This window comes from Pinus tabuliformis, chromosome 6, assembly GCF_031772625.1.
Source record: "Pinus tabuliformis cultivar Carrire ecotype Pingquan chromosome 6, CPIR1, whole genome shotgun sequence".
Classification (NCBI taxonomy): Eukaryota; Viridiplantae; Streptophyta; class Pinopsida; order Pinales; family Pinaceae; genus Pinus; species Pinus tabuliformis.
This window is the reverse complement of record NC_142292.1, coordinates 1,827,566,269-1,827,854,626: the sequence shown is the minus strand read 5'-3', so window position 1 is coordinate 1,827,854,626 and position 288,358 is coordinate 1,827,566,269. Positions and strand designations below refer to the sequence as shown.

The 288,358-nt window shown below is 38.7% G+C and overlaps 1 protein-coding gene across 1 annotated transcript; it reads right to left on the bottom strand.

The window, feature by feature from the left end:
* Positions 1–51,021: 51,021 nt before the first annotated feature.
* Positions 51,022–260,934, bottom strand: LOC149266304 (lipid-binding serum glycoprotein family protein). The gene is made up of 6 exons (XM_089430226.1): positions 260,102–260,934; positions 256,509–256,648; positions 190,419–190,770; positions 145,172–145,420; positions 90,716–90,841; positions 51,022–51,452 (listed from the first exon to the last, which is right to left on the bottom strand). Exons 1-6 carry the CDS (start codon positions 260,579–260,581, stop codon positions 51,285–51,287), a joined length of 1,515 nt encoding a protein of 504 aa, XP_089286352.1. The 5' UTR covers positions 260,582–260,934; the 3' UTR covers positions 51,022–51,284.
* Positions 260,935–288,358: the final 27,424 nt, after the last annotated feature.

Genomic DNA, 288,358 nt, shown 5'->3' with positions numbered 1-288,358 from the left:
CTTAAAAACAAACAAACTAAAGTTACTTGTGTTTTCCTTTATGAGAGATAGATGAGAGAGAAGCAGAGAGTACCAACCTCAGTCTTTCGCTAGTCTCCTTGCTTGTTTCCTCTCTCCCTTGATAGAGCTTTCGCCACTCCTTTCTCACTTGTCCCACTTCAAAGAACACCTGTAGAGTAAAAATAGCAAAATACCATCAAAGCATAGAGATCTATAACCATAAACAATGTAGGACCAAATGTACATTAACCATATAAATGCATATACAAATACAAGATTCAGAGATATACAAGTATATGGAGGAAAACTCAAAGAGCTTTATTGATAGAAGTAATAGAAGAGAGGATTACAACCACGTTGTCTGATCCAGCATCATCCTCCCAGCATGAAAGCCCTCTTCACCTCATAAAAAGCAAGATCACCCAACAATACAATGTCTTCAAAGAGAAACCAATAGCACTTCCTTACAAATTACAAAATTCCAGCCCTTGGATCTCTAGGATGAGGGATCCATATATAGATGTTTGCAGGAGAGTGAGTCAGCTTCTGGGATTTTGATTAGTGTCATTTCACTGATATTTCTTGGTTCCACTTGGAGATTTCATGATCTCTTACTCATCCCTGGGTGAATTCAGAGAGGCAAGTGTCATATGAGCAGTTTCTAGAAGATTCTTTGAGTTTCCACCTAGCAAACTGCTTCTGCCATTTGTCTGCTCTTGCTCATCGCACCCTACAGAAGGGCTTTTCAGTATGCATCGCACCCCCGTGTGTAACAGGTGAGATGCATCACACCCTCAGCATGGAGCAGTCTGTATGGTCCAGTTTTGACCAGTTCTAAGCAGTTTTTTAGGGAGAACTTCTGGGAAATGATGTAATCAGTTGACCTTGTTCCTTTAGGGTATGAAACAACACTTTTATGGGTTTAGAAGCCCTTGGTTTATGGACATATGTTATTGGGGTTGCAGTGCCCAAATATGTCTATAACACCGAAGGAAAATCTTACAAGGGTATCATTCCCCTCATGTAGCGGGTCCACAGGTTTGGAACAACCTGAGGAGGTTTGAGATTCATGATTGGAAATCTCATGTACACAAGTGGAAGAAAGCCCTCTATGGCTTGAAGTAAAACACCTCGGGCCTAATATGAGAGGATTGATAGTTGTCTGATGAAGCTGAGACTCACTAAAAGTGAAGCTGATTCAAACCTTTGTTTGAAGGTTGTGGATGACAGACCTCTCATACCAGCACCTTCTGAGGACGACCTATTTCAAACAGGTGTTGACCCTCTCACTTGTAGAAGTAAGAAGGAGTTGGATTCCAGATGTGGAATGATAAACTGCAAGCCTGTGACTACCTCGAGGATCTTAACTTTCAAAAGTTATATGGTAGTGATGTTGGATCCGATTTGGGAAATGCCTCTGAGTTTCATAAACTCATTCACGTTGATGTTCTTGGTGAACTTCCATCCAGACATATGTTTTGCAGTTAGCATGGTGAGCTCATATTTGGTTGAGCCTCACTGGATTGGTGCCAATAATCTTCTGAGATATCTTCGGGGCACAATCTCTCACGGATTAAGATACACTACCGAAAATATGAAACCGCATGATTATTCGAATGCTGACTGGACAGGCAGTGTGGAGGATCACTAGAGCACTTCTTAGTGCTGGTTCTTTTTGGGTTCTGCTTCAATATCATGGATGAGCTGAAAGCAAAATTTGGTTGCTATAAGCACCGCTGAGACCGAATACATATCAATGAGTATGATCTCATATGAAGTTGCCTAGTTGTGGAAGCTCTTCAATGAGTTGTTTGTACACATGATGAATACCACTACGATTCTCTGTGAAGATCAGAGGGGGGATTCGATTATTAAGGAATCCCCTATTCGATGATTGCTCCAGTGGATAGACATCAAATACTACCTTATCTAGGATATGGTAAGTCGATGAGAGAGGAGGCTCCATCACATTGAGACTGATGTACAGGACGTTGACATTTTGTTAAAGCCCCAGGGAAAGGTCAATCTGTGACTTTCCCAAACAACTTGGAGTCGTTGAGAGACCCTCTTATGAGGGTCAAGTATGATGTATTGAGCTCTGGGAGCTACAGGGAGGGGCGGGGTACTTCTTGGAGCAACATGTGACCATAGGGCGACTCACCATCCCTTGGTGGTGCACTATGTACAGTGTAAAAGGTTCAACCTTCCCCTGTGATACACCGTGGCAACTGTGGAACAGGATGATTAGTTCTCTATGGGCCAGGATGATTCGTTCTCTGTGGCGATTGTGGAATAGGATGATTAGTTCTCCTGTAGGCCAGGATGATTAGTTCTCTGTGGCATCCACTAGACAGGATGATTCGTTCTCCTATGGACAGGATGATTAGTTCTCCTGTCGAGGCATCCTACCCATGCAATCTAGGACTCATGGGAAGTACCTCTCAGCTGATCAATGAGCAGGGAAATGAGGATAGGGACCATAGTAGTACTATCGATGGATGCATCATTGTATCTACCATACTCCCTATTCTAGGATGACCTCCATTGATCTGGGATCAATGAAACAGATCTGGGATCAGTATGAGTGGTTTGAGACACTCTCTTGTGATATTGACCTGGGATAAATAAAACTGACTTTGGGTCAATAAGAGTGATGTGACACACTCTCTTCAGATAAAACTGACTTCGGGTCAGTAGAGAATAGTATGAGACATTCTCGATCAATTCTTCTTCTTCATGGTTCAACAAAGTAGATCAGAGAAAAGTAAAGTAGAGCTTAGCAGAGCAGTTCAAGGCACCGATGGCAAAGATAGTACAGTTGGACATATGGATCAGTGGATGGAGTTCTCCCTAGTTGAGAGGGAGTGTTAAAATTGGAAACTAGGGCCAAACTCCACTTGGGTAATCTTATTAATGGAAGCTGATATTTTTCTTGGATCCTTCTCATCGAGAGGTGTAGGATTGATCTAAAGATCATCCAATTCTGATAAGTATTCATGGAGATATGAATTTATTTGTATTATAGGACAATTCGTCAAGGTCGGCCAACAATCAAATAACCCCCTCTTGTGCTCTATGTTTTAGTATAAATAGAAGAGGACTTTAAGTCATTTGACACACACTCACTCTTGTGATCTCTCTTTATCTTATTTTTGGGTTTGATGAAGATGAGATATAGAGGGAGTGCCCTAGGATATACGCTGGCCTAATGATGCCCTAATCAGCAGTAAAAGGAAGAAGCCTCATGATGCCCTAATGCCCTAAGGAAGATCAAATCACATCCATGGAAGGAGATACTCTATAACGTTGTCTAGAAGGTGAAGGATGATTCCATTACGCTTCAAGGAGAGGCCCATATGCTAAGCAACCTAATGTTGTCCTGAAGGGGTCATATCCACAGAGAAAGAAGACTCCTAGGCTGCAGTCAATGATGGTTTCATAGGCACCAAAAGGAGGCATGTATTCACTGTAAAGAGAAAGGCTTTACAAGCTCTAACTTCAGTCCAATCAAGTGTCACAATCTGGTGCTCTAGACGCAGTCAGGGGAGAGATGCACAAACAGTCAAGGAAGAGAGTTATATGATGTCCAAGGAAGGGATTTAATCCACAGTTTTAATGCAGTCAAGAGGCACTAATACATAGCCCAATCTAGGAGCCCTAATCCACAGTTTGATGAGGCTCCTATCTACCCTAACAGCAGTCCAAGAAGGAGGTTCAAGCCACTGCTAACAAGGTTCCTAGCAGTTGTCAAATTGTCCATTAAACCGTTGTCCAAACAAAAGTTTAAGATGTGTTCCAGTATGCCCTCATCCACTGTTAAAGGAGGGCTAGTGTTGCCCTTTGTCATAGTCCTAATGGAGGACATCCTGGCTGCAGCAAATATAGGAGGAAAACCTTAATTGAAGGAGCCCTTATCTATGTATGAAAGGACACTTAGACATAGCAAGGAAAGTGGATATAAAACTGCAACAAGAGTTATTGTATTACAGCAAGATGTTGTAGGTGGCAACATATATGTTTGGACATGATATGTTCCTAGGATTGTTTACTTGGTTGGTGAATCAAAGTGCTGACAGCAAAGTCAAGAATACCAAACAACGTTGTAACAAGATTATGTGTGGGTATGTATAAAGGGTTCATGAGATCTTTTGGAAGAATCTCTTGCTACAGCTAACTGCTTTGCTAGGCTGCAAGCCATAGAAAGCAGTTAAGGTTGTTCCATGACAGAGCTACAGTGTTGTCGTATGCAGCATGTAGGTGATAGCAAGACAGTGGTGCAACTGATGATGAAGTGTAGCATAGCAGTCATTGAGTACAGATCAGTGATGGTACAGCATAAGTGCAGATCAGTGATGAGTACAACATTAGGTGCAGATCCATGATAAGAGCAGCTCAATGATTGGAGCAGCACAATGACAGGAGCAGCAACATGAAGTGCATAGTATGGCCATTAGGTCCAGCACTGTGATGATAAGTGCAACATGGTGCAACACGGTGAGGTGCAACAAGCGGATGAGATGCAGCACTATGATAGGTGAAGAAGTCACCTTGGAGAATCAGTTGAAGCAGCATGTCTTCAACTGATCTCATGTAGATATAGAAAGTCAAAGGGTTGACTTCTGTTGTAAATGTACTATCTCTCTCTCTCTCTCTCTCTGCTGAACTTTTGAAGAACATGGAAGAATAATTGATCAAGGGTTTCCCCACATTGGGGTTTGTCCCTGGCCAGCGCCACATATTGTGTCCTCTTGTCTTGGCTTGTCTTCTGCGATTTATGTTTATGTTCTATCTACAGTTTACCTTAATGCTGACATGATTGCTAATCTGGAAAGGTATTGAGCTAACTATGAAATTTGAAATAAATTTCTCTAAGCATAGAACATACCTAAAATTAACATACTTGGGTTGACATCAATGACAACCACTGATCAACAATAATGTCAGTTTTAAAATTTTCCAATAAATTCCTAATTTCTATATGATTTGCTCCATTAGTTATTGTCTTCAAAGTACTGGTAGAGGGATCTCATGTTATGGTCCAATTTCTAGTAGGTCCTCTGGAACATCTTCAAAAAAATTTAACTACTTCATTGTAGGGTTCCTTAGATATATCTACTTTCCCCAAAAGGTTCCATGTATTGAGGAAGTCTTCCCTCATCCCTTTAATCAAAATAATTTTCATGATCTGCTTATCCAAATCACTATACTGAGACCTTTGCAAATTATAAAGAAGACACTCCATATATTATTCTAAGTTCTCATCTGGAGTCTAGGAAATTCTGAATATTTCATCCTTCAAGTCCCTAGACCAATAATAGTCTCAATATTTTTCTATAAAATATTTATTTGTAGCATCCCAAGTATTGATAGCTCCCACATTGAGTCCCATAAACCATCTTAATGTTTCTCCTTTAAATATAGCAGGAAATAACTTCATTTTTTGATGCTCGGTGGTATAGACATAGATTCTACAAAGGATGACAAATTCAAATAGGAATGTATCAGGATATTATGAAACCATACCTTGGAAATTTTGAAGTCTATACAGAGGTATATTCTTCATTGGAGCCTACCCTTGAAGATCCCCAATAGGGAAATGAAATATAGTAACTAAACTTCCTGCAATGGGATTCATTGGAAGATTATCAACAATTGTTATAGGTGGTTCCCTTAGTGAAGGAAATTAATTTGGCTACTCAGTTAACTTTGATGATTCAAAAGGGTCCCTTATATTCTCTGTAACAACAGGCTATTTCACTGCACTCCCTAGATCCAAAGTAGGATGACCAACAAACTATTCTTCCAAAATCAATTCTTGATTTAAATTTGTATCCTCGTAACCTTCCTCCAAAATCTAATCCTCACCTCCAACTATTACAAAAGGGAAAGAAACCCTAGGGCTCACTTCTGAAGATTCATTGAATTCCTACTCTTTCGCTATAAAAGATGTATCAAGAGTTTCTGGCTTTTGTGGAGTAATCTTAACTAGTCTCTTTTTTTGTTCTATCTTCCTTTGAGTGGAAGATTCTACTTTGTCCCTCGAAATAATTTCCTGTATATAATTATTTCTTCCTAGATATCTATTTATCTTCTTCTTTCCACATCCTCTTCCTCTTGCATGATTAGTAGGATTGAGGACACCGCGTTTGTCTTATTCAGTACTCTTGCAATGCAATCCTATGTGCCCTAACCCAGATAAGGTTGAGCCCACTTCGGTATGATGAAATGATGCATAGGTTCTTACCTCACATCTTACTGCCCAGAAAACTTAGGGTTAAGAACACATCTACCACACCTGTAAATCCTGCACGTCAATGAACTATTCATGCATGCACCTCTAACAACCTTCCCTGACAATGATGCCAAAAAAGTCGATTGAAACTATTGTTCTTTTAAATCAGAGCAACAAATCCACTCTTACATTTAATTATCAATCCAGTTAGGCTTTAATTTTTACAAGGCTATCATGAAACGTCTATGCTAAGGAAAATGATGATTAGTGAAAAATTATATCAACCCAAAGTCTTTGCACACTCACTCTCAGCAATCAACAAATTTTTTACACACTTCACACAAATTCAATGCGACAAAGTATTGCATAATAAGCTACTATGTCATTTAACCGTTCACACAACACTCATGAAAGCCATCACTCATTCAATATGCACACATAAAAGGAAGTACAATCCAAAATGTAACAACAAAACAAATAATTCGCTACCACACTAAACTAAAGGATTGGTCCAAGACTTAAGTTGGTACACCATCCAAAACTTACTACAATTAATTAACTTACACAAAAAATCAATTGTAACAACAACAAAAACAACAATCACATAATTGAGAAATATTTATGCAATTTAGCATTCCACTCTAACTAACTAGTGATTCCTGCTAAGAAGGATGGCCCTTTCTCCTCAGCAGGGACTGGTGCACTAAAAAGTACACAATCTACTCAAAAGAAATTATGGAACCATGATGTTGACATTTTGCATTAATATAAAGATCAAGATTATAGAGCTCTGGTGTTCAACTTTCCAATCCTATTCTCTAATACTTTGATCTATCCCCCACGGGAAAACAACCTTCTCTTTTATAGATATTAATTACAATGAGAAGATCATCATGCAAAACTTGTGATTCTCATGTGATGTTAAAATAAACCGATATCTTAGCACTTACATAACGATTTCCATGGAAGGGGTAAGACTATAACAGTTTCCTTTAATTACAAATAGAGTTACAAAATATATCAACCAAATGATCTGGATGCTCCTCAAATATTTCCAGGTGATGAGGTGCTTCTCTTGACTTTGATGCAATCATAGATCAGGTTTGATTATGAAAGACAACATATCTTAAGCAAACTCTATGTGTAACAGCAACAACTCACAAAATTTTTAATCCAAATTAGTAAAGGAACCGAAATGTAATCCCGTAGTAGCAAGTTTCAATAACCATCCAAACCTAAAACAACCCATATATTAGTTTTATGATAAAAATTAGCCTAAGACAGTAGCTCTAATGTCAAATTATGAGTAGAATTGGACAAAGAAAGAAACAATTGAAAAAGGATATGCTTAGATGAATAAAGGTTGTTATAGTAATAAGATATGGTCTTGTTGGTCAAAAAGAGATAAAAGGAATAGGAAAATAAGTAGGAAAAATATGACAATTCTGTGACCCAACACATTTCTTGAGCACAAGGATATTTTGGTTGCATGTGCACTGCTAGTTTGGGTAAGTTTTGTAACTATCATTTTTTGCTACATTTACTTTTAAGTTTGTATTTTTTTCTTATTTTTTGCATCACAAGTGTCATTTTTTCTATATTTAGTCTTTGCATGTGTCGTTTCCCTCTTGCATGCTTCTTTTCTAGTGCCATTTCATATTCTAAGTCCTTTCACATTCCAGTGATCATTGCAGATCAATCTATTTATGTGTGTTATCTTCTTACGATCCTCATCGCTCATTGTTAATCCATACTTAGCTGAATTTAAAATAGATATGCATCTTCATCACTGCAATTGCACATTTTTCCCTTCCAAGCAACATATTTCAGGATTTTCTCTTTCTCTATCTGACATGCGCACCTCCCAAGCCATCTCTCTCTACAACTACACATTTTGCATCTCTAATCAGTAGTGGTGCCATCCCTACATACTGTGATTGCAAACTGCACAATCTTTGGCTTCAATTGTGCACTATGCAGATCTAGCCAGTAGTCTATCACTCTATGTCTACTATTGATGTGAACTTCATAGTCAAGGTGCTCTCTCTCTGTCTCTCATCAATTTCACGTTACACAATCACAAACCTCAGCCATCAATTTTTCCTCTTTTTAGCCAAGCATGTGTAATCTCTCTTATTAGTCACCATGCAATGCACACTTCTAGTGACTAGTTAGGTCACTCTTTCCTCAAGTTTACCTCTTCTCGTCAGGATTCACACAATCTTTCCTCTCAATAACTGTCTTTTGCATTTGATAGCTTGATAGAGTAGGTGATTATTTGAGGAACTAACTTATGTTTCCATGAGTTCATATCTACTTCTAGGTGCTTCCACTCAAGAGCTTACCAGTCTCACATCCTCTACTGACACAATCCCTCTAGTTACAAGACAAGAACAAGCTAAGGAGAACATTGAAAGTAGTACTGAGGGTGTTGTAGAAAGTTCTAAATCAGGAGCACCGATCTTGGCAGATACCAAGTGTTTTGTTGATGATTCCACTACTATTTCATGGTTTACCATCAAATATGCTTTTAGGAAGAAATAGTTCCCAAAGGATCTAGAAGATAGGGAAATTTACATCAATGTTAAGAGATCCGGGTTCCATAGAATTTTCTCCATATATGTGGAGTTGCCATGTGCAAAAGAAATTAGATGGATATTTCAGGGTCTAGACACCAAGAACATTGTTCTTAGTAGTGTAAGTAGGCAAGAGAAACTAGGTACAATGCTTCTAGAGAAACTAGAACGAGTTATGAGGCAGGCCCTTTTAACACCACTCATATATCATATATTGTTGAAGAATGGAACCAACGGGAAGTTCCCAATCTAGATAGTAATGTTAAGTGAAAGAGGAAGATTATGCATGATCCTGACGAAGAGAGGAGTAGAAAGTTTAAATCAGATCCAAACACCAAAGGTGCAATTAAAGAGGAGAGGAAAAAAAAGGAATTTTAAGAAGATCAGAGGAAGTGATAGGAAGAGGAGAAGAAACTAGAAGCAGAGAAAAAATAGGAAGAGGAACATAAGCAAGAAAGAAGAAATGAAATAGAAAGAGGAGAAATTAAGGAAAAATAAATGAGGCATGCAAAGAAGAAAGGAACAGTTGAGAACAAGAAAAGAAGAGGAGACTAGAAAGAAACAATAAGAAGCCTTATAGAAGTAAAAAGAAGAAGAAGAAAGGCAGAAGTTATTAGAAGAAGAAGAAATCGATTTGCAGGCCCGACAAGAGGATGATCAGGAAGCAAAAGTTATGACAATTGTAGAATAAACAAGTTATCTGCCACCATCTCCTCTTACTAGTGGCCATCTCCCATTCATTGAAATGGGAATAGTTCCTTTGTCAGATGACAGGGTCATGGACATTTCAAACTTTATCTTCAATCATATGAAGAGAAGAACAGTGCAAGAGAGAATAATGTATTTTCTGAATGACCCTCATCACCCTATTTCCATTAACACAAAAAGGGTGATTATGTCTAATACTAGGAAGAATGCAAGAGAAATTGCAACAGTGAATGAAACCTTTGTCGAAGCCACTAAGGCGAACATTGATTTCTTGACGAGAGAAAATGAAACATTGGTAAAGGAATTGGCTTCTACAAGGCAACAAGTTGATCATCTCATGGCTGAAATCAAAGGTTGTATTCCACTAGTTCTAGTAGGATCGAACTTAAGCTAGCTATAGTTGAGGAAATCAAGCCTATGGAAGACACTATGAAGTAGTTATATGATGAGATGTTCACTCTTCATGAGACAATGGTGCTCTTGCATCAAGTGTAGAAAGGATCACAAAATATGGTGAAGGTCCTGAAAACAACTTACAAAGCCATAGATGTGATCTAGGATTAGGGCACCAAATATATGAATACACCTGCAGTGTTGGTCAAAAAGAGCAGACATGATGTTAAAATAGATAGAGCAAAAATCAGGGCGTTTTCATAAATCTATGAGCAGATCCATACTTTTTTTCCCAACACGACAACAATGTATTCATAACTATATAATGGATCATATTCCTTTGTCAGGATCCATAAGATACCTTATGCTGGTACATTTATGAAGATAAAGAGGAGAGGATTATCAAATAAAAGATAGAAGATTTATTGGATAGCATCAAATAGGGTACCACTCAAGATGAGCTTGAGGTTACCAAAGAATCTATTTTGCAATATGTGACCATGCTAGCAAAGATACACAAAGTTAATCATGTTGTTGAGAAACATTCAAACATTTCCAAGACAATATATATGGATTCTTTGGAGGATAAAACCAGATAAAATCTAGATGTACCTGTCAATATTGAGTACATAACGATAGAGTATAAAGCTTAGTACCAATATCTTTGATCTGAAATCACTCGTGAATGATCTTAGTTAATTAATAAAGGTATTATAGACTTATGTGCTAGGGTGTGCCTATGTTATCTTATGCAATAGATCGATAAGATTGTGAAATACACAGACAGTAAAGCAGTAAGAGAAACACAATAAGCAAACACATAAACACAACAACTTTAATAAGGAGTTCACCCAATCCTCTTAGGCTACGTCTCCTGGTCCAACCTTCAGTGGTGGCCTTTCTATTATGTCTAAAAAATGCAGAGTTTTTACAACAGTGAGCTCAATTTGAGTCTCACTCAACAGATGATGATCAGTAGGACGGTACTTGGATTCCCCAAGTCTTTAGAGTACATAGACTCCCCTTACTGAATCTCGACCTCAACTGGACACAGTAGTATGAGTCCAATCTGAGACTCAATACCTGACAGTTTTACTCAGAGGAGTTCGCTTGAACCTCTCAAGCCTTCTCTGGATTTCACAGACTCTCGCACTCTCTCTGTCCTTGTCTGGCTCGGCACTGCCTTTGCTCTGCAGGTCAGCTCAGCTTTCTCTATTATCTGCACGTCTTCTTTTCTCTCTGCCTCTCGTCTTTTTGCTTGCTGCTCTCTCTGTCAGTTCGTGGCTTAAAGCCAGTCCGCTCTCTGGCTGTTCATTTCCGCTTCCCGGCTGTCTGGATCTCCTGCCTTTGTCCATTGGAATTCCCCTACTCTGCGTCATCATTACTGTATAACGCTTCACAGAGAGGTGGCCACTTGTTTCCTCATGAACTAAGTGTTAGTTCTCTTTGAACAGTCGTTATTTCCGTTGCCCCAAGATTGCCCGCAAAACTGATTCCTCTGCCAACTCATCAGTCATGCCGGATCTCAAATCTTATTTGCGTCAGCCTATTTCCCCATCAAATCCCGTCATCCATCGGATTGTTTCTCCGCCGTTGATTTGGGGCCTCCAGATCCTATGGCCTCCGTCCATATCACGCGGCTAAGTAGCATGCCTTTTACCCGTCCGATGTGAACGGTTTTCTCTCTCATCTACCGGATGCGTGTCACCCGTTGTATGGTATCAGGCAAGACTCAATCGAACCCACTTACCGCTCGAAGTCCTTCCGATATCCTGTCGGTTTTAGCGCGGGGCTCGCCTCTGACGAAACCGGCGAATTCCGTATGGTTTTATTCTTTCCTCGGGACAGAGCGTTTAGGGGCTTTCCTTCACTGAGGTGAACTCCCTGCGAATCGCATATCAAAAACTGCCTCTATTTTTGGATTTGACCTCCCGTTTGTTAATTTGCATCAATGCGCAGTCACCATGAGCTAACGGTCGTTGCGCTTTGACTGAGGATACTCGTTGCTCCATGCTGATCACAAATTGCCATTATTTAGAGGTTATTTCTGATAAGCTCGACATTCATAAGGCTTTGGAACTTTGTCATGAGTTTTACAGAGTTCATGAAACTTTTAAGAGTGTTTTAAGGATCTGATTCGGATCACAGCCTTCCCACTGAAAAATATTTTGGACCACCAAAAGTTGGTTTTCAAGCATCGACTAAGTGAGGGTATAACTGTCTCACTTGTCCAATCTCTATCCATTTCGCACTGCTTGGCTTTGAACCCTTGAGTCCAATCCTGAGGTACTCAACATCTCCTCTGCGCGTCATCCTCACCTTCCTATCCAGAACTGTGTCTTCCTGCAATTCATTAAGGTATTCAGGTAACGGATCATCAATAGAAGGCAATTGACTATGCTCTTCGGGATCTTCAATTAATTAAGGTTGAAATAGTCTCAAGTTGTCTACATTAACAACTGAGTAGATGTGCATGTAAGCTGGTAAATCAAGGCGAAAAGCATTCTCACCAATTTTCTCAAGTATCTTGAATGGTCCATACCTTATTGGCTTCAGCTTCTTACCTTCACCTTGCATTCTTTCTTTGCTGATATACAGCTAGACTTGATCACCAACTTGAAAATTGTGCTCCACCCGATGCTTGTCATGCCTAGCCTTGTACTTGGCTTGGCTCCTTTCCAGTTGTTCATGTATTGCCTGGTGGATCTCTTGGATTTGTTCAATGAACTTAGTTCCTTGTCCACATCATTGTGTCCATCAATCGTTATGTCTTTACCAAAGACAAAATCCAAGGGGGACGTTGGTGTGAAACCAAAATAGGTCTCAAAAGGAGATCTTTGTGTAGAAGAATGTTTAGCACGGTTGTAAGCATGCCGCACATAACATACATGTTCATCCAAAAGTTTGGGATGCTTGTTGCAATAGCCTCTGAGCAACTGGACCACTGTCCTATTGACTACTTCTGTTTGGCCATTTATTTGTGGATGAAAGGTTGTGCTCTTCTTCAGTTTGGTGTCCATCAATTCCCACAGACTCGACCAAAACTTCCCAATAAATCGGGAATCTCGATCAGATACAATAGAAGTGGGTAATCCAAAATGAACCAAAACATGTTGGAAGAACAACTTTGCTATTTGTTCAGCTGTAAACTGTTTGTTACATGGTATTAGTATACACATTTTACTGAACCTATCCACCACAACATATAGATAGTCATGACCTTTTCTAGATTTAGGCAGTCCTCCGACAAAGTCCATGGAAACACTTTCCTAGGGATGAGAAGGTATTGGTAGTGGAGTGTACAAGCCTAGTTTTCTATTGTTGGGCTTGCTTTTAGCACACATAGTACACCCTCTTACATATCTAGAAATTGTCTCATTCATTTTAGGCCAATAACAAAATCTTTGCAGCTGTGCAACTATTTTACTTACACCAAAGTGACCTGATATTAGAGAAGTGTGTGCTTCTCGAATTATCTTTACTCTTTCAGTTTGGGGAATGCATAACTTTCCCAAATGATACAAGATTCAGTCCTTAATATGATAATCCAATTCTTCTACTTGCTTATCGTGACTTAAAGTTGCATAGACATCTTTAAAATCTATATCTTGAGCATAATGTTCAATGTAGCTTTCATGCAATACTGAATTATGCTTAAGTATAGTAGATGCATTGATGATTGGTCTGGACAACATATCTGCAACTTTATTGTGTATGCCTTTTTTATATCTGATGACTAAATGAAACTGTTGTAGGAAACCCATCCACCTATAATGTCTTGATTGCTGCAACTTAGTTTGGGAGTGTAAATATTGAAGTGGTTGATGATCAGTATGTATAACTGTCTCTTTTCCCATTAAATAACATTTCCACTTTTTCACACTCTATACTAATGCATACAATTCTTTATCATATGTGGGATAATTAACTAGTGCAGAATTAAATGTCTCAGAATGATAACATATGGGTTTATCGTGTTGTGTCAACACTGCTGCCATGGCATAGTCACTGGCATCTGTTTCAATCTGAAATGGTCTTCGAAGGTAAGGCAATGCTGGCACTGGTGTTGTACTAATCTTTTCTTTCATGGTGTCGAAGGCTTTCTGCTATTTGCCTCCCCACTGAAACACCTTGTTTAATCTTGTCAAAGCATGTAATGGTGCTGCAATTAAGGAAAAGTTAGCAATAAACTTTCTCCAATATTGTGCTACCCCTAGGAAGCTTCTAACTTCAGTAGCAGATTTGGGTTTAGGCCATTTTATAATGACTGCAACCTTATAGGGATCTATCTTCAATTCATCACCCCCTACTGTATGACCCAAATAATTCAATGTTTTACCAAATTCACATTTTGAGAGTTTAACATAAAGTTTTTCTCTTTTTAAAACATCTAGAGTCTGCTTGACATGCTTTAAATGTTCCTCCCATGTTTTACTAAATATAAGAATGTCATCCAAATATACAATTACAAAATCATCAATAAATGATCTGAGCACATCATTCATTACTCTCATGAAAGTAGCAGTAGCATTAGTTAAGCCAAAAGGCATAACCAGCCACTCATACAATCCCTGCTTCGTTTTGAAAGCAGTATTCCATGCATCTTGCTCTGCAACTCTAACCTGATGATAGCCACTATGCAAATCCAACTTGGAAAAATAAATAGCTTCCTTCAACTGATCCAGTAGATCATCTATGCGAGGAAGGGGATAACGATTTTTTATTGTTATCTTATTCAATGCTCGGTAATCAATGCACATTCTCCATGAGCCATCTTTCTTTCTCACCAAGACGATTGGAGACCCACATGGTGATGTGCTAGGTCTTATAAACCCTTTCTCGAGCAACTCCTGTACCTGCTTCTTGATTTCTACATTCTCTAAAGCGAACAACCTGTACATTCTGATGTTAGGCAATGGAGCATCTTGCTGCAAATTAATATCATGTACTATTTCCTTTTGGGGTGGCAGACTTTTAGGTTCTTGAAATAGTATATCATATTCTGAAACAACTTTTTTATAAATCAGCTTGTTTTTTAGCATTACAACCCTCAAATATTTTGGTTTTATCAAGTTTCCTTTCCTTTACAACCATCAGTAGAAATTGCTTGCATGAATTTACAATTCTTTTCATCAACCCTGAGTTTATGAGAGTATAATTATTTTTGAGTTTGTGAGCTCTTACAATATATTCAATTCCATCTTTAACGAGTTGATACTTGTTTTCTGCTCTATAGAAAATTGCTTTCCTATCATACAAGTAAGGACTTCCTAAAACAATTCCACATATATCCAGAAGAACTATATCTAACTCAACCTCATCTACAAATGCTGACCCAATCGAAAACTTAAGTTTGCATTGTCTAGTCACTTGTAGTTGTGCTTTATCGCATAACCAACCTAATGGATATGGCTTCTTGTGAGGTGTAGTTAGTAATCCCAACTTCTTTACAATTGCTTCATAAATTAAATTTACTTGTGAGCCACTATCAAAAAAAGTATCAATTTTTTGATGCTTGGAAATAACTCGAATACGAAAAATCGCATGTCTTTTCCTCTCATTTTCTTCATTATCAGTAGATTGTGCAGAATTACTAGTAGATGCTTCAGAATTTTTACCTTTTATACGGTGGCTGCAATGGTTGTTTCATCTCCTAAGTCTGACCCTAAATCTCTTTGAATAGCTGTAGCAGTCTTCTTCTTCTTGCCCTCGAACTTCTTAGGTTTCAGCTCCGAGTGCAAAATCCAGCAGTGTTCATCCTTTTTACAGCGAGTGCATGAAGACTTTGTCTTTTGTACATCATTAGCCTCCCTATCTTTCCATTTCTATTTTATTTTCTCCTTGTTCTTGCTTGCAGTGGGTTTGGATGATCCCCCAACTTCTAGGACCACATTCTTACCTCTAACCTCTAAATGAGTAGCTTGAACAGAGACCTCATCTATGCTAGTAGAGTTAAACATGAGAATGGTGTATCTTAAATAACTGTGTAGACCACCTATATACTTCAGCATAGTTTCAGGTGAGTCTAAAGAAATTCCTAGAATCAATGCTCTTTTCCTAAATTCTTGGGTGTAACCTTGTACACTTTGTCCTGTTAATTGTTGAAGAGTTTGCCAGCTCATCATGGCTTGTTGCATATAAGCTAGTGGATAGAATTGCTTTTTAATTGCATAAACAAATTCACTCCAGACAGATAGAATTTTACCATGTTTCTTCATGTGTGCTTGTGTTCGACCTTCCCACCATACCAAGGCAGTTCCTCCAAGTCATAGGCTAGCTAGCTGAATCTTACTTCTGTCTGAGTCAATATTCTTCACCCTGCAATACATGTCAATCTGTCTAATCCAATTATCCAGCTTCTCTGCATTCAACTCTCCATCATAGATAGGCAAATCAAATTTAACATCTAATTTGATCAAGGATGTCCTCTTCTTGTTTTCAGGGCTATTAGGAGGTGTGTGAAAGTTTTCTTCTTTCCCTTTTCCTTTAGAGTGGTCATGGAGGAGAGTTTCTTCTTCTCCTTTATCTTTGGAGTGTGATGAATCTGCATCTCTACCTTTCTTAAACTCCCGATACATTTCCTCTACCATGGACCTCATGGCCAGGAAACTATCTATGAACTGGGGGTCTGATCCCAAGGGACTTTCTTCTGACATTTTCTTCTTGGGATAGACTCTTCCAATTTCGGGGTTAGCTTCAACCAACTCTTCTTCTCCTAATTTGAGCTTTGACCTAGTTAGCATTCAACAACAAAATTCCAGCACAAGCTTGTCTAACCTTAACAACCTAGATGCTCTGATACCACTTGATCTGAAATCACTCGTGAATGATCTCAGTTAATTAATGAAGGTATTACAGACTTATGTGCTAGGGTGTGCCTATGTTATCTTATGTAGTGGATTGATAAGTTTTCGAAATACACAGACACTGAAGCAGTAAGAGAAACACATAAGCACAACAATTTTAATAAGGAGTTCACCCAATCCTCCTAGGCTACGTCTCCTAGTCCAGCCTTTAGTGGTGGCCTTTATATTGTGTCTAAAAAAAGAAAAAAATTTACAACAGTGAGCTCAATTTGAGTCTCACTCAACAGATGATGATCAGTAGGACGATACTTGGATTCCCCGAGTCTCTAGAGTACACAGACTCTCATTACTGAATCTCGACCTCAACTGGTCACAGTGGTATGAGTCCAATCTGAGACTCAATACCTGACAGGTTTACTCAAAGGAGTTGCTTGAACCTCTCAAGCCTTCTCTAGAGTTCACAGACTCTTGCACTCTCTCTGTCTCTTTCTGGCTCGATACTGCCTTTGCTCTGCAGGTTAGCTCAGCTTTCTCTGACTCTGCACATCTACTTTTCTCTCTGCCTCTCGGCTTTTTTCTTGCTACTCTCCCTGTCAGTTTGTGGCTTAAAGCCAGTCCGCTCTCTGACTATTCTTTTCTGCTTCTCAGATGTTCGGATCTGCTGCCTCTATCCATTGGAATTCCCCTACTCTGCATCATCATTACTGTATAACACTTCACAGAGAGGTGACCACCTGTTTCCTCATGAACTGAGTGTCAGTTCTCTTTGAACGGTCATTATTTCCGTTGTTCCAAGATTGCCCACAAAACTGATTCCTCTGCCAACTCATCGGTCATGCCGGATCTCAAATCTTATCCGCCTCAGCCTATTTCCCCATCGAATCCTGTCATCCATCGGATTGTTTCTCCATCGTTGATTTGGGGCCTCTAGATCCTATGGTCTCCGTCCATATCGGGCGGGTAAGTATCATGCCTTTTACCCATCCGATGTGAGTGGGTTTCTCTCTCATCCGCCGGACGCATGTCACCCGTTGTATGGTATCGGGCGGGACTCGGTCGAACCTGCTTACCGCTTGAATTCCTTCTGATATCCTGCAGGTTTTAGCGCGGGGCCCACCTCTGACAGAATCGGTGAATTCCATACGGTTTTATGCTTTCTTTGGGACTGAGCGTTTAGGGGCTTTCCTTCACTAAGGGGGATGCCCTGCGAATCGCGTATCAGAAATTGCCTCTGTTTTTGGATTTGACCTCCCGTTTGTCAATTTGCGCCAGCGCGCAGTTACCATAGGCCAACGGTCTGCGCGCTTTGACCAACGATCCTCGTTGCTCCGTGTTGATCACAAATTTCCATTGTTTAGAGGTTATTTCTGATAAGCTCGACATTCATAAGGCTTTGGAAATTCGTCATGCGTTTTACAAAGTTCATGAAACTTTTAAGAGTGTTTTAAGGATCCGATTTGGATCAATCTTACTACAAAGTTACATGTTGCCATCGTCCAGTTACAATTTCCATAACTTTATTGATGATGTATTATTTTGTCTTATGGCTAATAGCCACATTCTGTCTTATTGTAATTTTGTATTTCGAAAATAATAAGAAAATGTAAAATGTGTGATGTCTAAGTCCAAACTCAAACTCAGGAATTCTCAAAATAACTGTCTTGTCACAACTTCATCAAACACGAATAACCTTTGATGGTGCTTCATCCATTCTCTGATTATTTTCCTTATCGATATTTTCCAAGATCGTGTTCTCTCTCTTAACTATGGTGGATTTACACTTTTGTTCATCAAGCTCCCTCTCCACTTAGGGATATCAACAACTTTATTCGTCTATCTACACATGCTCTTTATTTTACATCATCATATCATTGAAGAACTTCGACCTTCCAAAACTTCATTTCATATGGAAACAAGGTCATCATTCAATCATTAATGTAAACTTCAAAGTCATCAGGGTTCTTGCAGCTCCCTCGTTCCACCATGCTCATCATCATTATAAGGTGATCATCAAGTATGAGGTAGGCGTACATCTTTACAACTTCTTGCAAATTATGAGCATACAAATCTCAACAAGTACAACTAGGCATACAAATATATATGAACAAGAGCATGAAATTAACTTTATCAATAGCATGTTATCACAATGAGAGAATCTAGGGTTATCAAAACTTCAAACAAGAAAATAAACCTTAGATTTTCAAAAACTAAACCTTGTTAGGGTTTCAATTGTACGGAAGCATTTACACCTAGGGTTACACTTTTATGCCCTAGACTCTTACAACAACCTTTGCTAGGGTTTTGTCACAAACCTTAGATATTATTATCAAAACTTAGATATCCAACAATTAAATCATGTTAGGGTTTCAACCATAATGAAAGCATCTAGGGTTTCTCTTTCAAGTCCTAGAATCTTATTTCAACTTTTACTAGGGTTTTTATCATAAACCCTAGATAATATCATCAAACCCTAAAAAGCTAGGTTTTTATCGTATGCCCTAACAAACCCTAAAAATCAAAAGGCTAGGGTTTCACCAAAAATGAACAAATAGCAAAAGATAGTTATTACAAGGGTTGATTTAATATAGAGATCAAATACCCTATCAATATAAGAATCTTTATGATTCTATGGCAAAAACTTAGAGATGAGAGAGTCATTACCATAAATAGATTTTAAAGACAAAATGATCGTACATGCTCATATGATGGGGACCTGTTACAAATCTTAGAATTTTAAACATACCTTGAGTTGATTCTTCTATAAACTTATCATGACAACATCTTCATGGTCCATCTCAATACGAGTTTGCTTTTATCAGAGTGCCCAAGGATCTAACTTGATTACCAAGTCTTTATTCATCATACTCTTCATAATATCAACATATCTTACTTATTAAGCGCCTATAACATTTACTGACAAATACCACCAAGCAAAATATACAAGTACGAAAGCATGAAGACAATTTCATTAATCTATGGAATCTTTAGAGGGAAAATTCCTAGGGTTTCCATATCCAAACCCTAAGTATCATGATATTACCTTTCAAAACATCAATTCTAGGGTTTGAATATCAAATCCAATTCTACCCTCACTAGGGATTGTTATTTCTCCCTAAACTACCTACAAACCCTAGAGACCAAAGGTTAAGGTTTCTATGAGGGAGAAAAATAGAATAGGGTTAGGCTTTTTGAATAGGGATCCCAAATTTAATATCCATATAGGGTTTATAATCTTAGATATTCAAAAATCATCAACAAATATAAGACTACAAACCCTTGACTTAAAAACATATAGCAAAACCCTAATGCATATTTATATATAGACCTTTAAATAAAAAATTCACAAATGAACTTGTTATGTTATAAATACCTTCTATTAGCCTTACCCTTTCTTGAAAGTGACTGCTTCCCAAGTTATACTTCTTTTAATGCTTCCTTCAAGATGCTCTTCACAAGGTGACTTGTAGCTACAACTTTTCTTGACTTCAAGGTGTTGAAGAGTTGCCTTCAAACAATGTCAAATAGGAGTGTTCTTCCAAGATATTTGCTTTTTCTCTTGTTAGAGAAAAGTGTAGGAGACATTAGGGGAATTTTGAGGTCTAAAATGGGCCTCCTAAGGAAATTATAAAATAATAGTGGAAATAATAAAATAAGATTAGATTACATCATCAAATTTTAGAGGGAAAAAAGAAAACTATTTTTCAACTTGTATTTTCAGCTTATCTCCATATGGATTTACTCAAATTTTTAGTGGTAATGCTCGTTGCATGCATAATTTGATTCCTCATCCAAAGAGTAAGATGATGATGTCAACCATGGGGGATGATTCACCATTTTTGGAGTAAAAAAAATAAAAGATTAAAAAATAATAGAATAATAAAACTACTTTTTCCACTCGTATTTTCAACTTATCTCCCTAAGGTTTTACTCAAATTTCGAGCAGGAGTATACATTGGATGCAAATTTAATTCCTAATCCAAAGAGTGCCCATATTGCATACTTTTGATGGACCCTGCTACACGAAAAATGAGAAATACATGCAATCACATTTTTCCATCTATTTCTCATTTTTCATGTAGCAGGGTCCATTGAAAGTATGCAACATGGGTACTCCTTGGATGGAGAATTAAATTTTAATCCAATGAGTACTCCTGCTCGAAATTTGAGTAAAACCTTAGGGAGATCAGTTGAAAATACGAGTTGTAAAAAGTAGTTTTATTATTTTATTGTTTTTTAAACTTTTTACCTTTTTACTCCAAAAATGGTGAATCATCCCCCATGGTTGACATCATCATCTTGAATCCTATTGGTCCTTATAAAGTTTATTTTGGTTGTAAATTTTTCTTAGGAGGCCCATCTTAGAACTCAAAATTTCTCTAATGTACTACACGTCCTTCGATGACTTTTAACTGCCCTTAGAAGGAATGATATGTATTTCTGGTCACTTGATTTTTGAGATACTTGTAGCCTTTCACTTTTTATTTTGATCCTTAAGATAGGACTGGTGTAAGCCTTGATAATAACTAATATAGGTATGTGACTATGTCTCTCTAATTAGGCCTTTTGACACCTTACTGAAAGAGTGTTAGGGCCCTATACTACTAGTGTAACCCCTTATTGTTATTATTATAACCCACTTATTATATTGATGTACCCATGTAGTGCCCATATTGTTACTATTGTACCCCATAGATGCCCACTACTGTTATTATTGTGCCCTTACATTATTATTTTTATGTCGGCTCTGATTATGTTATGACCCCTTAGACTCCTATATATAGAAAGGAGGTCTTTTCATTTGTATCATCCGAGAATTGTTCATTTATGTAATGTAAAGGAGGTTGCCCCCTCAAAGAGGCTGAATTATAAGGCGTTGATCTATCTTTTCTATCTTTTCTTGAGCTGGTTTCATAACATTTGGTATCAGAGCTTTGGATTCTAGGGTTTCGCTGCTCCAAACAGGTCATCGTGGCATTTTCGCTATAACTTTTTTTCTGTGACGTTTCAGAAGTCGCAAAAAAAAACCCATTTGAGAAGAAATTGCGCTGAACCTTGGGTCCAAATTTTAGATCTTTTCGCACGATATTTGCGGAGATATGATCTGAGGAAGTTGGTCATTTTCCAGACTCCTGAATTACATTCAAAACAGGTGACCTGGGGAAAATCGTCATAACTTTCTCTCTAGGGATCGGATTGAAATTTCGTAAGAAGGTATAGAAAGAGGACAGACTGTAGTTTCTTGTATGCATTTTTTAGATCCAAAGGTTGAAACAGTGACTCGTGGCATGTCGTACAAGTTCGCTCTACTGAACTAGTCTATAATCAGGTCATCTTGGGAGATTGTGCATAACTCTTTCTTGGAGAATCCAATTTGGATCAGACTGGTGGCATTGGAAAGAGGACACAGAGGGCTACTACAGGTCAGAATTTTAGAACTTAAATATCTGAAAGTACAGAGTTACAGTCGTTTCAAGGTAGAGCTCCTAAAATCAAGAAAAAGCAAGATGAGGAAGTTTGATGGCAAGGATCCGGTAAATTGGATACTTCAGATGGAGCAATATTTTGATATACATGGTGTACAACTGTTACAAAAGGTATGTATTACATCTTCATATTTAGAACCAGATCAATTTTTATGGTACAAAGGGCTTTGTTCTTGTAAAAAACTTGTTACGTGGTCAATTTTCACGGAGGAAATGATAGCACATTATGAGGATACAAAGAGCAACACCTTCTTTAGAGAAACACCACAACAATTGGAAAGAGTAAAAGGGCTTTGTGACATAGTGGAAAGCAAAATTATGGAAACCAGGAAGTGTACCCCTTATAACTATAAAGATGGAAGTGTTGTTTCTCCTAGCCTTCCACAACCTACAAGGGTTACACCACAACAATTGGAAGAAAAAAGAGAAAAAGGGCTTTGTTACAATTGTGATAGCAAATGCACTAAAGGTCATAAGTGTGCTGAGAAGAAATTATTTTACATAGAATATGAAGAGGAGGAAGAAAAGGATCAAGAAACAACAAAAGAAGAAGATATACGCCAGGACCCCACCCCAGAGAAAGAAGAAATGAATCATACCATATCTTGTAAAGCAGTGGCAAGAATTACCACTCATAAAACTCTCAAGATAGAAGGACATATCAAGAAGAAAAAGGTGCAAGAAGTGAAAGATCACATCCAGAAAGAAAAAATAAATCCAACCATATCTTGTAATTCATTGTTCGAAATTACCACTCCTCAAACTATCAAGATAGAAGGACATATAAAGAAGAAAAATGTTCAAGAAGTGAAAGATCACATCGAGAATCAAGAAATGAATCCGACCATATCTTGTAAAGGATTGGAAGAAATTATCAATACTCAAACTCTAGAGATAGAATGACATATCAAGAAGAAAAAGGTTCAAGCAGTGAAATATCACATTGAGCATCAACAAGAAGTTCTCCAACTTTTAAAGGATAACGCCACTTCGGTGCAAAATCAAACGAAACAACAGGTAGATCAACATCGTAGTGAAAAATGTTTTGATGTAGGTGATTGGGTATTTTTACTGCTACATCTCAAGCAAGCTATTTATGAGAAGGAAATGTTGGCAATACTACATGCACTTAAAAAATGGCGACCTTACCGAATGGGAAGACTCTTCAAGGATGAGGATGTGGAAGGATTGTTTTGTGCTATTTATATTATCCAACCAGATTGGATAAACGAAGCAAGGGATGAATGGAAGAAGGACGAAGAAGTATGGCCACTTATTCAAAAGTTGCAAAAGATCCCAATTCAAACAATATTGCCAAAAATTAAAGAGGAAGGAAAAATCATATTGGAACCTGGAGCAGTCATAGAAACAAGAACCCGACAGCTATGAAATCGATCAATTTCAGAGTATCTCATCAAGTGGAAGAACTTACCCACTGAATATTCCACATGGGAGGACAAGAATTTTATACAGAAGCATCAAGAACTACTCAAGCGTTGAGGACAACGCTTTTTGAAGGAGAGGGGCATGTTAGGCCCCTATACTACTAGTGTAACCCCTTATTGTTATTATTATAACCCACTTATTATATTGATGTACCCATGTAGTGCCCATATTGTTACTATTGTGCCCCATAGAAGCCCACTATTGTTATTATTGTGCCCTTACATTATTATTGTTATGTCGGCTCTGATTATGTTATGACCCCTTAGACTCCTATATATAGAAAGGAGGTCTGTTCATTTGTATCATCCGAGAATTGTTCATTTATGTAATGTAAAGGAGGTTTCCCCCTCAAAGAGGCTGAATTCTAAGGCGTTGATCTATCTTTTCTATCTTTTCTTGAGCTGGTTTCATAACAAAGAGACCTTGTAAATAAGCCTAATATGCCTTTCAAATACTGATATTTCAAGGAGATTTCTTTGTTGGATTGAAGTCTACTTTCTAGGCCATAGTTAGGTCTCGGCCTTCCTTATATTAATATGCATAGGATATTTTTTGTATCTTTGATATGATGTCAAGACACTTCAAAACTTCAAATTTCTTCACAGGATCTTCAATATTTAGATTCCTTGAAATGATGAAAAATGATGCCTAAAGGGTGCTTCTCTGCACCTTCACTTTCTCCATCCTTCTAGCCCAAGTCTGCGGTCTAATCACAGTGATTATGACTTATAAAGATGCCCAAAAATATGTTCTTGAGTTCGATACTACTTCTTTTAAGGTTCAGTGTTCTTCAAGTTAGCTAGTAAAAAACCAAGACTTGTATATGATTTTCCAAGACTTCCTTCCTCCTAGTAGATGAAAATCCTTCAATAGATATTTAAAATTCAAATAATAAGACTCCTCTTTTCCTTATTATCTTTCTTGAATCTTCTTCTGAATCCTTATGAGAGCAATTGACCTTCAAGCTGCCTTTTTCCTTTTTCTACTTCACCTTAACTCTGATTCCATGTTAGAAAATCAGAAAGGAAAAAATATTTTCTTATCTTGATAATTCCTTGTGATTTCTTTGAATTCTATTATCTTCTTTTATGTCTTCTTTTATTTTCTTATCATCAAGCAACTACCAAAAAATAATTTCATGAAGATCAAAACAATAAAGACACAAGTGTTGATTTTTGGTAGCATCGGATGTGCTCTAAGTCTCAAAATTTGCAGGGAGGCTTAGACACATGCATTATCCAATGCCCAGAAATCGTTTTGGGAAATTCCACCCGAAAATAGTTTTATTAAAATAATTAATTATTTTTAATGGGACGCTAAGTCTAAACTTAGGAAATTAAAATAATTAAAGGGTATGAGTCTAACTGTGGGTGAAACTTCTACAAGAAGATGAGGATCAAGCCAAAATGATCTAAGCCATTGATTAGAAGTTAATCTACCTCGTTGGTTGTCCAAAAAAAGGATATAAGAAGAGCCTTGAGGGGCACTTGGAGAACACAGTGAGTGAAGATCAAAAGATCGATTTTCTGAAGCAGAGCAGCTGTCGGAGAGAATTTCATATTGATCTTTTATAGTGAGGGGCAAGGATAGTATCCGGTGAGGATTTTTCCTAAGTCAGAAAGTACAAGGCATAGAGGACCGAATGATGTCCAGAGAGAGGTTGACGCAGTTGCAGCATAGAGCCTAGAGGGACATCGAATTCCTACTGAGGAAATCGAGTTTTAGAAGCCAAGAGCCAGGGTGTGGGACTGGAAGGCTGGAAATCAGAGTGTCTAGCCAACAAAGTGTCCGAAAGAGGAGGAGTGCATTATCTAGTATAGGTGACATAGAGATTGCGTGGGGTTGACGTAGTTCTGCATAGACGTTGACATAGAAGGGACATGGAGCCTCTATTCCAACAATATCAGAGTCAAATTCTTCCAGTGACAGGGTGAGAACATCTCACTACTTGTTTTCTCTAGATTCTCTTTGTATAGGATAGCCAGTTGGGCATCCAACAAATTACTACTGCATAATAATCAAACCCTCAGCTACTGCACCGGTTTTCCTGCATTGGGTTTTTCCGGGAATATTTGTCCAAAAATAACGTGTAATTTGTTGTGTATTATTTCTTGCTTAGTTTCTTGTTTCCACTTATAATTTAATTGGTGAATACTACAATGTATTAGTTTCGGTGTTTATTGTAAGAAACAGTAAATAATTTATTCAGTAATTAACAAATAGAAGGAACTTAATCAGTTGTTGCAATAGAAATTTGAGTCTCCAAATTATCACAACAAGATGTAACCTCTTAGCCAGGGAAAAACCCCTATCCTAAGGGAAAACCCAAAATTCTCTCCTCTTCCTTATGAACCAAATCAAATGAGACAACCAAGACCCTTGACCATGATAAAGACCTCCAATCCACCAAGTCAACCTCCCAAGATAGTCCTTCTAATCAACGTCTAATCAATAATAGCCAACATGTTGAAAATACTGAGAGGGGGGTGAATCAATATTTCTTTTCAATTTTTATTATTACTAGTTTAGATTCTTTACAATTTTAATCAAAGAAATGATTTTATTAAATATAGAGAAAGATTGAATACAATATCTGATGAATTTTGCCAAGAAACAACTTGGACTTTGATGAGGCTCCAAAATCTAGGGCTCTGACCCTATCTTGTCAAGGCACCAACCTTGGATTTAGGAGCACCAAATCCAAGGACACGAATCCTTAAATTTTGAGGCATCAACCCCAAGGGTTCCAACCCTATAGTTTTTCTTTGTCAATAAATGTTTTGATTGTATTACAATGCTCCCTGTCCTTGTGATCTTTGTAACAAATCACGGTCTGCACTACATAACTACTTCAGGAGTGACTACTTCTTACTATCTTACTTCCAAGGAATATACTCATACATACTTCAATGCTAATGTAGTCTATTCTTTCCTTCAAACGATGACTGATGAACCCTTATTTCATCTAAAGAAATGTTCTCCAAATTGTGTTTTGTACTTCTTCCATAGATTACAGGTTCGATCCCTTTTGGATATTAACCCAACCAACATATTTGCTTGACCTTCGGCTTCCTTCCTTTTTGTTGGACCTTCGACTTCCTTCTTCACGTTTGACCTTCGGCTTCCGTCTTCGACCTTCGGCTCTCTTTGTTTCTTCAAGTTCACGAGTTGTGAACTATCAATTCTTCTCTATGCCTGATGCATGAGATCGATGCTTGAGGTGAAGGCATTTAGCTTGTATTTATACAGGCCTCACTAATACCCAAAGGACACATTCATTGGGAGGAGGCCGACTTGTATATTAAAATATACCGAAGAGTCTTTCATCCAATTATATCGTAGACTTGATTATTCACGGAAACCACATAAAGGAGATAATATACCCACAGGGAGGTCCCACATGCCACGTCACTGCTTAAATTGCAATCACAACTTCATAAGACTCTCGTAATCACAATTTTGGGGGTCTGCATATAACATTGTCGATCCCCTATTACCGATAGAGCAGATGCGATGTGATATTGAATTGTTTTTGATAAGCCCATAAGGTCCACAACTCTATCGCAATCTGCAGTTTGAATGTGTCAAGCCTTTATTGAAACTTGTGATATGTAACTTCTAATAGGCAGATGCAATATTTCTTTAGGGCATATTATAACAGTGTAGTGGGTCCACAATATTATATCGCAATCGGCAGATTTGAACGTGACATCCTTTAAGACTTGTGATATGAACACTATGATACATCGGACGCGATGTTTCATTAAGTTGTATTGTAATGGAGCTATCGAGTCTGTGTTGTATATCGCAGTCGAGGGTTTAGTGTTACATAACTCAATATAATAGAATCGTCAATAAAGTTCCTATGATGACACTGTTAACTCCTCTCGACTCTTCCTCTTGAGCATATGCATTTTAAAGGGTTTCCATGATTTAATAGTTAGATGTTCCTTAGCTTGTCGCTCCTATGACTTCTAATAGCTACTCTTTGATTCTCGATGGCTTCCAATGACTTCTCTTCATTAATTTTGTTTTTGAACACCCACTTAATTCCAATTATACTTTTATCCTTTGGACAAGGTATCAGCTCCCATGTCTCATTTTTCTCGATTTGAGACATTTCTTCTTCCATGGCTTCCCCCCAATGAGGATACTTGCCTGAGTAAAAGTTTCTAGTTCTATCATAGATAGGAGAGCAACATCATTTTTCTTTGGTGTACTTTTCATCCTTCTTCGAGTTTGTATTCCTTCATCTACATTGCCAATAATATACTCTTCTAGGTAATGTTTTTGGAGGAATTTCACTTTTGAAGGAGTTTGAGATGGTTCTTTTTCTTTCTTGATCTTTTCCTCCTTTTTAGGTTCTTCTTCATTGTCTTCAATAAAGGGGTCAACTCCATGATCTTCAAATTTCTTTTCTGGAAGCCCTTCATCAATATTTACATCAATACTTTCCATTATTTTCCGTAGTCGATTATTGTAGCACATGTAAGCTTTGTTTCTGGTAGAATAACCAAGAAATACTCCTTCGTCGACCCGAGAATCAAACTTCCCTGGTGACTCATCATTGATCTTTATGAAGCATTTGCTTCCAAAAATCCTGAAGTATTTTACTGAAGCAGGTCTTCCTTTCCATAATTCATAAGGAGTCTTCTCATTATTTGGTCTTAGTTGAGTTCGATTCAAGGTATAAACTATTGTCCCGACTGCTTCCTTCCAAAATTTTGGCTACAAGTCAACTGCTAGTAACATAGTTCTTGCCATTTCTTGAACAGTTTGGTTTCTCCTTTCAATTACCGCATTTTGATTAGGTGTTCTAGTAGTAGAGAATTCTCTTTCAATTCCATGTTCGTTACAGAATTCATTGAATTATTTTGATGTGAATTCTCCCCCTCTATCTGTTCTAAGACATTTAATTTTGGAGTCCTTTTCATTTTCTACAAGAGCTTTAACATTCTTAAAACATTCAAATGCTTCAGATTTGTATTTTATGAAATATACCCACATCATTCTAGTATAGTCATCAACAAATAAAGCAAAGTACCTTTCTCCTTGGAGTGTTGGAGTTCTGATTAGCCCGCGTAAATTTGCATGAATGATCTCTAGAGGTTTTGATGAGGAGAATTCCTTAGTCTTGTGGCTGGTTCTAGTTTTCTTTCCATGTTGACATGGGCCACATACAGCTTGATCTGGTTTGAACATCTTTGGAATGTCCCTTACTGCATTGATTTCGCTTATATTGATCAAGTTATCAAAACTTGTATGCCCCAGTCTCTTATGCCACAACCAACTTTCATCTATTTGACTTAGATAACATTTATCTTCTTGAATTTTGTTCAGAACGTAGATGTTATCTGATGTTCTAACTCCTTTCGCCACAAGTTCTCTTGAGGAAGAGTTCCTTATTTCACAATATTTAGTGTTGAAGACAACATTATGTCCTTGATCATAGATTTGGCTAACACTCAAGAGATTGTGTTTGAGCCCATCTACCAGCAAAGCATTTTGAGCCTTACATTTTCCATTAATAAGGGTATGGTTCCTTTTCCAACAATTTTGGCATATCCACTCTCAAAGGATACATTTCCTACCTTTTTCTTTAATGAGACAAAATTCCTTTTGTCACCTATCTTATGTCTGGAGTACCCACTATCCACAAACCAAATATTTTCCTCACTATGAGCAAATAGAGCTAGACCACATTTATCCGTATGGGATTTTCATCTTTTGCTTCTCTTCTTTTGAGGGGGAAATTTTGTTCACTATGTCCATTATCATTACATAATGAGCAAATTGGATCAAATTTGGCCAAAGGATCAAAAGAGTTGAAGGTCTTGATTTGTCCCTACCCTTTGAGACTACATGGTTTGTTTGTCTGATCCTTCAATCTTGGTGATTCATTTTTACGAGCCATGCAATATTTAGCTAGATGAACAAATTATTTACAATAATAACAATTCCCAAGAAAGATAGTTTGGTGCCTGTTATAATAGCCATGATTTGAATAAACCTTCTTTCTTGGAGTTGTTTTTTCTTCATTCTTTAGATTTGAGACAGGCCTTTGATCAGATGATTTTTCTTCTTTTGGATTGCTGCATAGTACGTAGGCATATATTCTTGCATTATCCTTAGTACCTGATGATTCTTCTTTAAAACCAATCCCGAACTTGTCACTTTGAGATTTCTGAGTGTTGATAATGTGATCAAGTGTTTGAGAACTTTGCCAACTTCTTTTGATTTGTTCCAATTCTTTCTTGAGAGATACTATTTCAGCTTCATATCTTTCATATATGACGTCCTCCTTTCTTTTAGCTTCCTCTTTATCTGTTTTAAGTGAGATGACCTCCTTTCGTAACTTTTCATTTTCTTCAATGGAAATTATTAGTAATTCATTTGTATCTTCTTCAGTTTCATGTCTTGATTCATCATCTTCAGTGAATGCCATAAATAGTACTTCCTTGCTTCCAGCATAGTCATTTTCTTCATCTAATTCATCATTACTTCCTTTGGATGATTTCTTTTTGATGACCACATATTCATCCTCATCAAATTCAACTTGTTTATGTTGAAAAAGTGTAACTAGGTTTGGTCTTCATAATGACATGATCTTTGTATTTGAGGTTACAATAAAAGAGAATAAATTATTTTTGTAGTCTTGTTGCATGGGTTTCATGAACACACTAGATAAAAGACTTCTTCTTGATGTCTTTAGGATTTATTTTATATGTCAAAGAGTCATGTCATGGGTATAGAAACTCTTCATGAGTTTGTGTAAATGTATACAAGTCTTCAACAAGTGTAACAACCCTCCAAGACCAAGATCTATGCCTCAAAACAAGCCTTCCGAAGTTCGCAAGCAAAGAAATAAGGGAATAATCATGTCGGTTCCAAACAAATGAATTAAATATATAGATATGTCATGTCGGCTTGAAACAAATAGTCACGTCGGTTCATGAACATATGTCGTCTCAATTATATGTGGCTCATTATTATAAATACCTAGGAGGGATCAACGAAAATGACACAACAATTTTCAGATGCCTCTAGTGAGCCACAGTAAGGAAGCTGCAGTCATGAAGAGAAGGGAGCTGCAGACATGGGTGAGAGGAGCCGCAGAAATCTGTAGTCAATGAGGTAAGGGAGCTGCAGTCAAGGGACAAGTAGCCGCAGTGAGAGGTAGCTGATGTCAAGAGGGAGCCATAGTTAAAATGAGCCACAGTAAAGGGAGTCGTAGTCAAGGCTTGACTGCACCTCAGATGGGGTTTAGGTGCAGTCAAGACCTCGCATAATGACGCGGTTGTGATGTAGTTGTTGGGGCTATACATATCCTCAAGTTCATGTGTAATCACTCGGATAGAAGGAGAAGCAAAGATTTCGGATGAGGTGGCATGAGGTCTGGACTATCTCGGCATGACAAAGAGTAGTCTCATCTCAGTGGCAGACTAATCGTTGAACAATAGCGATAGATATGCTCCCTCGACTCAATGAAAAATATGTCAAAATGTGTCTCTTATATATATATATATATATATATATATATATATATATATATATATATATATATATATACAATCCTGCTATGATAATGAAATAAGGGTTTAGTAAAAAGAGATCCTCGGCATACATTGCTATGGGGTAAAATGCATGGTGTATGGAGAATGAAAATACCCTCAAAGGTCTTCCCAGGACCTTTGACAAACTATATGATTATCTGCAATGGTTACAGAGTTAAATGCATGTTCATACACAATAATCAACTATAAAAGCATTAGAAGCAGATTACCTCAAGTCTCAGTGTAGATTTGTTTGGAGATCACAATGCAGCCAAGTGGAACTCCCTCAAAGCCGGCTCCAAAATCAAGTTCTGCACAAAGAAGAAACAAGTGTAATCACAATATCTAAATCTAATGATCAATACATGAATATATCAAAGAACATCTAATTGCATACAACTAAGCTACTCATATAAACAGGTGTTCAACAAACAACTCAATGAATGATGATACCGACACCATAGAGTAGACAACTTAACTGCAGTTTTGTATTTATAATGAAAGAGTGATTACAACCATCTGTTGCATCAGCCTTCCTCTACCCCTTCAGCTTCTCTCTCTCTCTCCCTTCTTGCTCACTTCTTATGATATGAGTCAATGCTCAACAGTCAAGTAGGCTATCCTTTCAAATGCTCTGACCTCTATCACAATGACCCTCACTTTGCTTATATAGCAATTGAGTTAGGGTTGCCAAGTTCCTCCTTGAGTTCACTAGGGCAAAAGCAATGAACTTGCCATTCTTTTCAGCTCTTTCCCATTTGCCTCCTTTCTGATTGGAAATCCTCTAAATATCTCGATTTTGGATGTTTCCTTGCTTTTCTTGCATAATTTTAGGAACAAATATCTAGATATTTATGAGCCAATTCGTTCCTTTAACCCATTGAACTTCACCAAGTTACACTAACGTTGTGGTCTCACTAGCAACATGAGTTAGTGGGTTCACTAACGCTCCCTTAGGTTTGGTAACAAGCTTTATAAAGCAGGTTGTCAGTGTAAAACCAGCGTTAGTGTGGAATCTAGGCTTGTAATTGTGGTCTTTGTTTCAATCATCATGTCTTTCCCATCTGAGTTGATGAGGAGGTAAATTTGTTGTATAACATATGCCCCCTAAAGTATGAGATCAGAGGATGTGATGATGGCTGAAATACTTTACTTAAACTGTAATTTTTCCTTTCAAAAATAGAGAGAGGATCAAAGCTTCAGGTGGTACGGGAAACCTGATACAACGCATATATATAAACTGCTAAAATCATGTCCTGAGTCGAGCATTCCCATGCTCAGTAGCTATGTTAGAGTGATTTTTCTAAAAAGAGATATGACGGTACTGGTCGCCGATAAGCACAATGCGGATCCAGTGTCATAATAGAATCATCCTGAAAAATTTGTCTCCAAAAAACAATATCCGCAACTTGGGAGAGGAAACAAGGCTGAATGATGCAAGCCTCTACCCAAGGTCTTGATTTCCACTTCACCGAACAGCATAGATCGATACATGTGAATATATGTGTTGACGTCGAACATGCACGAAATCATATGATTACCAGTCAATAATGGAGACCATTAACAGACACGAGGAAGGCCACTAATAATGGTGATGGTCTCCAAGATGCACAGTACAATCTAGTGAGTGTGAAAGATGTCTTTTTCATCGAACACCCGTAGAATCGCTTAACCAGGAGCCAATAATGAGAACCCCTGATCAAACACAAGGTAACCTGCCACTAATGTCTGCAAGTACCAAGGCACTGAATGTGTTTTTGGGTTGTCTTCCTAGATAGAGTGTTGAAGTCGATAGGAAGATACCTGTTGAAAGGTAGGCAATAATGTGTCCTACATCAGTCGACACGAAATGGGACAAGAATGATTTTGTTTTTTGAGGAATCTTTTGAGAATTTGGGTCTAAAAAACGGAAGGCGTGATGAAAGAATATGTTTGATGGGTTTATGGAGGAAACAAAAGGTTAACCCTTGAACAATAGAAGGCACGAAAACGGTTTTAACCATGTAGCACTATACTCATGAACACTACAAAGTGTTAGGATACAGAGATGCAATTACATCAAGGTATATAGGCTAAAACTCATAGGATGGTAGGATTCATATTGAGAGGTCGTCACAAGGAAGGTTTATCTGAGGGAGTGCCATGTTCAAGGGAACGACTGCTGCCAAACCATGCTTTCTAATATGGAACACAGTTGTATTGTCAAATTTCCCCGTCTGATTAGTTTAATGAGTCCAGACGAGTAAACTCATCGATCTTTTCATATTTAAAGAGTCTGAAAAGGACCACAAAAAGAGCGACTCTTTGCCCTATCTGATTAGTTTAATGAGTCCAAATAGGCAAACTCGTCGATTTTTTCATGTTTTAAGAGTCTAAAAAGTATCGTAAAAGGAACGACTCTATATCTTGTCTGTGTAATTTAAAGAGCCCAGACTAGATAACTCGGTGATCTTTTCATATTTAGAGTCTGAAAAGATCGTAAAGTGCAAATCCATGGTGGTCCCTTTGTCGTAGTTGTTAACCGGGTGCAACAAAAGGTTAATAGTATACTCGGATCAATTACTTTTCCGTTAGTTAATCTATTGAATCCGGATATAGAGAAACCTTTGTTCAATAGATGTTGACCTCATTTTGTTACGAGTACAAGGAGATGGACTAAACTCGTTTTTCGTCATGAAACACGACAAACTCAAAGACTTCATTAAATTTTAATGAGTCAAATGAAGGAAACTCAAGGTATCTTTTTTCAGTTTAGTGAGCGAGAAAAAAGAGTTAAAAGAACTGCTCATTCCTCTTTTGTAGATTTAACGAGCTCGAAGGAGGAAAAAATCAGGGATTTTTTGATTTAAGAGCGAGAAATGGTCCCAAAAAAAGAAAGTGCTCTTGTTGTGGCTGTATATTTTAACGAGCCCGGTAACAAAAACTCAGGATTTTTCAGTTTAACGAGCGAGAAAAGTACCTAAAAGAATGCTCGGGTCATCTTTACAATGTTTGAACGAGCCTAAAGACAAAACTCGGGATTTTTTCAGTTTAATGAGCGAGAAAAAGCGCCTAAAAAGAATGCTCAATTGGTCTTTTTCAGTTTAATGAGCTAGAAAAAGATCAAAAAAATAGTTGCTCAGACCATCGTCGTATATGTTTAACGAGCCCAACGGTGAAAGGCTCGGAGATGTTTATATTTTTGAAAGAGCAATCAAATATCACAAAAAGTGCTCTAACCATCACGGCATACGTTTAACGAGCCCAACGATGAAAAACTCAAAGATGTTTCTATTTTTTAAAGAGCAATAAAATATCTCAAAAAGTGCTCTATCATCTTTGTAGTAGTTTAACGAGCCCAAAGAAGGAGACTCGAGGTTTTTCGGATTAACGAGCAAGAAAAATACCATAAAAAGAATGCTTGATCTTCTTCATGGTAGTTTAATGAGCCTGAAGAAGGAGACTCAAGGATTTTTCGGATTAACGAGCAAGAAAAATACCATAAAAATAATGCTCGATCTTCTTCATGGTAGTTTAATGAGCCTGAAGAAGGAGACTCAAGGATTTTTCGGATTAACGAGCAAGAAAAATACCATAAAAAGAATGCTCGATCGTCCTTGATCTCATGCTTGACAATAGAAGGGTTTATGCCATGCATTTCCTCATAAGACCAAGGAAAAACATCGCGGAAATCCCTAAATGGGTAGGTGAAGCTCACAATTTCCTCAGGATTGTGATTGGCTCCAATCTGTATGTTTTCCACGATGCCTGTCATGACAGAAATATCGATGAGCAATGTTTTTGAAATATTGCCCCTATTTCCTTCCGAGTCCAAAGTGTGGATAGTCGTATATGGTGAGGAAATGATTTCTAGTATGTCAGGTGATAGGATTTGAAGAGGCATCATATCCGAATCAGATATCGAAACATGATGGTGCGAGTCCTCCCAAGGTTGCTCTTCTAAACTCGTGATCTCTCTAATAGCTTCGTCCATAGGTAGGAATTGATTGAGTGGATCGAAAGGAGTGGTTATGGAAGGGGCAGTGGTACTGTTGGCCGAAACCAAAGTGACCGGAGATTCGGATGTAATTTGAATGGCTTTGCAGGCCAATTCAGCTGGTGATAGCGGCATTTTTTCTCCGTATGTGTCAATGTCTGAAGGAGCCAGTAGGATCCATGGATCGGTCTGTTCATGAGGAATAGATGAAAGCATATTGACCATCTGTGAAACCTTCAGCGGCTGAAGAGGGAAACAACCCATGAGGGAAGAAGCCTTCAATAGACCGGTACCGAGATTAACGTAATAGTCAAGCACACCACCTACTAGGGGAACAAAGCTACTAGGTAACGGAGAGTAATCTGAGGTGCAAAAGGACAGCTAGTCTACTATGACTATCTTTCCATCTAAGGGAAAGAGGATGATACCGAAGACCAAAGACACAACGGCCTTCATGGCATAAGTCCAAGTGCGGTCCAAAAGCAGATTATAGTCGAGTTTATGATCCACGACTTCAATATATACTGTTATCGTTTTCCCACTCAAGGTGATGGGATAGCTAGCTAGGTAACCTTTTGGGATGAAAGTGTGGCCGTCGAAAGCTTTAAGGGAGTTTGACGATGAGGATAGGGTTGGAGAACCCAGGGCGAGCCAACATGAAGCCGACATGACGTAGGTAGAATCACCTTCGTCGATGACAGTTCTGTGAATACCTTTACCTTTCATAGTTATATGCACCTAGAATGGAAGCTGGTGAGAAAGGGGAGGTTTACACTTGTCCATGTCAAAAAAAGTAAGCATCGAATCCTGTGGGTCGATACCACCAATAGTCGAAAGAAAAGCTTTCCGTTGTGATGGGCATGTTTGTAATACTTCGAGCGCCAACATAGCCGACGACACTTGCACCAAATCTTCTACAATGTTGTAGTGTAGGGCGGCACATGCAGATGTATTATGCGTTGTGCATCTAAGTGCCCCTTTTGGGGGTCGAATTACAAGGTCCGCAACCGACCCGTCGATATGCAAATCGTTGGGCGACAATGGGTTTGGACTTGAGGAAGGTTTTGCTGCATGAGCGACGAGAGCTCCATAAGATTTGTCTCTTGTGGCGAGTTTTACCATTTCAAATGTGTAAACGATAGAAGATCCTTCACCAGCTGAAGGATGTTGTGAACCATCGTTGCCCCCTTGTGGGGGTTGTGGGTGGTTTGCAATAAGATTTTTCTGTTGTTGAGTGGGAAAAGGATTCCTAAGGACAGCAGGGGCCTTACCAGTATCCTTTTTGGCAAGGTATTCGGTGCATTCCTGAAGACGCAGACAACGCCAGGTTGTGTGGTCTTCAGCACAGAGTTTGCATGGATATCTGATGGGTTTATCCTTTTCCTCATCACTAGAAGCAACGACCTTTTGTTTTAGGTTTGGCTGCTTTGTTGACTGCTCCTCAGAAGGAGCAGTCTTTTTCTTATTCTTCTTGTTCTTGCCACCGGATTTTTGCATAGACTACATATAGTTTATCGTAGTGGCAGGAAGAGCAGTCAATTTGGTAGAGGGGTCCACCGACATCTCGACGATGTGACCACTAAGTTGTTTTAGAGCAGCCCCAAAGGTGGCACCGACAATCCCGTTGGCGTGCACTCTGGGGTGCTGAGTAGTGGAAGCATTGGGGTTGCCAAGGGCATTGGCGATTATGTCATAAAGAGTGCTAGACTGTGAATATATCAAATCTAAGTGTTGGGCACAACGTATGGATTGGTCTTCTATGACCGCACCACCTAGAGCGACATCTCTAGCGACTTGCGAGAACTTACAGAACCAATCTATTAAGAGAAAGTCTGGGATGGGAGCTTTGACTAACCTTCGCCTACGTCTCCATTCATGTATATGATCGGAGATGTGGGTGGTGGTATCCTGATGAAATGAAGTGAGGAGCTCTGTCCCAGTCTCATAGCAGATGGGTAGCTAGAAGTGCTTTAGGAATTCCATCGCTAAAGTGTCGAAGGTGTTTATTGATGCGCGTGGTAACTCAATATACCATTTCACTGCGTTGCCAGTGAGGGTGCGGGGAAAAAGATGTAACCGGACACTATCATCCACCATAGAGTTTGAAACACACCAAAGATGGTAGGTGGTGATATGGGTGCCCGGATCCTCCCCTTGCTTGCCATCAAACTTTGGGATGTCCATTGGTATCTTATGCAGGATCGGCGACCATTGTAAGTTGTGATAGATGGGGTCGTTTGTCAGTTTGTATAAGTCGGGTATATCCAACATTGCCAAGAAAGGCAGAGAGTTAGGTGCCCCCGACTCGGACCATGGTGATGACGTATGACTTGAGGAGCTTTGCGCTTCTCCCATCGTTTGGTTCCCAATATTATACATGGGTTTTGTGGTGTAGCAGTTGGATTGAGGTATGGTGATACTGGGGTATAGAATTTCCCCCAGGATAAGCGGTGCCCCCTTGACTCATTTGAATATGTGAGTAGGGTGCCCCCATGGATTGGTTGGGAATCCCTTGAGGATTCCCGCCCAACACAAAACTAACCATTTTTCCTTGATTGACAGAGGGAATGCTCATGTCAATTAGTGACTGGCCATGCATGACTGAGAATGGAGGGGGAACTGTTACGTTCCCTACCGGCATGTGCATATTGGGAACCCCCCCAGGTATATGGATCTGAGGGTTTGAACTGTACAACAGCGGTCAACCATGTTGTTGGTAAACAGGAACCGCGCCCATAGTGCCACATTGAATGTTATAGGGAGCATTGTATGTGGCACTTGTCGAAGGTATGCAGTTTGACATGAAAGGAGTGGAACCCAGCATCGGCTGGGTCCAGCTCGTAGAGGGTGTCATGTGAGTGGTTGTACCTGGGACAAATGGAATAGCAGGATTCGCCATTACCGGTGTTGTGGTGACAGTCGACTAGGGAAGTGGTGGAGGACCAAATGTGTCCACAAAGTTCCACAACCCGTTAGTCGTCGACGCGATAGATGGAAATGTTCCAACTACCGAAGTAGGAAGTATAGGTACCACGGGAGCCAAGACAGGTTCCAACGGATTTGTGAGCGGAGGGTTAAAGGGAGGAAGAAATCCTTTGGTAAAGAAATCCTCCGGAAAACTTGAATCGTCGATTGTCCAAACAAATCTCGTGTGAGATCTACAAGACTAATCCCACAAAGATGGGGAATTCGGTTCAGTGGAACTTGGCGGATCTTTCACAATGAGTGGGGGAAATTCTAGCAATCGTCTAGATTGACGACAAGGGTCGGATGTAGCCACGGTGACCGTTGATTTTTATCAATAAGTTTTATCGTGATATTTGTTAAAGTCTCAAAATGATAACACTCAGGTGCCTAAAAATATAAAAAATACACTAAGTCTATCAATCAGCAAATAGAGGGAAAATACGTTATCTGATAAGCACCGATCATCGGAGATGAAACCTGGTATCTCAATGAATAATAGAGAATGATGGCCAAATGTACAGTTACAGTTACTTTAGAGCTTCGTCCAAACCTCAAATTGAAGGGCCAAGTACTCTCGTGAAGACGAGCACCCTCCCAAAAACTGAAGACAAAGTAGATCCGTCTGTGTTAGGTACCAAGACAATCCATCCCAGTCACCTTGTTTAAGTCCCTAAAAGTTTGGCCACTAAAGATACCTCAGATCATAGACACCACCAGGGAGGACATGGTCGTAGATAGCATGTTGTGTGGGTAGGATACCTGAGTCCCCGACTGAGTTCCGAAATCCCCAAAGGGACCCCTGATACATAGAATACCCAAAGGAGCTGCAAGAGAAGGCGGGCTACCTTCAGTTACAATCTGATTTTGTCTCGTATTTTGCTCTGCTTTTACTGGAGTGGTCCTGGTAGTATGAGTGCAGAAGGAATTTTTCACTCCTTTAATGACACTAGTTTGGTTTTTGACCTTGGGCAGTGTACTCACACTGCTTAGCCCAAGATCCTAGCCTGCACTAATGTTTGTTTGCTCAATAAAGAGTTATTAATTGATTTTAGGTAAATTTTATGGGTACTTGATTATTGTCTTCGGTAGGAGAGTTGACGTATGAAATGTGATGAGACTCTGACTCTATAAATCATGCAAAAGGCAATGCTTTGAAAAAAAAATCAATTCGATGAAAACAAGTTGTATTCTACACATTCATATTTTTCACATATTCATATTCTTTCCATGCATCTTAGTCATTTAACACATGCATAACCAAAAGACTTCTTTCCAATGTTTCTTAACAACTACTTGTAACCAAAATAGAGCAGCTTTTAACCAACTAAACAGAAGGATCAATAAAAAATGTGGGTCTCTCTTTCGTAAAAAATGTTTTTAAGAAAGAAAAACAAACTTTTTTCCTAAAAATAAATTTCTAGGACACCAATTTTCTTAGCAAAATGCAGTAACAAATCTTATTTCAGTCCATGAGAAGGCTTCCCACCCCTATTGGCTTACAGACACTGCTACAAATCAAATTCTTGGGAGATTAACGCTCTGTAACAGTGGCTACAGAGAGTTAGTAGTTCCACTAATGCTCCCTGTGATCAGGCACAGTGCTTTATAAAGCTCTGTGTAGCCTGCTAACATACGTTAGTGAGGGAAATCAGTGAAACAAAGGGCTTTCAAGATCATATTCAAAGGTGAATACTTGTAGGCAAGATGCATCAAGATTTTTGGTGGGTCAGAAAAGGATTGCAGAGGTATAGGGAGCTAAGAGGAGGAGAAACCGAGAAACTGTCCAGGAAAATCGGGAACTAGATGTATAGTCCCCAGCGGAGTCGCAAATTCTGCTATGGGGTAAAATGCATGGTGTATGGAGAATGAAAATACCCTCAAAGGTCTTCCCGGGACCTTCGACAGACTGTAAGATTATCTGCAATGCTTACAGAGTTACATGCATGTTCATATACAATAATCAACTATCAAAGCATTAGAAGCAGATTACCTCAAGTCTCAGTGTAGATTTGTTTGGAGATCACAATGCAGCCAAGTGGAACTCCCTCAAAGCTGGCTCCAAAATCAAGTCCTGCACAAAGAAGAGACAAGTGTAATCACAATATCTAACTCTGATGATCAATACATGAATACATCAAAGAACATCTAATTGCATACAACTAAGCCACTCATATAAACAGGTGTTCAACAAACAACTCAATGAATGATGATACCAACACCGTAGAGTAGACAACACAACTGCAGTTCTATATTTATAATGAAAAAGTGATTACAACCATCTGTTGCATCAGCCTTCCTCTACCCCTTCAGCTTCTCTCTCTCTCTCCCTTCTTGCTCACTTCTTATGATATGAGTCAATGCTCAACAGTGAAGTAGGTTATCCTTTCAAATGCTGACCTCTATCACAATGGCCCTCACTTTGCTTATATATCAATTGAGTTAGGGTTGACAAGTTCCGCCTTGAGTTCACTAGGGAAAAAGCAATGAACTTGCCATGCTTTTCAGCTCTTTCCCATTTGCCTCCTTCTTTCTGCTTGTAAATCCTCTAAATATCTCGAGTTTGGATGTTTCCTTGCTTTTCTTGCATAATTCTAGGAACAAATATCTAGATATTTATGAGCCAATTCGTTCCTTTGACCCATTGAACTTCACCAAGTTTCACTAATGTTTTCCCCTCACTAGCAACATGAGTTAGTGGGGTCACTAACGCTCCCTTAGGCTTGGTAACAAGCTTTATAAAGCAGGTTGTCAGTGTAAAACTAGTGTTAGTGTGGAATTTAGGCCTGTAATTGTGGTCTTTGCTTTAGACATCATGTCTTTCCCCTATGAGCTGATGAGGAGATCATTTTGTTGTATAACATACATAGAAGGAGACTAAGTTATCACAATGTTTAGATATATTATGAGACAGTCTCAATATGTTTCGATGAACAGTGACAAGGATCATAGATCATGATCGTATATATATCAGTTATCTCATTATCTCAAAGGATCTAAGTGTTGCAATGATGAGGAGCAAGGTGTTGTTGTAGTAATGAAGAGCAAGGTGTTGCAGCAACGATGAAGGGCATGGGATTGCAGTAGTGATGAAGATCACAATGGTGATGACCTTTGTGGTGCAATGACAGAAAGGAGGATTGATATCTTGGCCTTGGAGAGGCAAAGTGTGTCAAGGGTCATGGTCTTGGTATTCGTCAATGTAATCTCTATAAGAAGAATTTACCCATGGGTTTTCCTCTCCAAGAGGGAGAAGTTTTGGCCCTGGAAGATAGCCAACCATTTTTGTTCTTGTCTCTTTTGTTTTATAGCAGTTTGATCAAGTTAACTAACACATGCTAATAATGAAGTAATCAATCAAGCTAAGATAAAAATTGCATTAACACTTCACAAATTGTTATCATGTATTGAAGAATCACCCTAAATATGCATGCCCTAGATTCTTCAACATGGTATCAGAAGGTTGGTTCAACAGTCAAAGAAGGGCAGGAAAGATACATGCCAACATCAAGATTCAAGCATAGCAAACTGAAAGAAGATCAAGAACGATACCTTGATCAAACCCTAGATCAAAGAGTAAGTCTACAACAACAGTATGTAAACGCAAAGATGATCAAGGAGACAATCTACCTACACTGTATCAAAGAAGATCAAGCTCCAATAAGCAGTTCACAACTTCAGTCATCTTCGGCAAGAATTTTGAAGTCTGATCTATAGTAGCAGTTTTGGTGTTTCTCACAATCCACATCATGGCATACAAAGATTCATCCTTCCAATAAAGAACAACTTGAATTCCTACTTAAAGAAGCAGATCATCTGCAGCATGAGGTATATGGACAGTTCTCGATGCAAAATGAAGGTGTTCACAGCCATAATAACACCTATTGATGGATCTCTACATCATGGCAATCAACCTCAAGTCGATGATGCAAGGGTTAGATATTTAGAACAAGCATTTTGAAAGTTTGAAGATAAGATTCAACAAGGATCCTATCCGAAGGAAGCATCAATGCATCTACCTCAATCAAGGTGAAGATCTCATCTTCACGTATCAAGTAAGTATTTTTATTCTATAATCAAGTTTTGGTTTATTGATTTCATCAGTGCAAGAAGATCTATGGGTTAGATAAAGCTCCTGCAGTGGGATTGACAGAATCCTTATGAAGAAGTGAAGTCAACACATCAAGGTCTCCTTTAAGTCATAAGAACTCTTAAGGTTCTATGAAGTAAGAAAGGAGACACAAGAAGATTACATAAAATACTAGAGGATATATTCTCTGAAGTAAAGTGTAGAAGGCGCCAAAGAGTGAAGAAATATCTTCATGAAATATCAATGGAGAAATCTAGTAAAATAATCATCATTGATATTGATATTGATAAGTAAGGTAACAGATGTCCATAAACAAGAAGGTTACCTCGATCAACAGTCTGTGGTCTCTATGTCAGATAGAGAAAGGCAAGTTGTATAGGATACAAATAAGTGCAGGGAAGTTGAGGAAAGGATCAAGGGAAAGAGGGAATAATGGATCTCCACTATGGATGAAATGATATCCCTCTCAAAAGGATCCTATCAAGAGTCCCTGCAGATATGAACATAGTAAGATGCATCGTGGCATCAAGAGATCGTATGGAATCTTGAAGAACATAGCTCTAGGGAATCTCGTTATACATTGAAGGAAGAAGTCATTCAGGTCAAAGGAAACATTTGCCAGATGGGGATATACTAGATCCTGAAGGATCTCTGATAGAGATCTCAACGGAGGATCTCCTAGTCCGAGAAGGCAGCAAATGTCTCGTCAGAAATTCCAACTCCTGGAACTCATGAGTTGGTGGTTCAATGACATGAAGAATGGAGCAGACCAAGGGATTGAAGATCTTTTCAATCAAGGAAGCTGCAGGAAAATACTGGAAGGAAAATAAGGTATGTATGATTGTATTTGTATTTGCATTTGATATTGTAATGTCATGACATGTGGTTGCAGATAAAATAGATCAAGCATGATCAAAAGGGAATAGATCTCTTCCTCTGAAAGGATGCATAAAGACGTAAGTCAAATTAGATGAAATCGACATAATATGTCCTCATAATATGGTATGAGGTAGTTGGTGACCATTGAAGAACTATGAGAGTTCATGGGAATGAAAGACAATCATGAAAGAGATCGTGACACATGCAACCATGACGAAGGCAGTTAACATCTAGAGGATCAGGAAGAATTGACTAAGAAACCTCCCAGAATGATGTGAAGACTTTGACGGAAGTCTAAAAAGATGAGGACCCTTGAAAACATATATCATCGGGATATGTGTCAACATGAATGCAGGAAAATTGATGCCTACAAGAAGATGTCACTGGAAGAAGGCCATCACCAAAAGGTAATATGTGATCTGTTTTTGGTGTGTGACCTCTTGGAAAAGTCTGGGTATGTGTGCAGGATCAAGGAAAGGAGAGTTGTGAAGGATGTCACAACTATGTAACTTGTGATCCAGAGCAATCATTATTGAAGAAAAATGAAGACAGATGAGCTTATGAAGGAAGCCCCGAATGTAAAGCCAAGGAGGATACTTTCTGGGAACGACGGAATGACATGACAAAGGAAAGTGATGGATGGTTGAGCCCTACATATGAAGGAATTGATGACATCAAAGTCTTGAATCGTCATTCAATTGTGGACCCTATAAAGCACTGATGATAGAGTCCCTGGGTAAGAGGGAGCTCTAGGAAGTCCCTATGAGCAAAGGAACTCGAGCAAGTTTCTAAGTAAAGAAAAACTTGGCACTCATCCCTGATTAAGAGGGAGAGTCAAACACGAAATTCTTGTCTTTAGTTTGGAAGAAAGAATGGAGAATTGTGTAATCATCTGGCATCTGACACTCTTTGAGGATGTGGTACGGCATCCAAGACAAGAGTGGGCAAGAGGACCAATATTCTTGAGGGATGGGAACCCAAGATGAGAATAGTCCTAGTAGGGCATACTCAGAGAACACCCGAGGGGGTATGACCCTAAGAGAGACAATGATGATGTGTGTCTATTAGTCATTGGTCTTGCCAACATTGTGTGCTTTGATCTAAGTGAGAATTAGAGATGTTAGTCAAGGCCTTGCTAAATGGAAACAATGTTGGTTGAAATGATGCTATAACAGATGGATTGCAAATCTGATTCTTCTTATGAGAAATTCTTCAGATTGAGAATGACCAAGTACCATCATGAATACCTCCCTAGTTGGGAGTGTTGAAAAAGTGCAACTAGGTTCGATATTCATAATGGCATGATCTTTGTATTTGATGTAATAAAAGAGAATAAATTATTTTTGTAATCTCCCTGCACGGGTTTCATGAGCAAGAAGTGTCACTAGATAAAAGACTTATTCTTGATGTCTTTAGGATTTATTTTATATGTCAAAGAGTCATGTCATCTGTATAGAAACTCTTCATGAGTTTGTGTAAATGTATAAAAGTCTTCAACAAGTGTAACAACCCTCCAAGACCAAGATCTATGCCTCAAAGCAAGCCTTCCGAAGCTTGCAAGCAAAGCGATAAGGGAATAATCATGCCGGCTCCAAACAAATGAATTAAATATATAAATATGTCATGTTGGTTCATGAACATATGTTGGCTCAATTATATGTGGCTCATTACTATAAATACCCAGGAGGGGTCAGCGAAAATGACACAACAATTTTCAGATGCCTTTGATGAGCCACAGTCATGAAGAGAAGGGAGCTGCAGTCATGGGTAACAGGACTCATAGTAAGCCACAGTCAATGAGGTAAGGGAGCAACAGTCAAGGGACAAGTAGCTACAATGAGAGGTAGCCACAGTCAAGAGGGTGTCGCAGTCAAGGCTTGACTGCACCTCGGATGGGGTTTAGGTGTAGTCAAGACCTCGCATAATGACACAGTTGTGAGACAGTTGTTGGGGCTATACATATCCTAAAGTGCAAGTGCAGAAACTCGGATAAAAGGAGCAACAAAGATTTCGGATGAGGTGGCATGAGGTATGGACTATCTCGACATGACAAAGAGAAGTCTCATCTCAGTGGCAGACTAATCGTTGAACAACAGTAATAGATATGCTCCCTCGGCTCAATGAAAAATATGTCAAAAGATGTCTCTTCCATATATATATATATATATATATATATATATATATATATATATATATATATTACAGTCTTGCTATGATAATGAAATAAGGGTTTAGTAAAGAGATCCTCAGCATACATAGAAGGAGACTAAGTCATCACAATGTTAAGATATATTATGAGACAGTCTCAATATGTTTCGATGAACGGTGACAAGGATCACAGATCATGATATCTATATATATATATATATCAATGATCTCATTATCTCAAAGGATCTGAGTGTTGCAGTGATGAAGAGCAAGGTGTTGCAGCAGTAATGAAGAGCAAGGTGTTGCAACAGTGATGAAGGGCATGGCATTGCAATAGTGATGAAGATCACAATGGTGATGACCTCTATGGTGCAGCGACAAAAAGGAGGATTGATATCTTGGCCTTAGAGAGGCAGAGTGTGTCAAGGGTCATGGTCTTGCTATTTGTCAATGGAATCTCTATAAGAAGAATTTACGCATGGGTTTTCCTCTCCAAGAAGGAGAGGTTTTGGCCCTGGCAGATAGCCAACCATTTATGTTCTTGTCTCTTTTGTTTGATAGCAGTTTGATGAAGTTAACTCACACATGCTAATAATTAAGTAATCAATCAAGCTAAGATAAAAATGGCATTATCACTTCACAAATTCTTATCATTTATCGAAGAATCACCCTAAATATGCATGCCCTAGATTCTTCAACAGTTTAGAGATGAAATTCTTCTTAGTAAATCCTTTCTTTTTGTATATCCTCCTTTCTGAATCTTCCTCATCATCAGTGTCATGCTTATGAGGACATTTTGCAGCATAATGACCTATTCTTCCACAATTGAAACAAATAAGAGGGTGCTTACCTTTTAGCTTGGATCCTTTCTTTAGTCTTCGTACAAATTGCACCAATTCGGATTCAGCATCAGAGTCATCACTACTGGTATTCCATCCTTTCCCCTTTTTTTATTTTGAAGCCTTGAATGTTGCATCTTTGGAACTTGGGATTCATTTTCTCATCTCATAGGCAATGAGGATTCCATGAAGTTCATCCATCTTGAGAGTATCTAGGTCCTTCATTTCTTCTATAGCACTTACTTTGGAGTCAAATCTGTCTGGGAGAGATCTTAAGATTTTTTGAACAACAATGCTTTCTTCAATCTTTTCTTCCAAACCTTTAAGAGAGTTGACTACTTCAGCTACTCAGAGGAAGTATGATGCAATATCTTCTTCATCGTCCATTTTCAGACTTTCGAACTGCCTCCTATGAGTTTGAAGCTTTGCCTTCTTAACTTTGGAATCCCCATCATATAAGCTGACCAACGTATCCCATACTTCTTTGGCCAAGTCACAATTCAAGACTTTCGTAAACTCAGAATCAGTAATTCCACTAGTAATGGAATTTAGAGCTTTGGCATTTGCAATGTATGCTTTCCTTTCATCTTGATCAGTAGGAAGAGTGGGAGGAGCATTGTACCCATTCAAAACAAAGTTCCAAACTTCAGGTCCAAGAGACATTAAGTAGTAAGACATTCTATTTTTTCAAAAACCAAAATTTGTGCCATCGAATAAAGGAAGCCCCTGTCATTTCTTGATTCTTCATTGTAACTAAGAATCCTTCTTCCAACTGTTACGTTGATTATGAAGAAGCTGGCTCTAATAGCAATCGTTGGAAATACTGAGAGGGGGGTGAATCAATATTTCTTTTCAATTGTTATTATTACCAGTTTAGATTCTTTACAATTTTAATCAAAGAAATGATTTTATTAAATATAGAAAAATATTGAATACAATATCTGATGAATTTTGCCAAGCACCAACTTGGACTTTGATGAGGCTCCAACCTCTAGGGCTCCGACCCTATCTTGTCAAGGCACCAACCTTGGATTTAGGAGCACCAACTCCAAGGACACCAATCCTTCCAATTCTGAGGCACCAACCCCAAGGGCTCCAACCCTATAGTTTTGCTTTGTCAAGAAATGTTTTGATTGTATTACACTGCTCCCTGTCCTTGTGATCTTTGTAACAGATCGTGGTCTGCACTACATAACTGCTTCAGGAGTGACTGCTTCTCACTGTCTTACTTCCAAGGAATATACTCATACATACTTCAATGTTGGTGTAGTCTATTGCTTCCTTCAAACGATGACTGATGAACCCTTATTTCGTTTACAGAACTATTCTCCAGATTGTGTTATGTACTTCTTCCACAAATTATAGGTTCGAGCCCTTTTATAGATTAACCCAACCAACAGACTTGCTCAACCTTCAGCTTCCTTCCTTTTTGTTGGACCTTCGGCTTCCTTCTTCATGCTAGACCTTCGGCTTCCATCTTCGACCTTCGGCTCTCTCTGTTTCTTCAAGTTCACGAGTTGTGAACTGTCAATTCTTCTCTGTGCCCAATGCCTGAGATCGATGCTTGAGGTGAAGGCGTTTAGCTTGTATTTATATGGGTTTCACTAATACCCAAAGGACACGTTCATTGGGAGGAGGCCGACTTGTATATTAAAATATATCGAAGAGTCTTTCATCCAATTATATCGTAGACTTGATTATTCACGGAAACCACATAAAGGAGAGACTATACCCACAAGGAGGTCCCACATGCCACGTCACTGCTTAAATCGCAATCGCAACTTCATAAGACTCCCGCAATCGCAACTTCAGAGGTCTGCATATAACATTGTCGATCCCCTATTACCGACGAAGCGGATGCGATGTGATATTAAATTGTTTTTGATAAGCCCGTAGAGTCCACAACTCTATCACAATTGGCGGTCCGTCAGGTCTATCGCAATCGGCAGTTTGAATGTGTCAAGCCTTTATTGAAACTTGTGATACGTAACTTCCGATAGGCAGATGCGATATTTCTTTAGGGCATATTATAACGGTGCAGTGGGTCCACAATATTATATCGCAATCGGCGGATTTGAACGTGACATCCTTTAAGACTTGTGATATGACAACTCTGATACAATGGACGCGATGATTCATTAAGTCGTATTGTAATGGAGATATCAGGTCTGTGTTTTATATTGCAATCGGGGGTTTAGTGTCACATAACTCAATATAATAGAACCGCCGATAAAGTTACTCTAATGACATTGTTAACTCCTCTCAGCTCTTCCTCTTAGGCATATGCGTTTTAAAGGGTTTCCATGGTTTAATACTTGGATGTTCCTTAGCTTGTCTCTCCTATGACTTCCGATAGCTACTCTTTGATTCTCGATGGCTTCCAACGACTTCTTCCTCTTACTCTTGGGTTCTCGCTCATGTGACTTCTCTTCACTCTTCTGCTCTTCCGATAGCTCTTCTTTGCTATGTGTTCCTCTTTGCTCCTTTCGATGTCACTACTCTTTTGATGTAATGCTCATGTTGCTTCACAGATCTGCTCTACACATAACGTTGTTGGATCTACTCTGCTTGGCTTCACATCATCATTTAGTATCCCAGAATATTGCCATATTGACATCAATGACAATCTAGATCAACACAACCTTCTTCAACACTACATCAACCATAGATTTTAACGCCACTGCATCAAAATTTCAGCCTTACTGCAAACCTGCAATTTTGGCCCCTTCTGCAACTTAGAATCTTTGCACATGTGGGAGAACAAGAGATAAATTCGACTATGTTTACTTGTCAATTGTTTCTTCCTTCTTTTCTTTAGTTTCCTCTTTCTTTCTAGCTTCTTCACACCTTCTATTCCACTTCAAATTGCAGATAGAACTTCTTGCTTGTATGGATGCTCAAATAGGTCAAATTGCATTGTTTTTATAGTCTTTTTGTGTGGTTGAATTCCTTCAATGAGGCTAACTTGTCTTATTTTGAGGCCGACTTAGTGGAGGAGGTGTAAAAGACCAAACTGCATAAAATAAATTTTCTTTCTGACATAATAAGCCTAAGAAGAGATTAGGACAAGATGACATGGATAATGACTCGTGACATAAACCCTAGAAGAACACAATGGATGCTTAGACCTAGAAATAAAACAAATTGAGATGAAACTCGTGCTTATATATAATTTTCTTTTACAATAATTTTTCTTTTCTTTTCTTTTGACAAATACATAAAAATTAGAATCAATTATGAAGACCAATACTAGTTACATTTCTCAACAAGATGTAAGTTTTGCACATTGCCATAGATTTTCATACCAACTCTCAAACTTCCTATTAAAAGCTTCCCTCTCATATCATACAAGACACTCGTAGATTTGTGGAAAAGAATAACTCAACAAAATGCCTCACCAATTTATATTTACACTAGTGATACCTTAGAAAATAGGTTAACCCCATATTGGTAAAGCCTTTAACAAAATGCAGCCAAACTCGTGGACACGGGAAGGGTTTCAGCGATGGTAGGGGGAGCAACGGAAATGGGATTAACAACCGACACAGGTGTATCAGAATAGATCATAGAACCTACCTCAGACATGGTGTTATAAACAGATGAGACACACTCCTAGGCTTTATTCAACAACAGCTAGAGGTCCTGCTCAATAATTTACCTCAAAACAAAGCTTGAAAATAGACCTCATTAAAGTCTGATTTAACCTCTAAATTTATATGAACATTTTGTGTTAATAAATTGCACTAGAATATAAACATCTTCTCTTACTATTCAAATTATAACACCTTGTTTAATCGTGTCTCTTTATTAACACATTTTCGTCTGTAATTATAATCCCTTCCAAGGGAAATATGAACCCTGCATTAACTATGTTTAAATTACATTTTCAACATCTTAGTGCCAAACATGTCAATAAAATCTAATATAGATACCGACAATAACATCCCTAAAATTTTTACCCATTTGATCTCATTTGACCCACCTATTCCAGCATTGTTTTATTAACCTACAAAAGTGACCATTACAGTTTTCCAAACCCACTACTCCTTATGAACAAACTACTTAGATATGTGACCATGATAATATTCTAATATGCCTTATGGCTATATTTATATCTAATCAACAAAACCATTCCATAATACTTCTACTTACATTAGTTTTTCTCAATATATCCTTCTTTATCCTGATACATATACCCCATGAACTGTCCCAAAAATATCCCTTAGGACCACTTTGACCTCTATACATCAAGAAATAATATATTTTTCACATTCCTTTTAACACTTTATTTATTTATTATCATCTTTGGGAAGCTATGAACCCCATATATCACTTTTTGTATGAAGGAAGAGGATTGAAACATTGCAGCTCTTCCCCAGTTTACAATACCTTAACCAATTTTCCTTTGGCTTGTTGTCACTTTATTTACATTCACATTCTCCCATATATCACTTTTCGTCCGGAGAAGGAAGATTCAAACATTGCACCTCTTCCACAATTTACAATACCTTTACCAATTGTCCTTTGACTTGTTGGTACTTTATTTACATTCACATTCCTATAGATGGGATTAAAAAACCAATTGTGATATCCTTATGTTATGTTGGAGAACTGACTTGTTGGCATTTTATTTACATTCACAATGCTACACATGGGATTGAAAAAACAATCGTAATATCCTTATGTTGTGTTCTCCATACATCTATCATGTGAATCTATGATTTTTCAATCCATCATAAAAATGATAGGCTGATTTATTTCAATACTATATACAGTAAAATAAAATCATTTTATTTTGCAAGAGCAAAATACTTGTCCTCACATTCACGTGCCTATACGGTATGTGGAAAACTAAAGTAAAAGACACCATTGACAGAGACATAATCCATGGTGATTCAATATTTCTTTCTCCACTGGTTAAACAGTCATATGATAACACCCAAAGAAAATGCATAAGATAAATTTGAAAGAATGACAAATACAATTATTTCAACTTGTAATGTGTAGAAACACACACTTCCTTGATTATTTTACATCATGTATATTACAAAGAGGGAACAGAATAATGTGAATTTGGTTTACAAATTTCAATTTACATGTGTAACTTAGTGTTACAAGAACTCCAGACTTTTAACATATTACACAATTGTAGAGAATACCAGAGCAGCCCGACTATCTGGGGGCTCAAGTATTAAAGCATATATTGTACATCTGCACATACAAGTAATTGAGATTCGCCATATAGTACATCAGCATCTTGTACTCTGAAGTTTTTAATGATGGGCAGAGGGAAGCCCCTTTTCAAGTGCTGATTTACTAAGGGTAAAATGACATCCTTAACAAGAGTGCGAACTATAGCCTGCGGAAAACTCAAGATGCTTGGATTAGACTAGAGATCAAGTATCGTGCATTGTTCATCATTAAACCTTCCTCATAATATTTGAAGTGATGCCATAAGCCTAATAATTCTGTGAACATTCTCAGACATTTCCGGTACTGTGAAAAATGAGAGGAGAAATGGATATGTCACCGGTAGACCGTTCTAAAATTTCAAAGAATTTTGTATACAAAGCTTTATACTATCTTAGAATCGGATCGATAATTCTACTAGGTTCCATTGTACTGTAATCAAGCTTCCTCTACCAATAAACACACCCATGGAATAAAAAGATTAACAACTGCACCTTTCTCTTGCCATTATCTGGCATTTTCATTCTCTATTCTACTTTGTGAATTTATATCTCTATTTAAATAAAACTCATTTTGAAAATATACAATGGCATAGGAACTACAAAACTATGATCAATGCTAATCATTTTTAAACACTTCTATTTCATTATTAATTTTGAAGTACTACAATATTTTACAAGAAAAAGAAAGGACTATGGAAGGTAAAACTAGTGTTGGAAAAAACAGCAATGTGCGACTGTTTTAATAGACCATGACTTTTGGAGGGTAATTTTAACATTGTTACCAAAATCTGGATAAAATCCCAACCAGATGAGTTTTTCAACCAGACTTTTTTAATTTTGTGTAGTTTTTGCCAATTTTTTCGATTTTCTCCCAACTTTTACTACTTTTTCAATTTTCAGACCCTTGCTAATTTATTCCCGAATCCAACTTTTGCAACATTGGTAATTTATCAGGAGTGAATGAGTTTCAATTCTGAACCAGTTCAGTGCCCCACCTGGATGCTCACTGAAATTGACCCCTCACCTGCACATACATTTTGCTTTTCCCCAATGCCACTACCTAGATACAAGGTTCCAATGAACCTTGACCTCTAGTCAATCCAGTAACTTAAAGTTCCTTTCCATATTGATTGGTTGAGGGGTTGTGATAATCGGTAACCAGAAAACTTTCAGGAATCATTTTAACAATGTTATGGTGGAAAAGCACCGCTTTTACAGAGATTTGTAATTAAGGTAATTATGATAATCTATGGCAATTTGGACTGCGAGCGTAATTGGAGTGTATTTGAAAAAATACACTTAAAGATGCACAACAATTAGCAATTAAATTTTTTTGTCACCTTATAATATCCCTGATATGCACTTGAAGTCTGCATGGCCCTCTAGCATTTCTTATTACCATCTTACAGGTTAGATTAATAGCCCTTAATGATGTGGTCAATGTCTACTACAATCTCTGGCTGTGAGTAAAGCAGCTTGAAAGACCCCTTAATGTGGATGTTATTTCCTTCAGCAACATTGACACCATCTCTGAGTGGAGGGTGGAGAACAAGAGGCCTATTATGGAGGCAGCACCTGACTATTTAGAGGAGAGGCAAAAGCAGCAGGGGTCAAGAGAAGATGACCCAGAACTATTAGGGGGTGATGAGGAGGAAACTAAGAGTGATGAGGTTGATGTACAAACCTCAACACAAAAGGAGACCCCACTAGTAGCCACGCAACTCCAGCCATAAGACCCTTTTCTTTTAGAAGACAATCCATTACTTATTCCTTAAAAGGAGTAAAGGGAATCAATAGCTCACAGTTATATTGATCAGTGTAGATGACTCATGATGCTGCCATTCAATTATCATATTTGATGTATTAATTTGTATTGTGTATTCAGTTTTGAATTTTGACTAGAAAATGACTACAATGGGTAACAATGTTTGATGTATCATTTGGCATCTTATACATCTTATCTGTGAAATAGAAAATTGTTTCAACTATTTAAACCAATTTTATCAGAACCAGACCAGTCATCGAACTAGTAGACCCTGCCGGACCAGGAACCAGTAAAAAAACCAGACCAAAAAACCAATCAACCAAAAACATATAAAATATTCAAAATTTAAAGAAAAACATATATATTCATGTGCATCCCTATGAATCCAAACCATTTATACACAAATAAGCAAAAGTTCTCAATTATATAGCATGTAAGGGTGCACATAACCAAAATAACAAGACTGAACTGAAAATACGTCAAAAAAAAGGCCTTAGATGGCATCTAGCATAAAATTAAAGAAAAAATAAATAAAATAAAAATAAAAATAATCATGCTACAACAAATACCTACATATCATTAAAATCTTTGTCTGTCTTTTCCTATATTGGGATCTTCGTCATCAATATCACCCTCTAAGCATTAAAATAAGATAGAAAATGCTTAGCATGCCAATTCAAGATTTTGTTTGAGTGATGGATAAATTTTTAGTAGGATCATGATAGAGGAGTTCAACAATCAATGCCACTAACATGAAGGTACATAAAGGGATTGGTGCTCGTGATTAAAGGTTAGTTCCATACCCTCATACATGACAAAATCCAATGGGAACATTGCAATCCTCCCAATCCTGAAATCCTAAAAAACTGTTAACTCTGCTAGATTTTGAGTGGGATCTAAAATTCTACTTTTTCCAAACGAAATCCAATGAGTTCGGAACCATGCAAATATCTTGAGTCATTTCATGGTAATGTTAAAAATTTAAGTAAAATTTAATGAAAATTTACATTATAAGAATAAGCCTTTCAAGAAGGTAGAATGATCAATAAAGTTAATGGAGTTAGCCTCTTTCTCAGGATATTCACAACAATACGGGACCTGTGATTTCCTCTCTTCCAACCTCTTATGTAATGAACTCATTTCTCTAGCATGTCTTACTATTAACTTCGCTTGATTGAGTTCAGTTTTCATGAATCTTTCTTGCAGACTAACATTTTTAGCTTGCATAGTCTTTATTTGATTCTAAATAATGGACATTTGATTAGAATGATTAACTTCCATTATTTTTAATCTGTTTTCGATGATATCTATTCCCTCTGTATTTATGACACATGGTACCTGCTTTTCTTCTATGGCCAATAATCTATTCTAAAGAGATATTTGACCAATTTCCATGTCCTTTATACTTTTATCATTCTTTGCTTTCATGCCCATGAAGCATTTTTGCATATAGTTTATCTATTTCTTATGATTTTCTTGCTTGGTAGATAATTGATTATTATAATCGAATCTCATGATGGTCATTTCTTCATCCATAGTTGACAATTTGTTCTGAATCGAACTTATTTCTTCTTGATAACTTGCTTCCATGGTAGTCACTTGATTTGAATGATTGAATTCCATGATCGTCATCTTTTCCTCTAGGGCTAATAACTTGCTTTGCATAGAATTAATTTCCCTGGCATGATCAGCTGTTAATGTTGCTTGATTAAGTTCCATATCTTTAATAAGTTGAGCCTGATTAACTTCTGCATTCTTGCTTACTTGAGCCTGATTTAACTGTATGTCTTTAACCATTTGAATTAACTCCTTGAAATCATTTTCAACTTCTATAGTTTCCTTTACTTCAGCTTTCACTTTGACTTTGTCTTTATCTCCATATCTATCTTCAAAGGAATCAAAGATTGATTGTAGAGAATCAAAAGTGTTATTAAGGAAATTAACAAACCAATCAAAAGCATCTCCAGATAAGGTAAGAATGAAAATCTTCATCTTCAAATCTTCATATTTAGAAAATGGGGGACACTTGCTTATATTGACATTTTGAAGGTGAGTTTCGGCAGTAAAAGCATTGTTACCTTGAAAAGGAGGAAATTCATCAATGGCGTCACCAAAAAAAGAAGGATAACCATGCAGAGCTCCCTGAATATTAGTAAAATCACAAGGAGCAAACAAGTCATAATCCATGATGACTTATTTAATGAGAACAAGATGGGCCAAATGGATTTTAGAGAGAGAGATCCCTACTCAAGAAAATCAAAACATCTACAAGAAGCAAGCTTCTAGCAGAAATTCTTGTAAGAAATGGAAGAAGTAGAGTCGCCACTTGAGCATGAATCTCTCACAAAGTTTCCAAAGGCGAAACCGAAAATTTAGTGGATGGAGGCAGATGGATATTCAGGGAGGGCTCCTTGTCTGGGATTAAATGAATGAATAAGTGGAGTCGCCACCCAAACAGGAAACCAACCAGAATGCTCAGGTGTAGAAAACGAAGATGAAAGGATTAGATGAGCGAGATGACAAGAGTTAAGATGAAGAGACAAAATGATGTCAGAAAAATGAGATGAAATGTCATAAAGCCAAGGTACAATAAATAGCTCCTTGGTGGCAGTGCCAAGAAGTGTTGACTTTGCCAACTCGAATGAGAGATGAGAAATGAGAAGAATGATGAGGAAATGTCATTGAAATGTCGAGAATAAAATATCCCCAGCAACGACGCCAAAAAATGTTGTGCCACTTGACAGGCTAATGAATGGCGTAAAAGATTAGATGATTAGAACAATGTCGTAAAGACTAAGAAAAACTGTCCCCGGCAACAGCACCAAAAAATGTTGTCGCACAAAGTGTCTAGGCATCGCGACAACGCTCAGAGTAATGGTTGTCACTCTAATCCTTACTCCGTTTAGACTCTCTCCTAGACAAGTCAAGGGGGTAGTCCCTAAGATGAATGAATGAGAATAGCCTGTGGAACACAAACTCTAGGAGACTTAAAGATGGACAACTTGACAAATGTAAATGAGTCTTGGTTAACTGAGACGAATAGATCAAACACTACCACGACCGAGACACAACCACAAGATAGAAATGATTATAGACCAGTGACTTTATACTCAATTAACCATAGACTAAATAAAAACAAGTTTTCTATAGCAAGTTATAAATGTGACAAATAGTCATGTTCATGAATGATCAATGCCCAAAACTTTATCATGCAAGAAATTCCAGATTTAAAATAATTTTCATTAAGAATTCAGATCTAGAACAATTTTCCAATAGGCAATATAATTTTTTAAAACATTAATCGCACTTGCCAATAGAGAAATCAATACCACAAAAATTAAAATTTTACATTTAACACCAATGACACCAAGGAACTTTAAATTTGAATTTTAATTATCCCTTAGGCAATTAATTTAATGTGGTAAAATGAAGAAATTAAATTTTTAATATGACAAAAGTAAATCAAAAGGGTTAATAAATTGGAATTTAAATGGGTCAGAGGCCACATTAAAAATTTTAATGTGAAAGCGCAAATCCTCTTTTAATTTTATTCCTTAGCCATTCTAAAGTCACCAAAAATTAATGTTTTTTTAGATTTTTTAAATATTTTAATGTTTTTTAAATGTTTTTCAAATGAGAATAAAAATCAAAATGATAAGTTAAAATAAAAATAAAAAGGGTAAAACAAAAATCAAATCGAAAAAAAAAAAGAAAAAAAAAGGAAATCAAAAAAATATAAAAATCAAAAATCAAATTAAAACAAGTTGAAATGAAAAAAAAAAATCAAGACAAAATCAAATGAAAATGAAAATAAAAAAAAATACATAAACCCTAACCCCTAACGCATATACAAATTAAAAATGAAATGAAAAATTAAACTAACCTAACATAAAAGATAAAAATAAAATGAAACCTAAACCTAACCGCATAAATAAAATACAAATGAAATACTAAAAAGAAAAAGTCAAAATGCTTTGTTTGTTGGTTGTGTATGTAGGTTTGGACAACGACGGAGATGAGCATCGATGGGTAGAATAGAGGGAGGGACAGCAGCGTTGAGCAATGAAGTAGCAAGGGAGCTAAGGGAGGATGCACAGGAGCAGAAGGAGAAGGCTACATGTATGATGAAGGAGCGATGGCAGCAGGAGGAAACTCGACGGCAGAGTTAGGGAGCACGATGACAGGAGCAAAGAGGATAACGAAGCAGCAAGTCAAGGAGGCCGAGCAGGGAGATAGGCAACAAAGGGATGGCAGCAGTGTTTGCTTGCAGAAATGGAGGAAAATGCAGCTGCAAGGAGAAGTCGTGGATGGGAGAAGAAAACTAGCAGAATAACGTGCAGGGAGAAGGAGGAAAGGGAAGTCATGGACAGGAGGGCAGCAAGAGGAGGACGCAGCAGATAGAAAAAGACATGGACACGCAGCGTGAAAGGGTTGTGGGCCTTCCTTAAAAAAAAAATCGAATTTGTTTTGCAGTAAGAAGAATAAAAAGAAGAACCCGGGGAGCATTTCTAGGCAGCCAACAGTAGCCTCAAGAAGCCCAAATAAACCCAGAAAATCCAATTCCACATCAATATATTTTTTATGCTTCAAATTTAGCCTTGAAACCCTCATGAAAGTTTCCAAAACTAAAAATTTTAAACCCTTGAACGATAACAAAATTGAATAATATCCCTGGAAAATTACATTGATAAACCCCCCGAGATCCAGATCTTACCTTCCATGGTCTAGATCTGAACTCTACACAAATTTCTTCCTCAGATCTATAGTTGTTCGACAACAAGAAACATCCAAACGATATATACAATGATAAAAACTAAAACCCATAAAAACCCACGTTAGAAAAATAATTATAGAGTTTACATACTACACAAGAATAGTAGATTTATCAGATCTAAGGAGTATGAGTCCAACTTCATTCCCAAATCTAATAATCTAAGGCTCTCAACAACAAGATTTATCAATTTCCCACACAAAAAATGAAATTTTTAAATTTTAAAGAAGTGCTAACTCGAAACCCTTCATGCATCACCAACAAAAAATCTTATGATAAATCCGGGATTAATTTTATTGGGCTCCTCAGAAAACACGATCGGGAGTTGGTTGATCCAACTGAAAACTTCCCCTAACGTCCGAGGATCTAAAATCAAGATTTTCCTGCAAAACTAGATCTAACCATTAAAAATAGAGTGATAAAATAATAATAAAACTCAGACAAATAGAGATGTCTGCTATTACATTCAAAATTTAAATTATTATTCAAACCCCAGCAACTGAGCAAGATACCTGTATTCAAATCACTCTCTAAAAATTATTATCAATAGCTTTAGAAAAAATTATGCATGAAAACAACACATCTTATAGTATTCCCATGAAAAGCAACACCAACAAAACTTAACCCCAAAGTCTTTTTTTATTATCCAGAAAAATATTACATAGGAGCTTCTTGTTAAGCACACAACTCAAAGGTCGGATAGATCGTACAAATGACTTTCTATTTAACGATAAATCTTCCAACGGCTAGTTCGAGTGATCATCGTCAAAGCAATCTCGAACGTTGATAAAGATTAAAACTCCTTTCAATCTCATCTGTCGAAATATTTAAATATTTGGGGAAATTCGAATTTTTCAATTAACTGCATTTTAATTAACTCAAAAATTTGACTTTGACTTAACCCCAAGGATCAAAGGTTTAAAATTTATCAAAATAATTAATTTACCTTAGTCTCAGGACCTTTTAAAATTTTATTTTCAATCACTGACGAATTTTGCCTTTGGAGAATTTAAATTTACCTAGCACCTAGAATTAATTAAATTTTTGGCTTAGAATTTTAATTAATTTTTTGGCCAGAAAATTTAATTAATTAACCTATGAGGGTATAAATTATTTTTTCAACCCTCAAGAGTGATATCATGATTTTCATATTTTTTACATCATAAGGGGGAAAGCCATTTGTAATAGACCCTCATAGACAACCCATTTCTGCAACACAAATATAATCCAGCAGACCAAGCAATTTATAATAAAATAACCTAACCAAATAGTTAGGACTATTCCCAAATCACTTTCACATAGACTCAATCTAGGACACTGGGACTTGCCTAAGATCCCAGTGACAAAATTCATTTCCGCTTTGGGGTAAGACTGAATGAACACTCTACCGACCATCCGAGAATGGATCGATGAGACAAAAAAACTTTCCAGAATGTAAATCGTCACCAGAAAGGTAGGTTTACCTAGGTTGTTACATACATGACATGGTTTTGTTGAGATTATTTACATCATATACATGCAAAATGGGTTTACATTATAACATGATGACCATGCTGATAATAATAGCTGGACGGCACGGACACATCGATCAAGCGCTATCCATTTTGCGTAAAAATGGGGTATACTGCTATGGGTCGTTGACACGTAGTGGTCAACAGGGCTTCTGTTGGTGACCAAATTGCAGATAAGGAGGCTGAGGTACAGGGGTCAAGGTCTGAAGTGTTTAAGGGTTGATTTATGAGTGCATTGTCCCCAAACAAGGCTGTCGCAGACCTATGGAGGAGATCTGGAGCATGCTGCAGTGACTTGAAGGAAGACCATGGGTTGTTTGAGGGCTAGGACAGCCCAGATTTGCAGAAAACTACCGCAACCTCTTAAGGAGGGACAACCGCAACTTTGAGGAGAAAATTTGGGCAAAAATTAAGGGCTAGAAAGTGAATGTGCTTTTTGCCCTAACCAGGCTCAAGTTGCAGCAAAGGAGCAGACCTTAAACAGTGAGCTAAAGGTATGTATTTTGGTGCATCTTGTAGGTGTTGGATCTGTGTTATTGGATCAGTTTTGGATCGGTTTATGAGCAGCCTATAAGTTCCATGTGTTGAGGTTGACTTGGGCAGTCGGAGACCTCAGCAAGGAGCATAACTTATAGTAAAGTGATGGGTGCCATTGGTCTGGTGGAGGGAAGTGTGTTGGCTACCCAAAGTAGCCTATGACTAGAAGTCCTAAAGGAGGTGTGACAGCTGAAGTGTTGGGCCTCCAAAATGTCATCCACTTACACTTTCATTTCCGTCATTTTGCCCTCATTCTGTAACTCTATAGCCCCATAACCTCACATTAAGTAACCATTCTCATAATCATATGGGTTTATCATTATTATTTTCCAAGTCATTAATTTTAAGTATTTTAAGAGAATTTGTGATTAAATATAAGGAAATTAAAATGTTTCCATATATATCTAAAAGTGTTTTGAGTTTTGTGATATTGTATGCCTACTTGGAGATTATAGAAGGGTCCTACTTGGCCGCCCAACCACAAATTCGAATTTCAAATTCCAACTCATGAAAATTTGTGAAATAATTGTAGAAGATGTGGATCATTAACTATGCACATTCAAATGAGAAGAATCATGGATGAGAGAATTTTGAGAGGATTTGTATTTTACATTTTTAAGAGATTGGTTGTAACCACAAGAGATAAATGTGGATTTAGGAGAGGTCTAAGGATCTATATTTATTGAATAGGTATCCTCAATTTTTGTATAAATAGGAGTGCACCCTTCATACAAAGGGTTATTAGTTGTTAAGTGTTAGTTGCAAAGTTGTTAGTTGTTAGTGTTAGTTGCTAGTTGGAGGTTCAAATGTGGATTTAGGAGAGGTCTAAGGATCTATATTTATTGAATAGGTATCCTCAATTTTTGTATAAATAGGAGTGCACCCTTCATACAAAGGGTTATTAGTTGTTAAGTGTTAGTTGCAAAGTTGTTAGTTGTTAGTGTTAGTTGCTAGTTGGAGGTTCCAAATTACATCCAAGATGCGATTTGTAAAGTGAGGATAGAGGATTCTTGTAATATCTTGTAACTTCATTTTATGAAATACGTACCGCTACTTTGATCTCCAAGATGTGATAGTTGTTTAATGTGCTCGCTGAGGAATGGAGGACACCCCCATCAACTACAGTTTGCAAATCTTTGTACATATTGGTAACATAGTATAGTTTTGTTATTTCATTTATTTTCAGCAAGTGTGTTTTCATTTTATGCAAAAGTGTTTTTCCTTTCAGCAAATGTGTTTTTATTTTAGTAAGTGTGAGTGTGATTTCAATTCAACAAGTGTGGCATGATTTCAATTATGCAAGTGTGGTGTGATTTTCATTTATGCAAGTGTGGTGTGACTTCAATTCTGCAAGTGTGATTTCAATTTCTTTATGTTCGGTTTGTTTAGATTCGATTGATTTAGTTAACTTTGTAATTAGTTTTAATTGCATTAGAACTAATCTATTCTGATAAATAACCACCTAGTACATATAGTACAAGTATACCTCATCAGTCTACAAACCCCTAGTTGACAATTAATGACAGGGATTTAACTCACAATTAAATCACACAACATTTTGGTGTTGTTGTCGAGAAGGTATACATAGGTGTTTATTTTGAAAGTTTAAACAACTCATGATAGTTGCATTCATTTTTAAATGCATGGTTAAAATCATATTAAAATCATTTAGGATGCATATTATATTTCAATAAATTTTCAAAAATTTGTACTAATCTATGTGCACGACAGGAATTATCAACCAGTTGGAGTAATTCACAGACAGTTAAGAGTTTGAAGAATGTCCTTCTAAGAACTTTCTCGAATCCTAGCAACCGCTGAGATATCTACCACTTAGGAAGAGTATATTTTAACTGCATTCATAAACTTGTCTATCTCTCCACCTCCACAAGAAGATCTTCAAGTCTCTTATGATTCCTCTTGTCAATCTATTGAAGAGACTAAAGAATCATGCAATACTTTTGATGGGGAGAAACCACTAGAATCTAAGATTGAGGAATGCATAACAAAGGAGGATATTCAATGTGATCTAAACCAAAAAAGGAATCAGGAATGTCATGGCCTTATTGTTCCAATCAAGGATCAAGTCACATCACTTTTTCATTCTTCCTTACTTCTTGATTGTATTATCAAAACAACTAGTTTTTCATGCTTTGATGTGTTTTAATGCATATTTTTCAAAACTAAGCATGAATATCTTTTTACTCCTATTACGCACATGGTTACACTAGACATACACTTGAAACAGCTTTCTATTTCTAGTAGAGTAGAGTAGGATAGAATTAATGAATAAAACCAAGTTTCGTGATGTGTGTTTTTTAAAGAGTTTTTAAGTTATATTTCATTTTATTTGCAATTTTATTTATTGGTGGTGTAGTGAGAGCCACCCAACTCACTAATCATTTGCAGGAAGATGTAGAAAGAAAAGGAATATTTGAGAATGAGAACAAATAGAGTTTGTGAGCCACAATTTGAAGTTAGAGATCAAATCCTTTCAATTTGTCTTTTTAATTTCAGGTTCCAATTGAATAAAAGAGTTTCAATATTGTTGAGTATGCTCTCTACGACCTGGAAGATAAAACAAAACCAAGTTAGTTTTAAAATTTTGCAATAAACTTGGATAAGAGATCTAACTTCATAATCAAAAGTATAATTATAGGCTTTTACAAAGCTCAAACAGCAAAACTAATGTCTCCAATGTATCCAGCACTATCGAAAACCCCAATTTTGACTATTTTTGCACCTCATTTGGCCAAAAATTGAGTAAAATATCACTATTTCAAGTTTTTGCCCAATTTTGCTATTAATAATCCTACAATTCGAACTAAACCCGGCCTGTGCGCACCAAACGCGGAAACTGCACGCAAACCTGGCCTATATTCTCAATTCGCGGTCGAATTTGTAGGACGAATAAAATCGCCATTAAGTCCCAATTTTGAATATTATAGTCACATGACACCATACGACCATGTTGGGTGCCTAGGATCCTAGTTGAGGGCCAACGGATTTCTGGCCCCATTCCTCTACCGCGCCTGTGGTCATATGGCACCATGTGCCTAGGGCTAGCCCCCTTTCATTTTTGCACTGGCACTGTAGGTTGTTTTGGCACGAGACCATGACTGTGGGTCGGGCTAAGGCTTAGGCTCCTAGCCCTTGGCCCCACCCTATGGTTCCGTGGCGCTGGAGGGCCAGGGGCTAGGGCTTAGCCCCGCCCCTTTCCCCAAGGGCGTGCCCATCACACTTTAAATCTACATTCGGAACTATATTAAACAAGAAGCAATGCAACCGAATTGGTAAAGTTGCTTTGTTGCAAGGTATGAGGTCTTGGTTTCAATTCTGGTGGAGGTTGTTCAGCCTCACAAATTTTGTCCATTACGAGGAGGCCACGTGGCACTTGTTCATTGGCCCTCCACAATAAAATCGTTAACCACTAAAAAATAGCCACGTGTCAACCAATAAACTCGTGACAAATGTCAATCACTCATTGGCCAATGAATGTCCAGTCAACTTGCCATGTCAAGACCCAGTCAGCGTACGAACTCCTCACTAGGCATTCTTGCAACTCAAAATTTTTTTTTTTAGTTGTTTCCCAAAACGAACAAAACGTGATTTCGAGAGCATCCGAAGTTGGATTTCAGTGAAACAAGTTGCATTGAATTCATAGCAACGATATCTACACTTTGGCACTGGTTTCAAGTTGATCCAAAAATTTTGAATTTTGAGCATTTTCTTGATCCATGGGATCATGGACAAGGGTGGAGCGCTAGAGAAAAAGAAAAAACGCAGTTACGGACTTAGACTTTCATAAAAACCTGCAAATATTAAAAATCCAACTGTGATAATTGACAAACCACCATCCGAGTCTAATTGCAAGTTGTAAAGAGGCAAGACAATGCAACGATCCGTGTTTTTGGTAGCTGCAAAATCAACACAATTCAGTGGCTTATGCAAATTTGGTTTATGGTCTATTAATAAAGCATTAAGTGTATGGAAAAGAGGTATCAAGCTCAAAATTGTTTAGAAACACAATGAAAAAAGTATTGTTTTCTAAATAGGTAAAAGTGCATTTAATTTTTCTTGAATTTGTTTCTAGAATTTGTTTTATTAGTACTATTTCTGAGTTTTTTGTGTATATATCAAATGAAGAGAGACTAATCATCTCTCTCTCAATAGTCTTACATTTTATTGCAAAAATTGATATGTTTTTGCAGATTCCAGGACGATAAAAGAAGATCACCATATGCACGAGTACCTTTTTAAAGACCAAGTTTCTGAAGAGCATGATCATTCCATGTCAAATCAGATCTATTACATCATTGCTACTAAACAGATACCAACTTTACCATTGCTACTCATTCTAAGCCTGCAATCGATCCATAATTGTCCATCTCCCTACTACCAAAAACTCATTTCCTTTGCAATCTTCATACTTTCCTACCTCATTTTCACTCACCCTTAACCCAAAAATAAAGTCATTCAGTTCCCTTACAAAGCTGAGTCACCCCATTTTATTTTTCCTTTCTATCAAATAAACCTTGCTTCAATGCAAATTTTCCATCTATAGTCCTTCAAATTATTATTTCATATTCACGTTAGATGATGGAGGATTCATTAAGGCCTCCCTTCTAACAAGTTTTGACCCATCGACTCCGACACATCATCTGGGATCAAGACTAGAGATCTTTCAAGTACCTTGAGGCTTGCATGCCTTAATGGCAAGCTCTCTCGCCAATAAACAGTGGAAATACATCAATGCCCCCTATTTGCTGGATCTTCTAGGTGACTCGACTACGACACATCTATTCGTACCTAGTAAGATGTACTTAGGCATCTTGACTCTCATTGACATCAATGGTGAGTAGTCTCATGTTGGTTAATGGCATTCATTAATGGCCAGTAATCCAACAATTTCTTTTCTATGTTCGACATCAACACATTTATTCACATAGATAAGAATTATGCCATTGAGTGGGATCGAATGAAGACTATATGATTTCAACAGCTTGCAGCAAGACTTAATTCAGAATTCAGCAACCATAACAATAAAGATTCCAATCTCATCCTCAATTCATACAACCAAGAGAAAGAAGAAACAAGATCAGATTCTTTTACTTCATATTCCATGATCCAACTGCAGCAACCACACTCTTCTATATACATAGCTTGTCCAGTTTTCAGGTAAGTGAAGGTATGTTATTTTCTAATCTTTAATCATGTAATTCCTTAAATACTAAAATTGTGATTTCGGATTTATATTCCCTTTCTCATTTGCCAAAAAATGAAAACACCTTTAGTTGGGGGGAAGGGATATCAATTCATATTCACATTTCATGCCACATGTCACATTTCATTTCATCTTAACCAACATATTTTTCCAATCAACTATTATTGCATTTTTATTCCAAAAGTTTATATGTTTTGCAATGATTAATTGATGAGCACATCAAATCGTTGGCAGCCACTATGGGACTTAGAAAGGAATTCTCAATGTTTTCAAATATTTTGATGCAACAAAAATAATGAAAATATTGTTACACAAGAACCAATACTCATAAAATTTTGGTTGTCACACAAGAATCAACCATAAAAAATATATGTTGCAATCAAATGTATTTCAAAGTACACTTTGCAAAAAAAATAAAGTTATCAAATGATATGATTATGCAAAGTTAAAAGATAATCAATACAAAGCCAAAGCTCATATAGAAACATAACATTTCAAGAATATCAACTAATGATTAAGGGAATCAATGCAATAATTGCATGAGAACATGCAACATCTTCAGTTGGGGGGTATGTTGGGCCTCCAAAATGTCATCCACTTTCACTTTCATTTCCATCATTTTACCCTCACTCTATAACTCTATAGCCCCATAACCTCACATTAAGTAACCATTTTCATAATCATATGGGTTTATCATTATTATTTTCCAAGTCATTAATTTTAAGTATTTTAAGAGAATTTGTGATTAAATATTAGGAAATTAACATGTTTTCATATATATCTAAAAGTGTTTTGAGTTTTGTGATATTGTAGGCCTACTTGGAGATTCTAGAAGGGTCCTACTTGGCCACCCAACCACAAATTCGAATTTCAAATTCCAACTCATGAAGATTTGTGGAATAATTGTAGAAGATGTGGATCATTAACTATGCACATTCAAAGGAGAAGAATCATGGATGAGAGAATTTTGAGAGGATTTGTATCTTACATTTTTAGGAGATTGGTTGTAACCACAAGAGATAAATGTGGATTTAAAAGAGATCTAAGGATTTATATTTATTGAATAGTTATCCTCAATTTTTGTATAAATACGAGTGCACCCTTCATACAAATGGTTATTAGTTGTTAAGTGTTAGTTGCAATGTTGTTAGTTGTTAGTGTTAGTTGCTAGTTGGATGTTCCAAGTTCCATCCAAGATGTAATTTGTAAAGTGAGGATAGAGAATTCATGTAATATCTTGTAACTTCATTTTATGAAATACATACTGCTACTTTGATCTCCAAGATGTGATATTTGTTCATTGTGCTTGTTGAGGAATGGAGGGCGCCCTTATCAACCATAGTTTGTATATATTGGTAACATAGTATAGTTATGTTATTTCATTTATTTTCAGCAAGTGTATTTTCATTTCACCAGGTGTGAGTGTGATTTCATTTATGCAAGTGTGGCGTGATTTCAATTATGCAAGTGTGGTGTGGATTTCATTTATGAAAGTGTGGTGTGATTTTCATTTATGCAAGTGGTGTGATTTCAATTCTACAAGTGCGATTTCAATTTCAAGCAAGTGTGATTTCAATTTCTTTATGTTTGGTTTGATTTGGATTAGATTGATTTAATTAACTTTGTAATTAGTTTTAATTGCATTAGAACTAATCTATTTTAATAAATAACCACCTAGTACATATAGTACAGGTATACCTCATCAGTCTACGAACCCCAAGTTGACAATTAATGACAGGGATTTAACTCACAATTAAATCACCCAACATGAAGTTTAGGTGAAGTTTGGGTGAAGTTTGTAGCCTAATGTGTAGCTCTTTGATGGACGAAAGAGGCTACTAGCTTGGCAATTTGGAGCTTAGGTATTGGCCAGCCTAAAGCACAAATTGGATTAGCCCGTGTTCATTGTAGCAGAAGTGATATGCAGCAGTGATAGGTGGCAGCCCTCCTGGGGACTCTATGTGTTGTCCTTTGATGGACTAAGGGGCAGCTAGAGAGCAGAGCGAGAGCAAAGAACCGGCAAAAAAAGATACGACATAGAGTTTGCAGCATGATTGTCACTATATCTTGTATTCCATAGACTGTTGTATTATTTAGATTGGTTTAATATAACGAAGATTGAGTTGTACATTATTGTACAATATTTTGTTAAAAATTGTGTATACTTGTGCATATGTGATTTACTACTTTATATTTTCCCCTGTGCAAAGTAGTTCTTGTTGAAACTCTTGGTTTGGTAGCATCAGAGATTCAAAGATTCTATCCTAGACCCAAGATTGTGGAAATTCAACATGGTTCAGAGCGTGTTTGAGCTACTTTGGAAGATAGTGAATCAGATTTGTGCACAATGAAGTACAACTTCAGAGGGAGTTGGTCACATTTTAGGTGACAATGTCGAAGTTGCATGTTGGTCTCACGTATGAGGACAAGTTGGAGGGTTTGTCCAACTATAGTCCATGGAAGGAAAGGATCAAGAATCTTGCAGGTTGACAAGATTTGGGAGTTTGCAGAGAAATCCATCAAGAAACCAACTAACCCAAAGGATTGGAAGTGTACGAGGATTGGGATACGAGGGCGAGATTGATCATCCTTGATGGTGTGAAGGATCCCCTAATACCTCATTTGTCAGGGACGAACACTGCACATGAGATGTAGATGGCTCTTCAGAATTTGTTCCAGAATAAGAACAAGAACCGGGTATTGGTATTAGAGGATAAGTTGAAGTCCACCAAGATGATACATGGTGAAGGAGTGACTTTGTATCTGACGAGATTGTCTCAGGTCAGAGATGAGCTTGTTGTCGTCGGTGCGACTATTTCAAATTCTGAGATGGTGAGGATTTCTTTGAAAGGGTTCACCGATGAATGGAAGCCCTTCATCAAGGGGATCGTTTCCAGAGAGAAGTTACCAGACTGGAATAGGTTGTGGGACAACTTAATTCATAAGGAGTTGCGAGACGACGATCTTCATCCGAAGAAGAGGGCTTCAGATGATGGCATGGCACTTGCAGCACGAATGAAGGGTAAGCAGAAGAACTTGAGTAAGGTCAAGTGTTTCAACTATGGCGAGATGGGTCATTTTTCGTCAAGATGTCCGATGAAGAAGAAGGGAGATGACGAGAAGAAGAAAGGAAAGCAGGTCGTTGGTGTTTCCACTTCTGTTGAGATACATGCTCTCACCAGAGGTTGGAAGAGGAGGAATTTGCTATGATCTCTCATTTCTCATAGGGTACCATCGTTGAGGATGGATGGTACGTGTACAGTGGTGCATCGAAACATATGACAAGGTCACAGGAGGTTTTCGAGACTCTAGCTGAATTGGACTCAAAGTTGCACATGTTATTGGGCAACAAGAGTTAGAAGGAGATTTGAGCATTGGGAGTTGTGCCATTCGAGATGGAGACAGGACGAGTGATGTGGGTCCAAGATGTACTGTTTGTACCAAGACTCAGATATAGCCTGATATTTGTCTCGATGATCGAGAAGGGGTTTGGGGTCTTGTTCTAGGCTGGGAAGGCAAGGCTCAAGCCTAGAGGCTCTAGCTCTGATGGGATTGTGGTTGGAGTTAGAGTGCATGGTCTATACAGTTTGAAGGGCAAGCCTATGGATCATGGGAAGAAGCAGGTTGAGCAAGTGCAGGTTCCATAGAATCAATTGCAAGTGCGGGCTTCAGAGGAGTAGGTGTAGATTCCTGAGAAGAAGGTCCAGATTCCAGAGGCTCAGAGGGAGTTGAGTTCTAACGAGAGCTTGCAGATTCAGAGGGAGACTTTGCAGCCCAAGAAGAGCGCATGGTTAGTGGGAAGCAAGGGTGCTTCCACATCTGGCAAGAAGGAATCATGGAGGGATTGGAAAGTGATACAGGAGAAGAAGAAGAAGCAGGATGCTTCTAGTGATAGCGACACTTCCAAGAGAGGCGTAGTTCATGCTCCAGGGATTGCTACAGTGATGAGCGCCAAGAGTTAGGCGAGTGTTGCGAATAGTGATGATGATGATGAATTACTTCCTAGTCTTGGAAGTACCTCCCTCACTAAGAGGGAGTGTTGACTTTTGAGTAGCTTGGGAGGTACTCCAAGCCCTAGGGTTCAGGGTTTGGAGGGCAAAGCGCCACAAGAGTCACTTGTGGGCTTGGAACCCAAGGTTGGGGTTTTGCACCCATCATGATTTGGGCCAAAACCATGAGCACATTTCGACATGTGATGGATGAGGATGATAGCTCTCGTTGAGACGAATCCAACACAACGAAGATCACCCAATTCTGAGTTGTAGAAATGGAGTTATGAATTTTTGAGGTTATGGAGTGGGTTTGCACCAAATGAGTTAAGGTCGGCTTAAGTTTAGTAAGCCTCTTGACACCTAGACAAGCCCTTGTTGGACGTTTTGGGAAGCCCTTCTTATGTGTATAAATAGGAGGTGATTGTGTCTCATTTAGGCAATCCATTTGTGCAACACAAGAGCCCATTGGAGGAGTGGACAAACTCGGCATACCTATCTTTGTTTGCGCCGCAGATGGGAGAGCACTTCAGCAAGGGAAGAGGTTGTGTAGGAGCCTTTGGAGGGTTGTTTCAAGGGTTGTTCAGACGTGGAAGGAGGTCGAGTAAGTCAAGGTCTAACACAAGTCTGTTGGGGCAGTAAAAAGGTAAGGGAACTCGGTTTTGTTCAGGCCATAAAGTACAAGGAGGTTGTGTGGTAGGCCACAGGCCCTAACACCACAAAAAAGGGATGCATAGGGTTGTTTGAGGACTCATACATGCCCAGATCAGCGGCATAGAGGAAGAATTGTCCTGTGAGGTGACACCACAGTGATTGAGGGCTGTTTGGGTGCTTGGTTAAAGGTTGGTGCAACATGCTATGATGCCCTAACCAGTCACAGTCATAACAATAGCAGTACAACAGACTTGGAGTTGCATTTTGTCTTGTGTTGGGTCATAGCTTTGACCAGTTTTGGATCGGTTTCTATTGCAGCCTGTGGGAGCCAAGTTGAAGGCTTGATTTGGTGATCGGGAGCCTTCATAGGAGCAGATCTTGTAGTGATTGGATTGGGTGTCATTGGTCTGGTGGAGGGCAGCATGTTGGCTACCCAAAGTAGCCCTCGACAAGCAATCTTGAAGTGACAAAGAGAGCTGAAGGTTGGGTGAAGTTTGGTGCCTAATGTGCAACACTTTCATGGACAAAAGTGACTGCTAGATTGGCATATTGGAGATTAGGTATTGGCCAACCTAGAGAGCAGATTGAATCAACTTGTGTTCATTGCAGCAGAAGCGACTTGCAGCAGTGTTTGGTGGCAGCCCTCCTGGAATCTTTATGTGTTATCCTTTGAAGGACTAAGGGGAAGCTAGAGAGCAGTATGGAAGCGAAGGACTGACAGGACAAGATACAACATAGAAGTTGCAACGAAGATTGTCATTGTATCTTGTATTCCATAAACTCATGTATTATTCAGATTGGTTTAATATAACGAAGATTGAGTTGTACATTATTGTACAATATTTTGTTAAAAAATGTGTATACTTGTGCATATGTGATTTACTACGTTATATTGTTTCACTGTGCAAAGTAGTTCTTGTTGAGATTCTTGGTTTGGTAGCATCTGAGATTCTAAGATTCTATCCTAGACCTAAGATCATGGAAATTCAACACACATGTCATTTGCTTGGAGATCAAGGAACCACCCCCTTCATCACTGTCATTGGAGCCCTCCTATTTATTATGGCACATGAGGGACTTCACTTGGCCTTCCAACGAACCTTATAGCCACTATTCTATCATTTCAACCCACTTGAGAGGCTAATTATTCTTCTTTTAGAGCTATTTGGTGGGGTTATCACCAAAAGTTAGAGTTATTTGCACATTATTTTATTGGAGGGCATTATTAGGCCCAAATTTAGCCATTCAAATCCCTTAGAGGATCATATAAATGTAAGAGAGGATCATTTGATCTCTCATCATCACTCGGATTTGAACTTATCTCTCCTAAAGAACTCATATCTACATTTTGGACGAATTTTGGAGCTTTTAAATGAATTTTGATGTTTGGATTAACCTCACACTTCTTCTTGGAGCTTCTATTTTGCATGTTGGATGGATGGATATACTCTTTCTTTGCCTTGTAAGTGCTTTATGATGCTTATTTATGTCATAATAAATGTCTAATGCATGGAATTGTCTCTTGTTCTAATTGGATATGTCCTAATTAAAGCAAAGTGCTTGGAGCATTGAAAATTGTTTCGATATTTTGCATGTGTTACTCATTTGACAAAAATTGAGTGAATGTTCCTAGGGGAATAATTGTGTAATTAAATCCTTGAAACTCCATCTTGATATTGTATTGGAAGTATAAAATTCTTAAGGGTTTTCGTTTGCCATCTTCTATTAGGATAGCAAGGTCCCTTAAGGTCTCCTTGAAGCATCGAAGTTGCCTTAGTCAAGGTCATTTGACTCCATTTCTCCCAAAAAGCAAGGCACTGATCCATAATCCATTGTTGATCACCCCTAAAACCTTTATTATCTTTTCTTTGATTTTGGCACTAACCCTAGACGACTTGAATAGGGCATCAAACGATTTTCTTTAGAGCCATCCATTTGAGGTGTGAGTTGGTGGAGGACTGCGTTGTTGTCCCCTCTTCTAGCCCTCCAAGTTTGAAGGCAATCCCACGGTTGGTTTTGGAGAAACATCGAGCCCTAGCCCCAAAACTGTTTTGGTATAGGTCTCCTCAGTTTAACAACATTTCAAGGGGTCTATTGTGCTTGAAAACTCAACAAAATTTCATCTATTATTGATCCCTCTTTCCCCCTTACTTGACTTAGACATTTGGTTGAAGATTACCCTAAAACCGTAGGTCTTGCTTGGGTTCCCTTGGGTTTCTTTGTGTTAATTTTAGGTATGTTCTATGCTTAGAGCAATTTATTTCAATTTTCATAGTTAGCTCAATAACTTTTCCAAATTAGCAATCACAACAGCATTAAAGTAAATTGCAAATAGAACATAAACATAGATCGCAGAAGACAAGCCAAGACAAGAGGACACAAGATGTGGCGCTAGCCAGGGACAAACCCCAATGTGGGGAAACCCTTGATCAATTCTTCTTATATGTTCTTCAATAGTTCAACAGGGAGAGAGAGAGAGATAGTACATTTACAACATAAGTCAACACTTTGACTTATCTAAATAAGAGCATAGATCATCTCTAAGAAGATGATACATGAGATAGCTGAACTCAGTTGAAGACATGCTACTTCAACTGATTCTCCAAGGTAACTCCTTCACCTATCATTGTGTTGCACCTCGTCATCGTGCTGCACCTCACCATGCTACACCCATTATGTTGCATCTCATCGTGCTTCATCAATCATCATTGTACCCATCGTTGTATTATACCATCATGTGCCATTCCTGCACCATGTTTGCCATATTGTCCCATGTGCTTGCTGCACCATGCTTGCCACCATGTGCTTACTGCACCTGGCTTACCATACTGTCGTTTCATTGTAAGCATGCCTTTGTTGTTGTCTCATTGTTACATTGTTGTCCCATGCCATCATTGTAACATTGTTGCTATCATGTTGTCATTGTAACATGTTGCCCATGCATCTTGCTTACCGTGTTGCTTTCCCAATTGGTTATTGTTGTTGTCCCATCACAACTGCTATCCAATTGTGCCATGACATAGCTGTTGTCCCAATTGTATTGTTGTTGTCCCATCAATTGTGCCATGCCATAACTGTTGTCCCAGTGTTAGTGACATTGCTATTCCACGTTTGCTTGTTGTCCCATTGTTTAGCATACCGTGCCATGTCATAGCTTGTTGTCCCAAGTACCAAGCTCCAGCAAGCACCATGTCCTACTTACCATGTTGTTGTTCCATTGTTAGCATGCCTTTGCTGCTGCCCCATTTGCTTGCTCCACCAAGCATCATAATCTTGTTGTCCCATTTTCTTTCTCCACCAAGTGACCTTGCTGTCCCATGTGTCTAGTTGCCAACACACCATACAAACGTTGCTCCAAATGTGTTTGTATACTGTTGTTTGTGACTGTTCTGGTTAGGGCACGAGGGCAGCCCTAAACTCCTCACACAGTCCTTGAATTATGTACCTTCCTATGTAATCTCGGCCCTCTGGTTAGGGCTGACTGTAACCACTGTTATAGCCCTAAAACTTGGTCGTCTAAGCTTCTAGGACTACGGATTTTCTTCCCAAACAAATCCTCCCTACTCATTGTCCATTACACCACTTACAGCCCTCCTGTTTAGGCTTTTGGTCCCTCAAACAACCAACGTTCTTGGCAAGCTAATCTAGGGCTTCGTAGGCTTGCGTCTAGGGCATCATAGGCCTACGTCTAGGGCATCATAGGCCTGCGTCTAGGGCATCATAGCCCAGCGTATATCTCGTTGAGGTTTCCTCCATAGCTGCGTTAGAGGTAAGAGCTCCTCTAGGTTAGCGTATCTACCATAGTTGTGATTTGACTTCCATTAGGGCAGCGTAGAGGTCCCTTCCATGGTTGTGATCTAATCTCCATTAGGGCAGTGTAGAGCCTTTTCCTTTTGACTGCTACTAGGGCTTCATCCTCCTAGATTTCTCTTCCACTAAAACCCAAAACAAGTGGAGAGAAATCAAGAGTGAAGTGTGTGTAAAATGACTCTCAAGTCATCTCCTTTTATACTAAAACGTTGAGCACATGTGTGGGTTATTTGGTTGTTAGCCGACCTTGACGAATTGTCTTATAACACAAATAAATTCATAACTTCATGAATACTTATCGGAATCGGATGATCTTTAGATCAATGCTACACCTCTCAATGAGAGGGATCTAAGAAAATATCAGCTGCCATAAATAAGATGACCCACATGGAGTTTGGCCCTAGTTACCAATTTTAACACTTTGTGGTCCCATATTTCCATCATTCCTTATCTCACAAGGCCATTAAGAAACCTTGTTTCTAAAGGAGTCTTAGGTCTAGGACTTCTTCATTAAGGAATACCTCTAATCCCTAGGTCTAAGTCTCCCTTGAGCCTTTCTTAGAGAGCCCCTTACCTTTCCCCTAAAGCAAGCAAGCCTATTATTTGAGTCTCTCTTATGAAATGGCTTTAGGAATCACTATATATCCCATCATTGACTTATTCCTCCTTGTGATTTCCTTTATACCAGGACCCTTGTCATTGGTGAAAGTCTATAAAGAGCAGGGGATATTGACTGAGATGACAATGGGTCCTTGTCCCATTGTTGTCATTTAGTCTAGTAGTTGCCCCTTTGGAACCTCTGCTAGGATCCCTGCTAGAATGAGCAATAACATTTTTGGCATCGTTTCCGGGGACCGAGAAGTGTGTTGTTCCCTTATGACATTATCAACATATCATTCTTGGTTCATCGAACTTCAAGGTTAATGCTTGTAGTGTGAAGCAAGCATCTATCAAGGCTTTTAAATTCACCCTAGCGACTCCATTTTGATCTCATATGCAAAATCGTGAAAAATGGTTTATTGTTAAAGAGAGATTGTCCTTGGTTTTCCTTGCAATAAACTTGATAATGAAGACTTCCAAAAATTGCAAGAAAGTGTGGATTTGTTTGCTGAGTATTATGAGTATTATAAGTATTTATGTAGGGAGAGAAAAGAGCTCTACCTAGTACAATGTGTTTATGAGAAAGATCATGACCGTCTCTTTGAGTTTGCTCACCATGCTTGTGCTTTCAATATCCAGATTAACTAGTCAACTAAAGATATTACAATTCGCGACAAAGTCATCCCATAGAAGTCAATAAATGGGATGATTGAAATGATTCTGAGGAAAATCATGATGACCAAGCAAATGAAGAACCCATGGAGGATCTTCAGGCTGCAAATTTGGGAATCAGAAATGAGCGTGGTATTGATGGAAGCCCCATTCATGCCCACAAGGACGAACATCATGAAATGGGGTTTCTCATTCATGAAAGGGGGTTAGAGAATATGGCTATTATGGATTCTTGTGAGGTTAACATTATTGATTTCTTCTACATATATAAGGGAAAGTGAGATATTAACCATCATTTAAACAATGACCTTATTAATGATACCGACAAGGATTAGTGGAGGGATTCGGCAGAAAGAATGGGCTTGGTCTGTACTCTTGTCCCCTTGCCCAACTTGGTGGTTAACCTTGTATCTTAGTCCCGTGGGATCTCCTCTAATGGCCACTAGCTTTAGGAGTGGCACTACATGGGAAACCCCGATTTTCGTTGCGTGGTTCTGCTTGCCGACACAACATACATCCTTTTCCTCCCCTCATTATAACTCCTTTTCACATATTTCCCACTCGGGCCCACATTTGTCCATTAGGTCCACAAGGAGTTAGCCTCCCCTCCCCTTGTCCACATTTTGGGTCTAACCTGGAAAAATGCCCCGAAGGTTGATACAACTAAAAATAAAGTTAAAAGCATAATTTGGCCACTTACAACAGGAAATGTACCATAAAATGCAAAAGATGGTTGGAACATAAAAATTTAGTACGTGGGCAAAATCTAAACATGATTTCTACCCCTTATCATGGCCATCACCCTGGTTCCTAGGGACCCTATATGAGCCCCCCTTGCATCATTAAAGAACCCATGATTGTCCCAACCCTTGGTGGGCGATGAACTTCCCAACCTTAAGGGGGTATTCACTGCTATATCCTTCACATCATGCTCTCATTCCCTAGAGTCCTAAGCAGTTATAAAAAGAAAAAACAATAAAAGGCGAAAGACATATGAAGAAGGTTGGAAAAACAAAGGTCGGGGTAACTCATGTACCACGATTGCTCCCTCCTACATCTATACACCAAAGTGTGGGCTTCCTTCATTATAGGTACCCTTGTACCACGACATGTGGCTTGGAGCCTTCCCTTGTTACACCACTATGTTCCATCAGTATTTCACATGGCACCTGCCATCTTGTTGAGAAATGTAATTAGTTATGCCCTTCATAATTGTTGTACTCATTTCAATATGTATCCTATGTAATAAACAATAAAAAGAAAAGAAAAATTATTATTATCAAAGCATGGGTTTCATGCTCATTATTGATGGTCTTTTAGGTAAAAGTATGTTCTTCGTGCTTCTAGGGTTTGTTAGTGTTAAGATTTATTGTCATGAGTCAAAGGATTCAACATCATGTTTATTAGACCCTTTCGGGCTTTGTAATTGTAAAAAGGATTATTTTCGAGTCTAGAAAGTCTTGGAATCTCTAAGAGTACAAGTCGGCCCTGGAATCCTCAAGTCAACCTCAAGGAGGGAATTCAATGCCTTGAAAAGGCTATAAAAGGAAGCAATTCGACTTCATTTGGATATACTCACTCACAAGCTGGGAAGCTAGGAAAAGGACAATGAAGTTCTAGAAGAATTTGGGACGCTGAAATATCTTGTCTTGGGATCTATCTCTCTCACATGTGCAAAGAAGCTAGGGTTTCTGCCAGTGTTGTGCAAATCGCGATTTTTATCGCGATTTTTATACGAATTTATCGCCGGTAATTTTTTTTGCATGATTTTTATGAAATTATCGCGACAATTTGAAATTATCGCGATAAATTCGAATTTATCGCGATAACAATCAAAATTATCGTGGGGGTCTCTGGCAGTGATGTTTTATAATGTTTTTTTTGGTTTTTTAAGGGATGCTAAATGTTTGAAATGCAAATTTTTTGAAAGAAACAAATCATTTTTTGAGTGGGGCAGTTTAATGATCAAGTCTAGGCCCTAGTATTGATATGCTATTCATGGTAATGTTAAATTCTTAAAGTAAAAGTGACATTCTCCTTAATATTCATTTTCATCCTTTTACTTAAATTTTTAACATTACCATGAACTGACTCAAGATGTTTGAGAGTGGTTCCAGCCTCATTGGATTTCATATGGAGAAAGTAGAATTTTAGATTTCATTCAAAATCCAGCAGACTAATAAGTTTTTCAAGATTTCAGGATTGGGAGATTGTAATGTTTCCAGGTGACACCACCTGTCCGGGCTACCCCTGCCACCAGTAGAGGACGTGGTCTACCTCCTATAGCTCCTACTTCTAGTTCTTCAACTTCTAGAGCATAGCAGACTCCACTGCCAACCCCACCAGCACCAGCATCTACATCTAGAGGGAAAGGAAAAGCTGTGGCATTTTCTCGCAAGAGGGGCAGAGGAAATCAATAGGATTAGACTTTAGTTATTTTCTTCATTTTATTGTATATGACATTATGACATGATGAGATACATTATTATATTTTTTGTTGATATTTTGAGGCTGAGTTGGGACTCAGGAGTCAAGACTTACTATTCAGGACATGATTCAATGTTATGTGTGATTTTAGCACTAAAAATGATCTTAAAAATCTTATATATTAGTTTTTTTATCATATTTATGTGTCAATGTATTTATTTTATGTTGTAGATGGTTTAGACATTAAAAAATTTGAAAAAAAAAATGAATATTTTTGTACCAAACGATTTTTTCCCGATTATTTCCCGATAATTACGATTTCTTTTATTTTTTCCTCGTGCCGATATTATCCCAATAACGGTTAATGCAACAATGGTTTCTGCAAACAAAAAAAGAACGAAATTGTAGGTCTGAATTGCTGGGGAGTGAAGTTATTCTTGGGGGGGTTGAATTACAGGAACAAGTTGCTAGATAGAGTGAAATCCCTGTCTTGACCTTGTTAACCTTGGGGAGAACTATTTTGCTCCAAGAAGGTCTCAAAAGGAAAATGACCAAAAAATTCGTGGGTAATGAAGAATTCATTTTTTGGAGATTCCCCACCAAGGCAAAAATGGATTTTTTAAGAAAAATAAAGTCCTTGGACCTTGGTGTTTAAGTCAAAGTCAATTTTTTGAGGAAATTAATACAAAATAATTGTTTTTGGATTAATAAAAATTGGTTTTAATGAGAATTTTCAATGGTAGAGATTAAAAGTTGATGAAGTATTATCGACAGTTGAGATTAATGTTGCATGAAGTGGGGACGAAACGGATATGTTTTTTGGAAGCGAGGACACGGAAGCGTCATTTTCCAAAAATCTAGGAAGCGAAACGTCTCGGAAGCATCTATATATATATATATATATATATATATATAGATATATGGTGTATTTTTTTTGCATTTATATTAAAACTAAGTTGCAGGAAACGTGGCCCTAGGGGTCGTTTCCCCAGGGGAAACGAAATGAAACGCGTTTCCCCGTACCGTACGGCCTGGAAACGCGTTTCCGGCCGTACGGCCACGTTTCCCGAAACGGAAACGTGGCCGTACGGCCGGAAACGCGTTTCCAGGCCGTACGGGCCACGTTTCCCCAAAAAAACAGTTGTTTTTTAATTTGTTTTTAAATTTTTTTAGGGTTTCCAGGATGTTCTAGAATTTAGGGATATGCAATTCATGGTAATGTTAAATTCTTAAAGTAAAAGTGATATTCTCCTTTATTTTTCATTTTCATCCTTTTACTTAAATTTTTAACATTACCATGAAATGACTCAGGATGTTTGAGAGTGGTTTCGCCCTCATTGGATTTCATATGGAGAAAGTAGAATTTTAGATCTCACTCAAAATCCAGCAGACTTGTTTGTTTTTCAGGATTTCAGGATTGGAGGGATTGCAATGTTTCCATTGGATTTTATCATGTACTAGGGTATGGAACTTGTATTTAATCAAGAGAACCAAGCCCTCTATGCAGGGGAAACTCCCAATAATCAAGATCATGTAGGGTACTAGGGTATGAAACGTGTATTTAATCAAGTCAGCACTAAGGTCGTTCGACTATGTAGGAGGAGACTCCCAATACAATAGTGGTCCTTCTAAAGAATGGGATGTGGATGCAGAAAATCTTGATTTGGATCTCTCTCTTGCAGCCTTATAGTCTTTATTGTACTTGCAACCTCATATATTAATATAAATAAAGGCTGATTTTGAGATTTGGATATATAATAAAGGTTGCTTTTGGATATTCCGATATTTTTATTTTCATTATGTGATCATTCATGAGTAAATGTGATGTAAATTAAATCGTAATGTTTAAGTGTAATAAATTATAATGTATCATTTATGCTTTATGATTGCACACACACACATATATATATATATATATATATATAAATATTTTCAATATATATATATATATATATATATATATATATATATTCGCGTTTCCCCGTTTCCAAAATTTGGGGAGGTCGCGTTTCGTATCGCTTCCCGTTTCGGAAACTCGTACCCGTTTCCCCGTTTCGTGCAACTTAGCATTAAAAAAACATCCAAAATACCAAATTAGTTGTAGAAGACATGAAAACATGCATATTTTTACATAAATCAAGATCGATATGCCATCCATTGTACATCAATGATTAATTATTCCAGCATCCACCATCTCCAATCTAGATTCCTCTTCTCTTGTCTAGCCCTTGCCTCTACTTCACTTCTATAGGGATTTTAGTCAACATTGCCTAATTTTGATCAAACAGCTTAATCCAAGCCTTATAATATGGTAGAGAAAGCTTAACATGTTTGATCAATGATTTTGACTTGAGTGAAGGGTACATAATTGCTAAGGTTGTGACAAAGGAGTTCAACAATCAATAACACCAACACTAGGGTACATATAGGGCTTGTTCCTCTTGATTAAATGCCAATCACGTGCCCTCATACATGATATAATCCAATGAAACGCCACAATCCCATTGATCCCGAAAACTGTTAAGTTTGCTGAATTTTGAATGGGATATGAAATTCTATTTTCTCCATATGAAGTCTAATGAGGTTGGAATCACTCTCAAACATCCTGAGTCATTTCATGGTAATGTTAAAAATTTAAGTAAAAGGATGGAAATGAAAGATAAAGGATAATGTCACTTTTACTTTAAGAATTTAACATTACCATTAGGAAGCATCTAGGGAGCATCAAGGGACACCTTAGGAGTATTCAGAAAGTGTAGTTCCTCACATAACAATTCGTAATTTCCAAAAACAAAAAAAAAACCTCATGGAACTATCCACCTCTGCTCATGATCCGCAGTTGATACATGCCCGAACCTCCACAGATCCGCACCCGATCCTTTCCGAATCTGCGGATCGGGCAGTAGAAGCCGCAAATCGGGCCCCCACGAATCCAATTTTGCAAGAACCGCCTAAAAAAGGAGGAACCGCAGATCCGATTTTCCGATCCGCAATGCCCCCGAAGGATCGGTGGCGGATCCGTACATGACACGGATATGCCTTTGGATCCTTGGGGGGGGGGGACGGTTCCTGCAACACTAGTTGAGATTATTTTGACACAGATCAAGCTAACTAGCCGTTATTTTCCACTTAGAGGATTTATCTATAAATTATAAGCCATTTTACTTCTCAAGATCACAACAATGATAGCGACTCTAGTCTAAATGTAATTTTGTAACACTAGTGTGAAGCCACTGTTTTGCTGGGAACATTTGAAATTCATAATAAAAGACTTTGGGGTTCAGTTCATGTTGTCTTTGTCTCATTGATCTGTGGTACGTGTTGGGTATGTGCTCTCCTATATCGTGCTTCAATATTTTCTGAATTGTTATCTCATCTGTAGATGATAAGAACATTTTGTTGGTAAGTTTTGGGCTTATCTTATGAGATCTGATTCATTGTATGATCTAACAATCTTCTCTTAAGAAATATATAGAGTTTGTAGGTTCCCTGGCCCTTGGCTTCCAAGTTCACAGACTGTGGGCACAAGCTGACCTTGTTTGGGCTTCAAGAAATTTATGTGATTTTCTTACTTCGCTAAGGTTGTGGTTAACATCTATCTTTCAAAATACATCAAACTATTGTCATTATCATAAAAATTATTCTTTCAAAATATCTTTCAAGCATTGTATATTTGTATATTTTGTATGTTGTTTTTATAAAATAAGTTTTTGTAAATATTTTTTCTAACCCTTGTTTTGCAGCTAATTGGGGTTTGGGAATTTATTTTGAATTTTTGTATATATTGGGGTTTTGGGCACTTGTATTTTTATTTGTGCAGGTGATATTCAAGATTTGTTGGATTGGAGATAGATCTAGGCCCTTATGTGTAAGATCTAGTCTCTAAAAATTTTGCAGGGCCAAGCATCAAGGAATTTTGCAGTTATTTGGGCAAATACTGAAGATCTAAAGAAAAATCACATTTTGGCGAGGGTTTCGAATTTTTTTGGGGCCTCCAAACCCAGCGTCCTCCTCAAGCCCTAGTTTCTACCCTTTTCTTCCTTCATCCCTTGGTCGTAGGCCTGATTTGGCCTCCTAATGTTGGTCCTAACCCTCTCTCCCTCTGTGGTGGGCATTTTTGGGCCCTGTGGACCTGGCCGCAAGCCTAAAGGCCTCAACCTCTACCCTCTTTCTTCTCAGCCAGCCCTCCAAAGCCTAGCCGCAAGCTCCTAAGCCTCTCGGCCTGCCTTCGTCCAACCCTCCTTGCCCTCCGCTAGCTCCTTCCTTTCCTCAGCCCTCCTTCTCCCCCTCTGTCGTGACCTCTAGGCCTCCCCATCTCCTCCCTTTGCCTTCCCAAGCTCTGTGTCGCAAGCCCATTAGGGCCTCCCTCTCCTAGACGGCCTCTTAGGCCTGTTTGCCCTATTTGTGGGCCAATCTTGGCCTTGCTGCCTTAGCGCAAGCCTATCTAGGCATTTTCCCCTTGCCTTTTGCCCACTTCCTTGCCTCATTTCCCCTCTGTCATCTCTGTGGGTTATCATTCGTTTTCTGAAGCTAATATTGGTGTATTTTGCAGAGGTTTGGAGTTGAAGTTGCTAGTGAACTTCAAGGCCTAGGGCCTACTGGTTTGCCATTTCTAACCCTACTGCCTCACTGTTTATTTACAGCAAGATAAATCTACAAAACAGTGATAAATTAAGTCCCCTAAAATTTATTCATGAATTGTTCCACACGTTAAGGAATTAATTGCACGATTTGGGCATCTATCATTTAGCTTACTTTGTGATTTATTGATGACTGTCACACTACATACTAATGTCTGAAATACATCAGTGGCATAAACAAGTTTTCACAGTTTTCTTTCTATCTCAAGTATTCTAGTCTAACTCAAAAGGAAGTAAGGATGTTAGGACTGTCTGGTATTTTTAACATTGAATATCTCACTGTTGTCATTAACATAAAGTGCTTTCACTTGTTTATGCTCCATTGATAATAATTGCTCATAATTGAAGACATTGTTTACATTAAGTTGCTAAAGGATTTGACAATTGATAAAGTATCTTGTTATTAAGAAGACGCTAACACTTTGATTGTCTCTTGTAAGTTGTATAAATTTCAAGTTTGCACTTACAAGATCACACTTTAAAGCACCTAAATCTCATAATCCAATTGAATGGTTGCCTAAGTAAGTAAATCTAAGAGTCTATTGGATATTGGTATCTCTTACATATTGATCTAAGCATAATTGTCATTGGCATCTCTTGTTAGCAATAAGGAATCTAATCACAATATTGGCATCATCTTCTAAAAGGCATTGTCTCTTTCTTGAAGTAATTGTCATTGGATCCTCATTTTGAATAACATATTGGATAAGTGCTCTATTTCTCGTTTACTTGTCATCATTGTTGTGGATGATAATTTTATCTTGAGCATATTGGTGATTTATATTGTATCGTGGATATCTATCGTATCTTGTTGGCACTTGTTAAATTGGCACATTCTCTTGTGGTTAAAGATTGTCTCTTAATTTCCATTGATAAGTACTTATTGTCATAATTTAAGATCAATCATAACTAAAGTACTCAACATTAACAATCTTGCCTTAAGTAACACCCATAACCTTGCTTCTCATTCTAGAACTAGTCTTGCATTTAATAACTTACCTCCAAGCATAAGGTTGGTTGACAAAGATAACAGGACCACCTTTCTCATCTAGCTTGAGGAGCCTAGCACCTATTTAGTGGTTAACATGGTGACCTTGCAGTCGTCAGAGCCATAGTTTCTGCACCGCCGAAGGCACTGGGTGGTTAGTACCTGAGGGGAGGTATCGTTAATCAAGCGTTTGCTTACTTCACCTTTGCCTCTTTCTCACAAACTACTCTAGAGACTAGCTTCAAAATAGTTAAGAGGAAGGATACACCTAGAATAGGCATCTAATTAAAAGCAACCAAGATTCTTGCATCACACCTAAGTCTTAGGATTTGCATATCATATAGGATAGTTAAGCATTCAAGCAATGGTTGTTCATCCAGTTACTTGGTCTTTAATCGATATAAAGCAAGAAATTGACTCCATAAGGCACTGGTCTCACATCTATATCGAATCTAATCTATAAATCTTGCTAAATCAACCAAGTCGCTAGGCCATTCAATTGTGTCTCTTGGATTCGTTGGTTGCCAACAAGTCTCACATTTCTATATTCCATAGGGACTACCCCCTATAGTCTGTTGTTGAGAGACAGCTAGAACGGAGAGGTCCGGGATCAGAGCGACAACCCTTGACTGAGTCATTGTCGCACAATGCCTGTACAATTTGAGCTATAACACACTCTATCTAGCAACTTGTTCCTACAATTTAGCTCCCCAACAATAACTTCGCTCCCCAGCAATTCAGACCTGCAATTTCATCCTCTTTCTAGCTGTAAAAACCCTAACTTATTTGCACATATGAGAGAGAGCCCAAAGACAAGATATTTTAGCCTCACAGCTTCTTCTAGAACTTTGCTCTCCTTTTCTTAGCTTCCCAGCTACAGATCGAACTCGCTCCTTGATAGATCAAACTTGTGAGTATGTCCAAATCAATTTGAATTGCTTCATTTTATAGCCTTTTCAAGGGGTTGAATTCCCTCCTTTATGTCGACTTGAGGATCTCAGAGCCGAATTGTACTCTTGGAGATTCCAAGACATTCTAGACTCGAAAATAATTCTTTTTATAATCACAAATTGCCCAGAAGGGTCTAATAAACATGATGTTGACTCCTTTGACTCATGACAATAAATCCTAAAACAGAACAAACCCTAGAAGCACAAAGAACATGCTTTTACCTAAAGACCAACAATAATGAGCATGAAACCCATGCTTTGATAATAATAATTTTTATTTTCTTTTTCTTGATTGTTACATAGGATACATATTGAAATGAGTACAATAATTATGAAGACCAAAACTAGTTACATTTCTCAACACTCCCTCTTAACTAGGGAGGTATTTATAATTGTACAACAAGCACAACATCATATCTCAAACTCAAAAATTCTCAAGAAGAGTCAGATTGATAAGCCATACTGTAAGCATCATCATCATGACCAACACTATCCCTGAGGCCTAACTGGACAAGCTCTTCTTTAATTCAAGAGCATTATGCTAGGAGGCTTTATGTGTGATACCGCACTACCTCTCTAAGGTACATACCCCATCTGAATGTCCACAAGGTATGTCCTTTTAGGACTATTCTTATCTTGGATCTCCATACCTAAGTCCTCAAAGAATATCGGTCCTCTTCGACCACTCTTCTCTTGGATTCTGTCCCATCCTCAAAGAGTGTCGGTCCCCAGGACTACTACCTCTCTTGGATTCAAATCCTCAAGGAGTATCGGTCCCCTTTCCTTTCTTGGATGGTTTATCCTCAAGGAAACCACAAATGCTTATCCAATCCTTCGTCATTCTCTCTTCATCACCTGAAGAGAAGAATGCACATGTGATATCAAATATCACTCCCTCTCAAACCGAGAGGACATCCCTATTCTCCCTTAATCTTGAGAATAGATCCTTGCTCCTTATTCAAGGAGACTACTTTTGCTCCCTCTCAAAACCAAAGGAGATTTCAGACTTCCTTCCAATAATGCAAGCCAACACACAAGCCTTATATCTTGTCTTCATCAGAGTATCATTTACCAATTTTCCATAGCTACATGGCTCCCTTTTTCCTTCTGCTTCTTTCTGAGATATCGTGGAACCATCTCTACTCTTCGTTCTTCTCACAAGATGCAGGTCATCTTTCTTGCTCATCACTTTCCATTTTTTACATGAAGGCATTGTATTGAGCCTTCCCAAACTTCTATCTGATCACGACTTCCTCTTGAAAGTGAATGTTGTCACTCACTGCTTTATAAAGTTATCAGTTGCCCAGAGTGCAGAAAATAAGTGAAGTTTGAAGCCATCTCCCAAGCCACTGAAGCTCTCAAAGACGAATCAGTCCCACTCCATTGCATAGTGCCTGGAAACAAGCTTTCCCAAGGTATATAAAAGTCCCAAAATGGACTTCTGGATCAAAAGATATGGCCTGTTGAAGACCAGGAGTTTTGTTGCCCTGAAATGAAGGAAAAGAGCTTATCAGAGGACCCCGAGCATAGCAAGTCAAGCATATTGGGCACCTTGCAATCCCGCATCCTGCATCATTGCAATCCCGCACAACGGCTTATCGGACATATCGGCGGGCCACGAGAGTTCATAGGCTTATCGGCGATCAGCGACGAGCAAATCCCACATCCAGCAGTACCGAGGCCCCCGCAATACCAACAGGCCATTCTTAAGGAATTGTGGGTTCTTAAGGAATTGTGGGGGAAATCGCCGATAGTGTTAATAGCGGGGGAGGGTCCGATTTCATTTCACAAACAAAATGCATGCAAAGACAAGGACGGGTGGGCCCTTTCTCTCTCCTCCACGTGGCAGTACGGTTTATCGGAGGTCGGGGCCCCAGGCACAGTGAATCCCGCATATCGGCCTTCTCAAAGTCCCGCACCCCGCATCCCGCATATCGGCGACCCTGCAATCTTGCAGTCCTGCATCCCACATATTGCCGACCATGCAATCTTGCAGTCCCGCATCCCACATGTCATCCACCCTGCAGTCCTGCAATCTCGTGATGCGCCATCCTTAAGAAATTGCGGGGGAAAATCATCGATGTAGTGTTAAATTGCCGGGGAGGGCCGATTTCATTTAACAAAGGAATTCAAAGAAAAACCAAGGCAGGTGGCCCCCTTTCTCTCTCCTCCAAGGGGCCACGTGGCACAATCCCATTGGCCCATATGTATGACCTGGCAGCTGATGTCATCAATGATGTGGAAGTACGAGTGAAACGTGGCACTCAAATTCAACATTTTTAGGGGTCCTATGGGGAATTTCAAGGTGACACGAGGCAGTGATGATGTCACCCCCCGCAGATCAGCGGTCGCACAGGTTAAAGCACTCCTCCACCTCAGTCTCCCCGGCTTGCGATTGCAATATGCAAGGGTTTTCCTCCCAGACGCGATATATTATGAGGTCGACCTATAAGGCTCCCGCACCTGGACAATCGGCCAAGCACTAAGAAATAAGGTAACAGATCCTCCTCCTCCAGGGTTGCGATTGCGATATCTTTGGTGGGCCCGATCCCATTGATCAGCGATCGAAAGTTAGAAAGGGAGACGCCAAGTGGTAAAGCGTATCAAGCACCGGGATACAGTATTCTGTGTAACAAAGGAAAAAGGCCCCCTAGACAAGAGCATGAAGGCCTTAGCGCCTAAGGACTAAGCCCCTAGTTATAGCCCCTGGTCATGTGAAGGAAATAGCGGAAAGGGGCTAAAAGCAAAGGGTGGGCTAAGGTGCATCTACGCTCGTCGTTCCGTAATGTTTTTAAAAAGAAAAGGACCGCTACTGTAAAGCCTCAGAGCATGACACAAAGCCTTAAGGCAGGTGGGTCGGCAGTTGAAGCAGTAAATGAAGTATGGCGTGGCAGTAGATCAGTATGGAGGGGCCTCAGGGAGACTTAATGGCACGGCATGGTGCTCCACTCCATCACACAGCAAAGGGACACCTACTCCTTCCTCTTTCCATTTTCTTTCTCTGTTCATTAATTTCTGTTTATTTCCAAGAAGGGATCGAATCCCAATTTTAATCGTTTTGGGCAATAGCGCCTTACATGGGCCGAGACAGCTAGTCTAGCAGACCGTTGGAGCTCTGGCTCAGATATTTTGGAAACTGTAATTCCAGCTTCCCCTCTTCTTATAAAAAGGGGGAAGCAACACTTTAACAAGGGTTGGCTGATTCCGGAATTTCTCACCCGCGGGGTCTAAATTTTGTGATGCCATTTGGTTCTAATTTGTTTATTCATGGGGGCTTCACTGATATCATGTTGAATGTATGGACTGGTTATTGGACCCTCTAAGTATTAATGGAACTTCCCTGTTGATTCCAAGCATGATTAATGTGCAGCATGTTCCTCTCGTTAATCTCATTTCATTTGTGTTTTTCCTCATTTGAAATAGTATAATGAATGCAATTGGTTCCTCTCTAATCTATGGATTTATCTTAGCTGCTCAATAGAAGACAGTACATGTGCCTATCACAAACCTACATGTGTTATTCACTAGCATTGCAGTACCTATAAAATTACAGATTTACTTGTGTATTTGATTAACCTGTAGGACCTGTGTTAAGCCTAGATCTACGTTAGCTTTTGGTAGAGAATGATACCCATGTCATGTTTGGTCTGAAACCTTCTTTTGCACTTCTCTATTTCTATCATTCCACCAGAAAGCATTGTTTAGGATTCTGTGTTGTTTACAACCCTATCCATCGAATTCCATATTTCTGTTGGAACATTGCTGCTTAGGATTATGTTTGTTATAGCCCTATGCATCTTTTTCCCTCCTTCCTTTTCTCCTCTCCATCATTACTACAATTTCAGTTTTAAGCTGCCTCATTTTCGTGTGTCAGCCACCAGAGGAAGAAGCCATTTCTCTTTGAGATTGCCCCAATATACTCCCATCATTTGGATCCATGTGCTGGCTTGAAACTACCTCAATGAAGGCCTATTGAACCAAGCCAATCCTATTACCTTTTTACGTGACAATTGGAGTGTTGAAAACCCCTCACAGATTATCTCTTAAGTACTCCTCTCTTTAAGATGTCCTAGGCACTGGTCTACAATCAACCCAGAGGCTGTCTCTAGGAGGCTTTCTATCTCCCTTGCAGCACTTGTGCTGCTGGTGCGATTTCAAGCGACAACAGTGACCTTCCTTGACCTTCAGGCTATCTTCTCGCATTGTTACCTTCCAAGATGAACACATCTTATCTTCAAAGTTGCCAAGTGCCAGATATTGAGCTTCTCTAAATCCTTTCCATCCATATAGTTGACTTTGCCTCAACTATCATCATGTATTCCTAAACCATTCTACCAGGTAGCAAAATAATATGTTAACCAGATAACCAAACCAAAAATGAAATAGACTTACCATACCATGGTGACCTTCTCGTATCATCAACATCTTCATTGATCATCTCCACTTGAGCTTTCATTCTTGCATCAGAGTGCCCAAGGATCGAACTTGATTACCAAGTTACAACTTTTATTCTTCCGGAGATCATCCTAGATGTTAATCAATATCAAATACATATTCTAGAGAAAGTTCTAATCTTTCATACATTCTTTAGTAAGACAAATTCTATTATTTTCCAGCATCATAAATACTTGAGCATATCCAACTTTATTTCACAAGATTCTCATACACATGAATCTTATCCAAAGTTTACATTATTCATTCCTATGCTTTTATCCAATCATCTAGCTATTGCTATATTTTCCATAAAGTTTGTATCCTAACCCATTGCAAACCTTCATCCTTCTTTACCAGCATGTTTCCACATTACATACAATACATACTATTTTTGTCATGATGCCTTTCCCAAGGACTTTCTAAGATGAAGGTTCTTCTTGAATGACAACCTCTAACATAATGTTAGATAATATCTGGATGAATCATTATGCAAAATGGTCCAACATTCTATCCTAGATGATCTCTACTAAGCAACATAATCATATAAATTCAAAACATGCTACTATTATATGCTTCTATCCTATGATGTTTATGCAAAACATATCATCTAAAACAAAACATTCATAAAGAACCTAGAAGATAGTGAACCTCCTTAATAGTAAAGATCCTTCACTTCTTCCTTCTTTGCCTTCTTCTCAGATTCTCCCACTGCTTCGGCTACACGAGCTTCACTCCTATCCTTTCTCTTATTGTTCTATTGATTCGGACAGTCCCTTTTGTAATGTCCAAACTCTTGACACTTGAAGCATTGCACTTTGGACATATCTTTCTTCTTGGACTTGCCAAACTTTCTCCTCTTCATCTTCTTGACTCGGGCTAGAAAGGCTTGAGTTTGCTCATCAGATCCAATGTCATTTTTCACCTTGATCCTTGATTCTTCTAGTATGCATTGTGCCCACAACTCATCAAAGGGAGTTGAATCCTTCTTGGAGTAGATACTTGTTGCAAAGTTGCTCCATTCTGGTGGCAATGCATTTAGAACACATATAGTTACCTCTGAATCAGTGATCGGTTCCCCGAGTCCTTGTAAATGGTCTCTTAATTGAGAGACTCTCATTAGGAAGGATGCCATACCTTCACCCTTTGATTTCTTCATTCTATATAGCTTGTTCCACAAAGACATCTTTTGACCTGTTGTACTTATAGAGTACAAATTCAATAGCTTGTCGTACATGGACTTGGAAGCCTCTAGGTTTGCCACAAATGGAACAAAAGAATCCTTGATCGATTCTACTATGATCCTTTGAGCTCTTACTTCCCCTTTCTTGTACCTTGCTAGTTCTTGTGTCTTGTCTTGTATGTAGATGAGAAAACTTTGTATACTTTGCCTCTAATGGTTTGGAATCATGGGTTGAAATCTTAAAAACAAAATTTTTCATTAACAATTTAATTATTATATGTATTTTTTCAATTCCATTTCATTGAATCCGGTTCAATCTGGTTTGATCCGGTTCTAGTTTGAACCCCAGTTTGATAGGTGGCCCGGTTCAAAACCCAGTTCTGGTTTTTAAAACTACGATTTGATCAAACAAAGATACATATTTGACAAAACCCGATATGGCCAGATACAGAAGTATAGATCTCACAAATACGAAAACACATGCGAATATTTCAATATTTTGAAAATTTAAACCAATAGAGACAAAACTTAAAGATCTATTTCGAGCTGTTAAAGACAAGGGTTTTATAATATGAAGTTACAAATACAGAAATCTCAATTTTCAGAGGCCTTTTCGCAATGATAAATTTAGGGATTTTTTCCAAATTTGTTGGTATGGTGTATATATGGCCATACCATTCAATACAGATACAGATAATAAGTTCAATGACATAAACCATATTGCACCCATATAGTATGGAAAATACATCTTATCCATACAATATGGACAAATACATACCACAAACCCACATATGATCATATCTGGTAACTATGAATGGTAGTAGAAGCATAAAATACTGGTACTTTAAAATGGGAAAGCTGTCATAAAAGCCACAAACAGAAAAGCTATTTTCCGATGTCTAAATTTTCATCAAATGCAAGGAAACTCACTCTTTGTAAGCTGATATAGAAAAAATAAATGTTCAAAACGTTATAATTGCAGATATTTGGTCCCATTGTTCACATGGACTCATGTACATTAAGAAAGTTCATGGATTGGTTCAGATGTAAAGATTTTTAACTTCTCAACTTGACAAAAAATATACCTACACTATTCAAGAAAGACTGAAAAGCAATTTGGAAAAAAAGATATTTTCTCTAATTAATTAATATAGGATCAAACAATTTTCTATATGTGGATAATATTTGCACGGGTAAACAAGCACAAATGACCATTTGTGAATATATAATGGTAACCTCATCAGTTCAAGGTAGGAATTAGCGAGGTGGGAAAAATACCTGAATAAAACGCATATGGAAATTGCCTATATTACTCCATTTAAGCTTAAGAGTAAGGTCACTTAAATCTGCTACACCAGTAATATTGTTCCCAGAAACTCCCATAGATCCACTAGCAGAAATCACCTATGTCAACAAAAACAGACAACATGTTTAAACTTTATATTATTAAGAATCATAGATTTCCCACTGCAAACCCTGCAAAGAAGTCAAACATCTACCAACAAAAAGCATCAAAGCCATGACACAAAGTAATAACATGCAATCTTCGATGCAGAGACTTCATATCAGTTACTTAGTCAAGATTCTCTGGATTGGTTAAGGGAAAAAGCTAGCTGCAGATAAGCAAAAGTCAGGTCTTGACTCTTCTGTTAGTAATTGTACAGGACACATTTGTTTAAAAACGCCAATTCACAATCAAATTCAGATATTGCTATTATGATCCTATTCAATTGTTGTAAAGACTAGCACAAGATGGCTAATTGAAGGGAGCAAAAGGAAAGGTGTGTGGATACGGTTAGCATTTGTAACAGGAAGATTCCAAGGTAACTCAAAACAGTACATCGTCACCACATTCTATTTCTGTGCATTTAAGGTTAGTGTTTTGCTAACAACAGAGGGGAATCCCTAGGTGTCTTTAGGAGTCAACTAAAAATTAAAAAGTGATTATTAACACTCAAACAGAAATAAAATCGTGCTGTCCTGGATAATTTTGCTAATAATAATGAAAAAACAGCAAGCAGAAAATGACCTAATAACTTTTTCAAATGCACGGAAAACAATGCACAATTTTATCTAAATGTTTCACATCCAAGCCACTGAAATTCTAGACTAACAAATGCTGAAATTTCTCTCAATTATTCTGCTAAAAAACAAAATTACAGCAAACTAATCTTGCTGTAATCTAACAAAAAAACTGAATTAAAATGATCTTAAATGCCTACTTATATCTCTAAAATGCCTAGGATGCACAATTTTCAATGTAAATTTGATAGATTGTTTTCATACGAAGAATCAAGTATTATTAATCAATGAACTAGTGCCTTTAATGGAGTCAAAACAGATAGAAGAAGAAAGCAGAAAAAGCAGAACAATCAGAATCCTACTAAAGTTCTATTGAAGCCAACATTGAAATCATGTCAAAGTCTAAGGAATATAGAAGTCTTACACATAAAACACATGTAATAGTCACCAAAAAATGCTAAATTTCTTAATTACCAAGGGTTGTAGGGCGGACAAAGCCTTGACAAGTCCGAATACAAGGAATTCAAGATACAAGACAACTCTGCTAAATGGGACAAGTACAATCATGATTCAACAAAGAAAACTCCACTGTCACAAAAACTCTATGCTAGCTCTCAACCTCACTTTCTTCAAAAAGAATAAGCAATGGAGAAAAGAAAAAGAAAAAGGTCACAAGCTCTAGCGCTCAACAACTCAAAAAATAACTAGCTAGTTTCCTTCTCCATGCTCGTATAGAAGAAGTAAGACTAGGTAAAATAGAGAATAGAAAGAAAGTAAGAACAGTAGTCTCCAAATATAGAGATCCTTTTTAGAGTGAAAATAGAATATGCATGGAGAAATTTCTCCAAATGTTCAACCTTCTTCCACTTAACCACATATTAAAAAAATACGCTTGTATATAGTTAATTTCTTCATTAAATGCACTTTTTCCATACCTAAAATAAACCCTACGAATTTCCTACGAAGAAAATCCCCTAAATGATATCCATGAACATGTACTAGAAATCAACACTCAGATTTGTAAGGGTAATTGTGGATTAAATATTGGTTCTGCTACCTCTTCAACTCACATGTAAGTCGAAAAAGTCCCAATCCACAAATGCAACCTTGAGGTAAGCCTAAGAGAAGTGCCACTGTCACCTTAGCACAAATCTTCTCACTTTTGGCCAGTTCTTAAGGCCAAGTGGGGTATCCCTAGATATTGAATGATAAAAGCAAACTATGTCTTGAAAAATATATCAAAATGAGATCCCTAGACTTAAGAGCAAATCAGATCTATGATTAAAGGAGATGTAATATTCAGATTTATACTTAACAATATGAACATGTGAACCAAATCCAAGTAAAGATAAGACTTGTGAAGTAAGAGAATTTAGTAAATGATATGATAATGTGATGCTACAGACAAGTGAATTCCAGCAACAAATGAATATAAACATAAACCAATTAGATCCAATGAAAGATAGACATTCATATGCAAATTGAAACTATGAATCAAATCTAGTTTTTATGGTGTACTTGAAGATAATTTTTAGATTTGAACAGGTGGTTAAAACTATTTTTCTCTAGGTATATAGCATTTAAAATAGCACAACTTTACAAAGAGATAAAGTGAAAAAAATTCGGGAACTCTAGGATACGTGTCCCGATAGATTCATCCCAAGATCTCATGCACCCACCTCAACCAAAAAATTGGCATAATGCGATGGTTAGAACATGCCATAAGGGTAGGAGAAGCCTTGAAATGGAACCAAGAAGGACAAGCCATGACCAACCACAAGAGTCCAATGAACCACTTAGTAAGAAAAAGAAAGAAAAATTACACATTTTGTAGTCCTAGAAGCATGGTCTAGTCAAAAAAATGATATAGCTAATCTATATATACATCATCACAACATCGGTTCATCTTGTCACACTGATAACTCTCTGAACTCATGCAAGCAAAACTAATCATGGGTCATCAAGCTCTAACATCTGTCCAAAAAAGGACATGCAAATAGATCAACTCTAATGTTCGGACAACTATGCAACTGGATTACCCTCGTGCAATTTGAAGGGTAACAACTAGCTCGAACTCAAGAATATATACTCTATGTTAGAATTCATGACAAGTACTTGCATACCTAATAAGATGCAAACATCTCACAAAATATAGGTCAAATCCTAGAGAGGAGTGAAGACACTAGTATTTCATCCCAACCCATATAATATAAAATCATAGAAGGAAAGTGCATGGATACCAATCACATCAAAATATGACATGAACAAAGGAAAATTAATGACAATGAATACATAACTAAAATGATGAAAAGCAATCCTACTACTCATAATAGAGAGCTTGTTCACCCTATTCTAATTTAACCAAATGCTCCATGGCATCAAATGTTATCATGGAAGAACAACTCTAATATTTTCCCGTTCACAAGCAACTGCAGCTTCTCTCCATCGAAGTGATTGAGGTACAAAGAACTAGTACTTAAAACACCTTCAATTTTGTAAGGACATGTTACTGCAAAATCAAGCACCGCATTGCAAAGCCTCACTAAGCAATTTAGATTGACAGCAACAATGAGAGAATTACCAGTCACCTCAGCAACTACTCCCCTGCTTTCTGTAGTTGGATACAATTCCCACGAGGGAGGTTTCCCCAATAGATCTTAGGGATTAAGTAACCTAAATGGTGTAAGAAAACCACTCAGAAAGTTCACTATAATTCAAATTTCACTTGTAGAACTTTCGTCAAACACTTTGTCAACACTCAGGTTGCAATTCCAATAAAAAATATACTCAGAAAATTGCATTCACTCAGCAAATTGAATTCTGATTTTTATGAACAGCAACATAGATGAAAAATCTGAACTTTTAAATCAGCAAATAACTCAGCAAACATAAAATTTGTACTCATAATTTTCTGGACAATAGTCCCTGGAAAAGCCCCCGGAGGGAAAACTAGTTTGGGAGAGGGAAGATTTTATTATTATGCTTCAGCAATCAGAATTTACACAGCAGAATTAACCTGGCAATAAAATTACAGACTTATCTCAATTTTTGAGCCACAAAACAACCCCTAAATCCACTGTATGGCCTGCCTCAAATTGTGTGCCCACGGTTGTCCAAATTGTACAGCCTGTGCAAATAGTACAGACAAAATCAGCACCAAATTTGTCTTGGAAAGAGTGCAAACAACTATTGTATGGTACAACACTCACTCAGAAATTCGTGCCCCTTCTCAGCCTCAATTTTCGTGCCTCTAGACTATTGTATGGACTGCCTTTTCTCTGTTATACGGTCCACAATTAATTCTCACACTGCCTTGGGATTCATGCCAGCACTCTTGTCTTGAAATTCATGCCACTTGACTGCTATACTCAGCAACTCATCCTCCTTCCTTCAGCTCGACCTTCTCCCTTCACATGAGTCTCTCACTCAACAAATAGAATGGAGCTTCTCCTTGGGATTTGTGCCACTATAAAGACAAAAGAGGGTGTCCTTTGACCTTCCACCTAGCCTCCAAGATCAAGGGCTAAGATTTAATCTTAGGCCCTCTTGATCCAATGGTTGTGTTTTAATCTCTCATTGACATTAATAAAGTGCACTTTTTCTCATTAACTTTATATCTCATAAAGTTAAATTAAATCCCAAGTCACTTTAGGAAAATTTCCCACATGCTAGCTCCAAGCCTATGTGGAAAACACTTTTCCTAGCTAATTTCTAACACTCCCTCTTAGATAGGAAAGTGTTCTTCACCACTCCCATTTTGTCCCTGAAAAATATAAATTTTCCCTTCATAAGGGACTTCATGAGAATGTCTACAACTTGCTCATCAATGGAAATGTATCCCAGTATCATAGTCTCTAGACATGATCTCGGGTGAAATGGTATCTGATGTCAATACGTTTGGACCATTTATGAAATACTAGATTATCCGAGAGTTTGATGCAACTCTGATTATCACATTATATCATAGTGGGCTCCAATTGTTGTCCAAACAAACTCACCAACAACTTGCGAAGCCATATGGCCTCACAACTCGCCTGACTAGCTGCCATGTATTCTACCTCTGTAGAACTCAGTGCCACTGACTACTGTTTCTGGTTGAACCATGACACAACTGTCGAGCACAAACTAAGGCAAAATTCGGAAGTGCTCTGTCGGTCCACTACACTGCCTGCCCAATCTAAATCCATGTAGCCAATCAGGTGCACTCCATCTCTTCGCAAATAATCCAGCACATAATCCATTGTCCCCTATGTTAGTTTTTGGTAGCAGCGGACAGGTGTTCTAGTCTCTATGGTGTCTATGAGGCTAAGGAACAAATTTTCTCCAATGAAGAATTTCATCCCCCACTCCGGTTATCAGTTTTCCTTATCACTCCATGCATTTAGTTTTAAATCTAAGCATGATAAAAATTCTAAAATCTGGAAATGACAGTATTTTCTAAAAACACAAATTTAGAGATTTCACAACTGCTGAAATTGCAGAAATAAAACACAACAAAATTATGACAACAACACACAAAAAATAACACAGTGATTTTGGTCAATGTGACCCTGGAAAACCCCCCTACAACTCTTGGGGAAAACCAGTTTGAGAGCTCTTCTTTATTTCTAAAAAATGCTTTTACAGAGAAACTGAAATACATAGTAAAAATTCCAACAACCACAATTTACAACTTATCTCGATTTCTATACTTGAACTCTGCCTCGAAAATCGTGCCAATCAGCGAACTTCCAAAACAGAAATTTTTCCAGCAATAAAACAGCATTAAATGTTGTACGACCTGCCTTAAAATTGTGCCCAGAACCTACGATATGGATTGTACGGACCGTATGGATTTCAGCAATACAAATGCTTCGAAAATCATGCCCAAAACCCACCTCGAAATTTGTGCCCTTGATGTTGTCCCTCTTCCTCGATTTCTGTGCCTTTCTCCTATTGTACAATTTTTCCTTGGGAAGTGTGCCAATAAATGTTGCTGCCCATATTTGCTGAAATGTCTTCTTGCTGCTCTCCTTCACTTCCTCACTGCTCAAAAATTTTCTCCTTGCTTTTTCTTCTCTTTCTCTCAAAATGCTCATGAAAAAATGAATTGATATTTTTTCCTTCTCTTCTCTTTTTACTCTCTAAATGACCTTTTGGGTTACCCTAAGATCTAGTGGCTGAGATTAATTTAGATCTAGGGATGAGAATAAATGTGCATTTAATTCTCACTTTCTATTTTTTAACTCACCCACTTAAATAAAAACCCACTTAGCCTTTTATTTCCATAGTCACTTTTTCACTTTCTAATTCTTCATTGACTGTAATAAAGTCTCCTTTAAATTAGAATGTAACTTTACCACTTATAAAGTCACTTTTAAATTAAATTGACTTTACCACTTATAAAGTCACTTTAAGAGAAAAGTACAAATAAATTTGGACACTTTTCCCTAGGCCAAAGATCAAAGCCTTGGGGAACCACTTGTCCTCTGGTACCCAAATTTTAACATCTAATACCCAGAAACGGTTTCGTCCGAAAACACCTCAATTATATTAATTAGCCAATTATTAATTATTTCCCTAAGTTTAACTTAGGAAAACTGGTTAATTAAATTAGATTAATTGAGGAAAATCAATTTTGTTCTAGAGACTTCTGGAAAAGTCACTTGATGGCATCAAGATGATCTTAGCAATCGATTGTGATTTGATCATGGTCATTGGTTATTCAACAAGATATTATAAAAGCAAGTCGATGGGGCTTGGAGAAGACACATGAGTAGTTCGACTTACCCAATTGTAGTGATTAGCAAGGGCATTGTTAAAGCAGAGGGAGACACCAGCAGCAAGGTTTTAATAGAGAATTTGGGAGAAGAATTTCAAAGAAGATTTCCACGGTGATTTCTAGTTTCAAGAGGCAGAAAGGATTTCGATTTTATCTGCAGAAAGGGAGGTTGAATCAATGGTATGAGTTAGCCAATTACCCAGTGCAAGTTGCAGACAAGAGCCCGTTTCAATGTGTCAGATCTATTGCCCGAAGGCAGAGCGAGAAGGTCAAGAAAAGTGCTAGAGGCAGTTTCATTTGTAGGAAGTTATTTCCATACGCTGAGTGAATTCCCGAGAGAATACAATGCACATTTCTAGTCAGCAGTGCAAATTGCTAGGAGTGCACATATGCTGGGAAGAGGCCGAGTTATTTTTGCAAAGGAAACTTGTGTTTCCAGAATATTTTTCTAGTGGATAAAATTGCATGTCTGAGCTTTGCCAGTATCAAGCAAGCAGTTGTATTTCTCAAATTGCTGAAGAATAATAATAAAACCCTCATCTACTGAATTGGTTTTCCCCACATTAGGGATTTTCTAAGGACTATTGTCCAAAAATCTTGGTTTCCATAATTTTGTGTGTGCATTATTTTCTCAGTTCCTGAATTTTTATTTGTGAAGATTGCAATAGTGAATTAATCATTATTCGTCGTGTTAATTTCTGAAGACAAATAAAATGCATAAGTTAGAAGATTAATTTATGGTTGTTGCAATTAAGGAAATTTCACACCCTGCAAGTATCTGAGCACATGTTTTGCTGCAATCCAATGCACTCTCCTTGGCTCCACCTGATACTGACTAAGAGTGTTAACAACAAAACACAAGTTTGGCCTACTGTTGACTAGATACAGCAAGGAACCAATGAGTTGACAATACAAAGTAGGATCCACCAACTCTCCCTCACAAGTGCTCAGCTTCTAGAAGATGGTCATCATCAGTGTAGCCATAGGCTTGAAACCCTCCATCTTGAATCTCCTCAAAATATTAATTGTATACTTGCCCTGTCCCAGAAAGATATGCCCATCCCCTCATTGATTCCTCTCCCTCATGGTCGAGCCGCAGATAGAGGAACACCATTGTAGCCAACAGTCAACACAACTACCAACCAATCGAGACAATGAGGGTCAACACCAAGAGCAATGAGTTACAATAGCGGCTAAAAACAGAATGTTGAAGAAAGGTTTTGAAGAGAGATAAGGCTAACAACCAACCTGTGACAAGAGGTTGTTGTTCGCAAGGATCATCGAAGCAACCAATGGACATGATCAAGGTTGCCCAAAGGCTCTCTAAGGGGGTCAAGGCCAATCATTATGAGTCACCAGCATAGCAGGCACGAAGGTGGGCAAAAGGCGGATTCAATGACACGAGACAGCAGTCGGGCAAGGCGTCAGCCAAAGATGCAGGTGCAAGTGCGTGAGGCCACAGATCAGTTGCGGGTGATGTAGAGAAAGGTCGAGGCAAGGAGAGCCACTAGGGATAGCAACGAGCTCGAAATGGCTTGGCAAGGTAGAGTCACGAGCCCACAGAGGAGTTGTTAGTGCATACGTGACACCAGCGATCCCACAGGGAAGTTTGCAATAGGCCAGGTAACAACCTCGTGTTGGGTGCAAGAAGTCACTCGGCAGGGGATCTTCTAACAAGACTACCAGTAACCAAAGGTCAAACCTCAAAGGGAGAGAGAGAACCATACCAATAAAGGGTATGGTAGTAGATTTAGTGGATGTCTCAAAGGACCAAGATAGATCCATGAGAAAATATCTTTGTAGATCTATAAACTAGCAAAGGTTCTTATGGGTGCTAGAAGTACTTAACATAGATGCTACAAGTAGAAGCAGAGTATTGATAAAGGATAATGACCAAGAAGATCTGAAGGTTGAGTAGCTCAGAGGGAATCATCCTTCAAGTTCAGGTGGGGAGAAGTAGTCCAAAGATTCCTCCAAGATTATCAAAAAGGGCTCTTGGTATGAGATGACCTTACAGGATGTTTAGGACCAAGAAGCTTCTAGGAACTAGGCCAAGACAAGAAGGACTTCAAGGATGTTTCTAAACTAGGTGGTAGGAAAGGCTTCCAGTTCAAATGAAGCAGCAATGGTAGCAGATGCGGTTCTAAGATCAAAGTCAATGCCAGGTGCCAGAAATACCTCCCTCACTAAGAGGGAGTGCTGATGTTTGGAGCTCAGGCAAGTACTTCCATACAAGCCTAAATGTCTAGGTGTGCTGAATTTGCCCAAGATCTCCTTAGACACTTGCTCAACTGTGAGCATGTTGCGATTGTAACTTAGCCTAAGTTCAACTCAGGAAAAGCACATAATTGTCATGCTTGCTTATTGAGCTGAAGTAAACTTAGGAAAACTAAATTAATTACTTTAGTGATTATGTTGTAATCTCAACACTTGATCTCAAGTGATGCTAGATTTATTCTCAACCATCAATCAATTTCGAGATAAGGGTTAGGGATTTAGCTCAAACAAAAGTTATAAAAAAAAGGCCAAGGACAGGGAGAAGACACACAATACAATGGCACAAGATTTAGAACTACATTTAACGAGTGTAATACTCCAATGTGATGGGTTTGAGGAAGGGGATGACAGGGAGATCCAAATCAGCGAAGGAGTGTTTAATCAGCTAGATCAAATCCAGTTGTATATATTTCCTCAATTGGTCCATTATCCCTAGATAGGAGCCCAAGTAAGTTCTAAAGAAATTAAATGAACTTATTTGAATGGTCAGAATCTGTTGTGTCATTTATTTTTTGATTGAGACTGGTATATTTTGCTTCCTCTAAATTTATTATGTTAATGAACCTAGTTGTGTAATTAATCAATAGATCTGTAATATGCTAGGGAGGTGCTAGGTTTGCAAATAACAGTATCAATATCCTTTGAGAGTTAAAACCTCCCTAAGAAGAAAGAAAATTATTTTTGCTTGTTACTAATCATGTTAGTTAGGATTGTTCAAGATTTGTACAAGCTTGCTCATCCGACACACAGGACAAAGGCCCACTATCACCATGGCCTAAGTCCTCACTCTTTAAAGTTTAAACTTAAATCCTACTAGATGATGATTTTGGGTAGCATCGGATGTGCTCTAGCTCCAAAATTTTGTGGAGGGGCTAGAATACATGAGATCTCCAAGACCCAGAAATCGTTTGGAGAAATTCCACCCAAATTGTGAGTTATTAAAATAATTAATATTTTTAATGGGATTCCTAAGTCTAAACTTAGGAAAATAAAAATATTAATGGGTATTAATGATTTCAGCTGTTGATTAGGGACTTAATCTCGGTCGTTGATTCATCAACAGGAAAAGTATAAGAGGAGGCTTGAGGGTCAGTTGGAGATACACCAAGTTGATCAAATCAATTCGATTTTTCTGGGGCGTGGTTTGCTGAGAAAATCGAACTAGTGATCTAAGTTGCAGTGAGAGGGGTAGAAGTAGAGATTTGGATCAGAGAGGAGTTCTGAGCCAACGAGTAGCAAGCAGAGAGGCAGTAGTAGCATCAAAGAGGCAGCACAGAGGCCTATGCGGCCTAGGAAGGGGCTCACGCAGTGCTGATGCAGGCCAAGAGGGTCTCTTGCAGTGGCAGTGCAGGATATTTGTCAAAAGTTCGAGATTTTGCTGGAGAAGCGAGGTTCTGAGCCGGAAGGGCTGAACAATAGTCTTCCTCCAGTAAATCGATCCAGCAGAAGGGGTGACGCAGTCTCCTAGAGGCAAGACGCTGGCCCAAGCAGTGATTGCGTTGGGATTTCGCAGTGTTTGCTGAAGTCAGGCCACTCAGTGGATCAATTGTGACTTGGAGAACAAGGTACAGCCTCGTATGTATTTCTTGCTGCCGAGATTTCTCTGAAAGGTTAATCGGTGTGAGAGGCAACCTGTTGTACTTAGATTTTGCTTGCTTAATAATACAAACCCTCTATCTACTGCATCAGTTTTCCCGCATTGGGTTTTTCCAGGGACGTGTTGTCCAAAAATAATGGTGTCCCTTGTGTGTTTGTCTCATCTATTGTTTCAGTTTATGATCTGTATGTCAGTGTAGTCTGCAGTAGTGTTTTTCATCATTGTTTAAAATTAAATAACTTGTTGAATGAAATAACAAGTAGGAGATGATAAACCAGTGACTGCAGTAGGATTTATGTTTGTATAGATTCCGAAACTTTCACATAGTATCAGAGCATTGCAGATCATAGGACACTAAAGCCATCAGTCGGGAGATCCAGCAAATCTGTTGCAGAGAGGCAGTTGTCCCAAGTGACAGCGTTGTTCTAGAGCCAGAGACGCAGAGGGAGAATGACACAGTGCAGAAGAGGTGGCACAGAGGCTCATCCAGTGCCTGCGTCAGCTTTCTGAGCCAAGTGAGGGTGACGCAGTAGCTGGGAGGAACCCATGTAGTAATTGCGTCAGCTATCTAGGCCAACACAAAAGCAGAGAACGGCAGAAAAGGCTCACGCAAAGCCACGTCATCTTTTTGAGCCAATAAGGAGTGACATAATGGCCAAGAGGAGTTAATATAGATCACACAGCGACTACGCAGAGCCTGAGGAGCTCAGATTCTTCAGTTGCTGGGGCAGAGGGAGCAGTGTGGATTAGATCTTAAGTGTTGGTGGGACAATGTTGTTGCTGGTACAGAACAGTGTCTAAGGAGACTGAACCAAGGTAGAGGGAGTCAATGCCTTAACAGATTTCTTGCCAAAGAAATCTAGATCTGGGTTGCTGATCAGCAGCAAAGGAGGATCGGAAAAGGGTGATTCGACTTTATTTGGCGGGAGGATTTCCATGAAGGAAATCAAGACTTAGAGGGAGTCTAGAAAGAACTTGTTCCTTAGAGGATTTCTAGCGCCAAAGAAATTCAAATCCAAGTCTTGTTGGGGCAGCAGTAAGAGAGGGAGAAGAGAACCTGTTCTACACTTATTTGAGCAGAGATGGCAGTCACTGGACTGAGGGATCAGGACAAATTGGATGGAGCATCCAACTTTGTCATCTGGAAGGTCAGGATCCTAGCAGTCTTAGACAAGAATCGTATCAAGGATTATGCCTCGAAAGTGGTGGTTGTATCGGTCGATGCTGATCCTCTCAATAAATACAAGGAGGCTCAAGCGAAGGCGAAGTGCATGATCTTGGACGGGGTCAAGGATCATCTGATCCCACTTATTGCTGAAAAGGAAACAGTAAGGGTAATGTGGGACGCATTGACCACCTTGTATGAGGGAACTTCCATTCAACGAAAGATGTTGCTTGGGAACCAGCTGAGACAGTATCAAATGCAGAAGGGAGAAGAAATTGATCCCTTCCTTCTCAGGTTGCAAGGGATTCAAGACTAGCTGACTTCCATGGGGTCTACACCAAATCCTGAGTTCATGGTCAGGACTGCCCTGAATGCAGTCACTGAAGATTGGGAGACCTTTGTCCAGAGCATCTTGGGCAGGGCTTCTCTCCCCAGTTGGGAGGAGATGTGGGCAGCTCTTCGACATGAATAGATCAGGCAATTAACCAAGGAAGGAGGTAGCCGCAAAGGAGTCAGAGTCAATAAAGAAGAAGAGGAGGATGCAACTCTCGCATCAGCGGGACAGCCCAGGCAGTAGAAGAGGAAAAAGAAACACATAACCAAAGTCCAATGCTTTAGGTGTGGAGAACTAGGACATTTCGCCACTCAATGCCCTTGGAAGAAGGGCAAGGAAGAGAAGTCTCACTCGAAGGTTGCTCCAGCGAAAGCTGAAAAGGAGGATGACGACGATGATTGTGCCATGAGTGCTCATGCACCTTTGGAGAAGAGGTGGGGCGACATTGAGTTGTAGTCAGGAGAACTACACAAGGGCAGGATCCTTGAGGTGCCCAAACTCTTGGATCACATATGGCTACGGGAGCCCTTAATGATAGTCGCACAATGACCAGAGTCAGTTGGTGTGAGGAATGATGGAGCAACAGTGGCAGAGCTAGAGTGCCAGAGTCTGAAGCAGCGCAGAGGAGGTTGCAGCAGTGCGAGAGGCACAGAGCAGATTGCAACAACACAATAGTAGTAGAGGGTCAGCACAAATTAGCAGCGGAGGTAGCTTCAGCATCACGAGGCATCCAAACTGACCAGCACGTAAGTTTTGGGTGATTTTTCAGTTGCTTACTTCTCAGCAACTGAGTTGCAGTGCAGCAATTAGCAGTGGCAATGCTATGGGCAGTTGAGTTGTAGTCGGGAGGACTACACAAGGGCAGGATCCTTGAGGTGCCAAAGATCACATATGGCTACGGGAGCCCTTAACGAAAGTAGCATAATGACAGGAGTCAGTTGGTGTGAGGGGTGATGGAGCAACAGTGGCAAAGCTAGAGTGCCAGAGTCTGAAGCAGCACAGAGGAGGTTGCAGCAGTGCGAGAGGCAAAGAGCAGATTGCAGTAGCACAGTAGCAGCAGAGGGTCAGCACAGATTAGCAGCAGAGGTAGCTTCAGCATCACGAGGCATCCAAACTGACCAGCATGTAAGTTTTGGGTGATTTTTCAGTTGCTTACTTCTCAGCAATTGAGTTGCAGTGCAGCAGTTAGTAGTGGCAGTGCTATGGGCAGCATGATGCAGCATATGGACAAGCAGTAGCAGTATAGATGTAGCAGTGACAGTGCCAGTGTCATGGGTAGTAGTACAGTTTGCAACAATGCAGTGGATGAAGCGCAGTAGGCCAAGCATCAACAACACAGAGGACCGATGCAGTGGATCAGTGTGATGCTTCTATTAGGAAGTATTGCTAGAGCACATTCCTCGCTAAGAGGGAATGTTGATTATGGGTAGCATCGGATGTGCTCTAGTTCCGAAATTTTGTGAAGGGGCTAGAATACATGAGATCTCCAAGACCCAGAAATCAATTGGAGAAATTCCACCCAGATTATGAGTTATTAAAATAATTAATATTTTTAATGGGGTTCCTAAGTCTAAACTTAGGAAAACCAGTATTTTTAATGGGGTTCCTAAGTCTAAAGTCTAAACCAGTATTTTGACGTGGTTAAAACCCTCAAAGAGGGAAACAGTCCACGGCCTGAGCCAACGCGACCACTTCAGGCAATTTATTAATAAAAGAATGAAAATTTACATAAGCTTCTCTCATGGACGGTTACCCTACAAATGACCCTTCATGCTCTTTAAATAGAGATCATGGACCAATCAGGTGTTAAGCCACGGATCAAGTGTCGGTAATACCGAGGAGAGAATGAACCGTCGGATCACTACATATCGTGACCGTCGGATTGTAAGTTACAAAATGTACATAGTAAAGAAACACACTTTACCTAACTCTTTACTAGACCAAGTTATACTTAACTATTTCCTATGTGTCGGAATATCCTAACATCCCCCCTTAAGAACAACTTGGGATAGGATTGAAGGATTTACAAATATGACACAATAAGAGAAGGAAGGAGGCACTAGAGCCTATCCCCCCTTAGTGACAACTTCCTGAACTCCAACCATAAATCGAAGTTTAGTAAACTTTGCCTCTGTGAGAGCCTTTGTAAAGATGTCTGCAACTTGATCATCTGTTGAACAATATTGCACTTCAAGAACATGGTCGTGAATGAGCTTTCTGATGAAGTGCATGTGCAGTTCAATGTGTTTGTTGCGCTAATGTTGGACTGGATCTTTGCATAGTTGAATGGCACTTTGATTATCACACCAAAGTGTAGTCGGATGTTGCTGCTAAAAGCCAAACTCTGACAGGATCTGACGAAGCCACAAGGCTTCCTTACTAGCTTCTATGGCACCACGATACTCTGCTTCTGCTGAAGAAAGAGAAATGGCACCTTGTTTCTTGCAAACCCATGTAATAGGTCCTGAACCAAGAGTGAACACATAACCTGCAGTAGACTTTCGATCATCAGGGTCACCAGCCTAATTGGAATCATTGAAACCAACCAATAGAGGAGATGCTTCAGCACTGTAATGAATCCCAAACTGAACTGTACCTCGAACATAACGAAGTGTTCTTTTAGTTGCTTTCCAATGACTTTCATGTGGGTTTTGCATAAACCGAGCAACAAGGCCAACAGCAAAGGAAAGGTCAGGACAAGTATGGGTTAGATACAAAAGTTTTCCTACAAGTTGACGATATAAGGTAGCATCAACTTCAAGAGAAGTACAAGTGACTGAAAGTTTGACTCCAGACTGAAAGGGAGAAGGGGCTGGCTTACAGTCTTCCATGTGAAAATGGTGTAGAATATCACAAGCATACTTGGACTGGGAAAAGGAAATACCTTCCTTGGATTGCAAGACTTGAAGACCAAGAAAATAACGTAAGTGTCCTAAGTCTGTCATTTCAAACTTCCTTTTAAGGCTACACTTCACATGGTTTATAAGCTTGGGATCACTATCAGTCAGGATAAGATCATCAACATAAAGAACAAGAATGATGAGAGACTTGCCCACTTTCTTGGTGTAGACAGTATTGTCAGAATGACACCTAGAAAAGCCAGTTTCTAAAAGAAAGTTATCCATTTTGGCATACCAAGCTCGAGGAGCTTGCTTGAGACCATAAAGGGATTTCTTAAGCCGACATACAAGGCTGGAGTCTGTTTGTATAAAGCCAATAGGTTGTTCCATATAGATTTCTTCATGCAAGTCCCCATGCAAGAAGGCAGATTTAACATCCATCTGATGGACTTCCCATTTGAAAGAAGCAGCAAGGGAAAGAACAAGGCGGATAGAGTTCATTTTGGCAACAGGGGAGAAGGTTTTAGTGTAGTCAATGCCTTCAACTTGTGAAAAACCCTTAGCAACAAGACGAGCTTTATTTTATCAACTTTCCCATCTGGTCCATACTTGGTTCTGGAAACCCATTTGCATCTAACAAGTTTTCGTCCCTTTGGTAGAGGAACAAGATCCCATGTATCATTTGCCAATAATGAATGATATTCTTCATTCATAGTTGCTTCCCAATCTGGATGGCCTTGAGCTTCTACAAAGGTGTCAGGATCATAATTCACTGAAGCTTGAGCCAGTAAAGAAGAGGCTCTATCAAACTGAGAACGTGTACGTCGTTGATCTGTAGGATCACCGGCAAGATCACCTGCTGCATCCCGAGTAGCACGGACCCATTTTGGAAGCTGAGGAGCTAAAGGAGGATCCTGAGAAGGTGGGGGAGGATTGTCATCCTCGCTTTCAACATCTGAAGAAAAAATATTTTCAAAAGTAGAAGAGATAGGGAGAGGTGGCACATCCGCCGAACTAGGCTCGTAGGCCGATATATTTTCAGCAAATTTTACATCTCTTCTAATGATAACATTTTTGGACTTAAGTGGAATAAGTCTATATCCCTTGACATCTTCAGAATATCCAACAAAAATACATTTTTCACTCTTAGGTTCTAAAGCCTTATGCTTCTCATCTGGAATATGGGCTCATGCTTCACTTCCAAAAACACGAAAGTGACTTACATCTGGTTTAATTGAGCTCCATGCTTCTTCTGGAGTGATATTCTTTAAAACCTTAGTAGGAGTGCGATTTATTATGTAATTTGCACAGTTAATTGCTTCTGCCCAAAAATTAAGACCAAGTCCTTTAGATTGAAGCATACAATTAGCCATTTCTTTTAAGGTGCGATTCTTCCTTTCAGCTACACCATTTTGTTGTGGAGTATATGGAACAGTATGTTGCATTTGAATTCCATTCCTAGTGCAAAAGTTGATGAATTTGTTGTTAACATATTCTCCGCCATTATCAGATCTTAGCTTAAGAATTTGATGTCCAGATTGTTTTTCAACCAAGGCCTTAAAGGCCAAGAACATGTTAAATACTTCACTCTTGAGTTTAAGAAGTATACCCAAGTGCGTCTGGAGAAATCATCAATGAAAGTTAAGAAATACTTGTAGCCAGAGAATGAAACAACTGGAAGTGGACCACATAAATCACTATGCACAAGCTGTAAAGGGGTTGAGGCGTGCCAAGAGGCACGTTTTTCAAAACTATCCCGATGATGTTTTCCGAGTACACATCCGGAACAAACACCATCTCTGCAAGATACCATTGGAAGACCTGTCACCATATTTTCTTTACATAGATTCTAAAGGGAGAGATAGTTTAAGTGACCAAATCGCTCATGCCAAAGTTTGCTCACTTCATCGTTATGAGCAACAAATACCGAGGGAAGATTTGATGACCCAAAGTTGTGAAACTTATACAACCTTGTAGAATCATCAGCAATGCCAGTAGCTAAAATCTGTCTAGGATCTCTTAGGTCCTTAATTACAACATCGTGAGGTGAAAATTCAACGATTTTACCTTCACCTAAATGAGTTATCTAATATACAGATAGAAGGTTGCAGGATAAGGTTGGAACACATAATACATCATTAAATTGACCATTGTCTATATGAACAGTTCCAGTCCCTACAACACTAAGAGATCTATCATCACCAACATATATATTTTTGGTGTTACAATCATTTAAAGAAGAAAACATGGCTTTGTTTTTGGCCATGTGATAAAAAGCTCCAGAATCAATGAGCCACTCATGAGAATGAGAAGAAGAAGATACATTTAGTGCATAGCCAGACCGAGATGCTTGACAACCACATGCAGAAAGTGCTATTCCTGAAGATGAAGTTGAAGTTGAAGAGTGCTCCAAATGGATGTTATGCTTCTTCATTGCTGCTTCCAAGGCTTCCATCTTCTTAAAGCATTTGGATTCTATGTGGCCATCTCGATTACAAAAGTTGCAATGTCTATCAGTCTTCTTCTCTTTGTTTTTATTTGTCTTATCATTTTGTTGAAATGATTTTTCATTTTGAGGCTGAAATTGCTTAAGACCCTTGTTTGGTTTAGGACCATTCCTTTTAGGATACAACTTCTTAGGATTCTTTGAATTTGGTTGCTACTGGGCGGCTAACGCTTTCTTAGAAGAGTTTCCAAGATTAAGAAGACCAAGGTGTAAGAGTTTTTCTTGTTCTCTTATTAAAGAATCACAAAAGGAATCAAAGGAAGGGGACTTGTAGGCTTGTCCTTGAGAAATGAAGGCTTCTCTTGTAGAATGGAAGGTGGAAACAAACACAGAATAGGCTGGTCCCAACTTAGTAAGAATGGAATAGATAAGGTTACTATCTTCTTTCTTAACCTTAACACCTTCCAAGAAAAGTCTAAAGGTCTTGAACTTGGACAAAAAATCTTCAATGCAGGAAAAATTATTGGGGTCCAATATAAGCAACTCATTTTCGAGTTGATGAGCTTTAAGTTCATTTTTAATTCCAAAAACTTTAGTGATCTATTTCATTGCTTCCTCAAGAGTATCATGTTCTGCAATATGGAATCTAAGATCGGGAGAAATAGACATCCCTATCAACCCACGTGCTTGATCTTGCCTATTTTCCCATTTAGCTGTCTTATCTTCATCTTTCGGTTTGGTTTCTTGGCATGAGGCTATTCTATAGAGACCTTTACTTCTAAGTAAATCCACAATGTAGGACCACCATTGGAAGTAGTTGGTGCTGTCAAGAATAACTTGGCATGGACTTTCCATTTTAACAGAAACTGAAGCTATAGATGCTGAAACTAAGTGTTCCAATGGAAAGATCTCGAAAAATTAGGCTGGTTCAAAAAAAACGGCTCTGAAAACGGCTTCCGGATGAAGAAGTTATGGCTTTTTGAAGAAAATTTGATGAAGATGTCGACGAAGTGCGGGAATGTGCGGAAATGAATGATAATGTTATAAAAAAAATCAGCCCCCTTTCCAAACTTAATCTAATTAGCTCAACAAAAATAAGACTTGAACTCAAGACCTCTACTCTCATAAAGTAGCTTTGGACCAAGTGAGCTAAACTAAAAGTTTAGTAATTTTTGGAAAAGAGGAAGGGGTTTTTTTTTTTTTTAGTCGTTGAAGCTTTGGGCTGCGTGCTTACTTTGAGAAAGCTCTTTTTCCCTACAAAACAAAAAACACAAAACCCAACACGGACATACAAAAAAAACGAACCTTGCGGCTCGAAGTTAGCTTTAGCCGGAAACTAAATATTTTCCTCAATGTTTCTGATTTTCCGAGATCACACTAAGGCGCAGCGGAAAAGAGCATACACATGAGAAAAATCCTTCCTTTCTGTTTCTGATTTGCCCAGATCGCACAGAGTCGCGGGGCAAAGAGCATACGCAGAAATGAAAGGTATAGATCCGGTAATTAAAAAAGCTAAATAAACCGAAATAAACAGAGAGAAAATAATTGTAAACTGCAAATAAACACTGTATACCTCCAGATCTTAAAAATGACGTAGCTAGGGCTACTGGAAACCTTTTCGCGTGAAACGAAAGGGGTTCCTCATTGGAACAGATGCTCCTAACACAATAGAGCAATCCTCTCGGCCCGAAAGTAGTCAGAAACAGTAGATCTAGGAAACGACAGTCGGATGTAGTTCTACCAGCTTTAGATTTGGATCACCAACGGATGCGGCCCTCAAATAGCTCTGATACCATGTAGGAATTTACAGGGTAAGTTCCTTAGACAGAACACCAAAGGACATCGCTCACAAACAGATCACAGATCAATACACCAGTATTTTGACGTGGTTAAAACCCTCAAAGAGGGAAACAGTCCACGGCCTGAGCCAACGCGGCCACTTCAGGCAATTTATTAATAAAAGAATGAAAATTTACATAAGCTTCTCTCATGGACGGTTACCCTACAAATGACCCTCCATGCTCTTTAAATAGAAATCATGGACCAATCGGGTGTTAAGCCACAGATCAAGTGTCGGTAATACCGAGAAGAGAATGAACCGTCGGATCACTACATATCGTGATCGTCGGATTGTAAGTTACAAAATGTACATAGTAAAGAAACACACTTTACCTAACTCTATACTAGACCAAGTTATACTTAACTATTTCCTATGTGTTGAAATATCCTAACACTCGCACTTGCAAAAAGACACACGAACCCCTCCGTTGAAACCTGCACACGCAACAGTAAAAAAAATATATATACGCTCAGTGTTTTGCTTCTATGCGTTTTAGGGTTTGGCATTTCGATTGTTTAGGTTAGCATTTTTTTTTCTTTTTTCCTTTTTTTCTTTTTTTGTTTTTTCTTTTTTTTTTATTATGAAATGTGTGTTAATTTTTTAAAAAACAAGAAGCAAAAATCGATTTTCTTCATAGTTTCGATATGATTAAGTTCTAACTTAGGCTTTAGTTTTAGTTTTTCTTTTGTCTTATTTTGATGTCGATAAATCATAAAAATTAACCCAAAAAAAAAACCATAAAAGATTTAATCCCTAGTTTTTTTATTTAAGTTTTGTTTTATTATAAGATTTAGTTTATATTAAAAATAAAAAAAATCAAAAATCAAAACAAAAAAATCAAAAAAATCCTTATTTATTTTTAGGTCCATGTATTTAGATTGTAGTTTAAAATTTATTTTGTTCATTAGGTTAGGTATCATTTTATTCACTTTAAATTAGAATTTTATTTAATTTTTAGGAAAAGCTTTGATTTCATTTTTGTATTTAAAAATCTAAAAAATAACAAATATTTAAAGAATATAAAAATTAATGAAAAAATAAAAAATAATTAACAAATTTAAAAAATAAAAAATAATAAACAAATTTAAAAAATAAAAAATAAAATGAAAAGCTTAACTAAAAATTGAAAATTTATTTTTTGGTGTCTTTTGTGGTATCTATGTTCCACTTTTATATAGTTAAATGCACTTAAATGTTTATTTAAAGTTAGCTATATGAAAGTGGTAATTGGTTGGCATTTAAATTGTATGGTGGTTTAATGTATTCAATCTTTATAAATTTAATTGCTGGATCATTATTATAGCATTGTGAGTATATTGAATATCTTGCATTGCTTGGGTTATTTGATGATGAATCATTGTTTTACAAGGTTCATATTTTTGCAACATTTAATAAATAACCATTTAATCATTAACTCCATAAGGCACTGGTACATTAATTTCTAAAATCAATCTGGTGCTAAATTGCCTTGCTGTGTCTCCCAACCCAACTGGTCCACAGTTGGTCTTCCTTTATCCCATAGGGTCTACCCCCCTTACCCTCGGGAGATGGCTTAAACGGAGAGATCGGGGATCAGGGTGACAGCCCCCGATCTAAGCGTTGTCACGCTGCCCAGACAATCTGTGCGAGAACATTTTTTGGCGCCATTGCCGGGGATAGAGTTTTTCTGTCCCTGGTGTTTCAACGACATTTCATCTTCATTCTTCTCTCTCATCTCTACTCTAGAATCTTTTCATTTGAGCCGGCAAGGTCAACATTTTTGGCATCATCTCATCTTCTCCGCCTTTCATTAGCCTATCAAACGGGCAGCATTCTTTGGCGTCACTTGATCTTTTCATCATATCATCGTACCTTCAGCACCTACTCTTCAGTTCGTTTCTTGTTTGGGTGGCGACTCCATTTCTTTTCATTTATTTTTCCCAGAGAAGAAGCCTCCCTCATATCTGCTTGTTTATTGCTTTTTGGATCCTAGAATTAGATTCATTTTTCAAGTGGCGACTCCACTTCTTCCATCTCTTGATTTTCTTGAGCAAAGATCTCTTTCTATCATCCATTTGGTCCCTCATTATTCATCATGGATTATTCATTTACCCCATGTCACTTTACTGATGTTCTCCATGATGTTCCAGAAGTGACCATTTCTAAATTACCTTTGTTCTCGGGTGGTGATTCAATCGCTATTAGAAAGCATTTATGCAAGTTTACTCTTATAATGATCACATATTGTAGATCTCCTCAGTATGATCATGAAGATATCAAAATGCGTCTATTTTTCCTTTCTTTAGAGGGTGATGCTTTGAATTGATTTAATAATTGTCTTGAAGATTCTTTCACTTCTTTACAAGACATTGTCAATGCTTTTAAAGATAGATATGGTTATCCAGATAGCTCGCATTGTGCCCCTAAAATTGTGCAAAAAGGTCCAGCTATCGATGAAAGATTTCAAGACAATTCTTCATATCAGAATGTGCCATCCACTTGTACCATTGCAGATCAAATCCATGATAGTGGAAAAGCAGGGACAAATTGTAAAATCAGTGGCGACAATGAAGGGAAAATCAGAAGCAAATTATAGAAGAACTATGCGGCTGGTAAAAAATATGGAGATCAATCAAACTAATTACGCCAATGATATGAGAACTTTATGCACCCACCTAGAAAAATGTAATAAGGAGATGGAAATCATGAAAATTAAACACTCTGATCACGTAACCGACATGCAAAGTTAGCATGCTAAGGAAATTGAGACCATGAAAGCTAATCATGATAGGGAAATTAATTCTATGCAAAACAAGTTATTAGCTATGGATGAAGAAATGACTATCATGACATTCGATCATAATAATCAGTTGGCTACCATGCAAGAAAATCATGAGAAAGAGATAAACTCTATGCAGCATTGCTTGATGACCATAAAGGAAAAGAACGATAAAGTAATAAAAAATATGGAAGCCAGTCAAATATGTCTTAAAAATAAGTTACTGACCATGGAAGAAGACCATGCCCGGGAAATCAGTGCTATGAAGGTTGAACACTCTAGTCAGATGGATGCCATTAAAATACAGGTTCAGAAATTTCAACAGCGGTCAGAGGATGAAAGAAACCAGGGAACGTCAATAGATCAAAAGCCTCCTTATCTGCTGCAACAAGCTCCATCTTATTATGAGGTCCTTTGTTCCATTGAAAAGTAGCTAGTTGAAGGTGACCTGGATAAAAGGGAAATTAATAATCAAGTTGATGCTCACACGGTTAATCCACCAATCATAGAAGATCAAGTTATAACTCATGGCACCTGTGAGATTGATCCATCATCCTTGACACGGCAGATGCAGAATGAAGAAAGACATGTCACGTGTTAGAGTCGGTCTGGTCAGCCCTCCGTCGGAGATCAAAACTCTTTATGCATTTCATTTTTAGGAGTTCCGCTCCATTCACCCAGCTGCATTCCGCTAGGAGCATGCCATAATCTGACGGAAAAGGTCATGCTAGTCATTTCCCCCCATGTCTGGCTCCTGCTGGCTTAGGTCTTTTGTCAATGATCACCAAAGTCCATGACAATCAAGGTCTGGTCCTTTAATGGACAAAAGTCATTTTCGATCATTAGGTCTAGGGATTAATCAATTTGGTCTTTAAATATGTCCAGTAAAGCCATGCAGTCCAGAGTGAGGCCCTTACAAAGTAATGATTCAGAGAGTTTCATCGTCATATTAATAAACTTCGACTGTTTTTCAAAACTTTGTTTTGAAGAAAAGTCAAACAGAGTCATTGGTGATAAAATTTTCGATAAAATTTTCAAAAAATTCGTCAGTTGATTTCTTCAGATGCAGGCATGGTTTCCGTGGCCAAATGTCCTGTCGTGCAATCCCTGCAAAGAGTGCCGAAAATTTCATCATTTGAGCTAAAATTTCAAAGGGAAAGTGAAAATTAGTGTTGCTTTAAGTCAATGAAAAGGTGTCAAAACATAACATTAGAAAAATGGGTTTTTGGAGAAGCAAAAATTTAACCCATGACTTCCAAGTCTTTATATACAAGTTTCCACCAAAATCAAAGTCATTGTGCAAATCAAGTGCATAGGGAAACATTGCAAAGTGTTTGAGTGTGCATCGTGCGTGTTTGGAGCAAGGTTGGAGGCAGTTTTCAGGGCACGGCGCATATACACAGGGGAGCGGCGCACACAGAGCCACCCCTCAGTGTATTTTTTCAACAGGGACGGCGCACTGGGTTTTGCGCGCGGCGCACACCCACATAGGGCCAAAACCGTGCCAAATTTCCTCAAATTTTTTGTGAACCCCATCAAATTGAAAGGTAAGCTCTATGACATGACTTGTTCATCAAAGTTTATAAATGATATGGTGGTTTATGGCTATGTTTGAATGCAACAAAACTCATAAAATCAACCTCAAGAAAACAGCAAAGGCCATTGTTGCTAGGGTTGCATAATTGTGGTATTGAGGCCAAGGTTCCATTTTCACCCACCATTTTTCCCTCACCTACCATTTTTCCCTATCCTCCCTTTCTCATTTTTCCTATTATCCCTACCCTAAAACACTACCAAACCCTATTCTCTTTCCCCTCCTCTTATTTGTCAACATAACACCCCAAAACATACCCTATCAAATACCCAAACCCCCTACATATCCCTAAACAAACTTCTCCCCATAACCCCTATTCCCATCACATTACTCCCCTCCTAATACTCCCTTTTGTTTCATTGTTCCCCTTGGTGGCAGATATCACAAAAGCACCCAGCTTCACACCATCATCAAAGGGCAGCCTAAATACAGTACACACAGCAGTCATGGCATCACAGCATTCATCATAGTATGAGATGGAGACACAAAGTGACTCATCCTCGAAAGAGAAGGCTCCCAAGAGACATCACAAGAGTGGCAAACATGTTAGAGATGAGCCAACCACTCTCACAGAATTGCAGGCATGCCCTCTTGCTATGTCATGTTTCCAGCATCTATCATGTTTTGAGTTTTGTCAAAGAGTGGCTAATGTTTGAGTTCATCATGAGTTGGCCCGTCTTTTTGTGCTTCACCTACATGGAGATCACTCTATCTTGGCCGGGGTCACCTTCACACTGACACCCGAAACTGTCTCATTAGCAACTGGTATACCGAATGTTGGAGAACCATGGCACAAGAAACAGAAAGTTGATCGGCAGCATTATGAGCCTTACATTAAGGCCAGTTGCTTGAGGCACCTCACAAGAGTCTTTCCATTCAGATATTTGAAAGATGAATATGCTCCACTCATGAAGTTGATCATGAAGTACTTCAGCTGTGAGGGGAGGTTCTCTCGTCTATATGCCTATCACATCAGGTTGCTCATGCACTTTACCAGGGTACGGATGATGAACATCCCATTTTTCATTTGCAGGAACATAGAGAGGATGAACACCTTCATGCAGCACAAGACCCCTCAGCAGCAACTTAACAGTGTCTATCACTTTGCTCTTATTAGGATTTTGGTGGATCATCAGTTGGGATTGCAGGGCATTACTTGGGATGACTTCATCTCCCGTGACCTCTTCAGCACTTCACAGGTAGAGTCAAAGGTTGAACATGAGATAGGTGGTCCTTCTCATTAGTATGAGCGCCATGAGACCACTAATATGCCAGTATTCATCACATATCAGAGGGATGCTAGACATCTATTTGCAGCAGCAAAGCGAGTTTTATCTCCACCCGGGGTGGAAGGGGCCTCGCTTCCGACATCAGCACTACAGGTACAAGACAGAGGTAAGGAGCCAATGCATGATGAGGGTCCTTCAGGTGAGCCATCAAGTGAACGAGAAACTGAATTCGTTCTCCTTCATGATGATGATACAGATACAGAACCGACCAGTGCACATCTCGAAGAGATCATCCAGGAGCAGCAATCAGAGATCGAAGACTTGTCCCTTGATTTAGAGAGGGCTAAGTGGAACATAAAATATCTGGAGCAGAGGAACAAACAGCTGGAGAATCAGCAAGCGATCATGGAGCTACAAAACATTCGTGAGCATCACCACGCTGCACAAAGGAGAAGAGTTGAGCTCACGTCATTAGAGCAAGAGATTAATGAGGACCGGGAGGCCAACCTCGAGAGAGTTAACATGCACTTGGAGAGGCTGCTGGACAAGGCCGACAAGGACCATGCACTGCTGAGACACATGGCTTTCCACTACATGGCGCGAAACAAAGTATGCAAGGCCCGAATTAGGAATTTGAAGGTTAAATTGAGGAAGGCAATCAAGAAGCAAAAGAGGCAAAGGGAGCTCGATCGACTTCAGATATTGGCCGAAGCCTCTTTGGCCCAGCATAGCACTTCATAGAGGATCTCCAGCCCAAATTTCAAGAAATTTGGGACAATTTTGGTCACATGACAAATTTTTGGGCACAACACAGGTTTTTTCTCCCTGTGTACCGCGCCACTGGCGCGGCGCTTAGGATTGGGAGCTCCAAATCACAAATGGTTTGCATTTTTGGATTCAGCATGCAAAATCACGACTACTGGTGCTTGGACAAGACATTTGGGCATGATCTGAGTCTTTAGGAGGTCAAAAACACTCAAAAAATGACCTCTCTGCCCCTATTTTGACACACAGGAAGCAGTCTTGGGAGAATGAAGATTTGGAGGGGCAAATGAGCACCAAATTCAGAAATTCCACTTGGGTTGGAAAGTAGACAGGCCAGGCTTTCCAACAAGCACACTTGGACACAATTTGGACTCCTGCAGGTACCTCAAAACAGCTTCCAAAGTGGCGCGGCGCATATAGGAAAAAGGCCAATTTCACCTCCGTTTCGCGACTTTTCACAAGTGGGCCCGTTCATCTACGTTTCACTTTTTCGGCACCTAAGGCGGCATTTAAAATATTTTCACTCCATATTGGCTTCTATCCAAGTGGCAAAGGAAGGCAAGCAGTCACCCAAGCCATTTGTCATGTTTGTAACGCTGCACCTGTAGCTAATGGTTGGCTTTCCACCTCCATTTTGTAATAATTCGAGTAACTCCCCAACCCTTGGGCGTTCTATCTCTTCATGGCACATTCTATATATTGTATGCAAACCATTTGCAAAGGGTTGGTTGGCTTGTAACTTCTGGGAGACTGTGGGAAAGAAACTCTGTTTCTTCATTGTATATTTTGACAGAGGATTAATGAAAGGCAGCGGCTCTGTTTCATGAGATTCATGTGGTTGAGTGTAGCAAATGTGTCTCTTGTGTTTCATATGTATTTCGTTATGTTTCACAGTTCATTTCATATTCAATGCCAATGAAATTTTCTAAGTTAGATAAGGTAGAATTCATTTATATTGCTCTGTCTGTGGGAAAATTTCATGTTCAGTGTTTTTCTTCCGTTGAAAAGGATTCATGTACTTATTCCCTTTTCACTCTCCTAAGCAATCTCTCCATTCCGCGTTATTTCGAACTAAATTGCTATACTTTCCGTCGGTCTTGCCTCACGAAATAATATGTGCCTTTGTATTAAATTCTTTGTTCATTGTTGTCCGTTGGTCCCATACCATCCCAGAAACTCAGTCATTCATAAAAAATTGTTTCTTGTATCCATATTCACTTACTAGCCTAAGATCAATATTTCATTGTAAGTCATCTCAGACCGTTTCATTTATCTATTCATTGAGCGTGACTCAGAGAGAGCCCTCTCCTATTCTGGTAAGGCTTGCTACCAGACTGAGCGTGGTTTGTGGTTACCCTGAATTTTGCCTTCCTTCAGCCTAAGGCAGATTTAGGTGCTAACATCACGCATATCTTACATACTTCATCGGAGAGGTTTGAAGCAGAAAGTTTCACGTCATCAGTGATACAGCCTGCCACAAAGAAAAAACACAAGAGAAAGAGAACGAGAAGAAGATTTGATGCCTCAAATGGCCGCGAGCAACTTGATTTTTGGATAGGAAAAAGTCCTACCGTATGCAGAATTGGACATGGCACATCCGAGAAGCAGCCAACAGATTTGCCTGAAAGCAGACAAATGCTCAGTATACACTATATTGAACACATCTGATGCCATGGGGCATCCTCTGTATTTCTAACCCTACTCCTTGTTTTTTCAGCATTTTCATTTCTGTTTTAGGATTAGATTTATTTTTCATGTTACTAGATAGTTAATAAATGAAGAGCTTATATCTTTCCTGTGCTTAATGTTATATGATGATTTTTGGGTGGACGCTACTTATATTCTATTGTGTGTTGCGTGGATGCAGATTCTGGATTCTCACATTCCTACAATGCAGCAATGTGTCCCCAAGTAGAGCCAAATGTTGACCACTACGTGTCAACTACCCATAGCAGTACACCCCCTTTTTCAACAAAAGGGATAGTGCTTGATCGACGTATCCGTGCCATTCGACTGTCATCATCAGCGCGATCATGTTATGTTGTAAACCCAGTCTGCATGTATAAATTATAAATAATCTTAGCAGATCTGAGTCATGTATGTAAATTTCTTAAGCAAAACCAATTTTCTAGTGATAATCTACGTTCCGGAAGGTTTTTTGTCTCACTGATCTATGATCGGCAGAGTTTTCCTTCAGCGTAACCCCAAAGCCGGAATGGATTTTGTCATTAGAATCTTAGGGGAATCCTAGTGTGCTTCGAGTCTATGTAAAAGTAATTTGGAAATAATCCTAACTATTTGGTTAGGTTATTACAAATTGCTTGATTTGCTAAATTATATTTGTGTCGCAAGACTGGGTGGTCTATGAGGGTCTATGTCAAATGGGTTTTCCCCCTTGAGATGTAAAATTGTAAAATTCATGATGTAAAGTGTCTTGAGGGTTAGAAAATGTTTTATCCCCTCATAAGTCCTAGGTCCTAGGTGTTTTTTCCCAAAGGCTAAGTTCGAGGGTCCAATAATAATAATAAATAAAATTTAAAAAAAAAAAATAATAAATAAAATAAAATAAAATAAAATTTTTAAAATAAATAAATAAATAAAAATTGAAAATAAAATAAAATAATAATAAGTCAAAGTTTTGAGGAAATAAATGCAAAATTTAAATTTTTAATATATTAAAATGCATTTAAAAATTTCGACGGATGAGATTAAAAGGGATTTTGATCCTCATCGACGGTCGAGATCATTTTGACATGGATCACTCGAACTAGCCATTGGGAAATTTTCCTTTAAATAAGGTGTCAGGGGTCATTTCAGATCATTCGATCTGAGAGTCGTGTGCTAAAGAAAGCTCTCTTGTAGTCATCTTTGTGCAATAAAGAAAGACTTTGGGGTTGATATCTTGCCGGTGTTACTCTTCTGGAAATGCTGTAAGATATTTTATTTTTCTGCATAAATTTAGTTTCAGTCATTGATGATAGCTTGATGAAAATTGATTTAGGCACAGGTATCTTGTCTGATCTCTGGGGTTTGAATGATAGTTTAATTTCTGAATATAATGGCAGGTATCTCCATTTGATCTGAATTTCACTGTTTTTTTCTCCCTCTATGTTAATGGTTGATTTAAGCTATGTAGGATATCCTTAATTTTGAGTATACCGGGCGTTAGGGGAAGTTCTCGGCTGAACCAGCAAACTCCCGAATTGCATTTTCTGAAGAGCCCAGCCAGTTTTAATCCCGGGCTTATCATTAGAATTTTTGTTGCAGATGCATAAAGGGTTTTCTGAAGCACCTCACATTAAGTTTAAAATTCTGAAAGTATTTATGTGGCATGACGATAAATCTGGCTACCTAGAGCCTTTAATTTGTAATTACTGTAATTATTTAGCTGGTTTTTGTTAGGGTTTTAGGTTTCTTCCTTCCACATTTTATTTCTCGCTGTTTGTTTTCAGGTTGCAGGTTACAGGTTGCATATCTGAAGGTGAGCTTCAATCTTGAAGCCAGATCTAGGCCCTGGAGGGTAAGATCTGGCCTTAGAACCAATTCAGTTTTTACAGGTGTTCAGTTCTGTTGCCCAGGGTTTCATTTTTTCAGGAAAAATTTTCGAAATTTTTTTTAAAGATCGCTGCCAAACCCTCTTCTCAGCAATCTGTCAACTCCACGCAGCTCATATCACTTCCTCACGCAGGCTTCGTTCCTTGTCACGCCGTTCCTCCCATCGATCTCCAAGCAGCTCCACGCATTGTTGTACCTGCGTATCTTTCAACGCAGTCATTCAAACCCTGTGTGAAAGCCTTCCAAACCCTCACGCTAATGTGGCTTCATTGCAGCTCCACACTGCCTCTCCGCCTAATCCACACATTCTTCAAAGTGCTGCCCAACATTCCCACGCAGCCTCCATCGAACCAGCATTCTCCACGCAGTCACTGCCATTCACTTGTTCCTGCCTACATTTCATCACCTGCACGCTGGTTGCTCTGTCCAACCTTCTACGCAGCAGTTTCTAACACCTACACGCATTTCCCTCTGGCGTCCTCAGCTGCTCCTCATCGTTGTTCCTCCGCCTTCCAACCTGCAAAAATCTCCTACGTTGCCCGTACTTTCCTCCAGCGTAACACTCATTTGCTGCTACCTCCACGCTGGCCATTCACCCTTCAGCTCTCCCAGCCATTCCTTCCATGCTGCTCTCGCACCTGCAAAAAAATACACGAACCCCTCCTCCGTTGAAACCTGCACACGCAACAGTAAAAAAAAAATACGCTCAGTCTTTTGCTTCTATGCGTTTTAGGATTTGGCATTTCGATTGTTTAGGTTAGCGGTTTTTTTTTTTTTATGAAATGCGTGTTTAAAAAAAAAAAAAATCGATTTTCTTTATAGTTTCGATATGATTAAGTTTTAAATTAGGCTTTAGTTTTAGTTTTTCTTTTGTCTTATTTTGATGTTGATAAATCATAAAAAAATAAAAAATAAAATCCCAAAAAGCATAAAAGATTTAATCCTTAGTTTTTATATTTAAGTTTTGTTTTATTATAGGATTTAGTTTATATTAAAAAATAAAAAATAAAAAAATGAATTTGATCTTTATTTATTTTTAGGTCCATGTATTTAGATTGTAGTTTAAAATTTTATTTTGTTCATTAGGTTAGGTATCTTTTTATTCACTTTAAATTAGAATTTTATTTATTTTTTAAGAAAAGCTTTGATTTCATTTTTGTATTTAAAAATCCAAAAAATAACAAATATTTAAATATAGATATATAGATATATTATTAAAAAAAAAATTGAAAAGCTTAACTAAAAATTGAAAATTTATTTTTTGGTGTCTTTTGTGGTATCTATGTTCCACTTTTCTATAGTTAAATGCACTTAAATGTTTATTTAAAGTTCGTTATATGAAAGTGGTAATTGGTTGGCATTTAAATTGTATGTGGTTTAATGTATTCAATCTTTATAAATTTAATTATTGGATCATTATTATAGCGTTGTGAGTATATTGAATATCTTGCACTGCTTGGGTTATTTGATGATGAATGATTGTTTTACAAGGTTCATATTTCTGCAACTTTTAATAAATAATCATTACCTCGATAAGGCACTGGTACATTAATTTCTAAAATCAATCTGGTGCTAAATTGCCTTGTTGTGTCTCTCAACCCAACTGGTCCACCATTGATCTTCCTTTATCCCATAAGGTCTACCCCCCTTAGCCTCAGGAGATGGCTTAAACAGAGAGATCGGGGATCAGGGTGACAGCCCCTGATCTGAGCTTGTCGCGCTGCCCAAACAATCTGTGCGACAACAATCCGAAATTGTGACTGTGATCCAGGTTGTGAAAGAGATCCAAGTTTCTCTTATCGAAAATATCAAGGGGAATGTTGAGGTTCTGTGATATCATCGTGTAGCATTGATCAATACTAGACTTATCATTATGTAACTTTAATGAAACCTTGCACTGAGCATTACCCTTCATGTCATGAGGTATACTATTCGTGCTGCAATATTTGTAGACTTATCTGAAAGTGCAATGTAGATGACCCAACTGAAAACTATAGTATTATTATATAATCTAGAACTCTTTTGCAATTATACACAGAGTCTTCAGGGGCAAGATTTGATATGTAGTTGTGATCTTGAATTTATCCAACACTGTGCCAAAACTAAGATATAATGTCATTGGCTCTGATCTTGATTACTGCATCCTTTGAACTGTTGATTTTAAACTTTAATCAATCACAGTGATTCGATGCCCTTCCTTGATTGTAACCATAGCTTCGATACCATGTTGAAGAATCTATGGCAATTGAGATTCTTCTAGTCATCATAACTGTTTGTGAGATGTTTTCAACTTTTCTTATTAGCACAATTCTTCACTTGTTATTATTAGAGTGTGCATTTTCAATTCATCAAATAGTTACCAAAATAAAGAGGCAAGAACACAAGATATTGGCTTTCTGCTAGGGCCAAAACCTCTCACACTTTGAGAGGAAAACCTACACAAATTATTCTTATAGAGATTTGTTAAAATTGGAAACTAGGGCCAAACTCCATGTGGGTCATCTTATTTATGGCAGCTGATATTTTTCTTGGATCCCTCTCATCGAGAGGTGTAGGATTGATCTAAAGATCATCCGATTCCGATAAGTATTCATGGAGTTAGAATTTATTTGCATTATAAGACAATTCTCAAGGTCGGCCAGCAACCAAATAAACCCCACATGTGCTCAACGTTTTAGTATAAATAGAGGTGCCCTTCAAGTCATTTCAACACACTTGGGATCTCTCTCTCTCTACTTGTCATTGGGTTTTAGTAGGAGGAGAGATCCTAAGGAATAACGTTGCCCTGATCCAGAGGGCAGAAAGTTGGAACTGCCGGAAAAGCTGGAACTGCCGGAAAATCCAGATATGCCGAAAAAGCCGGAACTGCCAGAAAAGCCGAAACTGTCGAAATAGCCAGAAAAGCCGAAACTGACGAAAAATCCGAAAATGCCGGAACTGCTGGAAAAGCCGGAACTGCCGAAAAACTCGAAAAGCCCGAAAAAGCCGGAACTGCCAAAAAAGTCGAAACTGTCGGAAGAGCCGGAAAAGCCAGAACTATTGGTGAAGCCAGAACTGCCGAAAAATCCGAAACTGTCAGAACTGTCGGGAACAACCGGAACTACAAGGAACAGCCAGAACTGCTGGGAACTGCTAAAACAGTCGGAGCATCTGTTTCCGAAGGAGAGCAGCATGCAAGGGGCAACTAACTAACATTGGGACAGTTGTATGGTACTTAGCAGCAAATACACCAAGCATGCAATGTTACAGCTAGCATGCAAGGGACAACTAGCATGCAACAACAAGCATGCTAAGGACAACAAGCAAGCAAGGGACAATAAGCAAGCAAGGTGTAGCCAACACATAGGTCAGGATGGCAACATGGTGCAGCAATGGCACATAATGCAGTACAGTGATGGGTACAGTGATGATTAATTAAGCGTGATGAGATGCATCACAGTGATAATGGGTGCAACATGGTGCAGCACGGTGAGGTGCAGCATGATGATGAAATGCAACACAGCGATAGGTGAAGGAGTCACCTTGGAGAATTAGTTGAAGCAGCATGTCTTCAACTGATCTCATGTATCATCTTCTTAGAGATGATCTATGCTCTTATCTAGATATGTCAAAGTGTTGACTTCTGTTGTAAACGTACTATCTCTCTCTCTCTCTGCTAAACTATTGAAGAACATATAAGAAGAATTGATCAAGGGTTTCCCCACATTGGGGTTTGTCCCTGGCTAGCGCCACATCTTGTGTCCTCTTGTCTTGGCTTGTCTTCTGTGATTTATGTTTATGTTCTATCTGTAGTTTACTTTAATGCTGATGTGATTGCCAATCTGGAAAAGATATTGAGCTAACTGTGAAAATTGAAATAAATTGCTCTAAGCATAGAACATACCTAAAATTTAACAAGATTCCAATGGACGAAGACCAGAACCAAGACCCTTGACCTATATTTCCATTCCTAGACCAAGGCACAGTCATCCTTCTTCTCTTGATTCTTCGATTTCTTCATGGCACCAAAACATGATCATTGCAGCATTCCAACGTTGTGATCTATCCTTGAACTTTGGCCTCATCATTCCTTCATCATGTAACATTTTACATCACTGATCGTATTACTACAGCACCTGCTATCATCGAGCATTACTAAGCCCCACTATCCATCCGCATTCTAGTGAGTATAAGCCTGAGACGTCGAGGAGAATATTATTGTAATATCACAACTAATCTGCAATGTGGTCACTGTAATAACCAATCTTCTTGCTACCTAGATCACCGAGAGACTCAGAGAATATGTCGAGAACGTTTCTGTGTATAGTTCGCATTTTTTTGTCCTATACCCATCTGAAATTTCAAAGATATGTCGAGTCTGTTTGTTGTGTAAATGCGAAGGTACAAGCTCCTATTTATAGTTGTTGGGTCATACATGTAAGCCGACCCGTCCTTATGAACTAACGTGTCATTTTTGTTGAGCCGACATGTCATCTATATATATATATATATATGACATTCTCCAAAGGTTGTGTCTCCCTTTATTGGAGCCGACATGAAGTTTGAGCATATATATATTGATGTTGGGAAGATGATTGTGCTTGTCTATGTTAGTTTTTAGTAGCATCGGAAGTGCTCTAGCCTTGAAAATTGGTGGAGAGTCTAAGGCACATGAGTTCTAAGAACCCAAAAACCGTTTGGTGAAATTCCACCCGAAATGTATTTTATTAAAATAATTAATATTTTTAATGGAGTTCCTAAGTTTAAACTTAGGGAAATTAAAATATTAATGGGTATTAATCAAAATATGGGTGAGAATGATCTAGAAGGCGGATCAAGTCATGTTTTAATCTTAGCCGTTGATTAGAGACTTAATCTCGATCGTTGAAGACTCAATAGGAAAAGTATAAAATGGAGGCTTGGGGTTCATTTGGAAACACACACGGACAGAACGATTTGATCAAGAATTCAATTCCTAGGGCAGGGTTTGCTAAGGATTTCAAATTAAGTGATCATTCTGCAGTAGAGGGGCAGTGAGAATCTGCGAGGACTTTCCGGCGAATACAAACAAAGAGGCGGAGAGAGCCAGTAGAGTAGAAAAGTTGCCTGTCACGCAGAGGGCGGAACTGCCAGGAACAGTCAGGAAAGCTGACGTAGAGGGCAGAAGTCGGAACTATCGGGAACAGCCGAAACTGCTGGAACAGTCGGGAAAGTTGACGCAGAGGGCAAAAGTCGGAACTATCGGGAACAACTGAAACTGTCAGGAACTGCCGGAACAGTCGGGAAAGTTGACGTAGAGGACAGAAGCCGGAACTACGGAAAACTGTCAAAACAACTGAGAAAGCTGACACAAAGGGCAGATGAGGTGACGCAGAAATAGCCAGGGCTAGCCAGCCTTCTGTCGGATCAGCCGGAATTCTACCGAGTGAAGTGAGGTAAAACTCACTCAAATTTTCCGCTAGTATTTTCTCTGTAAAGGATTGCTAGATGAGCATCCTAGATTTGTATTCAGATATTTCTCTTGCATAATAATAAAACCCTCAGAGTTGCTGCACTGGTTTTCCCGCATTGGGTTTTTCCGGGGACTATTGTGTCCAAAAATAAGTGTGTCCTATGTATCTTGTTCTTTGCTCTGTTTTCTATTTCATGAGATCAAATATTTAATTAGTGTAGGTTGCAGAAGTAATTTGCTTCAGTATTCAGAAGAATAACTTGATGAATGTAATTTAAAAATCAAGTAGGTGAAGTAGATTCAGATTTGCTGCAGTAGGGGTTCTTTCAATAGTAGGAATTTTCATGGTCTATTCTGGAGGATTCTTACAAGTGTAACAACACTTCATAGACTCTGAATTATATATTTATGACAAGATGACAAATCCCTAAAGACATCAAGGAGGAGTCTTTGACCTATGAAAAACACTTCTTGCTCATGAAACCCATGATGCAAGGAATACAATAAATATATTTGTTTCTTCTTTACATAAAATCATAATTACAAGTTGTTATGAAAACCGAACCTAGTTACACTTTCTTCAACAAGGGCCAAGAGGACCCAGCCTAGGTTGGGGGATGGAATGTAACAGCCGATGATGTTCCTATCCTGGATAGGTGAGGGGAAAGGACCAAACAAGAATATTTACTTCAAAAGGTTGAATTGATCCTATTAGTGTCTAGCCTTAGGGATGCCTAGGCAAAAGTCGGTCCTAGAGTTAGGGCATGAAATTCCCGGAGATTCCACTGTCCGAATGGCCTCAAATTTGGAGAGGGATGGGACCCACCAGCGCAATAGCCTAGAGGAGGTCAAAAATTTTCCTTGGGCCAATTGCCAGGAAATTGATGCCCTAGGTGACCCATTGGGGCTAGACTCGGGAAAAAGGGGAAAAATGGTGAAAAGAAGGTTAATATGATCACCCTTTTTATGGAACCAATGCCTAATTCACTTGGGGATATGGAGTCAAGGATGGTAATGAGTAAGAACTTGGATTCTTGATCAAGGAGGCCCAAAAAGTCAACTTCATCCAATGTAGATAGTAAGAAAAGAAAAGCGACTTTCAAGCATTTATACTTTAAAGCAAATGATGCAAGCTTCTCGAGATAAATAATTTGTAGGGCATTTCATTCATATAACATTGGCCCAAACATTTAATAACTAAAACATTGCTCAATTCCACATTACAATAATGCAGCAACTAGCCCTAATTTTAGTAATATGCAGCAACAAACAATAAAATCACTTACAACGTTATAGAGTATATCCAACCAGTGATCCGTTTGCATAACAAAGCTCCAAGATAAGAGAAATAGCCCAAATCCATACATCAAAATTCATCCATCTCCAAAAATATCCTTCAAGGAAAAAGTGTGAAAATTCTTTATGAGTAGAGAGATCTGAAGTCAAATGATGATACAAATGAATGTATCTAACATCAATATATAGCCTCCTATGGAGTTCGAATTATACTATGGGCCCTGTTGACCACTACGTGTCAACTACCCATAGCAGTACACCCCCTTTTTTCGCAAAAGGGATAGCGCTTGATCGACGTGTCTGTGCCATTTGACAGTCATCGTCGACCTAATCATGTTATGTTGTAAACCCAGTCTGCATGTGTGAATTGTAAATAATCTTAGCAGAGTTGAGTCATATATGTAAATTGCCTAGGTGGACCTAATTTTCTAGTGATAATCTACGTTTCGGAAGGTTTTTTGTCTCACCGATCCATGATCGGCAGAGTTTTCCTTCAACCTAACCCCAAAGCCGAAATGAATTTTGTCATTAGAATCTTAGAGGAATCCTAGTGTGTTGATTTGCTAAATTATATTTGGTCGCAGAACTGGGTGGTCTATGAGGGTCTATGTCAAATGGGTTTTCCCCTTTGAGATGTAAAATTGTAAAAGTCATGATGTAAAGTGTCTTGAGGGTTAGAAAATGTTTTAATCCCCTCATAAGTCCTAAGTCCTAGGTCCTAGGTGATTTTTCCAAAGGCTAAGTTCGAGGATCCAAAGAAAAAAATTAAAAAATAGATAGAAATAATAATAAAATTTTAAAAAAAAAAAAAAAAAATTGTTGATAAGTGGGTGAATCCTGAAAATCACTCTTACCCTGTGGCTGAGAGGCCACGACTCAAAGGCATCTAAGCCGTCAAAGTCACCCGGGGATCGCACCCGGTCTGAGCCGCACCAGCGGAAACCATGCTGGATTTTTTGGTATCAGCGAGACTAGAACCGGTGACCTTTGCATACGGAGCGCCTTAACAGCGTGCTCCTTCACCGACTGTTCTGTATCTCTTTGATATAAAATTTTAAAATTTTTAAAAAATTTAAAAATTTAAAAAATAATAATAAGTCAAATTTTTGAGTAAATAAATGCAGAATTTTAACTTTTTAATATATTAAAATGCATTTAAAAATTCGATAGATGAGATTAAAAGAAATCTTGATCCTCATCGACGGTCGAGATTAGTTTGACATGGATCACTCGAACTAGCTGTTGGAAATTTTTCCTTTAAATAGGGTGTTAGGGGTCATTTGAGATCAGATTCGATCTGAGAGTTTGGTGCTTAAGAAAGCTCTCTTGTAGTCATTTTTTGTGCAATAAAGAAAGACTTTGGAGTTGAAAAGCTTGCTGGTGTTACTCTTCTGGAAATGCTGTAAGATCTTTTATTTTTATTTTTTTCTGCATAATTTTATTTTCAGTCATCGATAATAGCTTGATGAAGATTGATTCAGGCACAGGTATCTTGTCTGATCTTTGGGGTTTGAATGATAGTTTAGATTCTGAAATATAATGGCAGGTATCTCCATTTGATCTGGATTCACTATTGTTCTCTCCCTCTATGTTAATGGTTGATTTTAAGCTGTGCAGGAAATCTTAGTTGAGTTTACCGGGCGTTAGGGGAAGTTCTCGACTGAACCAGTCAACTCCCGGATTGCATTTTCTGAAAGACCCCAGCTAGTTTTAATTCCGGGTTTATCATCTAAATTTTTTATCAATGCATGCAGGGTTTCTGAAGCGTCTGACATTAAATTAAAATTCTGAAAATATTTATGTGGCATAACGAGAAATCTGGCTGTTTTAGAGCCTGCAGTTTGTGAATATTGTAATTATTTAGTTAGGGTTTTCAGTTTCGTTTCTTGCACATATTATTTTGGGTTTTCTTTTCTTTTGCAGGTACAAGTTTTGAGAAATATTTCAGGGTTTCATTCAAACAATCTGGAGCAACTGATTCAAAATTTTATTCCTGGAAAATATTGAGAGGTTCTGGTGGAAGTTCTACATATTGACTGCGTGGTTTCTTCTGAGCAGGAAGATTTCGATTTTATTTCGAAATTTTCTTTTGTGATCTAGGTTCGAATTTTAAAATCTGGAAAATTTCTGGGTTACTTCCTGCTGCTGCCCTGCAGTCATCTTCACGCCATCTCCATATTCATGCAGTTATTCCTAGCTCCACGCATTGCTGCCATTCATCTACATGCTGCTCCCTCCCCTTTGTAGCTATCTGCGTCCTTAGCCTTATACATCACTTGAAAATCCCTGCGTATTCAGCCTTATCCTCCCGCAGCTCTCTTCAATCGAATCTGTAGCCGTCCTAACCGCAACCATATTTGCTCTTCACGTTGTCGTCGTCGATGCCTGCAGAGAAAAGTCATAAAAATAAAATAAATCGATTTTGATTAGCGCAGGTTTGGTTTTGTTATTGTAGGACCATAAAAAATAAAATTTCGATTTTTGTGTGCATTTATCCTTTTAAATCAATAAAATCTAAAAAATCAAAAATCAAAAATCTAAAACGCATAAACCCTAGCTCCTCTGCTCCTTACTGCGCCCATCTCTCCACGTGATCAACCTTTCTGCAGCCATATTTCTCAATCGATTCACCATTCAAACCTCTGCAACGAATCTCACACCTGCGGATTTCCTCCCTTTCAAGCCCGCCATCACCTGCAAACAACAAGCAAGCGTTGGGTTTCTTATTGTGTTGATGCAGCAAGCAAAAAACTCAAGACGTTGCCATCTCTGCGTTGATTCCACGCTCAGCTCGTTGGGTTCTCACTTGCAAAACACATTTAAATCACGCAACCCATTGAAAACACGCAGCTTCTCATGATCTGCCATCGTTGATCTATGCTGCCGTCCTGTTTCCTCCTTCTGTCGTCGAGCATTCGAACCTACAAAAGAAAATCATATGTTGCAATCTTTTTTTTACTTATTCATGTGTTATGTGTTAGTATATCTTAGCTTAGGGTTAGTGTTTTTTTTTTTAGAATTTTATTTAAAAGTTTTGATTAGTTAGGATAGCGTATGTTTTTATATAGTTATGTTTTTGTTTTGGTTTTAGATTTATTTTAGTTTTATTTATTTAAAATTGGAATATAAAACTTTAAAAATTAATAATAAAAAAATTTGATTTCATGGTATGTATTTAAGCTTTAGAATTAGATCAAAATTTTCATTTTTTTTTTTTTTAGATCTTAGTTTTAGAATAGATTTTTGTTAGGTTTTGATTTCAAATTTATTTTGATTTTGTTTTATTTTTTCTCTTTCAAAAAAAAGGGGGGGGAATAAAAAAAAAAAAAAAAAAAGTCCCTTTTTAAGTTCTTAAGTTTTAGATTTAATAAATTTTTACCCTAGTTTTAGATTTAGATTTAGGATTTGAGTTATTTTATTTAGTTTTTTTATTTAACCTAAATATATATATATATATATAACAAATAAAAAAATTCATAAAAAGTTAAAAATTTTCTTTTTACTTTTTAGACTTTAGTTTAGATTAGAATTTATTTTTTATTTAGGATTTTAGTTTTGACTTAAAATTTTATAAAAAAATATATAAAAATTAAAATTATTTTGAAAAAGCTTACCAAAAAATTCGAAAATTCATTTTTTGGAGTTTCTTGTGCTATTTATGTTCCATTTCTCTATAGCTAAATGCATTTAAATGTTTATTTATAAGTTGGCTATATGAAAGTGGTAGGTGGTCAGCATTTAAATCATTTAAAGCATTTATTTTTTCTTGAAGTTTAATTGTTGGATCATCGTTAAGGCGTTGTGCATTTGTTGAATATCTTACAACGCTTGGGTTATTTGATGATAAATGATTGTTTTACATGGATTATATTTCTAAAACATTTAATAAATAATCATTTAATCATTAACTCCATAAGGCATTGGTCTATTAACTTAATAAAATCAAATAAGTGCTTGTTTTCCCTCGTGTCTCCCAACCCAACTGGTCCACAGTCGGTCATCCATTGTCCCATAGGGTCTACCCCCCTTAGCCGCGGGAGACAGGCTTAGACAAAGAGATCGGGGATCAGGGTGACAGCCCCCGGTCTGAGCATTGTCGTGACAATCTATGCGACAACATTTTTTGGCGCCGTTGTCGGGGATAGAGTTTTTCTGTCCCTGGCGTTTCAACGACAATCATTCTCCTCGTTTCTCATCTGTTCATTTCAGCCGGCAACGACAACATTTTTTGGCGTCGTTGCCGGGGATACTTTATTCTCGGTGTTTCAACGACTTTTCGTCTTTCATCGTTCATCTTTCTATCATTCGTTTGAGCCGGCAACGACAACATTTTTTGGCGCCGTTGCCGGGGACAGAGTTTTTTCTGTCCTTGGTTTATTCGACATTCATCATTATTTCTTCTTTCTTATTTTTCATTTGAGCTGGTAGAGTCAAAAAATTTGGCATCATCTCATCTTTTACGCCATTCATTAGCCTGTCAAACGGCCAACATTCTTTGGCGTCTTTTGATCTTTTCATCACCTTATCTTTCGTCATATCAGCAACTTCTCTTCGATTTGTTTCTTGTTTGGGTGGCGACTCCATTTTCTTATTTTTCCCAGACAAGAAGCCTCCCTCATATCTACTTGTTGGTTGCTTTTTGGATCTTAGAATTAGATTCATTGTTCAAGTGGCGACTCCACTTCTTTCATCTCTTGATTTTCTTGAGCACTATCATCCATTTGGTTTCTCGTTATTCATCATGGATTATTCGTTTAAACCATGTCATTATATTGATGATCTCCATGATATTTCAGAAGTGGCCATTTCTAAATTACCTTTGTTCTCAAGTGGTGATTCAGTCGTTGTTAAAAGACATCTAGGCTTCTTTAGTCGTATAATGATCATATATTGTAGACCCCCTCAATATAATCATGAAGATGTCAAAATGCGTCTTTTTGTCCTTTCTTTAGAGGGTGATGCTTTGAATTGGTTTAACAATTGTCCTAAGGATTCTTTCACTTCTTTACAAGACATTGTCAATGCTTTTAAAGATAGATATGGTGATCCAGACAGCTCGCCTTGTGCCCCTAAAATTGTGCAAAAGAATGAAAGTAATCTTATAAAAGGTCCAACTGTCGATGAAAGATTTCGAGACAATTCTTCATATCAGAATGTGCCATCCACCTGTACCATTGCAGATCAAATCCATGATAGTGGAAAAGCAGGGACAAATGACAATGAAAAGGAAAATCAAAAGCAAATTATACAAGAACTAATGCTGCTGGTAAAAAATATGGAGATCAATCAAACTAATTATGCCAATGATGTGAGAACTTTATGCACCCACCTGGAAAAACGTAATAGGGAGATGGAGATCATGCAAAATCAGCATACTAAGGAAATTGAGGCCATGAAGACTAATCATGACACAGAAATTAGTTTTATGCAAAGCAAGTTATCAAGCTTAGAGGAAAATATGACTACCATGAAAGCTAATCATGATAGGGAAATTAATTCTATGCAAAACAAGTTATTAACTATGGATGAAGAAATGACTATCATGACGTTCGATCATAATAATCAATTGGCTGCCATGCAAGCAAATCATAAGCAAGAGATAAACTCTATGCAATATTGCTTGATGACCATAAATGAAAAGAACGATAAAGTAATAAAAGATATGGAAGAAGACCATGCCAGGGAAATCAGTGCTATGAAGGTTGAACACTCTAGTCAGATAAATGCCATTAAAATACAGGTTCAGAAATTTCAACAATGGTCAAAGGATGAAAGAAACCAGGGAACGTCAATAGATCAGGAGCCTCCTTGTCTGTTGCAACAAGCTCCATCTTACTATGAGGTCCTTTGTTCCATTGAAAAGTGGATAATTGAAGGTGACTTGGATAAAAGGGAAATTAATAATAAGGTTGATGCTCACATGGTTAATCCACCAGTCATAGAAGATCAAGTTATAACTCATGGCACCTGTGAGATTGATCCATCATCCTTTACAGGGCAGATGCAGAATGAAGAAAGACATGTCATGCATATCTTACATACTTCATCTGAGAGCTTTGAAGCAGAAAGTTCCACATCATCAGTGATACAGCATGCCACGAAGAGAAAGCGCAAAAGAAAGAGAACGAGAAAAAGATTTGATGCCTCAGACGGCCGCAAGCAGCTTGACTTTCAGATAGGAAAAGGTCCTACCATATGCAGAATTGGACATGGCACATCCGACAAGCAGGCAAATGCTCAGTATACACTATATTGAACACATCTGATGCCATGGGGCATCCTTTGTATTTCTAACCCTACTCCTTGTTTTTTCAACATTTTTATTTTTAGGATTAGATTTACTTTTCCAGATAGTTAATAAATGAAGAGCTTATATCTTTCATGTGCTTAATGTTATATGATGATTCTTGAATGGACGCTACTTATTTCTGTTGTGTGTTGCATGGATGCAGATTCTGGATTCTCACATTCCTACAGTGCAGCAACGTGTCCCCAAGTGGAGCCAGATGTTGACCACTACGTGTCAACTACCCATAGCAGTACACCCCCTTTTTTCGCAAAAGGGATAGCGCTTGATCGACGTGTCCATGCCATTTGACAGTCATCGTCGACCTGATCATGTTATGTTGTAAACCCAGTCTGCATGTGTGAATTGTAAATAATCTTAGCAGAGTTGAGTCATGTATGTAAATTGCCTAGGTGGACCTAATTTTCTAGTGATAATCTACGTTCCGGAAGGTTTTTTGTCTCACCGATCCATGATCGGCAGAGTTTTCCTTCAGCCTAACCCCAAAGCCGGAATGAATTTTGTCATTAGAATCTTAGAGGAATCCTAGTGTGTTGATCTGCTAGATTATATTTGGTCGCAGAACTGGGTGGTCTATGAGGGTCTATGTCAAATGGGTTTTCCCCTTTGAGATGTAAAATTGTAAAAGTCATGATGTAAAGTGCCTTGAGGGTTAGAAAATGTTTTAATCCCCTCACAAGTCCTAAGTCCTAGGTCCTAGGTGATTTTTCCAAAGGCTAAGTTCGAGGATCCAAAAAAAAAAAATTAAATAAAATTAAAAAATAGATAAAAATAATAATAAAATTTAAAAATTTAAAAAATAATAATAAAATAATAATAAGTCAAATTTTTGAGTAAATAAATGCAGAATTTTAACTTTTTAATATATTAAAATGCATTTAAAAATTCGACAAATGAGATTAAAAGAAATCTTGATCCTCATCGACGGTCAAGATTAGTTTGACATGGATCACTCGAACTAGCTATTGGAAATTTTTCCTTTAAATAGGGTGCTAGGGGTCATTTGAGATCAGATTGGATCTGAGAGTTTGGTGCTAAAGAAAGCTCTCTTGTAGTCATTTTTTGTGCAATAAAGAAAGACTTTGGGGTTGAAAATCTTGTTGGTGTTACTCTTCTGGAAATGCTGTAAGATCTTTTATTTTTCTGCATAATTTTATTTTCAGTCATCGATAATAGCTTGATGAAGATTGATTCAGGCACAGGTATCTTGTCTGATCTCTGGGGTTTGAATGATAGTTTAGATTCTGAAATATAATGGCAGGTATCTCCATTTGATCTGGATTTCACTATTGTTTTCTCCCTCTATGTTAATGGTTGATTTTAAGCTGTGCAGGAAATCTTAGTTTTGAGTTTACCAGGCGTTAGGGGAAGTTCTCGGCTAAACCAGCCAACTCCCGGATTGCATTTTCTGAAAGAGCCCAACTAGTTTTAATTCCGGGCTTATCATCTGAATTTTTTATGAATGCATGCAGGGTTTTTCTGAAGCATCTCACATTAAATTAAAATTCTGAAAATATTTATGTGGCATAACGAGAAATCTGGCTATTTTAGAGCCTGCAGTTTGTGAATATTCTAATTATTTAGTTAAGGTTTTCAGTTTCGTTTCTTGCACATTATTTTGAGTTTTCTTTTCTTTTGCAGGTACAGGTTTTGAGAAATATTTCAGGGTTTCACTCAGACAATCTGCAGCAGCTGATTCAAAATTTTATTCCTGGAAAATATTGAGAGGTTCTAGTGGAAGTTCTGCATATTGACTGCGTGGTTTCTTCTGAGCAAGAAGATTTCGATTTTATTTCGAAATTTTCTTTTGTGATCTGGGTTCGAATTTTAAAATCTGGAAAATTTCTAGGTTACTTCCTGCTGCTCCCCCGCAGTCATCTTCATGCCATCTCCATATTCATGCAGTTATTCCTAGCTCCACGCATTGCTGCCATTCATCTACATGCTGCTCCCTCCCCTCTGTAGCTATCTGCGTCCTCAGCCTTATACATCACTTGAAAATCCCTGCGTATTCAGCCTTATCCTCCCGCAGCTCTCTTCAATCGAATCTGTAGTCGTCCTGACCGCAGCCGTATTTGCTCTTCACGCTACCGCTGTCGATGCCTACAGAGAAAAGTCATAAAAATAAAATAAATCGATTTTGATTAGCGCAGGTTTGGTTTTGTTATTGTAGGACCATAAAAAATAAAATTTCGATTTTTGTGTGCATTTATGCTTTTAAATCAATAAAATCTAAAAAATAAAAAAATCTAAAACGCATAAACCCCAGCTCCTTTACTCCTTACTGCGCTCATCTCTCCACGTGATCAACCTTTTTGCAGCCATATTTCTCAATCAATTCACCATTCAAACCTCTGTAATGAATCTCAGACCTACGGATTTCCTCCCTTTCAAGCCCGTCGTCACCTGCAAACAAAAAGCAAGCGTTGGGTTTCTTATTGTGTTGATGCAGCAAGCAAAAAACTCAAGATGCTGCCATCTCTGCGTTGATTCCACGCTCAGCTCGTTGGGTTCTCACTTGCAAAACACATTTAAATCGCGCAGCCCATTGAAAACACGCAGCTTCTCATGATCTGCCATCGTTGATCTATGCCGCCATCCTGTTTCCTCCTCCTGTCGTCGAGCATTCGAACCTGCAAAATAAAATCATACATTGAAATCTTTTTTTTACTTATTCATGCGTTATGCATTAGTATATCTTAGCTTAGGGTTAGTGTTTTTTTTTATAATTTTATTTAAAAGTTTTGATTAGTTAGGATAGCGTATGTTTTTATATAGTTATGTTTTTGTTTTGGTTTTAGATTTATTTTAGTTTTATTTATTTAAAATTGGAATATAAAACTTAAAAAAATAATAATAATAATAAAAGATATAATAAAAAATTTTGATTTCATGGTATGTATTTAAGCTTTAGAATTAGATCAAAATTTTCTTTTCTTTTTTTTTAGATCTTAGTTTTAGAATAGATTTTCGTTAGGTTTTGATTTCAAATTTATTTTGATTTTGTTTTATTTTTACTCTTTCAAAAAAAGGGGGGGGGCAAGAGTCCCTTTTTAAGTTCTTAAGTTTTAGATTTAATAAATTTTTACCTTAGTTTTAGATTTAGATTTAGGATTTGAGTTATTTTATTTAGTTTTTTTTATTTAACCTAAAATATATATATATATAAAGATAACAAATAAAAAATTCATAAAAAGTTAAAAATTTTCTTTTTACTTTTTAGACTTTAGTTTAGATTAGATTTTATTTTTTATTTAGGATTTTAGTTTTGACTTAAAATTTTATGAAAAAATATATAAAAATTAAAATTATTTTGAAAAAGCTTACCAAAAAATTCGAAAATTCATTTTTTGGAGTTTCTTGTGCTATTTATGTTCCATTTCTCTATAGCTAAATGCATTTAAATGTTTATTTATAAGTTGGCTATACGAAAGTGGTAGGTGGTCAGCGTTTAAATCATTTAAAGCATTTTTTTTCTTGAAGTTTAATTGTTGGATCATCGTTAAGGCGTTGTGCATTTGTTGAATATCTTACATCGCTTGGGTTATTTGATGATAAATGATTGTTTTACATGGTTTATACTTCTGCAACATTTAATAAATAATCATTTAATCATTAACTCCATAAGGCACTGGTCTATTAACTTAATAAAATCAAATAAGTGCTTGTTTTCCCTCATGTCTCCCAACCCAACTGGTCCACAGTCGGTCATCCATTGTCCCATAGGGTCTACCCCCCTTAGCCGCGGGAGACAGGCTTAAACGAAGAGATCGGGGATTAGGGTGACAGCCCCCGGTCTGAGCATTGTCGTGACAATCTGTGCGACAATAGGCCCCTAATGATAAAATAATGCACGAATAATAACCCCTAATGGTGACAAGCCCACCATACTAGCTCATAATGAACAAACAAGCCTCACAAGGCGCCAAATAATGATGTATACATGTCGTAGGGCCCTCCAAAGGCTCAATAACATCCTGAAGTGCCATATTGATGAATAAATTCCTCGAAATATGATGGACAATGGGGTGGCCCCTTGTTCGCCAAGTAGTAGACCTATGGTGCTCTCAGTGGGTGGGTCTAAGGGCACATCAATGACCCCATGGGTCTCCATATGAATCAGAGATGTTTGTAGATCCTTTGCAATGGTCCAGATGGTGGAATGAATGCTTCCATGACATCGTACAAGTGCTGGGACACCTGCCAAGAGTGTGGGGTTCCTATGGGGGCTTGCTGGGCATAGCAGTGATGTCACCATCGTCCCAAAAGTGGATCGCTAGTAGTCTCTGAACATCCATGAAGATTTGTGGAGTGTTTTCTGGTGTTGTGGAGGCCCATGGCTCTCTATGCACACCCTACATGTACCAATGTGGACCTCTAGGGGTCAGGATCCCAAATAGGGAAGCCAAACCCAAAAGGAAACCACCTGCAACCCTGCATAAGACCTAATGTGTCCCCTAGGCTTCTAATACAATCAGTCATTAGAATAATCGGGTAAAGGAGCTTACAAACCATGGATAACAAAGTGGGAACTTCATAATGGCATGCCCTTCCGTAGTGGGTTTTGGCATGTGCTAATGTCTCCAAACTCCAAAGGGGGTTAGCCAAGTACCTTATTAGGTGGTTTCATCCCTTAGAGGGGATAGTATGTCCAAGGTACACCCTTCTAATGGGGGTGGCAAGTGATAAATAGGTGAGAAGGGCAACCCTGGGCCACATAATGGGGCATAGGGGTAGCTAGATAACGGGAAGCCCACACCTAGGTATATAATGTATAAGAGGGAGCACTAGTGGTACATGAGGTGCCCCGACCTTGATTTTTCCACCCTTCTTCATATACCTTTTGCCTTTTATGAATTTTCTTTAATTAACTGCTTCAAAGGACGAGAGCATGATGTGTAAGATATAGCAGTGATTACCCCCTTTTAGGTAGGGCAGTTCATTGCCTCCAGGGGTTGGGACAATCATGGGTTTCTGAATGATAGAGGAGGTTCATCTAGGGCCTATGGAACCAGGGTGATGGCCAATGATTGCGGCAGAACTCATGTAATGGTTTTTGCCCATGTGCTGATTATTTGTCCCGGCGATATTTTGCATTTTGTGGTACAATTTCCTATTAAATGTGGCCAATTATGATTTCCACTTTTTCTTTTAACTGCTTCAACCTATGGGGCATCATTCTAGGCCTGACCCAAGGTGGGGGCAAGGGGATAGAGAAGCTAGCCCTATGTGGACCCAGAATGGGAATGTGGACCCAAGTGGAATAAAAGATGAATGGGGGTATAGTGAGTGAAAAGGGAGTAATATGTGTGGGTAAAGGTGCGGAATCACGCACCCAAATTCGAGACTTCCCAAGTAGGACCACCCTAGAACCGAATGGTCACTAAAGGAGATCCCACAGGACTAAGATCCAAGGGTAACAACCAAAAGAGATCAAGAGCACAGGAGCACAAACTAAGCCCACTCTTTCCGCCAAATCCCCCCATCAATCCATACCCAAATGTATCCATGATAAGTAAACCCAATACTCAATTACCAAATGACAAGACATGCCTTTAGATTCGGGAAGCCCACCTTCAAACAAACGATCAATACAAGTGGGTGAGGGACCACATGGTTGGCTTAGGTGGCAGAGAAATGGCACAACAAGCTAATAGGAGGTATCAAAGGGTTGTTGGCCGTCGGCTGAGGCTCATCATGGAGAAAAAATTCTCCTAGGGATATCACCCACAAAGTGGTGGGTAACACTACCCAATTAGGCCACAGTACTGAAATCGTGCTCTCATACCACTTGTAACATACCCTTAAAAAAAAAATCTATTGTTGTTCATTAACCATGTCACTAGCAGTTTTACTATGTGATGTTACATATATCTATATTGAAATTAAATCTTACTCCGTACATGTACGTGTAATTGACTCGGATTCTTATGAAGGGTGGATAAAATTATATTTTCCCATGTGGTATTCGGTGTGAAATACATGATTGGTGTCCTGACTTTGAATCAATAAATTTGATAACTCATATGTATATGTTTGCAAGCCCTTGGTTGTCTCGGCTGCAAGATATATTGTCCCAAGGTTTATTGATATAAAGTGTTAATTAATTGAATTTTCTGGAACATTACCCCATCCTGTGCCATTTAGCCATCCTAGCCTTCGGGATCTGGGGCAGATCTACGGCTCCCCACGGTTGAGTTTCAATCAACTGTGTGGATTGGATAGAAGCAATTAGAGGGTAACTACCCTCAATCCCCAGCACCATCTGAGGTTCATTTGCACCTTCACTCCTATCGTGACAGGGCTCTGCGACTCGGGTAGGGTTTCGTCTCCTTTGTGAACAATTTTCATCGCTAATTATGCCATCTTGCTCCACAACAGGCAAAGTTTCCTCCTCTAATGGTTGAGGGTTTGCAGAACTCTTACCTTTGCTCTCGTTCCACTAGTTGGTGAAGTCAACAAGTTATAGCAACTCCATTGTATCTCATATGGTAAGCTCTGAATGCCCTCCTTTTTATTTTGTTGCAAATAAGTCATTTCCTCTTGGTTTTTACATTGTCAGACTTAAGTTTTTATACCTTGCAGCCTGCAGGGCGTGGTAGAATCATCTTGCAGCAAAGGAAACTTGCGCAGAGAGGGGATAGTTACACATGTAAGCTACTTCTTCCTGCCAGAGGCTCTAATTAATTTCCCTAATACGGTTCTTCATAACCTGGCTTGCTATCCTAATTTTGTTATCTCTCCTAGGGTTTTTCACCGGAGCTCCTTGGAAAGTAGTTGCTTACCCAGGTTATCTCTCCCACAGCTCTTTTCATTACAGTCGAGACTTCATTTTTCTTTCAGTGATGTATAAATATCTTCGACTATTATTTACAATCTGGGTAGGTCTGTTGCAGGTAAAATTCTTTTGCGCCTTCTGCACCTAGCTTACATATTCATGGCTCCCTTCTACGGAATTTGTTGGTGATAGTTTGTTCTTCCGTCGAATTTTCCAGGAGTGGTCACATACCCTTTTAGGGTCTCTATAGCTAAGAATGTTTAAAAACTAAAAACTGTGTACAGGGAAGCTCAACAATAAGTCAAGGTTTTTTTTATTTGTTATTATACACTTTGTCGATTAGACAGAAGATAGGACACAGCCGTACTTATGTTTTTCTTTAAGATGGCCCTATTTGTGAATAATTGTTGCTACTTTGTATGTTTTAGTTCTGGAGAGATTATATTGATATGGTTACTATGAATCTAACCTCAAAAAAAAACTTTGTATAGTCATATATCAGTTGTATATTTTCTTTTAATATTTGTAACTGATTTTGGCACTAGGCCGTAGTCTCATTTCTCAAACTTAGTTACAGTATTTTGTTTTATTCAGCTCGAAGGGCATGCGTTCGATTTTTCCCTGTGCAACGCTGTAACTTCTTTAGTTGAATTTATTTACATTAAAGGAATGTTTTGGGCTTCGCCCAGGTTGCCATTGCTTCTCCAACAGAATGCTCTCAAGCATTAGTATTCAATAGATTTATATTTTACTGGTATTTTGCATAGTTGTCGATTATAAGTTGATGAATGGTCGTTGCTTGAACTTGAACAGATATCAAACAATGATTCATTTCAGTTTTCAGATTAATAGATTATAACCCTCTGCTTATATTCTTGCATCATAACTTATATTTGCAGTTCTTTATTTTAACTTCTTATTAGTTGCTTCATAATGTATTCAATTGCACAAAGAGAATAGTACTTTCCTTTCTGTTTGATTGATATGTTCAGATACAGTTTCTTTCTTTGTAGTTCACAGTTTTATATTCTTATAAAGTTAGTTTCTTCATTCTGGGGAGTTTAGGGGGTTGTCCTTGGGTTGTTGGTAACCCGGCTCAGCCCAAGGGACTAATCCAAATCTCCTTAGATGCATTGATTCCATTATTCATATCAGTTAATGCAATTATTGTACTCTTGAGAGCCTTTATCTAGCATTGCTACTGCATTCCAAAATTTTACACCCTACATGTGAATATAGTGATTCTCACCTTACTTCTCAATACCCAACTTCTTCTTGAAACAGCATATTAATGAATTCAAACATACTTTACAGTTTGTAGCCTCTACAAAAAAACACAATTTTACATCTGAAGAAAAACAATAGCTAATAAACAAAGCAGGTTTCCTCAGTACTTATCTGTTCCTTCTCACAGTCAGCCACAGAACTACAAGTGAAAGGAATTTTACAACCTATGAGAACCAGTAACACTGTTGATATTCCCCTCTATCCAGTTTCATATTCAGAACAATTTCAGATTTAGAAACCTTAATAGGTTTACTCAAGACCACCTGATCCCAACCAGCTTTAGTCTAGGGTTTTTCAATTGGAGTTCCATTGGCCAACTAGCTCAAGAACTTTGTGCCTGGCAGTGTCATGCCTCCCTCTATAGTGTCCTGTCAGAGGTTCAATAGTATCGTAGTCTTTCCTCTCTCAGGTTGCCTCAGGTCCCTCTTACCCTATTGGCTTCCTTTTCCCTTGTGAGATGTTTTGTCTCAGGGGAGAGAGGTTGGCCAGGCAATTGCCTCTGCCCATAACTATCTTCAACTGTTCCTGAATATGAAACTTACTTTTACAATACTTTCCCCGTAACTTTATCGCTGACCTTTTTTTTTAATTCTTTTGTGATTAAATTTAAACCTTCACATTCACAATCCATTCGATTAGACCTTTTAATCATAATCCATAGTCTGTCAGGTAAATAGTAAAACAGAGTAATTCAATGTTACCATATTTACCAAGGGGTATTACAATCACGGTCAAAACCCATCCTTCTTCCAAGTCACCATATAATCCATATCAAATGCCCAAATACAAACAAGCATAAGCACCCGATTGCAAAATGATTAAAGTACATTTTGATCAAAATCCCACCTTTGCCCTTGTGCTCATGTCAGACAGGTGAGAAGTATATGGTTGATGCAAGTGGAGGAGGAAATGGCATATCATCAACTAGTGGTGGTTGTCAGGGGCTATTGTCTACATGCCTGACCAGTTGGCTGTCACAGATAGGAGAAGGGTTTTCTCCTATATGGTTACCCATGTTGGTGGGTAACAAGGACCTCCTCTAAGGCCTTAGGGTTTAGAAAGGGCACTACTAGCGAGGCACTAATTGAGATAGCATGTCCAAAATAATCCATACTTACCACTTTCCATCTCTATTCTTCGGGTTGATAGTCATTGGTCACTGGAATTGGCACCCAATATCCACATCCTTGAATCAGGGCCCAAAAACTTGACCCTGGAGGTTTATGTTGTTGAAAGAATGATAAAAGCATATAAAGCCACAATGGAAGAAAATGTAAAATGCAAAAGATGGTTGGGACATATTTACGACGTGGGAAAAAGTTTAGCATGAGATCTGCCACTTTCTTTAGCCATCAACCAGTTCCTCGAGCATTCAATGCTCCATCTAGATAAAGAAACCCTTGAATGTCCCAACCTCGATGAATGAAAAACTGCTACATCTTAAAGGGGTATTGGAAAAACATAAAGCAAGCTTGGGCTCATAAGCTATACACAAATAAAGACAAATCATTAAAGTAAAAGGCGTACCAAAGGGGTGGAAAAAGCAAGTTGGGGAAAGGGGAAACTCATGCCACCACAATTCCTCCCTCCTTATGTCATTACAATCTAGATGTTGAACCTCATTTAGTTGGTCTCATGGTTGTGGCATCTTCCTTCAAGTCTCTTCACTCTATGACCAACATATCACACACACCTATGGATTGATGGGTCAACCTGGGACATGTCATTCCCCTTGGGGGTAGAAACACCTAATAGAGTTGTTTACCTAATCATCCCTAACATAAGTGAGGTAACTTGTTTACAGGTCCTAAGCTAGTTAGACATTTGAAGCTGAGTTTTGCGTGAAGTATTTATGTGCCCCTAGCATTAGATATGGTCCATTGTTATGCTTTAATGGTTTCATTTCCTTAATGAAGTTGATCTCACTTGATCTTAAGAGCTTTTATTTAGGTGGCTTCATGCAAGCAGCAAATATCCCTTGAGGGCCAGCTTGACTCCTCTTGGACACGTTCTAGGGGGTTCTTTGCCCCATTCTAAGAGCAGACATGACTATGTGGCCCCAATGTTGCCCCTCAAGAGATGATCATTTGGCCTTAATCTAATTCCACATGATGTTAAACCCCTTGATGAGCCTCCAAATGTTGAAACACTAAGCTTGAAAGCTTGGGCGTTGGACTATTTGATGATGTGCCCAGATGGACCCAAGATGCCCCCTCACTAGCCTTGAACATGTTTTGATGAATGGTACCTTGTTTAGCAGACCAGATAGGGATGGTTATCACTGAGATGACTTGGGAGTGTTAACACATCCCTCTTTGATGCCAACCCTTGCCCTAAGTGGTGCCAGGTCACTCCTACAAGCATGGAATGGGTGACATAGAACTTCTTTTAGATGACATCATAGTGGAGGAGGTACCTTTTGAAGATGTACACATGCACTTTGACGCTTTCATGGAATGAGGAGCACTCTTGGACCATTGCCTCACTTGATGCATACTTGCCTATTTTGGAGGATGACATCATCATGGAGACCATTTTTCTCCCACCCGTGTGAGTTATTTTTGGCATTTTATTATGTTTTAAAGCTACTTCAAGGTCAGCTTGTGACTTTTGACCTAGTTGAACTAAAGTAAACTTGTTTTGGGGCTTTAGTTGTAAAATCATGAAAAAATTACTTGCTTACCCTCATATGAATAGAGGGGAGTCACTTTTCATTTTATCACCATCATCCATCACACTTATTCTCTCGAAGTGCGCACTAACCCTTGTCTTCTTCTCTACTTGGACGCATTATGACTTCATGGTGCAAATTGTCTTTGGAGAAGGATTTTGCATGAGGAGGCTTCTTTGGGATAGATTGAAGAGATTCTTGTGGGAATTTGTAAGTTTATTCTTTATCTTTTAAAATTTGCATGCTATCTTATGTGAATTAGGGTTTCTATATGTGCCATGTTTGAAATTGCAATATTTATCTTGAAATCTTGATTCTTTATGCTATGTGAAGTTCTTTTCCTTGAATCCTTCAAGAGAACTCTGATATGTGCATCTCTTGAACTTAAAATCTCCTATCTAAGGAAGTTATTAGGTTTGGAAGAAGAGGCCCTTTCCCTCTCACCCTCTTCATCAAGGTTGTCTTCATTAAATTTTCCCTAAAAGACTCCATTGCCCATTTAGATCAAGGCACTAGTCTAGGAGGTGTTGTTCAATCTTTCCCCTATAACTATTTTCTTCATCTTCTCTATAAATTTTGGGTATTTAGGGTTAGGGTTTTCTTGAAGTTGTGCTAAATTGTAATTTTATTTGATGTGTTATAACTTATTACCCTCTTAATAGGAATTGCACTTAATAATTGGAAAAAAACAAAATCTAGCATTAATTGCATAATAAAACCCTAATACTAGGGCTGATGTCATCCTTTCTATTGCTGTTTTATGTGTATTTCAGCCATAAAACTCAATTGCATACCCTAAAACTTGCATGCCTAATTGATAGCCTCATTTCCTTATTGATCCATCATTGTAAGGCTATTTCTTCTAGCTGTTATATGACATTGCATGCCATTTCTTCGAATATCTATCAAACTCTTAACAGCTCTTTAAATCTATTTAAGTGGTCTAAGGATAAAGTACTTGAACTTTGGTAAAGAGTATCTCAGCCTTCTTGGCTCCATCACTACCTATCTCAATCATTAGACAATGCATCACCTTAAACCCTTCTTGTTGAATATCCCATCCCTTAGGTGATTTATATATAGGGAAGCCTCCCTGGTCATTTAATTCAACACAAAACAGCTGAAGAAAGGCTGCTGAGGTGAGGCCAATTGTTGCCACGAGTTCTAGATCTGCCCACTGGGGTTTTGTACTAGGCCTGCTAGTTTTTGCAGAAACAAAGAACATATAAAATTCAGGTTTTTATGTACTTGAAAGTGAAAGTGTTTTATTAGTCCATCTCAGAATCTGAGTGTAAACTTTGAAGCTGTAGCCCATTTATCAGGAATACATTCATTGCAGTAACTGAAGATTTCTATAACAATATCTATATAGCAGAAGGTGCCATAAACAAGTACACAAGCATGCCATGCTATAGTAGTAGGTTCAATGTTAGTTTAGTCAGAATAAGCTCTTAAGAGCAAGTAAAAGAAAAGAAGGGACACATGGTAAAGTAAAATGAAAGGGAAAACACTCGAGGAAAAAACTGGATTAAGCACCCCAAAAAGGTCAAATCCAAACCTGTGATTGATCACACAAGATTCCAATCATTAGATACCTTAGTAATATTTGGATCTTCTCCATCATGTCACTAAGTAAATTATTATGGATGAATTATAGGGAAGCTATTTGAAATTCAGATTTCCTTGATAATTCTCTGGAAGTTCAACCACTTTTCACATTCTAATGTTTCAAAGACTTCGGAAAAAAAATATCCCTATTTGTGTAGAAAACTTTAACTTACCATAGATATGCATGCCACCGGGATGGTGTCGTTACCATCTACAACATCCACTACCATATCTGCAACAACAACAGCCTCCACTCCATCCAAAGTAATGGTTATGCTTGGCGGAGAAGAAATGGAAATATTTAGTGTCATGTCATCATTGGGATACTTGTTATAGAGTTGAGGAACAAAAAATCTCCAGCTAGCCGTATTCAGAAGAGACTGTTCTGGCAATTTATCCACTGACCAGTTTAGCAAGCCTGCCTGCAAAGTAGAACAACAATAAGACTCATTTCACAACCTGAATGACAAACATACACTTCAATCTGCAATAATTAGTTCAACTGATACTCTAGGCTAGATGAAAGCTAGGACCAATTATGGAACATTTGTTATGCTAGAATTTAATGGATAAACACTTACATAAGCATGCTATCGATTATGACCATAGATTACTAGTTTGGTCCAAGGGAAATTTCATTTCCTCAAATGTTAAATTAGAAGATACAAAGTTTCTATTCAATGTACTGCAAAACGTCTAATGATATGTTAAAACAAACTATAGATTTACAGAGCCTTCAAGCTCACAAAAGCAGCGAAACAAGAAACATATCACTTGCTTAAAATGCCAACATGAATTGTTTATTAAAATATATGTTCTATAAGATAATTATGTCTGCAGATTACCAGTTTGGTCAAAGGGAAATTTTCATTTCTTCAAATGTCAATTTATAAGACATGAAAATTTTATGCAAGATACTTCTAATGATCTAAATGATCTATTAAAAGCATATTATAGATTTACAGGGTCTTCAAGTTCATGAAAGCAGGGAAAAGAATATACATATCACTTGTTTATGCCAACATAGGAACTTATGCAATTCATTATAAGAAATTTGCTTATTAATATATATGTAATTTGAGGAGAATATTAGAAAGCACTGTGCTCCAAGCAAATATTGTCAAAAAACAGCTCTAAATAACCATGCAGTCATACCAAAGTGGACCATGCTTTTTATGTGCAAAAGTAGGTCCATCACTAGATTGTTCTGAGAATTGCCAATGCCAGGAAGGGAGATGGCATTCTTGATTTCCCCCTTAAGATTGAAATATTCACTTTCAAATGTTAGTTTCTGTAGCATCGGAGGTGTTCTAGTCTCGAAAATTTGTGGAGAGGCTAAAACACAGGGGTTTTCCATAACCCATAAATCGTTTCTGGAAATTCCACCTAGAAATGTCTCAATTAGATTGTTAGTCTATTTTTAATTGTTTCCTAAGTCCAAACTTAGGAAAAGGGGTTAATTAATCAGAATTAATTGAAATAAGGTGAATCATCTAGAAACTCACACAGATCGAGAGGGAATTAATCTAGGCCCTTGATTAAGTTTTAATCTTGGTCGTTGGAGATCCAACAGAGGATTACAAGAAGAAGCCGATGGGTAGATGGAGAACACACTTGTGGAGTTCAATTTCCTTGGAGAGTTCAATTTTTCCAGAGAGCCAACAATTGCCAGAAGAGTTCGAGCTTCACAAGGAAGCAGAGACAGTGAGGGGCAGGGACAGCGAGCCAGAGGAAGTTTTCCAAATCCGATGAAGTAAATTGCATAGAGGCAAAAAGAGACACAGTGAGGCTGATGCAAGAGTTATGCAAAAACCTCTAGAGGCAATTCGTTTTTGCTGGAGAGAAGCTGGATTTTAGTTCCAAAGGCTAGGAAAGTGTTCAAAAGGTCGAAGAGATAGTTTCTTAGCCAGTGGCAGACAAGATGGCTACAGGAGCAGCTAATTCAGGCAACGCATGGAAGGGATTGCGCAAGGCCGACACAGGCCTGCGTAGAGGCTATTTAGACGACTCACTTGGAGTTGCAGTCAGAGCCTGGATTGCTAGTGGGGGTGAGGAAAATTCTTCACAATATTTTTGCCAATGATTTCTCTATAGGATTGTTAGTTTTGGGCATCCAAATTGTACTCAAAATTTCCCACTACTACACAATAATAAAAGCCCTTAGATGTTGCACCGGTTTTCCCGCATTGGGTTGTTCCGGGGACATTTGTCCAAAAATAACTATGTTAATTTTTTATGTGTGTGTGGAGCATATTTATCAGTTGCCAGTGCTATTATTTTCCACAATTTTACTTGTGAAGGTTGCAGTGTAATTTATTCAGTATTTGCCATAGCAAATAAATTGTTAAACAATTAGAAGAATAATTTCCAGTCGCTGCAATAGGATTTCAAACTTGAAATTTTCACATCGTATCAGAGCGTGATTAATCATACGGGGAAGCTCAGAAGAGGAGGCATTGTTCAGAGGGAGCAACAGGACGAATTTCTGGGGGTTGCGCAACGCCTAAGCCAGGAAGATCGAATTCCTTAGGGAAGTTTGATTTTTCAGAGAAGGTTGGCAGAAAAATTCGGCTTGCTAGTTGAGTGATTCTAGCAGGTAGAGGGAGCAGCAAAATCTCAAATTTTTCACTAAGCATATTCCTTGTTTGGGTGCAGAGGGTTTTGCAGTAGCAGAATCAACGTCGAGTGGAAGAGAAACTGCACACACAGAAAGAAAAAATCTCTCAAGGGATCTCGAGTTTTAGAGATCTAACTTTTCTAGTTGAAGATTGGCAATAGTTGTGGCCAGAGTTCCTCACTCCAAAAGGTAGTGCATATAGCAGATCCAGCAGCCGAGCAGAAGGAAAGAGGGAGATTGTCAACCAATTTTAAAGATAGCCACAGTTGGGCTTAGATATCAGAATAGGTTGGAGGGAGCCTCTCACTATGTCATCTAGAAGGCTAGAATGTCCTTCCTTTTAGATGAATATGGCCTGAATCCTACATGGAGAATGTGGTAGCAGTACCCTAGGATCCAGGGGAAGGAGCACAGAAAGGAAATGGCGAACGCGAAGCGGATGATTTTGGACCAGTGAAACAGGAATCGGCGATTAATCGGCAAAATCGTGATTCGAACTCGGCTCGGCCATGAAACGATCCGACCTGAATCTTTGCGAGTCAAATCGCGTTGACCGAGTTTGACTCGTGGTCAACGCGAGTTTGACTCGCGAGTATGGCGATTATTCCGATTCTGCGTTTTTTTGCGAGTCCCGCCAGTTTTGCGTTTTGGTTTATCGGGTTTTGGGTTTCGGATTGTGGCGTAACGCGTTTATAACTTTATCGGTTAGCTGTTTCAATGTTTCATTATGAATCATAGTCCCGAGTCCGCAGAGTCCTCAGTCGACACCGCCGCAGAGTCCTCAGTCGACACCGCCGCAGAGCTGCATTTGATGCCGCAGAATCGGATTGCTGAAGCCTGGGATATTCATATACCTGCGTGAGCCTTCAGCCTTGAGGTAACCTGCGTAGATAGCCCCGATTTTATTCACATAGTCACGTAGAGGTAACCTGCGTGAGCCTTGAGCCTTGAGGTAACAATGTTAAGCGGGGCTGTTTTTATTTTATTTTATGGCATACAACAATAATGCCTGCACTGTCACATTTATAAAATTTAAATATAGCACTGTCACATGTATATAACTGTAACAGCCTTAACGCAGTGACATTGTGATTTTGACTCTATATGCACTTTACTGATGTTCCTTGTTGGAGCTTTAAAAATTACTGGCTGTCAATCAGTATCAGCGATTCAGCACTTTTCGCACTTGTTTATGTACTCAACCATGCACATTTCAGTGCTGATGTCTGCATTTAAGAGTTGCTTCCAACAACAGTTCTTCACAAGATGCTGCTGATCATGACATTGTAACTTCCCAGCAGTTCAAAACATAATATCATGATTCATGATTCATTCACTTAAAGATTTATCACTTTTACATAGCAACAACATTGTATGGCTCTTAGATTTTATTTCATTCACGACATTTCTATCTGTTGGGTTCAATAATTGTCTTGTCAAAAATTTTAGTTATCGTCATCGGTTGATAATACTAATAAACTTAACATATAGAGTCTAGAAGTATGACCGAGTGGTAGATTTGTTAAAACATGAAAGGAGACTTAGCATAGTTTTGAAGTTGTTGATTAAAATTTAATATGGCTAAAACATCAATGTTCCCCATTTAATTTTTAATGTGCTTTAGGATGTAAAATTATAAGTGACCATGAACTGTGACGGGCATGAGAATGCATTGAGAAAAGCTCTTTCAAAATTCAAACGTCATATATACAGAAACAATTATTTACCCCGAGAGTGATATCCAATTATTTTGAACTTCAAAGTTCATACACAGTTTTGATTTGCCTCAGTGTTTCACTTAGGAGTCGAGAAAATCTTTCTGGAAATATTAATAAGCAAAGTTACAAACATAACATGACGATGCAAGGAAGTCATAAAGGATAAAAGTTTTCGAAAAAAGTGAAGAAAGTAGGAAAGCATGCAAGGATGACCTAAAGGCTAAAATACTCATAAGTGTTGAGAATCTGAGATTCACAAGTGTTTTCAAGAGAATCAAACAGAACCAAAACCAACCCAAATTCTGCAAAGAAGAAAGAGTTAAACAACAGTAGGGCAGCCAAAAGAGGTGCAACCCTACAGAGAAAAATAAACCCCAGCACAAGTACACTAGAGAGAGAAATAATCCAAGCACAACATAGATCAAAGTTATAGACTTGACAGTGATTTGACACATATATTTGATACATGGCAGAGATCTAAGTGATCTTGCAGCAATCTTCATATGCATAGATGACAGATGATGGCACTTTCTTGGTGTGCTTTTGTGCCAATTTTTAGAGCTATGTTGTGCTCCATTGAATAAAACCAGGGTTCTACATGTTTTCTGGTTTTATTGAAAGGCAACATTTCTATATGTTTACAACTTTACTGACATCTGTCTTCATTTAATTTTTTAAATTTCTAGCATATTTTAAATTTTTGGATCATTTTTAAATTTGATTTTTTGTTGTCTTTCACAGGAGCCACAAATTAAATAGAAGCCACGACTCCAAATCTTAACAGAAGCCACAAATTAAACACAAGTTCAAAGCAACAACAATGCCGAGAGAGATGGACTTTGCTTGGGCTTATTGTGACAAGATTCCTGAAAAATCCAAGCTCCTTTGTAAATTTTGCAAAAAGAAATGTAGTGGAGGCATTTATAGATTCAAGTTCCACCTTGCACAAATACCTAGCCATGATATAGGTATTTGCGGCAAGGTTGATGATAATGTCAAATACCAAGCAGCCTTGGCCCTTGAGATGTTAGATCAGCGTAATGCCAAGAAAGCAAAGCAAAATACTGAAATAGGAACTCTTGGAGTTGATACTTTTTCTACCACTAGCCCCATGTCACCTCACTCTGTTGAATCCTCAATGCCGTTCCCAAGTTTTCCACACATGCCTTCAAGGCCAAGTCAAACTCAAAGCCATGCAAGTCCTTCGACTCCTTCCTTCAACACTGGAGGTGGAAACATAAACACCTTTTTTGCTCCCCGCACAAAACCCAGTTCCCAACCTACCTTGGATGGCACTAGTTGGAAAAACAATATCTATAGTCAGGCAAGGAAGGCCATTGCTAACTTTTGGTACTATTCTGACATACCTTTCCACTATGCCAGAAGTCCTTATTGGCAAGCTATGATTGATGCAATTGCTGTTGCAGGTCCAGGGTTCAAAGCCCCTACATCAGAGAGCCTTAGGATAGATATGTTGTTAGAGAGTGTTGAAGGTGTCATGCTTGTGCTAGCTAAGTTTCGTTCATCATGGGTTGAAACAGGGTGCACCATCATTAGTGATGGATGGACAGATCAGAAGAATAGAACTTTAATAAATTTCCTTGTATCTTGTCCCGCAGGCACAATGTTTCTCAAATCAGTGGATGTTTCAGACAAGGTTAAGACTGCCCAACTTATCTATGAAATGATGGAGGAAGTCGTTCAAGAAGTGGGAGAAGAACATGTTGTACAAATTGTCACCGATAATGCAGCTAATTATATGGCTGCTGGTAGACTTTTTGAGATGAGGCACCCCACTATTTTTTGGACCTCTTGTGCTGCCCATTGCATAGATTTAATGCTTGAGGACATTGGTAAGCTTCATTGGATACATGAGGTTGTGGAGAAGGCAAAATCCATAACCAAATACCTATACAGCCACACTATTGTCCTAAACACTATGAGAATATACACTGAAGGTAAAGAAATTGTTCGACCTGCAGTGACTAGATTTGCAACAAATTTCATATCTTTGCAATCTGTGGTTGAGCAAAAGATAAATCTGAAGAGGATGTTCTTGGGACCTGAGTGGATGGGATCTAAACATTCCAAGACCCCTGAAGGCATCGAAATTGTTGCACTTGTGTTTAATGATGGCTTCTGGAGAGATGCCGAAGAGATTATTACTGTGACGGATTCCCTTGTTAGAGTTCTCATGTACTTCAAGTCTTTTAACTTTTTCATTTTTTAAATTTCATTTCAAGCTTCTTTTTATTTACAATGTTTCATATTTCTTTAAATTTGAATGCTTGAAATTTCAGGACGGTTGATGGTGACAAACCCGCTATGGGTTACATTTATGAGGCGATGGATCTCGCAAAGGAGGCCATCAAAAGAAGATATGGGGATGATGAGACAAAGTATATGCCTCTTTGGGACATTATAGATGCACGTTGGGATAGGTAATTGCATTCCCCCTTACATGCTGCTGGGTACTTCTTAAACCCACAATATTTTTATGATAAGAGCAAATTTAATGAGGATGGGGAGGTTGGCAGAGGACTTATGACATGCATGGAAAGGTGCTTCCTTGATCCAGAACAACAAAGTCGTGTCTTTTCCCAACTACAAGATTATAGGGCACCATCTAAATTGTTTGCCTATACCAGTGCTATAAGACAAAGGTCTAAGATGTTGCCAGGTACCCAGCTTGAAGGCTTCATCAATTCATTAAATTTGTTTAAAATTTATTTTGTATGTTAAATGTTTTATTAAATTTTCTTTTCTTTTTAAGTTTTTACTATTTACTAATTTAGTACTTCTAGTCTTCTACTCACAAACCCTTACCACTTGCTAGGTCTTTGGTGGCAAAACTTTGGTAGTGATACGACAGATTTGAAGAGATTTGCCAGTCGAATCTTAAACCAAGCATGCAGTGCTTCAGGTTGTGAACGCAACTGGAGCATGTTTGAGAAAATACATTCTAAGAAGCACAATCGATTGACACAAAAATGTTTGAATGACCTTGTATTTGTCCATTACAATCTACGACTTCGCAACAAACAAATACAAGGTGAGATTCGAGAGCTTGAATTTGAAGGTTTCATAATCTAGTTCGTACTTTAAAGTTCAAACTTCAAACTTCAAACTTCAAACTTCAAAGTGAAACTTTAATTCACATTTCAATGTCTCATGATAATGACAAGTATGGATCATTCACCAATTGACCTTGAAGAGATAGATTTGCAAGCTACAAATGCGGCAGATTGGGTTCAATTAGATGAGCCTCCTCTTTTAAGCCTTCATGACTTGGAGAACTTTGAGAGTCAAGCAAGCGAAGGAGTGGAAGGAATCGCTTCTAGTTCTCACTCTTAAGAGTCTTAGACTCTTAGTTGCTGATTTTTTTCTGATTAGTATGCAGTTTTTTGTAAACTTTTAGAAGAATATGCTTCTAAGGACTCAAGACTCAGTGCTTTGGATCATGTTTGGACTCATAACATATATGAGATACTTATTTATTCATGATATTTTGGACATCTATTGATATTATGCATTGTCTGGACATGCCTTTACCCAATATTAATGAAAAATGGTTTTTTTAATTCAATATATGTGTATATTTTTATTTAATGAATTCAACGATTTTTTGCCGATTTTTTGCCGATCCGATTAAAACTCTTCACTCTTTTGCCTCGCCGATTTATTGCCGATTCCGAGTCTGGTAACATTGTTTTGGACGCAGTCCAAGATCATCTAGTCTAACATGTAGCAGACAAAGGTACGGCCAAGGTGAAGTGGGATGCTCTCTCCAAGCTATTTCAGAGTTCATCTCAGCAGCGAAAGATGTTTCTCTAGGAGAAGTTGAGGAGCATCAAGATGCAGAGGGGAAACAGCATAGATGGCTTCCTCACCAAGATTCAGGAAATCCGAGATCAGCTATCAACTGTTGTGGAGGCACCCCAACCCATAGAGCTTGTACAATTGGCACTAAATAGTGTCTCAAATGATTGGCAGGTGTTTGTCCAAAGTATCTTGGGCAAAGACACATTGCCTAAACGGGACAGGATGTGGTACGATCTACAGCAGCAGGAGTTGACGCAAGCTCTAGTAAAGGGTACCACCAGCGGCAGTAGCAACAAGGGCGTGAAGGGTGAGAAGGAAGAGGAAAATGTGGCCCTAGCATCTAAGGGTCCCAGTCAAGGGAAGGGGTAAAAGAAGAAGAATAAGGACCTATCAAATGTCAAGTGCTTCAAATGTGGCGAGTTCGGCTACTACAATGTCCTCTCAGGAAGAAGGGAAAGCAAGAGAAGCAAGCCCAGGCAGCAGCACCCGCTGAGATTAATAAGTTTTCCTCCAGGCTGGAGGAAGACTTCGTGATGTTTGCAGCTATACCTCCCAGAGAGAGGTGGGGTGATCAAGAGTTATAGTCCCAGAGCAACGCATACATGGGTGGGGTCCATTGGGGTGTCCTCTTCATGGATCATTACCTTGTTACGAGGACCCATAGTATTCAGTAGCAGGATGGATCAGTGTCAGTGATGCAATTAGATTCCAGAGTGACAGTTACAAACTAGTAGTAGTCAGGTGTTGAGGAGCACAGTGCAATGTTGGCAGCAGTGCAAGAGTGGAACAATGCAGAGTTAGCAGCAGCGCAGATTCTTCAATGGACAATGCAATAGCTAGTATCAGTCAAGACTCGAGGGACAGAAGCATCATACTGAACATAGTTGAGTCAGTATTTAGGATGCTTCTCAGTTGCAGCAGCAACAGTTGAGAGAGAGTTGCAGTGTAGATGCAGGGTTGGCAGCAGTATGGCAGTGTCAGCGGTAGCACAAATGCAGCATCAGAGTTGCACAGTGGATGGTCGGCAGTGGCCAAACTCAGCAGCATAACAGAAGGTGGTACAGAGACAGGGTGTTGTGGCAAAGTGTGCAGCACTAGAGAGAACATCTTCCTCACTAAGAGGGAGTGCTAGTTTTTGTAGCATCGAAGGTGTTCTAGTCTCAAAACTTTGTGGAGAAGCTAAAACATAGGAGTTCTCCATAACCCAGAAATTGTTTCTAGAAATTCCACCGAGAAGTGTCTCAATTAGATTATTAGCCTATTTTTAATTATTTCCTAACTCCAAACTTAGGAAAAAGGGTTAATTAATCATAATCAATTGAGATAAGGTGTGAATCATATAGAAACTCACACGGATCGACAGGGAATTAATCTAGGCCCTTGATTAAGTTTTAATCTTGGTCGTTGGAGGTCCAACAGAGGATTATAAGAAGTCGATGGGTAGATGGAAAACACACTTGTGGAGTTCGATTTCCTTCAAGAGTTTGATTTTTCCAGAGAGCCTACAGTTGCCAGAAGAGTTCAAGCTTCAAAAGGAAGCAGAGACAGTGAGGGGGAGGGACAGTGAGCTAGAGGAAGTTTTCCAGATCTGGTGAAGTGAATTACAGAGAGGCAGAAAGAGCTACAATGAGGCTAACGTAGGAGTTGCGCAGAAGCCTCTGGAGGCAATTCGATTTTGCTAGAGAGAAGCTGGATTTCAATTCCAAAGGCCTCGAAAGTGTTCCAGAAGGCTAGAGAGACAGTTTCTCAGCCAGTGGCAGACAGGACGGCTATACGATCAGCTAATTCAGGCAGAGCATGGAAGGTACTGTGCAAGGGTGATGCAGGCTTGCATAGAGGTTGTTTGGATGGCTCACTTGGTGCTGTAGTCAGAGCCCGAATTGCTAGTGGGGGTGAGGAAAATTCCTCACAATATTTTTGCCAGTAATTTCTCTATAGGATTGCCAATTTTCAGCATCCCAATTGTACTCAAAATTTCTCACTGCTGCATAATAATAAAAACCCTCAGCTATTGCACCGGTTTTCCCGCATTGGGTTTTTCCAGGGACATTTGTCCAAAAATAACTATGTTAATTTTTTATGTGTGTGCACTAGCATTTTTCTCAGCTTTGAGCGTTATTATTTTACGCAGTTTTATTTGTGAAGGTTGCAGTGCAATTTATTTGCTATTTATCGTAGCAAATAAATTGTTAAGCAATTAGAAGAATAATTTCCAGTTGCTGCAATAGGATTTCAGACTTGACAATTTCACATCAAACATCTTAGAGGCCATACAAAAGCACACTTCTTGGTTTGAATTCTATAATCAAAACAATCTCGCTTTACTATTGTTTTCTTCTATTTCTTTTTTAAAATGTAGTAGTTAAGGCAAACCCCTCAGATGGCTATGTATTTGTCCATGGTAGACGTATCTTGCAAACAAGACATAACATCTCTCTTTCCTTCCACGAAAGAAAATGTTGCCAGAACCAGTTCCAAGACATTTCATTCATGACAAGTCAAAATTTCTGAAAACAAGAGTTTTACTGCAAAACAGAAATTTCACCTCTTTAACTAGAGGTTTCATGGATTTTATCACTGTGGATTCAGCCTTAGGGTTGTTATGAAATATGAAACAAAACAAAATTTCAAGATTACAATATTTCAATCCTTAAGACCCCAATCTTCTAAGTAATCCAAGAATTTCATCTCAAAACCTTAAATTGAATTCTCCAAGGGATTGAACCCTAACCCTAGACTTCTTTTGCTCTAAGAAGATCAAGAAACCCTAGTACAAATGAAGATCCAAGAGAGAGAGATGACTAGTGCACTCCTAGTCACATCTCTAACGCAATAGTAAACAAGAAAGAAGATCACTATGATATGAAAGGATCATCATTTCCAACATCTTATTTATCACGAGAGTAAGTCCCGGCAACAAGAGAAAACTCCAATGAAGACATCCTCCTCCCATATATAACTTCTCCTAGGGTTTCCTCATGAACACTACCAAACCATTCCAAGAAGACCAGGTAAAAAGAAATGAGTACCATGACAATGATAGAGAAAGGATCCTCTCCTTCCTCTCTCTTTCTCTCTCTCTCTCTCTCTCTCTCTCTCTCTCTCTCTCTCTCTATATATATATATATATATATGTAAGAGGTAAGGGAGGCCAATAATACAAAGTGTGCCAATGCCCTTACAAAGCAACCTACAATAATCACTTGTAGGCTCACACATGTGAAGCATTATTGCAGTGTTCCTTAAATTCGAAACACAACCAGGTATACCAAGAATACACATGCAGAAAACCAATTACAAGAGAAAATAAGATCAAATATACAAAAGGTATCACTGTATTGTGATAATCAAAAGAAGGAAAATAATATTCACTTGCCTTTTAAGGTGGGACGACCTTTCACTAAGCAAAGCTCCTGATACCTCAACACAAGACAAACATTACATAGCCTACGATTTCTTTAAATATATTCTCAATATGAAAAACCATAACTACTAGTGGTCCCATCACTAGTGGGCACCAACTACCTAGATGGCCTTATAAAGTGGACCCTTTTACATTAAAATAACTATCCACTACTATCTAATGGGCCTTATTCAAAAAGGATGGTTGCATACAATAATTAACTAACTCCTGGGTAGCCTAAAATAGAGAGGTTATAGTAGGACCTTAACATGCTCTCCCCTTCAAAAGTAGTGTTTTCCTCAACGTTGACTGTGAGGAAATTGTTGCAGCATCATTGTTGACTCCCATGTGGCATCTTTGAGCTATATATCCTTTAACTAGATTAATACTTCACAGACTATGCACTAACACAATTGAAACTTTGGGGTATCCAATAACGTTTCTAGTTGGAGCCAAATAGAGCCTTCTTCATCAAGTTTTGATGAGTTAACTGCACCTTCTTTGATCTCATAGCCTTCTTTAGACAAGATACATGAAATATTGAATGACTTTTAGAGTGAGATAGGAGAGCCAACTTGTAGGCCACTTGTTTATAGGGTTGAAGGTGAGGAAACACCTGATCCCCATCTATAAAAGAACATTCAAAGCAAGATAGGTCAGCTTGTTGCTTCATTCTATTTTGAGCCTTATCCAAATTGGCCTTCAGTGTGCGAAGAATGACTTCTCTAGTGTGGAGTGCGTAATCCACTAGCTAAACCTTGGAGGTGCCTAGTAAATAGGAAGTGACTGACAATGGTTTTTCGCCATTGATAACTTGGATTCTTTAGGTAGCTCCATGATAAGAGGTATTGTACCACCATGCTTATTGTACTCAAAATATATTTTCTTTTGAATCTAGCATTTAAATATGATTTACAATAATCAATATAAAAACATCAAGTGGCCAAATAATATTATGAAGACTGGCCATAGTTACAAAATTCAACAACAATGAGCCTGTAGCACAAATTCCGAGGACTCAACAGTCAACTTGTGGCCCAAATTTCTAGGAAGATAAGTACCTCAGATTTTGTATTTAATGTTGCACAAATTTCTCTGAAACTTTGAAGCAAATAAAATTGTCCTTGGAACTGGTTTTTCCCTTGTGGGTTTTTCCAGGATCTATGTTTGACCAAAAATAAGTGTCTCAAAATTGTGTGAATGCTTGTCTAAATTTCCTTATCAACTGAAAAGTGAAAAGTGAATTAGTAGTGGCAGCCTGTAATGTTTCTTTTAAAATTTGCATTCAGTTTATTTCAATGTTCCACCAAGGTTCCGGGACGAGGGAGCGAGGGAGCGAGGGGGCGCGGGAGCGGCCTATGCAAAAGCTCCCTACCATTTTTTAGGAAACGTGGGGGAGCGTCAGGGTCTTAAAAATTTATAAATATAAAATATAATTTATTAATTGAGTCCACTATGACAATTTGGTTTGAATTGAAAAGCTGCAAAGCATGATCATTGATATGAATATCATTTGACATTATCCAAATTTATAATATCATATAAAATAATAAATTTAAAATTCTAATTCAGCTTGGTCAAATTCTAATTTAGATTTTGGTCAGAGAGGGGGAGAGCTTCAGCGTGATAAGGTAGCCACTGAATTCTGTGAAAAAGTAAATGAACAGATCAGGAACACTGCATTGGCAGTAGAAGGGGCAACTACAATGGGTTGTCCAGCTGTGTTGGATCCAACAGCTAGAAAGTTTGTTATATTATATATAATATAGACAGTACACCATATGCTGAAAGAAGAGTTTTAGTTCCAGGAGAGATGAGAAGATCACATGAAAGAGTTTCTGACAGTTTACTATCAAATGACATTGACTGCAGGATGACCATCTGCGCACCAACTTGGGTGACCAACGATGGCATGGATAATTTGTCCACCTTACTAGAGCAATGCCATGCAGTTCAAAATTCAAACTAGCAGTGTATTTCAGGGGTGAAAATAATTTTCAGACCTGAGAATTCAAGCTGAGCCATTGTGCTATGTGTAAATTTTGTAAGTGTATAAATTCATATATAACGACAATTCCTGAGATTTCTTGTTGCCCATAGTATTTTGTCATGCTTGCAGTAAATGCATGTTAGTCTATAGTCCACCCAATTATTTCCCACATGACATAGGTGCTGCTTCCATAGTTTGTATGTCAAATGTCATGCAAATTGAAAACACAAACTGAATGTCTCATATTCTTTGCCTGTTACTCCAGTTATCTCCCCACTGTAATCCAACCATCACTTGAGAAAAAAAGGAGAAGTTTTAAAAGGGAAAATTCATGTACGTGCTATATGGTCCAGCAAATTTCCATGATATTGACCCTCTAAAATAATGCTTGTTGAAACCAAAAGACAGCACAAGACGTTATCCCCATACAGAACATGAGTAGCTTTGTACCACTTTAGGTCTATTAAGTCATAAACTATAAGCAAGGCCATTTTTTTGGGAGCGTGGGGAAACGTCCCCTCAGGGAAGGGAAACGTTTCCCTGGCACGTCCCCCCAAGTTTCCTCCATTTTGGGAGCGTGGGGAAACGTCCCCTACTCGTCCCCAAGTCCCCGGAGCGCGGGGGAGCGAGGAAACTAGACCCCTAGGGGGGGGGGCGAGTCCCCGTGGAACACTGGTTTATTTATCAGCATGAGCATGTGGGATTGTGGACATTAAACTCTATACAAAACAAGCTGAAACTGGGGAGGGCTACAAAATCAAAAAATTATACATGGTAGCAGAGCGGTGAACCTTCAGCTGATATAGAAAAGACAGCAAGCATACGTTCTGCTAAAAACAGTGAATAGCAAACCAAACTGCCTACATACCTAGAGAATTGTGGTTGCTGATTTTCAGATTTGAGAAGTTGTATTGGTTGAGAAGGTCATGGCTACTAGTTTGAGGGTGGAGGATAGGCTGAGTGGGGTTGAGAATTTTGGCCCATGGAAGGAGAGAATGATGTTGCTGCTTGAGGAAGTTGAGGTGTGGGATATTGTAGAGAGTGTAGTACAACCTCCCACTGATCCAGTTCAGTTGGCAGACTTCAACAAGCAAATGTGAAGGCAAGGAGAATCATTCTCGATGCTATTAAAGACCACCTATTCCCTCATGTGACAGGGAAGAAGTTTGCCCATGAGATGTGGGATTCCCTAGTAAAACTTCACCAAAGCACCAATGAGAATTGGAAGATGGTGTTGAATCGTAAGTTATGAAACACCAGATGACCAACACTGACATGGTCACCTTAGACCTCACCAAAATCACACAGGTGAGAAATGAGTTGGATGCAGTGGGAGAGATTATCCTTAAGGACCAATTGGTTAAGAAGGCATTGGATGGTTTTGTTCAGAAATCTAGGGGCAGCAACATAAGATGATTTCTTTTGCTTTAATAAAGTGTTTGTGATGTATTTTTACTTTGCTTAGTTAGTTTCTTCTTTCACTTGTTATTATTAGTGTTTTCTTCATCAAACAACTATCAAACCATGAAGAACAATAAGACAAAGGACACAAGATATAGACAATCAACCAGGGCCAAAACCTCTCCAATCTGAGAGGAAAACCCCCAAGAATTCTTCTTCTTATAAAATCTTTAATTGACGAATTCCAAGACCTAGACCCTTGACCAAAAACCCCTCCAAGACCAAGTCACAATTCTTCCCTTGAGAAGCTTTTCTTCCTTCAAAGTCAATGCTAGTCAAATTGATTGCTACACTATTGTTTTTCAGCTTCTCTTCAACTTCGAGAGGCTTGAAATTTTCAGCCTACTTGCAATTACAGAGATTCCACACGTGTGAGCTGATTGGGGCAGATTTGTGAGGCTTCTCTCCTTCGCTTGGCTTAGACACTTCTTCTTGTGAATTCGGCTAGCAAAAATACTCCTTTCTTGGGCTATATCTTAGCTTCTTCAAGGTCTGCAATACCTTACTGCAAAAACCCTAGCTGCAGTCACACGTGTGAGATGAATGACCCAAAAACAATGCTAGAAGACTTTGATGTTCTTCTCCCTTCTCTTCGATGCTCAAGAGGCTCTCTTCCTTATTTGCACTTCTCTCCTTGTCATGGATGCTTGATGGATGATCTCTTGAGTGAGGCCGAATCCTCCTATATATAGGCTCCTCTCCCATGCTATTAGGTCGACTTGTCATCATTCCTAGGCCAACATGTCCTTTAGATAGGCCGACTAGCTTCTCTTGGATGCCATTCGTTTGTAACCCATAGACAAGGTCTTGGAGGGCCTTTTGACTATATCGTTGACTCAAATAATTTTTCTTACTATATGTAGCATGCCCCAAATGGGTCTTTGTTAAAATTGGCAACTAGGGCCAAATTCCACCTTGGGACAACTCATATGATGGAGATGATTATTGAATTGGATTCCTCTTTTCAAGAGGTCCAAGTTTGATATAAAGATCATCTCATTCAGACAAGCAAAAGTGTGATTTTGAATATATTTTCTCACATGTACAAATTGTTCAGGTCGGCCTCAACTTAATGTAGGCTCAAGAAGCCCAATAGATGTGTCTCTTCACCCACAACAAAGTGTATAAATAGAAGAGACCTCTCTCCTCATTTGGACATCATTCACTCAACCATTCTTCTCTCTCTTCAAAAGATTGGTTCATACAGTGTGGGATCTTCTCTCTCTCTCTCACATGTGCAGCTAGGAGGACTATTTTTCTAGGCCAAAACAGAACCAAAAATTTCAGATTGTTGACCAGCGTTGACTTTCTGGTTAGGGTTGAAGGTCGACTATAGTTGACTGCAGAATTTGACAGGGCTGATTTGATTTTGTATTGGGCTAGTCTATTTGACTTTTGTACTCTCTCTCTGTTGAACTATTGAATAATAAGAAGAAGATTTGATCAAAGGCTTTTCCCCACATTGGGGTTTTTCCCTGACATCAGCCAAATCTAGTGGCCTCTTCTCTTGGCTTGTCTTTTGCGTATATGTTTTATGTTCTATCTGCATTTACTATCAATATGATTAATGGTTGATGTGATTTCTACTGAAAATTGCTATTGGGTTGCTAAAGAACATTGAAGTAAATTGTGCTAAGCATAGAACATACCATTGTTATGTTGATTTCTAGTAGCATCGAATGTGCTCTGAGTCTCAAACTTTGCAGGGAGGCTTGGGCACATGTATTCCAAAGAACCCAGAAAGTGTTTTGAGAAATTCCACCCAAAGACAGTTTTATTAAAATAATTAAGTATTTTTAATGGGACCCTAAGTCTAAACTTAGGAAATTAAAATAATTAATGGGTATTAATCTAACTATGAGTGTAACTTCTAGAAGAAGACGAGGATCAAGCATAAATGATCTTAGCCATTGATTAGCTTCTAATCTGGGTCGTTGAATGTCAACGAAGAGATTATTTAAGGAAGCTTGAGGGTCATTTGAAAGACACAAAGAGAGTTGATCAGTCAAATTGAATCGTTGAAGCTAGAGGCAGCGCAATGATTTGTAGTGATCAAGCAGAGAGGGGCAGAGGGAGTTTTGGCTGGAGGATCTTCTCCGGAGCCAAGAATACTCAGCAGAGAGGTAGAGAGACACACAGAGGAGGCAGTGCAGAGGGCAGAGAGGGTGATGCAGAGCCAGAAAGGGCTCACGCAGGCCCCACACAAAGCAGCGCAAAGGCCTCCAACGCAGAAGTCTGAGTTTGCTTAGGAGGCTGACGTTTCTGAGTCGAGAGGGCTGGAAAAGGGTTCTAACGGCAAATCGATTCTCAACTGTGTTGAGAAATCTAAAGGGCTAAAGATGTTAATGATTTCTCTATCTTGATAACTGCTTGTAAAGTAATTTCATTCTTTAAACAATTCAAACAAGATCTTTTATATGTTAGAGATTATTAACTTCATCAACCAGCTACCATGCATAATAAACAAAAGAACAATCATTTTGGGTTGAGGAGCAAATGTGATCTGATCCTTAACGGACTTACCCCGACATATTCCTAACCTAGAAAATGGAAACTCCACCAAAAGACTTTCTAAAAGACTAGAAGCTAGATCAAGATCATGCTCCGCTAATTTATCGAGAGGAATCCAATTCTCTCTATTTCGTGCTGATATAGACCAAGAATCTCGAGTCGCTGATCCGGCCAAGCAACCCAAAATATGGGGAAGTATGGTCAATTCCTTCATAGTTGTTTCGGCAATCGAATGTTCTAAATATCATTCGGACAAATAACAATAAAACAAGATGTAGGCAGCAGCCAGGGCAAAAACTCTCCAAACCTGAGAGGAAGACCCACAGTAATTCTTCTTATAGTTTCTTCACTTGACAAAATTTCCAAGACCAATACAAAGACCCCTTTTGATCAATGTGACTCCAAGATCAAGGCTAGATCATTCTATTACTGCAATTCTTTGACCTGTTGTCCCATGGATCAGATCTGATATCATGGATGGATGATCTTACTTCCTTCTTCCTTCCTCTTCTCCTTCTAAGCTTCCCTTGTCCAAAATTAATCCACTAGCCTAGTAGATCTCTTCAACGCTTGCTTTCAACAAGATGATCTGCTCTCTTCAAGAAGACTGTTTAGAAACCCTAGCAACAGATCTGAAGACGACACTTTCCTTCCCATGTGTAGGTGATCCACTTGGTCTAGAAACCTTCTCCTTGCTTCGCTAGGCTAGTAGATTCCTTCTAGGCATACAACCGAATCCTTTAGGCTTCAAATCAGCTCTAATCATGAAGATGTCATGGGACTGTAACACAACCCTAATGGTGACCAATACCTTCGCATGTGTGGAGGGATTAAGGCTCTTATAGCCCTCCTAAACCCTTGCTTCAGCAGTCATTCTTCTTCCCATGAATCTGCCTTTAAGATAGACCCAAGACCGAGATTTTTCCTTGATGATGAGGGCAGATTAAGTGATGCCCTACCCTCGCACGTGTGACAGGCTTCTGCAGCTATGGACAGGCTTCTCTACGGTTGTGGACAGACTTCTTTTGCGGCTCCCTTACTTCGCACTCTTGGACAGACTTCTTCGCATGGAGTGAGACCCAATTGATCTTGTGATAATGTGCTAATGAGAGAGGAGAGACCTATATTTATAGTCTCTTTAACGTTGTTCATTAGGCCGACATATATTGAGTTTAGGCCGACTTACATAGTGATATCTAGCCGACATGAATGGATGTATATAAATATATTTAGGCCGAAAATATATTGCTTCCTTTTCCTTCGCTTGGAGGAGTCTTTCACTAGCCATTTGATCTTGAACTTTGAAGGAATTTTGCCACATGATTTTGCGCTTGATCTTGGAGTCATACATTGTACATTTACAAGTGTAAACATTTACATTAATGACACAACCTATCACCTAGAGCTCATAATGAGAGCTACAAAGACAAATACATTTTTTAGCATGAAACCCATGACTCAAATTCACAAAATATTTTTGTTGGATACAATATACATCATTTGCATTGGAATGTGTCATTATGAAGACCAAACCTAGTTACACTTTCTTCAACACTCCCTCTTAACTAGGGAGGTATTCATACATACATGGACCTTGGACAATTTTTCAAGTTCACATAAGAATTCTCATAAGAAGATCAGATTTGCAATCCATCTGTTATAGCATCATTTCAACCAACATTGTTTCCATATAGCAAGGCCTTGACTAATAGCTCTATCTCTTAGTTAAATCAGAGCACAATTTTGGCGAGACCAATGACTGATAGACACACATCATCATTGTCTCTCTTAGGGTCATACCCACCCGGGTGTTCTCCGAGTATGCCCTACTAGGACTATTCTCATCTTGGGTTCCCAACCCTCAAGAATATCGATCCTCTTGCCCACTCTTATCTTGGATGCCCTACCACATCCTCAAAGAGTGTCGGATGCCAGATGATTACACAATCCTCCATTCTTTCTTCCAAATTGAAGACAAGAATGTCGTGCCTAAGTCTCCCTCTTAACCAGGGATGAGTTCCAAGTTTCTCTTTTCTCAGAGACTTACTTATGTTCCCTTACCATAGGAACCTTCCAGAGCTCTATGTGTCGAAAGAGAAAAGAAAGAAGCTAGATGCATCTGGGAAGAAAGGAACATTTATGGGCAAGAGTGAAACTCCGAAGGCATATAGAATCTATGTGCCTAGTCAAAGAGAAGTGGAAATAAGTCATGATGTCACTTTCGATGAAGATTCTACCCTTGGGAAAGTTCAAGATCTTCCTTTCCCTAGGAAGGACAATGATGATGATGCAAAAAAGCAAGATGAATCTTCGACAGATGATCCAATGCCCGATAATGAGCCCTCTACTTCAAGAAAAAGACCTTTGTGGCTCAAAGATACTCTTGAAGATGCTGAGAGACATGTTGCACCAAGGGGGACATTTCGTGAAAACAAGAAGTCGAACAAGTACCAAGGGTGCTTAGCTGCTATGATTACCATAGTTCAATATGACCCATGTAGATTCGAAGAATCTATGAAGCACCAAGTTTGGAAGGATGCGATGAACGAGGAATATGAGTCGATCATGAAGAATGGTGTCTAGGATGTGGTTCCTAGACCCAAAGACAAGTCAGTGGTCACTTCAAAATGGCTTTACAAAATCAAACAAGGGGTTGATGGGGGCGTTGAAAAGTTCAAGGCCAGGGTCGTTGCTCGAGGCTTCTCTCAAAAGGAAGGAGTGGACTATGATGAGATATTTGCATCGATTGCCCAATATACCACTATCCATTCGATCATAGCCCTTGTTGCCTCTCAAGGATGGAGCCTACACCAAATGGATGTCAAAACTACTTTCTTGCATGGCTCGCTTAAGGAGGAAGTCCATGTAGAACAACCTGAGGGGTTCGAAGTTCAATATCGTAAGACACATGTATGCAGATTGAAAAAAGCCCTCTATGGGTTGAAACAAGCCCTTAGGGCTTGGTATGAGAGGATAGACAGCTATCTTATGAAGTTGGGTTTTACTAGGAGTGGAGTTCACCCAAACCTATACTTCAAGGTTTAAAAAGACATGCCTCTCATTCTGGTCCTTTATGGGGATGATCTCTTTCTGACAAGTAATGACACTTTCATTTATCAATGCAAGAGGAATTTGGTTTTCGAATTCGAGATGAAGGACCTAGCACTGATGCACTATTTCCTAGGGCTGGAGGTCTGGCAAAAGCCAGGTGAGATTTTCCTTTCTCAAGTTGTGAAGCTACTTGAGAGATGTGGGATGGTGGATTGCAAGTCCATGTCTACTCCGATGGAACTCAACTTCAAGAAGCTATGTGGAAGTGCTACTAGGCTCGGATTAGCGACCCCTTCCGAGTATCAACAACAATGGGGGCCCTGATGTTCTTGGTAAACTCTCGTCCGGACATATGCTTCGTTGTAAACACGTTGAGTCAATTGATGGTCGAGCCTCATCACATTCATTGGATTGCTGCTAAGAATCTCTTGAGATATCTCCAAGGCACAATCCATTACGGACTGAGATACACTGTCGAGAATTTGAGGCTACCTTGATATACTGATGCTAACTGGGTTGGCAGTGTGGTGGATCGTAAGAGCACGTCTGGGTGTTGCTTCTCTTTGGGGTCTGCTTCAATATCTTGGATGAGCAGGAAGCAGAAATCAGTTGCTTTAAGCACCGCCGAGGTTGAATACATTGTTGTGAGTATGGCCTGTTGTGAAGCTGTTTGGTTGAGGAAGCTCTTCAGTGAGCTATTTGAGCATGTGCTGGATACCACCATGATCTTCTACGACAACCAGAGTGGGATTCACCTTTCAAAGAATAATGTTTTCCACGACTGCTCCAAGCACATTGATATCAGGTACCACTTTATCCGATATATGGTACAACAAGGAGGAATAAGGTTCCAACACATCAGGACAGATGAGCAGGTCGCAGACATTCTCACGAAGCCCTTATGGAAGATCAATTCTTAACCTTCCAAGAGAGACTTGGAGTCGTGGAAAGACCCTCTTATGAGGGTCCCACATGAGTTGGACAATGAGCTCTGGAAGCTCCTAGGCGTTGGGGTACTTCTTAGAGCTATGAGCGACCATAGGGTGAGTAGTTCACCTTCCCTGTGATACCCCATGATGGTTGACATGTGTGTAGAGTGAGTGATTCACCTTCCCCTACAATTGACATATGCATAGGATGAGTGGTTCAGCTTCTCCTGTCGATGCCCCAGCGTACATCCTACCCATGGAATCCAGGACTCATGGGAAGTACCTCTCATCTGACCAATGAGTTGGGAAAACTGGTTAGGAACCATAACACTACCGATGGACGCATCGTGTACTGTCATACTCCCTATGACTAGGATGCATGGTGTTCAACAACTTGATCTAGGATCAAGGACTGACTTTTGTCAGTGGAGAGTGGTAAGGTCTTGTGATTCACTCTCGATCACTTATTCTTCATTATTACTTCATGGTTCAATAAAGCAGAGAAATGATGATAGAGATGGTACATGACGACATGATGGCATGATGATAACAGATGGATTGGCAAGTAGAATTCTCTCTAGTTGAAAGGGAGTGTTAAAATTGGAAATTAGGGCCACAGTCCACCTTGGGACAGCTCACATGATGGAGATGATTATTGCATTGGATTCCTCTTTTTGAGAGATCCATGTTTGATGTAAAGATCATCTCATTCAGACAAGCAGAAGTGTGATTTCGAATTTATTCTCTCACATGTACAAATTGTTCAGGTCAGCTCAGCTTAATGTAGGCTCAAGAAGCTCAATAGATGTGTCTCTTCACCCACAATAAAGTGTATAAATAAAAGAGACCTCTATCTTCATTTGGACATTCATTCACTCAATCATTCTTCTCTCTCTTCAATAGATTGGTTCGTATAGCTTGGGATCTTCTCTCTCTCTCACACATGTGCGGCTAGGAGGACTATTTTTCTGGGCCAAAACAGAACTAATAATTTCAGACTATTGACCAACGTTGACTTTCTGTTTACGGCTGAAGGTTGACTGCAGTTGACTGCAAAATTTGACAAGGTTGATTTGACTTTGTATTGGGCTAGTCTATTTGACTTTTGTACTCTCTCTCTCTCTACTGAACTATTGAATAATAATAAGAAGATTTGATCGAAGGGTTTTCCCCACATTGGGGTTTTTCCCCGGCATCCGCCAAATCTGGTGTCCTCTTGTCTTGGCTTGTCTTTTGCATATGTTTTATGTTCTATCTGTATTTACTGTCTTTTGCCTATGTTGTTGAAGGAAATGTAACTAGGCTAGGTCTTCATAAATGTAATTTTGATATTTGTACTTATTCAAGAAAAAGAGAAATTATTTTTGTATTATTTGTCAAGCACATTTTGAAGTGCTTCTAGAGAGTCAAAGTCAAAATGTAATTATGATAAGACCCTTCGATGGCATGTTACATCATGTATGAAACCATACAAGGTCATGGGAACACCTCCAAGCATAGTCAAAGCCTCTACTAGCATCAACGAAGTCTACAAGCAGTAAAACAATGAATAAAATTGAATTATAGAGCAAATTGTCAAGTTGGTCATATGAACAATCAAGTCGGCCTAAAAGAGGAGGGACAAGCCTCTGTTTATAGAGGATCTCCACTGCTCTTCTGAAAAAAACTTCACCCTGAAATTTGCAAGCAAGAAAGAGGACAAGGAAGGTCGAAGATAAGCCAAGGAAAAGGGTTACAAGGGTAGCATGATAAGGAGACAGAACAACCAAGATAAGAAGATGGTTTTCTAGGGTTTCTGCAGCCACACATCCAAAGATATAGGAGGCTCCTTGCGGTCATTGCAGCGGTAAATCACAATGACAAATATCTTGGTTTTGGGTTAAGAAACAAGGACCATAAAGCCTCCCCAACCAATGAAGGAGAAAGGAAAGATCAACAAAGTTAAAGGGATTGTTTTAGGGTTCTATCCACATGTACAGCAAGTGAACTTTTGCAGATTTGGTAGCAGGTGAAGGTAGCAAAAGGTGCAGATAATTGATTCTACTCTACAGACATGTCGTGATGAAGAAGCCATCCAACAAAAGAAAAATCAATGTTGAAGCAATATCAGGTTGAAGTCATAATGGGCTATTAGGTCAAAGCATGTAACCTAGCAAGTACTATGAAGCATCCATGATGAAAGTATTCTAAAGCATGGACAAGATGACAAAGGAGTAGCCAAGATGACAAGAGAAACCCAATAGTCACTTTCCATGAAGTAATGACATGATCAAAGGAGAATCAAGATGAGGTATGTACGCATCAAAGTTCAAGTCATGTTATCATTTGTATATTATTGAGTCATGGGTATAGTTCCATAACATGATCAAGCATGAAAGAATCTCTTTCATCAAGGACATGCTCGAAGGCATGTACTACAATACGATGAAGGTCAACAAAAGAATATGCTCACATAAGCAGCATAAGATTGCTAACTAAAAAGCAAGAAGAAATGCTGACAAGTCCACAAAGCAAACAATGAAGGAATGCTCTCACAAGAAGCATTAGATGATTAACCTATCTATCTGAGGAGAAGCAAATGAAGAAAAGAGATCAAGCATGTGAAGAACATCATGATCACCGAGAATCACTATCTAAAAAAGGCCTTGAATATATCTCCCAAAAGAAGGCAAGACAACTCTGATAAAGAAAGGACCCTTGACATCTATTAAGGCCTTGGAGATACAAAAGGTGCAGATAATTGATTCTACTCTACAGACATGTCGTGATGAAGAAGCCATCCAACAAAAGAAAAAGCAATGTTGAAGCAATATCAGGTTGAAGTCATAATGGGCTATTAGGTCAAAGCATGTAACCTAGCAAGTACTATGAAGCATCCATGAGGAGAGTATTCTAAAGCATGGACAAGATGACAAAGGAGTAGCCAAGATGACAAGAGAAACCCAATAGTCACTTTCCACGAAGCAATGACATGACAGACCAAGAAGGAAAGTGATCAATGGATGGCGCCCTACCTAGAATAAGTTCGATCGAAGACTTCATGACATCAAGAAAGGAAGGAGATAAAGCAACTAAAGGACCCATGAAGAAGTTGTTGATGAAGGAAAGAGTCCCCAGTTAAGAGGGAGCTCTGACAAGTCCCTGATCAAGAGGGAGTTTTTGAATCACCCCTGATTACAAAGGAGTAACAATTGTGTTTTCCATTTCATGGGTCATGCACTAGACCAGGACTAACAGTCGTAAGTTTAGATGAAGGCCATGAATGGAAATGTAGACACAAGATAGACACAACATTCTTTTCTTCATTTGGGAAGAAAGAATGGGAGGATTAGGTAATCATCTAGCATCCGATATTCTTTGAGGATGTGTAGGGCATCTAATACAAGAGTAGGCAAGAGGACCGATATTTTTTTAGGGTTGGGAACCCAAGATAAGAATAGTCCTAGTTCATACCCAAATAACACCCAAGTGGGTATGTACCTTGAGAGACAATGAGGAAGGTGTTTATAAATCATTGGTCTCACCAGCATTGTAGCTCATGGTCTAGTAAATAGATGGAGTTGTTAATCAAGGCCTTGCACTATAACAATGCTAATGGATATGATGCTATAATAGATGGATTGCAAATCTGGTTTCTCTTATGTGAATTCTTCAAGATTGAAAATTGCCAAACACCTTGTAATGTTGTATGAATACCTCCCTAGTTAAGAGGAAGTGTTGAAGGAAATGTAACTAGGCTAGATCTTCATAAATGTAATTTTGATATTTGTACTTATTCAAGAAAAAGATAAATTATTTTTGTATTTTGTCAATGAGTCTCTTGCTCATTGAAAATAGGTCAAGCACATTTTGAAGTGCTTCTAGAGAGTCAAAGTCAAAATGTAATTATGATAAGACCTTTTGAGGGCATGTTACATCATGTATGACATCATACAAGGTCATGGGAACACCTCCAAGCATACTCAAATCCTCTCCTAGCATCAACGAACTCTACAAGCAGCAAAACAATGAATAAAATTGAATTATAGAGCAAACTGTCGAGTCGTCCTTATGAACAGTCAAGTCGGCCTAAAAGAGGAAGGATAGACCTCCATTTATAGAGGTTGTCTACTCCTCATTTGAAAAAAAACTTCACTCTGAAATCTGCAAGCAAGAAAGAGGACGAGGAAGGACGAAGATAAGCCAAGGAAAAAGGGTTACAAGGGCAGTGTGATAAGGAGACAGAACAGCGAGGATAAGAAGACAGTTTTCTAGGGTTTCTGCAGCCACACATGCGAAGATACAGGAGGCTCCCTGCGGTCATTGCAACAGTAAATCACAATGACAAATATCTTGGTTTTGGGCTAAGAAACAAGGACCATAAGGCCTCCCCAACCAGCGAAGAAGAAAGGAAAGATCAGCGAGGCTAAAGGGACTATTTTAGGGTTCTGTCCACATGTACAACAAGTGAAATTTTGCGATTTGACAACAGGTGAAGGCAGCACAGTTAGAGGCCTCATTCTGATATGTGACTAAGTATACAAGGTCTCCTAAGGACAGCAAAGAAGGTTCTCTTTATAGCAAAGTAAAGAAGCCCTAATATTCTAGGGTTCTCCTAAGAAGAAAAGAAGCCTAAGCAGCAGAAGAAGGACAAAGTGTTGAGGAGCAGAATGCCGGAAGACAGAGGACCATGTGCCAGAATTTATAGTGCAGAAAGAGGAAGGATTTGACTTGTGCTTGGAGGATCCTATAATATTAATTTATGGTATGTTTTATGCTTAGTGCAGTTTACTTCAATTTCTTCTTATTAGCCACTGTTTAGCAATCACATAAACATAGAGTAAAATGCAGATAGAACATTAATAGATCGACAAAAAACAAGCCAAGAAAAGAGACACAAGATGTGGCGACTAGCCAAGGACAAACCCTAATGCAGGGAAACACTTTGATCAATTCTTCTTTAATCTTCAATAGTTCAGCAGAGAGAGAAATAGTACAATTGTAAGATCTGTAATTTTTATGACAGCAGTAATAGAAGCCCTAACCAACACTTGCAAAGTAGATCAAATGGTCCACAAATGACCTTGAGTCAACCTTAGTCAACTCAGCCTTCAACAGCAATGAAGGAAAGCCCAAAACAACCCAAAAGAAATGGTCAAAACTGGTCAACGTCTTGGCAGCCCTGCAATCAACGCTAACTAGTCAGCGCTGGTCACTTAGTGAGTCAAATCAAGTCCACGGATGGCAGATGAGGATTGCGACTTGCTTGAGGGAGACTCCCCACACTAGGCCGCAGTGAAAATGCCTCCCTCATTGATCAATGCAATCCTCCCTTGCTTGCTGCACCCAGGTCAACGAAAGTCAACGCAGAACAGACCTGTGTCCTCCTCCTTGCTGCGTCTTCCTTGCCTCCTTGCTGCGTCCTTCTTCTCCCACGATAGCTGCTCCTTGTTAACCCAATCAAGTAAGGAGAGTGAGAGAGAAGAAGATAAGATGAGATGAGATGGTGAAAAAATGCCTCCACCTATCTTGTATTCATATGAGATGTTGAACATGTGTGCCACACATTTAGCTGCTAGTCGACCTTGACAATTTGTCAAGTAATTACAAATAAATTCATATCTCCATAAATACTTGTCAGAATCGAATGATCATTAAATCAATCCTACACCTCTCGACGAGAGGAATCCAAGAAAAATATCAATGGCACATGGAGTTTGGCCTTAGTTGCCAATTTTAACATATAATCAAGGGTCTAGGATTTGGCAGTTGTTCAAATAAAAAACTTCAATAAGAGAAAACTTACAAAGGGTTTTCCTCTCAAGAGTGGAGAGGTTTTGTCCCTGGCAGAAAGCCAAACTTTGTGTTCTTGTTATTTTGTTTTGGTAGCAATTTGATGAAGTACACACATATGCACTAATAAGAAGAAGAAGAGAAGCATAAGCTAAACAAGAAAAGTAAAAAGACTCCACAAATTGTTATCAAGTAACGAAGAATCATCACAACACTACTTTGCCCTAGATTCTTCAACATGGTATCAAAGGTTAGGTGACACATCAAGGAAAGGGCAACTCAAGAACACTCATCAAGGGGAAGCATCTACAAAGTTGAAGCATCAAGCCTAGAAGTCTCAATCACTTCAAGGACAAGAAGGGTCTACAATCCATCATCCATCAAGGAGGTCTACAAAGCTAGAAGAAGAGCCTTACATAAAGGCACCTACAAAGAAGAACAGATTGAAGCAGGACCTACATCAAGCTACAAGTCATCATCAAGCAAGTGTTTCAAGATCCAGGGAAGACAAGCCATCAAACCTTCAAGGAGGAAGCAATTCCATTACATCTCAAAATCTATCAAGTAAGTACATGTCCCCTTCTGAATATACATCAATGTCTTTTTGCAAGGAAAGCAATAAATTGGTAGGTACCAATAACTTTCTTGCATGGAAGAAGAGGACTGATCTACTACTCAAGGAGAATGAAGTCCTAGAGCATGTCAAAGGGAATATCACTATCCCTACTAAGGCGCAGACTCAAGCTTTAGCCAAGTACAATAAGGATGAGACAAGAACTCAAAGGATTCTGATATAATCAATCAAAGACTCGCATTCCTTATGTCTCCAAGTTTGAGACATCAAAAGAAATTTACGATAAAGTAGTAGAGCTATTTCTGGTATCCACAACCGGAGAAGTAATATCTTTGAGGAATAAATTATACAAGATGAAGATAACAAAGGAAGGAATAGCTCCCTACTTCATGCAAAATCTCTGAAATGAGAGATCAACTTCAAGAGCTTGGGGAAGTCATGTCTAATAGAGAGATGACAAATGTAGTTCTCAATGCTCTACCTGAGGAGTAGGGAAACTTCACATCTAACATATATGCCAAGAAGGAAGCAACCACTCTCAATGAAATGTGGTCTTTATGCAGAATAAAGGAAACCAAACTTGAGGCAAAAGAAGATGTGGGATCAAAGGAGCAAGCATTTGCTACCATGGCCAAAAAAAAGGGTAAATTTGGCAACTTTGGTATATGAAGAACAAACAACAAAGACATGCCCAAGATCCAATGTTTTAGATGCCAAGAATATAGACACTACAAAAAGAATTGCCCTAAGATTAATAAGGACAAAAACAACAAAAGGAAGAGGGAAGAAGCTCACTTGACTCAAGATGTGAAAGAAGAAAGAAAGAAGCAAAAGAAAGAAGATCCTCTGAATCTCTACTATGACTAGGTCAGACTCTTTACTTCTAGACTTCTTTCAAAGTTTTGAGTAGAATAGGAGCATGTAGGAATAAATTAAAATTGCATTGCTAGAAACACCCTCTAGAATCTAGCAGCATGATGTACATAGAGTCCTAGACACTCATGTAGATGTAACACTTATGAGAAGAACAAAAATGCATAAGTAGAAATATCTTCTAGAATATAGGAGCACGGTAGATATAGCTCAAGCTATTCATGTAGAAGAAGCATACCTAGTATACGACCTCATACATGACGAAAGAAAATTGATCATGATAAGAATATTAGAAGACCTACTTCATCAAAAGAAAGGAAACATTTGCAAGGCAAGGATCTTTAAGATCCTATGACGGAATCTTCAAGAGAAGGTTCATGAACCAAGGCAGATGTCTCATTGGGAATCCCATTCATGTGATTCAAGAAAAGGGATGATATGCAGGGAAGCTAAGATGAAGCAAGAAGGGCCACACCAAGGTCAATCAAATGAAGCAAGGATGATCAAAGGAGAATCAAGATGAGGTATGAATCAATGTTGCACGAAGCGGAAGCGTTTTTTGGAAGCGGGGACGCCGAAGCGTCATTTTCCAAAAATCTAGGAAGCGAAGCGTCCGCGGAAGCGTCTGCTATATATATATATATATATATATATATATATTTTTATTTTTTTTGCATTTATACTCAAAACAAACATCCCAAATACCAAATTAATTGTAGAAGACATGAAAACATGCATATTTTTGCATAAATCAAGATAGATATAACATCCACTGTACATTAATGATCTAGAATCTAGATTCTTCTCCTCTTGTCTAGCCTTTGCCTCTACCTCGATTGTCTAGGAATATTAGTCAACATTGCCCAATTTTGATCAAACTACCTAATTCAAGACTTAAAATATGGTAGAAAAAGCTTAACATGTTTGATCGATGATTTTGACTTGATTGAAAGGTAATTTTTTGCTAAGGGTGTGCCGCGTGACAAAGGAGTTCAACAATTAACACCACCAACACCAGGGTACATATAGGGCTTGGTGCTCTTGATTAAATGCTAATCGCATACCTTCATACTTGATATAATCTAATGAAATGCCACAATCCCATTGATCCTGAATACCTGAAAACTGTTAAGTCTGCTGAATTTTGAATAGGATATGAAATTCTATTTTCTCCATATGAAGTCCAATGAGGCTGGAACCACTCTCAAACATCCTGAGTCATTTCATGGTAATGTTAAAAATTTAAGTAAAAGGATGAAAATGAAAAATAAAGGAGAATGTCACTTTTACTTTAAGAATTTAACATTACCATGAGGGAGCATCTGCTATATTTATATTTTTTTTGCCTTCATTCATCACCCTAACCCAAGGTGGACCCACCCCCAACAAGCAAACTCACCTAAAATTTAAAAAAAAATTGAAAAAAAACGATTTTCTAAACGCTTTTCCGGAAGCTTTTCTGGAAGCGTACAGAAGCGTCTGGGAAGCGTACGGAAGCGTACGCTTCCTCCTCCGAAGCGCCACGCTTCCGACGCCCGAAGCGTCGTACGAAGCGCGCTTCGGCGCTTCCGTACAACGCTTCCAAATTTCCAGGAAGCGGCTAAAAAAGCCGAAGCGGCGCTTCCGAATTCGGAAGCGCCGCTTCCGGCCAAGCTTCCTAGGCGCTTCCGTACGGGACGCGCTTCGGGGCTTGGAACCGGGGGGGGCGCTTCGTGCAACACTGGTATGAATGCATCAAAGTTTAAGTCATGTTATCATTTGTATACTATTGAGTCATGGGTATAGTTCTATAACATGATCAAGCATGAAAGAATCTCTTTCACCAAGGACATGCTTAAAGGCATGCACTACAATGTGATGAAGGTCAACAAAATAATATGCTCACATAAGGAGCATAAGATTGCTAACTAAGAAGCAAGAAGAAATGCTGACAAGTCCAGAAAGCAAACAATGAAGGAATGCTCTCACAAAAAGCATTAGATGGTTGACCTATCTATCTGAGGAGAAGCAAATGAAGAAAAGAGATCAAGCATGCGAAGAACACCATGATCACCGAGAATCACTATCTGACAAAAGCCTTGAATATATCTCCCGAAAGAAGGCAAGACAACTCTGATAAAGAAAGGACCCTTGACACCTATGAAGGCCTTGGAGATACAAAAGGTGCAGATAACTGATTCTACTCTACAGAGATGTCGTGATGAAGAAGCCATCCAACAAAAGAAAAAGCAATGTTGAAGCAATATCAGGATGAAGTCATAATGGGCTACTAGGTCAAAGCATGTAACCTAGCAAGTACTATGAAGCATCCATGAGGAGAGTATTCTAAAGCATGGACAAGATGACAAAGGAGTAGCCAAGATGACAAGAAAAACCCGATAGTCACTTTCCACGAAGCAATGACATGACAAACCCAGAAAGAAAGTGATCAATGGGTGGTGCCCTACCTAGAAGAATTTCGATCAAAGACTTCATGACATCAAGAAAGGAAGGAGATCAAGCAACTAAAGGACCCACGAAGAAGTTGTTGATGAAGGAAAGAGTCCCCAGTTAAGAGGTAGCTCTGACAAGTCCCTGAACAAGAGGGAGTTTTTGAATCACCCTTGATCACAAAGGAGTGACAATTGTGTTTTCCATTTCATGGGTCATGCACTAGACCAGGACTAACAGCAGTAAGTCTAGATGAAGGCCATGAATGGAAATGTAGACACAAGATAGACACAACATTCTTATCTTCATTTGGGAAGAAAGAATGGGAGGATTAGGTAATCATCTAGCATCCGATACTCTTTGAGGATGTGTAGGGCATCTAAGACATGAGTAGGCAAGAGGATTGATATTTTTTAAGGGTTGGGAACCCAAGATAAGAATAGTCCTAGAAGGTCATACCAAGAGAACACCCAGGTGGGTATGTACCTTGAGAGACAATGATGAAGGTGTTTATAAATCATTGGTCTCACCAGCATTGTAGCTCATGGTCTAGTAAATAGATGGAGTTGTTAATCAAGGCCTTGCACTATGACAATGCTAATGGATATGATGCTATAACAGATGGATTGCAAATCTGGTTTCTCTTATGTGAATTCTTCAAGATTGAAAATTTCCAAACACCTTGTAATGTTGTATGAATACCTCCCTAGTTAAGAGGAAGTGTTGAAGGAAATGTAACTAGGCTAGGTCTTCATAAATGTAATTTTGATATTTGTACTTATTCAAGAAAAAGATAAATTATTTTTGTATTATTTGTCAATGAGTTTCTTGCTCATTGAAAATAGGTCAAGCACATTTTGAAGTGCTTCTAGAGAGTCAAAGTCAAAATGTAATTATGATAAGACCCTTTGAGGGCATGTTACATCATGTATGACATCATACAAGGTCATGGGAACACCTCCAAGCATACTCAAATCCTCTCCTAGCATCAACGAAGTCTACAAGCAGCAAAACAATGAATAAATTGAATTATAGAGCAAACTGTCGAGTCAACCTTATGAACAGTCAAGTTGGCCTAAAAGAGGAGGGATAGACCTCCATTTATAGAGGTTGTCCACTCCTCATTTGAAAAAAACTTCACTCTGAAATCTGCAAGCAAGAAAGAGGATGAGGAAGGTCGAAGATAAGCCAAGGAAAAGGGTTACAAGGGCAGCGTGATAAGGAGACAGAACAGCCAGGATAAGAAGACAGCTTTCTAGGGTTTCTGCAGCCACATGTGTGAAGATACAGGAGGCTCCCTGCGGTCATTGCAATAGTAAATCACAGTGACAAATATCTTGGTTTTGGGTTAAGAAACAAGGACCATAAGGCCACCCCAACCAGCAAAGGAGAAAGGAAAGATCAGCGAGGTTAAAGGGATTGTTTTAGGGTTTTGTCCACATTTACAGCAAGTGAAATTTTGCAATTTGATAGCATGTGAAGGCAGTACAATTAGAGGGCTCATTCTGATATGCGAATAAGTATACAAGGTCTCCTAAGGACAGTAAAGAAGGTTCTCTTTATAGCAAAGCAAAGAAGCCCTAATATTCTAGGGTTCTCCTAAGAAGAAAAGAGGCCTAAGCAGCAGAAGGACAAAGTGTTGAGGAGCAGAATGCCAGAAGAAAGAGGACCATGTGCCAAAATTTATAGTGCAGAAAGAGGAAGGATTTGACTTGTACTTGGAGGATCTTATAGTCAAGGGTCTAGGGTTTGGCAGTTGTTCAAATAAGAAGCTTTAATAAGAGAAAACTTACAAAGGGTTTTCCTCTCAAGAGTGGAGAGGTTTTGTCCCTAGCAGAGAGCCAAACTTTGTGTTCTTGTTATTTTGTTTTGGTAGCAGTTTGATGAAGTACACACATATGCACTAATAAGAAGAAAAAGAAGCATAAGCTAAACAAGAAAAGTAAAAAGACACCACAAATTGTTGTCAAGTAACGAAGAATCATCACAACACTACTTTGCCCTAGATTCTTCAACAACACGAGGGTTCTCACATGTATAGGGAGTTGACTATGAGGAGACCTTCGCACCAGTTGCTCGTTATACCTCTATTAGAGAAGTGATCTCCATAGCAGCTGAGATGGGTTGGAAGATTCAACAGATGGATGTGAAGACCACCTTTCTCAATGGGGTAATACAAGAGGAGGTGTACATTGAGCAACCACAGGGCTTTGAGGTGCATGGGAGAGGGTCTCGTGTGTAGGCTTAAGAAAGCCTTATATAGACTGAAGCAACCGTCGAGAGCATGGGAGGAGAGGATTGATACTTACTTGCAGTAGATGGGTTTCCATAAGAGTGACGCAGATCCAAACCTATATTTCATTATGGTTGGTGAGGATCCAATTATTCTAGTTTTGTATGTGGATGATTTGTTTATTATAGGAGATGAGAGACTCATCCAACACTGCAAGAGGGACTTTGCTTTAGTGTTTGACATGACCGATATGAGATTGATGCACTACTTTCTGGGGTTGGAGGTTTGGCAAGAGGATGGGCAAATCTTTGTGGGCCAGGGCAGATATGCAAGTGGCATACTAAGGAGATTTCGTATGGAGGATTGCAGGCCTATGGCTACTCCGATGATCACCAACTGGAAGAAGTTGCATGCTTCAAATTTCAAGTTGGTGAACCCCACAATGTATCATCAATTGGTCGGTTCGTTGATGTATGTGGTCAACGCTAGGCCGGATATCTGTTTGATTGTCAACACATTGAGTCCGTTTATGATGGAGCCCATAAGTGCACTAGGTGGCTGTGAAAAATGTATTATGGTACCTACATGGCATAGTGGACTATGGATTGGACTATATTCAGGGGGATGGAGTCAGATTGACAGGTGGTACATGTTATCACCCAGGTTGTTCCCTATGACTCCCAAGGGAATACGGCCGGGGTAACCACTAACCAATCTTTGGGTTACAGTTTCTAGCCAAACTGTAATCAGAGAGGGCTCTCTCTTTATGATTTGTCTCTGTTCTGATAGTATTTTAGGCTAGCTATGATGTTCAAGGTTTTGTTTTTGAAATGTGTTTGGTGATGATTCCAGTTAATATATATAGGTACTTACTAGCATGTCTTAGTCCATTGGGCATGGAGTCAGTGGTCCTTTAGTTTCCTTGATGTGCTGTGTGATACTGTAGTGAAGCTGCAGAGCCAGATTAGTGTCTGAGAAACAATATTCGTAATAGTGATTGAGTGTGGTGTATCCAGTTTATGCAAGGCAGTTAAGAATCTTACAATAAACTGCTAAAGAAAGACAGTGAGAATATTATTCTGGAAGCAATGAAGAATTTCTAGATAACATTCATACCTATAGAATTAATAGAAACATGAGCAATTAAGAATTCATGTCCATGGTTAATTCTGAAGACAAACATGTACAGCAGTAAAAATTGAGTGCAAGGTGTAAAAAGACAAATCCTGCACTATTCTTTTTCTCTACTGCTAGTCTAGTATAACATGAGTATGATTTAATAAACATAAGAAGACAAGAACAGAGATTGAGGAAAACTTGTTATTTCATCAGGCAGCACAGGAATTCTGCATCAGCACTCATAGCATCATCCAGACATCAAGTATTTCAGGAAATCACTGAGCTGGTCCAGCCCTTTGTATTAGATAAACTGAGAGTATACAATAGATTTGCCTTAGAGTCAAAATCACCAACCCCTAATGCGTTGCCAAGGGGGGTATTTATACAAAATTTACATAAGAAAAATATCAGAGAATGAGTTAATGGCTCATTTAAGTTATGCCAACTCCTGGAGCATTGTAGCTGAGAGAGTTAATGCTGAAATAACTCTTTGGTGCCTTAGCTGTCAAAAATAGTCAGAAGCAGTTGGTTTGGCGGCTGTTGGAGTCGGCTGAGGATACGCTGTCAAAATTTGCGTATTGTCTTATCCCTTAGGCTAGCTGTCATTGTCCATGTGCTGAGTCACCTTTCAGCTGCCTTTAATGTTGTCTTTGTCATGCTGTTTGTTTTGTAGTGACCTGGAGCTGGCAGTGGCCGAACAACTGAGGCTACCGTGGCAAAATCTGAAGCATTGCTTGCCACCAATCCTCCTTAGGCATTTGATGTCTCCGAATTTTTATTAAAGTCTCATCGGCCTCTGTATATCTATAAAAGTTAGGAGGAGTTTCAAAAAGATGATTTACCTCATTTTCAATAAAGAACAGGCCTTCAAGTTTGTCATATAAGCTCTGTCCTGTAGGAGGCCCTGTTTGCTCAGATGTACTGCCAGATGCAGTAATCTGATTTTCAATGACAGTTGCCATTCTGTTGGCAAATTGATCTCGGGAGATCAATCTTCCTGCTCCGCTTAGGAGGCTGGGCAGGCCCTTTGCTTGCAGCACTGCCATCTTGAGTTTATATTCCTCCACATCACCCTGTATCTCATAGCACTTCCTCTCCACTGTTTGAACATAATTCCTGAGAGTTAGTACCTTCTTGGCAGTGAGGACAGCCTCTGTTCTGTTGGCAATGCCTATGGCTGCTAGTTCCTCCTTTTCTTGCCTGTTCAGGAAGTCTATCATCCTGTTGGCCTGTTCAGGTCTGTCTCCCAGTAATGTTTTGGCCTTATGGATTTCTGCTTGTGCTTGGACCATCAAGTCCATCTGCTCATGTATTGTTTTGATTGATCTCCATTGTTGACTGATGGATTGGCCAATTTTGGCCCATAGAATCCTTTTTATGTCGGCCATGGCAGTCTCTAGATTCAGCTCCTTCTCTAAGGCCTTTATCTTGTCTTTTAGGGCCTTTATTTCTCTGCCCTGCTCTGCTACAGTTACTTTTGATTTGTCATACTTGGCATCCAGTTCTGCCAATTTTTCCTTGGCCTTCTTTATCTCATTTGCCTGGAGCTCCATTTCCTTGATGGCCTTAGTCAATTCTTCTACACTTGTGCTGGCATCTGGAGCTGTTGTTGTTCCTGCTGCTTCTGTTGTGGGGGCCACTGCTGCCCCTGTAGTTGTTGTTGTTGTTGAAGTAGTTGGAGGAGCTTGGGATGTGGATTCACCTTGTTTATCTTGTAATGCTCCTTCCAGCTCTTTCTCCAAATCTAGGACCCTCTGGTTTAGCTGCATTATGAGGTCCAGTTGGTCATCCACCTGTTTTTCCTTTTGTAGCTCTGCCGTTTGAGGGTGCTCTGTGGGCAGCAGCTTTAACCTCTTCTTTAACGCATTTAGGTCATCTTCTTTCTTCTTCAGAAGGGCCTTTACACCCTTTGGATCACTAGGATCATGTCCTAGATCAATAATGATGTCCTCAAGTGACTATATTCTATTGTCTTTTTCCAGGGAGGACATTCTCTCAAAATCCAACTGTGTGTTGGTATTTTGCAGGGACTCCTTTAGCTCATGGGCCATGGTTGCCCTCTCCACCAAGGTTGCATAAACCATCTCTCCAGCTTGCTTGTGGAGTTCAATTTGGTCCATGGGATGGATGTCTTTGGCCATGACTTCCACCCTTGTCTTCACAAAATCTGCAGCTGACTTAGGCTGCGGTATTGTAGGCTTAAAGTGACTGAGGATGATTTTTTCCTCTTTAATGTCATACACAGACATTAGCCTTTCTTGCTGGGCTGGTGTTGCATCTATGAATTGTTTGTAGACCTCTGCCCTCAGCAGATCATTCTGAGCCTTTATTTGTTTGAAAGAAGCCTTAGTGCTCTTGGGCTTCTTGCACTGTTGGGAGGAGGAAGACACCTCCAAACCAAGTTGCAATCCTTGCTCCTGCTGAAAGGAGCTTGTCCCTGTGTGCTGGCTGCCCTCCCTGTTTTTCCTTGAACTGTCAAGGAATTCTTCAGTGATGTCTTCTACCTCCGGGGAGTCAGCTCTTGGCCTCTTGGTCTGGGGTTGCTGGGATGATCCACTAGCAGGGGTGGACTCTTCTCTGGCTCTTTTCGTACCCCTCTCCTCATGTGCTGGGGTCTGCAAAATTGGAGCAGTCAATGGCTCAGTCTGTGGAGGTGGAGTTTGCATTGCTGGAGCTGCTGGTAGCTCCGTTTGTGGAGGGGCAGTCTGCTCTTGTTGCTGTTCTGTTTGCTGCCCTTGTTGGGGCTCTTGCTGCTGCTCATTTGAAGGGGCAGGCTTTTCTTTTACTGTTTCTTCTTCTGCACCCATTATTCCTTTGCCTTTGTCAGTACCTGGTGCTGCTGTAGAGGGTGCCTGTACGACTGGTGCAGTCCTTGAGGCCGAGGTCCCTTCTCCTGCTGAATAAGGCCGTTTGAAAGGTACCTGCTGCACAGAGTCTAGGTCAATAGTTTTTTCAAGCTCCTTTACATTCTTTAGCATTGTCTCTTCTTCAGTTAGCTTTTCAACTAGAGTACCCTGCTGCCATTCTTGCTGGTTGGCATATCTTTCAATGTGTGGGTATTGACAATGCCTATAACCTAGAAGCCTGTATTTGGTTCTTCTAGCAGTGATGAAGCCTTGAGGGTCATAAGGGACCCACCGAAAACTATATGACAGCTTGTATTTATCTTTGAGGATTAGGTCTGCATCTTCCCATCCTTCTTTCTTATTCATAATGAAGGGGCCCAACTGGTGTTTGAACTTGAGGTGGGCCTTCTTTTTGGAGCTGTGGAAGTGGGTGAGGTCGGACTGAATCAACTGCCTGTAATACTCCAAGGCAAATAACCTCATAGGCACATATTTTGGGAGCCTGTATGGACAGAGCTCACAGCCATAGACTCTGATGACTGTATGATTCTCATATAGGTACCAATCACCTATTTTGTATTTTTTGGAAAGCTGTAGAGCTTTCTGTATCTCAATTGATATTCCGGGAGGAGGGGACCTCATCAATAGGCAAGAGACTGGGTATACAGATTGGTCAATAAATTCACAATAGGAGTAAGGTGAATTTGAGACTTTGTGATAGACAGAGGTCCAGAAGATAACAGATCTTCTTTCCCCTCTATAATCCAGCTTTTTGATGTAGCATGGAAAAGCCTCAGACTGATAGTACATGAAAAGGTGATAGATATAGGCCGAGTATTTGAAGACACCCTGTCTATCCACTCTGCTCAACTGATCATGAATCTTGTTAGCTATGAACTTAGCAAAGTTGTACTTGCGGGCAGGGGGCTGGCCTGAGCTATAAGCAGATAGCAATACCAGCATTGTTGCATCCACATGCTCACTGGTTCTGTACCCCAACACATAGGCAATCATGTCCAGCAAAAGCCTGCCTACATCAGTGAAAAAGACATCCAGGTAGGGAGGTGGCCCTGTGGGCAGGCACTCAGGTCTCATAAATGTCCTGGTGACCTTCTGAATTTCCTCACTGGTCATCTTGGCACCAGTGTCCAGCAGATAATTCATGGAAAAGGGGAACAGCAGCTCAGTCTGATCAAAGTGGAGCATCTTATTGATAGTCTCAGGATTGATGTGAAAGAGGATGCTCCCAGATGGAGACTTAATGGCTCTTTGCTGCACATCATAGTTTCCAGCACATAGGTGAATGATCTCAGGAAAAACATTTACAGAGGGGAGACAGTAGTATGGCAGGTTTGACTCCCATATCCCATATGTATCATGACCATTCAGGTAGTCCTCTCTTAACTGCCTGAAGGTCTGCAAGAAGTCCCTGTTACCCACAAAGTCTTCAATGAGATAGTCCTTGTCAGCAAAGGGCAAGGCCTCCAGGTCTTTATTTGGTGGATTTAATGGAGCTACACTGAGGGCTGAGGGTGCAGGGGCAGCCATTGTATAATCTGATTTTGAACAAGGTGAGTGCCAAGGTTTGCAAGGTTCCTCAGAGCTTAAGTGATAGCCTCACTGTAGACAATGTTTAAAATGTGTTTCACAGTGAAAAGGCAGGCTGGTTTCTGCAGTTTTTGGTAAATTCACAGGGATTGTGAATTGCTAGGGGTAAATTGCAGAGGGTATGTGAATTACTTTGGTAAGAAGCTGCAGCTGGTCTACACCCGGCAAAAGGGAACAATGCCGGGCAAGTTCGAGGCCGAACTGGTAACCTTCGACCGTGAATTAACGTTTTAATAGTGAATTGCCGGGGCAAAGGACAATGCAGGTGGATTTGATGGTAATTTGGTGAAAAACAGTGTGCAATTTGGCAATTGAATGTTTCTTATGGAGAATTCACATAGAAATTGGTATGTTCAGTGGGAAAACAGGGAAGCTGCGGTGAAATACCTGGCAAACGAGCTGGAAAGCCTGCGGGCCGAACTGTGAAGGCTGAATGTAGCTGATTTGATGAGTTGGCACGGTCGCAAGTTTGAATTTGGAGGTCCGGAGGCGATTTGGCAGTGAACCAGCGGCAACGGCTATGTCTTTTTCGCTCGAAAATGACATAAAACGGCCTAAACCGTGACTTTTAACGACAAATTTGGAAAAAATAAGTAATTGGCGCCTTTCCGCCGATGACGTCAGCATGACGTCATGGCGGGCCCGGGTACGGAGGGTGACGTGGCTGCTGAGGTGTAGGCCAGCGTGGCCGGACACGGTGGCGGGCGGATGAGGTGGCAGGGCCACGCAGCGCGGGGGCGGGAGAAGGTGCTACGTCATGATGACGCCTGAATGACATAAGGGGGAGGTGGTAACGGGGAAGGTGGTAAGCGGTTTCCCCGCACCACCTTTGGGCAAAGGCGGTATCGGGGAGGGGGGCTCCGAACAACCCCGCCGCCTGCCACGCGTCCCATGTACGGGGCGGAAAACCACCGTTCCCCGGACGCTAAAGGTCGGCAGGTCCGGATCCTAAAATACCCGCCCACCGTTGGATCGGGGGTGGCAGATGATGGACGGCTGGCGGGCCTCCCGACGGATCGTGCATGTTGGGGGGGGTCCCGCCTCCATTAAAATATTCAATTTAATATTTTGGGCGGAGAACTTTAGGTTTAAGGGTTTTCTGTGGGTTTTTCGGGCTTTTCTGTAGGAAAGAGGGTTTTTTAGTGGGTTTTAGCAGAGGTAAGGGGGTTCTTTGTGGAATTTCTGAACAGAGGGGAGGTGAAGGCTTGGGGGGAGGTTATTACTCCAACCAGAGGCTAGAGCAATCCCATGACAGGGTTGGCCCTGGTCCCTGGTGGACCAATGTCTCCCTCAATCAAACTTATTTAGCTATAGTGCTAAAAGTGAGGATATTTATACAATGCTGGGGATTTATACACCATGGTGTTATAGTAGTAGGGGGAAGGGAATCATAAGGGATTTAGATAATAAGAAGTTAGGGGTTAATATGAGTGAGAAAAGTGAATGAGGAGTGATATCACTGAGTATATATGAAAACAACTTATATTAGGGAGTAGATCAAAATGAAAAGAATTTTAGACAAGAAATGTGGCTTTTACAGGAGCAAGAACCAACATAAAACCTTAAATTCTTCCCTGAATCTGAACTGATGAAGGGATGTTAGTAAATGAATGTGAAAGGGGAAAAATGGGAAGTTAGACATGCTCCTTTGTTTTGTTGCAACATGATGGAGAAGAGAACCTTCTCAAACCATTGATTTTCCTTTGTGAATAGGTTAGCCCACATTCAATTGTAAGGAATGACTTTTCTTCAACCCCATCTGCCTACCCATCTATTTGCCTAGCATTTTTTGTTTCTCCATGGAGGGTGCACTTAGACTTGCAGACCCTTATGTGCCTTTTCTTTTCTCTTGGCTTTTTCTTTTGATTTTCTATCTAGAACTACCCTTATTGCTTCCAAGGTCCCAGATTAAGCAGTTGGGAACCTTAATTCTCTACCTAAGCTACTGGTCTGCCAAGATTAAACAGTTTGGACAGACTTTTTTCTCTATTCTACAACAGAAAATTGAAACATGGCATGATCCAGATTAGGCTGTTGGACCATCCATCAAAATTTAGTCAACCTCAAGCTATGTACACACATTGTTTTCTCTTGGAAATATGGGATCTTTGCATCACCAAAGCAGAGCATATTTGGACCTTTCTTTGCCAATCATGAAATATGAAACCTATTGGTATAGGTAACTAACAGTACAGACTCAGATTGGGTTGGCAGTGCTAGTGACTGGAAGAGTACTTATGGATGTTGTTTCAGGTTGGGTCCGGTAGTTGTATCGTGGTTCAGCAAGAAACAGAGATCAATGGCACTAAGTTTTGCGGAGGTTGAGTACATTGCAGCCAATTAGGCCAGTTGCGAGGCTATTTGGCTTCGCAAGTTTTTGTGTGGCTTATTTGGTCAAAGGTTGAGACCTAAGTTGCATAGAGCGCTGAAATGTTTCGAAGTTTTCGAAACGGGTACGTTTAGAAAAGTCACCTCCCAAAAATGGAAACATCAGTCGAAACGTCGACCGAAACATCTTGAATGTATATAGATAAAAAAAGAGATTTATAAATAAGCGAATAACACATTATCTTGCAAGAAAAAATGGAATAATACCCATAGATGACAATTTAGAAGGAAAACTAAGTCTATATTAACTCTCATAAATGATTACATGATGGTCGAGTTTCGTACTTTTGGGTACGGGTAAGGCTCGAAACATCAAATTCCTAGAAGTTTCGCGCAACATAGCTGAGACTGACTATGATATACTGTGATAATCAGAGTTGCATTCAACTTAGGGAGAATCCAGTATTTCATGACTATTCAAGCACATAGAGATCAGGTACCCCTTCATTCATTATTTGGTTTAGAGAGGAGCAGTCAAGCTTGAGTACATATCCACTGAGAAGCAGGAACGGGACATTCTCACCAAGTCATTGCCAAGGGGTAAGCATGTGTATTTCAGAGATAAGATGGATGTGGTGAGAAACACCTTGCTCGGTAAAAGGGAGTGTTGAGAAAAGGTACAAGGAGATGTTTCCTAATGCTTTAGCCATTTAGCCTAGGAAAACACATTAAAATACCTACTTCGTGAATCGTAAGTGACTTTATGAGTTATTAAATTCATGTGAATTAAAAGTCATTTTATGAGGTACTTTAGTACTATATACTTTACATTATTAAAGTCACTTTATGTTTTTAAAGTGACTTTATGTGGAAAAAGGTACAAGGAGGCTCTTAAGGAAGTGGGGACAAGAAAAAAGGGGTCAAATGAAGATTAGATCTCCACCATTGATCTATGAGAGCTAAGATATAATCTCAGCCACAGATCAAAGGGTTAGGGTTCTCTCATCATTACGAGAGACTAAAAAGGGAAAAAGGCAAAGTGAGCTCAATTCATTCTTCATGTGCATTTGTGAAGGAGAGGAGAAGGGCAAGAGGAGAAGGAAGGCTTAGAGAGCTAGTTTGTTGAAGGAGAAATCAAGTGGCAGCAAGGACAAGACTATTCTCAGCCCTGAGTTTTAAGGCTGAGATACAGGCATGTATATCAAGGCAGCTACAGCAATTTGAGAAAGACCTTATTGTCTCGAATTCCTAGGTTGGGCTGTGAAGGAGGTTCAGCAAGTTCAGTAGTCCAAAAAACAAGGAGATAAGAGGCAGCTTTAGCGAGTTTTTGAGGCACGTCTTCTGCGCAGATTTTGAGGCAATCAGAGCATTAATATCAGAGCTGACAACGTGGATTTCAAAGCAGAGTCTTCTTAGACAATAGCACAATTTTGCAGGCAGGAGAATCTGACAGAGATTTAGAAATCAAGGAAGAAATTCTAGGTAGAATAACAAATTTTAGGGTTGTATAGTCAGCCTATGACACAAATTCTGAGGACTCAATGGTCAACCTGTGGCCCGAATTTCTAGGGAGAATAAGTACCTCATATTCTGTATTTAATGCTGTACAAATTTCTCTGAAAATTTGAAGCAAATAAAATCCTTAAAACTGGTTTTCCCCTTGTGGGTTTTCCCAGGGTCTATGTTGTTGGAATTTCTAAGTCTAACTGTTAGAAACCCTTCATGTATTTTTCTGATTTATTGCTGCCTACATGTTCTGATTAATTAACAAGTTATTTACCATGTAAATACTGAAAATAAATACAAGTACATGCTCAACACATTACAAATCATCGACTGAAGGAAACAAAACAAGCACATGAGTGACACCGTTGTTTTTGGACCAATGTCCCCGGAAAAACCCAATGCGGGAAAACCAATGCAGCTATCTGAGGGTTTTAATTATTAAGCAGTTTCAGAATACAATCTGGGTGCCAAAACCGGCTCACCCAATAGAGAATAATCTCAGCAGTAGTACCTCTCAGTCGAAGACAGATGTTCCGGCTGAAACCCCAGATAAACACTCCGACAGCTCCCAGCTCCAATCTGCCCCACGAAAACCCCAACGTCAGCCTCTAGGGACTGCGTCAACCCTCTCTGGCCCAACGTCTGCCCAGCGTCACCCTAGCTCGCCCTGCGTCAGCCTCTGGAGGCACTGCGTCAGCCCTTAGAGCCTCTGTGTCACCCACACTGGCTCTCTGAGGCACTGCGCAACTCCTGGCTGCCTCTGCATGAACCTCTGGCTGGCTCTGCGTCCCTCTCTCATGTCTTTTGCATTGATCCTCCTGGTACTATCTTTACCTCTCTTCTTTTGTATTCACACCCCTCAATTGCAATTCTGATTACTCTTTCGACTTCCTCAGCAAACCCTGCCCTAAGAAATCGAAATCTTGATCAACTCGGTGTATTCTCCAAGTGACGCTCAAGCCTCCTCTTATACTTTTCTCGTTGACAATTCAACGACCGAGATTAATTCCCTAATCAATGGCTAAGATTAACTCTAGCTTGATCCATGACTTTTGGACCCTTCTAACACAGTTTTATATTAATTCACATTAATATTTTATTTTCCCTAAGTTTAGACTTAGGGACTCCATTAAAAATATTAATTATTTTAATATCTCTCAAACTGTTTAAAATCTGCCCAAACCATTTCTGGATATTGGAGATTTCATGGGCCTTAGCCTCTCCACCAAATTTCGAAGCTAGAGCATATCCGATGCTACCCCAAATCAACAAATGTTTGACCAAAAATAAGTGTCTCAAAATTGTGTGAATGCTTGTCTAAATTTCCTTATCAGCTGAAAAGTGAAAAGTGAATTAGTAGTGGTAGCCTGTAATGTTTCTTTTAAAATTTGCATTCAATTTATTTATCAACATGAACGAACATGTGGGGCTGTGGACATTGAACTCTATGCAAAACAAACTGAAACTGGGGAGAGCTACAGAATCAAAAATTTATCCACTAAACTGATCGGTAACAGGCACCATCTGTTTTCATTAACCTGTGGTACTACATTCAGGGATTCATTATGCATTTAATATGGAGAATTACATATAAGTAGACTTTTTATAATTGTGGTAGCTATGATCTCTCGTTCCTTAGAATATGGTGTGAAGGGTTACACACTCAATTACTTGCCAAATGTTTTTCACTGATTCGGGATGCAAATGATGCTCAAAAAGTACTTGCATATATCTTATCTCAGAAGTTTTAGCACTCAAAAAGTTGCCCAATTTTGTAGAGTTTTCTTTGTACATAGCTTTTATCACTGTACATAAAAAGTTTTGTGAGTACCAGCAGAGATCCATCTTAACTCCAGATTTGTTAAGCACCAAGAGGGATCCAAAAGCAATTGGCTACAAAGCTGTCAGTGCTTGAAAGATCCTGATTTAAATGTATCTATGTTAGTGCATGTGTATATAAATAGATATTACTTAATGCTTCAGATTCTTTTTTTTAATTTTCCCTTTTACACTAAGAATTTTTTATATAATTTGTATGTATAGGCATATGGATGTTACACATCTCATCCATATTAGGCTGTTATTTCTTTAATTTTTTTTAAATATCATATCATTCTGACTTATGCCATGTGTCACGTCACCATTAGGCACGGATAATACATATCTCCCTCATCCTAGACTGTAAAATGCACCTCGCTTCCCTCAGTGCAATAAGAAGTTTTTCCTCAAAAAATAAAATTATAACTCAAAATACATAGCTTCAAACTGGAAATGTTGAATGATTTTGGTTATACCTGTACCAAGTCAAAATGTGAACAGTTAAAAATCTATAGCAAACCATCACAATCTGATGAGTGAAAAATAAGAATCTAGTTAATGGCATCTCTTTACAGTATACAGGTTTTAACTTTTATTAGATGGTTTTTAAATTTTAATGTCAGTTTTAGGGAGTAATCTGCACCCCATCCTTAATGGCAAAGTTATCCATGGGCTTAAAGACTGCACTTATCTGACTTTATTATTTTCACGGATTGGCAAAATTCAATACAACTACAGAGAACAAATAGTTTACTAGTTCCAAGGAGAAAAAAATACAATTTCTATCAAGAAATAACCAAGAAGATATTACATTAGTGTACACAACTGCGGCTGAATTCAGGACAGCTTGACTTAATGCAATTTCCAACATCTTTGACGGACCACTGCATGAGATCCTAGGCTGTACATTGTAAACTGGAAGCAAAAGGACATCAGAAGGTCTCACGTCCACAAACACTCCTTCAACTCCAATGCTAATAGATGTAGGACCCACAACAGGAGTTTGCATGACCGTAAAATTTAATGCCACGGTATCATCAATTCCTATTTCCTTGGGCAGGCTCTGCAAGAAGGAATCAAGTTTTGTGATACCTTCCATAAGCTTTGATGTCACTGCACTTTCTACTGCAGCCCTAATTCTTCCTTCAAAGGCATCCACCAACCTGTTCAAGAAATAAAGACAATATGAATCTTCCATTCTAGTAGATAGAAACATTTAAAATGGACCAGAATATATGTTTGCAATTTTGCTACAATAATATAGACAAAATTTGAAAAACCTCAACGTTCTCTAGTCATAGTGACATTTTAGACAATACCTAGAAAGGCACTCATCAAAATGCATCGAACACAACAAGAATAAAAGTTTAAAAAGCAAGCCTATCTCTGAAGTAAGTAGAAATAATATAGTTGCACAACATTTAAAGCGTTCATTGAAGTACAAACTTTCTACACTATAATACACAACAGTTAGTTTTAGGATACTTTGCCAGCAATTTGTAGAGCCGTGTGTTGTTTCTGAGAGGTGGAATCTTGTACTCTGTCTGTTGAAACTCTACATGCTATTTCCACAAGTTGTATATCCTAATCACTTGTTAACCCCAGGGATACTTGTGACAATGTAGAGTTAAGATCTAAGGAGATTCTATCAGACTCATTTCATTACAGATGCATACAAACATTCACATTGAACAGAGCTTATTCTGGACTCAGTTTCATCAGATTTCAGGAAACTGCTATTTTTAGCAGATTTCTTTTTCAAAATGTCCAGAGATCTGGGGACCACATGTCAAAGATGATTATATATACTTGATCCTTGTGGGAAAGCAAGTCTAGTGAGACTGTTTTCGCTTGCATGCAAAATGATCAGTTTTTTCTGTTTTTCTACATATGGCAGGTACAGGTTGAATGTCATGTTTCCAAGCATGCAGTGATGTGGCAGTCCAAGGTTCCGGTGGTTGAGAAGTAAGAGGTTAAGAGCAGTGATCTGTAGGTGAACTGTCTATTCTGTAACACAATGTAGTGGATTGGAAGGTCTTCAGGTTTCAGAAAATTCCTTGTGATGAAAACCTAAGTTGGCATCTCTGAACCATATCTCCTTTTTCCATATTTATTCTCTCCAAGCTCTTGTTTGAATTGTTATCTTAATCGGTAACTTTGCACATGAGGTGGTCCTACAATTTGGGTTTGCTGTCTTAGCTTTATCCACGATGACCCTTGGTTTGACCCCGTGTTTCCCAAGATAGCATGAGAATTGAATCCAAAAGCCAAGCCTGATTTTTTGTTATGCATGGAAAAAAAAAAGCATTAAAGATGATGTTGCTGAATGCTTAAATAAGAAAAGCTTCAAGCAAAACAAGAAGGCTAAGTTCAACCCCTTTTGTCCAATTGAACATATGAGAAAGGTTTTTTACCTTGGCTGATTTCTGTGACTTCATACTACAGGAAAAGGTTCTTATTCTTCATGTCTTCTCCAAGGAATTTGTTGAGGAGGTTTATTATGAGAAGGAGGAAAAGCACAGGGGTTAGGGAGACTGTCCTGTAGAAGGCCACCACCTGAAGTCCAAGCCAATACTCTTGTTGCTGGCTTGATTGTAATTTCTTCTTCTCAGAGTCAGCATATGGTTGACCTCATTCTCCAGGGAAAATCCATCGTGATAGATAGGTGGTGGGTTCATCAAAGGAAGAGACCTGTAACAACCAAGACAGGACAAAGCCTAAGGGAGTTGGCCACTGAATTACAATCATCACTTATTGATGAGAAAGGGAGAATTTCACGAAGCCATTGCCAGTGCTATAGCTGAAGTTTGTACAAATTGATATGAAATGATTACACAATTGATATCAGAAGGGTAATTTCAGTGGTGCTACACAGGCAGAGATTTTATATGATTGGGAATTATTAGCAGGTTTTTGTCACAGAAATGGCACCTAGATTAATTACCACCAGGCAGCTTGTGCAATATTGACATGAAACAGCAAGGTGCTGATGAAAAATGCTGTGCAATTGATGTGTAGAGATTCCTATAGCACATTCATGTTGATGAGATGAAACAGGCCTGAGACCCAACTCAATCCTCCTAGTATGTGTGACAATCTTGCCAAAGGGAAATTAAAAGGGGCTGATATTATGTTACTAGTTTTGTCTAACAGGAAATGCCGATTTGATTTGTCTAACAGCTAGCAAGTTCTCATTACCTGTCCCAAGGGTCATGAAGCGTAATCCTATTGCAATATTCTGATTTGGCGTGTGAGAAGAAAGTTAGTAAAGGATTGATGTTGTTAAGGTTTCAACACAAAAGATCGCATTTCGATTCATTTTCAGGTCAAAGTTTATCCCCTTTGCATGAGTGAATTAGTGTGTAAATACTAAATAGCCCAGCTTCCTAATTGATCTATATACTAATTTTGCCAAAGAAGCATGGGTTCAACCTCATCCAATTTAACACAGTCTGGCATGCAGGTCAGTGTTGAAGCTCTGGTGTAATATCATTGGCTGAGGGTAATAATATGAAACTGATTCTGAAGAATGAAAGAAGAAAAAAATCAGTGAAGAGGTGACTTGAACCATTATTCCACTTGTGCAAGGTGACTCGTGTTGAGAAATCAATGCTAGAACAATTAGGGTTAGATTTCTCTTTCTTGATAATTACTTGTGAATTATGTTGGCTTCTTTTACTTATTTGTTATATTATCTTTCATCAAACAATTACCAAATTATGTGTGCATGAAGATCACAAAAACACAAGACACAAGATGTAGGCACTTTGCTAGGGAAAAACCCCTATCTAGGGGAAAACCCAGTCAAAATCTCTTCCTTCAATAGTTTTCCTTGAGACTCTTCAACCTAGACTCAGACCTCCTCCATACCAAGCCAGCCTCTCATTCTTCGATCCAACCTTCGACCTAGTAGCACTTCAACCCTAGCAACTTCGACCTGGCAGCTTCTGGTATCAATAGCAACTTCGACTTTGACAAGGAGATTTTGATCTCCTAAACTAGCCCAAAAGAGAGAAAGAGAGAGAAAGAGATACCAAAACTTCAATTTTGTCCCTCCCTTCCTTCTTGACCAAACCCGCACTCCTTTTAGCCTTTGTCTTCACCTTCGCACTTTTTCCCAACTTCCAACTTCAAATATCGAACTATGTGTGAGAGAGTGAGATACTCAAATGAATTTGAACTGCCTTGTATATATAGCCTTCCAAGGAGGTCGAATTGCCTTACTTGAGGCCGACTTGATCTTCTTAAGGCTGACTTGATGTGGAGGTTACATAAGTCATCTTTGACTCAAAAATAATTCTTTTTACATCGTTCGAAAGCCCAAGAAGGGTGTCATAAAATATACAATGACTCTAATGACTCTTTATTAATCCTAAGAGTCCACAATGGGGACTTTGACTAATAAAATGATGACCCAAGCATGAAACCCATGCTTTAATAAGTCATTGTAACAATAATAAAAAAATATTTTGACAAATAAATTTTATGAAGACCAAACCTAGTTACATTTTTCAACACTCCCTCTTAACTAGGGAGGTATTCATACGGAAGATCTCAAACTATATGAACTATGAAGAGTTTAGGCACCGCAATGCCATGGACTAGATTCCTGACCAGGGCAATCTATCCAAGGTCTCTCAACAGTTTAGGCACCGCAATGCCATAGACTAGATTCCTGACCAGGGAAATCTATCCAAGTGGGACTAAGATGGACTAAAGCTTTCAGCCTCTCTAGGTACCATCAGGCTTACTTGCTAACCATCAACCCAGGGATCTAGGTGTGTATCTGAGGTCAAAGCTCCACGACCAATGCCACCCTCCCTACTTCGGGAACTAGACATCAACATAGTGTTAGCCAAATGTCCTCCCAAGCAATGTGTCTCACACACAAAGCCTCAACAAATCTCTTCCAAACTTTTATCATCATCAACAAAATCAGCAATATCAACTAAACCAAGCATGCTTCTAAGATATTCAAACTTCTTATTAGGAAGAGACTTTGTTAGTATATCAGCTACCTGATCGTCTATCAGGACATACTGTAGCTTCACGATCCCATCCTGCACCAAGTTCCTAATATAGTGGAACTTATTGTTGATATGCTTTGTCCTAGCATGAAACACGGGATATGCAAACATCTTGATGCAACTTTGATTATCACAATTATTCACAGTATGATCTAGACGCTTCTCGAACAAATCTATTAGAAGCTTCCTCAACCATACAGCACCCTTTCCTACTTCACATGCAACCACATACTCTGCTTCACTAATCAAAGCAACGAGATCTTGCTTTCTACTCATCTATGAGATCATGGCAGATCCCAAATTAAAGCATCCACTGGTAGTGTTTCTTCATCGATCTCACTACCACCCCAATCAGAATCTGTGAAGCCAATCAACTTGACTTCTTTACTATTGTACTTTAGGCAGTGATGTATCGTGCCACGAAGATATCTCAATATATGTTTAGCAGTTATCCAATGATCATGATGAGGCTCCAACTGAAACTGACTGAGGATGTTTACAGCAAAGCATATATCTGGCCTAGTATTTACCAGCTACATCAGAGAACCTACCCACTAATGATAAGAGGTAGGATCCACGAGACTTGAGTCGGAGCTCCTCTAACTTCTTTAAATTGGTGATCATAGGAGTGGTCATGGGCTTGGAATCCATCATCCCAAATTTCTGCAACAACTTGATGATATACTTTCCTTGCCCCAAATATATCTTCCCAGGATTTTTCCATACTTCCAGACCTAGGTAATAGTGCATCAGTCCTAGATCCTTCATCTCAAATTCAGCTGCCAACATCTTCTTGCATTCTTGTATTCTTCTCTCCACACCTGAATAGATCATCCACATACAATAGAATAATGACTAGCTCATTATTCACAACCTTGATGTAGAGATTTGGATCAGTGAAACTCTTCATGAACCCAATTCTTAGAAGGTATGCATCCATTCTTGCATACCATGCCCTAGGAGCTTGCTTCAAACCATATAGGGCCTTCTTGAGTCTACAGACATGAGTATCTCTTCCATTTACCTCAAAGCCTTCGGGTTGCTCAATGTATACTTCCTCATCGATGGTCCCATTCAAAAATGTTGTCTTCATGTCCATTTGATGGATATTCCATCCCATTGTAGCAACCAATGAAACCAAAGATCTAATGGTGGTATACCTTGCAATGGGTGCAAAGGTTTCTTCATAATCTATGCCTTCCTTTTGAGAGAAATCCCTTGCAACAAATTTGGCCTTGTATTTATCTATGCTTCCATCAATAGCGTGTTTGATCTTGTAGATCCATTTTGAGGTGACAACCGATTTGTCACTAGGTCTAGGAATGATTTCCCAAACCCCATTCTTCATGATGGATTGATATTCTTCCTGCATATCTTTCTTCCATACTTCTTGATGAGCAGCTTCTTCAAATGTAGATGGTTCTGCTTCAATTAGTCTTGTCATATATGCAGCATATCCAGAATATCTCTTCAGCCTTTTGCTTTCTCTAAAGGTTCCTTTTGCAGCTCCATGTCCTTCAGCATCTTCAAGAGTAGCTTTTAACCAATTTGGCCTCTTCCTTGCGTTTGGTATGACCACAGGTTGAATAGGCTCACTTGGTCCTTCTTCTTCTTCTTGAATTGTAGAAGGGTTGTCGAGTTGTACTTCTTCTTCTTCAAATATAGGTAGATCTTCGTCATCAGAATCAATAGGAATATCCTTCGATCTTTTGTAGGCTTGATTTTCATCAAATATAACGTCCCTACTTACTTCAATGTGTCTCCCTTCCTTGATGTAGATTCTATATGCCTTTGAGGAGAGACTATAGCCAACGAAGATCCCTTTGATGCTTGTAGAATCTAGCTTCTTTCGTTTGTCCTTTGGAATGTGGATGTAGGCAGGACTCCCAAAGATTCAAAGATGGTCCACACTTGGCTTCTTCCCTGTGAATGCTTCCTCAGGTGTCATATTATCAAGAATTCTATGAGGACTTCTATTTTGAATATATACGGTTGTCATTGCTGCTTCTCCCCATATAAATGTTGGTAAGCCTTGATCAAGGAGCATTGTTCGTACACCTTCCATTGTCCTATTCTTTCTTTCGGCCACTCCATTTTGTTCGGGATAGTAGGGAACATTAAGCTTCCTCTTAACTCCTACTTCTTTACAATATGCAATCAATTCTTTAGAAGTGTATTCCCCACCATTGTCGAATCTCAAAGTCTTTATTTTTCTTTCAGATAGGGTTTCCACTTCGCATCTAAAGTCTTTGAATTTCTCAAATACTTCATTCGTTTTCTTGAGAAGGTAGAGCCATGTCTTTCAAGAGTGATCATCACTAAATGTTACATAGTAAAGATGACCTCCAACTAATTTGTCAGACATGGGCCCACACACATCAGAATGTATGAGGTCTAATATTTCTTTAGACCTTGTTTCACTATTTGAAAATAGTTTTCTTGTATGTTTTCCCAAAGAAAATCCCTTGCAAACTCTTTCACAATCTTCTTTGATATCAGGGATGCCATGGACTAGATGTTTAAGAGTGGGAATGACCTTATAGTGAAGATGACCATATCTTCTATGCCATAGCTCAATAGGAGCGATTTCCATATGAACTAGGACTTGAGGAGGTGGTGTAATGACTCTATACAAACTTCCTTCACGAACTCCAATAACCCTAGCTTTATAAATACTTGAATCTTTTCCCCAAACCAAGACTTTTCCATCAACAAAAGCAACTATATACCCCTTATCTTCTAAGAAGGAAATTGAAAGCAAATTCTTTTTCAAACCTGGAACATATAGTATGTTGTTGAGATGTAGTTTTTCTCCATTCTCCAGCTTCAAACATGTTGATCCCAGGCCTCTATTAGCATAGTTGTTGTTGTCTCCCAATCCACTGCAAGGGAAGATGGTTCCTTTGATAGAGTTTGTAGTTGTTTACTTTCCCCTGTCATATGCCTTGATTCTCTACTGTCAATGATCCATGCATTATCATCATTAAGTGATCCTGTAAGTGTAGCTAAGAACCCTCGACTTTTTACCTTGTTGAATAAGTAGTAGACAACCTTCTTGATCCATCTTCCTATAGAATTGAATCCCATTCTTATCATAGAGGTAATAATCATTTCCTTCAAGCCAACAAAGTGATCTTCAATCTTCTTCGACCTTAGCTCTGAAACCATGTTGAGAATCAATGCTAGTAGAATTACGATTAGATTTCTCTTTCTTGATAATTACTTGTGAATTATGTTCACTTCTTTTACTTATTTGTTATATTATCTTTCACCAAGAAATTACCAAATTATGTGTGCATGAAGATCACAAAAACACAAGACACAAGATGTAGACACTATGCTAGGGAAAAACCCCTATCTAGGGTAAAACCCAGTCAAAAATATCTTCCTTCAATAGTTTTCCTTGAGACTCTTCAACCTAGACTCAGACCTCCACACCAAGCCAACCTCTCCTTCTTCGATCCAACCTTCAACCTAGTAGCACTTTGACCCTAGCAACTTCAACTTTGACAAGGAGACTTCGATCTCGTAAACTAGCCCACACAAGAGAGAGAGAGAGAGGTACCAAAACTTCGATTTTGTCCTTCCCTTCCTTCTTCACCTTTGCACTTTTTTCCAGCTTCTAGCTTCAGATATCAAACTGTGTGTGAGAGAGTGAGATACTTAAATGAATTCGATTTGCCTTGTATATATAGCCTTCTAATGAGGTCGATTGCCTTCCTTGAGGCCGACTTGATCTTCTTGAGGCCAACTTGATGTTGAGGTTACATAATTCATCTTTGACTCAAAAATAATTATTTTTACATCATTCGAAAGCCTAAGAAGGGTGTCATAAAATATACAATGACTCTAATGACTCTTTATTAATCCTAGGAGTCCACAATGGGGACTTTGACTAATAAAATGATGACCCAAGCATGAAACCCAAGAATGAAACCCATGCTTTAATAAGTCATTGTGACAATAATAAAAATTCTTTTGACAAATACATTTTATGAAGACCAAACCTAGTTACATTTTTCAACAACTCAAACCATCATTCCACTTGTGCATAAGCAGAAAACCTCCAATTCAATCTGCCTGGGATGATAGCAAGCACAAGTAAACTGTAAACAAGAGATTATAAGCAATGTCATTAATAAGTAAGGGACAGCCTATGTAAGGAGTTGTCACCAATAAAAGGGAAAATGTAGTTTTTTCTTTCTTTGAGTTAACAGCAGTAAAAAGTACAAAGAAAAAGGCAGCGTTATTAACCAAGGAAAAAGTCACCTAAGCCAGCATTAATTGGACTTATCCTATAGATTAGAGTTAAAACAAACTTTGTAATGAGAAAAGCCATCCAAGGAAGGAAAGCCAACACACTTGGTGTCCAAGCAAAGTCTTTTCGAAACTTAGCAGATTTTCTTTCCTTTTCTAATAGTAGTTAGGGTGACGGGGTTCTGGAGGTGAAGGATGTTCTTTATGTTAAAATTGGGTATCATCAGGAGGTACTATCACATGCCCTTGGTGCTAGGCTTGTGAGAGAGAATTGCTCATAAAGTGTGATTTTATGAGTGCATAGGCTTTGCACCCAAGTTGTAGGCTTTGTGCCCAAAGTGATGGGACTTTGTACCCAAGGAGAGCATTTAACATTCTAATTGAGTTAATGTTGGAGGTTTCTTGAAGGAAAAGGGAGCTTCCAAAGGAACCAATGGTCAAGTATAAATTAAGAGGCCAATGGAGAGGCTTGAGGAGTAACTCATATGGACAAGGAGTGATGGATTCTCCTTGATTGAGGTCTGAAATTGATCAAGAAAACTACAGACCTGTGACAAGGGCAGCAGAGGGTTTTGGAGGGCATCTTTTCTATGGTGAAAAAGGGGTATGTTTTGCTTTTGTGTTCGCTGCTTGCAGGTGAGAGGCCGAAAGGGACGGCATGCCCTAAGGAAGGGCCGACAGGCTAAGAAAAGGAGGTCAAGCTCAAAGGATTGAGGTCAGACCTCAAGGAGGTTGATTTGTGGAGAAGGCCAAGAGGAGAGGTTGGTCGTAGGCAGGAAGAGAAGGTCATATCCAAGAGAGGTTGGCCACATGTAAGAAAAAGAAGACTGCAACCCATTTTGAGTGGTTGAAGGGCTTGCTCAAGGTTGTAAGAAGCCCCCCCCAATTGGATCTGGAGGCGGATTTGCGTCCTAGACAGATTTGCCACCAATCCTCCACTGGAACGACAATTCTAGCACAAGTCCTGCGCAATTTTGTCCCAGATCGTGAGCGAATCCGGAGACAAGAGGACGGTTCCGTGGACCTCTAATTTCTTCTTTTTTTTAACTTAAGTTGGGTTTAGGTGAGTTAAGGAAAAGAGAGGATGAGGTTAAAAGGCATTTCCCCCCTCCCTTTTCCTATTTCTTACATCTTTGAAGAGCTTGGAGAAGAGATGAGGTACCCAGCTATTTGTGAGAGATTCAAGGAGAGCTTGGAGGAGTGGATAAGGAGGAGTGACGGTAAGTGCAAACCCCAAACTCCCTCATTTTTTGTCATTCTTGTTTGATTTTTCTCCTCCCTCTCCTACTCTTTCCCATTCTTTCTTCTTGCTCATTTTATTGCAAGTTGTCCATCTATAATTATATTCCAAAATGGTGTTCTTTTGGCTTATATGCATCATTCCACTTTTGGTTTTCACGATGTTGGTGGGGAGTAGACATAGAAGGGAAGAAGAAGCAGAGGATAGTGGTCCCCATATGAGTGACCCAATGTATGATGAGGAGGAAAAGTTTGAGGAGGAAGGAGATGAAGAGGGCATTGGAATGCAAGGGGAAAAGCTACATTGACACCCTTGTGGAATTATGTGACAAAACTTGAGGAGGGAAGAGGTGGTGGAAGCTACAAGCTTTTGTGCTCTCATGAATGTCCTGGAGGAAAACCTTATAGTGGATCATATACCCACAAAAAGGTTCCCATAGGGGTCTCAATTTGACATAATGTTTCAATGGAGCAAAGAAGGAAATACATCCAAATAGAGGAGGTTGTAGAAAAGAAAAGCAAGAAACAAAAAAACACTTTGAATCAAGTGCAACAGCGACCTCTAGATTTGGTAGCTCATCTCCTCATGGTACCTCTGCAACCTCTGAAAATAGAAGAACAATAGCAGATTTCTTGAATGTTGCTGGGAGAGATGATGTGGATGGAAATATGATCTAGTTTCCTTGTGCTTGTGGTGTAACATTCAATGTTCTTCACTCCGCCTATTGGCATGATATGGTTCAGGCCATCAATGAAGCCCCAAAAGGATACAAGAGCCCCAACTATGAGAAATCTAGAACTATGTTATTAGAAAGAGAAAAAGCAAAGGTTCAAATAGCTTTGACACGTTTTACAAATGAGTGGGGTGGATTGTGAGGTATCCATTGTATCAGATGGTTGGACAGATGTTAGAAACCAACATTTGATAAATGTTCTTGCTATTTTTGCTAGCGGTGCAGTGTTTCTTGAAAGTCATGACTCGTCCTCCATCAATGCATCTTCCCCAAAACATAGGAGATATACTATTGAAAACAATAAAAGGTGTTGGTCCTATAATGTGGTTCAAGTGATCACTGATAATGTAGCAAATTGTCAGGGAGCAGGAAAAATCATTGAGCGTACTCATCCACACATCTTTTGGTCCAGGTGCTTGGTGCACACATTGAACCTTTTGATGCATGATATTGTGAAGAATAAAGAATGTGGATGGATTGGTGAGCTTTACACGAAAGGGAAGCAACTCATTAAATGTCACAGGGCATACAAGGGTAAACTTCTTTTATCGCACTTACTCCAAGTTTCAGTTGCTTAAACTTTCAAAAACTTGATTTGCATGCTATTGCCTCAGCTTTAGGCAGCTAGTGAAGGTGAGACATGTCGAGAAATCTATAGTGCAGCAACCAGAGTTGATTTCTCTTTAGTTGATAATTGTTTGTGAATATGTGTTGGCTTCTTATTACTTTTATTATGTTCTTTTCATCAAACAATTACCAAAACCATAAACCATGAAGATCACATAATGAACACAAGACATAGGCTCCAAGCTAGGGCAAAAACCCACAAAGGGGAAAACCCAACGAATCTTCTCTTCTCATAGAATCAGATCAAAGTGAGAAATCCAAGACCCAAAATCCAAGACCAAGACCTCCCACATGACCCAAGCCAACCCTCCTTCAAGCCTTCCTTAACCAAGTCAAATGCAATCAAGTCAACGATAGTCAAACCTCTTCAAATCTTGGTCAAACTTAGATTTCCAGACCTGTAACACTTCTAAAATATTTTGACCCCTGCAGCAGACCTATACCTTTTCACGCGTGACAGAAACTAGGACAGAAACTTCACACGTGTGGGAGAATTTCCTTTTCTTTGACCTTCGCGCTCTCTCCTTTGACTTTAGCTCTTCTTCTCTTGTCTTTCGTTGGTTTTCTCTCTCTTCCTGGCACAGAAATCAAACATGTTGATGATGATCCAAATGAGGAAGCGTTGCATTGTATTTATACACATGCAAGAGGTTGAATAGGTACTTTCCAGGGCCGACTTTTCCAGGTAGGGCCGACTTGGACTTGTGGGGACAAAATTGACAATTTTGACGCAAATAAATTTTGTTTTCCTTACTTCTTTCAAATGTCCAAATGGGACTTTACTCCAACACAATAGATTGACTTATGACAGATATTATTTTGACTCAATATACCCTAGAAGCATGAAAAAAATACTTGACCTAAATAACAATTTGACTTGAGCATGAAACCCATGCTTGAAAAATAAAAATTATTTTTTTTCTTTTGCTTTTTACATTAAAATATATAATGACATAAATACAATGATAATTATGAAGACCAAACCTAGTTACATTTTCCAACACTCCCTCTTAACTAGGGAGGTTTTCATAATTACACAATTGGTACAACGATACTCTCAAACTAAAATATTTTCATAAGAAGAGTTGAATTGATAAGCCATTTTCAAGCATCAACATCATGACTAGCATTGTCAAATTGCAATATAGCAAAACCTTGACTAACAAGCTATAACTCTCCACTAGATTAGAGCACAATGTTGGAAGGCATACACTTGGACACCAACACCACAACCTCTTCAAGGCACATACCCCATCCATCCATATGTTCACCAAGTATGTCCATATAGGACTACTCTTATCTTGGATTCCCAATCCTAAGAGAATATCAGTCCTCTTCGACTACTCTTATCTCAGATACCTTGTCCTATCCTCGAAGAGTATCGGTCCATGTGACTACTTCCTATCTTGGATTCCCAATCCTCAAATAGTATCGGTCCCAGATGTTTATCCAATCCTCCATTCTCCCTATCAATGCCTTCACTAGACTTGCAGTTGTTAATCCTAGCCTAGTGCATGACACATGGAGAGTACGGTGTCCCTCATCACTCCCTCTTAACCAGGGAGGAGATCCTTACTCCCTCTCAACCAGGGAGACATAACCACAAGCCTTAGCTTGTCTCATTCTTCATCAATACATCAACTACTTTCTCTTCCATGGAGATAAAGTTGTAGCTGCAGGGCTCCTATCTCGCATCAATTCATATCTGAGCTACAACCTTCCTGGATGTTATGGAGCCAACCCCTTTCACAATCTATCTTCGTGACAGGGTTCTTTCTATCGACCTTTTATATCACTTTCCATCAACCATTATTAGTATCTTTGTCATCAAAAGTATATGCTAAATCAATCAATGTAAAACCAAGCTTCCTCACAATTATTGGCACATGCTTTCTTTCTTTCATAACAAACTTAAGCCTTCATGCTTTTCCAAGCCATCATAAGTGTTGCTCACACAATTAATGTGCTCTAAATCAAGTCAAACCAAACAATTGTAGGTACATTGATATCATCCAACACATTTTTAGCCTCTTGAACATATTTTTGGAATTCATCCCTTCACGGAGCCAAACCATACTCCATCATTATCAGAGTTCCCAAGTCACAACAGGTTTTTAGTCAAGTGGAATTCTTAATGTCAGCTTCATATTTCTCTTCTTATCTTATATTCTTCCAGCAAGTCGTACCATATCCAAACATCTTCTCTCATCATCATCATTGCCAAAACAAGTGAGGCCACTGTAAGGTTGTTCAAGCCATTTCGTGCTTCTAGCTCCCTCTGAAGTTGTCATTATTAGGTTTCACAAGCTTTCAAGAGATCACATCATCTTCTCAGTACAGATAGTAGTATTAATACTTATATCAAAACCAAACATAGCTCCCTTTGAAGTTGTCATAACTATCTTCCTTTTGATTCTTCAACTGATCCAATCGGGATGTAGATCAATATAACCATGTGTTTTGTCCATCTATCATACTACTATATAATGAATAACCATATTGAGGAGTCTTGACTTCCCAAACTAACCAAAACATATCATGCTCATGTTTCCAAGTATATTTCTGCATCCTACTCTTCCTTCAATCCTTTCTTGAAGATACGAATCTACTTTTTAATGAAGATCCCTTTTACTAAAATTATGCATACCTCTTCCTTTTCATATAGCCATCTAGAACAAACTGCTTCTTTAAGATAATGTCTCTGATGAGATTCTTTCCTAATTATGCCTTCATGTTGCAACTTGACTATCTCCATACTTTCAAACTTGTAGACTACTTATGATACTGCCTCCATAATCTTCTAGTGGAATATATGTCTGCCATGTCACAATGATTCTTCCATATATTAAAGAAACTTCTATAATGAAGGTTTTGTTATTGTAGGGAATCCTTGTGATCCTTTTCTTGCTGAATGACTACTTCTATAATGCCATATAGTTGCTACATTAACTATAAAATGCTAGATGTTCCAATTCCTTCTACCCTTGATTTGCCTGATGTTAGATGACGACTTCCAATAAAGTGCAACCGACTATGTAGACTCTAATTCTTCCAATGCTATATGCTTCTTTTCATAATGGCATATCTAGCAAAAGCCAAGACTCTTCTACAAATGCAACTGCATATGCTACTCTAACCGCCATCTTCTAATAAAAAAAAACAAACTGCTAGTAAACATGGTAGTGGTGGAGTTCTATTTTCACTAATAGAGATCCTTATGATCTTATTTTTTGGCTTCTTATTAGGATCTTCATTTTCTTCAGCAATATGAGCTCCACTCCTTTCCTTCCTCTTATTATTCTTCTTGTCTTGAGGACCCTTGGGAAAATCTCTTTTGAAGTGTCCATATTCATTACACTCTATTACCACTCAAACTACCAGGGGTTCTAGGAGGTGATTCTATAGAGCCACTACTAGGTTAAGGGGCAACAATGAAGCGATAACCCATTGCCACCTCAGTTAAGGCTCCCTGCTCTTTACGGACTTCCACCGATGGGAGGAGACCAAGTATAGGGAATAACAAGGATGGGTAAGTCAATGAAAGGAAGAGTGGTTACCAAGGCCCATACACAAGAGACACTCAATAATATGGTTTTCTTGCTTGAAAACCCAGGTGATATGCTCTCTTGGAAAGGGCAAGAGGATTCTTGAGGCTAGGTATTGGGAGTATATCATGCCAAGAGGTCTCCTAGACCCGAAAATCCTTGTGGAGAATTGCCCTTTATGTGATCTTTGTTGAATTAGAGTTATAAGGTTACGAGACCACACAGGACAAAGTGGACCAAGAATTAGGTCAAGGATGCGAAGTTGATTAGCCAAGGAGGGGTTTGACCTAATTATGGAAGAGAAGAGGACCAAAGGACAAATCTTCTTTTTAAGAATTGAATGCGATGATCCAAGAGAGGATGATAGCCAAGGGAAACCTAGGGCAAGAAACGATCCTTGAATTACGACTTGCTATATCTCAAGATCCCACTGTCGAAATTTCTTGAAATTTGGAAGGCTTCTAGAGAAAACCCTAATGCAGTTATGGACAAGAGATTGAACTTGTTTTATGGATACAATAGGAGAAAAATGATGCCCTAGGTGACCTATGGAGGCTACGCCTAGAAAGAGTAGGGGAGGTGAGAGAAATATTCTTTAAAAGTGATCACCTATGGAAGGATTAGTACCTTATCCTTTGGGAGAGATGGAATCAAAAAGAATTTATTGCTTGGAGAGTCTATACCCAATCAAGGAGACCTCTAAACAACTTTGCATGGCAATTAGGGCATGAGATTAGCTACTAGAAGATTTTATCCTTCGATATGCAATAATTGATGACTTATCAAGGTATTTTCAACAAAGATAACCTCTAGGAACATTCGCTCATTCATATACGACATATGCAATGATGCAACGCTTCAAAAGACCAAAATTTCCACAATTTCGCTTAGAATAACAGTAAATTTCAGATCTATATAGCGAAAATCCCAGCAACATTCATGTGACAAAGTACATAATAAGAATAAGCATGAAAAAGATCACTTACATGTACAAATGAGTATATCCAATCATCATATTATGTCAATAATGAAGCTCCAAGACCAAGAGAAATAGATCCAAACATCAAAATTCATCCCATGAAACCAAACTCGTCCTCCAAACAGAATGCAAAATTCTCACAAGAGCTAATAACCTAATCCAAGTGATGATGAGAGAATGAATCACCTCTCACATATTTATACAATCTCTAATAAATTCGATTTGCCTAATTTGGCCTAATTGAGCCCCAAATAATAAAATAATGTGCAATAATAACATCCCTTGGTGACAAGCCCACCAAGATAGCTCAATAACATAAGAAATAGCCTCTCAAGAGGGTAGAATGATCAATAAAATGAGTCGTTGGGCCTTTGAGAAGGCCTAATGAAGTCCAGAGTGTGCCATGATGTGAGAATGGATCTCAAACAAAGTGGACAAGGGGTTGGCCCCCTGTTTTCCAAGCAAGTCACTATAGTGCTCCCAAGTGGGTTTGGGGGCACAATAACATCCTCATGAGTCTCCAAGTGGATCAAAAATGGTTGTAAACCATTTGTAAGGGCTAGGATGATGGAATAAGCCCTCCGTTTGTCTCTTGTAGTGAGACACATCCTCATTTGGACCCTGGAACATCTGCCAAGTATATGGTGCAAGTGTGGAGTTGGTTGGGCATCATGAACCAGTTGCATCATCCTCATCCAAAAGGTGGAACACGAGAAATCAATGAATGGTGCTAGGGATCTATGAAGTATTCTCTACTATGGTGGAGGTCCATGGCTCTCAAAGCTCACCCTACAAGTGCCAATGTGACCCTCTAGAGGGCTAAGACCCCGTATAAGGAGACCAAGCTATGTTGCAGGAAACGTAGGGCAAGGGGGCGTTTCCGTACGGAAACGGGTACGAAACGCTGAAACGCGTTTGGTACGGCCCTGAAACGCGTTTCAGGCCGTACTGCCACATTTCCCGAAACTGAAACGTGGCCAGTAAGGCCTGAAACGCATTTCAGGGCCGTACGACTCACGTTTCAGCATTTTACTTGTGTTTTTTTTTGTTTTAAATTTAGTTTGTTTTCTAATTTATTTTTAGGTTATCCTAGTGACTTCTAGTTGCTTCTAGATGCCTGTCTAAAGTTATAAAAGTGAACTTTTGTCCTAGTGTTGATATGCAATTCATGGTAATGTTAAATTCTTAAAGTAAAAGTGATATTCTCCTTTATTTTTCATTTTCATCCTTTTACTTAAATTTTTAACATTACCATGAAATGACTCAGGATGTTTGAGAGTGGTTTCGCCCTCATTGGATTTCATATGGAGAAAGTAGAATTTTAGATCTCACTCAAAATCCAGCAGACTTATCTGTTTTTCAGGATTTCAGGATTAGGGGGATTGCAATGTTTCCATTGGATTTTATCATGTACTAGGGTATGGAACTTGTATTTAATCAAGAGAACCAAGCCCTCTATGCAGGGGAGACTCCCAATAATGAAGAGCATGTAGGGTACTAGGGTATGAAACTTGTATTTAATCAAGAGCACTAAGGTCATTTGACTATGTAGGAGGAGACTCCCAATCAAGCACGAGACAAGAAATTAGAAATTTCTTGTGGCTGATTTTGGATATTTCTATTTTCATTATGTGATCATTCATGAGTAAATGTGATGTAAATTTAGAGACTTATAGTTTATGCATTGACAATTGACAATTTTATCATAATGTAATAAATTAGAATGTATCATATATGCTTTATGATTGCACATATTTCTTAAATGTCCTAATATATATATATATATATATATTCGCGTTTCCCCGTTTCCAAAATTTGGGGAGGTCGCGTTTCGTATCGCTTCCCGTTTCGGAAACTCGTACCCGTTTCCCCGTTTCGTGCAACTTAGAGACCAAGCCCCAAATGGAGACCCACCTATAATCCTGCATAAGATCAAATGCATCCCCTTCCCCTCCATTACAACAAATCATTAAAATAATAAAGTAAAAGGGCTTACAAATCATAGAATCAATGGGGCATTTCATGGTGGCATGCCCTTCCATAGCGGGCTTTGGCATGTACAAGTGTCTCCAAGCTCAATAAAGGGGTTAATCAAGGACCCTATTAGGTGGTTTCAACTTTTAAAGGGGCGACATGTCCATGGTACATCTATCAAGTGGTAGGTGGCAAATGATATAGTGATGGAACGGAGTGGGGATCAGGAGAAAGCTCCAAGCCACATGCCATGGTACAAGGGTAGCTATAGTAAGGGAAGCCCACACCTGAGTATATGAGTGTAGGAGGGAGAAAATCGTGGTTCGTGAGTTACCCCAATCTTTGTTTTTCCACCCTTCTTCATATGCCTTTTGCCTTTGATTGATTTTTCTTCATAACTGCTTGGGGCTCCAGGGGATGAGAGTGTGATGTATAAGATGAAGCAGTAAGTACTCCCTTTTTGAGGTGGGGCATTTCATTGCCCACCAAGGGTCAGGACAATCATGGGTTCCTTAATGATAGAGGGGGCTCATCTAAGGCCCATAGGAACTAGGGTGATGGCCTTGGATAAGGGATAGAGCTCATGTTTGGCTTTTGCCCATGTGCTAAATTTGTATGTCCCAGCCATCTTTTGCATTTTGTGGTACATTTCCTGTGGAGAGTGGTCAAATTATGCTTTTCCTTTTCTTTTTAGTTGCATCCACCTCATGGCATGGTTCCAAGCCTGACCTAAGGTGTGGACAAGGGAAAGGGGAGACTAACCCTATGTGGACCCAATGGACACATGTGGACCCGGATGGGAAAAGAGGTGAATGGGGCTAAAATTATGCTTTTCCTTTTCTTTTTAGTTACATCCACCTCATGGCATGGTCCCAGGCTTGACCCAAGGTGTGGACAAGGGAAAGGGGAGGCTAACCCTATGTGGACCCAATGGACACATGTGGACCCGGATGGGAAAAGAGGTTAATGGGGCTAAAATGATTGGAAGGGAGGGATGTATATGGTGTCAGGAAGCGAAACCATGCAACAAAATCAAGATTTCCCATGTTGTGTCAACCCTAAAGCTAGTGGTTGTTAAAATATGCAACTGGGATCAAATTCCACATTGGACGGTTCATTTGATGGAGATAATGATTGCTTTGAATTCCTCTTTTCGAAAGGACCAAAATCGACCTAAAGATCACACAAATTGGATAAGGGAAAGTGTACTTATGAAGAAAATCCCACATGTGCACATTTGTCAAGGTCGGCCCTAAGGCAATGTGGACACCCTTGGAAGGTTATAAATACAATGACCTCTACCTCATTTGGAGACAATCATGAGACACTCTTCTATCTTGGTTTTTGGCTCGCACAGGTCTGAGGCTTGTCTGCGGAGGATCAAGTTCGCTCTGAGGTAAAATTGCAGGGTCTAAAGCTTGCATTTCTGATTTAGGGTTTTGGACCTCAATGGCAGACACAGCACAAGAACGATTTGACCGCAGTCGCTCGCACAGAAACTCATCCATGCGACTGGAGCCTTCTAATCGCACGTACAACTTTCCATCCATGTGACTAGGAGTTAGGGTTTCCATAGTCCTGATCTGACCCCAATCGCTCGCATGTCAGGCTTAAGGGAGCGACTAGAAAGATATAGTCGCTCGCATGACACCTCCTCCATACGACCGGGACCTAAAAGATGAAATCTCAGTCTTCCAAAGATTTTTCTCTATGACCACAGTGTTCGGCAATTGACCGTAGACAGTGACAGTTCATTACAGGTTTCTGAATCAAGGTTTTGAGTATAAGCATTGTTAGGTTTCATTCCATGGATATTGTAGTCGTTTTGTTGAATAGTTGCATAGATGAAGATATGGATCATTGTATTCCCTTTTGTTGAACCATTTGATGACGATCTAATAAGAAAAAGAATTTGAAAGGGTTTCCCCATAGTGGGTTTTGCCCTGGTCTCTAACCAATCCTGATGTCTCTATGTGTGAATGCTTTTCTTCTATTGTTCCTTTATGTTTTGTTGCATTGATGATGATGATGATATTGTTCTTTCTAAATAGTTGCATATGTTGTTGAATAATGATGTAAATCTGAATAATGTTATGATGTTATGGGTGAACTTAATGTGTTAATGAAGAAATGCAATTATCAAAGAAAAGAACAATATAGCCCTAAGAAAAATTAACATGGTATCAGAGTTGGGCTGAAGAAAAGTCATGGAGATCACCCCCATGGAGACACCTTTGATGGAAGCAAGAGAAGATGGAGGAGACCTAAAAGAATTCTAGGGTTTGAAGAAAACCTTAAGCAATTTGTGTATTAGGGTTTGATGGATATTATGAGGTTAGGGTTTGAGAGAAACCCTGGTTTATGGCAAAGATTTGAGATATGAAACCTAGCATAGTCAATGTGAAGATGCTCAAGCACTTGTGATAGATTTGATGAAGCCCTAGATGGGATAGTCCCTAGTAGGCCTAGTTGTTGATAAAGTTGATTGAAATAGTGAAGGCAACATTGTCATATGGACAATAGACAGTGATGGCTCTTGAAGGTTGGTTCAAGAGGGAGAGGATCACCTCTCATTGAAGATAAGTTCTTTCCGATTTATGATGCTTCTCTATATCCTTACTTTTGTTTAGACTTATTGATCTGATTATTGTTTTGATCATTACTTATACTTCTTGCATGTATATTTGAGTATTTGGATGTTTCTAACCTCCTTGATGAGATGTAATAAGAGGATCCTCCTTGAGGATCATTTGAGATGCAAGAAAGAAAAGCTAGAGCTGGAAAAGGTAAAGAGGCACCTGATGAAAAGATGACAAAGTGCTACAAGCTGCCTATGTCAAATGAAAAGATGCATAAGTATTTGAACACTACAAGGTATGCATGGTATATTGTTTCAATGTTATGTTTCAGCTATAATATTGGATGGCAAGGTAAGCCTTAAGGTATGATGAGAATGTCTCCTTCTCAAATGGCTCATGCATGCATATGAAAGTGATTTGGATTCATGATTCTTATGATGAAATGGTGCACTTGATATTGAACAAGTATCTTACATAATGAATTATATTGGTATACTTTACATTTGGCTAACTTTTATCATTTTTGATATCTTGATCCCATGAAGAAGGTTATTCTAATAGATGGTAACTTGATACTATTGATATTGAGCATGGTAGCCATGATGATAGAAGTGTAACAATGAGATTGATATTCAGGATCTTTTGTTGACCATGGTTATGCTTTGATGTGCTTAGTAATTATGGCATATGGTAAAATTGAATACCTTGACTTGATGGATTGAGTTGCAAAGAAGTAATGTTGTGATCATGTTTCTTGAAGTATGCTCCTATTAGTTATTTAACACTAATCCTTGATGAAAGATTGATGTCATGATGTCATGGTGAAGTAGTTGATGCTAACATATATGACCATGATGAATATGTGGATATAGTCTGACTTTATGATCTAACAGATCTACTGATGCATGACAGTATTATAGACAGGTTGATGACTTGATTGAAGATGACTAAAGTAGATTCCCATTCAGAGGGAGAATCTCTCCATAAGATCCTTACTCCTATTACCATTGGCATTATAGGTATATTCTTTATTGTTTAAGTATGATTAATGGGCATAAACAAACAAATATCTAACATTGTTGATCTGCAGCAAAGTTCTGATCTGAGAAGAGAGAGTTTTTCCTTACTCTAAGCCTTAGTCGCACGGAAGCAAGGTTACAGGTGTGGTTGTATCCTTTCAACCACATGGAGGTAAGGTCAAGTGTGTGACTGTGGTCTTCCAACCACACGCAAAAAGGCCTATGAGTGTGACTATCCCTGCTGGACACAAAAATGAAGTTTTGTACATGAAATCAAATGTTCACCTTAAGGATGTCAGTGCTACAGATGTGGAGCAAACAACAGAAAGATCTGTGAGCGGGAAAGTTTGAATTTTTACTATAATATAAATATATAGACTGAACTTGTGTTTGCAGGTGATCAGGACATGCATATAGATAATGTCATTATGTTTAAAGTTTGTGCTACAAGAGTTTGAAATGATTTGACTTATTGATATAGATGAGCAGTGTTTGGAGTTTTGACATGATGCTTGATAATGACTTAAAACTTTGACTTGATGTTGAGATATGTTCTGGACAACAGGTCTCTCTATGATAGCAAAATTGGGATTTGACCTGATGACCAATGATTTGATTTGCCTTGATGAGAATGATATATGAACTTCCATGACTAATCTTGGAATTCGATAATGGTTTTGTATTGGCCTCCTCATTCTTAGCACATTGGTTGAAGTATTGACAGTTGTGATTCAGTACGAAGCTATCTCCATGAATGGATGGAACCTGCATAACTTATTCTGGTGTATGCATTTGCATCTAGTGACTTATATTATGATCATGAGAATGACTTGATGAAATTTGGATTGATATTGTTTGATAAATGACAACTTGTTGGCATAATAATAGAGAAGTTATGACTTGATGAGAGCTCTACCTGTCACTTGGTCTAAATAATTTGATACAAATGAGATTGATAAGTTTGATATTAGTTTTGATCTGATGGCATTAATTTGTGTAAGACTGAACATATTGGTTTGGTAAAGTATTATATTTGCAGAGAGCATTGTATGAAGCAAGCTCCCCGATTCAGATATGTTTGCATTGACAATTATCTAGTGTAGCCAAGAAGATGTGTCAATCCAAACCTCTACTTCAAAAGTGGTCCAAGGTATGACTTTAATTTTGGCTTTTGGTTTTATACATTGATGGTCTACTTTTGACAAGTAATGAGCCTCTTATGATCCAAGTAAAAGGGAGATGGCTTCTGAAGCTCAAAATACTGAATCATGGCAAGATGTATCGATTTTTGAAGTTGGAAAAGAAAAATCTATATTGCGAAGCTACTGAAGAATTGTTGGAAAGTGGAAATGCAAATCCTTGGACACTCCAATTGAATTTCAAGAAGTTGTAAAGAGATATTGTTGAACTTGACATGGCAACCGACAGTTGATTGAAGCATTGATGTTTTGTTTGAACACCCATTCATATACATATATGTTGTACATAGAACCTAAGTCGATTCATGATTGAGTCGCTTCATTCACATTGAGTTGTTGCCTAGCATCCTTCAAAATACTTGCATGGGATGATCTTCCTATGATATGTGACTACTTGGATGTACTAATGATGATTAGGATCGTTATTGATGAGATGAGCACATTTGGATGCTGCCTTAGTATGAGATCTGCCATGATATCTTGGATGAGAGGTTCGTAGCACGACCAAGGTTGAGTACGATGTTGCTAGCATGGCTAGCTATGTGGCAGGATGAAGAAGCTCCTTGGAGAGTCATCTGAGAAGGATCTAGATATGACATGGATACATTATGATGATAAAGAGTGGGAACCAATGGCAAAGAATCCCGCATATAGCTGAGACTGAGATACCTTCATATATTGAGGCAGTGTTGCTATATGAGACAAGCTCGAGCTTGTGGTTGGCACCTCCTTGGGAGGGAGGATGAATATGATATCCTTTTTGTGATATATATATATATGATTGTTTATCTTCTAATATGATATTTGATTTGATGTCCTGTATGAACATGAGACAGCTAATATTGAGACATGATGATTACCAGATATGAGTATAATGATGTGTTGTTGAGAACATCGTTGATCAAGGACATTGAGCCAACTCTTCCTCCCCTGTTTGAGCTCCCAGGGTGTGGAATTGAGATGGAGGGTTCTTGGGGTTGAGGGAACTCTGGACAATAGGGTATCACCCCTATCTGTTACCCATAGGGTTGGAGTAGTAGCTTACCCTATCTTGGTCTTTGCAGAGTATACCCCAGTTTGCATCATACCCACAAGCAGGGCTTGTTGGGATTGTCCCTCCCCGTTTGGCCAACAGATTGAGGAGGCTTGGAGGCGTGTGATCCTTAGCTCTTGGTAAGTCGAGTATCTCGTCCAAGCTTGGATTATGATGTAGGTGTTCTACCACATGACTTTTGAGGGTCATTGCCGAGAAGATTAGTAGGCCATAGGATGGGTTGAGTAGTAGCTCCCCTATATCACCTATTGTTCGATATGGGGTCATAGTAGTAGCTCCCCCATGAGATTTCGGGTTGAGATATGCTCTCCAATATGAGTTCCAAGTTGAGATATGCTCCCCAATGATATGCTCTCTGACGATGATGCAAGTCGTAGATCTGAGTCCCCACTAAGATTCCAGGTAGTAGCCCGATCAATAGAGGGTGGTAGCTTAGGCTCCCCTTTGATGACAAATTCTTCTTCATTTAGATTTGAAAATGTTCAGCATATGAGCAGAGACAATCAAGAGATAAGCAGAAATGAGAAAGAGATGAATTGAGATGATCAGTGATGATACGAAATGATGAGATGATTGAGATTGGATATGATTTGTGTTCAGAAGTCTAGGGCATTCAAAGTTAACAATTTCTCTGCTTGATAATTGCTTGTGATATACTTTTACTTCTTAGCTTATGATCTTTTCTTCGTTAGCTTATTAATGTGTTCTCTTCATCAAGACAATTACCAACACGCACAATAAAAGACAAGTGACACAATATGTAGGCTTCTCAGCCAGGGCCAAAACCTCTCCCCTCTTGAGAGGAAAACCCAATCAAAATTATTCTTCTAGATCTTCAATTGATAAGTACCAAGACCATGACACAGACCCTTGACTTTGGTATCCTCCCAAGAACCTTGTCACTAACCTTGATGCTCTACCTCTTCCTTGTTTTTCCTTTTCTTCTTGATCTTGAACTTCTCTCCTCGGCTCCTAGAGAAAGTCGGTCTCTATCCTTCTCACTGTTCCTTCACGACTTCCCCTAGAGAATCTCGGTCTCTAGGTCTTTGCCTCAGTCTCCTAGAAGAAACCTTTTCTTGTTGCCCCAGAAGAAACTTCACTACCCAACGTTGCATTGCCCAGAAGAAACTTTGTTACCCTAACTTCGCACTGCCCAGAAGAAACTTTGTTGCCCTAACTTCGCACTACCCAGAGGAAACTTCGTTGTCCCAAAAGAAAGTCCTTTTCGTTGATCCAGAAGAAACCCTAACTTCGCATTACCCAAAAGAATCCTCTTTCTCTCTTCTTCGCACTTTTATTCTCTTCCTTCTTCGCACTTCTTGTCTCAATGCAAGTCGAGTTACTTGTCTAGAATGGAGGCTGATTTATTCTATTTATACCCTTCTTCACATGACCTTTAGGCAGACTTGACAGCTGGAGTTAAGCCAAGTTCATCTAGCAGATTCCCCATCATTAGTAGGCCGACTTGAAGAGGTTAGGTGACAAGTTCTTGGAGGATACTTTTACATAGACAAGATGACCTTTTACAAAGTGTAACATTACTTCATTTACATGACAATGACTCTTACATATTATGACTAGATGACAAATAAATCCTAAAGACTCTCAATGGGAGTCTTAACTCAAAAACAAAATCCTTGCTCATGAAACCGATGAAGCAAGTCAATAAAATAATTTCATTTTTCTTATTTACATCTCATTACATAAAATCATATTTACATGTCATTATGAAGACCGAACCTAGTTACACTTTTCAACAATTTGATGACAAGATACACATGACATGATGCAGATGGAATTCTCCCTACTGGAGAGGGAGTGTTAAAATATGCAACTGCGGTCAAATTCCACTTTGGACAGCTCACTTGATGATAATGATTACATTGAATTCCTCTTTTCAAGAAGACCAAAATCGACCTAAAGATCACTTAAACCAGATAAGGGAAAGTGTACTTATGAAGAAAAGCCCAAATGTGCACATTTGTAAAGGTCGGCCCTAAGGCAAAGTGGACACCCTTTGAAGGCTATAAATATAAGTGACCTCTACCTCATTTGGACACATTCATGAGACACTCTTCTATCTTGGTTTTTGGCTTGCACAAGTTTGAGGCTCGTCCACGGAGAATCACATTCGCTTTGAGGTGAAATTGCAGGGTTCGAAGCTCGCATCTCTGATTTAACATTTTGGGCCTCAGTCGCGGGCAAAACACAGGAAGGATTCGACCGCAATTGCTCACACAAAAGCTCATTCGTGCGACTGGAACCTTCCAGTTGTGCATACAACTCTCCATCCATGCCACTGGGAGTTAGTTTTTTTGCAGTCCAGATCTGACCCCAGTCGCTCGCATGCCAGGCTTGAGGAGAGACTAGAAAGCTATAGTTCCTCGCATGACACCTCCTCCATGCGACCTGGACCTAAAAGATGAAATCTCATTCTTCCGAAGATTTTTCTCTATGACCATAGTGTTTGGCAGTTGACCGCAGACAGTGATAGTTCATTATAGGTTTTTGAATCAGGGTTTTGAGTATAAGCATTGTTGGGTTCATTCCATGGATGTTGTAGTTGTTTTGTTGAATAGTTGCATAAATGAAGATATGGATCATTGTACTCTCTTTTGCTGAATCATTTGATGACGATCTAATAAGAAGAAGAATTTGAAAGGGTTTTCCCCATAGTGGGTTTTGCCCTGGTCTCCAACCAATCCTGGTGTCTCTATGTGTGAATGTTTTTCTTCTATTGTTCCTTTATTTTCCGCTACATTGATGATGATGATATTGTTCTTTCTACATAGTTGCATATGTTATTGAATAATGATGTAAATATGAATAATGTTATGAGGTGAACTTAATGTGTTAATGAAGAAATGCAATTATAAAAGTAAAGAACAATATAGCCCTAAGAAAAATTAATAGTGGCCAATAAACGAGATCCCACAGGACTAGGGTACAAGGCTAACCACAAAATTGGGCAGTGGAGAACAAGAATACAAACTTAGCCCACTCTTTCCGCCGAATCCCCCCACCAATCCATGCCCATAAGTGTCTATGAAAAGTACGGAAAATTACTCAACTATACCTATGAAAAGCCATACCTTCCGGGTCAGGAGACTCACCTTCAAACATACAATCATAACAAATGGGTGAGGGACCACACGATTGGCTTAGGTGGCGGAGATAATGGCACATCGAGCTATTTGGTGGCTGCAATAGGTTGTTGGCTACTGGTTGAGGACCATCTGGGAGAAAAAAATTCTCCTATACATACTACCCACAGGTGGTGGCTAACATCTAGCTCCAACTGGGACATGAGCTCTCGAGAAAGTGCACAAAGCTACTCGATCGGGAGGTCATGAGGACATCAACAATCTCTTGGTACTACAGACCTGTTACTTGCACATATAAAAGACCAAGCACATGGGGCAGCATGTTTTTGTGTTGTCTTGTGATCGCCCATGCTTAGTATTAGGCCATAAAATCAACAAGTAGTAAATTTGTTTTCCATGCAATTTTAATCTAAATGCAGCTAATCTACCATGATAATATCATATGATGTTAGTTTTAATGAGAAAATCAGCATGCAATGCATCCTACCCTAACATGCATATGAAACAAAGCTAATGCTAAGTGTAATCATAAAGCCAGTGCAACCAACATATCATCAGATCAATATGAACATGCCTGCCTATATGATTACTCATGTAGCAAAATCCCAAAGCAAATGTGGACACAATCACACGGAGGATGATACAGGTGGGAGGAGGGAAAAAATGAAATCCATTCAATGTAATCGGATGTCCTAGAAGGAGGAAAATAAGTCAATCTAGAAGTGTGGAGCTTCTCCTCTAGGTACAGAATGGAAGAATGACCGATCAAACTCAAGAACTCCCTATCACAACCCTTTTTCATAATGTTATGCTTCATGGATGCCACAAGGTTATGATGGGAAGAAAAAGGGGACTCGGGACACGGAAGGGGACCACAAATTGGTTGCTCAATGGAATAATTATTTTCATAGTCCCAAGGGTATGAGGGGGAAGGAGGGATGCTTCTAGTTGATGGTTCCTCCTCAACATCATACCTAGGAGGGGAAGAGGAATCATCAATGATGGTGATAATGTGAGGATGGACAAGGTGCGGGATCATGGGTAATGCAACTATGCTAATGGGATTTTGGAGAAGGCATGGAAGAACAAGGCCTTTATCAATGTCATCGTTGGTGTTCTAAATGGGGCCTGCTATTTCCAGTAAACCTTCCTCATGCGTGGGAAAACAATGATCCTCTCTTTCATGGTATGGATAGGCATATCATTATGAGTAATGTCCTAGAGAAAAGGAGAATCAATTTCGACCTCATTTTCCATGTCAGTATCATAAATAGGGCCATGGTCAAAATGATGGTTGCCCACATCCCATTTTCCCTCATTAACGCATACGAAATCGGAAATAATTATCATACGGAGCTACAATACTCATGTCTTCAAATGCCCTTTCCTGAATGAAAGTCCCCACTTCATCGTGTTGATCCTCACGGACTTCGGTGGGGCTCTCACTCATACCATGCACATTCTCAATCCTTAAATTTGCATCTTGGAGGCCTTCCCCGGGATTATGGCCATCATGATCTACCTTAGATGGATTCCATTCTTCCATATATACCTTACTTTCATGATCTTCTTTCACATTTGAGTTTTCTTCAAGGTCACCCTGATCATCCAACTGATTACATTTTACGAGGCTTTGTGATTGACAATAATATTTTTCATTGACTAGATCAATCAGGATACAAAGAGTATATGTATGACAGGGAAGCTCAAGGAGACGACTAGGGTCTTTTTCATAAGCACATTGTACATAGTAGAGCTCATTACTCTTCATAGTACAATACTCGCGTATAAAATCCTCGTTCCTGTGATCTATCAAATACTCATAAAACGTAGTCAAATCATCCACAAATTCTTGCAATTCTTGAAGCTCTTCATAATTAAGCTTATTGAAAGGAGAGCGAAGAGCATATTCTCTTTCGAAAATAACCATTTTTCATGATTTTGAATATAATGCCAAAATGGAGTCGCCAAGGTGAATTTAAATGTCTTTACAAAAGCTTGCTTCACCCTACAAGCATTGTCTTGGGAGTTCAATTAGGAACTAGGGCTTCGTTCCTCCAATGGAGTCGCCAATAATGATATGTCAATATGTCGTAGGGGAACAAGAAACACGTCCGTGTTCCCGGCAATAGTGCCAAAAATGTTACCACTCAAAATAACAGGGATTCTAAGAGGGGATTCTATATAGCCACTACTAGATTAAGGGGCAACAATGGAGCGAAACTGTCACCTCAGCTAAGGCTCCCTACTCTTTACGGACTTTCACCAATGGGAGGAGACCTAGTATGAGGAATAACAGGGACGGGTAGGTCAATGAAAGGATGAAGGGTGACTCCCAAGGCCCATTCACAAGTGGGACTTAATAATATAGTTTTCTTGCTCGAAAAGCAAGGTGATAGGCTCTCTAGGAAAGGCCAGGAGGATCTTTGAGGCTAGGGTTTGGGATTATATCACATCAAGAGTTCTCTTAGACTTGAAAGTCCTTATGGAGAATTGGCCTTTATGTGATCTTTGTGGAATGAGAATTATAAGGTTGCAGGACCACACGGGACCAAGCGGACCTAGAATTAGCTCAAGGATGTGGAATTGATCAACCAAGGAGGGGCTTGACCTAATTATGGAAGAGAAGAGGACCAAAGGACAAATATTCTTTTGAGAATTGAATGTGATGATCCAAGTGAGGATGCTAGCCAAGGGAAACCTAGGTCAAGAAACAATCCTTGAGCTATGGCTTGCTATATCTCAAGATCCCACTATCGAAATTTCTTGAAATTTGGAGGACCTCTAGAGAAAACCAAGGCGCAGTTATGGACAAGAGATCGAACTTTTTTTATGGCTACAAGAGGAGAAAAATGATGCCCTAGGTGACCTATGGAGGCTAGGCCTAGAAAGAGAAGGAGAGGTGAGAGAAATATTCTTTAAAAATGATCACCTATGGAAGGATTAGTGCCTTATCCTTTGGGAGAGATGGAGTCAAAGAGAATTTATTGTTTGGAGAGTCTATACCCAATCAAGGAGACCTCTAGACAACTTCGCATGGTAATTAGGGCATGAGATTAGCTGCTAGAAGATTTTATACTTTGATATGCAATAGGTGATGACTTATCAAGGTATTTTCAACAAAGGTAACCTCTAGGAACATTCACCCATTCATACATGACAGATGCAATGATGCAACGATTCAAAAGACCAAAATTTCCACAATTCCACTTAGAATAGCAGTAAATTTCAGATCTATATAGCGAAAATCCCAACAACATTCATGTGACAAAGTACATAACAAGAATAAGCATGAAAAAGATCACTTGCATGTACAAATGAGTATATCCAATCATCATATTATGCCAATAATGAAGCTCCAAGAACAAGAGAAATAGATCCAAACATCAAAATTTATCCCCTAGAACCAAACTTGTCCTCCAAAGGGAATGTGAAATTCTCACAAGAGCTAATAACCCAATCCAAGTGATGATGAGAGAATGAATCACCTCTCATATATTTATACAATCTCTAATAAGTTCGATTTGCCTAATTTGGCCTAATTTAGCCCTAAATAATAAAATAATGTGCAATAATAACATCCCTTGGTGACAAGCCCACCAAGATAGCTCAATAACATAAGAATAAGCCTCTCAAGAGGGTAGAATGATCAATAAAATGAGTCGTTGGGCCTTTAAGGAGGCCTAATGAAGTCCAAAGTGTGCCATGATGTGAGAATGGATCTCAAACATAGTGGACAAGGGGTTGGCCCCCAATTTTCCAAGCAAGTCACTTTAGTGCTCCCTAGTGGGTGTGGGGGCACAAGGACATCCTTATGGATCTCCAAGTGGATCGAAAATGCTTGTAAACCATTTGTAAGGGCTAGGATGATGGCATAAGCCCTCCCTTTGTCTCCTGCAGTGAGACACATCCTCATTTGGACACTAGAACATCTGCCAAGTGTATGGTGCAAGTGTAGAGCCAGCTAGGCATGGTGAACCAAGTGCATCATCCAAAAGGTGGAACACGAGCAATCAGTCAATGGCTCTCAATGCTCACCGTATATGTGCCAATGTGGCCTTCTAAAGGGTTAGGACCCCGTATAGGGAGACCAAGCCCCAAATGGAGACCCACCTGTAATCCTACATAAGATCCAATGTGTCCCCTTGCCCTCCAATACAACAAATCATTAGAATAATCAAGTAAAACGGATTACAAATCATGGAATCAATGGGGCACTTCATGGTGGCTTACCCTTCCATAGCGGGCTTTGGCATGTACAAGTGTCTCCAAGCTCAATAAGGGGGCTAATCAAGGACCCTATTAGGTGGTTTCAACCTTTAAAAGAGGTGACATGTGCATGGTACATCCATCAAGTGGTAGGTGGCAAATGATATATTGACGGAACAGAGTAGGGATCAAGGGGAAAGGTCCGGGCCGCATGCCATGGTACAAGGGTAGTTATAGTAAGAGAGGCCCATACCTGGGTATCTGAGTGTAGGAGGGAGCAAATCGTGGTTCATGAGTTACCTCGGCCTCTGTTTTTCCACCCTTCTTCATATGCCTTGTGCCTTTGATTGATTTTTCTTCATAACTGCTTGGGGCTTCAAGGAATGAGTGCATGATGTGTAAGATGAAGCAATAAGTACCCCCCTTTTGAGGCAGGGCATTTCATTTCCCACCAAGGGTTGCGACAATCATGGGTTCCTTAAAGATGGAGGGAGCTCATCTAGGGCCCATATGAACCAGGGTGATGGCCATGGATAAGGGGTCGAGCTCATGTTTGGCTTTTGCCCACGTGCTAAGTTTGTATGTCCTGGCCATCTTTTGTTTTTTGTGGTACATTTCCTGTTAAGAGTGGCCAAACTATGCTTTTCCTTTTCTTTTTAGTTGCATCAACCTTCGGGTATCGTTCCAGGCCCGACCCAAGGTGTGGACAAGGGGAGGGAGAGGCTAACCCTATGTTGACCCAGTGGACACATGTGGACTTGGATGGGAAAAGAGGTGAATGGGGCTAAAATGAGTGGAAGGGAGTGACGTATATAGTGTCGAGAAGCAAGACCATGCAACCAAAATTGGGATTTCCCATGTAGTGTTAACCCTAAAGCTAGTGGCCAATAAAGGAGATCCCACGAGACTAGGGTACAAGGCTAACCACGAAATCGGGCAGTGGAGACAAGAATACAGACCTAGCCCGCTCTTTCTGCCAAATCCCCCCAACCAATCCATGCCCAAAAGTGTCCACGAAAAGGAAGGAAAATTACTCAACTATACCAATGAAAATCCATACCTTCTAGGTCGAAAGGCCCACCTTCAAACATACATTCATAACAAATGGGCGAGGGACCACATGGTTGGCTCAGCTGGCAGAGATAATGGCACATTGAGCTATTTGGTGGCTACCAGGGGTTGTCAGCTAAGGACCATCTGGGACAAAAAATTTCTCCTATACATACTACCCACAAGTAGTGGGTAACACACCCAAAGCATTGCACTTTAGACATATCTCATCTTCCACGTGGTTGATTATTGTTGTTGTTGTTGAATCTTCGTCAGGATTCAAATCTTCCAACTTTCTTCTTTGATTTTGCAAAAAAAGCTTGAGACTTTTCATTGTTGTGTCCAGTGTCATCCTTGGCCTTCAATCTATCACAAAGCTACTCCATTATAAGGGTAAAGCATTGTGTACACAAGTACTCAAATCGGAATCGAATTTGACTTCTCCAAGTCCTTGTAGTTGGTCCTTCAATTCTGAAATTTTTATAAGGTATGAGGCCAAGTCTTCATCTTTCGATAACCTTTTCTTGTAAAGTCAATTCCTTAAAGATATTTTATGTCCTGTGGTACTGACTCCATATAGTTTTACCAATTTATCATAAATTGCTTTAGATGTGCCCAAATCTGCAACAAAGGGAATAAGATGATCTTTGATGGATTCAATGTGAATCCTTTGAGCCCTATGTTCTCCTTTATTGTACTTAGCCAATTCTTGAGTCGTCCTTCTCCAGTTCTGTAACTTTGCCTAGAACATAGTCCATGACTTCATTCTCTATAAGCACCAAATCAATTCTCTTCGTCCATGCTTGAATGTTTGATGACCCATCAAGTTTATTGCCTTCCTTACAAAATGAAGTCATTTGACTTGAAGATTGAGACATGGAGATTAATAAAGTACTTACTCATCAAAAGATTGACCTGCTTGATGATGATGTCTTCTTGATGCTTCCAAATATTATGATAATCCCAAGAGTCCTTCAAAGATGTCCTTGAATGATGATTCCTAGGATGATTAGCACAATAGTGTCTTCAAACAATTTCAAACGTGAATGATGATGCTTCCAAGAATGTAGAAGGTGTTTCCAAGAATCTTGATGCTTCTTAAGTGATGACTTCTGAGTGATGATCAAACAGCTTTCAAAACAGAGATGATGATCTTCTACAAAATGATGATGAGTAACCAAGAGCCTTCAATGATAGAGAAAGAGATGGATAGTCAATGTAGTAGTCTTCCTTCAAGATGAATAATGGTCTTTGAGTCTTCTTCTTTATGCCCATTCCTTAGTTCTTTTGCAAATAATGTCCTCCAAAGTAGCTTAGATGTATGTCTTACACTTACGCCAACAAGAGTGCTCTTCAAGTTAGCTTCTCCTCACCTTAGCTCTGATTCCATGTTGATAAATCTATAGGGCGGCAATTAGAGTTGATTTCATTTTCTTGATAATTGCTTGTGAATATACATTGGCTTCTTATTACTTTTGTTATGTTATCTTCATCAAAAAAATTACCAAAACCATAAACCATCAAGATCACAAAAAGATAATGAACACAAGATATAGGCTCCAAACCAAGACAAAACCCAACGAATCTTCTTTTCTTATAGAATCAGATCAAACTAAGAAATCCAAGACAAAGACCTCCCACAAGACCCAACCCAACCCTCCTTCAAGCCTTCCTTAACCAAGTCAAATTCAATCAAGTAACCATTAGTCAAACCTCTTCAAATCTTGGTCAACCTTAGATTTTCAGACCTGCAACACTTCTGAAATATTTCGGCCCCTGCAACAAACTTGTACCTTCGCATGTGTGGGAGAAATTCCTCTTCTTTGACCTTCGCTCTCTCTCCTTTGACTTTAGCTCTTCATCTCTTGTCTTTCGCTTGTTTTCTCTCTTCTTTGCACAAAAATTGAACTTGTTGATGATGATCCAAATGAGGACAAGTTGCATTGTATTTATACAAATCCAAGAGGTCGAATAGGTCCATTCCAGGGCCGACTTGTTCTTGTGGGGACAAAATTGACAATTTTGACTCAAGTAAAAAAAAATTATTTGCTTCTTTAAAACGTCCAAATGGGACTTGACTCCAGTACAATAGATTGGCGTATGACAACTACTCCTTTGACTCAATAAACCCTAGAAGCATGAAGAACATGCTTGACCTAAATAATAATTTGACTTGAGCATGAAACCCATGCTTGAAAAATAAAAATTATTTTTCTTCTTTTGCTTTTTACATGAAATATATAATGACATAAGTACAATGATAATTATGAAGACCAAACCTAGTTACATTTTCCAACAAGACTAGCTTTAACTACTATTGCGACATGTAATAATGAGATGACATGAACATTGATAGAGATGGAGCTAATGTAGTCAGAACACTATTCTTGACAGTTGCTCTTGGTCACAGATTAAATATGTTTTGCAATTCACCAAACCAATTTATTACATGATCAAGTTTGCAGATTCAGATCAACCAATAATTGGGGAGGTGTATGAGCAAATGGATAACATGTTGGGGCAACGTAAAGACATTGTTAAGCCCAAATATATCACTTTGTACAACTATATTCGTGCAAAGGTGGAAAAATGATGGGAAACGCTAAACATTCCATTACATGCATGCCTTAGTATATGTTCTAACACATAAATACTATCATCCATCATGGCTTTCAACACCAGCACTTGGCAAGGGGGACCAAGAGAAAACCACACCTAGATACAAAGGTTCTATCTAGTTATATGAAAGCACTAGATAAATTAGTCCCTGATGAGGAGGAGCGTGCCATGCTACAAAATGTTGGAAAATGGTTAGGGCAACGTATTAAACTTAACATTTTCCTTAGATGACATTTACTTGTGATATTAGTATCTTCTTATCATTATTATGTTTATGTTCTTCATCATCAAATAAATGCCAAACAATAGAGATCACATGAACACAAGATATAGGCTCCATGCCAGGGCAAAACCCCTCCAATAGGGGAAAACCCACAAGAACTTCTCTTCTTATCAACTTCAAAGGAGACTTCCAAGACCTAAATAAGACTCTTTGCTTCCATTAAGACACAAGTCCACTAGCTAGCCCTTCTTCTCTTATTGACTTTCAATCATAAACTGTATAGCCTTCTTGCAACTTCAAATATGAAAACATCCAAGGAATTTCGCATATTACAGACCTTCCATGTCTTCTAGGGCAGATTGCTCTTCAACTAAACTCGTCTCTTCTTCTTTTGTACTTTGCATTCTTTCTTGACCGTAGACTTGCTCTAAAAATGAAGTGTGTATGATCATCCTCAAAGGAGGTCGAATGTCTTCCTTTTATAGACTTTCAAGAGCTCTTCAAGCCCACTGTGAGGCCGACTTTACCTAGCTAGCCGACCTGTACTTGGGAGCACTATAATTATTTTCTAAAATACAAAATGATGCCCAAAAGGGTCTTTACATAATGACAATGATCTTTTGACTTAAGACAATCCTAAAGGCATGCAATGGATGCTTGACCTATTGACCAAAGACTCAAGCATGAAACCCATGCTTTATATAATTTTTTCTTTTTACAATATTCTTTCTTCTCTTGATCAATACATAATTACATCATGACATGAGACAAAATGACAATTATGAAGACCGAAACTAGTTACATTTTCCAACACGGAAACAATTGAGCAACTATATGCTTGGCACTGGTCCATTTGGGACCAATCATGCAATTAAATATCAAGAGAATTTGTCTTCTCTTGAGTGGTGGAACATGCATGGAGGCGCTACTCCACTTCTACAACCTTTGGTATTATGAGTGCTTTCACAAGTGTCAAAAACTTCTTTTGTTGAGAGGTGTTGGAGCACCTATACTTTCATCCATAGTGTTAAAAGAAACAGGGTAAATGTAGATCGGGCAGAGAGCTTGGCTTATGTTCACTACAACTTGCATTTGTTGTCCCATTACTGTGAGGATGCAAAGAATAGACCTTAAGCTTTGGGACAAAAATCCAAAGGAGACCAATTTGGAGGATAGAGTGTTGCAATTAGAGCAATTGGAGGATGCTCTTCTCCAGGATGATGATGAACGATCTAAGACAGCACCCCCATCCGATCCCATGGTCCTCAGGTTCCATTCTTCAACTAGTGCGGCAGGGGCTTCATCTTCAAGCTTAGTAGTTACACAACTTCCACGTGTTAGAAAATGTAACTAGCTTCGGTCTTCATAATTATATTTGTACTTGTATCAATGTAAATTTTATAACAAAAATAAAACAAACAAACAAAAAGAGAGAAAAAAAAATATATATATTATTATTATTTTTCTAGACAAGCATGCTCTTCATGCTTCTCGGTTTTCTTGAGTCAATAAGAAATTTTGTCAAGAGTCAAAGTCCCTTTCGGGCATTTTGTAATAAAAAGAAAATATTATTTGAGTCTAGAAGAGTCTATTTGACCCCAAGACCAAGTCGGCCCTTCCAAAGACAAGTCGGCCTAAAGAAGCTCTAATTCAACCACTTGAAAAGGCTATATAAGGAAGAGACTTTGACCTCATTTGAACACATCACTCACAAGTTCGATCTCCAAGCAAGAGAGGCAAAATCAATTGCGAAGGTCAAGAGAATAAGAGCAAGGCAAGCAAGACGAAGAATATTTCTGTTTTTGGCATCTTTTGTTCACACATGCGAGATTCTAGGGCATCTTTACAAGTTGCAAGGACGAAATCTTTTGAAGTTGCAGGGCCAAAATTTATATGAAGCTACAGGGTCAAAAATTTGTGAAGCTAGGCCGAAATTCTAAAGTTGGGCTAGTTTGAAGTTGTTGATCTTGAGAACTTTGAGGAAGGTTTCTTTGGAGGGCTGACTTGGTGCTTGAGGAGGTCTTGATCTTGGTCTTTGGGTCTTGAATGTCTCACTTTGAACTAATTCTATAAGAAGAGAAGAATTTTTTTGGGTTTTCCCCTTGGAGGGGTTTTGCCCTGGCTTGGAGCCTATATCTTGTGTTCCTTTTTGTTCTTGTGATCTTCATATGCTTTATGGTTTTGGTAATTGCTTGATGAAGAAGATATAACAAAATAATTAAATGCCAACAAATCTCACAAGTAATTATCAAGTTAAGAGGAATCAAACCCTAATCTGCAATACCCTTGATTTCTCAACACCATGGCCACCATCTTCTTCACTGCCACAATGTGGTGGTCGTGGTGTAAGGAGGAGAGAATAGTAGATATATTCATAATTTTCTACTTTTGTCATAGATTAGACTCTAGACTCTAGAGTGTTAGTGTTGTGAATTTGAACTTTTTTGTCTTACTCTTCCTAGTTCAGTGTGTAGTTGGTGGTGGCTAGGTGGCCTATTTTGTAAACATTATTATTTGAATTTTGGTCATGACTCATGTTGACAGTTGCTCACTTGCTAGATAAGTTATTTGAATGTTTTATGATTTTATCTTCTAAATGTCTACTTTCTATTATATGCTTAAAATTTTGGTACTTTCTACCTTCTATTATCTATGATATGCTTAAAATTTGATGTATGTTTGTAATTGCTAGAATCTAGATGGTTGATGCTCGAATAATTAATCATTGATGTACAATGGATGCCATATCTATCTTGATTTATGTACAAATATGCACATTTTCATATCTTCTATAACTAATTTGGTATTTTGGATGTTTTTAACAAAATGAAAAAAAATAAAAATAAAAATAATATATATATATAATAGACACTTCGCTCCTAGATTTTTGGAAAATGACGCTTTCAACGCTTCACTTCCAAAAAACGTCCCCGCTTCGTACAACACTAGTCTTGCTGAAGGAGGGCGCAACAAGGAGAGGTTAGCCACAGCAAGGAGAAAATTATTAGCCGTAGAGTTGAGGCATGGCAGCAAGCTGCAACAGAAAGGAAGGAGGTTGAGGACTTGAATAGGCAAGTCGAGGGCCTGAAGACTGCTACAGCAATGGGGCGAGGGTTGGAGCGAGCCATGCTGTTAAGGAAGACCAGAGGCCTAAAGGAGCAAGCCTGGGCACAGTTAAGAGAAAATTGTGGTGTTTGGAAGGGCTGGGAAAGCCCTAAGTAATCATACCAAGGGTTTCAATGGATGTTGTAGCAAAGAGACACCTATAACAGTGATAATTGGGCAAATCAAAGCCTAAAGGACTTGGCCTCAACCCTAGAGATTTGGTCAAAGGATTTGACATTATATTTGGGCAATTTCCAAGGATTGTAAAGGGCCATTATCTTTAGTACGAGAGCCCTACGGATTCTTGTTAAAGGAATAATAAGAAATCAGTTTTGGCAAATTAAATATTGTGTATTGTTCATGATCTAATTATTGGTATATCCCCCTATGCAAAAATTGCTTTTAAAGTTAGGCATTTCAGTGGTTTATATTTTTTGCTTTGTGAAACTGCCAAAAAATAGACCAGACATCCAAGTGCATGGAATTCTAACATGGAACCAAAGCTATATTGAAGAGAATTTGGGTCAAAATTATGTAAAGGTGGCAGCTTTAAAGGTCATCTACATTCAAAACTAAAATTAGAGACTCATTCTCCACCATCAAATAGTAGAGATTGGGATCTGCATCACTCTTGATGAATCCCAACTGTTGTCAATAACTATCAATCCGATCATACCACGCCCTGAGTGCTTGTTTGAGCCCATATAGGGCTTTCTTCAACTTGCATGCATGAGTGTGCTTCTCATGAGTTTCGAAGCCTTCAGGCTGCTCTATATACACCTCTTCTTCTATCACCTCGTTCAAGAATGTTGTCTTGGCGTCCATCTGGTGAATCTCCCATCCTAACTACGCTGCTAGGGATATAACAGATTTGATAGAGGATATCCGGCTGCTAGGGCGAAGGTCTCCTCATAGCTTATCCCTTCCTTCTGTGCATACCCCTTCACCACGAATCTAGCCTTGTACTTCTCTACACTGCCATCTGTAGCGTACTTAATCTTGTAGATCCATCTGGAACCTACAACTGATCTGTCTTCTGGACTAGGCACTACCTCCCAAACATCATTTGTCATGATAGAACTGTATTCTTATACCATGGCATCCACCCACCTGATGTTCTGCAGCTTCTTGAAAGCTAAAGGGTTTTGTAACCTGAGCTACCAAAGCTTGATATCTGTCAGGCTGCCTGTGCTGTTGTCTCTTGTCTGCCCTAGGAGCTTCGACAAACTCCTCTGCCCTACTGGCTCTACCACTAGTGGTGGGAGGTTTAATCAATTCCTCCTCCTGTTCCTGTTGCTTCATCTGTTAAGAACTCTGTGGATCTCCTACCCCTAAGGAGATACTGGTACTGGTCACCATACTCAATCCTTGTGACTGTCCTCCTGCTTGTCCCACTTGTTGTCCTTGCTGCTAGACTAACGGAACTTCTACCGACTAATCACCTACAAGCATTTCTCGAGATCTTCTGAAAGCTCTGTCTTCCATGAACTTTACATCTTGTCTCACTACAATCTTCCTAATGCTAGGAATGTAGATCCTGTATGCCTTTGAGGTCCCGCTATACCCTACGAGGAACCCCTTCTCTACAGTTTGATCCAATTTACTGCACTTTTCATCTAGTATGTGGCAGTGAGCCACACTCCCGAATATCCTCAAATGACTTACTTCAAGCTTCTTTCCTATGAAGACCCCCTCTGGCGTTTTCTTCCCCAATGCTCTATGAGGTTTTCTGTTTTGAATGTACACTGTTGTGTTGCATGCCTCTGCCCATAAAAATCTAGGTAAATCTTGGTCATACATCGCAGCCTTTGCAGCCCCAACTATTATTCTGTTCTTTCACTCGCTACTCCATTCTGCTGAGGATTATATGGAGTTGTCCATTCTCTTTTGATGCCTTCCTTTGCGTAGAAGTCTGTGAAATCTTTATCTGTGTATTCCCCACCATTATCTGAACGTAGCACCTTGATCTTTTTCTCTATCGTGTTTTCTACAAGAGCCTTGAACTCTTTGAACCAATCAAAGACCTCAACTTTGGTCTTTAAGGAATAGATCTAGGTCTTCCTAAATTATCATCAATCAAGGTGACGAAATATTCGCCACCGCTAAGAGCTCTAGTCGACATAGGACCGCAAATATCTGAATGTATCAATCCCAACGCGCCATTTGCTTTGCTATCACTTCTAGGATATGTTGCCTTTGCGTACTTCCCAAGTACGCATCCTCTACACACATCATCGTGCTCTGTGCTGAGAACTGGAACTCTTGTTACAGTTTCTCTAAGCATCCTAAGTGCTCCATGATGTAAATGTCCCATCCTCCTGTGCCATAGTTCGTTCAACTCCTTCCCACTGCTATTATCATTGCCTATCAGTGCCATTGGAGAATCGAGTTGCAACCTATATAACCTGTTGCTCTGAGCTCCAATCTGTCTCACCTTCTTCCAGCTAGAGTGTTTGACATACACTTTCTTCCCCACGAAGTGTACATTGTACCCCTTGTCCTATAGCTAGGACACTGAATTTAGATTCATACACAATCTTGGCACATGCAATACATTAGTAGCGCTGGTGCTAGTTCCTGTTTCTGTCTGAAATTCTATGGTGCCTCTCCCTACCGAAGTACATTTAGTTATGTTGCCCATAGTGATCTAGAAGTCCATCTGCTCCTCTTGATAGCTAGAGAAATATTCTCTAACTCCTGTCATATGAGTTGAAGCTCCACTATCAATATACCAAACACCAAATGATGTTGAACCTGACAAGCACGCGAACTCATCCTCCAACCTAGAAGATAATTCTAAGGCTTCTTGATTGTTGATTCTATCCATGATTTTCTGTGTTATTTCTCCTTTCCTTCCTAACGTTATTCTGCACCAGCAAACTGCTGCAAAATAACTGCGTCCCAGTTGAAGATTTGCTCTGCAAGGAAAATACTATTGCTCCCTCTACCTCTGGTAATCTTTGATCTGAAAAATTTATTCTCTGTCAACTCTCTCAGAGAAATAATTTTTTCCTTAAAAAACGACCTTCCTAGCCAAAGGAACAGCGCTGCCTCTAAGGGTTTTGAACTGTTGCCTACGCAAAGCTTCGAAATTCCTCTTCCCTTCTGCCACTGAGCTCTCCGACTTCCAAGCTGAGCTCTGACACCATGTGAAAATTCCAAAACCCAGAATCCTATTGCAGTAACTGATAATATTTCTTCTATGTGTTAAACTATTTGCAGTTTCCTATAGCAAATACTAAAACATATACGTTGCAGCTTTCACAAAACAAATACTACGGAAAAATAAATGTTGGAAAATTAGAGAAATTCTAGTACACACATAAAAATAGACACAGATACTTTTGGACAATTGTCCCCAGAAAAACTCAATGTGGGAAAACCGGTGCAACAGATGAGGGTTTCCTTATTAATTATTCAGTAGAAATTCAAGTACAAGAATTTGGACAGCAGAACAGAGGAAAAACACTGAGAGAAATTTAGTGATAAATTTCTCACTCTCCACAGTGACTCCCTGATCCCAAGATGAACCCTCTGTCCATACGCTAGTGTCTCTGCGTCACCCTCTGCGCAGTAACTGTGCAGAGCTCTAGTGGACTGCATCTCTCCTCACGCTGTCTCTTCCGGAACTCATTCTGCACTTCCCAAATCACTGTTGATACCCTCTCTCTCTCTCCTGCAACTCACCCTCTGGCTCTATCTCCTCTGTTGAACTTCAACCACTGAGAAAATCGATCTGCCTGGACAACTGAGTAGCTGTTGGTGTGTGTTCTCCAAATCCCATCGAGTTTCTTCTTATAATCTCTCGTTGAGACATCAACAACCAATATTAAAACATAATCAATGGCTAAGGCTAACTAGAACTCGATCCATGTCTTTTTCTAAAAGATTCTCACCATGAATTAATTAATACCCTTCAATTAATCATATTCCTTAAGTTTAGACTTAGGAACCATTAAAAAATGATTAATTATTTTAATTAAGTCGTCTCTAGGTGGAATTTCCATAAACGATTTCTAGGTTTTGGAGAATACATGTATTCTAGCATCTCCACCAAATTTCATTGCTAGAACACATCCGATGCTACAAAAACTAATAGAGGTAAGCTTATATGTGGACTCACGATTTTGTGGGAGCCTTGCAATGTAGGGGTAATCACCAATGTAGCGGTCAGTCTAGGCCATGTTGAGTGCACATGTCTTTCTACATGGTTATGAGTCTATCGAGTTTGTACATGGCCTTGGCTTTGGTGTTGTATCCCTCAGATGTTTCTCAGATATAGCAATCTCACAATTAGTGACATTTTCACATTTCTCGATGCAGTTCACGTTTCTCAAGGCAAAGTGGTCCCATAAGTCAAAAAGTCAATAGGGTCCCAAATTGTAGATCTTAGTGAGAGTATGTCATGCCATGTGAAATATTTCCATGTGGTGAATGCATTCTCAAAATATGGTTGGTCAAAGTTGGTCAAGTAGCGGCATTACAGGTCTTCCAAGGGCAGCATTGGGCAAATTTTATCATGCATTAGAGATCATCCACTTGGGCATACGAATGTGGTAGGACAATTTTCCATGTGGAATAACAGGGGCAGATTTTGTCAGAATTTGACATATAATATGCAAAATCTGTCTACAAAATGAGAGGAACAAAACCCATGTCTCGGTTTTTCCAAATTAACAAGGACATTAGACATCTTGAGGTGGTTGAAAATGCACTCATTAATGCATGAAAAAGTCAAGTCAAATGAAAAATTGTTGTTGGAAAGGTCAATATAGCTGTTCGAGGTTACTATTTCCAAGAAAATTAAGATAAGGATAAGAAAAGTAGTTGTTAAAAGTCAAGTAATTACTCTTCAACCGATGGAGTGAACTCCCAAGGATGATCACTCTCTTTCCCAAGATAAATCAACACTATTATTCATGGTTTTGACTTCCAGGCATTTTCCTTGTGGAACGTTGGATTACTTTGGTGGTGATGAGGAAATTTTGTTGAGAAATTTGTACCAAGGAAGTGTTTCCTAGGCATTTAAACTTTTGACCTAGGGGACACATAAATGACCTTTTGTAGAAGAAGTGCTAAGTATTTTAATTTATTAAAGTCACATGGGCTATAAAGTGACTTTATGCGAAAAGTACTTAAGTTCACTTTATGTTACTAAAGTGACTTTTATATTTTAAAAGTCACTTTATGAGGGAAAAATGACCATAGTACTAACACATTAAAAGGTACTAGAAAGGCTATTAATAAAAGAAAGGTACCACACGAGGAGGGGTCAAGTAGAGGACTAATCTCCACCCTTGATCTAAATGGGTTGAGATTAGGGGTAGGATTTCCAACTTTTTCAAAAAGACAAAAGGGTAAAAGGAAGTCTCATTCTAATTATTCTTCTCAAAGGAAAGAGGAGAACGAGAGGGGGAAGCAAGAGGAGGTCGATTTGGAGGAAGTCCAAAGGAGAGGAGCTTGAAACTGCTTGCAGAGAAAAGCTAGCAGCCTAAAGGAAAGAGGAGAATGGCTGAGAGAGCAAAGAAGGAGCTCAAGACAGTCACGAGAAAGGAGGAGGAGGCTTCAAGAAGAGAACCTACAGCGGAGAATAGAGGCACGATTTTCCAGAAAGTTGTACCAGCAGATAGATCAAATTAGTTGTGGTAAGAAGCCCGAATTTCTAGCCATAAATTTCACAGTATATGTGACTTACAGCAGGCCGAGTTCCGGCCATAGCTACTGGAGAAAAGCAAGCCGAAATTTTCGAGGAGCTTAGACTTCATTTAGGGTCGAGTTTGAGGCAAACTTTAGACCGAGTTCTTATCTCTGCTACCGGAGAAAAGGCAGACTGTATAGTTTTGGGTGAGCAGGCCCAAAATCCTTCATCCCACTGCGAATAGGAGGGGGTATATTAGTGCTGAAGTAGGAGGTTCCGGCCAAAGGTTAAGGTGCAAACTTCTAGGAGAACTTCAGTCATTCTCAAGCTCAGAATTTGTGGCATTGACTCAGAGACAAACACAGGAATTGAGAGCATATATCAGTCTGTGTAAAGGACTGTGTGGAGGCTCCTTTCTTATTGTATTCTCTCTGTGCCTACAGCAAACAAAATAAGGGAGATAAGTAACCTCTTTCTCTGTTGTAAAAATTCCTTAAAGAAGTAAAAATAAAGCCTCCTTTCAGAACAGGCTTTCCTAGGGTCAACTTGACCAAAACAAGTGTGTACAAGCGTGTAAAATCTTTGGTGTGTGCTTCATTTAATTCTCTTATCAGCTGAAAGTTTAATGGTAGAGGTAGCTCTATATTGTTTCAAGTTAAATGCAGAAAATAATATGTATATCAGTCATATGATTTTTATGGGTTTTGGGCATTAAACCTTGCAAGAATTTGAATATGGGTGGGCTACAGCCCTTGAGCAGCTTTAAATTAATTTTCTACATGGTATCAAAGCCTGAGGGAGTAAGATCTTAAGTTGTTATCAGCTGATAGGAGTAGAAAGCAACCTTCTGCCATGACAGTGAGAACAGCCAGCCTAAAACCTCACTCAGAAACCCAAAGGGCTGTTGGTTGAGAGGGAGGAAGGCTGCCTAGTGACAGATTTGGGATAGATCTGAATTTTGGTGTTGGTTGGGAGAGTCATGGCGACTGGTATAAGGGTGGAGGCCAGATTGGTAGGGGCAGAAAATTTTGGCCCCTGAAAGGAGAGGATGACACTTTTGTTGGAGGTATGGGGCATTGTGGAGAATCCTATGCAACCTTCTACTGTCGGAAATTGTAACTAGGTTTGGTCTTCATTTAATGTATTTGAGTCATCATGAAATGTACTTGTCAAAAGAATAAAGAAAAGAATTTTTATTATTGTAACAATGACTTATTAAAGCATGGGTTTCATGCTTGGGTCATCATTATATTAGCCAAAGTCCTCATTGTGGACTCCTAGGATTAATATTGAGTTTATAGAGTCATTGTATATTCAAAGAGACCCTTCTTGGGCTTTTGAATCATGTAAAAAGGTTTACTATTGAGTCAAATATAATTTATGTATACTCCACACCAAGTCGGCCTAGAAGAGATCATGTCAGCCTAAGGACAATAATTCGACCTCACATGGAGTCTACAATAGAAGCAAGTCGAAGTCATTTGGAGCATCTCATCTCAAGCTAGTTCGATATCTCCACACCAAGTCGAACTAGAAGAGATCAAGTCGGCCTAAGGACACTAATTCGACCTCACATGGAGCTTATAAATAGAAGCAAGTCAAAGTCATTTGGAGCATCTCATCTCAAGCTAGTTCGATATCTCAAGAGTAGCTGGAGAGGTGCGAAGTAGGACGAACAGGGTCTAGAGAAGCCGAAGGAAGTGCAAGCTTGGGGAAGTCTAAGGAGAAGAAGAAAATCGAACTTTTTGTGCCTCTCTCTCTCGTTTTCGTGCCCTAGTTTGGGAGATTGAAGTCTTCCAAGTTTCACTAATGTCGGAAGTTGCCTAATGCCGGAAGTTGCTACCTAGTCGAAGTTGTTGGAAAGGAGGTCGAAGATCTGGGAGGCTGACTTGGTGTGGAGGGAAGGTTTGGTCTTTGTCTAAGGTGAAGAGTCTCAAAGAATACTATTGAAAGGAAGAATTTCTTGACTAGGCTTTCCCCTCAAGGGGGATTTTGCCCTGGCATAGTGCCTACATCTTGTGTCTCTTGTTTTGTCATCTTCAAAGTTCATACACACATAATGTGGTAATTGCTTGATGAAAGATAAGATAATAAAGAAGTAAAAGAAGCCAACACACTCACAAGTAATTATCAAGAGAGGAGAATCAAACCCTAATATACTTGCTTTGATTTTCCAACACCTACAGATCAAACTCAGTTGACTAAGTTCAACAAGAAGAATGTAAAAGTGAAGAGAATCATTCTCAATGCCATCAAAGACCACCTATTTCCTCATGTGACCGGGATGAAATTTGTCTACGAGATGTGGGAGTCTCTTGCCACATTACACTAGCGTTCCAATGAAAATAGGAAAATGGTGTTAAGGCAAAACCTAAGAAGCACCAAGATGGCCAAGATCGACAGTGTGACCTCATACCTCACCAAGATCTCACAGGGGAAGGATGAGTTGGCTATTGTGGGAGAGGCTATTCCTGAGGACCAATTGGTCGGGATTGCACAAGATGGTTTCTCAGACAAGTGGGATGGATTCATACATGGCATTTGTGTTGAAATATGTAAATAGGTTCGATCTTCATGTTGTCTTATGTAATCTTGATTTTATGTATTTGACGTAAAGAGAGAAAATTTATTATTATTATTTTTATAGCATGGGTTGCATGATCTAGGTCATATTTGTTTTAGGTCAAGCACCCATTGTGTGCTTCTAGGTTTTTGTCATACAAACAAAAAGTCAAAAGAGTCATTGTAATATGTAAAAGACCCTATTGGGCATCATGTATCAAGTCAAAATAATTTATTGTGAGTCAAAAGTGTCAAAAGTCTCAGTGCAAGACCAAGTCGACCTACAAAGGATGAAATCGGCCTCATGATGACAGTTCGAGCTCCAAGAAAAGGTATATATTCAATGCATTCGACCTCATTTTGGATCACTCACTCAACAAGAAGGAAAAAGAAGCCAGCAAAGAAGAGGAAAACAAAAGAAGAAAGATCGAAAACCTTGAAGTCTCATTTTGGGCCACTTTGTCTCACATGTGCAAAGAAATTAGGGAACACATTACAGCCACAACACTGAAATTGCAGTCATCACATAAGGTTGAAGTTTGGGTTCACAAAACCAAGTTTGGAAGCCGAATTACCAAAGAAGAAGAGATCTCTAAGAGAAGGAAGGAGGCATATTTCACCTTAATTCACCCACACGTGTGAGCTAGGGTTTCTGCAGTACAGCCAAAAATTACAGTCAAAAGTTGCAGGTCTGAACTTGTGGAAGTTGCAGTAGTTTTGGAGAAGCTTGACTTGAGTTGACTTTGTGAAAGAGAAATTCATCTACAATAAAGTTGACTTGGTCTTGGAGGGGTCTTTATCTTGGGTCTATAGGTCTTGGAATTAGTCATTTGAAGATTCTATAAGAAGAGAAGAATTCCCATGGGTTTTCCTCTCTAGGAAAGGTTTTGGCCCTGGTTAGCACAACCTATATCTTGTGTACTGTTGTTCTATGTTCTATTGATCTTCATGTTTTCGTCGTTGTTTGATGATAGGAACACTATAATAATCAAGAAGGAGAAGAAGATAATTATAAATTCTACAAGTTGAAGTTAAAGAACATCATAATCAGTTATCAAAGTAAAGAGAAACCACCCTAATCTAGTCGCCCTTGATTTCTCAGCAATTTGTGCCAAAGAGCACTTTCCAAACTGGAGGAGGATGTGGGATGATTTCATCCAGGAGGAGTGTTAAGGCGGGCAGCCAAAGTGGTAGAAGAGGTGAGGAGGAGAATGTCACCCTTGCGACTAAGGGCAAGAAGAAGAAATAGGGGCCCACTAGTGGGGCCAAGCAACAAGAGGAAAAAAAGTTTGAGAAGGACATGAGCAAAGTGAGATGCTTTGCTTGTGGGAAGATGGGTCACTATGCATCCAAGTGTCCCGAGAAGAAGGGGAAGAAGAAGGATGTGGCAACATCAACCAAGGTGGAGGAGTTCGCCTCTAGATTTGAGTCAGAGTTTGCGTTGGTGGTGAGCTTAGCCACTAGTACTATATCCACGAGTGTCTAGCTTATAAATAGTGGAGTATCTAGCCATATGACCGGAGTCAGGGAGCACTTTACGAGTCTTACAAAGGGTACAGACTTGAAGGTGGTTCTTGGAGATGACACGAGGGTCAGAATGACAGTTGTAGGGACTATATCCTTTCATAGGGAGTCATTGCCACCTCTAAATGTGAGGGAGGTCCTTGTGAAATTTTCAACTATTGCAGCAACTAGAAATTATTCTTCTCACTACAAATTAATTAACAGTTTATTTGCTAAGACAAACAATGAAAAATTCACACTGTAATCTTCATAAATATAATAATGCGGAAGATAAACTGGAAATTGAGAAAATACTGGCGCTCACACACAAAAATATAACACCGTTATTTTTGGACAAAAGTCCCAGGAAAAACCCAATGTGGGAAAACTAGTGCAACAACTGAGGGTTTTTATTATTAAGCAGCAATGAGAAAATTCTAAGTACAATAAATGTTGCCAAACTCGCAAATCTATCCAAGAGAAATACTAGAAAAAATATACTAAGGGAATTTACCCTCTCTTTGAGCAATCTCGACACTGTCTGACTTCTGAAAAGCTAGTCATCCAAACTGCTCTACGCAAGCTCCGCATCACCCTAGCGCACACCCTTATACGCTCTGCCTGAATCAGCTGCCAATCTAGTCGTCCTACCTACTATTGATTGGGAGAATGCTTCTTCGGCCCTTTGGAAAATCTTCCCGACCTCTAGAACTGAAGATGTCCTCCCCTTCAACTGAATCAAACTGCTCACTTGAGGCTCTGCACAGCCTCTTGGAGAATATTTCGACCTCCTCTTTCTGACTCTCTAGAACTGGAAAACTTCCTCTGTGTTGAGAAATCTAGGGGCAGCAACATAGGATGATTTCTCTTGCTTGATAATTGTTTGTGATGTATTTTTACTTCACTTAATTAGCTTCTTCTTCTTTAGTTTATTATTAGTGTTTTCTTCATCAAACAGCTACCAAATCACAAAGAACAATAAGACAAAGGACACAAGATATAGGCGATCAACCAAGGCCAAAACCTCTCCAACTCTGAGAGGAAAACCCACAAGAATTCTTATTCTTATAGAATGTTCAATTAACGAATTCCAAGACCTAGACCCTTGAGCAAGACTCCTCCAAGACCAAGTCAACCTTGCCTCTTTTGTCAAATCAATTTAGTTGCTCTTTGCTTGTCTTTGACTTTGACCTTCCAACACTTTGACTGCAACTTCGACCTATCTTTCTGCAATTTCAGATTGACTACAACTTCGACCTATCTTTCTGCAATTTCGGCTTGACTGCAACTTCTGCACTTTTCAGCCCTTGTTTTAGAAACCCTAGGCCACACGTGAGAGATGATGAGGTCAAAATCAATGGCTTCTCTCCTTCACTTGACTCATATTCTTCTCCTTGTGAATTCGGCTTCTTTCAACCTAACTACAAAAACCTTAAATATAGTGACACGTGTGAGATGAGGAACCCAAAAACAATGTTAGAATACTTTGATCTTCTCCTTCTTTTACTCGCTGCTCAAGAGGCTTCCTTTATCCCTTCCTTCGCACCTCTTTTCTTGATATCGATGCTTAATTGATACCCTTTGGAATGAGGCCTAATGCTTCTATATATAGGCTTCCTTACCATGCTTGTAGGTCGACTTAACATAGCACCTAGGCTGACTTGTTCTTCTTGATAGGTCAACTACTCCTTTTGAAGGCCGACTTGTTGTAGCACGTGTGACGAGGGTCTAGGAGGGTCTTGTGAATCTAACATTGACTCGAATAAATTTCTTTACAATATGTAATATGCCCCAAATGGGTCTTCCATACATGATAATGACTTGTAGACTCAATGACAAGCCCTAGGAGCTCACAATGGGAGCTTGACCTAAAAATAAATTTCCTTGAGCATGAAACCCATGCCTCAAGATCAACAATAATAAATTTATTTTTCTCATTACATCAAATACATAAAATCATGATTACATATGTCATTATGAAGACCGAACCTAGTTACATATTTCAACACTCCCTCTTAACTAGGGAGGTATTCATAATCCATACAAGGTACTTGGACATTCTCAATCTGAAGAATTCTCATAAGAAGAGTCGGATTGGTAACCCATCTGTTTAGCATCATATCATCTAGCATTGTCACATAGCAAGGCCTTGACTAACAACTCTATCTCTCCACAAGATCAAAGCACAATGCTGGCGAGACCAATGATTTATAGACACCTTCATCATTGTCTCTCAAGGAACATACCCCACCCAGGTTTTCACAAAGTATGTCCTTCCAGGACTATTCTTATCTTGGATTCCTAGTCCTCAAAGAATATCAGTCCTCTACGACTACTCTTATCTTGGATGCCCTACCTCATCCTCAAAGAGTATCAAATGCCAGATGCTTACCCAATCCTCCATTCTTTCTTCCCAAAGTGAAGACAAGAATGATGTGTCTATCTCTCCCTCTCAACTAGGGAGGATATACCCATTCTTATGAAGGAATGTACCCATTCCTATAAAAGGAATGTAAGCTCCCTCTTAACCAGGGACTTGCTTCCAGCAGCTTTCTGCTCTAGGTGGAGATCATGGGACCTTCAGCTGCTTGTAGAGCTCCTTCTTTCGATGTCATGAAATTCATCTTCAAAAATTGTGGAGCCTTCTTCTTTTTGTAGGGCACAGGCCATCCATCACTTTCCTCAAGTCAGTCATGTCATCCTTATTTTTATCAGAAAGTGATCTTCTAGTCCACATCTGGTTTCCTTCATACAACTACCTCTTCCACATCATGTTTCCTTCAGGATCTTCCATCCACCACATGAGTGCTAGTTGTAGGTGACATCTACAACTCCTTTTCGGTAGCCTTGCATTAACCCATCCAGATGTTGTTCAAAAATAAAAAATGAACATCAAATCAAAATTACCTTTTGTTATGGCTTTTCATCATGACATCTTTCTCACAACATCAACATCTTGCATATTCATAACCACATCTCCAAGACTTCATATGTCAAGGGTCTCCTTTCTTTATAGAACTTATCAAGGTCTTCTTCATGGAGATGTCATACCAGTTCCTTCTTGTTATCGGATGTTGATTCCCTTTTCTTATGTGACCGTAGTTGCATCTTTGATGATCTCTTCTTTCTTTCTTCACATATTGTTCCCCGGGAACTTCCATCCATAGTTCCTTCATCTTTTTCAACCACCTCATATTCCATATGAGGACATATTATGTTGATTTCATCTAATCAATATATGAACCATGCCTTCATGTATCTTTCCAAAGGAGATCCCTTTTCTTTGATCATGTTCATGATGTAGAGTATTTACCCATGCAACTATATGATGACATGACTCAATTAAATACATGCATACATACCTCTTTCCTTCTTTTGGTCATCTAGGCTTCTTTCAGCAGCTTTCTTTCCTTGATTGAGAGTTCTTCAATCATCTTGACCTGTTGCTCTTCTTTGTCATCATACCATCATCCTTCTAAATAATGAATCCCATACAAGATGGAATTCTCAGCGAGACACTTGCTTCTTCCAAGAGAGGTGAACCTTCTAATGAATATTCCAACGGAGGATCTTGATTATCCTCATCCTACAAATGCTCCTTTCCTAGTGATGTATGATGAATTTTCATGCTAGATGAATCTACCCATAAGTACTACTTATGCTTTTAATGAGGCTACCAAGAGCTCCTTCCTTCTTCTTGAAGACTGCTATAATGATGTCATGAGCTCTTACTTCCATCGTATGCTTCCAATATGATGTCATCTCTAATATGATGCATCTTATCATACTTTATTGTGCTTTCTATCTGACTGTAATTCTTTAACCATGGTAGAGGTCTTCCACCTTCTACTTCTTCCAAGTATCCATAATTACATCATGAATAGTGCCCAAGGATCCATATAGTTCCCTCCTTCCATCATGCTTTTTAAAACAAAGGATCAGCCCATCCATCTTTACTTCTTGTACCTGCAATATTTATTGACAAGCACCCCAAGCAAAGTATACAATACCAAAACATGATGTCAAGTTATCTTTCTAGGGTTTTATGCAATCAAGAGGTCATCTAGGGTTTCTTAAGTTCAAACCCTAGACCATATTATTTTCTCTTCATGTCATTCTAGTGTTTTATCCCATGTCCTAGAATCCTAACAAACCCTAGAGCTCAAATCATAGGGAACAAGTACTTTAAGACTAGGGTTTCTCATCACTAGGTTTCTTATGAGCCATCTATAGTTCAAAATACAAACCCTAGAGCCATAACTTCAACCCTTAAAACATCTTATGATGGACCCTTAAAAATAAAGAAAATGAAAAATATTATACATACCTCATGGATACCTACTTGTAGTGCTCAGTTCTTCAGAATGCCATGGTTACTTCACAAAGGTATTGTGATCTTTATTGACCCTTTGCTACCTTCAAGACTTTCTTTTTAATGAGGCTTCAACCAGGGATATGACTGCTCTTCTGATGGGACCTGCTTCTCCACGAGCTCTTTTCTACTATGTTGACAGCTACAAGACTTCTTTGCTACAGATCTTCACAGTAGAGAATCTTCATGTTGTATTTATCTATTATCTATAGATTCTTGTTTTCACTACCTTTTAAAATGTATTAAATGATTTTCAAGGCACTTCGATTGGAAAGTTAGCTTTCTTGAATGATTGATCGTTCTACAAAGAACAAGTATATTTGAATTGTTGATGTTTGCACTCTTAGTGCCATAGATGTTTGACTCACCCCAAACTTGGGTTTTGCAATCAGTGAAAGGAATATGATATATCTTGACTGCCTTCATTAATTGGTGATTTTGAGGATGTCGAGATACTTGACTTTGAAGTTGCTTCAATAGGATATCCCTTTACAAAAATGTAAACAATCGTTTCTTTCAAGGCTCAAATGCTTGATCTTCTTACCAGTGGACTCAGATTGTTTTGAATATTTGAATTATGCTTTCGACTTCTTGAAATAGTGATTTTGATATCCCTCATAAATCACTTTATTATGCCCACAGATTGTAGGTCTATTTGCTTGGTGAAGGGCAAATATTGTAGTCAGAACTTTCGTTTGATTTTGGAATGAGTTGGTTCCTTTCAATGTCTTGAGAGAGAGATTGTAACTTCTTTGCTATTTTGAGATCAGACCTTGAGAATTTTGTGCCCATAATTTTATCAAGCTTTTCTTCTTAAACTTGGCCCTTAAGTATTCTTGAAGATTCAATGTTCCTTTTGATGCCTTGATTTTCTTAATACCCCTTTTTATGCCTCTTTTCAAGTTGTCTTTCCTTATCTTGCTATCTTAGCTCTCGAAGATCTTCTAGTGCTTTGACCCTAGAGTGTCCTTCTTTGAGCTACCCTTTCTTGACTTGTTGCCTTACCTCTAATACCATGTTGAGAAATCTAGGGGCAGCAACATAGGATGATTTCTCTTGCTTGATAACTGTTTGTGATGTAATTTTACTTCACTTAATTAGCTTCTTCTTCTTTAGTTTATTATTAGTGTTTTCTTCATCAAACATCTATGAAATCACAAAGAACAATAAGACAAAAAACACAAGATATAGGCGATTAGCCAAGGCCAAAACGTCTCCAACTCTGAGAGAAAAACCCACAAGAATTCTACTTCTTAAAGAATCTTCAATTGACGAATTCCAAGACCTAGACCCTTTAGCAAGACTCCTACAAGACTAAGTCAACCTTGCCTCTTTTGTTAAATCAATTTAGTTGCTCTTTACTTGTCTTTGACTTTGACCTTCCAACACTTTGACTGCAACTTCGACCTATCTTTCTACAATTTTGGCTTGACTACAGCTTCTGCACTTTTCAACCCTTGTTTCAAAAACCCTAGGCCACACGTGAGAGATGATGATGTCAAAATCAATGGCTTCTCTCCTTCACTTGACTTAGATTCTTCTCCTTGTGAATTTGGCTAGCAAAATGATCTATACTTGAATTATATTTCGGCTTCTTTCAACCTTACTGCAGAAACCCTAATTGCAGTCATTCGTGTGGATGAGGGACCCAAAAACAATCCTAGAAGAGCTTGATCTTCTCCTTCTTTTACTCGCTACTCAAGAGGCTTCCTTTATCCCTTCCTTCCAACTTATTTTCTTGATATCGATGCTTGATTAATACCCTTTGTAATGAGGTTGAATGCTTCTATATATAGGTTTCCTTACCCATGCTTGTAGGTCGACTTGACATAGCACCTAGGCCGACTTGTTCTTCTACATAGGTTGATTGCTCCTTTTGAAGGTCGACTTGTTGTAGCACGTGTGACGAGGTCTTGGAGGGTCTTTTGACTCTAACATTAACTCGAATAAATTTCTTTACAATATGTAATATGCCCCAAATGGGCCTTTCATACATGCCAACGACTTTAATGACTTGTAGACTCAATGACAAGCCCTAGGAGCTCACAATGGGAGCTTGACCTAAAAATAAATTTCCTAGAGCATGAAACCCATGCCTCAAGATCAACAATAATAAATTTATTTTTTCTCATTACATCAAATACATAAAATCATGATTGCATATGTCATTATGAAGACCGAACCTAGTTACATATTTCAACACTCTAAACCCATTGTCTCTACCCCTCTGTCTCTGCATCCCCTCTTTGGCTCGAACTCTTCCAGCAGAATGTTGTTTCTCTCTGTAAAGTCAAACTACCCAAGGAAATCAATCTCAATATATTCCTCCATCTACCCATCAACTTATTCTTATAATCTCCAGTTGGGATTCCAACGGCCAAGATTAAAACTTAATCAATGGCTGAGATTATTTCCTAGTCGATCCATGTGAGTTTCTAGAGAAATCTCACCTTCCTCAATTAATTGTTGTTAATTAATCATTTTCCCTAAGTTAGACTTGGGAAAAATTTAACTATTGATTAATTAACTTAATTAATGTGTTTCTAGGTGGATTTTCCTGAAACCTTTTCTGGGTTCTAGAGTCTAGTGTTTCTTAGCCTCTCTAACAACTGTCAATACTAGAACACCATTTGATGCTACAAAAACTAACACTCCCTCTTAGTGAGGAAGGTGTTCTAGTGTTGAACTACTACAACACCCTATCTATGCATCATCCTCCATACACGCTACTGACGTTTGGCCACTGTGACTACCTACCACTTCCTACCAACCACTGCGCAACTCTGATGTTGCATCTATGTTGCTGCTGACACTGCTATATTGCTACTAACTCTGCATCTGCACTACAACTCCCCCTCAACTGTTGTTGTTGCCACTGCAACTAAGAAGCATCCAAAATACTGAATCAACTATGTCTTTGTGCTACAACTGTCTCCTGAGTATCTGACTGCTACTAGCCTCTACACTGTCCACTGAGGAATTTGCGATGTTGTTGACTCTGCTACTGAGCCTCCTACTCTTTTGTCAACACTCCTCTCCACTCCTCAGCACCTAACTACAACTAGTCTGAAACTGTCACTCTGGAATTTAGCTACATCAACTGACATTGATCCACCTGCTACTAAATAATGTGGGTCGTTGTAGCAAGGTAATTATCCATGAGACAACACGAACTATTGTTCACCTCAATGGACCTGACCAAACCTCTACGCAACTCTAGGACTATAGCTCCATATCACCCCACCTCACTCTTTGAGATATACTTCCTCCAACCTGGAGGACAATTTGTCTATCTCTGCAGATGTTGTCGCTTGGTCCTGCTTCTCCTGCTTGTCCTTCTTCCTTTGAGGACACTGAGTATTGTAGTGGCCAAACTCGCCACACCTTAGATAGGTCCTTCTTTTTATTTTTCTCCCCTTGCGTACCTCATCCCTGACTGAGACTCTTTGATGCAAGGGCCACATTCTCTTCCTCCTCCTCACCTTTCAAACCCTTACTGCTACTTCCGTTGATGGAGGTCTTCACTAGTGCTCGCCTCATCTCCTCTTGCTACAGGTCTGACCACATCCTGTCCCACTTACGTAGAGTATCTCGTCCCAAGATGCCTTGGACGAAGATCTCCCAATCCTCTAAGTAACTATTCAGTGCCAAACGCATAAGCTCGGTGTCTTGAGGCACCTCTCCCACGGCTACAAGTTGATCCCGGATTTCCTGAATTCTGGTGAGAAAGGGATCAATGCCTTCACCCTTATACATCTTGATGTTTCTTAGCTTCTCGTTCAAGAACATCTTCCGCTACTTGGAAGGATTCTAATATAGCTGTGCGAGAGCATCCCACGTCTCCTTGGTGGTGTTCTTACCAGATATATGTGAGACTATATGGTCCTGGACTCCATCTAGGATCATCCGCTTTGCCTTGGCCATTTCTTTTGTGTACTCTTTCAGCTGATTTATATCGGTCGGTACTACCACAATGCTCTCTGCAAAGGTTTTCAGGGTATGCTCATCTAACAAGAAGGACATCTTGGCCTTCTAGATGACATAGTTGGAGCTCCCTCCAACATATCCTAATCTCTAAGCCCAGTTGTGGCCATCTCTGCAAAAATCTGAAACTGGAATGGAAATCTCCCTCTTTCTCCTGCTTGGTTGTTGATTTTGCTATTCGCACTGACTTCTGGAGTGAGAAAATCTGCTTGTAGCTACTGTCGATTACAACTAGAAATTTGGATTTCTATGCTAGAAACCCTCCATGGGAAATTCCCTCAGTGTGTGCACTTTTCTCTTCCACCCGGCGTTGATTATGCGCTAGCAAAATTGCTGCAAAACCCTTTTGTGACCAAACAAGGAATCATCTCAACGAAAATCTGAGCTACTGATGCTCCCTCTACCTACTGGAATCACTCAATCTGGCAAGCTGAATTTTTCTGCAACCCTACACTGAAAAAACAAACTGCCCAACAATTCGCACTCCCTGGCTAAGGCACTGCGCAGTCCCAGAAAATTCGTCTTGCTGCTCCCTCTGAACAACGAATTTTCTTCTTTCGCTTCTAAGCTTCCCTATCTGATCAAATTCGCTTTGATACCATGTGAAATTTTCAACTATTACAGCAGCTACAAATTATTCTTCTAACTGTAAATTAATTAGCAGTTTATTTGGTATGACAAACAACGAATAATTCACACTGCAATCTTCACAAATAAAATATTGTGGAAGATAAATTGGAAATTGAGAAAATACTGGTGCACACAAAAAAAAATATAACACCTTTATTTTTGGACAAAAGTCCCCAAAAAAACCCAATGTGGGAAAAACAGTGCAGCAACTGAGAGTTTTTATTATTAAGCAGTAGTGAGAAAATTCCAAGCACAATAAATGTCGCCAAACTTGCACATCTACCCAAGAGAAATACTGGTAAAATTATACTAAGGATTTTACCCTCTCTCCGAGCAATCTCAGCACTGTCTGACCTCTGAAAAGCTAGTTGTTCAAACTGCTCTGCACAATACCTGCATCACCCTAGCACAGACCCTTACACTATGCCTGAATCAACTTCCAATCCAGTCGTCCTGCATGTTGTTGACTGGAAAAATGCTTCTCCGACCCTCTAGAAAATCTTCTTGGCCTCTGGAGCTGAAGACATCCTCCCCTTCAGCTGAATCGAACTGCTCACTTGAGGTTTTGCATTGCCTTTACGCAACCTCTTGGAGAATATTTTCAGCATCCTATTTCTGAGTCTCCGAAACTGGAAAACTTCCTCCAGACTCACTGTCTCTGCCCTCTTTGTCTTTGCGTCCCTTCTCTGGATCAAACTCTTCCGACAGAATGTTGTTGCTCTCTGGAAAGTCGAACTACCAAAGGAAATCGATCTCAAGTATATTCCTCCATCTACCCATGGAATTCTTCTTATAATCTCCAGTTGGAACTCCAACGGCCAAGATTAAAACTTAATCAATGATTGAGATTATTCCTAGTCGATCTGTGTGAGTTGCTAGAGAAATCTCACATTCCTCAATTAATTGTTGTTAATTAATCATTTTCCCTAAGTTAGAGACTTAAATAAAATTTAATCATTGATCAATTAACTTAATTAAGGCATTTCTAGGTGGATTTTCCTTAAATCTTTCCTGGGTTCTGGAGTCCTAATGTTTCTTAGCCTCTCTGACAACTATCGAGACTAGAACACCATCCGATGCTACAAAAATTAACAGTCCTTTATGTACCGGGGCTAAGGAGGAACCTGATATTGGTTTCCTGTATTGAGGACAGGGATATGTTGTGTTGTTCCGGGATGGACAAGGGTTGATGTATCCCATGGGATCTAGCATAGCATCTGTTAGAGTGATTAGTGTCCATTCGGGAAGACTTTACAGGTTCATATTCCAGTGTTCCAGGACCGTGAGGAGGTCATAGGAGGGTGATCGTGTAGAGCAACACGCTCTTGGGAAGGGGAGCACACTACAGGTTTCAAGGTCCATTGGCACAGGGTCACAGAGTGCAGGATCTCTGAGTGCAGGAATTCAGAGCACAAGATCACTACAGACCACAAGAGCATCTTCATCAAGACCATGGATGTTAGGGGATGGAGATGATGCTCCCAAACTTGTGCAAGGGACCTCTTCAAGGATGAGGGAGTCAAGAAGGCTTTATGGTTCCTTGAAAGAAGCACATGAGTCAGTGAGGGGGAGCAGATCACCAGAGAAGTTGGGTGGTGATGTGGCAAGAGTAGTGGGTGACAGGATGGTACCAAGGAGTGAGCATTTCCACTTCAGAGATAAAGATGGAGTAGCAGGAAACAACTTCCTCGGTAAGAGGGAGTGTTGAGAAATTTGTACCAAGGAAGTATTTCCTAGGCATTTATCCTTTTGAGCTAGGGAACACAAATGACCTTTTGTCTAAGTGACATTATGTGTTAATTAACGTCAAGATGTTAAAATACCTTTTATGAGGAGAAGTACTAAGAGTTTTAATTTATTAAAGTCACATGGGCTATAAAGTGACTTTATGTGAAAAGTACTTAAGTTCAATTTATGTTATTAAAGTAGCCTTTACATTTTAAAAGTCACTTTATGAGAGAAAAAGTGACCGTGGTTCTAAAACATTAAAAGGTACTAGGGAGGCTATTAATAAAAGAAGGGGATGAAATGAGGACGGGTCAGGTAGAGGACTAATCTCCACCCTTGATCTAAATGGGTTGAGATTGAATCTCGACCATTAGATCTTAGGGATAGGGTTTCCATCTTTTTCAAAGAGACAAAAGGGAAAAAGGAGGGCTCATTCTAATGATTCTTCTCAAAGGAAAGAGGAGAACAAGAGAGGGCAGCAAGAGGAGCTCGATTTGGAAGGAGTCCAAAGGAGAGAAGCTCAAAACTGCTTGCAGAGAAAAGCAAGCAGCCTAAAGGAAAGAGGGGAACGGCTGAGAGAGCAAAGAAGGAGCTCGAGTCAGTCAGGAGAAAGGAGGAGGAGGCTTCAAGAAGAGACCCTATAGCAGAGAATATAGGCATGCTTTTCCAGATATTCGTACCAGCAGATAGATCAAATTAGCAGTGGTAAGAAGCCTGAATTTCTAGCCATAAATTTCACTGTGTATGTGACTTACAATAGGCCGAGTTCTGAGATAAAGATTAGGCCGAGTTCTGGCCTTACCTACTGGAGAAAAGCAGGCTGAAAATTTCGGGGAGCAAACTCAGAAAAGAGGCTGAAATTTTCGGGGAGCTCAAACTTTATTTAGGGTCGAATTTGAGGTAAACTTTAGGCCGAGTTCTGATCTTTGCTACAGGAGAAAAGGCAGACTGTATAGTTTTGAGTGAGCAAACCCAAAATCCTTCATCCCACTGTGAATAAAAGGAGGGTATATTAAGGCTGAAGTAGGAGGTTCTGGCCAGAGGTTAAGGTGCAGACTTCTAGGAGAACTTCAGTCATTCTCAAGCTCAGAATTTGTGGCATTGACTCAGAGACAAGCACAAGAATTGAGAGCATGTATCAGTCTGTGTAAAGGACTGAGTGGAGGCTCCTTTCTTATTGTATTCTCTCTGTGCCTACAGCAAACAAAATAAGGGAGATAAGTAACCCTTTCTCTGTTGTAAAAAAATCCTTGAAAAAGCAAAAATAAAGCCTCCTTTCAAAATTGGTTTTCCCCAACAGTGGGGTTTTCCCAGGGTCAACATGACTAAAACAAGTGTGTACAAGTGTGTATTTGGTGCATGTTTGCATTTTATTCTCTTATCAATTGAAAGTTTAATGGTAGAGGTAGATCTATATTGTTTCAAGTTAAATGCAGAAAATAATATGTATATTAGTCATATGATTTTTATGGGCTTTGGGCATTAACCTTGCAAGAATTTGAAACATGGTGTGCTACAACTCTTGAGCAGCCTTAAATTAATTTTCTACAAATTTGAGCCATTATGTGGGAAAACTCGAAGTAATTAAATATTATTTTTTCTCTTGGGTGGACTTAGTCTCCAAATTAATTGTGTATGACAAATCAAATATTATTACTTTAATGGAGGAGGAAAACTAGTCATTAGCAATGAAGCTTATAAATTGTTAGCTCCTCCTCCTATTAGAGTTGTTGACTATGAGATCATTTATGCTCTCCGATAAAGAAACCAATTGGCAAAATACTCTCTTATGTCTATTGGATTGATTTTTCTATGCTCTCTTTTCTTAGTTTCAGCCTTTAATTTGTGCGTAATAGACTAACTTGCAGGTACAAAATTAATCAACACAAAATTGTTGCAAGGATCCATTGAGTGACACTGTCATGTTGGGAGCCTCTCTCGCCCTTAGCTCTCACTAAAAAGACACATTTTCGAGTTTTGGACAATACCTTTCAGGGGGAATCTTCAACGGAATTTCTGGGATATTGGTGACAATTATTTTTGTAGCAATTAAGGCATCTCGAAGGAGTAGATCCTCCTAGTGGAATTAAATTTTTCTTGCAAGTTATTCTACGCTAGTGTGAGTGGGATAGTTTCATCGCAACTCCTCACTCATTCTAGTTCTTAAGGTGGAGCTGACTTAAGGAAGATTGTGATTGCAATCTGGCAGATTGATAAGATTTAGAGCAAAGGTAAAGTCTCATATCTCAGCCATTTTATAAATAAAATTCTCAAAAATTTATTTTCTTTCGTGTTCCACATTTTATTTTCAGTTTTACTTTACTAGCTTGTTATAATTTCCATATCTTTTAGCTAGTAAACCCTTGGAGAAAAAGTGCATAAATTTTAGTTTTTAACCAAGGGATCAGTATATTTGGTTTCCTCAAGTTATTTTGCATATTTTACATTGGTATACCTAGTTTTGTGTGTGCAGATATGCAAGTACAGTTTGTTGTTCTAAATTTCCAGATTGTAGATTTCACCCAAAGAGGCATTCTACAAGGCTCAATACACCAAGTCTTTATTTGTGCCTTGTTTTAACTCAGATTACTCTATATTGTTTATTTCTTGCATCTGAAGCTAAATTTCAAGTTATTTCAGTCCTAAAATTCATTATTAATAGCTGAAATAATTTTCTGGGTTATTTACCCAAAGGGTTTTGACCCCAGGACCTCCAAAATAGAATTTCCAACTATCTAGAAATTTATCCTAGAGCTGGTCCAAGGCTTAAAGTTGTCCTTAAAAGGGAAATACTTTAATCTTTCAACATTCCCACCTTTTGATTTGACATTTGGGAGTGTTCCGACACTTTTGGTTGACTTTTCAAAGGTTTTGCTTGCTGATTTTTGCATTTTTTGCAGAAATTATAGACCTATCAAAACAGGGCAGTGAGCAACTTTACATAGAAACCCTCCTAACCAACCATTAAAACTCAGAAATTTTTACATTTTGGGTTAGGATATTTTAAATAAACCAAAATCCATTACTCATACGCTATATATAACGAATGTTTTGAGTCTTAGCTTACTGTTAGAAATTTTATTTGCAAATTTATAGACCTGTTAAAATAGGACAACAAGCATTTTTGTTCAAGAGCTTGTCTAACTAGGTATCCATTTATAGAATAGACACCTTTTCTGGTTAGCATATTTTTAGTACACTAATTTTTATTATTTACTTGTTAAATTCTATTGAGTTTTGGTGTACTTGACTGTTGGTTTAGATAATCTTGTGTTGCAGATTTATATATTAAGCTAGCAAGACAAAAAATACAAAATTCCTCCCTTCAGTCATTAGACCCATTATAAGCCACTGGTCTTACAATGGTTAGTTGAAATTGTACTACAGGAAGCCTCCCTTGGCCTTGTGGTAGGAGTTGAGACCTGAAGAGAGAGGACTAAGGCTGAGGTCACAGTGTGCCTTTGTCCTATGTGTGTCGGCCATAGTGGATTGTATGATCTTCCACATATTGCTAAATGGAGCAGTAACAATGACTGTTGACTTCCCCTCAAAGCTCAGTACCATCTCCCACACATCGTTCCTCGTGATGGAACTACTCTTCCACCATGTCATCCCTCCAAACCTGTTGGTCTGCTACCTCTTCAAAGGTAGAAGGCTTGGACGCACTAATGTTGCTCATCAAGGCAATATAACTAGAAAATCCAGCAGGTGGTTTACTCTCCCTAAAGGTCCTACTAGGAGCCTCCACATGTTCCTCTACATTCCTCAAGGTTTGCTCGACCCATCTCAGTCGCCTCCTAGTAGAGCTCGAAGGAACATCTTGCTTCTCCTAATTGAAACCCAGGTGTCGCTAGTTGTTGGTTGGTCGAAGGGAACAAGGCCCGACAGGCAGCAATGGGATCGCCAAGAAGAACCAGAGTGGAGGAGGATCTTCACAAGGAGAGAAAAAGAAGGACATGAGCAAAGTTTAGTGCTTTGCATGTCACAAGTATGGTCCTATGTTAGACGGCGTTTCAACAAAAATAAAGGCAAAGGGAAGAGATCAATAGTTGCATCTACAAAAATGGATGAGTTACCTGAGAAATTCAAGAAGAAGCTTGCATTGGTCTCATTTCTCTCAGGGACCATGACACATGGTGTATGGTTTGTGGACAACAGAGCTTCTCATCATATGACAGAATCTCGTGACCTCTTCACCGAACTGGCCAAGGAGCATAGTGATCCTCAAGTGGAGCTTGGTGATAATGCCACTTATGCAGTGGACGGTAGGTATTGGCAACAACTAAGAGAAGGAGACAAGGCTATGCGAGGTTTCCAGTCGGCAGTCGTTGGGATAGACGGACCGTGAGTCGAAGGGTAGAAGAGGGTGGGCTAAGGAGGGTGATGCCCGCCGACAAGGACTGGAGAGAAAATTTGTCGACTAAGCATGGAAACCAGCCACCCAGAAGACGCGGGGAGTTGGCTAGAAGTGTGCAAGGTTGTTAGGGCTATGGGATGTGTGTGTCACCCAGTCGCTACGAGGAGTTCAAGCTAGGCCAACAAGAACAACATGTAGAGGCGGCAACGGCAACAAGAGGGCTGCGTACAAGCTGTCAATGAGGTTGATGCGCAAGTAACAGGTCTGCAGCAAGATAGAGCTCATGCAGAAAGGCCAGTGGTCTCAAGCAAGATCAAACTAGTGGACCCAAAAAACCACCAGTCAGGCATGGGAGCAACAAGACTCGAGCACGAAGTCAAGGAAATAGCTGGCAGTGCAGACGTGGTCATCCACAAGTAGGGTTGAGTGGGTTGTGAATGGACCAACCACAAGAGGATGCTAAGTTGTTGGACAAGAATTTGTCGTGACAAGCACGAGCTAGAAGTGGCTGACCAAGCATGGTACAAAGGACAATACCAGTAGGATTAGCCGAGTTCAACCCTCAAAGGGAGAGAGGGAGACCGTACCAATCAGGGGATTAGCAGCGGACTTACTTTTAGTGGATGTCTCTACAGACTAAGACAGATCCATCAGGAAGATCTTTGCATCTCTATAAATCAACAAGTTTCTTGTGGGTGCTAGAAGGACTTAACACAGGGGCCACAAGGAGAAGCAAAGCAATGACAAAGAACAAGAAGCAAGAAGCTTCACACATTGAGCAACTTAGAGGGAGTCAGCCTTCAAGTTCAAGAGGGGAGGAGTTGTGGACAAATTCCTCCCAATCTATCAAGAAGATCTCTTGGTATGAGATGACCTTACAAATTGTTAACGAGTAGGAGGCTTCTATGAACCAGGCCAAGGAGAGTATGAGGCTTCTATGAACCAGGCCAAGGAGAGTAGGAGGCTTCTATGAACCAGGCCAAGGAGAGCAGGACTTCAAAAATGCTTCCAAACCAAATGGCAAGGAAGGCTTCTAGTTCAAAGGGAGCAGCCATGGCAACAGATGCAGTTCTAGGATCGAAGTTAGTTCCAGAGGGCAAAAGTACCTCCATCGCTAAGAGGGAGTGTTGATAATTGTAGCTTGGGCAGGTACTTCTGCACATGCCTAAGTGTCTAGGCGTGTAGAAGTCGCCCACAGATCTCCTTAGGACACATGCTCTAGAGTGAGCAAGTTGCATTTGTGACTTAGCCTAAATATAACTTAGGAAAGCACATATTTATTGTGTTGGCTAATTGAGCTAAACTAAACTTAGGAAAAACAAATAATTACTTTAATGATTATGTTTTAATCTCAGCCCTTGATCTCAAGTGAGGCAAAATCCAATCTCAGTCGTTAATCGCTTTGGAGACTAGGGTTAGGGATTTAGTTTAATGTAAAGTTACAAAAGTTAGGCTAAGGAGAGGGAGAAGACACAACATACAATAGCACAAGAATAGAGAGGCATCTCAGTGAGGAGTGTGATAAGTGTGTTGGGTTCGAGGAAGGGATCAGCAAGGAGATCCAAATCAGCTAAGGAGGGATTGATTAGCTGGATCAGATCCAGTTTTGTACATGTATTTCCTCAATTGGGCCATTATCCCAAGACAAGAGCCCAAGTAAGTTATGAATCAAGTTAACGATGAATTGATTTGATTGGGCAGAATATGTTGTGTCATTGTGATTGATATTGGTTATATTTTGCTTCTGCTGAATTTATTGTGTTAATGAACCTAGTTGTGCAATTAGTCAGTAATCTATATCTGCTAGGAATTAAGTGTCAGGTGCTAGGTTTGCAGGAAACTAACACAGCATATATTATTGTCTTCTTGTTCTTGATTGCTATTGTTCTTGGTTTTCTTTCGCACTATAGCATTCTTATAGACTCTCTCTCTAGCTCACTTGCGATCAGCCCTAGAGCTCTTGTTATGTGTCATTTCTCTCTCTAGTGGATTTACAATATAGTTATTTCTCATTCTAAGGCTGTGCTAGTGCTGGTTGTTTTGGATGTTTGTTTTCACTAGTTGAGATCACCTACAGGTTGCTGCACTAGTTTTTCCGGACCATCTCTTTGTCGGTGTTTTTGTTGTTAGTAATATTAATGTTAATTTAGTGTGCTGACTAGTCAAATTGACCCTCAAAATAATGTGCCCTAGTACCATATCTGACTAGAATCTTGTACACTTTTAGCAATTTTCCACTACTTACATCAGATCCCTAAGACATCTAACTATTACTGACACTGTGGGTAGTTCACTTATTCTTTGCAACTGTTATGACATCTTTCACTCGTGGCATGCCGCATGACTGGTGTTACTGCAAAATCAGGGTTTTGAGTCACATTTTTTCTAAGGTTTAATACACACCTTCATATCAGCTCTCTTTCCTGTGTATTTTCAATGGAAATATTTAAAGAACTTGAGAAGACTTCCTCTACGCAGTTGTTTTACTTGATGGTGATGCACTTTGCATATCGCGCCTTACCTATTCCAGGATGTGATGACATCATTATTGACCCCACCACAACTGGAGATATAATATACACCTTCTTATCAGCTCTCTTTCTTGGGTATTTTCAGTGATAATTTTTTAAGGCCTTATGAAGACATCCTCTACATTGTTCTTGGACTTGATGGCAATGCACTTTGCATATTGTGCCTTATCTATTCCAGGATGTGATGATAACATTATTGATCCAGCCACATCTGAAGACCTTCTTTTATCTTTATGTTTCAGGCGTTGTGGTTTTATGGTGGATGCCATCATTTATTGTGATGTCAGGCATGCTATTGGTTCACAGTGACATTTGAGGGCCTACAACCACTTACTTCAAGGGGGACCTATACGCTGTCTCACCATCTTGGACAGAAATTCTACCTGTAGCTTTGCAGATTAGTCCAACTATTTTTTGTAGATGATTCTTCCACGGATGAGTTTCAACCTAGATGCACATCTAGCAGGATCCCTATTGGCCAATTTGGCTACAAGTTTCAGCATTTGTCCACTGCCCAGACTTAAGTGTTCCGCACATGCTTAGTGGATATTTAATGTATTAATTGTGCCCTGAGGCACCCATTATTGGATACATAGTCGACCCATCTCCATATAAATTAAAGGGGGAGACATGAGTGCTACACTATTGTAATATGTTTGCTAAGGCGGGAACCCTTGACGGTTGTATGTTTTGCCAATCAAGCATCTAGGATTCCCGCCAAGATTACTATGTCATGTGCTTGGATTTTCCGTTTTTATGTTTATGTTTCCTTGCTTTCAGTTGTTCATTTTCAGTAAATAAATTGCTCAAACACTCAGCTTAAATCGTTGATTGATTTTCTGCATGTAAGACCATCTAATTGTCAGTCCATACTTAACAATTACCAACCTTCCTTGATAACTATTATTCCAGGGGAAAATCCACCAAAACAATCTAAACAACAACAAAATATTGATATTATCAATATAAATTGAAAGTAATGTCGAACTAACTATGAATTAAAAATTTAAGAAGTGTTATAAACCAAGTAGCTTCCTTCAAATTGGCAAATACCCTTGATAAAACCAAGATGCTCCACCATCTAAAGTAATGATGATATCATTCACAAGAGTTCCACACTCCATTGAGATCAAATATAAAGTTCCATTTTGCTCATCCAATTGAAGAGTGCTTCCAACTTCTATTCCTTTCACCTTCATCACAGAAAATTTCCCAGTTAAATTTTCATAAATCTATGAATAAACATAAGCACGTTAATGAATCTTTGTAACTCTAGTAAGAACTTGAAATAGACTTCTAAAGATGTTTCCAAATTTACCTTCATTTCAACAACTAAACGAACAAAACCCATTCAATAGAACATCAACTATGTTTGACTATCATGCCAAAGTTGATGTATGATAGTTGTTTTCTTAATATACCATATCTAACTCTATAACTTCTTTCTTGCATAATAAATAGGAGTCAACAACATAGCCAACATGCCTAGTTGTTAGTCTTTTGTCTGTTGTATTATTTCCCTTCACAGGTGTGCAGTTTGTCAACCTGTGAATGTAACTAGAGTGAATACACTTTCATCCATCCAATAAAGCATAACCGACTAGACAAAAAGAGGTCAAGGAGATCTCGTATATGTTCATTCAAATCGTCATCTTTTTCCCAAAAACAACACAAATACAAGTTTGGTGATTGTGGGATATGGGAATGTTGGGAACTCCATAAATGACAACTAAGTTGCACAAATAAGGATACGAGAATAGATATAAATATGGTATCTCAAATGAATGTGACATATTTTTATAAAATCAGGATATATCAAGTATATATACCATCCGCCACATGTTGCCAATAGGGAGGCCATAGATCCATCCTCCCAAGGCATGTTGCCCATAAGGAGGCCATAGGTCACAAATTCAATTCCAATTGAGTCCCTTGGGATTACTAGCCACTATTGTGCTAACAATTGTGTCGCCTTCCATTTGGATATTCCAAGGAAAAGGAGGAGATCACTTGAGGGTTCCTTTGGAAATATAATTTATATATACAGCCCCAAGGGTTAACTCAATTCACAGAAACATCAGCCAAAGGCATGTCACCAACAAGAACGAGATAGGTCACAAGTTCAAATCCAATCAGGTCATTATTAGTTTTGATTGTGTCTAGCAATTGAGCCATCCTCTATCTAGATATCATGGGGAAGATGGGGAATTGGCAAGGTTTTCCTTTTGAGAATAAGGTAGTCAACTGGGTCTAGCTTGGATGGTTGGGAGGAATGATTTTTATCCTCCGCACCCAAATTCAATTCCTACTAGTGAAAAGTTGGGCTCTTAATGAGTATATTGTTGTAATTACCTTGAACCCTATGTTGGCAAAGTCTCGAGCTTCTACAAAGTCTAGTTTAACATGGGTACCATCTTTGGAAAGAATAAATATATATATAAGTCAACTGGATATAGCTTGGGTGGTTGGGAGAGATGTTGTTATCCTTGGCAATCGATCTCAATTCCCACATGCGACACTTGAGCTCATAATGAGAATATCTAATGGCTTCAAGCCTTTTTGTCTAAGATTGAAACACGTATATTCCTCATGCAGAATATAAAGCCCCATATGTGGAAAATGTTGGCAAAGCCTCAAGCTTCTACAAAATCCAGAATATCTTCATAATGGCTTCAAGCCTTGTTGTCTAAGATTGAAACACGTATATTCCTCATGCGGAATATAAAGCCCCATATGTGGAAAAAGTTGGCAAAGCCTCAAGATTCTACAAAATCCAGTTTAGCACGGATGCCATCCTTGGTGTGTGTGTGTGTGTATATATATATATATATATGTCAATTGGATATAGCTTGGGTAGTTGGGAGAAATGTTGTTATCCTCCCCACCTAGTTTCAATTCCAGCATGTGACATGTTGAGCTCATAATAAGAATATCCTTGTAATGAATTTGAGCCTTGTTGTTTGAGATTCCCTCTAAGACCAAAACATGTATATTCCTCATAGAGTCATATGTAATATAAAGATATTACATCAAGGAGAAAAAAAAAAAAATATATATATATATATATATATAAAGAGAGAGAGGGGGTCATTAGAGTTGTGGTCTAGCAGCAACTTGGAGCGATCGTGGTAACAATTCTCCATGTTCATATCCTGGTGAGCATGCTACTCGCCTATATTGGGTCTATCAGATGTGGTTCTTGTGACCTAGCCATCTTTCATGGCACTTGTGCTTACTAGGTGTTGCCTTAGTGCCTTCATGGGCCTTTTGCCGAAAGATGGCACTTGTGCTTACTAGGTGTTGCCTTAGTGCCTTCATGGGCCTTTTGCCAATTAATGTTGTAGCCTCGAGAACCTTCAGCAACCTTTTAAAGGTTGATACGGTGTGGAATGGTTTTCTGATCTGCAATAACAAAATCAGTTTTTGATTGAAGATAGAGGTGCACAACTGAGGAATTCCTCTACATAGCCTTATAATGGAGCCTTTCACTAGCTCCAAATGTTACGTTTGCTTGAGGTTAAAAAAGCTTCCATGCATCAAGATACAGAAGCCCACATGGCCACCAGATTCTGGGCCACTGTATCGGAACTAGTAACAAAACACAGCGAATCCACATTATTCCAACTGCCTGAGGTTTAAATCTGCTGCTCTGCATCAATATAAATGAGCCCACATGACGCCCACATGACCACCAGACTCTCGGCCACTGTATCAGAACTAGTAACGAAAATGCTTTTTGGTTTGCTGGCACCGTTTTTTTTACCTTTTTTTGTTGACCATATAAAAATAACCAAGAAAGAGACAAGACTGGACAAAAACTAGGGTTAAAAACAGTTAATTTTCTTACCCAATTTACGACATTTGGTATTGGGAATGCAAGCATTCAAATTTGGTTGTAAACGTCTATTGCTTATTAGGGAGTTTTAAATTCATTGCGTTTATTATAAATTTTTAGATTTTGATAACCGTGTGATTTACCATCTTTTCCATGTCTCTGGTAGTTGTTTGGTTGACCTTGTTTTTTAACATATTTGAGGTCCACCATATTGAACGCATCTTAAGTTGTAACTATGATATCAGACTTCTCCATGGTTGAGGTTGTCCTCTTGTTCTCCTTGTTTTCTGGTTTTACGGTGTTCTGTAACCAGTTAATAGGTGGGCTCTGAAACAACATTTTGTAACTTCCTTTTAGTTTCTTTAATGGTGTTTAACTTCTTGATATATTTATCCAGGTTCAACTCTTGGGGACATAGACTGCACAGAGTAGTTCATGACATATTGAACTTGCAAATGGCAACACATTTAAAAAAACAAAACGATGATGAGGGGGTTTCGGTTTGACAATTAAACATACATGGGGTTATTCCCTACAAAAAGTTCTAAATCACTGGCAACGTGTTTCACAAGGGTTGATTAACCATCTCTCTCGTGCAAGAGAGCAGCTTCAAGCTGGTTGAGGTCAGGGCAAATCTGGGGTAAAGAGGGCAGCTTCTCAGCCGAAGGGATCTTTCCGAAGTGTTGTCAAGGGATCGCAGTTCAGAAGCACAACAACAACAAAAATGATAATAAAAACAAGAGGATCCTATGAATAGGGCTTATATGCCTCGAAAGGCCTGTAAACGAAAATAGGAAAAAGAACTCCATACCTTAACCAGAGCACGTCCCTTGTCAGAGATAATGAAAGGAATAAACGAAGAACTGTACGAATACTTCCAATTCATTGTCAAATTCACTTCTACCTGAGAGGCTACTATATTGATTCCATCTTGCCCCAAATTGAATATGGAGGAAGGAACCATAATATTGTCAAGGGTAATATTGGACAATTTCACACGCATAGCACCGATAAATGGAACTTGCTCTGATTTCTCCATGTCCGATATACGCAGGCTAGTTAAAACTTGCAGAGCTTCTGATACCAATAAATCTTTGGCGTAATTTAGGCCCTTTTCAGATATGGTAATTTGCATGGAACCCTCGTCTTTATCCAAATATCGAGGAGATCCATGGCGAATTTTTGCCCCAGGCAAAAACATCTGAGAAGCATTAGCTTCTGGATTGTCAATGACCAGCAATAATAAGGTAAATGTCAAGGGGAATATGAGGTTTTTGATGAGCAAATCCATTACAGCTTTTTTTTAGAGAGCAAACAGAGAAAATGATAAATGCATTCATATGATTTAAAGTGAATACGCGAGGCAGAGAGGCAGCAGAATCTTCATATGATGAGGCAAATGAGCCACGGCCTCTGATTTCTCCCTGGGCGTTCTTAAAATTGTCACGCAAGCGAGCTAACATCTCGGGCATGCCCACCTCACACTATTGTTGTCAGATCATGGTTGAGTGTTCAACATGCCTGGCATATTCTTCTAAATAAAATGCTACAAAGAGATTGTGGGATCACCATCACAACATACGGCTGTATATGCATTTCGGAAATGAATGTAATTATCCAGGTGTTTTGGAATCATTTATACAGCATAATTACCTTCTTATCTCTATCATTACATGTGAGTATGTACTTACCTCTATCAATATATTCGATAGATTGGTTTTTTATATGATGTGCATGTTTAAATAAAAAAGGAAAAAGGAAAAAAAAAAGAGGCGGAAACGGATCAAGTGATGTGATTTATAATTGAGAAATTTTGCTTTATGAGCGTGATAGAATTTAACAGAATTAAATTTCGAAAACTATTTTGAAGAAGAAGAAATTGTTTGTTTATTAAATTGAATATATTGAAGAAAAATCATATCGAATTGTTAGTTAATTTAGTAAATTAAAAATGATTTTAAATTTTATTTAAAAATTAAATATATATATATATATATATTTTATGTGGTTTTGAATAACGTGATCAGAAGTTTTATTAAAATATTTTTTGATGTAAAGTTATTAGTTTAATTTCTTATCTTAATCGAGATGATATATAGGACATGATGAAGATATAATAGTGTAGAGCTTACAAATATATATATAACCGAAGAAATCATAAAGTGTATATTTTGTTTAATTTTTACTAAAGTTTTTAAAATAAATAATTTTAATAAAAAAATTATTATATTATATGATTATATTATGTAAATATATATTATTATTATTATTATTATATAATATATATATATAATATGGATAAGCAGTATTACATTCATGTTATTAAATTTCGTTTGATACATAAATTTTACAATTTTATCTTCAACTTTTCAATCATTGTTTTTTTGTTAAATTGATAAATTTATTATGATTTAATTTTATGTAGGATAAAGACAATTGTTTCTTAGTACTAAATGGCACAAACCATGTGAAATCAAGCCAATGTGAGGAGTGAGGTAATGGTAATCCTACTTGTATATCTCAGCGAGATAATGAAACTCCACAAAGGCATTGAAAAAGGTTCATGTCAATGAGAGAGTGATATGCCCAAGCCTTAGTCATGATCCTTCGAATTGGAGTAGGTTATCGTGTGTAAGGTGTCATCATGTCCAAGGAAGTTAACCTAATGCAATGGGACATGTACAAAGTCATGGTTGTCTTCAAACATATAACAACATAGATGTGGTGGTTCAGTCCTACTCCTGAACCTCTAGTCACAAAGATTTCCCAAGCACATTCCATGCCATATGCTCGTGAAACTACAAGGGACAACTCCACCTATTTTTATTTGGTATGGAGGATCTTATAAGCATAATGAAATTGTAGGAATGACATCGAATCTTGCATTTGGTGTTTCTTTAACATGCAATTGTTTTTTAATTTTGAAAATCATTTTAAGGATACCATAACATAGGAGGATGTGGCAACAACTACCCAAATCAATACTTGAAAACAATCACAAAGATGATGCCACATTAACCCCGTGATGATGATCAATTGGATGTCACTAATGTGAAATGGGAGTTATTCCATCATAAACACATTCAAGTTGAAGTTGTTATTTCATTTATACATCTTGATGAAGTCAAAAAAAAAATGAATTGAGCCATCCTAGCCATGGAATGGATCTTGTTATGCAATCAAAGATAAAACCAAAGCCCATGTGCTAAGTTGGCATCGATGAAAAGAATCCAAGAAATGCACAACCCATGTATTTCTTAGAAGCTTTCATGTAACTATTCCCTTAAATTAATAATGTTAACTTGGAATTCCACATGAAATATACAAACTTTATTTTTTGTACTTAATCTTGTCTAAATTTTAGATTTGTGTTGATCTTCTATTAGGTCATCATTATTAAGTGTTACTTGTGACAAGTTGTCATTATTTCTTGTTTCCAACCATGGGTTTCTTATAGGTTGATGTTATATTATGTTTTACATGTTAATGTTATATAGTATTGTAATGTTGATTTGGCAATTTTAAATGTGAACGCTACTAGAAATATGTAGAGCTTTTTCTATTGCAATGCTAACTTGTAGGTTTTAAATGTGAGTGTCTCTCTTAATATGGTAATGTTTTTTCTTATATTGTTGGCATGTTAATTTTAAGTTAGAGTGCGTTTGCAATATATTATTGTTATTTTAACGCTTGGATATAATATATTATTTTATGCTTTCAAAGTAGGGTGATCTTATGGCCCAAAAGGATTACAAACACATTGTTAAATATATGTTTAAAAATAATATGCTTCTAAATCAAAAGAGGAGGAAGAGAAGATAATGATTGTGTTACATTATTAAAACAATTTATGATAAAGCACACCTTATACTCATCATTTGTATCCAAACTCAATAAGTGGACAAGCATGGTTTCCCTTGCCATGATCACACCAATCCTAATCTACACAAGAACGATGACTTCACTATCTACACTTGCTATAAAGTATAAAACATTGTATAGGGTCTTTCTTTTTGTTAGGGTTTCTCCATTTCATATACACATTAAGCATTATAATTATATTTGTCAAACAATGAATCCATTAGAGTTTGATCATTGTGGAAGGGACACTTTTTTCTAAAAAAGGGACATTTTAAACCAATGAAAACAACTTGAGAGACCATAATATTAAATTCATGAAGGTGACTCCCTTAGTGTCCAACATTAGGTGGAAAGGAACAAGGTGGATATGTAAGCACTAAATTGAGGGCTTGTCACACTAGGGATGATGGAAAGTGGAGCAAGTTATTAGACACATGCACAACAACATCATTGTGATGGATTCAACCTTTCATACAAACAATTACAAGGTAGTTTGGTTTCTAGGGGCCTTATTTTCTAGGTCGATGTCATTCTTTTGTAATATAAGTTCATGAAATTATGGCTTTTAGTGGCCTTATTTACTAAATCAATGTTAGTCTCCTATATTATTAATTCATGATATTTTTATTCCATGGAAGTATCTTTTATACACCATTTATGCTTTTAACACATATCAAATTGGCATTCTTGTTGCGATATGGTTGCGTTTATTTTTTCAATGTGTTTTGTCTTCCTCACCCACATGGAAACTTTAGTCCTCTTATTTATGATGTCTTCATGGAGATCTAGTAAATAATTTGCTCATTTCTCTCTTTTTTTCACACGATTCATTATGTGTTTATTGATGGTGTTATTTCATCCAAAAGTTGTTCATCCACAATGATGTTTTCAATTGTTTAGTAATTCTCCAAAAACATTGACTAATTATATGCTCATGGCACAAAAAAAGATAGAGATATGTTCAAGTTCCTAAGAAACATAATGCATTTTTCATTGTTTGTTGAGGATTGTCAATGTTTCATGAAGAGTTTTATGAGAAAAATATTAGAATTCTATTAAAAGTTCTCTTAGCAAACTAATTTCACAACATATTTGATTAATTAGTTATAGTGATTTAGTTAACATTATTATTTAGACGCCCATGGGGCTTTGGATTGACGGTGAATGGGTGCACTGTTAAGGCACTCCTTGCGATAGGTCACTAGTTCAAATCCTCGTAGGTCCTTACCTACAAAAAAAAACATTATTATTTAGACAACAATAACAATTATTTAGATATATTATCCAAAATGTTACATGTAAATCAAAGTATGAAATGACATTCAACATTCAAATGAGGGGAAAAAATGTTTCCAGTGAATCTTGGCATGATCATATCAAACAACAATTATGTGGTGTAATAAATATAAAAATACTATAATAACAAACTAAAAGAACATACCCATTCACATTTACAGCGAGTTAATAGAAGGCTAATTGTATTCAATTATTGATTATATATTTTATCTCATCTTAATTTCAACTACTGTTCATTTTTATATTAGGTATTCTCATGTATATGTTGTACTTTTCATTACATTAGTATTACCTCCCCTTCTGATATACCTATATCATTGTTGATTAGATAATGGTTTATTCAAAACTGGCTACATATTTAGCTAAACTTTGGACCATTTTAAATTTAGAATTCTAGTTAAATGATGTTTGCTTTGTTACAACTTGAACAAATATCTAAGCAAGTGGATCATGAATTCAAAGGGTGAACAAAGTCGATAATTAGTATCTAAGATATGCATGAGCACCATCCAAATCGTGTGTGCCATCTCAAGCTACTATAAAGAAGAATTTGTGATGTTTAGAGATTGAAGGAGAAGTTCATAAGCACAATATGGATAAGAACTATGTTACAAAGGTGAATATTTTCACAATTTCATTGTTTAAAAACAATCACAGTGATATAGAAACCCTACCGTTGGTCGCCATTTTAGGGAGCCATCGTTTCAAAAAGTTGAATCACTAGTTGCTATCGTGTGGGATTAATGCTTCAAGTTGACGTGGGAGGTGATTTATTGTTTGAGAAAGTCAAACATCACAACTCTCATTAATACAAAGCAAAACTATGATATTAACATTTATTGCAAGCTTATAGATAGTGAACAATCATAGTAAATATTAAGTCTCATGCAGTAAAATAACAATTAACTAATTGTTTTTCTATTATGTCTATTGAATGACAATAATATGATATTCAATATACATTTCCAAAGTGCAATTTAGTTAGTGATCATTGTGATATGAAGTATTGTGTAAACTAAGAGATCTAAGGTTCAAATCTCTCGAAAGTAACCCAGTCTACGACAAGAAAGATAGATCATAAGCCCTAAATGTATAATAGTAGTGATTGGAATCGACCCTATGTCACACAAATACGAGCCCACCCAATTACTAATTCCTCTAATTACAAAAAAAATAATATTCAATAAATAGAATAAAAATAAATTAATTAATGATTAACTTATTACATAGTTTTTTAATATTTATCATATTAACCTAACTTAAAAACGGCATTAACCACTTAGAAAATAATTACTTTGTTACAGTGAAAGAAGTTGAACATAAAAAGATGCATAAGAAGTATTGCCTTGTGTTGCCATGGGAAGAAGTTGAATGAAGGGTGACGCATCGATCAACCAATGGTGGCGACAAACCAAATATGTCGTAGAATTCATTCAAAGTAAAAGTGAGCTTAAATCAAACGTGAATGGCTTTCCTACTCAAACGTGATTAAAATGGCTACTCAAATTGTCAATGATAGTTATGCAGAGAGCTTAGGGTAGATAATAATGGTAGTATTTAAATATAAATCCTTTAAATCATTTGTGGCATTTTATCAAAGGTTTGAGACACACTTGACAAGTGATTATTATTAACTTAAGAAAGCATTCTATTATATATAGTATTAATGACTAAACTATTAAAGATTTATTTTCAAAGTCTGTAAAAAAATATTGTTGAATGGTTTTAAATAATTAATAATAAAATTGTAAAGATTTATTTTCAAAATATGCCGAAAAAAAAAATAGTGTTGAATTGTTTTAAAGAACTAATAACAAAATTGTAAAGAGAGTTTATTTAAAGTTTGAGATGGAAAAATATAAGAAAAATGATTGAATATTTTAATAATAAATTTAAAATTTGAAGAATTTTGATAAGGAATTATTGAAAAAAATGAAGAAATTCATGTTTAAAAAACTATTATCAAAGTTTTGTTTCACAAATTAGGAAGACAAAGAATGAGAAGAGATCATAAAAAGAAAGGTTAGAACAACTTACCAACAAAGAAGCATCGATCAATATAGACACAATGACTACTCTAGTTGAATTAGAGAAATCTTTAAATGAAAAATTCAAACCATAGAGAAAATATTCAATATGGATCTAGTCATATAAACAATCAAAAATAAATTTACGTTGAAATGTTACTAATCAACAAATCTCCAAAAGTATCAAAAGACAAAAGTTTGAAAAAACATGGCCCGAAAGGCAAGGATGTCTTATTGTCATCCTAATTATAATAATCACCACGTTATTCAACAAGCAAACCAAGGACAATAAAAATATAAAAATAAGTTATGGTCCTAGTATTTCAAAAGGAAACTCATTATTGGAATCTTATCATCCTCAATATTACAAAAGTTGTCATCACGCAATTAGAAAAAAATCGAATTAGTGTGGTTTGACATCTTCATAATTCAATAGTTTTGATTAATGCTTCATTTTTTATATCATTTCATGTCTTCAACCCTCACAACTTCAAGAGCGAATTACATTGAAAAGGTATTACATGTTAGAATGAAGACTTAGTTTTTCCATCAACTTGGGATCAAGATGATCTCGTGGTTCAGCAGGAAACAAAACTTAATGGCACTTTGCTTAGCAGACATCGAGTACATGGCAGTGAGTTTGGTATGTTGTGAGGCCATATGGCTTCGCAAGATACTCTTAGGGTTATTTGGTCTTGAGACGAGGCTCACAGTGATTCATTGTGATAATCAAAGTTGCTTCAAGTTCTCTAAAAATCATGTGTTTCATGATAGGTTTGAGCATATAGAAATCAAGTATTACTTCATCAGAGATAGGGTCTAGAGAGGTGTTGTGAGATTGCAGTACATATCTACAGGAGAGTAGGTATCATACATTCTTACCAAACCTTTAGTGAAGGGGAAGTTCATGTTTTACATGGACAAGGTAGGGGTGGTGGTGAATCCCTTCCTTGCTAGGAGGGAGTGTTGATTTTCGTAGCATCAAAAGTTTTCCACATAGGCTTGGTGTCTTAGCGTGTGGAAGAGACATCATCTTTAGATGGTTGTTGATGGGGAGCAACTAATATGATTTCCTTCCCAAGTTTTACTTAGGAAAAGTACATTGATTAATTTAAGTGATTAATGTAGATTTGGGCTAAGGATAAATAATTAATTATTTAAGTGAATTAGGAATTTAGCCTTGGACAATAATAAAGGAGAATAAGGAGAGGATGAAAGCATAGACCCATCGTATTGCACACTTTGGAAAAGGGTGAGTGATACATTCTAGGGTTGAGTGATTAGGAGAGAGAGTTTCTCAAGAGCAGCTCAACTTAACTGAAAAGAGTCAAGGATTTTGCTAAGTGCAAGTTGAAAGGAGCCAAGTGGAGGAGAGAGAGGGTCAAGTATAGCCAGAAAGAAGGTCGAGTTATTTGTTAAAGACGAGTTGATTTAGCAGCCATCTAAGCCTGTGCGTACACAAGTTGTACATGCTTTAGGAGGTCAAGTTAGGGGGTGAAAAGGGTGTTGTACAATGTTGGAACATGGTCGTGTAGCAGACCATATATTAAGGGTAAAGAGGCCCAATTTATTGTAGAGAGGGGTTGAATTTATGAGGCATTTCAGAAGCCAATTTCTTCGTACATCAGGATTATCGATTTCCTACATTATGTTGAGTTACAGGTTTTGCTACAACTGATAGATTTTAGTTTAATATTCTCTGAGGGTTTGAACCTAATTTTCCTAATTATATAAAAGTGAAGGAGGATTGTTCTAGGTCATTTCTCTATTGTTTTACAGTTGATTTCTCTTGTTATTTCCATTTTAGATTAATTTTCAGAAGTTAAAATACTAAGGCATTTATTTTACAACAATTTCATAAATGTTACTTGGATAAAAATATTTTTTATGGGTTTTTCTACAAATTGTCGAGATAAAATAGATCTGATATGGTATTAGAGAATTAACAACATGTACTCTCTCTCTCTCTCTCTCTCTCTCTCTCTCTATATATATATATATATATATATATATATATATACATATATACATACAACTTAGAAACCTATATTGGATCTATCAGAGGTAGTTCTAGTGACTGAACCATATTTCTTGGCACTTATGCTTAGTAGGTGTTACCTTAATGCCTTAACGGGCATTTTTCAATTAATGTTGTAGCCTTGAGAACCTTTTAAAGGTTGATATCATGTGGAATGGTTTTTTGATACACAATAACAAAATCAATTTTTAATTGAAGATAGAGTTGCATAACCAAGGAACTCCTCTACATAGTGTTAATTTTACTAAAACCTACCACCCGGTACTTAAATTACTTGCAAAGTTAACAAATCTACAGATTAAATACAAAATTAGGTTCATTATAACAATAAAATTCAACAAAAGCAAATATACTAATCTCAACCACAATGACACAATAGATTTCTACCCAATCACAATGCTTTATTAAAATAACCTTGGAATTAATTGGGCTCCCATCCTAGAAAAATTACCCAACTCAGAAAATAAAAATGCCTTGGATTCAATCCGATAGATCTTCCCTAGATCAATGCTTAATCTCCTTGCAGATATGGATCTTCAAGCTCCCTCCTATACTTCCTCGAACCCCACAATCTGGAGTATCACACTCCTCCTCCTCCTAAGGCTAGCGTCGTTGTATTGTGTGTCTTCTCCCTTTCCCTAGCCTTGTTTTTATAACTTTACATTGAGCTAAATCCCTAACCTAATCTCCAAAGTGATTGATAACTGAGATTAGTTCTCACCTCACTTGAGATCTATCATTGAGATTAAAACAAAATCACTAAAGTAAATTACTTTACTTTTCCTAAGTTTACTTTAGCTCAATGAGCCAACATAATACTTATGTGCTTTTCTTAAGTTGCAAAGCAACTTGTTCAACCTAGAGCAAGTATCCTAGGGAGATCTTGTGGATGACTTCTATGCACCTAAACACTTAAGCCTATGCATAAGTACCTTCCCAAACTATGAACATTAACACGCCCTCTTAGCGAGGAAGGTACTTTTTCCCTTTGGAACTATTTTCGATCCTGGAATTGTATATGTTTCCTTGATTGCTCCCTTTGAATTGGAAGCCTTCTCTGCCACCTTGTCTAGAAATATCCCTGAAGTCCAACTTCCCTTAGCATTGTTCCTAGAAACCTCTTACTCCTGAACACCCTATAAGGTCATCTTGTACAAAGAGACCTTCTTGACGTACTTGGAAGAATATGATGAGTACTCCTCCCCTCCTAAGCCTGAAGGCTGACTCCCTTTGAGTTGCTCAAACTTTAAAGCTTCCCACTCCTTGTTCTTTATCATTACAATGCTTCTTACCATTACTCATGTGTTAAGCCTTTCTAGCACAGTTTCTCTGCTTCTCCTTATGACCCATTTTCTAAGTCCTTCTAGCACCTAAGATAAATTTGTTCATTTATAGATCTGCAAAGATCTGCCTTGTGGGTTTGTCTTGGTCATTTGAGAAACCCATTAAAATATGTTGCCAATCCCCCGACTGGTACTGTCTCACTCTCTCTCTCTCTCTCTCTAAGGGTTGACTTCCATCAATCCTATTGGGAATCTCTGCTAGTACTATCCTTTATACCATGCTCGGTTGATCAAACCCTTCCAACACTGCTACTCACATCCTATTGCGACAAATCCCCTGCCTAGCAACTCCTTGTTGTCCATTACATCTTGTATTTACTCAATCATGCCCAACATGATACACTACCTACAACACAATCCTATATTCCATGCCACAATTTGTATCGAACCCTTCCACTCCCTTTGCGACTAACCTGACTACTATTGAGGCATTCACAGAAGCTCTTTACCCATTGTGGCCCTCTGCAACCTAATATTTGACACTTCATGTTTCACAGACCTTTCTCAATGAATGCATGTGATGACTTACTTTGCGTGCTAAACCCAAACCAATATCTGTTGTTAACCTTACTAACAACTTGACCCGATGACAACTTCACAACCCTAGGTCAACTTGGCCTTTTAGTTGACCAACCAATCCTCTACAACAATACTCTACACCCCATTGAAAATGGTTTTGTTGTTGTTCTGATAGACCTACTCCCACAACAACAACCTGTATACTACTATCTCTTATCAACCCTGTGCAACACTGTCTGATCTTTGCCACTAGTTCCTTCCATGTAACTGTCCCAACTAACACTCTCATGGGCTCTCTTTATCAGATTTGATAGGACACTTTCTTGTCTCCTACACCCATCTAGTGCTCCACTCACATCCAACTATTTTGTCCTATGCAGGAGCCTTATGGCTAGCGATTGACAATTGTCCAACCACTTCTCTTCTATTGACTGACAAGAATCATTGTTATGGCCTCCACGACAACTGGAAACTTCTCCTCTTCTGCAACGACTACTGCTAGTAACTTCTATATTTCCCCTATCTTCTCCACGATATCCTAATTGGCTATGATGATTGCTACCTACCTTGTCACTACCACCCTTGATCCTTGCATTCTATTGGTTATGTACTATGCACCCACACAACCTGACGTCTATTTCCACTCCGCACCATGAATTCCCTACTTGTGATAGTATTATGTCCATAATAGATGCCTTGCGACCTTGTCTTGTCGTCGTAATTGCTTTTCCTTGACTTCCCCGTGGTAGCTACTTTGTTGTGACCCCAATGAGTATGTTCTCGAATTCCTATCGAATGTTGTGACATCCCTTGTGCTACCCTCTTCTACATATCACCATGAATTGTAATTCATGTAAATATTGTGGAAATGCAAATGATGACTACTTGAGGAATGGACACATATTTAGAGGTATGAGGAGGAGTTGCTTGTAAACCCAAGCCATTACATTCATTTTATCATCTATCTCTTATAAAAAGTTATGGCCTTGTTTTTGCAAACATATAAGAATGTATGGACTACATGAACAAAGGACGAGTTATACAGTCCCTATCTCAAGGGATGTGTTGTGGAAGCCAACACACAAGGAAAAATCAAAAAATGAAGGTTGGACAAGAGATATGGAGAGGGGGGAATGCAAAGCAGGGAATTGGTGGTGGTATTTAGAACAAAAGATCATACACAAAAGACACATTGAGCATGGTTATGCAGAAGCATATGAAGAGAGCAAACTATTGTTTGTGCAAAAAGGGAAACTGCATGAGAACAATGTTGTGTTGATAAGGTGGAGTTACAATGGACTCTAGATTCTTTTGGAGTGCAGGTGGAGACCTTGAAGTTGGACTTCAGATTCCCATGAAACCTATTAGGTGGAGGCATGGTGTGCTCTGGATTCCTATTGCATTGTAGGTGGAGCCAATGTGGGCTCTGGATTCTTGTAGTTTGAATCAGGTGGAGACATCATGGGATCTTGATTCATGTAGTGATTATTGGGTGGAGCATTATTTGCTGTAGATTCCCTGAAGTGATTGTTGGTTGAATCTCTATGTGATCTAAATTCCCTAAAGTGAATTTTGGGTGGAGACATTGTGTACTCTAAACTCTTGTCGAACTGCAGGTGGAGGCACTGTGCAATTTGGATTCCCTAAAATGATTGTTGGGCGAAGACACTACTTACTCTAGAATCTTGTTGGAATGTAGTTGGAGGCATTGTGGGATTTGGATTCCCATGTGATCTAGTTGAATTGTATTGGTGTAACTTCCCTTGAGCACTTGACTCTTGATTCTTTGAATCCAACTCAAGGGTGGACAATTGCAATAGAGATTGCAGTGTAACTTGCTTATGCTTGGGTGGAGAGTTGAAGTCCCTCCCTTAGTTGCCAATCATTTAAGCTAATTTAAGCTAATCATATAAGTATATTCACTTGTACACATGTTGCATTGTGAATGGTAAACAATATTATGATGTATTATAGCTGTGCATGTAACATCATTGTTTATGGAAGAATGTGATAGTCCTGGTTAACTCTAATGAAATGTTATTTATATTTTCTCATTTTTAGGCAGGGTTAGGAGACCTATTGCTTGTGGATATTTATTGAATTACAATGTTGTTTACTTGATGTGAACGAATGCTTGACGTGCATTATTAGTTGCTACATTGTGTGGAATCCCATTGTTTGGCATGATCAAGTGTATTTATTGATTTGTACTGTTAAATGTATTTGTGTTGTCATATTTTTTTTACCAATAGATCTAATGGTGTTTATCTGTGATCCATTGTGTGGTAGCTCGATGCTACTTTGCTTGAAGCCACAAAGAAATGTTAGCCATGATTTGGCTTGTTTCTATGCTTGTTGGTGGGCATGTCGAATGCTTCATTGAGGCATCATGGTTGTGCATGGTGTCTTGAATGTTAGTGTGGAACGAGGGATTTTACCTTGTGTACTTCATCACTTTAAGCATGTTTTGCTTTAGGAAAAGTTTGGGCAAGTTCCTAGAAATCTCATGAAATTTCTAAGTATGAGCACAAGAGAAATTGAGCTTGTATTAGTGTTAATCACTGTGATTACATTAATGATGGTATTGTTGTTAATTTGATGTATTAGTGCATAATTTGCATCGTGCCTAGTCGTTAGGAGATAACCCTTTGAAACAAGCGTGGTAGATAGAAAGTGTGATGCTAAGAGTTGGCATCATATGATGAGAATATTCATGTCATGCCTTCCGTCAGCACCAGGAATAGTTGAACAATTTTGGACCTAGGTGTGATTGACAGAGAATGCGACAAAAGTCCTGGGTCTATTTATAAACAAGAATTCTCAGGCTTGCATGAAGAGAGTTCAACCTTGTAGGACCCTAAGCAACCTGAGATGGCAAATGCCACAAGGGCTTGGTAAACCTATGTGGACGCCATGTAGGTGGTATGACTTGGTAGGGTTGATGATAAGGCACGCTGACGGTTTGACACATGGTAGGTAGAATTGGCCCTTTTAGAGGGTCAAGTGACTAACATTTGGATGAAACATGGCTCCGATAGAGGATGTCGCGTGCTAGCTTGATGTTAGAATGACGTCAACAAAACATTGTGAAGGGAGGGCAATGTGGACTCTATTTATACATGTGGATACCAAGTGGTGTCTCGTGGCATACCTCGTCATCCCGAACCATGCCTTTCAGAAGAGTTATGAGGATTTATCTTGTCACTTGGTGTCGTTGATAGAGAGCGCAATGTTAAATTTGACATTAATAGACGGGAAAGTTCTTCGTCTATGCCTTCCATCTAGTGGTGTGATTTAACCGACCCATCATGGTTGCAAGAGCAATTAACAAAAGCCCCAACGAAAGGTTTGCTTGTTAGCTAACATGGACAGCGTGACTAGTGGATCTCATTAACCACTAAAGGGGCTGGGGTTCCCACTATTAATATAAGCCATGGATTTAAATCAAATTGGTTGGATCATGACAGAGTTGCGAGGTGGTCAATCCATTGGCCATGCAAGTGCCATGTGGCACTATTTAATTGGCCAATATTCATGAGAGCATAACTTTCAATCCAGAGCTCAAATTGAGGTAAAGTTTATATCATTGAAAGATCTTGACGATTTAGATGTGATGGTATTATCCATAGTGATTTTTGATAACTTTGGTAGAGAAGGAAATTTTGTAACTCTATCTCCATAATGAGACTTTGGAGGTTGGGTTAATTGAAAGTAACACCTCCCATAAGCCTGGAAAGAACTAAGGGGTGGGAGGGAGCATTATAGCCTCGTGTTGTGGTCGTTGGGTGGGACATTAGACTTGTTGCCCCCTCATGCTTTCATTCTTTTTATTTTTTTAATATAAAACAAAATTGATCCCTCGTGGTTGTTCGACCACAAAAACAAAATTTCAAACTCAACGTTGCACAGTTTCTTTAGCCCTAAAAAAAAATCTCGCTTTCATATGATCATGGCTAGCCCTAGCCTTTGACGATCCAATACGAACCTAACACCTATGATTTTGATATCGGTTTAGAGTTTATGCTCTAATACCATGTTGATTTTCCTGCAAACCTAGCACCCGATACTCAAATCCTAACAGAGTTAACAGATTTATTAATTAAATACACAACTAGGTTTGTTAACATAATAAAATTTAGCGGAAGCAAATATATCGGTCTCAATCATAATGACACAACACATTTCTACCCAATACCAATTCTTCATTAAAATAACCTCGAAACTTACTTGAGCTCTCGTCCTAGGAAAATGGCCCAACTAAGAAAATACAAATGCCTTGAATTTGATCCAATAGATTTTCCCTAGATTAGTGCTTGATCTCCTTGTAGATATAGATCTCTAAGCTCCCTTATGTACTTCCTTGCACCTGACACTCTAGAATATCACACTCTTCCTTCTCTGAGGCTAGTGTCATTTATGGTGTGTATTCTCCCTCTCCCTAACCTTGCTTTTATAACTTTACATTGAGCTAAATCTCTAACCCTAGTCTCAAAAGTGATTGATGATTGAGATTACTTTAACTCAATGAGCCAACATAATACTCGTGCGCTTTTCCTAAGTTACAAAGCAATTTGGTCAACATAAAACAAGTATCCCAAAGAGATCATGTGAGCGACTTTTGCACATCTAAACACTTAGGCCTGTGCAGAGGTACCTACCCGAGTTACAAACATCAACACATAGCCTTATAATGGAAACGTTCACTAGCTCCAAATGTTACATCTGCTTAAAGCTTTTGTTTAGAGCAAACAAAGAAAATGATAAATGCATTCATAGTATTTAAAGTGAATACGTGAGGTAGAGAGGCAGCAAAATCTTCATATGATGAGGCAAATGAGCCACAACCTCTGATTTCTCCCTCGACGTTCTTGAAATTGTCATGCAAGCGAGTTAACATCTCGGGCATGCCCACCTCACACTATTGTTGTTGTCAGATCATGGTTGCGTGTTCAATATGCCGCCATATTCTTCTAAATAGAATGCTAGAAAGTAGATTGTGGGATGACCATCACAACATATGACTATATATGCATTTCGGAAGTGAATGTAATTATCGTGTTTTGGAATTATTTATACAACATAATTACCTTCTTATCTCTATCATTACATGTGAGTTAAGGAAAAATGTGTTAAACAATTTTGTAAATGAAAAATGATTTTAAATTTTATTTTAAAAATTAAAGAAAAAATATATAAAATATGTGTGTGTGTGTTTGTTTGTTTGTTTTTTTTAAAAAAATAAAATAAACACTTTTAATAATAAAAATACAACATAACTATATCATGTGAATATATTAATAACTATTACATAAGATAAGCATTAGCATTGAGGTATTACATTTATGTTATCAATTTTTTTTAATATCTAAATTTTATAAGTTTATTTTCAATTTATTATTATTATTATTATTATTTTTAATTGGTATATTTATGATGATCTAATACTTTTTAGAATAAAGTTAATTTTTTCTTAGTATTAAATGGGTAAATAATGTGAGATTGATTCAATGTGAGCGAGGATGAGCAAGGTAATGGTAATCCTACTTATTTATCCTCAATAAGACAATAAAACTCCACAAAGGCACTAGAATAAGGTTCATGTCAACAAAAGAGTAGTATGCCCAACCCTTGATCATGATCCTTTGAACTAGAGCAGGTTATCATGTATAAGATGTCATCATGTACCAGGAAGTTAACCTAATGTTGTGGAGCATGTAAGAAGTCATAGTATATCTTCAAACATATAGCAAAGGAGATGTGGTGGTTTAATCCTACTAATGAACCTCTAGTTATAAAGATTTTCCACGCACATTCCATGCCATATGCTTATGAAATCACAGGAGACATCTTCGTCTATTTTTGGTTGATATGGAGGATTTTATAAGCATAATGAAATTATAGGAAGGACATTGAATCATCCATTTTTTGTTTCTTTAACATGCAATTGTTTTTAATTTTGATATCAAATTTTGAGATTACCACAACATAGTAGAATGTCGCAACAACTATCCAAGTTAGTACTTGAAAACAATCACAATGATGATGCCGGATTACCTCCTTCACAATCAATTTGATGTCACTAATGTATAATGGGAGTTATTCCAACATAGGCACATTCAAGTTCAAGTTATCGTTATTTCCTTTATACATTTTAATGACTTAAAAAAATAAAAATTGAACCATCCTAAATATGAAATGGATCTTGTTAGGTAATCAAAGGAAAAACCAAAGCCCAAGCGATAAGTTGGCATTGATAGGAGAATCTAGGAAATAAGTATTCTCTTAAATTAATATTGTTAACTTGAAATTCCTCATAAACTATACAAACTTTATTGATGTGCTTGATCTTGTCCAAATTTTAGATGTGTGTTAATCTTCTAATAGGTCACCATTACTTAGGCATTACTTGTTATAAGTTGTCATTATGTCTTGTCTGCAACCATCATTTATATCTAGTGTCAACATGTGAACAAGCATGCTTCCCTAGCCATGGTCACACCAATCCTAGAAAAAATTATATGCATTCACTAGAAAGTATAAAACATTGGGTATAAATATATAACACATTATTGAATTCGTTTGTATTGTGGTTCTAATCACAATCACATTCCACAATCCCTATCTCCATAACATCATCTTTGGAACCCATTGCTAATAAGTCCTCATATAATTTTTATTTATTTTTTAATTAGGAGAATTATACTCGTAACTTATGATTGAGTAGAGTCAAGATCGACTTAGTGGGATTACCACTATACTTTTGAGCCTAACACAACCACCCACAAGCCTTGTGAGACAAATAAATTGAGTTTTGAACACGAGGAGGGACCTATATTGATTGGCAAATGTCTTCCAATACAAGGCATCCACCATTAAGCCTAGCCCAATGGACTATTAAATCCCATATCATATTGCCATGCATAAGATATAGCCTAGGTCTACAGATCTCGCATATCACATCATTGGTATATCCTTATTAATATAATTGATTTTCATACCTAGTGACATAATTTCTTACCCTTTCGATCTCATTATTGATGACAATCGAGCGACGAGTTACGTGACTTCATATGCTTTGTTGGTCTCGATACACCAAACCACAGTCTGGTTATTCTAAATTCCAATTCCTGTTATCGACAATCTACCCTCTAAATCTGGTGCATCACCCGACTCTCGTTGTTGTATTTTGAGTTGGAATCAACAAGCCAACCCTAAATCTCTGCCACCGTAATTTTCTAGGGTTCACATCCAAAAAATAACATGTTGAACCTGTCGCATATATCTCCTTTCATCTGGTTTCTCTTTGATTATTTTAAGTGTCAAACTTAACATTTGAATTAGTATTCGATGTAATCGGTTGTGGTATTTTCCTTCAAGTTCGAGTTTCACTTGGGTCTTTGGTTTCTCTGTTTATTTGACAGAAATATTCAAACATTATGTTCCCACACACAATTTAAATTCATTTCTGATTGTTAGTTCCTGAGTTATAATCACTGTTGTGTATTAGTTTGGTTTCTCACAATTATAAGTGTATACCCAGGTCGACTTCTCTAAGTTGGCCATGGCATTTGGTTAAGGATTGAACAATGAAACAAATAGTTGCATGGTCGATCATTAGACCATAAACATTCGGTGCCCCATCAATAATTCAATCATTGGCTCAACCCACTATTTTTCGATTTCTCTTTGGTGCTTCATCTCTGTCAGTTTTCCTGTCATCATGCGCAAGTTGAATGTTGGTATCGAGGGCGTCATCAATAATGCGTTGATGGTTATATTAAAGGTTAATCACATTAAGTTAAAAGGTTTATTTCAATATATTTTAGTGCATTCATTTAGCAATTGTGACTTAATCATTTATCCATTGGGGGATTCATTTTCTAAATTTAGGTTTAGAATGCTTTTTATTTATTTATTCTAAAGTGAGAGGGAAGGCTATCTATGTGAGAGTGGGAGTGGTGAGTTTGCTTAATAATTTTCCTTCACTTAGATGTGTGTGTGCGCTGCGCAGTTTTTTTTAATTTGATTGTGATGCAAGTCATAATAATCACAATCATCGAGTCATGTGATTGTGTATGTGTGTATCATCAAGTCACGTGATTGTGATTGTGTGTGTTAATATTGTTGGTTCCATTTTTTTCTAATGTGATTGTGATGCAAGTCAAGTAAATTGCTTACCTTTACTTGATGTCTATTTTACATCAAGTATATCAAACTCATCCATGTTATTGTTTCTATTAAAGGCTAAACCATAATTAAAAACTCCACATTAAAAACCATAATTTTATAAATGAAATTACACTGCATGGATAATTAAAGAATTTAACAAAGTTATTAATCATTAAATTTCTAAAAATAAAAGGATAATGTATTTAAATTGAAAATGAAAAGAACATGACAACAATGAATTGCAATAAAGTGATGCAAGAAGTATATGGATATTTCGATTTATAAATTGCATTGTTTCGAAATTATGAAAATGGATAACATTAGATATAATATTTCCAAAACTGTCCATGGAGAATTATGGAATAAATTTCAAAAGGTCATTCAAAAGAAAGGCACATGCACACCTATGATTTCACTAGCCTCCTATATCCACTAAAGCTACAAAGCAAACAAGACGCGATGTTTGATGTAACAACCCTAGGTTAAAAGTTCATGTAATAGAGATTAATAAAGGCATAATAAGACCAAGGTCATGGGACACGTATTCCAATTTGAATGTTGGGCAAAGCACTACAGTGGGCATCACTTTCAATTTATTGATGGCTATGGAAATTGGCAAAGGCAAAGACACAATAATTGACATTTTATTAATGAAATAAAGGAAAATATGAGAAAAGGAAGGTGAAGAGACACAAATTTGCATGCTAAGGAAATTAGAGGAAAAATGAAAGAAAATGAAGAAAATAGAGACATCAATGATAAAAAGGCTTATGAGGATTAGTTCACAATTTTTTGTCAGATTGGCTTTGGAATTAGTTTCAAAGAGAGAGAGCACCAAGAGGAGAAAGCAAGAAAAGAAAGGAAAGAAGAAAGCAAAGGACAAGCAAGGGAAAACAAGGAAAGCAAGGGAGTGCAAGGAGAAGGTTGGATCAGCAGCTTCAGCAGGAAGATTTTGTAGGTAATAGGTTGCATGTGTGATTTTCTAGTTGAGGTGTGAAAGCATGGTTTATGCATTTGTTTATTTGGTTCATTTGTTGTCATTTCCATGGGTTTGGTCGGGTTTGAAAGTAGTTTCATCCTTGCCTCAAGCCATTTCCTGAATAGTCATGGGGTGATGGGATTCATTCTTGGTTAAGCTTTGGATTGCCGAAAGGTTTTGGAATTGAGTGAGGTGGTTTCAGGAAAATTCCCAAGGGTTGGGGGTGGAGATGGGTTTATCTAGGAAACCCTTGATAGGTGGGTGGAGACAGGGAAATTCCTCAAGGTATGGTGAAGAAATTTTGAGGCATCCAAGCTTGGTTTGGTTTTGTGATCTCAGGAACAATTTAGGTGAGATTACAGTAGTTTGAGGGCAGAGGTGGCTTAACCTTTGGGTTCCCTTGGTTGTTTATGTCTTGGTTTATCCCATGAGATCCCACATTCATGCTTAGAATATGGCACGAGGGTGATTGGCTGAAAGAAAGATTTGGTTAAGCTTAATCTATGGTCAGGTGGTACATGGAAGTCCTTGACTTGGTTGGCTTTTGCATAAGCTAATAAGAGCTATTTTCTTATTGTGATTCATGAGTAATTGTTATTATGTTGCTTTGATGGTTGTTTGGTCATGGTTAATATTTTGGTTATATGTTGGTTATGCATGGCTCTATAATATGTTCTAACTATGTCTCTTATTCATGCTTGATAAGTTAATGAATGGTTGATTAATGCATGGACAAACTAGTGTTGTTGCAACAATTTGAGAGGGAATTAAACCTTCTCGGTGATTTTTAGATGAAGTACAAAGATTTACACTCGGATATGCATTCATGACCTGTTTATTGCATGTTTACTATATGTTTGACAAAATGTCTAGTGTGTTCTAGGCAGTCTAGGTCAAGTTTCTGATTCAAGTTTGAATGTTTAGCTTTGCCATCATGTTAAATGTGATTCTGGAAAGCTGCAGGAAGTCTTGGGCAGTGGTCTAGAGGCCAGCCTAGAAAAGTGGCTCAAATCTCGGGACCACGGACACAAAACTGAGGATCTGGGGTCATAACCGCATGGAGCAAGGCTTGTGAGGGAGGTTGGAGGCTCACAACCGCATGCATGCAGTGTGAAGGGCATGGCTATGGGTTGAAGTCAAAGAAAAAGGGTTCCAATTCAGGGATTGGTCACCTAAGGTGGTTGTTCAACCTCTGAGTGATATGTGGTTCCTGAGGAAGGTCAGTAAGTCTTAGTTATAGGCCCCACTTCCTTAATTGGTGTTATAGGTCATTTTTTCACATCTAATCAGTGAGCCTCCTAATGGGATCAATGAACACTCTATTCCCCCTTGTCACCGTCTTGCACAAAGCCTTAAGCATGTTCCCTTCATCCCCTAGAGCTTCAACCCTAAAATGCTTCATCTGAGCTAGTTTGAGGACCAACGCTCCTTGTAAGCCTACTGTGGTGCATTCACCTACTGGTTGCTCCACTGTGGCCTATGTTGGTCACCAGTAGGTTGCTCCCCTTTGCACCTATGTTGGTTCTAGAAATCTGGGAGAATGATCGGGATTCCGAAGGCTTCCCCTTCTAGGAGTTTCCAGAAGTTGTTTTAACTACTTACCTTAGATACAACATATAGATCCTATTCTTCCCTACTTTTGAGTTTTCACCAGTTATCCATTGATCCTATCCCTCCATAAAAGGTGGATCTCTTACCCTAAATTGGTAATTGGATAAGAACTCCCAACTTACCATACTTCTCTATATATTCCCAACCTTCTATGTGGTTGGGGGTTGGCTTTCGGAGGGTAATTCCACCCTTATGCTATTGTAGTGAGTGGTTATCATCTCATGCTTTTAGGGTGATTGGAGGTGCATATTGTGACAAGGAAAAGACAAGTCAACAACTTGGAGGAGCTCTTCTATAAGATCAACTACTACTTATGGTTGTAATCTTCTCTCATTTATATTAATGCAAAGAATTCATTGTTTTCCTATATGTGATGTTGTTATTTCACTTATTTCAATACTATGTTGATCTATTGAATGAAGTACTTAGATGATATTTCATATATCTCGTAGTTTCTTGGCTTGTGTTATCTGACTGTGCATGTTCTAATTTTGGTATTCAAAGCTGGAATTGGAGCTTCTAAGCTAAAGAAGGAGCAAAGTGTGTGAAGGATTCTAGGTAGGCCTCACTCCATAATATATTTACTTTAAGTAAAAGCATTGTATTCCTTGTCTCTCTGTTGTTCTAGGTTAGCCATCGACCTAGAGGAGATACTTTTGTTTGCAATCGTAAATCATGTATGTAAAAGCATTGTGTTCCTTGTCTCTCTATTGTTCTAGGTTAGCCACCGACCTAGAGGAGATACTTTTGTTTGCAATCGTAAATCATGTATAAGAAATTGGCGTCTCCGTTGGGGAACAAAGTATTCCCTTGGTGGTATCCTTGTTCATTATGTTTGATTACCTCCTTGAAAAACCTTTGTTGCATCATCCAACCAATAAAAAACCTAGGAAGCGATTTCATTGAGCCTCTTTTGCAATTTTTGTGCCAGAATTCTCTTTCCCAGGCCCAACACACCCCCTGCGCCATTGACAAAGCATTGCACCTCACCCTGGCCCACTCTACACCAACGTTGCAACGCACTGGTGCCTCTTATGCACCAACGTTGGCCCCTGTTTTTTCATGAATTTTGCCTTGGTTCTTGAGCCTCTCTTTGGTTAGCCTACTTCTAGCTGAACTTCCTTGAGTCTTCACTGTCTTGTAGTCTCTCTAAAGCTTCCATTTGGTTTGAATTTGTGTTGCTTGCCTTTGGTAAGAATTAGTTTTGATTTTTCTTTGTTCTTATCATTTGGTTGCTTGCAAAATGATTTCATTTGATTGTTGATTACCTGGATGAATTATTGTTTTAGTCCCCATTCTGAAAAGTGTAATTGAATCAGTAGTTGAACATTTGCATCTTAGTTTTCTTCATTTTGAAAATTAAGTGTGGTGAAAAGAAAAATTTTGCATCGGCATTTAGGGTTTTTCATGTGCATTAGCATAGGAATAGTTGCATTGGAAAGGAAATTGCATGTTGCATCTTGTTTGCTGCATCTTGAGTGTTTCTTCCCTTACTTAACTAGTTTTTCATTAAAAGAGAAAGAATTTCTATTTTCTCATGCTAGATTTGCATTTTAGGATATTCAAGTGACATTCGTGATGAGCCCCAAAAATGAAACATAATCAAAGATAAACTGTAAAATTTATTAAATCAACCTAAGGAGCATTTGTAACATTAACGCAAACATTTAGAGGTATAGGCTAGAGACGTGTTCCGATGTCATTAAAGGTAGGAGTTGTCATTTTTTTCTAGCGTTACATCCCGAGGGTGAACTCTCGTTCCACGTATGTGAGTGTATATGATCGTACTCCACGTACCTTTGGGTATATTCATGGTGCTCCACGCACGTAAAGTATATGGGAACGCTCTCATCGAACGGTTACACATTAGACAACACTACTACAGACTGCACTCCCACGTACCGTCATGTATATTTTGGGAGTCCCCAATAGGTTGCTATCCATCAATAGGTAACCGAGTCTGCTACCTTGTAAACCGAGATACACCGAACACATCATTCGGGGAGATTGGCTACCATATGTTAAGTCCTTGGTTTGCCAAGGTGTAAATTACAGTTCATGGTTGCTTCGTAAACCTTTATGCCTAGATTACCCTCTTTTTTATTTATTTCTTTTTGTGTTAATAAAATTTATTGTCCAACGTGGAAGAACAAAATCCTCCTCCCCGTCATTCGCGTAGATGTTATGCAACCAGTTCACAAAATAGAAGAAGAGATATATCAATGACTTCAAAATTAGCCTCTTTGAGGGGGCAACCTCCTTTACATTACACAAATGAACAATTATTGGATGATACAAATGACAATACCTCCTTTCTATATATAGGAGTCTAAGGGGTCAAAATATAATCAGAGCCTACATACCAATAATATTGTAAGGGCACAACAATAACAATAGTGGGCCTCTATGGGGCATAATAATAACAATATGGGGACTACATGGGTACAATAATACAATAAGGGGGTTGCACTAATAACAATAAGGGGCTACACTAGTGGTATAGGGAACTAACACGCCCATCTCCTTCAAAAAAGTGTTGTCCTCAATGCTTGAGTAGTTTGTGATGCTTCTATATAAAATTCTCATCCTCCCATGTGGAATATTCAGCGGGTAAGTTCTTCCACTTGATGAGATGCTCTAAAATTGATCGATTGCGTAGTTGTTAGGTTCTTGTTTCCATCACTGCTTCAGGTTCCAATATGATTTTTCCTTCCTCATCAAGTTCTGACAATATTGTTTGAACTGGGAGCTTGCCACCTATAACCTTGTTTAAGCATGAAACATGGAGAAATGGGTGCACTCGGGAAGATGTAGGAAGCTCCAATTTGTATGCCATAGTACCAATATTTTGCAACACCTTGTAAGGACCATAGACTTTGGTGATAATTTATTATCCTTCTTAGCTCGCTCGAGGGACATTTGTTAGTTTGGTTGTAGCCGTAAAAATACCCAGTCACCTACATCCATACTTCTTTCGCTACGATGTTGATTTGCCTGTTGTTTCATTCGATTCTGCACCAAAGTGAGGTTATCCTTTAAAAGTTGGAGAACTTGTTGTTGATGCTCAATGTGATATTCCACTGCTTGAACCTTAGAATGATTGTCCAAGACTTTTTGGAGATCTGGAGAAATAGATGATTTCACTGTTTGAACCTCTACTGAACATAATTGTGCAATTACACCCCATTGTTCTTTCTTTAGAAGCTTTTTCATGCCATTAGAGTCAATTATCTTTCCTATTTTCCCTACGATACCCCTTAATTCAACTTCCTTTCCTTCCCAAAAAAATTTCAAGAAAAGTTCTTGAAAATTATAGCGTTCGTACCCAAAGATTGTAACCATTGGACTCCTATTACAACATCAGTACCACCCATTGAAATTGAAAACATTGGACTATTCAATACGTATTCTCCCATGGATAGCTTGATATTATGGCACTTTCCAAAGAAATTTATGGTTCCTCCATTTGCAACCATCACTTGACACTCTAGTGCTGGATATAGAAACCAATTCAATTCCTTGGCTATCTTATAATGAATAAAATTATGGGTACTACCTGAATCAATCAAAACTATTACCTTTTTCTTCTTGATATGTCCTTCTATCTTGAGAGTTTGAGGAGTGGCAATTCCTGTCAATGTATTACAAGATATGGTTGGATTCATTTCTTCTCTCTCTGGGGTTTGTTCCTAGTGTATATCCTCTTCTTTTGACGTTTCTTGTTCCTTTTCTTCCTCCTCTTCCCAATCTATGTAAATCAATTTCTTCTCAACACACTTATGACCTTTAGTGTATTTTCTATCACAACTGTAACAAAGCCCTTTTGCTCTTTTCCCTTCCAATTGCTGTAGTGTCAACCTTATTGGTTGTGGAAGGCTAGGAGAAACAACATTTCCATATTTATAGTTGTGAGTGGTAAGATTCCTTGTTGCCATAATTTTTCTTTCAATTTTTCTTGCCAACCTGAATACCTTCTCCAATGAATCAGGTTCCCAAAGATGAACCTCATGTTGGATTTTATCCTTTAAAGTACCTATGAAGACATCAATCCTATGCTCCTCTGGAATATCATTTACCCTTATATTCAAAATTCAAATTTTCGAAGTCCTTAATGTGCTCCACCATTGACCCTTTTTGTTTGAGATTTATCAATTGGCTAAAGAAGGTGTTGTTCTTTGTATCCTCATAATGTGCTATCATTTCCTCTGTAAAAATTGACCAGTGACAAGTGGTTTACAAGAACAAAGACATCTATACCATATAAATTGATTGGGTTCTAAATATAAATATATAATACATACCTTTTGTGAGGGTTGCACATCATGTAGATCAAAATATTGCTCCATCTGTAGTATCCAAGTTACTGGATTCTTTCCATCAAACTTCCTCATATATATGTTTGGAATGTGGTGGTTCTTAAACCCCACATTGGAGTCTTTATAATCGTAATTGATATTCATTTTGTCTTCATCATGATTTTCATGGATTGCCTTATTACCACTGGGACGATTTTCTTCTAGCAACTTTACCAAACCTTCTTTCAACCCCTCTATCTTGATATTCATCATTGCTTCCATGTCTACTTTTAAACCATCATTCAAAACTCCCATGTCCATTTTTATACCATCTATCTTAGCTTCCATGTCATTTTTCAAACCATCCATCTTAGCTTTTGTTACTTTTTGTGAGAGCGAAATTTGTTGCACTTGGTGATGTAATTTTGATATATCATGTTGCATTTCTTCCTCTTCTTCATGCGTCATAGTAGAGTTTTCGGGTTGCTTACTAGGTGTTTCAATTTTCTTTTTCCAGGTCATCAATTAATGATATTTATGCTTCACTATTCCCTTTGAATCACTTCAAACTAATTTTTCAAACAAAAATTATGCAAATTTTAAAAAATACATAACTTTTTCTTTCTTTGTAGGAGCTCGATATTGAATTTGTTGTCTCTCAGATCTCCAAGGTCTGAAATTTCATCCTGTGGTAGCCCTATGAGTCCTATTTCCAACCCCACAAGTCGGATCAATATTGGATTCTCCAAGAAAGAGTTATGCCCAATCTCCCATGATGACCTGATTATAGACTAGTTTAGTAGAGCGAACTTGTACGAAGTGACACATGTCACTGTTTCAACCTTAGACCCTTAAAACGATACCCAAAAAATTAAAGTTTGTCCTATTTCTATCACTTTTTATGAAATTTGAATCTGATTCTCAGAGAGAAAGTTATGATGATTTTCCCAAGGTCACCTGTTTGAGATGGAATTCAGGAGCTTGTAAAAACCCTAACTTCCTTGGATCATATCTTCGAAAATATAGTGAACCAAGATCTGAAATTTTTACACAAAGTTCAACAGGATTTCAGCTCCTTGTGATAACAATTTCAACTTCTAAAACTTCGTAGAAAAAAAGTTATAGCAAAAATTCCACGATGACTTGTTTGCAACAAAAAAAACCCTAGAATCCAAAGCTCTGATACCAAATGTTATGCGACCAATTCACAAAATAGAAGAGGAGATAGATCAACGACTTAAAAATTAGCCTCTTCGAGGGGGAAACCTACTTTAAATTATAAAAATGAACAATTCTTGGATGATACAAATGACAATACATCCTTTCTACATATAGGAGTCTAAGTGGTCACAATATATTCAGAGCCTACATAACAATAATATTGTTAGGGCACATCAATAAAAATAGTGGGCTTCTATGGAGCACAATAATAATAATATGGGGACTACATGGGCACAAAAATACAATAAGGGGGTTACACTAATAACAATAAGGGGCTACACTAGTAGGACCTAATGGTAGAATGCAAAATAAGCATCCTCTTCCTCCAGAGGTTAATCCTAACTGTCGTCCAAAGCATAATAAAATGCAAGCTACCGAATTAGGAACATCGGAAACTACTTCTGGCCCTCCACTTGATATTGATCAGCCAAAATCATTTGTCCTTTGAGTTCCAAACCCAAGATTACATCTATTCTTGTTGGTGGCACTTGCATAATTGAAATAGAAGTCCCTAAAAATTTGTTACCTGAGGTCATTGAATCTGATCTCCCTGAATCAGAAACTTTGTTTCCTAAGGTTATTGAACCCGAGGAGCCTCAACCATCATTACTTAATTCTTTGGGAACTTCCTCCTCTCTTGCTTTGTCTTAGACATAACCAATATATCTTTGGCCTGATGGTGAACCTCTTCCATACAGACTTCTGAGTATTGAAGAGATCCCTCAAGAAGAGCCTCGTCCTTCTACTCATGTTCATTGGGAAGGACTTCATTTTTATTTGACCGATCCTCTTCCATCTCTTCAACCTCCAACACAATCTCCTTTCCTTGATTCTTTGGGCCTACCTGCGGATCTCTCGCGACAATATTCATTGGGATTGTTAACCATGAATGGAACTGATTCAAATTCCCAGCCTATGTCCACCACTATGGTTGAGACATTAAGTGTTGCTTGCTCATCTATGTTTGTAACATCACCATAAACTCATTTATATGGTAGCTCGTCTATCTCGGCTGGCTATCAGTCATTATCTGGTACCTTTTCTGGTGTGGCTTCCAGTCCTTGGACCTCTCCCATGTCATCCAATTCAAGAATAATGTCTGGTACTTCTCTTATGAATGCCACATAGTCTTCTCCTCTTCCTCCACCTACACCTATAATAGAGTAGCAGGCTAGCCCTTATATCAGTGGGAAAAGCTACCCTCAACAACCTAACCCTCCTTATGTTGGGTACCCTCCATCTGGATCGCAATTGCCTCCATCATCCCCTCCTCCCATGGCAAGGGGGAACTTGTTGTTGGTATACCTCAATATGGTAATCCACCTAGTTATAGTCCTCCTTATCTTGGAATGGCTTCCAGTGTTTGGAAACCTACTTTACCCATTCAACCTGGTTCTTTTTGGGATCGATTGTTGAATCCTCAAATTGTATCGTCTTCATCATAAATTCCTACCTATCCATCAATACCAGAAAAGGTACCAGATAATCACTGATAGCCATGCGGGACGGACGAGCCACCATATAAATGAGTTTATGGTGATGTTACAAACATAGATGAGGAAGGAACACTTGATGTCTCAACCATAGTGGTGGACATAAGCTGGGAGTTTGAATCAGTTCCAGTCATGGTTAACAATCTCAATGAATATTGTCGCGAGAGATCCACAGGTAGGCCCAAAGAATCAAGTAAAGGAGATTATGTCGGAGGT

Bases quoted from the DNA above. Each gene is read 5' to 3' on its own strand.
- LOC149266304 (XM_089430226.1), bottom strand. From the start codon at position 260,581: ATGGATTTGCTCATCAAAAACCTCATATTCCCCTTGACATTTACCTTA. The intron at 256,649-260,101 runs GTATGGAGTTCT...TCTGTGATGAAG, and splicing joins AGGGACGTGCTCTGGTTAAG to GTGAAAGGAATAGAAGTTGG. The intron at 90,842-145,171 runs GTAAGTTAAAGT...TTGTTGACATAG, and splicing joins CGGTGGCATGCATATCTATG to GTGATTTCTGCTAGTGGATC.